Source organism: Siphateles boraxobius, unplaced genomic scaffold (assembly GCF_051911475.1).
Source record: "Siphateles boraxobius isolate OS27281-9 unplaced genomic scaffold, OSU_SipBor_1 12, whole genome shotgun sequence".
NCBI classification, from domain to species: domain Eukaryota; kingdom Metazoa; phylum Chordata; class Actinopteri; order Cypriniformes; family Leuciscidae; genus Siphateles; species Siphateles boraxobius.
The window spans coordinates 24245144-24533501 of record NW_027508722.1 but is presented as its reverse complement, the minus strand read 5'-3'; the positions used below and the strand labels follow the sequence as shown (position 1 = coordinate 24533501).

The window sequence follows — 288358 nt, the reverse complement described above, 5'->3', positions numbered from 1 at the left end:
GGAGTTAATAATGCAAGAGAAACGTAGCTATAAATCCTAATCCGAGGACGTGGTCAACTCCTTTGTTGCCTAAACTACAGCTTTACGTGTTCGTCTCTTATTTACGGTAATTACAACATGGCGTGAACGTTGTCTCACATAATTATGTTTATGATTCATCTGCTACCATCTTAGCTGTTTACACTTTTTAAATATATTTAAGCACTTAAAAAATTAGATACTGAAACAAAAATTGGCCCATGTGGCAATTTGATCTTTGTTTTATTAAGTTATTGAAGTTGTCTTCACCGTGACAGGTTTACATTTTGCTTCCAAGGCTATGCTTTAACAGAATCAGTAGACTGACACCTGGAGCTAAACCAATGATCGTTTTCTTTTCTTTTCTTTTTGTGCGTTAAACAATGGCACGCATAAAACCTGCATCTCCTCTCATTTTCAACTCTCTCTCTCTCTCTCTCTCTCTCTCTCTCTCTCTCTCTCTCTCTCTCTCTCTCTCTCTAGCTCATTCTAATTTAGGACATTTTAACTTTTTTCTCCGTCCCTTCCCACTTTCTTCATCGGGCCAAGGGACAAATGGGATAATGAACCCTGTTGGTGAAAGAGAGTGGGTTGATCGGAGATCCTTCCTGCGCCTTTATTCCTCCTCTCTCTGTCATCCTATCTCTCTCTCTCTTTCTTCTCCTCTTCTGGACGAGCTCACAGCATCCATCATCTCCAGTCTCTGCACTCTACGAGACTATACAATTCTCCATCTAAACGGGGGCTTTTCAAGAGGAATCATTTGGAATGAGGTATGTGGCTTTTAAACTGGCTATAATGATTCTGTAATCAGTTGCAACTTAGAAAACTGGTTTCATGGCTATTGGATTTTGACTTTTGAGGATAATTTTTAGGATTAGTAAGTGAATTCTGCATATGCAGAATATTTTCTGCCCTGCATGTTTTCAAGTTTGAGCACACAGCAGAAGATTCTATGGTGGACATTACTGTGCTGAATATGCATATTGCATCATCCCATGTGAATTAGACATAGTCTGGAGACTATTATGCAGAATAGTTATATTGTTATAGTATAGGCTAACTTTATTTAATAGGTGTTAATTGATAAAGTGTGTCTTAGAATACTTTCTTAAAAACTTGTTCTTCATAAGAACCTTTTTTTTCTTTTTATGAATATTTTTTGGCTGCAAATGGGTCTAGATTTGAAGTTCTTGATGTTTCATTATAGGTTCTTGAGATAAGTTTATTTGCATCTGGATTTTAAAGCAACATAGAATACAGTTGTGTGTGTGTGTGTGTGTGTGTGTGTGTGTGTGTGTGTGTGTGTGTGTGTGTGTGTGTGTGTGTGTGTGTGTGTGTGTGTGTGTGTGTGTGTGTGTGTGTGTGTGTGTGTGTGTGTGTGTGTGTGTGTGTGTGTGTGTGTGTGTGTGTGTGTGTGAGAAACTAAAAAGACTCTTTAACGGCATCAGGCTGTAAATTCCATTTCATTTTGAGCGTATATCTATTCCTGGAGTGCTTGTAGTGAGTAATTTTAGAATGTGTTTGAAAGCTTGTCAGTTTTGGAAGGCGCATAAGTGTTCTTCACAGACTGAGCCTTCAAAGAGACGACCTGCTCTTGACATTTCTAAGTGAATGCTTGTCTTATATGCATAAGCAGAAACTGAGCCTGCAGTCGAGATAAATGAATTTGCAGCAACCGTAGTAAACGATCAACCTGTATAAAAATTTTTAAAAAATCCATTTACCTAAAGATACAATTATAGCACAAAAATTGTCAGTTATTTAACTCTGCAGATAATATTTTTCAGATTACTGAGTGCTGAGAAGAACTGCTAACGTGATCATGAACAAAATTCGTTCTTGTGTATCAGATCACATATTAATGTTATGTTCGGACATAAATATATACATCTAAATCTATATAAACTGTGCTGAATAGTAACAGATTACATGTAATCTGGATTAAGTAATCAGATTCCAAAAATTACATAATGGCAGTAAATCATTCATAATATATAGATCCTCCCTAATTTATAGATAATCCCTAATAGTCAGATTATATTACCTAAAATGTGTAATGTAATGGATTACATTACTACAATTTTTTATGTAATTTGAAAGAGTTCGTACGATTCAGTAAAGAGCTACAATTTGTAAGTAATCTACCCAGCACTATTATATTATTGGATGTGGATATAAGGTTGAATTGAGTCTTGTCAAATGCCATTTTAACATTGTGCTTATTTTAGTGACTCTAACTAATTTAAGTATATCTTAATATTGTGCCTGAGACTAAAGACTTTGTAAACACAAATATTAGAGGTGGTTGTACAAGTGAGGAAGAGATATCTGCAGCACACCTGCTGGATGATTTTGCTTTGTGGAGCAAACTAAGCAGAAATCCAGGTGCCAAATGTAGCATGAGAGACATGATTCATGAATACCTGTTTGGTCTACATTTGCAGTTATTTCAGTGCTTACACGATTTAACTTTATTCTATTGAGACAGTGAGTGGGAATGTCTGCAGTGTGTTTTCAGATGTAAAATTACAGCACTTTATTCAGCCTTTAATCTTCAGTGGCTCAGCTTGTTTCTTAACCCATCGCTCAAATAGGTGTAACAGCGCTCAAGTCAGTCGATGTGTGAGTGTTTTTCAAACGGTTATAGGATGAAGATCCATTATACCATCTGTCAGATTGTTAAACTGTTTTAGTCCTGCTGTAAGGCATCCAGGTGTATTATTATTCACTGCTGCTTTTCTTTAAAGACATTGTGAACAAATATATGCATTTATGCCTTCACTTATATTTAGTATCTCTTTTGGAATAAAAATAAATTATTTTGTCATTTCCTCTCAAATTATTTAGGTGTTCTCTCTTTCAATCACCATAGCCAAAATACTCGCCTGAACCCCTGCAGGACACATCTGACCTAATTTAACTGTACAGCACTCATGTCCCATCCTGATCACCCCAATGTGAAGAGTAAAGGGTCACTTGTGATAAACCAATGAGAAAGTAAAGCAGGATGGGATTGTTGCAGATTCCCTGAAAAAAGATTTGATGTTGCATACTTTCTTCATTTGATTCATTAATTTCACGTTTTCCCCTTAAATGTTTTTTTTTAATATTAATTATGTTACTATGTTCAGATATGAGTAGATTATTAAAATTATTTTAAACATGCATCTTATTGTAAAGCAAATTTTGCTTTTGTAGCTGGGAGAAAAATAAAATTGGCCTGTCTTTCTATAAATAGTAACTCTTTGCAATAAATTTCAGTTTGTCCATTATTAACTTTTATTTATTTAAGTATTAGTATCTATTTAACTATTATATTATATTATAGTTTCTTTAAAAAAAATAGCACTTTTATTAATTTAGGTTAATGGCAATATATACAGTACTGTTCAAAAGCCTTTTTTAAAGAAATGAATACTTCCTTATTCAGCAATCCGTATCCTTACTTATCCTTCTTCTTCAAGGATGCATTAAATTAATCAAACGTGACAGTAAAGACATGTTAGAGTGTTACAAATGATTTCAAATAAAGACTGTTCTTTTCATCAAAGAATCCTGACAAAAAAATGTAACAGTTTCCACAAAAATACGCAGAATATTGATAAGAAGAAATATTTGTTGAGCACCAAATCAGTATATTAGAACTATTTCTGAATGGTTAGCTGCTGAAAATTCAGCTTTGCCATCACATGAATAAAATTATTTTTAATTTTAAAAATAATTCACAATATTACTGTATTTTTGATCTAATAAATGCAGCCTTGGTTGAGCATAAGAGACTTCTTTTAAGAACTTTAAAAAAAAATCACACAAGTGTGATTCTAGTGTATGTTGTTGTTCATTGAAAATGTATGTTTGGAAATAATACATTATTGATAATTACTTATAACAGTTATAAACACTGGTTTGTAGCACAAATTATTTAGCCATTATTTAGCCAGGTGAATACGTTTTGTATTCTTTATTTTTATGTTTTTTTCTGTTTTAGTTGTGAGGCTCAGTCCACTATTCAGATTCGTTCTCTGCAGGTTCTTACAGAGCTCAGAGAATGGCTGTATGCTTGACTAGCCAGATCTACCACTGCCTGCTTGGCTAAAAACACCTCAGACCTCTGCAGCCAATGAGAATTATTCTCTCTGTCTCTCTCTGTGTGAGTTCCGGTCGGTCTGTGTTTCTGGGGACAGTGCTGTTGCCCTGGGTGATGGACGAAGTCTCAGAGAGTCATGCGAGGTTAGAAACGGCTTGAGTTTGAGGGTGGGTGTGGCACTGAGAAGAAAGAGCAAGGGTAGTGCCCAAGCTGAGAGACAACACATGGAAAAGTAAAGGAAAAAATGGGGAAAATGCATAAAATAAAGCAGCATTCCACAGAGAACGATGTGTGAGGGAAAGTATTTCTGCTTTGTTTTACCATCCCTTGTCTGAGAGTTGATCCAAAAGATCCAGCATGGGCATAATATGGTAAACAAGACTAAAACCTAGTATTCAGCAGGGAATTGTGAGCTTCTTATACTTTCTGTACAGTCAATATAAGAGAAATAAATGAGGTCAATCTGTTTTCCAGACAGCAAGCAGGCGTACGTGGAGATGCTTGCCTAAGCACTCTTGAGGTTGCTGGGCCCTGTCCTCCATGTTTACCCTTGCAGCCATCTGGATTTACTTTTGGCCTATGGAAACGATCCTGCGTCTGTTGGTAATGTTCTCAAGAACAACAGGTTACAAGATAAGCAGAGACACAGATCAAATACTTGCAGATACTTGCTTAAACAGCAATGCAGCTTTGTTCAGTCCTTGGCGTTTCCATTCTGAAAACTGGCACAAAAATGATGCACTTCTTGCCTTAATCCTGGAGATTAAAGTCAAAGTGCACTTTTAGAGGAGGTACAGTGAATTTGCAAAACACTCCTCCTCTATGGCGGTAACACATTCGTGTATCCAACTACTGGTCAACGAGTTCATGCCAGTTTCCATCCATCTCTCTCTCTTTTCCTCTCAGGCGTACCGTTTCCATGTACCCATTACTCTACGTCTCTAAAAAATGCACCATAGCGTCAGAACTTCCTGCTCTGGTGCGTCTGAGGCTTTTGTGCCCAGAATTCAGCTTTTTCTGGGCTTTGTAGTTCCTGTCTTGTACTTACAGTAAACCACTTCTGTTGAACATCTGAATCAGAGAGCTTAATGGGCCATATCTTTGGTGAACTTTTAAATTGAAAACAGAAGAAAAAGGTTATATCAAGGAAGTGCACTGTGGAATTGATACTCTTTCAAGAAGATGCAAATCATACTGTTTATTTTTTATGTTAAAATGTGGATTCTGTAAAAAAAATATATATATATATATAATATACATAGCCTACAGTAGACATGTGTATACAGTAAATACAGCGTCGGGGTAACACATTACAAGTAACGTGTTGTGTAATCAGATTACTTTTTTCAAGTAACAAGTAACACATTGCTTTTAAATTTACAACAAATATCTGCAGGCCTTTTTTTATCACAAATATACTTAATGTATTTAATCTCATTTTATTTACCAGTGTCTTTGCTGCTGACCTTTGATGATCCAAGTCAACCATACTTGTAAACAATTTGACTTAAGATAAACATCACATTTGTGTTTATTTTTCTTTGATTTATATTACTTAAGTAAATGTTGAACTTCTCCTGCATCATATTTTTTGTGATCCAGAATGGCAGCACAGCGGAAAGGTTTGTTTTATAATTTTTTTACTGTTTTTTTTTCCAAAGTACATAAGGAACGTTTCCTGAATTTGCTGTCCAAAATCATAGGAGTGAATCAGAGATTAATTGTTCAGAAGACAAAAACTCCTCTTCAATTGCATTGCCATGTCTGTAACTCACATTGCATCAGTAAACTTCCTCTGCATCAGTGTGTGCTCTATTAGGTAACATTACACATCAGAGATGAGGGTCTTTCTTTAGGGATGTAGTCTGTAATTTCACATCTGGTTGGTTGTAAAAGATTTCATGTAAACAGAGAAGAGTAACAATTAAATACTTAAATTCCCCTTTATTTTGCACAGACATCACCGTAAACATCCTGTTGTTAAAATAACCTAAAGTAAATGATATGTTATCATGTAAAACTGATGTAATCAACTCATTACCTTCCACTTCATTTAAACTGGCCCTGGAGTCCTACATGAAAATTGCAATATGTAGTGTTGCTAAAACTTATTTGAATATTTGCATATGGGTTTTTAGCTTTAGTGGCTTTAAGTACTATGTACTTACATTGAAACTAATAATTTGATACAATGGACTTATTGTGTACATGTTTTTACGTTGTACTTATAATTTGAATATACCTGCATGTAATTACAGCTGTAATTAATGTATGTAATTAAATTTGTAATTACACTGTTAACCCTTCCCTTACACCTTAACCCACCCTTATACCTACCCATACCACCACACCTTTCCCTAACCTTACCCGTATCCCATCTTAATAGCAGCTAAAGTGATTTACAATACAACATGATCACAATAAGTACATTGTACATATTTTTCAATGTAAGTACATACTACTTAAAGCCACTTAATATAAAGTGAGACCAAAATTTGTTAGAATAAACTGGACCACTGTTATGTCTATTTGCTTTTCTGGCTCACTCTTTGAGGCATGACTATTCAATTCATTCAGTCTTTACAAAAAGTATTTCAGTGGATCTAGCAGGTGGTCTTTTATTTATTTATTTCAGCCTGTCTCACTTAGAAACCATCTAGCTGCTAAAAACATTCCCTTTCACTGGGCCGTTTAAACTAAACACAGTCTATATTGTGCTCTGTGTGTAGTTTAAGGGCTGCACAGAGACAGGTGCATAAAGATGACATTAGCAGAGATGGATGTACTGGTAAAGAGATGCTCATGTCTAGAAAGGATAGTTAGTCTGTTCGAAGACTCGTCAGAATTCAAAGCACATACAAGAGCTTCCAAAGACTCCATAGATCTGAATCATGCCAGCTGGACATAGCACAGGGTTGCCAAATCCTCTGTCCAGCAAGCTCTCGACTAACCTATGATTCAGAAAGGCTTGTAAAAAATGCAAAGCCACACATAAAGCCAAATAAAACAAATAAAAATGTTATTCAGAACAAAATATAAGTTTGCAACGTCTCCTTGTGTACAGAATAAACACACCCTCTAAAGACTATATGCTGTGGGTCAGCAGTGAAAATTTGAAATGTAGGCAAGCCTTTCTGTTCTGTTCTATTTAGGCTCATGCTTTTAAAACCAGTTTTCAACCAGAGGGAATCAAAGAGGGATCTGTGGAGAAGATTATTAAGAAATATAAAATTTTCTTTGAACATGTTAAGTATTTGTTAATTGGTTTACATATACTATTAGCCTATATTCTTATGGTAAAATTCATATTTTTAAAGTGCAACCCTAATGTGGTTTTGTTTATGTGGATAAAACTGTGCAATATCTATATATGTTTATTCACTACTGTTAATGAAAATGTTTGAACTTTAATCTTGTGGCTATTTGTTATACTACATATTATAATATGGTAGTAATTTTTAAGTTGTTCAGGGAGCATATTAATATTATTCTTAAATATATATATATAAATTTGACATTTTTTTACATTATGGATTATATAATGTAATAATGTTAATGGCTTGATGATAGTTATTTTTTATTATATACTTATATTTTTTGTATCATTATTATTATTATTATTATTATTATCTGCTTTTAAACTAGCTATTAAAATTTTGCAATCAAACTGTCTGATTTCAAAAGACTCAAGAATTCAGAATGTGAATGAAAACATTTAGTATGTTAAATCACACAATCTGGCAACAGCAGAGGCACAAAGAACTTTCTCTCCCTCTTTCTCATTTTCTCACTTTCTCACACAAGACAGTGTGTCATTTTCCCATATGCATATCCATGAACTTACACTGGAACATAATGCAGTTAAATTCAATTACATAAATTAGCTAAATTGCTCCACTGGAAATAAATGTTTGCTTCTTTGATTTCAACACAAAGACTTTATGTTGTGGTATGTCACAGTTCCAGTTTGACTTTTATAAATCTGTTCTTTGACTTTGTTTCTATTTACGCGCTCTCTCTCTCTCTCTCTCTGTTCGGTCTCAGATCAGCGATGTTCCTGCATATACTGCTGTGTACCATCTGCCTCTTTATCTTGTCATCTTCGGCCGTCCTACGTCTTGCAGCAGGTTTGTCTCACCTCTACTGTTCAAGACAGGATATGATCAATGATAAACAACAGTACAGCTCACATACAGCTCTTAGAGTCAAGCATTACCACTATGATACCAGTTATAGAGGGTGTAATTGCACTTGAAATGCTTTCCAGAAATGCAAAGGCTGTAAATGGACAGTACAATTTAATTATAAGCTTTAGTTATACTTTATATTAGGTGTATATAACTAATATGTACTTACATAAAAAATGTTTGGTACTTGGTACCTTGTTACATGTTACATGTATTTTCTGTAGTAATAAAAGTAATTTATGCATAGTTACATGCAGCTAACCCTAAACCAAACCATATTCCTAACCCTACCCTATATAGTAAGTGCATACTGTTTAATTAATAATACTCAGTACTTAAATGTATAAATACACTGTAACAAGGACACTGGAAAATAAAGTGTAACCCAAAACTCCTTTGCTGCTTTTGAGGTGGGATATGGGTAAAATTAAAGGAACAGATTTTGTGATCTGGTTAGGTGTAAGGGGAGGGTAATTCTAGATGTAATTACCTAAATTAATTACAGATGTAATTACATGCAGGTATTTTTATTTTATTTAACAATGTAAAAACTTCTAAACATAATAAGTGCATTGTTGTCGTTGTTGCATTGTCAAATGATACATTTAAATATGAGTAGTAAATATGAGTAAAGACACTTAAAGTAAAGTGTGGCCTATATGGCAAGCCTTGCAGGATATGATTTTTTGATATCAACAATTAAATTTTCACTAGTTAAAATGCTAATTCTTGATATCAGGAATTACATTTCCACTAGAAAAAGTGTTAATTCTTGATATCAACAATGACATCATCGCTCGCTGAAATACGAATTCTTGATATTAAGAATTAAATTTCAACTATTAAAAAATATTATTCTTGATACCTGTTATTATATTTTCACCAGTGGCTGTCACCATAGGCTTGAATTCCAATTTCACATATCAGAAATAGAATTCTTACATCAAAAATCATCACTCTTCATTATCAATAATTAAATTGCTACTAGTGCAAATGTCTATTCTTGATGACAACAATTACATTTCTACTAGTAAAAACATCTACTAGTTCATCAATAATTAGATTGTCACTAGTTGACAACACATGGTTAATTTCTGATATGAATGTGATTGTTACTAGTAAGAAAGACATTTTAGATAAATGAAATTATATTGATATCAGAAATACATGTTCAGATAAAAGAAATAACAAAAGTAACATGTTGAAATACATTTACAGATATCAAGAATTAACATTTCAACTAGTGACAATTGAATTCTTGATATCAGGAATTAACATTTTTACTTGTTACAAAGTAATTATTGATATCAACAATTATGGTTTTTACTAGTAAGAATTGTATTTCTGATATGTGAAATTGGAATTTCAACTATTAAGAAATAATTTCTTGATATCAACAATTGAATTTGAATATGGTGACATTTAACTATAAAAATACTATTACAGATATCAAGAATTATATTTTTTACTAGTAGAAATTGAATTGTTGATATCAAGAATTCATATTTCTGTGAGTGATGACATCATTGTTGATATCAAGAATTAGCATTTAAACTAGTGAAAACTGAATTGTAAATATCAAGAATTCATATCCTGCAAATGAATTAAATTTCAAAACGACTTGCAATAGGACCTAAGCTTTAAATATTTAATATGGAAATCCAATTCAGTTCAGTACTAAACTGTCAATTCTTTAGTACCTCAATCATTCATGTATTTTCCTCAGATGAGAACACATTCTTACAAGTGGCCATTCCTGATAGCCAAGTGTCTGCCATTTTGGGGGGCTCCCTGACTCTGCCCTGCCTGGTGAGTCTCTCCCGGTCCTTGTCTTTGGGTCGGCATGCTGTACTGACCCAGTCACGAGTCAAATGGAGCTTTCTTTCATCAAACAGAGAGACAGAGATCTTAGTGGCCCGTGGTGAGCGGGTAAAGGTGAGTGAGTTGTATAAAGGCAGGGCTTCACTGCTGAATTATGCTGCCTCTTCAGCTGATCTTACCCTCAGACTGGATGGCCTGATGCAAAATGATACAGGCTTCTACCGCTGTGAAGTCCAGCACGGCTTGGAGGATGCTCACGACCAGGCCCAAGTCAAAGTAAAAGGTGATTATTATTTTAAAGTCTCTGTCTGTGACAAAACTCTAGATTTTGCCACATATAGTTATGATGAGAATCAGTAGTGTTTCATAAGATTGTGATAGAGATTCCTGCTTAATTGCATTAAATAAATGTATATAAAATGCATACAAATACATATAAAAGAATATTTCATTATATATATATATATATATATATATATATATATATATATATATATATGTTTAAAATACAAATGTGATCAAAAATACAGTAAAAAAGGTGTCACATGATCCTTCAGAAATCATTCTTATTTTTGATGCTATCTGATTTGATGCTTAAGAAAAAATCTTTATTATTATCAATGTTGAAAACACTTGTGCTGCGCAATATTGCTACAGCTAATAATAAAATACGGTGACTGTTTTCTTCAAATGCAGTGTTTTAATAAGACAGATATTTTCCACACTAGAAAATGGCTACTAATACTTTATAACCGTTCAAAATCTGTGATAAAGGAGAGCACTAATATGCTGTGTGTTCTTAGGTGTTGTTTTCCACTACCGCCACACCTCAAGTCGCTATGCTTTCACTTTTGATGAGGCCAAAGATGCATGTGAGGACATTGGAGCTCAGATTGCTTCTCCAGAGCAGCTGGTGGCTGCGTACCACAGTGGCTATGAGCAGTGTGACGCTGGTTGGGTTTCAGATCGCTCTGTTAGGTGAGTGACAGACACATCAAATAACCAATTATGCCATCCTGTGAGGTGTATGCTTGCACTAGATGTAATGCAGACAAGATTCCAGCGACTAGCCATTTGTCTATTCACACGTAAAGCAAACTTTTTTTTTTATATATTTAATATTTGGAATAGATTTATGGACAAATAGTGTGCAACAAAAGTCAATCTAATTCATTTTCTTCATAAGGAAATTGATTGTAAACAACTACATAAAAAACCTTTCAAGACAGACCTACTGCAAGCAATGCTGTTGTTAATCAGAGTTATATGCTGTTGTTAAAACAATCAACTCACAATATTTTAACTTATTTTTTAAATATTCATATTTATCAGCAGAAGTCCTTTACCTATATATATAAACTATATATTACCCATTATAATTCTGCAAAGAAATTTCAATGATTCATGACAAGCAAATCGCAGCAATGAAATTCTTTAGGTCTGCCCACTCCCATGAAGCACTGTGAATTTTTTTTTCTTCAAATCAAAGTTTGTAATGTTGTTATTCACCTCATAGCTGATTGTTTTGGCTCATAGCTTACATGAAGACTTAAAAAAAATCCTATAGGAAAGATTATTGGGAAAAATATTTCTGGAGCCAAGGCAGAAATAGCCAATCCAGAAAAATTGGGCAGACACTTACCAGTGCAACATTGTCCTGCCACTGTGTTTACGATATAAAAAAGTGAAATTATTTTAGGTAACAACAAGATTAAGCTTAGATGGTTTTGACCAATGACAAAATACATGCATATATGCAAGTCCATTAAAGTGTTTTAATCCAATGTCGCCTTAGATACCCAATCCAAATGCCCCGTGAAGGCTGTTTTGGAGACATGGATGGATTACCAGGCGTTCGAAACTATGGCATGATGGATAATGATGAACTCTTTGACGTGTATTGCTATGTGGAGAACATTCATGGTAAACCAATCCCAAAACATTGCTAATATTCACTTTTACAAACAATGCCATGCTCCAAATTAGCTCTTGATATTGGCAAGAAGTCAATATTCAAAGAATGCACCCTGTTGACAATGAATTTTGAAAGCAAAAATTGTTTTTGTTTGTAACGGTTTTAGGGGAGGTTTTTCATGGCTCGACCCCACAGCGTTTCAGCTTGTCAGAAGCTAAGACATACTGTGAACAGCAGGGAGCTCAGCTAGCCACAACTGGCCAGCTGTATGCCGCATGGAATGATGGTCTGAATCACTGCAGTCCTGGCTGGCTTGCTGATGGAAGCGTTCGCTACCCCATTGTGACCCCTCGTGAACGGTGTGGGGGCTCTGAACCAGGTGTCAAGACAGTCTATCGATTTAGCAATCAAACAGGATTCCCGGAACCACATATTCCCCATGATGTCTACTGCTTCAGAGGTATTGACAGATGGGTTTGAATCTGGGTCAAAATTTGAGGGAAATAAATGCATTTTTAGGGCTACACATAGGGTTGCCACTGTTCTGTATAATACAGAATCATCCCGTATTTAAGGCATCAAATAAGCGTTCCATATGAAAGCAAAAAGGAACGCAGTTTGTACCGTATGTGCAGGCATACTCTAGAGTCTAGACCATACGAATAACAAAAACTAAGCAGTAATCATTCTTTTGGGACAAATCATTGTTTGATTTGTGTTACTGTGACATTTTTTGTATGACATTAAAATAAAAATTCTAAAATAAAACTATTTGAAGACCTTCGATGCAAAAGCCTCTAAAAGCCACCTCTGGCAAAAATGAGATGATAGTATTGAGTGAATGCTCTCCGCACATAGTATACGCTCAAATACTTTCACTTCAAACTCACTAAATCCCAGCCTCAGCCCATTCAGAAATGCCGGTACTTGGGTAGAAACCTATACATAGGAGCCTGATAAAAAATGTTAATATTAAACAAAAAATTTAGACGGACTTAGAGGCTTTTGCATCTGAAGTCTTCATTTGTGAAAAAAAAAAAAAGTAAATGTTTTCTTGGTAATATTTGAACAATTTACTAGTACAATGACCATGTAAAAGCTAGCTATTTAACATTTTAAACAATTATTTAATTTTGTTGTCACATTTATAACAGTTCAAAAGCTGTGATATATGAGAGCACTAATATGCTGTGTGTTCTTAAATATATTTTATATTAACTGCTTTCATATTTTAGGAAGGGAGTCCCTCCCACTGATATCATAATGTTTGGGGGTTCTTGGTATCAAAAAGTTGGAAACCCCTGACCTAAACTATCAATCATAATCAATCACCATACAATCATAATGCTTGGATAAATGTATCTATTCTACTCTTCCTCTGCAGCTAACAGCAACTCTCAGACAGTTCCACCTATAGATTATATGGTAACAGAGCCAGAGGATACAGAGCAGCATATTGTGACTTTAACAGATCCCCAAGAGGAGTACAGCATGGATCAGGTCACTCAACAGTCCGAAAATGAAGCTCAGGGTGCTGTTGAGTCTTTCTCCGTCTACAGCACACAGACTACTTCAGAACCTGAGAAACTCAACCACACTCCAAGCTCTCAGGAAGATGTCACTGCTAGCACCAGAAAATACATCCCCACACCAGCCAGCACAGACAGATATCTTGAGTCCACTGAAGTCACCTGGCAAAAAGTTGAGTCTGTTCCAGAGATTTACAGGGATCCAAAACACAATAATGTCATGCAAGGAGAACCAGATATAAAATCTTCAGCAATTGATGGTGTTAAAAGCAGCAATCATCGACACTACCAACCAATGCCAGATACCAACTTTGAGCCAGGAGAGCCCATTGACTTTGTCCCACTTACAGAGGCTCAGCCTGAGACAACAGAGGTACCGTCCTCTCAACCAAAGGAGATAGATGGGTCCAAACACTTCCAACCCATGCCTGACACCAGCGTAGAGAATGAGGATGAAGATCACATGATTAGCGAGATCTCTACGACTACTGAGGGCATTACGATGGAATATGACTCAGGTAGTGACACCACAACGTACAATGCTCCAGTCCAGTCGGGTCTTTCAACATATCTTCCTGAAGGTGTTACCGTCGAGGAAAATGCAGGAAATATCACAGAAGCTCCAGAGTCGGATGAAGACCGCGGTCTTTTTACACACACAACTCAGTCCACCTCAGGAAGAACATCCAGCACTGAAGATTGGTTGGATGGTTCCGGTGAGGATTTGTCCTTGTTATCCACAGAAAAGTTAGAACATTTGGTAACCCCACATATATCAGAGACATATGAAGCATCGACAACTGAGACTGAGACAGAGAGCTTCTCACATCTGAACAATATTAGCACAAGTAAGTAAAAAGAAACAAAATATTCACACAGTGTATCAGCAAATAATATTTTTGTGTCAAAAATATACCAAAATCAGGATTGTGTGCCATTCAGAACTGAATTGAAAATCCCTTTAAAATTGTTTAATTTTTAATTGTTCAATTAAAATGAATTGAATTACTTTTTTATTTATTCATTCATTCATTCTTTAAATCATGTTTGGAGAGTTTTTGGAAAAAGCCTTAAACTCTGATGGTTAAGAGGCCTTATGGACAAAACTTCCCTTGCGCCCTGTAACAAATCCTTCCCTCGCGGGTCAAAATGACCTGAAGCCCTAAAATTATATTTATTTTTTTGTCCAGAAAGATTATTTTATTTCATTTTGATAATATGTTTTCTATTTTTTTAATGGAATTTTTTTGGGAGATTTGTTTTTAATTTTATTTACCTTTAAATGACTAGATTTGATCAATAAATAATAAATAAATAAATAGTAATCTAAGCACATTCCTCAAATGCTTTCAATTTAAATTCAAAATAACTCACAATTTCCTGCATAAACCTTTTAATTCAGCTCAAAATATATTACATTGGTTGTCTTTGCCGACCTCTTGTGGAAAAAAAATAATATAACATGATCGTTCATGACTCTAGCCACTAGATGCCTAATAGCTCTATGGAGCAAATGAGCTGTTCCACTGGGGGCTAATGGCAGTTTTTCTTCAGTATGCATTTAGATACACATGTTGACGTTATAATATAATGTTTTAGGCAAAATAGCATTTTTAGTTTGAATTTAGAGCATTTTTAGTTCGATTTTTTAGCATTTTTTCTGTGTGTACTGAAGCATTCCTCACATTCAGTTCATTCCTATGGGGGTCAAATTGACCGGTGAGGGAAGCATTTGTTACTTTTTTTACAACCTCAAAACTCTGAAAAAAAAAAAAATCTGTATTCGTGGTTCAAGTATGACAAAAGTCCTGGGGTCTTGGACAAAAGGTCTCAACGACAATGAGCGTTAATGAGCATTATTATTTTTTTTAATTTCTGAGGGAAGAATGTTAAACAGAATGGATGGATGGATGGGTGGGTGGATGGAATGGATGGATGATTGATTGATTGATTGATTGATTGATTGATTGATTGATTGATTGATTGATTGATTGATTGATTTCCATGTCTGGATCATGGTAATTTATAATTTTATGATTTTGTTCACTGTCAGCTTTTAAACCCATTCATGAAAACAATTCTGCAGACCATCATAATACTGAGGAGACATCCGCTGTTCCTGTGTCTCTTGGTGCAGTTGATGATGATGTCAGTCATTATTCGACTGTGAGCACAACACTGAAGGAAACCGAGTCCTCTGAAGGTTCTGGCGATCATGATGATGTCCTGCCAGTCACACTGCTGACCACCCCAATGCCTTATCTGTTTGGCACATCAACCACACATGGACCTGCACAAGTAGAAATCAGTTCTCCAAAGGATATGGAAGGAGTCCTCCCTGAAAGCACCACTCCATCTGGCCTTGGGATTGTGGAAGAAGAACTGGAGAAGGTGGAGCAGGAAGGGCTTGGAGGAGCACATAATCACTTTATCAACACATCCACTGAGCTTAATAATTCTACTATAACTTTCAACGTTGAAGACAGCGATGAGGATGAGTCCTCTGGAGAAAGAGAACCTCCTGGAAACTGGTCTTCCGTTACTAAGCTGCCTCACTCAAAAGTGGCCACCATCACTCCCTCTAACCTGACAGATATGCAGGAGCACAATGAAACCAATAGTGATAATGAACATAAACAGGACAGCACTGTGGGACCCACAACTAGTCTGGAGGTTACATTTCTTCCTCATGGGACCCCAAGTCCTATCTGGCAGTCTGTGGCCTCTTCCACAAACCCAAGAGAGTTCAGAGCAGATGTTGAATTCAGTGGAGAAGCTGCACTTACCACAGACATTAAAGCCTTAAGTGAATCTGACTCCACCAATGCTTCCATCGGTGAGCACATGGAGCAAACGCAGAAACCATCCACTACGACAACTGACAATGAAGATGATGATGATGATGATGATAATGATAATGAACTCATGACTAAAGCAAACACAGACAATACGGAAGATGAGACTCATGTTAAAACCACACCTGAGTCTGCCACTCTACCTGCCAGCCCTACACAGAAGGTGTTGGATAGGACAGGTTACATTTCAGGTAAACACATTGTACTACTGCATGTGGGTCAAAAATATCTTCTATAGTTCTCCATTCATTTACCATGGGGGGGATGTGGGCATTTGAAGAGAGAGAAAAACTTGCCTAAAAGTATTTTAGTGTTATTTAATGATAAATAAAACATAAAACTAGGCCCCTTAAACCAGTGTTATTATATGCTATTATAGTGTTTATTAATATTTTGAATGATCTTTTATTTTTATATTTAGTTTCAGCTTTAGTAATTTTGCCATAAAAAAATGACAGTAACATTATTTAAAAAATAATATTCAGTTTTATTTTATTATTTCATTTTATCATTTTAATACTTCATCGTATTTAATTTGTTAAAGCGAAAAAAAATTCCATCTACATTTTTTATTTTATTTCAATTAACGATTCAAGTAATAATTTAAATATACTTTAAAAAAAATTACTAAATAACAAATAAACCAGCTGGGAGTGATAGCACCCTTTATTGGTTGTTTAAATCACTTGAGCAACCCATAAAATCTCCAAAGGGGGCGCTGTTTATACTCCAAACATTGGCAGATACAGTAGGCTACATCTCTTTAAAATACCTGGAAACTTGATAACTGACATGCACTAATCTGTAACAACTGATTAGCACGTCTATCAAAGACTACAGTGCAGACAGATAGAGAGAATTTATCAAAGTGTGTAACCCCCATCACAACAAATAGTTTCAGTGGTGCATGAAGGAGGAGTTTAGTGGGGCCATGATGACTAGAAACTGATAAGTTACAGAAAAATCAGAAAGAAAAGGCAATGTATTCGGTTCTGCTATGGCATGTGGTAGATAGATAGAGAATAGAGCCAGTCAGGAATCAAGTTTAAGCATGTTCTTTGGTCCACAAGTTGTGTATATACATCTCAATATGGCTTTTACTGCATAGTAACGCCACCTTGTGATTATAATCATACATGATTTTATAATATTTTATTAGTCAGCTATAAAAATGTGAATGGCCTTTTAGATGCATGTTTGGAGAACCCATGTAAAAATGGAGGGACTTGTGTGGACAGTGGAGCAGGTCGTAGATGTCTCTGTCTACCCACCTATGGAGGAGACTTCTGTGAGACAGGTGAGTTACCTGCATGCCTCATTATACTTTTACATTGTAAAAAAATTAGCAATTGTAGGATTTTTTTTAATACCACAACTGCCTTAAATTAGACCACTTAATGCACTTAATGTTGTCTTCTCTCTTCCAAAAAAGATCTAGAGCACTGTGAACCAGGATGGGAAAAGTTCCAAGGGTTTTGTTACAAACATTTCACCAAACGCCAGAAATGGGAGGTAGCAGAGCAACACTGTCGCATGTGCGGAGGTCACCTGATCTCTGTTATGTCACCTGAGGAACAGGAGTTTATCAATGGTATGTCTGAACAGCTGTAGGTAGAGATGGCCCCTTCCTGTTGATCCTATCAGTTTAACTTCTTATCATATGATGTTAAAAATTTAAACTTGATGTAACCTGATTTGAACCCGATGGAATGTGTTTAAGCAGGTGACATTTCCAGGTTGTAGATGGTGTCAGTCTTCACAAGTGGTGTTGATTTTTTAATAACTCTTTCTGCGCAATAGTGATTGATGAATGAATCATCATTCGTTCTACAAATTTGTTCAAAAACACTGATTCAATCAGCAATAAATAAAGCGAAGTCTCTATTATAAGTCATTGAATTTTTTACTCAGCCAATTTGTTCAAAAAACACTGATTTGTTCAGGAACGAAACATCACAGTGTGTTTATTTGGATACATGCAATGGATAAATCTGCTTTGGTGAGTTATTTTCATTGGTGAAGAGCAAAAGTGGACTAAGCTAATGCCAATATTGTCTCTAAAATGTAAGTTAGCCTAATTAATACTAACTTCTTGTTTACTGAACGGTTACATAAAAGCAATATCTTCTGCGACCATATGACTGAATCAGAAAAGCAGCACTCCTGCCTGAGTGATATTGCTTAAATAAAGAGTCAAAAAGAAGTGTGTCAAGCTGCTGAAGCGGTTTAGCTTACAGTTAAGAAAGGAATTCATAAAGGACCGTTTGTTGACATAACATTGAGGGGCCCAGCATTTTCCTCTGCATTTCTATACAATCATCAAAAGTTGAAAGGCTTTGAACGTGTCCTTATTCATGTCAGTGAATGAGGGTTGTGTTAAAAGAGCCCATGCATTTTTGTCATATATGATGCATCCGGGTTAAACTGGAAATTAAGTCTGTTGTGTCTTACTGACAGTGCATGCTGGTTATTTGGCCTTTCTTTGCTTTTCTCTTTCCTTAGATAAATACAGGGAATATCAATGGACTGGTCTCAATGACAAGACCATCGAGGGAGATTTCCGTTGGTCAGATGGGAGCCCTCTGGTGAGCCTACTTTGGCTTTCTGTAAAAAAAAAAAAGTGTATCTTAGTAGTTGAATATTACATAATCTAGAGAGCAAGGTTTTCCAGACTGCAACTGCAAGTTCCAATATTTAATTCAATTTATTTATTTCTGTTCCCCTGTTTTTCCACTCTCTTTCTCTCTGTCAGCTGTTTGAGAACTGGTATCGTGGACAACCAGACAGCTACTTCCTGTCAGGGGAGGATTGTGTTGTAATGGTGTGGTATGATGATGGCCGTTGGAGTGATATCCCTTGCAACTACCAGCTTTCCTACACCTGCAAGAAGGGCATTGGTGAGTACATCATCTTCTGCAGGGACGCGTTGGCCCAGAAAGAGCATAAGATCATCATTGTCTGTTTCTCTTTAGCAGCGTTCTGTGGTCAGCCCCCTTTTGTGCTGCACGCTAAAATGTTCGGACGTCGTCAACTAAAGTACAGGGCAAATTCACAGGTGCGCTACTACTGTGAGCCAGGCTTCATCCAGAGACAGAACCCTGTCATCACATGTCAGAGCAACGGACATTGGGAGGAACCTAAGATCACTTGTACACCAGGTGAAATTTTGTTTTATATTATATTATATCATATTATATTATACATGCCTTAGCATCACTGGTGTTGCAAAACTAAAGGATTGAGCCATTGAATCCCAACAGTTTTTCGTGCCGTGTTTATTTAATGTATTTTGTTCACAGTGGGACCAGCATACTTAAATGGAGAACTGGTAACATGGCCCACAGGTCAGAACAAGGAAATGGTCATAGAAGACACCGCAACAAAAACAACACCTGAATATAAGGATATAAAATGGAACTTTTGAAACAAGCACACTGCATAGCATTTCTTTCATTCTCCTGTTTATGATGTTGTTCCTTCTTTTATCCTCCTTTAAGGCGTTCATCGATCAACTCTACAAAGTTCAATGTTATATAAAGAAACCTGTCCCACTTAACTTTTTTTTTAAATGGTAAAATCGGATAACAATTTAAGTACGGCAAACATCTGTAACCGAGGACTTAAGACTCATTAACGTTTTTCTTCTTCTCCGTTTTTTCTATGTGTAGACCATGACACTGAATTACATTTTGTAATTCTAAGATAAAAGCACACTTGATAAAAAGCAACATCCAAACAAAGCTCGTAACTGTTGGACCAGGCTCCCATTTCTTTCTTTTTTTGTTTTTCAATAAATTATAAGATAAAACTATGAACACATGCTGTCTAACATCAGCTGGTCTGAATTACTTTGTTTTATGTTGTTGACCTTTAGCATTACTTATCCATTCCTAAACATTGACAGTATGCTGTTTTTCCTCGATTTTCCTTGCCAACCAAGATTCAACTTGAGTTCAATAACTCAAACTAACAGTGACCTAACTTAATTATCAGGAATATTCTGATTCGTGTCGTTGGTTTTAGATTATTCTAGAAGTGAAATACATAAAAATGTCAACTCTTTCTACAAAAAAAAAAAAATATTTAAAAAAGTCATTGGGTCAGCATAGCTTTATAAAGCAGGGTAGACTATGCAATCCACAAATGTTTGTGATTTCAAGTCCTACGTTGAGTCTAATTATGGGAAAACATTTGGTCATTCTGCAACTTGGTGCTCAGTTATTCAGGTCTGTATTGTAGGCTACTCCGAAGGACGGCCATTTTTAGTAGACTACTAATTTTGTTTCATAGATGCATCACTAACAAAATCATATTTTAGTTTTTCATAGCTTGATACCAGGGCATATTTCATCACTCTAGAAACTGAATGAATGAATTACATTCCAAGCAAACAGAGCAATCACAATAAAAAAGTTATTACAATATGAAATGTGTTTATGAATTTTCTTGATTATTATTGATTAAGAACTAAAAACTAGCATCACTAGTTGTGAGATTTGTGAAGAATATTTTGAAAATAATATTTTTTCATTTACATTTACACATTTCTAAATGACACATCAGGACTGTTACAAAAAACCCAATCTAGCAGATACAGATTTCCTATTTTTCTTGCAATCTTACGATTTTGCTCATTGACTGTTAAAATAAATGAAAATCCAAACATCAGGTACCATCCGGTGCTACACAATATAACATTTAGGTGCTATATATTTAATACATGTTGTTGCCACTGAAATTTGCTGCATAGCCTTAGTCAGAGCTAAAGAGTTAACATTTCAAACTAGCAGCTATTCAAGCATAAGAAGGCTAAAGACTTTGTGTCATTCCACTCTTAATTTGAAAGTTAAGTTTTCACAGAAGGATCTAATATTTCCTGCTTTAAAACAAGCTTATTAAATGAACTGTTATATAACACAGTGCTAGCTGTAACCCAGTATGCTAAGTGTATAGCTCATACATTTCCTTTCCTGCACCTCTCCACTACAGAGAGCCTCTAGTGGTGCCCATACGTACAAATGAAGTATACGTTCTGCACCTTTTAGGGACTTCACCTTTAGGCTAGTGTGTGCCGTAAGTGCAGACAGCCTGTATCCTGTATCAAAAATGTACCTGGCTGCAAAATCTGGAGCAGTTACCTGTAGCAATAAGCCCCATAAAGACGCAAACTTTTGCTGAGATACCCAAAGCTCCGAACCCCTGGTTCGGCAATCCATCCACAGCGCTCCCTCGGGTTGATGATGGGGAATCGTACACTACCGTCCTGCAGCCAGCCTCCATCACAGCGGTCCAGCTGCTGAAACTTCCAAGATGAGTAGATCTGACCAGTCCTCGCTAGACCAGCACCCTCCCGTCTGCAGGCATGTTCAGCCTCGACAAAATTCAACTGCCCTGGAATGAAGAAAACAGAGCCTGGGAAAGCAAAAAAGTGAGTTTTTTTAATTTATTTTTACATTTTCGCATTTATAAGATTAAAAAAGAAATAATAACCCCATGTGTACAAGTTTAGTGAACAACTGTGATCTACACAACAAACTGAACTGTTTTCTAGGTGCAATTCCTATATCTGTCATTGACATTTAGATTCAAGATGAATGGCGTGCTCAATTCCTTTTTGAGTTTGATTTGGGTGCTCTTCGGTCCAAGGTAGAACATATAAGAGACAGTATACTGTAGAGAAAGAATTCTCTGATAACCGAGGCACTCCTTAATTAAAATGTCTTTATTACAAAAATGACATGTCCTAAACGGAGAATTTTAAAACGCCCACTCGTAGCGGCATAGAGCCTTCTTCAGGGCATAGTGAAGCAGATAGAAAACTGTTCTTATAATGATAGACACACAAGTAGAAGCAAACACACAGGTGCTGGCAATCAGTGTTAAAGGTCTACAGGTAATTGCTAAGACACGCCTCTCACACGGTTTCCAGCACTAAAATATAAATCACAATAATAAACAGAAACACAGGCAACAAATAGCATGCATATATACTCATGCATACATTGCCAGGGCACGTCTCTCACATGGTTTTCAGCAACGAATCTGTTGATCACAAAGTTAAACGAAAAACATACAAGCAACAAAATAGCATGAATACACTCATGCATATATTGATAGAACACGCCTCTCACATGATTCACAGCACTAAAGCTGTTAGTCACATTGTAAGTAAAAGCACAAGCAACAGGTAGCACGCATATATTCATGCAAACACATATACGTATACAATACACATGAGAAATAGGTAATCACAAGAAAAAACTATATTACAGAGTCACAAAAAAGGTCTATAATCTATCTCCTCATTTAATCCTGGATAGTCCATTGCTTTAAAACTCCATATCCAAAAGGTTTCATGTTGCAATAACCGTTTTAAAATGTCACCTCCACGTATTGATTTTATAATAATTTCAATGCCCTGAATTCTCAAGGATGATGGGTCACTATGATGTATTGCTTTATAGTGTTTGGCCATAGGGTAATCTTCGTTGTTGACTCGGATTGCGTATTTGTGTTCATAAAACTGCTCTTTTAGTTTTCTTTTAGTTCTGCCCACATAGAAACATCCACATGGGCATTGTAGGCGGTAGACCACATATTCAGAGTTGCAGTTAATGAAAGCATTCATCTTAAATTCTCTCTGCGTTCTCAAATCACAAAAAATCTTACTCTGAATGACACCCTCACAATGACTGCAAGACCCACACCTATAGGTCCCCCACAATCCTTTTTTTAACCATGTTTTTTGTTTAGGACCTGGAAGGTAGCTTCTTACAAGTTTGTCCCTTATGGATGGTGCCTTCTTGAACACAGTCATAGGCAACTCTGGAAAAACGTTTCTCAGAATAGGATCTCTTTGAATTAACCCCCAATTGGACTTAATTATTTGTTTCATTTCAAAAGCACTACTACTATATTGGGTAACAAAGACAGGTCTGGAGTTGTTTTTAGCCATGTCTTTCCTCCTCTTTTTCTTTTTTAGTAGGTCAGAGCGTGTTACGGAGCGTACTTTTATTATTGCTTTTTCTATTATCATTGGTGAGTAGCCCCTAGCCCTGAACCTTACCTTTGACTGAGCCCAGCTCCCAATTTGTGGACTTTTTTGTAAAACCTTTAGGTGGGATCTCCCTTCTTTCATTGAAGACACTACTGATGTGTTACGTAAACTTATGAATATCACAGATGTAAAAAATTGTTATTTGGTGACCTTAGATGTAGCCTCCCTATATACCAATATTAAACACAAGGAAGGCCTTTTAGCCTCACAACATTATTTGGTACATAGGTCGGAGACGTCACCGCCCAACCATTTTTTACTTTCTCTCACAGAATGGATTTTACACAATAATGTGTTCCTCTTCGAAGACAATTTCTTTAGACAGCTTAAGGGCTCAGTGATTGGGGCATGTTTTGCTCCTAATTATGCCAATTTATTTTTAGGTCACTAGGAAGAGCAATACATATATAATTGATCTAGTAACAAATTCTGTGATGGATAATATTTTGGGGACGCTTTATTGATGATATTTTCTTTGTTTGGTCTGGGAATGAGGAAGAACTTTTGCAGTTTCATGAGTACATCAATACAACTAACCCAAATATAAAACTATCAATTGAACATTCAAAATCATCTATAAATTTCTTGGATTTGACTATCTCCATAGATGATAATAATCTCTTGTACACAACCATATATAGGAAAAACACAGATAGAAATACTTTATTTAGGGCTGACAGCTTCCATCCAAGGAGCCTGGAAGATAACATTCCATTTGGACAATTTCAGCGTCTTAGACGCATCTGTAACAAAGATTCTGATTTCAAAATGCAGGCTCAAGATATGACATTAAGGTTCAGGGCTAGGGGCTACTCACCAATGATAACAGAAAAAGCAATAATAAAAGCATGCTCCGTAAAAAAGAAAAAGAGGAGGAAAAACATGGCTAAAAACAACTCCAGACCTGTCTTTGTTACCCAATATAGTAGTAGTGCTTTTGAAATTAAACAAATAATTAAGTCCAATTGGGGGTTAATTCAAAGAGATCCTATTCTGAGAAACGTTTTTCCAGAGGCGACTATGACTGTGTTCAAGAAGGCACCATCCATTAGGGACAAACTTGTAAGAAGCTACCTTCCAGGTCCTAAACAAAAAACATGGTTAGAAAAAGGATTGTGCGGGACCTATAGGTGTGGGTCTTGCACTCATTGTGAGGGTATCATTCAGAGTAAGATTTTTTGTGATTTGAGAACGCAGAGAGAATTTAAGTTGCATTAACTGCAACTCTGAATATGTTTTCTACCGCCTACAATGCCCATGTGGGTGTTTCTATGTGGGCAGAACTAAAAGAAAACTAAAAGAGCGGTTTTATGAACACAAATACGCAATCCGAGTCAACAACGAAGATTACCCTATGGCCAAACACTATAAAGCAATACATCATAGTGACCCATCATCCTTGAGAATTCAGGGCATTGAAATTATTAAAAAATCAATACGTGGAGGTGACATTTTAAAAGGGTTATTGCAACGTGAAACCTTTTGGATATGGAGTTTTAAAGCAATGGACTATCCAGGATTAAATGAGGAGATAGATTATAGACCTTTTTTGTGACTCTGTAATATTGTTTTTTCATGTGATTACCTATTTCTCATGTGTATTGTATATGTATATGTGTATGCATGAATGTATATGCATGTGTATGCATGAATATATGCGTGCTACCTGTTGCTTGTGCTTTTACTTACAATGTGACTAACAGCTTTAGTGCTGTGAATCATGTGAGAGGCGTGTTCTATCAATTTTTGCATGAGTGTATTCATGCTATTTTGTTGCTTGTATGTTTTTCGTTTAACATTGTGATCAACAGATTCGTTGCTGAGAACCATGTGAGAGACGTGCCCTGGCAATGTATGCATGAGTATATATGCATGCTATTTGTTGCCTGTGTTTCTGTTTATTATTGTGATTTATATTTTAGTGCTGGAAACCGTGTGAGAGGCGTGTCTTAGCAATTACCTGTAGACCTTTAACACTGATAGCCAGCACCTGTGTGTTTGCTTCTACTTGTGTGTCTGTGTCACTATAAGATCAGTTTTCTATCTGCTTCACTATGCCCTGAAGAAGGCTCTATGCCGCTACGCGTGGGCGTTTTAAATTTGTCCGTTTAGGACATGTCATTTTGTAATAAAGACATTTTAATTAAGGAGTGCCTCGGTTATCAGAGAATTCTTTCTCTATACTGTCTCTTATCTGTCATTGGCATTCAAGTCTCCAGTGCCATATTCAACAGTCTCATGTGGGCATAGTGAAAGCTCAAATGTCTTTCTACAGAGTAACAAACTCTTAGTCTTTCCTAAAGACAAAAACAAGAGATCTGATCGGGTGTGTCTCTTTTCTTGTCTATTGGGGAAACAAACGCCAACTGTTTATAATGGCCATTTGTTTTAAACAGAAACAGTTTAGGTTCTCTCCCATAAAAGACGTCTTCAATCTGATTTAATACTGTAACAATTATTGTTTCAGGAAAGGATCACAGATTGATATACAAAAAAATTGATATACACTACTGTTTAAAGGTTTGGGGTTGGTAATAAATATGTTTTCTCATCATCTGAATCCCATTCTAATTCCAATTACAGCAAATTCCCTATTCACTGACCCTTAGTGGTAGAGGTGAAACAGAAAGCATCATAGTGGTCCTGTGTTTTGTGACGAGGCCCATAACTTCGGATGCCTGATAGAAGATCCCCTCCACAAGCCGGCCGTGGGTGCAGGACTGGGTAATTGACAGTTCCATCGCTCAGCCATCCAGCATTGCACCAGTCCAACCCTTCAGTCCAGGCTGAAAAGGAGGATCACACATGGATACAGGTATAAGCACCAAACACATACCAGTCAACTTAAATGGATTTAGGCACACTTTAGTTTCGGTTCCAATTCTTAACTATGACTTTTGCCCATAGCTTTTGCCTCAATCTCCTAATTACTGCTTGTTAATAATTAGTAAGGTAGTTGTTAAGTTAAGGTATTGGGTAGGATTGTATGGTCATGCAGAATAAGGCATTAATATGTGCTTTATAAATACTAATAAACAGCCAATATCCTAGTAATATGCATGCCAATAAGAAAGCTAATAGTGAGAATAGGACCCTAAACTAAAGTGTTACTAAAAAATTCTGTCATCATTTAGTCACCCTCAAGTTGTTCTAAACTTGTATGAGTTTCTTTGTTCTGTTGAACACAAAAGAAGATATTTTGAAGAATGTTGGTAACCAAACAGTTGCTGGTCCCTATTGACTTCCATAGTATGAAAAAAAATTAAATGATGACAGAATTTTTGGCTGAACTATCTTTTTAATGAAACTTTGGACAATATTGCTCATAAGTGTACAATTGCACATAAAAGTACACAATCAATTTGTGTAAATATTATTATTACCCCGGTAAAGCTGCTTGTAGGTGGCAAGTGTTGCATCCTGTTCAGCACAGGCCTTTTGAGCTTCAAAGAATGTAAATCTGTACCGACCATTGTGACTCTGATAAGGAAATACAACCCCTGAAATACATGGTAAATTAATAATTATATCATAATGAATATATTAAAATATATTCATTTATATTATTATGTAAAATATATATATTATGGTTAAGTATTATAAATTATCTAAAATATTTTTTATTATTAATTATTATTATCCTAATAAAAGCCTAATTATAACAAAAGTTAAAAAAGGAATAACGACAGCAAGACTATTACTACTACTACTACTACTACTAATAATAATAATAATAATCAATTAGTATACTAGTAGGAGTAGTCTTGTTTTTATAACTTTTGTTATTATTATTATTTACTGATGTTATAAAAGTCAAGATTATTACCGATTGTTGCACTGTCCTACCTTCAATCCTCAGCGTAATAATAACACTTTCATCCTCAATCCCGTTGATCAGTTCACAGCGGTAGCTGCCATCATTTTCCAGCTCCAGATCGGTCAAACGGAGGGAAACATCCCGGTCATGTGCACGCAGGAGAGACGCTCGAGGCCCTAGTGAGCCATACTGCTTATCTGCATATCCATTTGTTATAAGCACTATGTTTTCCACTCCTTGACTAGGGGGGTCAATTTTAGTCCACTTTACTCTGTAATGCTTGGGTTTGATCCTCATCATGCAGGGCAAAACAACGGTGTGTCCACGACGAGCAGTGACCTCAGCATATACCAGAGGTTCCATGAGGTAGTTTAGCTCTTTGCCCTTGTCTAGAAAAAACATGGTGTAATTTAATATTATGTTAAATAATTTTTTATAAATTTTAGTCTTGAAATAGCTTTCAAATCATGTTTAATGTAATTGTAATCACAAAGTCTAATATCAACTGCAATACCTTGATTATTATGGTGGTATTTTGCAGAGGTACACAAGAAGAAACCGGCTGAAATCACTAGCAGAGCAAAATAGTTCATTGTGGATTCCATAATTTCCCTAAACAACATAATGATGGTTAAATTTGAATTGATATTTGATTCAAACTGAAAGCCGTTGAGGAAAAGACAAGTCTCACCTTAGTCTTCAGCCTTCATCATTAATTTAAAAAGGACATCCAGAAAAGGTCCATGACATTAATCTTTTCTTCTGTCACAGATGCTCTGACTGCAGTGGAGAAACACACAGAACAGGGTCATCTGAAAAGTGTTGGATGTGTACGCAGGCTTTTTCTCTCCTCTGCTCCAGATGTTAATGAGTATCACACTGGCTCTCATTGTTCCTTTCTCTGAAAGACAGACCAGAAATGCCTGAAACCAGTAAACCTCAGATGATGGAGGCAACTTCACATTTTTGTGGTAGTCATACAGTAAAAGGCCTTGAGGTGAAAAAATATAATTTTCCAACCCACACAGTGAGTTTTTGTTGATGAAGCAGAAGAATTAAGATGCTCATTTGGTGATTACACATGATGTCTCCCAGGAACCAGTCAATGGACGTTATATTAAGACTTGAAAAATGTTATTTTTCATTGCACTAGATAGCCTTTTAAACCAAGTGGCGGCTGCAAACATGATGACAGAGCTCTTTTCTCCACCATCGTGTGTACTTTACATTTACATCAATCAACATGATTCACTAATGTTTGATAACCAAAAATTGAAAAATACTTTTTGTCTCAATTTATATGTATTAATATTGATGCCATTTTTATTCATAATTTTAATTAGTTTTTATCTTTATTTTTTATATTTTCTGGGTCAGTTTTAGTAATTTTGTTGAGTCTTTTGTCTTTCTTTTATGTATTAAGTTTGAGTTATTTTAGTAACTTGAGTCAAACTAATTAAAAATTTGAAATATTTATTTGGCAACTGGGTGAAATAAAATAAGTTGTTGTATATTTTAATCTTATTTCAGGTACTTTTTAAATGGTTTTAGCTCATTATAATAACCATGTTACACTACATGGTTATTTTAATCTGACTAGACTATTTAGGTTGTGCAGTCAGTCATAAATGTTTGCATTGGTATGACCAGTCAGTTTTAGCCTTATAAACTAGGCTGACCAGTTTTCATGGCCGGAACAGAAAAAGGAAGTGGAATGAGCCATAGTTTGTGCCTTCTTTCTTTCTCTCTCCCTCTCTAACCTGGGAGCACAATGCCAGCTTTGTCACTAACTCCCCCAGCACCCCAACACTGACCCATGGGCAGCAGTGAGAATGCAAACACGAAAAGGAAACAAGCAGTTGTAGGAGAAGCGCTATAATGGAATTCAAGCATTTGTCATTGTACTTTGCATTGTGCTGCTCCATCAATGGCTCTTTCTGTCATCCACAACTGTGTGTTCACAAAGGCATGTCTAGGTGACCTTTGTCTCACTCTGACTATATTCATCTCATTCACTCACTGCAGTCTTCAATATTAGTTCTAATTTCAAACACTCTTAAAGTCGCCGCATGAAATCAAGACGATTCTTGTTTTTGTTTTTAATGGAATATTGCAATATTTATTATAAATGATTTATATTTTCACATCATTACTTTAAAAAAATATTCATGTGCCCTCGTATTTAAATAAAAAAAACGTCCCCCTCCCTCTCGCAGCGGCATCTCTTCTCTTCTCTGATGACGTGTTTATTGGCAGAAGAGTAGGGCGACCTGTCCCTTACATGCAGATCACATGGCAAACCACAACAACCACATCAGTTCCTTAGGGGCATAATCAAGTACAGCCCTACATTTTGTCTTGTTCGAGAAAGCCGTTTCACTCGAATATACACGTCACAATATTTGGGACTAAACTATCGCAACTTCCATTTCATTTATAGTTATTTATTTAAATCTACCAAATATACACCTGTCTTAATAAAAAAAATCTCACCCCCAAACTGCACGAACTGACACCCAGGCTCACCCTTTAACCTCATGTTAACCCAGCCCCTGGGAAAATATGGTTTGAGTCAAGGTTGTGTAGTTCCAATGATGCATACGCTCTCAGTTACAAGAGACAGTAGTTGACAAATGATAGACTCGCCCCAGAGAATAACCGTCTTGCCTAACTCTGATGTCAAGCCCAGTCTTGATATATTGTGACTCAGCACCCCCACTTCCACCTTCATATATCGTTTTGCTTTGGCTCCCATATCTTTTGAACCATCAAACAAGTTCTAGCAGCATTATATAACTGTGTGGTGGTGGAAATCTGATTATTCGAAAGAGTAGTTTTCGTGTACAGTACTGTTCAAAAGTTTGGGGTTGGTGCGATTTTTTTTTTGTTAAGAAATTATTGCTTTTATTGAGCAAGGATGCATTAAACTGATCAAAATTGACAGTTAAGACTTTTAAATTGTTACAAAAAGTTTTCTATTTCAAGTTAATGCTGTTCTTTTGAACTTTCATTTAAAGAATCCTGAAACGAAAAACGTGTCACGGTTTATACGAATAATTTAAGCAGCACACCTGTTTTCAACGTTAATAAGAAGAAATGTTTCTTATTATCAGCACCAAATCAGATTTCTGAAAGATCATGTGACATTGAAGAGTAATGGCATCTGAAAATTACGCTTTTCCATCACAGGAATAACATTACATTTGTAAATTATGTTAAAATAGAAAACATTTAATATATACTGTATCAATATTCCACACTGACACTATTTTAACCAGATTTTTTTTTAATTTTTAATAAATGCAGCCTTGGTGAGCACTGAGCATACAGTGTATATGAGATTTTTTTTCAGTATACATTTTTGAACAGTAGTGTTATTAGTATGGACTGCTTTTATGGTGTGTTTTTGTGTGTTCCATGAAAATTTTTTACATGAGGCTAAAATGATTTTTTTTAAATTTAGACAAACTAAAAATGATAAGTTTAAACAGCTCTATATAGATGAGTGTAACAAGCAGATTGTAGAGAGGCGTGTCGTCTTGTTCAGATGTTTCATACCACTATCATCAACACTAAGGCAGATCAGTTATGTGTATAACCAAACACGTTACTTCACTCTCTCTGTGTGGACAGTAGCAGGTTAATCGAGCTTTAACCAACATGAAGCGTCAGCGTGACAATGTGTACATGTGACACAGTGCAGACCAGGTTCACTTTATCTGGAGTCAGGCTAAAGTCAAACACTACTGATTCAATAAGGTGATAGAACAGCTTTTCAGGTGTCCAAAGCAATGTGAATATACAGAGAACTCTGCAAGAGAACTGGATTTCCTTCATGTGTTGTTATGCATCTAACTACTATTTTACTCACCTTTTGAATGTGTCAGAAATTTTGATGAGAGAGAAAGAATTCTCTTTTCATTGCATGTTTTGTTCCCTTTTCATGTGTGTTTTGTGTACATTAATCACTTGAATAGAACTTTGTTTGAGTTACAGCCGTTGACAACTCCTGACAGGAACATCTCTGGGCAGTTTTACACCCCTTTTATCAGTAGGAATTCTATTCTTTGCAATAGAGTCTGCAGTCCCTGCTGATGGGCTGATTGATAAGACTGGCTATCTTTACACATTCCTCTAGTCTATGAATAGCCATTTCATTCTCTGTTTGGTCATATGTTCATTGTCTGACGCTAGTTTGAGATTCTCATAGTAGATTGGCTCTGACTTCTGATCAGATAAAGTTCTGGAGAGTGACTGTGTCATTCACTCACATGCAAAGTCTGCAGTTTAAGAACACACCTGCAGGTTTTACAGCACAAAACGTTCTGCATCACTGATTTATATTGCTCTGAACACCCTGGACAAATTGGAGTTTTTTTCTGCATGTAGGCCTATTCATCTACAAGCACATGAAATAATAACCAAAAGAAATAATAAAATAATGAAGTCAAAAAAATATTTAAACTAAAATATTTAAAATTGGAATAAAGGAAAATAAACATTGCAATGAAACCAATTTCATGGAAAAAAAATATTGCAATATAATTAAATCAACTTTAATCTATAAAATCCATGTAAGTGATGATCATTCATTATCTTTTTAAAAATTGGTTGCATGGTTTTGAGTATTTTTATTTTAATATTTTTACTTTTCTTAAATTTAATAAGTTTATTCTTATGACTTTATTTTCAACTTTTTATTATTTTATGTTTTCTTGATATTTCATGGAAGTTTAGACTCTTAAAAGTAAAGGGATCTGGGTCTTCATTGGGATCTGGTTCTGTGAGGAACCTTTAAAATGGTTCTAAAATTTTCTTCTCACTAAGGAAGACCTGCTCACTGAACGTTTTTTTGGGGAACCAAAACTGTTTCTTCTATGGCATTACTCCAAAAACCACCTTTTGGAACTTTTATTTTTAAGAGTGTAGCACTGGGACTATACAGTATATCATATCAAAGTTTGAAGTTTCTCTCCAGCACTAAAACAGCACCTGCTTTGCTTTGGCTCACATCTACTAATGATTCTGCCACACAAACGAAAATAAGTAGCCTAGTAGCGTCATTTCATACATTTTAATTATGATTCCTGTGTTGCAATTATCATCGTTAGAATGGTTTAAATTATTGTAGGAGCCTATCTTCTCTGTCCCTGATGTCAAACCTCTGATTGTAAACTTGCTGATGGCTGACATTTTTGCGGAGAAATTTTTGGGCGTGCTTTTGCATGTGACAGTCACACATATAGATAGACATCTCTTTCTCTCTCGCTCACACACGAATGGAATCTCACTTAAACGCTCACTTATTGCTCCTTGAAGCAATTTTCATTCAGAGTGCCAGCAGAATGCACATGACCAGTGGAGGATTGTGCAACTTTGAAAAAGAGAACAGAGGGGAAAGTCTTAGATTATTTATAATTTAACATAAGTAAACTCTCTTTCTCTCTTTTTGCTTTATATCCCGCTGTTTCAACTAGAAGCTATGTATGTATCTGTAACAGGCAGGTCTTGTCATGTTCTTATCTTGTGGGAGCATGAAGCTGTTTCTGTTACCTATATCTTCCCTTAGATAACAACCCCCCCCCCCCCCCCCCCCCCCCCCCCCCCCCCCAACTAGACTCACTTATCATTTGATTTAGTTATCTCACAAAGATGAAGTGGAAAGATCAGGTGACACACACGCATACTGCATGGCATGCTTGTATCAGTTTCAGAAATTTTGTTTTTTGGGCCAGGGCAGGGGAAGGGGGTCTTATGCAATGTTTGAATATTCCTCATGTTTAGAGTGGAAATCTACCATTTGGAGAAAAGAACTGAAATAATTTACTTAAATAAATTTGTGAGATATGTGAAGAGGTCAGGATTTTAATTACTCGTGATCATCACGTTTTTAAGCTTCACTGTGGTTTTGGAATGACAGGGATGTTCAGTGTCTTACCTGCATGGGACACAACTGATCACAGTGAAGCTTAAAAACGTGATGATCACGAGTAATTAAAATCAAATGATCAAAATCAACTAAATCAAATAAGTGAGTATGGGGGGGGGGGGGGGGATATCTAAGGGAACATAGCAGGCAAGTCTTGTCATGTTCTTATCTTGTGGGATCTTGGCTGCTTCTGAAGCTGCACTGTAAAAAAACTTACATTTTTTAGTTATCTTTTTGCTTTGACTCAGTTAAGTTTTATTTACTTAAGCTTCTAAGTATTTTCAACTTAAAAAGTTGACAGTTAAAATAGTTGACCCAACAAATTATTTCAAGTAAACTGGACTTGCAAAGTTTAGTTGAAAGACGATAACTTACATTTTCAAGTTATCTGTACTAATATGTTCAATTAACTTAATTTGGCATATTTTCTCAACTTGCAATAGCACATTGCAAATAGCACACACCAAATAAATAACTGATTTTTCCATACAAACGATTTTATTGTTCCTTACAAATCAATAAATGTTAAGAACAAACTCAGTTGACATATTCAAAGGAATACAATGGTATTGCAATTGCATAAAGTTTAAAGATATACATTTATTTGAAAAATGCATGGAAAGTGTATTCATTTGAGGAAAAAAAAACATTTTTTTTTTCACATTTTTGCAAGTTCTCTGCATCGATGGCCTGACATCCATTTTCATAGTTTAATTTTACTTGGCTAAAACATATATTATTTCATGTGTTTTCAAGTTATTTCACAGTATGGGTATTATTAATGTGAAAATTTTTAAAGTGTCAGTTCACCCAAAAATGAAAATACCACTGTTAATTGCTCACCCTCATGCCACCCAATACCTGTTAAGACTTTCCTTTGTTAGAAGACAAATGAAAATCTTTTTAATGAAATCTGTGAGCTTTCTGTCCCCCCTTTGGCAGCCTACGCAACTAAGTTTCAAGGTCCAGAAAAGACATCCTTAAAGTAATCCAATTGATTTCCGTAGTTTAACCTCAGTTTTATAAAGCATGGTGAGTGTTTCATTCATACCATTTTATTTATTAAATAGTTTTCTCCATCGCAAAGTTTACAAGAGCATAATAGCACATGCTTCTTGAGTGGACGCGAAAGCAGACACTGTTGCATGTAATCAAATGTATTAACCACAGGAGTCACTTGGATTACGTGGATGTCTTTTCTGGACCTTGAAAGTGCTAGTTGCTGTCAAGGAGGGACAGAAAGCTCACAGATTTTGTTAAAAAGATCTTCATTTGTGTTTCAAAGATAAACAAAGTTCTTTTAGGTTTGGAGCAACATTAGGTTGAGTATCTAACAAAATAATTTTCATTTTGGGTAAAAAAACACTTTAAGATTTTTCACATTATACCCCTTTTATTACATGGCTTGGTTGAATTCTAATGCGGTCTGTTATTTGTTGATAACAGACCCTGCTAAAGTCACTGTAAAGGAAATTCTAAAAAAAAAAATTGTAAGCACGTATACAAGTTAGAAATGTATTGCTAAAACATATTACAAAGACTGTGAACTGTGAAGTTCTGAACTGTGGAGTTAGACCGTTAAACAGTTTTTCACCATTGCTATTTTCCGGATTCCCCCCCCCCCCTACTTGATGACGCACTGGAGCCCCTGACGCTGGCCGCTCCACTAACAATATAAATAGAGCACATTCGCATCAGTTTGCCGCTCAATCGCGAGTTACTGTCAGTGCGATTATTAGTTACTACAGCCTACAGTTGGCTAGTTAGCTATGTCTTCGTCACGGAAATGCGTACTACCTGGATGCGATCATGTACAAAACAAATCGGTGTCCTTATTTAAATTTCCGAAAAACGATCATATCAAGAAGGTGGATTAATTTTGTGAAGAGGATCACAGCTAACACCCACCTCTGTAGTGATCATTTTACGGGATAGTTTTATAAACTTTCGTCGGAGACAACTGGGATTCACTGATAATCCGCCGTTACTGGTGAATGGACTATCTCCCGCCTTATCTCCCGCCCCATCATCGTCACTTTCCCCCTGAGTGGGCGTGGTTTCAGCGCAGCCAGCGGACACGCCCCCAGCGTTTGAGAGTAGAGACTGCTCATTTTTTCAAGATTTTGATAGCTTATTTTATGTACTTGCCGGCTTTTTTATCATTCAAATTTGGCTGGGTGGCTAATAACACATTTTTCTGTGGTGTGACAAACTCAGAACACATACTTAATTTTTACTTTACAGGGACGTATAACACACAGTTGCCATGAAAAACAGAGCGTTGCCATCGATTCTAAGGCCGTGTCCACCAAAGCGTTTTTAGCCGGCTGAAAACGCTGGACGCTCTGCTGAAAACGCCTAGCTGTGGGCGCTTGAGAGCGTTTTGGCAGCGCTGCGTTTTTTCAGTTGAGACGATTCGTTGCTATGATACAGAATATCCGCAGCACACTTTACTTGTAACTGATTTCGCAGATAATTTTGTTTCATACTAAAAATTTATTTTTTCATCCATTTTGTTCGGTTAGCTCTGCTGGTTGACGTCCTTGTACAGAAAGGATGTTGTGACAGTTGGTCGTGTGATATTAGTCCCGCCCCTCCTCCACTGTGATTGGACGGCTGTGTAAAAAGTGACAGTGATGAGCGCAGCGTTTTACCCAAAGTTGAACATTTTTCAACTCTCGGCGACCAGTAAAAAACGCTGGGCGCTCAGCGCTTGAGCGTTAAATACACGCTCAGCGCCTCGTTACGCTCATGGCGTTTAAAAAACGCGGCGCTCCCATTGAAAACAATTGGAATTTTACGCCAGCTGCGTGAAAAAACGCTTTGGTGGACACACGGCCTAAACGTAGAGACGGAGCGTACTATTTTCTTTAGCGGGAACAATACAATAGTTTTTAAATCGATATTTTGTGATAAATTATTGATTTGGTAGGTAGCCATGTCATAGGCGGGACAATGTATAGCGAGGCGGTTGTTATAGCAGATATAAACCCTTGAGGCTGATTCAAGATCTCGCTTTCATAGTTGCCAAGTCCGCTTATAATACGCGACTTTGGGCTTTATTTTTTTGTAAGTCGCGTTAAAAAAGCACGGGTTGCGTTTTTTGGGCTTATTAAAAAAATATGCTTGCTTGTTAGGAAAATCTGACAAGCAACTTTGTTTTCTTTAAATCTATGGTCACGGTTGCCGTTTTCTCAATCTCCAATAAATTGATTGACACTGTCTACTCACAGCCATAGCCAATCAGGGCAATTGTATAAGTTCTGTGGCGTAATTCGTCAAAACAATGCGCCGAATCCGCCCCCTTATTGGAGAAAAATCCCGTTCAACGTGCAGGCAGCCGCGCGCGCGACGCGGTAATCCAATGATAGACGTTGGGGAGATGATGGACAGTGCAGGGGAGAGGAGGGATGACCTTCTTTTGTAAGGTAAATTTGTAATTTTTACAATGTTTTTGTAATATATTAATTATCACAGGCTTTAATAAAAAAATAAAAAAACTAGTCTATACTAACATAAAATACATATGGGTCAAATTTATTTTATTAAGATAAATATATATATATATATTTTATATATAATGTGTGTGTGCGTGTGCGTGTGCGTGTGCGTGTGTGTGTGTGTGTGTGTGTGTGTGTGTGTGTGTGGTGTGTGTGTGTGTGTGTGTGTGTGTGTGTTACATATCCCTGTCTTTTCTTGATTGTCTTTTTGTCCTTTTCCATCTCTCCAAACCTTTTTAAATCCTTTTTTTCTAATCCGTTTATCCTTTTCTAATAAAGGAGTGGTTTCAGTTTAATATGTTGCAGGCTCATTTATTGATAATAAAAAATAAATGATAATGTTGAAACTAATTAATCTAATAATATTGGGCTTGTTTTTGAAGCTACAGTTGCTTATTTGTCTCGCGAGAGTTGGCAACTGTGCTCGATTTGCGTTGGGCTCCTGATCAGCTTGTCGGGGTTGTATTCGCTATAACAACCACCTTGCTCTACATTATCCCTTACTTAACTGTGAAATAACTTTAAAACACATGAAATCTTCATATGTTTTAGCCAAGTAAGATTAAAAAAGTCAAACAATGAAAATGGATGTCAGGTCATTGATGAGAACTTGTAAAAATACACATTAAACAGGCTCTTGGTAGAAATACATAACACCTTAACTCAACAACATATTTAATTCAACAATGTATTTTTGAGGGAGTGCACTCTTGCACTGCTGGTATCAGCTCCAGTGTTCATCAGCAGCCTCTGAATCACATCAAACGTGTATCTGAGGTTTTTTTGGAAACCTTAACGTTTTTTGTTGAGAGCATAAAGGAATGTCATTTGTTTGTCTAAGGCCTCGAAGAACAACTGCTTCCTCGATTACAAGGGACACTAGAGTTGCATGGAATAGGGTCAGTCACATCTTCCACCACTGTGATGATTTTAAGAGTCATGCCTCTGGTCATATCTTCTTTAGATTCTGTGTGGTGTATTAAAAAATGACAAACGTCTAAATGTGCTTTCATACATACAACACTGAAGCTCAAAGACTTAAACACAACATGCATATACCAAGTCTTATTTAGTGTTCTGAAGAAGAATAAAGGTCTTACAGGTTTGGAACGACATGAGGGTGAGAAAATAATGACAGAACTTTCATTTTTGGATGAACTACCCCTTTAAACTGAGAGAATTAAGTCAAATACTATACACTGTGAATAAATGCAGGCTTTTTGCATATTCATAGATCTGTACAAAGATGATGCAAGGATATAAAATGTTACAATCAAGCTACAATATTTTAAGGCCTGAAGAAATTGATTTCATATGGGGGGAAAAAACTTTCAAAATGTAATTTTGATTATCAAAGATAAAACTTATTATAACGTAATACAATTATTGACTGAGGTGACTAAGTAATTTTAATTGATTTTAATACTTCTGCATTAAGAAATGGCATATTACTTTTCTTCAGCACTAACAAAAAATTATGCAGGACAATAGAAATTGCAAGAAAGGAAATGCCCAATAATGTTTACAAAAAACGTACAGTAGAAATATATGTACTTACATTTTTATCTAGGCTGTCCATTATGGTCGTCATTTCAGCAATGTCAGCACAGCGCGTTGAACGGTACAGACGGCAGTTTTGGTTAATACCAGTCAAGACCCTCATAAAAGGACTTGCTCAGGTCCAGCGACATTAGCCTGTTGAATTCTGCACTGATCTCAACTAAACATTAAATGACACAAACATAACAGCAACGTGTTAAACAACACTGCAAAATAGTATATCTACAAATTAATCTAACACCATTTTCAGCAGTGTGTGACTTTACCTGTCTCTCACAAAAAAGAGCTGGCCACCTCTTTTTCATTTCAGATGAGGCTCATTCTCCTGTCTACGGAGAAATATTGAGTAATGCCACAGATCTACGAAAAAGCACAAAGATCACAGTTCAACGTAAAAGCTGCAGCACAGAAAGATTGTTTATGGTCCCTTGCCAAATGTTTTATTAGAGCAAACTCAGTTATAAATGAACATACACAGTCTTCAGATGCAGGGAAGCGGATAGTTACTTGCGTGATGCACTGCTTCAGCTTGTAGTGCCTAATGACAATGAGTTGATTGGTTGTTGTGAAATAACTTGCAGATCCACTTCATTGGTCAAGGGCAAATGCCCCACACTGCTTGCAGCACTGCCTGAAGTAATTCTATGAAGAAAAGAAAAATGAAGTCAACCAACATTTAATAAACAGAGTACACAATCAATATCAGGACTAGAGTAATAGTTTCTCACTAAAATTCTTGATATGATTCATTTTTTGAGTTACTCACTGTGTTAGATTTGTGGCTGACAGACACTTGCAGATCTACATTACAATATAAATACAAGCTGGATTACTGGTGTTGCTAAATGGCATGCAATTCATTTTAAAATATATTGTAGGCTATAGTCGAGAAAATGTTGTATTAGGCTACTATTACTGTAAAGGTTTACTAAACTTTACTATCTTTGGTAATATTACTATCTGTTGTGAATTCTTTACATGTTGTTTTTTAAGTATTATCTACTGCTGTGTTTTGTATTTTAAAAGGGTGTATTATGTAGAATACTTAATATGTGGGAAGTAGATAGTACGCAGATAGTAGGCTACGCAATTTAGTTGGATGCTGTTTGAGCGGAAGTGATGGGTTTAAGTTTCGCATACAGAGCGGTCAGAGTATGACGCATTTTTCCACTCGTGCAGCATCTCTGAGTTCAGGCAAAGTTCTTGACGAAGTGAGTTTATTTCCTGACTTTGTATTTGTAATATCGAATGTTTGTACTGTTGATATTATCTCTAACATTAAGCCTGTAAGCATTGGGTGTTTCGCGATCTTTATGTACATTAGTTTGTCATGTGAAACGCACGTGAAAGTGCCGTTGGCATCGTGGCTGATCTCGATAATGTTGAATATATCTCGTTTAGTTACGTTTATGGGTCTTTATAAGATATGTTATATTCATTATACTTTAATACCATGAGGACGCTTTATAATGTATCTTCAGTTGTATATGCTCGGTTATCTTCTGTTTGCTTATTTCTGTTATGCTAAACTCACTGGTAACTGTTAAAAGTGTTTAACTGTGCCATTTATCACAACCGTATGTGAGTATGTATGATTAACACTTAGTTATTTACATCTGTTCATTTGTTTATTGCAGAAACTACCTCAAAAGCATAGTTCATATGTTTTTCTATGGTGAAATCCTGCACAGAAATAAAAGGTGGAAAATATCTGATGACTCCTACTCCTTGATCAGAGTACTGAAGCGGTTAAGAACAATAAAGAATCGGCATTCAATTGGGCAATCCCCTACAAATGGTCCTTCGAGCCGGATATTGTTTCAGAATGTCATCAGATGACAAATCAGCATCACTTCTCCATGCGGATGTTCAAGCAAGACAGTCACGTCGACGTCAAACCCCCAAGTGTCTTGAGGATTACATCCTTGACTTACATCACCGACCTGCCCTTTCCTCCAGTCCTGTTCAGAGGGAGTCAGAGGAGCAGAGAGGAGCAGCAGCCGCAGTGTGTATTAGTCAAGCAGATGCAGCCTCTAGCCAGGGTGGACATCGAGACAGGTCCAGTCCGAGTCAAGCAGACGTACTGAGCATGGACTCACTGATGAAACTCATGGAATCCATGAGTAATAAGGAGAAAGAGGAGACATTCGAAATGGACAATCTTCTCAGGAAATTAGAGCGGCTTAAGAAACGTAAGAACCGCCGAAACGAGATGAAAGAACATATAAAATCATTCTTGAGGGAAGAAGAGGAAAATGAGGACAATGAATCAGAGCAGGTTATTGCATCAGCACTACAGTCTTCTTCGACATCTTCTGGTTCATTAAGCCCTCTGCCTATACACTCATATGACTCGTGACGCATGTTGTCAAACAGGCTGCTGTATGTACATCAGTGAGACATGAGGGAAATTCACAGAGAACATGTGCTGTTTCTAGAGCAGAGGTAGAGAGTCGCAACCTTGGATGCACTCCTATCCATCCAAACCAATCAAGAATTACAGGTTCACTGTATTCTCCTATCTCCTCTGGCACAGTATCTCCAGTCTCTCATCTGTCACTACCACCATTATCTGAGCCAGTTCCATCTCATTCTGCCAGAGTTCTACCCCTTCACGAACAAACTGTTGTTAATAAGGCTGAATGATTATTCCAGCCCCGTGAGCAGCAGCTGATTTCACCAGTACCGGTTTATCAGCATCCCATGACCCCTTACGGCTATCTTGCAGCACCACATTCGCAGATACAGCCAGTGAATGCATCCTGGATCGGACAATGTCCATCTTCTCACAGCGGATAGGCCAGTCCGTCAAGGACCTAAAGGTGGTCCCGTTGCAGTGCACACAGCTTTGGGGTGGGCCCTACAAGGAGCCGAAGAGGGCACACCAAGCCACAACTCAGTGCAGCAGTATTTTTTCGTGTCAACTGCTTGTCCCAATGACTTGCTCTGTCGCAATGTTGAGAAGTTATGGCAACTTGATGTCCTGCCTTATCGGAATGAGAAACTGGTGGTTAGATCCAAGGAAGATCAAGAGGCAATTAAACTTCTTGAATGCCGAACGCAGAGGATTAAGGTTGAAGAAGTTCAACACTACGCCACCCCGTTGCTCCGCAGACCTGGTGCTCCAAAACTCAAAAGCACGATGCAATCAGTTATGCCTAGTCTGAGGAACATAGAGAGGAAACTTCAGAGAGACCCAGAGAAAGCTGTTGTATACTCTGGTGAGATTAATAAGCTCATTAAGGCAGGGTATGTTACTATGCTCCAACCTGAAGAAGTTACCAAGTCAAAGGAAGCTTGGTACATTCCCCACCACCTGGTGTGCCACAATAATAAACCATGACTGGTCTTCAATTGACCCTTCGCAGGGAGCTTGATTGACAGGTGATCTGACCAATCATACTTCGCCATCCGCCATTTTGTCCGACAAAGCAGTCAGGAGAGTTAGTAGATTAACATGGGAGGATTTTAACTTGAAAAACTGAATATACTGACGCCTTTCCGCTGTTAAAACAACATTCCTTCTTATGTTCATTCATGTTTATTTGATGCTATAAATGAACTAGAAGGAAGAGATTATCGGTTCACGAGCATCTTTAACTGAGGCTCTACAGCGATCTGTCACGACACATTAAAGAGCTACAAAACGGTATTTATTGTTTAAATTTCTTTTTAAAAATGACAAAATTTGAAAGGTGAGACTTTGTTTAATATGTTCCATATCAAAAGTAACCGAAAAGTAACCTGGTCTGTCCTGTCTGTCAGCGTATTGTCAGTCTTCTCTCTGATCCGCGATGTATTTTTCAATGCAGGAGAACATGGTGTGTGCGTGAGAGCGGCGTAGCTTGTCGGACATAGCAACAGTAACTAAGGGGGGCGGGTCTTTGCGAAGGGTCAATTGCTCATTCAGGTATCAAGGTCTGTCTCTGAATGATCAGCTTCTGCCAGTGCCTCCACTCGGTCCATCATTGTTAGGAGTCCTTTTGAGATTTTGACAACACCAGGTGGCTGTAAGTGCATCATTTGCGGAATGTTCCATCAGGTTCGCCTGCTGCCTGAGGACAGACCTCTACTCCGCTTCATCTGGCGAGATTTACTCAGTGAGAACTGTCCAGACGTTTATGAATGGCAGGTCTTGCCGTTTGGTACGACCAGCAGCCCATGTTGTGCCATTTTTGCTGTGCAACAGCATGCTCGGAACAACCAAGAGAGTTACTCAGGTGCTCTACAAACAGTGCAACAGAGTTTCTATGTGGACCACTATCTGGCAAGCTTTCCAACCACATCCGAGGCCAAGCTAGCAGTCAATCAACTGCGCAATCTCCTGTCAGAGGGTGGATTTGACCTCAAACAATGGGCTAGTAACCAGCCCTCAGTGATATCTCACCTACCTGCGGAAGCAAGGTCTTTGGGGTACAGAACATTGGCTTGGGCAGAACAAGACTGATCCAATGGAGCCGACTTTAGGTCTCAGATGGAATTGTGCCGCTGATACATTAGGATACCACTATCGTCCCATAGAGCATGCAGCACTAACCATGAGGACAGCCTATCAGCCTATCAAGTCCTAGCAACTCAGTATGATCCCTTAAAAGTGCTTATCCAGCAGCTATGGTCGAAGAAAAGAGGATGGGATGACCCAAACTTACCTCCGGATCTTCATGCTGCCCGGAACGCATGGGAAAGTGAGTTACAGCATCTTAGTGCCATAACCATTCCCCGCTGTTACGCATCAGTTCCTACTGAGGTACAACGGAGGTATGACCTTCATGTGTTTTGCGATGCGTCTGAAAGAGCGTATGGAGCAGTGGTTTACTTAGCAGAGTACGCAGAAGATGGCATTGATACTTCCTTTGCCATGGCTAGATCAAGAGTGGCTCCTAAAAGGCAACAGTCCATACCTCGCTTGGAACTATGTGCTGCATTAGCAGGAGCACAGCTCGCAAAGCTTTTGAGAGATGAGATCACTCTCACTATCCAGCAGACAACTCTCTGAACAGATTCTACAACTGTGCTGGAGTGGCTGCAGTCGGACTCTTGTAGATTCAAAGTCTTTGTCGGAACAAGAGTCTCAGAAATACAGGAGTTGACAGAGTGCAGTGATTGGCGGTGCAGTGATTATCCCTCGCTCGATTCTGACATTTAACAAATGCAAAAAATATGTTAATATTTATTGATCTAAAACAGAATAAGTTTAGAAAAGGAAAATCGCCGGTGCAACACATAAATCTTCTTGAAGGACTCTGATGAAGATGTAACTTTACATTGAAACGTTGGTCACTGGTTTGTACCTCAAATAAATGGATTACTAAGAAGATTTATGTGTTGCACCGGCGATTTTCCTTTTCTGCCTTGTCTTGTCCTGCCCTGGTTGCACCGGATTGTTTGGGAATCACAGTAGCGCAGCAAGCCTTCCTTCTCATTTTGAAACAGAAAAAGTTTACTCTGATTTAATGTATGACAGTAAAGAAATAAAAGTGTTTGTGTTTTTCTCTGAAGTATATGTAAATATCTGGTTTCAACTGTATATCCATGTAAAACGGCTTCTCTAACAAGAAAAAATTAACTTGATGGACTTGATTTTTTCCATCAGGAATTGATTGGATTGTTGTAATTTGCTAGAGATGCTGCAGTGATGACCTATTTTTGTAGGCCAATCCAAAAGTTCTTCACAAATCAACACAACTTTTATGAAATTTAAAGGTGCAGTAAGCGATTTCTGGTAAACGCTGTTGATATTTGAAATCACCAAAACAAACAAGCCCCTATACCCAAAAGGATCACTCCCCTATATCTTGATGCCTCCGCCCCCACATTCACGTATGCGGCACAACACAGGCAACGACTATGGCGGAATCTGGTGTGCCTGCTGCCCGAGGGTAAGATGTCATTAATAAGTGAAATCAATTTGATAATTCAGGTCGAATGTCTAATTGTTATCTACTGTAGCTCTGCTACCCCTTCAATGACAAAGTCATCCCTTCTAACCCAAAAAATAAACAGTTTTCATTAACAGCTCCTTACACAAAACAAAGTAATAGGCCTATTACAAATGTGACAAGATTAAGAGGTTATAGTGATCACTCAAAGGGCAACCAAATGAAAAAAACATATATAAGGAGTAATATCTCACTTTTTGGACACACTTTGGGAGCCGATGCTTGAAACAGGAAGTTTGGACATTCTAGGCTTACCTAATAATAATGCAAATGAACAAACAAACAAAAATAACACAAGAGCATATTTAGGCAAAAAACTGCATATCTTAGTTCTGTGAAACACAGCAAAGAAAAGTTACTCACGTATCGAGAAGAAATAAAGCAACCTCCGCGTCCGTAATCAGGCATTCCTGCTCCTTTTGGTCTCTCCGGAAAGGTTATCTGATATTAACATGGGATTCCTCTGATCTTAACCTATTCTTTTTAAAGTTATATTCCCATGGCCTTTTACTTTTTTGTATTTTGCCATCTCTCTTTCTATAGTTGTTCTGCTAATGTCTGACTTGTGCACTGAGCTCTCTCTCTCCTCCCCCATCATGAGTGTAGGCTATACGCCCCTTACTGCTGATTGGCTACATGAGGGTTTTGGTGCTCAGTCCAATCCACTTTCAAAAGCGTATTTTTTTTAATCGCTTACTGCACCTTTAAAGAAGTATAAAGCTAAACGTAGGATAAACAAACTAATCAGGGTCGCAAGACTTCAACGTCACCACCACTAAGCTGCCGACAGCACTCTCAGTCTTTATTTAAAAACATTTTCACTAAAAGTTTGCGTTAGAAGAGTTTGCAAGGGTGCTAGTATAAGTGGACTAGTGAGATGAGTTTACCTGTTCATCGTGATGACGTTTAACGTCCCCTACAACCTCTGTCCCATTTAGCCACTTGTTAGCAAAAGATTTTAAAAATTATGTTGTAGAATATGTCAAAATATGCCATCCCTGCTGAACTATAAAGCTGTGATCTCATGTTAGGGACAGGTTGTCCAGCTCCACCCTTGCACTAAAACATTTCAACACCCATCCCAGTGGGAGAGGACAATATGGATTAAAGATTACAAGGGCAGATTCATTAAAAAATAATAATAATGATGTGTACGCAGATAAATCATTTAAATTAAGGTCCCACTTTATATTAAGTGGCTTTAACTACTATGTAACATTGAATTTAATATGTCATGTTTTTACATTGTACTTATATTTTGAAAATACCTGGATGTAGTTACAGCTGTAATTAATGTATGTAATTACATTTGTAATTACACTGTTGACCCTTCCCTTACACCTTAACATACCCTTAAACCTACCACCACACCAGCCCCTAACCTTACCCGTATCCCATCTTAATAGCAGCTAAAGTGTTGTACAATACAACATGAACACGATAAGTACATACTTATTTTTCGATCCAAGTACATAGTACTTAAAGCCACTTAATATAAAGTGGGACCAAAATTAATACTGCAATATAGCATTTAAAAAAAACAAGAATTTTGATTTCATGGTGACTTTAAAGGTGATGATACACAGGGCAACTTTTTGAACAATGTTGTTGGGCAATCTTGCCGAGCGATTGTTGCTTGGGCACTTTCCCATTGAAAATGGGCAATACATTTCTATCTGGATAATTTAGATCGGTCGTGGGCCGACCATCAGAGAATGATAAATACAATTATTATTATTATTTTTTGGTTCTCATGTAAATTTATCTTTATTAAAAATCCTCAGGTTTTGTAAAATTAGATGTAGGCTACTGTCTTTGGCGCCAGTCGCGCGCCCCCTCCCCCACTGACTCTATTGTACTCACCCGAACCTCGCTGGAGAAAGCTAACGACTTCTAACGTGCTACCTCTCCAGTCAGGCAAGTAAAGTGTAGCCTGCAGGCAAGTAAACCAACTGATATATAATAAATACCCTTTTTATAATCGTGTGTAAATTATACGTAAACCTTATATCGTAAATTTCATAGATGGTTTGGCATTCTGGTTTATGAACGCCGAGTTTTAAAGTTGGAAATCTCCCTCACTGTAAGTTAAGTTAACCTATTTATCCAATCTAATTAGTATATTATTGTACCAGGATGGAGTCTAGTCCTTTTTTATATTTATTTTAAGCAGATTTTGTAGTGTACAAATGTGTACAGTTAAATATTGAGGTTTGCTGTGAATTATTCTGTTTTCGTTCATTGCTAATTAACGTTACTGTGACGCTAGCGCTAAACTTTGTGGTGGTTTTTACTTTTTCAGCTGATTTGATTCCGGAATAATTTTTTCCATTCATTTTCTCCATAGGGATGCCAAAAATTCTTCAATAAAGACTACAAAATTATGAACCCCAACAACCCAGTCTGAGATGTAAGTTAACATCACAAACTCTATTTGAATAAACAAATAATAATATATATCTGAAAAGACAAAGGTGAGAAAATTCATGGGATTTTTACTTTCAAAACCCTACTGTTGTGTTTCTGCAGATTTGATCTAGGCCTGCTTTAGGAAATATTTGTATAAAAGGTGCATTCATTAATTTAAATCAAATGCAAAGATAAGTAGCCTACTGCACATGTCTAAAAGAAATGTGCCCTAACAATTTCTATAAAATGATTTATGATAAAAAGTGAGACCATAGATAACTATATTATAACTATTTTACAGTACATACATAATCAGTCAATACCGCTCTGTTTATTACAAGCGTGTGCTGCTGTTATGTCATCTGCCTCTTTAAATGCCCAAGCTCTTTAATAATCACCATACAATTCGATTCACAATTCTTGTTGTTTTGTGAAATATTGCAGTATTCATTATAAATGATTTATCCATGCACATCATTGTTTTATTTATTTATTTATTTGCCTTCATAATCTTTAACAAATGATTCAACAATCCAATCAATTCCCCATGGACAAAATCAAGTCCCGCCCTACATTTTGTCTTGTTCAAGACACTTTTCACTTGGATATATGTCACAATAGGGTGTATTCTGATTGGTTGTAAATGCTTTTATCTTTCATCAGCTGGAAAAAAATTCTGAAAGTGATTCCAACCATATTGTTCCTCTGTGTGTTATTTTTATATTTATGGTGTAGACGTTGCTATTCTCATAAACCTTTGATTGAATTAATTAACTAATTCATGATTGTTAAAACCTTTATAGTTATAGTTATCATTATCATCCTTGGTGTGAACAGTAAATAATAAAGCATTTAAATAATGCCAGTCTGAAACTTTAATGGCCATGAAAATTTGCTGCAAAAATATAAAATGTGAAAATGTTTATGCAGAGTCAGACCCATCCTACCTGACCAATTAGAGACAACTAATACATATGTTTTGTTTTGTTTTCTGTTTAATATTTTCATGGCTAGTCAGAATCACAAAGTTTAAATATTAATTATTTGAATGGTAAATTCCTGTATATTGTTAACATGATGAGGAGCTGAATAGCCATCTGTAAAAAAATGATTTTCATACTGGTATATAGTAATTTACATGATCATTTACTGGAGCATTTAGTATATTGTCTGAATAGAGATACAATACACTATAATGTATTTGTAGGTTGAACTTGATCTCAAATATTATAATGCCTCATTAGCATAAAATGAGTGTGCAAACATTTTATCTATTAAAGACTGAGTTAAAAGAGAAAAGGTGTAATGACTTGTCATGCCCTGGTAACAGTCCTGTCCTCACCCTCAGACTGCTCTCTGACACAAAGAGGGGCACTTAGGCCTTTGTTTGTTTTCTGTCAATATATGATATTTGTTGATGTTTCTAAATACTTCTATGAGGTCACTTACTCCCAGTTATTACACTCTGAATAATGGGTTCAGAATATTTGTATATATTATATGTATGTATATATATAAATATATATATATATATATATATATATATGATATATTTAATATATTAAAAATATAATATAGATCTTTCTGTCAGTAAAATAATTTGACTATTAACAGGATTTTGACTATTGTCCTGCAATGACACAACACAATAATTTATAATGTTTGCTTTCTTTTTTATTCTGAATGGTTAGTGCAGTTCTTCATCATTTGATAAACAGTGTAAAACTGTGTTTTCGTACAGTTCCCTTTGTCAGAAAGAAAAGACTTGGCATTCCTTAATGCCAGTAACATAAAAGTGTACATGGCATGCAGTGCCTGAAAAACAGTTAGTGGTTCACTGCTTATAGTTTAAGTTAACTGTCTCCCCTCCTATTCAATATCAGGTGATGAATGTGTGTGCCAGGACCTGTAGCTGCATGTAAAGGAATTCTGGATCTTTCAACAGACCCCACTGGGCAGTAGCTTTGTTGATGCCGAAGAGAATCTCTTGGAAGTAGCACTATCTAGTACAAATCTACCTAGAGGCTTTTTACCAAGTTTACCTCTTGGAACCCTCAAGAATAATTCAAAGCAGTGACAGACTTTACTGGGAGCACAGGTCTGACTTGATTTTTTCTGCACCATGAATTTCCCTCTGGTGTACATTCTGCTGGTTCACACAGAGAGCAGTTGTTTTGCTAAAACTGCTGTTCGTGAGAGCTATGCTGCTTCTTTCGATTGCCATTGTCATGGTATATTTTTCTCACTTTCTTTCAAAAGAACTTTAGATAGGATAGTGCGCACTTATCCCAGTATTATGTCCTACATATTTATCCATCACCTTTTTCATACTCTCTATCCAACCCACTATTTTTGAGCTTGAATCATCAGTACCTGAGACACCAGCATTTTTCCCAAGTCTAAAAGAAAAAATAGAGATTTGAGAAAGGACTTGTACACACATGCACAGATGTTTGTAAGCCCAGCACTCTTCAGCAACTCATAAAACAAAGGTGAAAAAGATCAAAGGTCAAGCATTGTTGATCAGATTAGTCAATTTGACACTTGATGGGTTTAGCTTTAAGGTTAGTCCTAAAAGTTGTTCCTAAATAGGGTTTTTTTTTTTCATGAAGTTGTCTTAACATTTTGCCAGACTGTTAAAGTATGCATAATATCACAATTTGACATATTTACGCAGTCTTGAGGTCAACAATAAATCTGTGCAGGCTAATTCACAGAAAAAACTAATTGTTCGGTTTTATAATCTTTAGTCAAAATCTGAAAAATTAATTCACCTCTGAAATGGCATTCCTTCCCTGATGACGTCAGTTTGATGGCATGGGCAGAACATCCTAAGCCACTCCCCTACAACCATCAGTCTTCTCCGAGCTAGAGATGCCGAGGATGCGCGCTAAAATCAAGCCCCACCCTCTTTTTTTCCTCATTCAGTTTTCCATTTTAAATATGTCACAAGACTGAAGCAAAGTCCTTCGCAACTTCCAGTTCACGTGGAACTTTAAACTTCTGACTAAATCATTAGAACTAGTAGTATGCAGTATATTTGCCAAGAAAGCTCAAATATTTAATATTTAGTCATGTCCTTTAATGTAAAATTTGATTCAGACCTGCCTCACCTCTAGTTCTTCTCCAAGGTTATGATGTTGGTTCTTGCACTGTACTGTATCTAATTTTCACAAAAAGGTAACACTCAAGTTTCTTGTATGTTTATTTTATTTCCAAAGCATGTAGAATTACCTCTCATCCTCTTATCATACTTTATCCGTTGGAGTGTAATGAAACCCTCATTTTTTTATTTTCCTTTAAGTTGCCCTTGTCAGTCAGAGAGCCGGATTAGTAGCTTTTCTTTGTGGGCCTTTATCAACGGTGTTGTATAAACATCACAGTGTAAATGATTCCTGTGAATATAGAGACCGTTTAAACCAGCCAATGGGATGCTTGTTGGATTCGACAATGTCACTAATTTGTGACATTTTCTAGTGTTTCTCTTGTCTACGCTTACACATATGTATGTGTATATACAGGATCCGAGATTTTTACTAGACCTAATGGTGAGAGTTATGAAAATGAGCATACAGTAATACATATAGAAACAACCTCTCAAAAGTTTGGGGTCAGTAAGATGTTAAACAGAGCAAAAGTTATTTTAAATTGTAATTGTAAATATGCATGTATTGTGGAATGTGTTTGAAAGTGAATGCTGGAAAAAAGAAAAACTTTGTAACAGTTAGGTTTAACTGCTTTAAATGTGGATAAAACATACACCACCATGTTTGAATATGACTAAGACACGCCCTGTCTTACCTTTAGATTTCTATTTACAGCCCGCATCAGCAATATTAACAGAACTGTTATCGGCCTCAAAACACTGGAGCCATTTACACTTCTTGTCTCATGCTGCTCATATCCAGACAAAAACCCAGAAAATTTTTTTTCACCTCTCCTCACAAATCTTGGGACCTTTCTGTATCCCAGTTAAAAATCGTTCAGTTGCAATAGCATTGTTCACATTTGACTTAAATATTCTCATTAGCCCAAAACATACTACTTGCACACCTCATGAGCAAAAAAAGGTGAGGGAGGAACCCAGTACTGCTACAAATCAGCAGCCTTGAGAGAGCAGGTGGGCGTTAACAAGCTCATGAAGTGGCCAAACTAACAATACAAAGACTTGTGTCCCATGATGTTCTCTTCCACTCTGCCTCCAGACTCATCAGAGCCTGTGCCGTTTCTCCAGAAAGAGGGAAAGGGATAGAGAGTGAGCAAAGGATACTGGCAAAAGGGAAGAACCATGGCTGATTCTTCAACGAGCATGAGGCTACGGCTGCCACTGTTGTGCATCATCTTGGAGGTCATCCTCATCATCCTCTTTGGAACACTGGTGGAGTATGACCATGACACTCATGCCAAGCTGTGGAATGAAAACAGAACTTCTACTAGAAAAGATTACGAGAATGAGTTCTACTATCGTTATCCCAGTAAGTGACATATAGAATGGTGTGTAGAAGACTAGTAAGTAGTAGGGCTGGATTTTTATATTCAGCATTCATTGTTGAGAAGATAATTTTGGATCTGATATGATCATGCAATTAGTTAATAATAAAAAATAATGTAGATCAATAAATCTATTAAGTTCGCCAGCAGAAACACAGATACGGTGCCTTTTAACTTGATACTTCAGGAATGTTTTGATTGGGTGAACTGCCGACAGACATTGGCCTAAACTATGTTACTTGTGTTTGAGCAGTCTGACTGGCTTTAAGTGAAGCATGTTTACCTTTAAGAATTTGATCTCTTTAAAAGCTTGATTTTGTTTTGTGCTTGGCTTTGTGCAACTGTTGTCAAGTTTCAACTGTAGTCGGATTTCCCATCCACTTCACTTTAGTTAACCCAAGTCTCGTCCTTAAATCTCTGCGATTTGCACTAAACTTGTCCTCAGCGCCAGACTTGTGTGAACTTAATTACATTTATTGTGTTGCATGCTGTGTCTGCACTTCAAGCCCAGGAGACACCTACATGTGAATTATATACAATGAGTTGCATAAATCATGACATACAGACTTCACTTATCAGTTTTAACTGAATACTTAGGTAGGATACACAAAATTAGGTAGGATAAAGAAAGAAAGGGACAAATCCCCGAGCAAAGAACAGTGATTTTGTTGTGTTGTGGAAGACTTCTTGTCTGAACAGTATTTTGTCACTGTCCTTCATCTTTATATATTGAGTTAGTTTAAAAAGACAGAACCACGGGAGTGGCACATAACTACACAACAGGTGTCACATGAGAAACAACTCCATTCAAGGGTGTAGATCAAATCTTTATATATTGTGTGTTTAAATTAAATAAATGATTATGTTTTATAATAATTTGACAGGTCTATGTGGATCATTGTTTAATTTGTTTGCTTTGTGAGGATGCCAATAAATTGCTTCACACAGTTATTGGATCAAGCCATTTCTTGTTTCCAAACCTGAATGCCTTTTTTCTCTGTGGAATACAAAGAAAGAGATTTTGAAGAACTTCATACAGTGAAAGTTTGGACCCCATTGACTTTTATTGAATGGCCAAATTATTTTCAAAATGTTTCCTTTGTGTTTTACAAAAAAAAATAAGTCATACAGGTTTGGAAAGACACAAGTATAATTTGTGGGTGAACTATCCATTAAAATACTTTTTTGTCCTGCAGCAAACTCAGCTTACACATAGAGCTCAGACTTATTTATGGTCTGCCAAAGAGGAGTGAGTGTGAGAGATATGTGGGACAGTTTGCCTACAGGGGCCGTGCCATCCTCATTGGTGCCCAGGTCAATGGCCAGTTGCTTGGTAACATTGTAATTGTGTCAAAAGAAGTGAAATGGGTGATTGAATGGCTCTACACAGAAAAGAACACGGGTTAATGTTGGGCTCAGCATACCCGTAGTGTAAAATTGGCCCTGAATAGTGCTGCCAAATACCCATGTCATGAAAAACATATCAGTGATCAATTATAGTCTATAAGAATACTATTAAAAATGTAAAACTATGAGAATGTGAGGGAGAAGAATGGAAAAAACAGCTATCTGACTGTGTTGTAGGTTTCCAGGATGTTCATGTGATGATCTTTGTGGGCTTCGGATTCCTGATGACATTTCTGCAGAGATATGGATTCAGTAGTGTGGGATTTAACTTCCTCATCGCAGCCTTTTCCCTACAATGGGCCACACTTATGCAGGGCTTTTTCCACGGCATGCACCATGGCAAGATCCACGTTGGTGTAGAAAGGTAAAACCATAAACATGCAAAACTACATTTTACTGTAACAGGTTCATCATTCTGATGTCAGTGGCAGCAGCTCACAAAGATCTGTTTGTCAGTAAAGATGAGAGATTTGCAACCATAGTCTAATCACTTCATCTCAGTAAAGGAGTGATGCACAGAAAGATGACAGCTAAAATATCTTTGACTTTAAACTTCCAGGTTTCTTATCCTTCATGTTTTGATTGCACATTTGCTGCTGTGGCCTCATGTCTGTATATTGGTTTACAGCTGAACACAGCGCCACTGAGTGGATGTGGTAGTTTAGCAGCTGACTAGACTTTGCAGCCTCTAACACAGGCACATGCACATTTATATTTTCTCACAGTGAATATGTTTCTTCTGCAGCATGATAAATGCAGACTTCTGCACTGGTGCTGTGCTGATCTCTTTTGGTGCCGTTTTGGGGAAGACCAGTCCTGTGCAGCTACTTGTTATGGCTATTTTTGAAGTGACATTGTTTGCCGTCAATGAGTTCATCCTGCTCTCTATCATTGGGGTGAGTATAGAAACACACAAAATGTAATTTTCAAATTTTGTTAATTGTTATTAAATTGTAATTTTCACATGAATAACGTTAATTTTCCAAACACTGGGCACATGTTTTATGGGGATGCACCATTATTAAAATTCTGGCTGATAATGATAAACTGATAATTAATTTCATTTTATGGCTGATAACTGATAAATGCCGATATTCAAATTCTATACGGATTTGTTTAAATAAGATAAAAAGAAAACAAAGGAAATTATTTTAAATGCTTCAAATTAGGGATGCTCCGATCGATCGGCCGGAGATCGGTATTCCGGCCGATAATCACATTTTATAACTCGAACGGTACTCACTAAACTTGGCCGATCTCACAAACCGATCGGAGCATCTGGTGCGGCAGTGTGCACTTCACTTTAACTAGGGAGTTTGATTGACATGCGATCTGACCAATCAAAATCCACCATTTTTGTCCGACAAAACAGTCAGAAGAGTTAGTAGATTAACGTCGGATTTGAATTTGGCTTTAACTGAGGCAATCTGTCATGACACATTAAAGAGCCACAAAACGGTAGGCCTATTTATTGTTTAATTTTCTTTAACTGACCAATTTTGAAAGTTGAGACTTTGTTCCATATTAAATATTACGTGCTCGGTCCTGTCTGTCAGCACGTTGTCAGTGTCCTCTATTTTTCCCTGTTTGAGAACAGGGATTGAATCCGAAATCGCTCCCTAAACCCTCATTCACTAAGTAAAGCTTATTCCCTAAGTTTGTCCACTAATACTGTTCACTTGAAGGAGTGAATGAAAACGAGATAGCGAATTCGGACAGCCGTCGAGCGTACATAAGCTGTACACTCGTTAATGCAATACAATGTGATATTGAATAAGTGCACTCAATAAGGTCCACTATGGTTTTTCACAAATCTCTACGTTCATTTAAGACTTTATTTAAATAATTTAAGACTCTTATGTGGACGCTCGACAAAACAGACATTTTGGCATAATTTGTGTGTGTTATGGTTTGTTCAAAACCGAAAGAGAACTCGATACTGACGCGCGTCTTTTCTGTGAGTCGTGTGTGTGTGTGTGTAATAGGCAGGACTTAGCGGATACTGCGTAATTGCGTTAAATATTTTTAACGCTTTAAACTTTTTTTTTTTTTTTCGCGGTGGGCAAGTGATAAAACCGGTGTTGCGACTGAACACAGAGTAACACCGGTAACTACCGTAGCACGCCTAGTGGGGACTTACATGATTTGGCAGTCAGGTCATCGCCGGTGTGGAATTACTATGATGTGTCGAGAAACAATGAAAAAAAAGAGCTATTTGTCGTGTATGTTTCAAAGAAATCTCACGTGGAGGAGCATTGTCCTCCAGGGAGTTCGCCTTTCTGAAGAGTATGATTCACTCGCTCAGTCCACACAGCGCCGCTCGCTCAGAACGCCCGCAGTGACGTGCTGGTTAGGAAATATGTGAAATAAGTAGGGCTGCCCGTGCACGACTAAAGTTTTTTTATAGTAGTTTATACGCTGAGTTTCGGTTCATTTATAAGATGCGCTCCAGTTCACGCGCGGGCGCCTCCGTATCCTATTATATTGTCTGCTATATATCGCTTCTTATTTATTAAATCCAGCCAATTTGTTGATGAAACATTGATTGAAATTAAGATAAAATTTTTACAAAACGAAATTCACTTTAAAGAATGGCTTTCTACAAAACAAAACTTAATTAATCATGTCTGACCCACTCCAAATGTCTCCTGATATATTGGGTATCTATGATACTATCTTATAGGCTTGGGCGTTATCAAAATTTTGATACCGTCAAACCTCCTCCCTATTTTACCGGGGTATACGGTATTACCGTGACTAATTAAAAATTATGACATTAGGCTCAGACAGCGTCACCAAACTGTTGGCTTGTGCCTACACCGTTCAGAAACTGAATACCAGATCGGGCACAAAAAAAAAAATCAAGGCCAACCCGTGCTGATCCCGGCTGACGGCATTAAATGTAATATGAGCCGTAGCCCTATTTAGACTCGACTATTTTTAATACGTGGGCCGTTATAATATGGTGAGGCCAAATATTTTTTTAACCCAGGTGCTGAGGGGGTGGTAGATATAAATACTATTTATAAATGAGCAAAAATGGGACAATTAATAATATTTAATTATTTTAATTATGACAATTTTATTCATTTTATTAATTAATTTAAATTAAATTAACAAGCAACAAGCAAGAAGTGCATTTGTAAATCCGGTGACACGCATCCATTGATTTTTATTAATACAACTTTTCTGTCAGTGCTGCAAAGATTAAGTTGATGATCGCCATCTCCTAGTGAACGCGCATATATAGAGAGAAATGCACATCATGGATTACATAATCAGAAGGTATAGGCTAGCCTTTTTCTTTTCGTTTTGAATTGTTTCATTTAAAGAAATTGACGATTTATATCTCCGTAGTGAATGCGCCTATAGAGAGAAATGCACATCCTGGATTAATCAGAGAGTATGCTGCCTATATTTCTTTTCCTTTTGAATTGTTTCGTTTAAAGAAATTGACGAATCGCCATCTCCATAGTGAACGATAGAGAGAAATGCACATCATGGATTACATAATCAGAGAGTAGGCTAGCCAATTTCTTTTCGTTTTGAATAGTTTCGTTTAATTTGATGATCGCCATTTCCGTATGAACGCGCATAGAGAGAAATGCACATCATGGATTAAATAATCAGCGAGTGGCCTATTTCTTTTCGTTTTGAATTGTTTCGTTTAATGAAATTTCAAGCTTTATTTAGATATCTGTCATGTCTGTGAGACATACACTGAGTTTCGGTTAATTTATGATGAGATTTCAATGCAAGTGACCGCGGCGCGTCAGCGCACGATCATGTCATGATTATGTTGTATGCTATATTTGATTCTTATTTATTATAGGTTGATAAAAAAATTATTAAAATTAAGATACAATTTATACAAAACGAAATTCACTTTAAAGAAAAGGCCTTTTACAAAATGAAACTTAAGTGGTCAATGTCTGACTCCCGATGCATCCCATCTTACTGGTGCTGTTCAGTTTTCATTATCAACGTAAAAAAAAATAACATTATAATATTTTAACAAATATAAACTAATGCGCTTATTTAATGAACTCAGGGCAAAATGCATCCTCGCAGCATTGAGTGGGTGGTTGTTTCGGAGATGCGACATTAGGTTAGAGGTGTTTCCATCTCTCGCGGTCACCTTTTTTATTGCAACATTTACAAATTGCCTCGTCAGTATTTAACGCCTCTCCCTTCTCTCTCTCTCTTTCTCCTCCACACTGTCACTTGATGACAACTCTATAAGCATTTTTAGGCATTGAATAAATTATATATAAGTGCCGGTGATGACGGTATTGAAACTGATACCGTTGCTATTTTAAGACCCCGCGGTATACGATATTACCGAAATACCGCCCAACCCTACTATCTTACTCATCTCATGCAGTTCATGTAGGTTGTCCGGAAGGTTGGTGGTTCTATCCCCGGTTTCACCTGACCAAGTGTAAATGATTATAAAGATATATTGCTCATGCCTGGGTGAGTATTAGTCGCTGAGTTTTGTTTAACTTTAGAGACGTGCTCAAAAAAAAAAGCTCACTGTGAGCCAGAAAGCAAACCCTGTTTATTTTCTTTATTTTAAAAAAGCACAATGTTTTATTTCGATTGTAATTGGACACATAAAAAGTAGACATTTAACAGTTTATTTTTTCATATTTCTTTAGTCTGTATGACCAAAAATGACGAAGCATTTTCACTATGTGAAAAAAATCGGGCAAAGCGTGCAGGCGTGTTTGCAGACCCCAGAGGGTTAAGCATCGGTATCGGGATCGGTATCGGCCGATCACCATGACAAGAAATCGGCTATCGGTATCGGCTGCAAAAATCCTGATCGGAGCATCCCTACTTCAAATGCATTTAGGCATTACAGCATTACAATACAGTATTTTGAGAACTGATAAAGATTACATTTGAAGTTAATCAAAATGTAAAAAAAGAGAAAATGAACATGCTCAACCCAATAGGGATAACCCATATGGTACCGATATATTGTGCTTCTCTAATGTTTGACACATTCTTAATAAAAACAAATCCATGGTACTACTGTCAAAATTCCAATGTGCACCTGGTAGTAAGTCATTAGATAAATTCCAGTACATTAGTAGCTCTACTTTAGACCTTAAATCAAAACTAGTTTTACAACATCCCATTTAAGTACTTCACATTTACATCTACTTTACATTTAATTTAAATATCCACAGAAAGACCTAATGTTCATAAGCTGAATTTTGATATAAACATATCTATATTCTTACACTTATGATGTGTTATCATTATTTATGTTATCATTTTAAATGTCAATGGTATCTGTAGGCCAATGACGCTGGAGGATCCATGACCATTCATACATTTGGTGCATACTTCGGCTTAGTGGTGACCCGCGTCCTGTACAGACCAAACCTGAACAAGAGCCAACACAGAAACTCGTCTGTCTACCAGTCTGACCTCTTTGCCATGATCGGTGAGTCACTTGAATAGTTTACACGCCTACGAAATTCTGGCCTGTGGTTATCCAGGGCTCTTTGAGCCACTAAAGCTTTGGTTCTACTCAGGTACCATCTATCTGTGGATGTTCTGGCCCAGCTTCAACTCAGCCATTACACATCACGGGGACCCCCAGCACAGAACCGCCATGAACACTTACTACTCTCTGGCCGCCTGCACACTGTCTACATTTGCTTTCTCCGCCCTCGTCAACCCAGAAGGAAAATTGGACATGGTGAGCATCCCCTTTTGGTCATCTTTGATATTACATTACAAACTTCAAGATTACAAACTCTCACACAGGATTCTGTCTTTTTCAGGTGCACATTCAGAATGCCGCACTGGCTGGTGGTGTTGCTGTGGGAACAGCTGGAGAGATGATGCTGACTCCATTTGGCTCTATGATCGTAGGATTCCTTGCTGGAACTATTTCAGTCCTGGGATACAAATACCTCACGGTTAGTAGCACACACTTGTCTGACACACAACTGTAAACACCATCACCAAACCTCAGTATCTCATTGATTGCTCTATTATGCTCTTTTAGCCGGTTTTGGAGTCAAAACTGAAGATTCAGGACACTTGTGGCATTCATAACCTGCATGGAATGCCAGGAATTCTGGGAGCTGTGGTGGGTGCTGTCACTGCTTCCCTGGCATCCCCAGATGTATATGGAAACGGGTAAGTCAGTAGTTGATATGTAATTATTTGCATTAATAATAAGTTTGTGATTGTCTTAATGACAATTAAAGGATTAGTTCACTTCAGAATAAAGAATTCCTGATAATTTACTCACCCCCACATCATCCAAGATATTCATGTCTTTCTTTCTTCAGTCGAAAAGAAATTAAGGTTTTTGAGGAAAACATTTCAGGATTTTTCCTCCATATAGTGGACTTCAACGGGAACCAATGGGTTGACGGTCCAAATTGCAGTTTCAATGCAGCTTCAAAGGCCTCTACACGATGCCAGCAGAGGAATAAGGGTCTTATCTAGCGAAATTATGTCATTTTCTAAAAAAAATAATAAAAAAAATACTTTATATACTTTTTAACCACAAATTATATGCTCGTCTTGCACTTGCTGTGATGCACCACACATCACGTAATCACATTGAAAGGTCACGTGTGACTTAGGCGGAAGTACCGACCTAGTGTTTATAAAGCGAACGTGCAAAGACTAAGTCAAACGCCCTTTACAAAAAAAATTATAAATAAAAGGTAAAACAACGATGACGGACGATTTTGAAGTTGGAGGAGAAAATGAGATGGAGTTTTTCACCCTACCCTACCTTTTCCGCCTACGTCAGGTTACCACCTGACCTTTCCAACGTGATTACGTAATGCGTGAAGTCGTGGACGTGCAAGACGAGCATTCGTGGTTAAAGTATCTATAGAAAGTTTTGGCATGAAACTCTAGATGGCGCAGGTTAATAGGTCCTTTAACACACCTGTTCATAATCACATCATTATCTATAGGGGCGCAGCTGATCGGTTACTGCCGTATAAGTAGCCAATGAACTCGCTGCTCAACATTAAAATACTTGGGTAAAATGGGTAGAATTTGCCTTAGCAGTGCAGCGAGTTTTCCGAAATCCTCTGAAATTCAACATCTAAGATAAGTGCATGGGTTTTCATGCTATATCACTATGCGTTTTTGCGTAATATGCTTCATCAATTCCTTATGAACTAACCATTCACGAGGTTTACATCATGTGTCATGTCAACAGTCCTGATTTAATACTTAGAGTGAATTACTAGCATTAGCAGCTAGAGAATAGCAGGCAATGTAAGGACACGCAGACAAGCTTTGCTGAACTCTTTAAAGTAAAATAGGCTTTTGTTTGTATTTACATATCTAACAGAGCTACAGCAATTCCTAGTATTAGTACAGCAGCAACATGTATGACAAAGCAGATTGCAATGTTAGCAAATATCAACTGCATTAGAAAACTAGCAGACGTTGCGGTTAAGTAGAAACTGTACGTCTTTGCTGCATTTTCGGCAGAATTATATGTGGGCATGTACTATTTCATAACTACAGGACAAACAGCGATGAATGCTGATGTCGGATACCTTTTCGTATTAGACAGCACTGCTCACACGTAGAATGATAATTATCATTTCGTGCCACGGCAGTTTCTATGTATTTCTCAAACGAGGTGACTCATTGCAGTTTGGACTGCTCATTGATGTAGCAGCACTTTCTGAGATCGCTACAGGCTAAGGTGAGCGAGCAGTTTTGCACGTTCTCACTGCAAATGTCATTCATTAAATAAGTGTTCACGCTGTGGTGAGGACAAACAGTCGGTTGCAGGCTGCGAAGTTTAGGAAGTGACAATGTGGGATTAACTCAAATTGCATGATGACATAGCCATTGCATGGGACAGATATGATATGCCGAAGTAGTACACGCATTAGCAATGTAACTCAGACAATAGATATAATAGAATATCAGTTCAAATATTTGAGTTGAGGACCTTCAACCCGTTGGTTCCCTTAGGATTCCACTATATGGAGAAAAATCCTGGAATGTTTTCCTCAAAAACCTTAATTTCTCGACTGAAGAAAGACATCTTGGATGACATGGGGGTGAGTAAATTGTAAGTAAATTGTAATTCTGAAGGGAACTAATCCTTTAACATTATCTTTAGTTTAACTGCTTAGTAACAATGTGCAATTGTGCTTATTATTTTTGCTGTATTCTTTATATATAACACATTGTTATATTATATTTTACTTAATAGGGTAAATATTTTGCAATATGTTGGATAAATATGTCATTGCCGAAAATATTGCAGAACTCATTATTTGTGAGAACAGACACTCTATCTAATCTTACACAGATTGCAAAGAGTTTTCGGTGATGTTGAAACTGGAAAATGGAAGCCTGAATCTAAGGGAGGGTTTCAGGCTATCTCTCTGGCCATCACACTGGGAATGGCCCTGTTTGGGGGTCTAGTTACAGGTGGGTGTACAGTTGTAAAGTGTGGTGAGTGCATGCTTGTCTGCCTGCTGGTTTCTTCCTGAACCGTGCAGGTCGATGCAGGTCATTGTTATACGGACATACATTTTTTGCCTTAACATCACATCTGAAATGTAGGAGAGGTATTATTTAAAATATTATTACCGCTGTGAATCGTCTTGAAGAAGTCGTGCTTGCGAAGGTGATTCAGGCCGATCAGCTTGTTTTTCTTAACTGTCATTATTGCACTCGGGCTCGAACTGAAGTGTCAAAACTGACGCCATAGTACAGCAGTTCTATAGCCTTACAGCCTTAGCAAGCCTCGGGACTCTCTGACTATGGTAAAGGGTCATTAAATATCCGACACACTGTCTAAGAAGAAGATCAATCACAACGGACTGGAGCCAGCTGACCAATCAGAACAGACTGCGCATTTTGGAAGGCGGGTTCAGTCAAAGGTTGAACTGAGGTGCTGCAACAATTTAAACGATACATTTGTATGGCAATGAGATTTTTGAACATTAAAATTAAATCATGCAAACCTATTCTAGTAGACTTCCTAAAAAAGTAAATCTGTAATATCGCCACTGCATATCTGTAATATCGCCACTGCATATCGTCAGTGATAGTTTGCGCAACACACTGAAAAAGAAATATAAACAATGCAAACATGTATAGAGCTGAATATTTAAATATTTGCAAAATCTAACACTTTGCTGTTACATGTTAGTCAATCCACTTTAAAATGATGTGTGAATGTAAAGAATTTAATATGGAAATGTAACCGCAATAATAAATAACAACAACAATAATAATATCATTATACAGTCCCTCCAGGATTGCACGATTTTTTTATGTGATTTTTGCGATCAAAATGACTGATTTTGTGGTGGTAATTTCCAGAAATTTGTGAAAAAAATTGCGATTTTTATATTTTATAATTAGGACATCACATTTACCATAATAGTATTATGTCAGATGCACAATAGTCATACATGACACAAATCACACAAAAATGCATAAAGCTTGTTTATTTGGTCCAATAAAATTCTTTTTTTAAAATTGTGCTGTAGCATTTTGTTGTTGCTTGATTAACATTAACAACAGCAGGTAAATTAGGTTACTGTTACTTTAAGACCTATTACAGTAATGACAAACGTCACAATCAGTTATTACTGATTGTTTTACGTAAATACTTGCCAAGATGAATATTTTGAAGTAATTGTAGCTATGTGTATTTGTTCAAGCACTATAAAGAGAATTCAATATTCTAACAGACATCACGTGTGCGCAACATCTGTACCCACGTAAAAATGCATTGAACTTTAATTAACTAAAGATATTTCAATTGGGTGATTATAATTTAATGTTTTGTGAGGTCTTTTTTTTTAATTTTTGTGATTATTTTGCGGTTAAATTAGGAATTATGCAGGATTGCAAAAAAATGCGACATTTTGTTGATTTTGCGTTGTATTCAGCGATCGCAGAATCGCGAAAAACCGGAGGGACTGATTATATATAACTATAATATATTAATATTGTTTAAGTTAAAAACAGTGTAAATGGAAATAATAATATACTAAAAACATGGAATATAAACTGAAAGCTAACATTTTTATCCCTTAAAACTAATCTTTGATAATCAAAATGACATTTATAGAAAAAAGAAATCCTGTGAAAATAATTGGTTGGAATTAAATATCTATCTATCTATAAATTACAGGAACGTCTGTCTGTATGTAACGCTTCACGTTATTGCTACTGTGTAATAGTAGCCTATGCTATTCACCAACTAAACATATCCTATTCAATGCGTTCAGTCTCTTTCACGGACATCATTTGTAGTAGCCTATTCACAAACTGTTTGCTCAAGCGTAGCATTTTCTCAGAGTTCACTGTGTAGCCTGCTCCCTGAATCGTGTAGTTCAATTTCCCATATTTATTGTATGTCAGTATCAGTTTGCTTTCTACCATGCACAAATAAAAATGCCACTGGACTTTTGCTGTGTAATTGTAACAATGTAGCACTCAAACACACCAAACCAACAATTACTAAAAACACACACAAAAACTGATTTTGCATGGGCACTTTGCAGTAGTTGGTTTAATTCAGCCATATGTGTTTGAACCAGAGAATGACTCAGAAGAAGAGGAAAGGTAAATGATACAGTCTACAAGTCGATGTATCAGAATGGTAATGCATTTATGTATCGCTCTCTACAATGTCGGACACATAACGGTAATTGATATGATTTGCCTTTGGTTTGACTACGCTATCAAACAGCTAATAATGTGTTGCTAATGTTACACAAACCATGTTCCCATTCAATCTCGGAGTCAGACAGCTGCCTTCTAAAAATCAGCATCCGTAGACATGTTTTCAACCCCTCCCTACACATTGACGCGATTGGTTACAAAGTAGTTTTATACGTCAGAAACACCAGCGATTTCAAATCGCGTTTTTGGTTCATTGCCGTTTTAAGGAGAAAATACTCAGCAATGGTGTTGACTGATGAATTTGCACAAGGTTTGTCTTAAAGCATATTAAAAACACCACATAGACATAAAAAATACTAAAAGCTTTATTTTCATCATAGGGGAACTTTAAAATAAATAAATTTCCTTCGATCTCTGCACAGCTTTAAGGAAAATCATACATACAACTGCAATGTATAAATAAATAACTTGAAGTATGTGTATGAAGCTAACATCGTGTCTACACCTGACACCGCAGCTGTCAATGTCCCTATTTGTTCTTGGTGTCAAACGTAGCGTGAGCGCTTTGAATGCGTGGGAAATGGAATGGGGCGGAGGTTTACTGTCGGAGATTGGTTGTGTTGTGTTGTGCCGCATCCTGAGTAGACAGCGCCACTGATTATAATGTGTTCTGTTTGCTTTTATCTCGTCGCACCGATCACATCTGGTGTGCACACTGTTACACTGTAAGTGAAATTAAAATAGACAATTAAATAGTTAGATCCCTGTTAGTTGTATGAAAATTAATCAACCAGAATTGTTTTTCCTTGTGCATACATGTGTGTGCAGTATATTGTGTAATAGTAATATGTGTGTGCACTCCTCAGGGTTCATTTTGAAGCTGCCAATCTACGGTGCTCCTCCGGATACTCACTGCTTTGAGGATGGACTCTACTGGGAGGTGAAGACTTTCTGATATCATTGTTATATGCTATATTATGTGTTTTAAACAAAGATTCCTTGACTGACTGTGCAATTATTAACCATTATTGCCTAATGTGCAGTAATGGATTGTCATTATTGGGACATATAAAAACTATTGAGTGGAACAACTGATGTCCAATATGCAGCGTCAGTATCTTAAACAAGAAATGGTTTGTGCTGTAATGAAATGTTTGTTTCAGGTGCCGGGGGAGGAGGAAGGTCACAGTGAGCTTCACGAAGTGGCCACACCAAACGAAGTGGAAAAACTCAGTAGCTAAACTACCTGCTTTCACCTGTATGCATTTGGTCAGCTGCCACCTGTGGTGTTCTCTGCAGGTGCAATTTGTTTCACTGACTTAAAATAAAACAAACTTTGTTCCATTTTTTTTTTTTTATCATAGTACGTTGTTATATAAAATTATTAGGCCAGTTTACCTGAGAAACAATGAGAATGTACAACTTTAAACGTATATATGTTACTCTGAGGCAATATACCTGTGATTCCTTATAACACCACTAGATGGTGTTGCAGAGCTGCGAAAGCTCCACAGCGCCGAGACAGAGGACAAGCTGATTATTCGCATGATTAGCTCTTAGAAATATTTGTTATATAAGAACGTTGACTGTAAAATTCAATTTATGCTTTCTCTTTATTTTTAATATATTTTCAAAAACAAGGAGAATCTGCAAAGGGATGATTGTGGGATATGTTTTGTATACGTTTGTTGTAATTTTTATTTCCCCCAAAATTAATTTGAAATATATGAATCATAAACAGCTGGAATACTTCAATGTCTAACATAACATTACAAGTTGTTGTTTTTTTAAATAATCTTATTTCAGATAACTGTTTTTTTCTTTTGATTATTTGTTTCACACACTGTGAATATGGGACACTGATGAACATGTTTTAATGAGAAATTTGGAGGGGAAAAATATTTGGATTGACATGATGTTAAATGTATATAGTTACACGTTTATCTGTTTTAAAGAAAGAAAATAATTACAGAACAAATACTTTTTTTTCTAAACATGGATTATTTCTACCCAGCATAACTTGCGATTGAACAACAAATTCTGTATGGAATGACATTTAAATAAATTGTTCGAAGATTTATATTGTTTAAAAGTCATGTTTTAAATGAACTGTTATCCCTTGAAGGTGTGGGAGAGAATTACACTGTAGCCTATGTTTTTCGAGACGGGAATGTTTCTGTTTTTGGCAAAGTCGCGCGGACATTAATTTTACATTCAGCTCAAAGATAAACAATGACGTCAAATCACGCTAATTCCAAGTGAAAGCGCCGTTTAAATTGAGAATACTTAATGGCCTACAATCACTGCGGAAAGGGTTAACGAAGAGTCCAGATGGCCTCCGTCGCGTAATTAGCACAGTTTCACTTTCTGGGATCAAACGGAGAAGAGAAAGTGGGGGTCTTATTTTGATAGCACGTTATTAGGAGCGCCTGGAGCTCGCGGGCTGTGCGAGGAGCAGCTCTACGCCCCTTTTGATTCGCGCAGAGCGTCTTTTACAGAGACGTGAACCAGCGCCAAGGTCTTTTCCCAGGCCTCAGACAGGTGGACAGCTGGGATGTGAATAGGCGCCGAGGCTGAAGTGCTTAATTGCGCTTTATAATCACCAAAAATGAAGAATACGAACTGCACGTAATATGCTATTTACATATTTGATTTGTTTGTGTTTTGTTTGAAAACGAGATTTAAAGGTTTCAAAGTGAAACTGGAGGTTGAAGTCCACGTGATAGTCTTTGATTAATTGTGCTTGCCTGCAGTTGTTAAAAACTAGCGGCATCAAGCTAGGACATATAACAATATTAATCAGGGAAACTTTAGCTATGTTTTCTTTTCTTTTTTTAAATAAAACTTAAAAAAATAACCAACGTTCTGTATATGTGCATTAGGTTTTTATGGCCATGCAACGTTAAGAGAACATTGGATTATGGTTACACAAAATCTAAAGAACCTTGAAAAAAATACCTATAACTACCAAAAAGCAACCAAAATGGGAACCAAATGCAAACGTTAGGGGAATGTTCTGTATTAATTGTTTTTAATCATTATTATTATGGTAGCCTATTTATCTTTCAGCAAAACACCTGAATCAGAAACCAGTTCATTGGAGAGTTTATCCATTTTCTCCTGTCTCTATAGGGACTGTGTGCCGAGGGGAAAGTCATGTGTGTGCTCTGAAAGTCGGTCTGTATGGGGAGAGTGCCTGTCTTTAGCTCACATTAACAGGATTACAGGCAGGCTGTGTTCAGGGGCCATGGTCCCTTTCAACCGCAGGCCTCCCTCTGATCAGTGCTCACACAAACAGCACAACGAGAAAAATAGAGAGAGAGAGCTAGTGGATTACAAATTAAATTTATTTGACATTTCATCAAAGATAAGACAACTTTAGTCTAATTGAGGAATTTTTCGAGTTACGAGGTGCGCTCCTTAGTTTAGGTTTGTTCACTTTTTTTGATTGCATGGTTTACAGAACAATAAGGCTGCTAAAATCACACACTATGGGCTTTAACAAAGCCCGTTGAGGTCAGGACGTTTCCTGTCAGCAGAAATTGGTGCTTATGTTTTTCTTATGTGAGGTTCCCATGTTTTTTGCTTATAGGCTTGTGAAGGTGTTTGGATCTGAATGGGAAAGAGCACAGTGGAGCTCACACCTGCTTCCGCCAAAGGCAGCATAGTTCAAGAGGTTCATTAAGCGGAGAGCAGAACAAGAACAAAATGAACAACAAAGCCGTGAGAAAAGAAATACCAACTTAGGAGGCGGTCAGTGGTGATTTTCATCATTAAGACCAAAAACTGGCCAGATATATATTCACAACTCATATGAAAATAATAAAAAAAATAGCTGGATATCTTCAATCACACAAAACTGACTTTAAACTCATATTTGTTTGATGATTAAGGGATTTTTGCTCTTGCAAGCCCTCCCTCAGGGCCCATTACATTCAAAAGAACACAATAAAAGCCCTGACAGCATCCTTAGGGAGAGAGGGTGGCTGGACACAGAGGGGACAAAAGCCCTTTACCGACCCCCTCACCCACCCACCCCTTGGCCAAGCATATCCACATGCATGCTTGACATTGTGGGAGGCGTGAACCTTGAGGTCACAGGTCAATTTGGGTCAAGTGGGGTGAAGCCATCATAGAGTCTTAATTGAGATGGTGCTGTTGAATGAGGACGTGACAGTGGAGAGGCTCTATCTAGATAAGCTGACGTAGTGGGTCACTTAAAGCTTAAATGAAGACTTGGATAGACTTGGTCATGACAAGGAAAATCAGTAAATCTTGACATATGATTGAGAAATTTTACTTAAATGGTTTTCAGTTGTTTACAGTGGATAATTTACTTGCTCTTAGGTTTAGATTTTTTAAAATACCTTTTACGCACTCAACAATAGGAAACATGCCTTTAGCAATATATATATATATATATATATATATATATTCCATATATAATATGTAAATGTTACATATTTTAAATATTAAATTAAGATATTTCATTTTTTATTAAATTAAATATTTTAAAACATTTTCTAGACAGTGATTTAAATCTTAGGCAGATTTAAGTAAAACATGATTAAATATTCAAATAATGGCTAAGGAATATCAAATATCAGCCAATAAGATAAAAAAACAGTCATCATGGATATGGTGCCAATATAAACTTTTCAGTCACATGTCAACTCTAATCACTGTGATGTCTATTAGCTCATGGAATGGTAGATTATCAGTACAGTGTCAGGCATCAAACACATATTTTCCCACAATAAATAAAGATAAAGAAGTAGCTATTTCAAGTTCAGATGATTTTGGTTTATTCATTTGGGTGTGGGTAGGGTCAGAGAGGAAGAGCCGAGAAATGCTGTGACTGTGGCTTTTGCAACAAGAACTAATTCTCTCCTATTTACTCCTTTCCTCTACATCCCATAAGCAAATTCAGTCAATGCTGTTTTATCAGATGCCAATTTGCATGATGGCAACAAGCCACAACAGACTTGCAGCTGTACCACACACACACACACACACACACACACACACAGAGAGAGAGAGAGAGAGAGAGAGAGAGACACACACAAACATAGGCTACACAAAAACATAGCCTGTATACCACCTTAAAAAACCCAAATAAAAACACAAACATAGACATAAAACACACTTTAGACACAAAATGAATGTCTGACACACCAGCAAATCACGTTAACAAACAAATCAATGCATTCGCTGTGTCTCTCCTCTCGCTTTTCTCTCTCCTTACACACTCCCTCCACACCTTCTCATCGTGATTAAAACAGGAGGTGTCTCCACAATGCTCTTTTGTCTTAGTGCAGCACGGTGAGAGAAAGGAGTCCGGTGGATGAATATTAATGAGGCGGGGTGTCCGTGGATAGGCTGCATGAGCAGTAGAAGTATAAAAAAAAACAATGGTACTATATTTCTCCTCCTACGCTTGTGGAAGGATACATCATGTGCCAAAACACACGAAATGGGCTCTATGCATTGAGAAAATGAGGTATAACTAGGGTGCTGGTGTGTGTTATACTCGGGCTAGACTAGTGAAAATGCAGCGAAGGATTGTGTGGCCTCTTCTTGCCACTAGGTGGAGCTGAGTGAACTTTGACAGAGCGGTGCTTGTCTCTACAGTAGGCTACCTGACTGAGCTTCATTGTTTAGCTGCTATAAACACTATCTACAGATCTATACACGTGCCCCTGGTCTCTGTTTTAAATATAGTATAGGCCAATATGGTGCTGTGCAGTTTCATCCAGCATCTTTGAGAACGCTTTGTTTTCACGTGTGAACATGTGGTAACCCATACTTGGAACTTATCCTCTGCATTTAACCCATCCTAGTTAACCCATCCTAGTTAGTGTAAACACATTAGGAGTAGTACACACACACACACACACACACACACACACACACACACACACACACACACACACACACACACACACACACACACACACACACACCACACACACACACACACACACACACACACACACCTGAAGGTCACCTCAGTCATTTCCTGACTGTATTGAGAATCGAACTTTCGGGTAACCAGTCTGACTCTAATCATTAGGCCATGACTGCCCCATATAACTTACCTTTTTTGTTCTTATAGGCCTACTGTATAAATGCATATGTGTCAATGGCAGTGTTCATGATAAATAAAAGGACAAATCTTTAATATATCTGGTTTAAAAAATGTGACAAGTTCAGCAAAGATATTTGTTTTCATGGGGATTTGAAAAACGCTTACCATTTTCAACAAACATTTCAATTAAATGACTCTAAAATGCCATAACGTCATGTGGTGTAACCTTTTTCTTACATCTTCAATACATGTGAGTGTACGCATCTTTATTTTCATTTTTCTTTCTCTATGGCGTTGCAAGCGCCATGCATACTACTGTTTGAGCTACATTCATTTATAAATATCATTAATTATTAAATAGCTATTCAAAAGTTTAAAATCAATATTTTTGAATATATAGAAAAAAAATCACATGTGCATATCATGTATAACCAATGTTCCTTCAAAGAAACACCTCCATCGATGCTTTCTCTAATAGACATGAACGCAACAAATGTATGTATGCAGGGAGCGAATCACATACCACACCGTCACACAATGCCAAATTGTTTCTTTGTAGCTTCTGCGCGCTCAAGAGAAACACACACACAAACTTGCGAGCATACTTTTAGTGTTGCCATGCACATCTCTCACACACACTTTCTCACACTGCTACTTCCTGAGGAGACATTTTTAAAGCTGAGAGGTTGGATGTCTATCTTTGGCTCTCAGTTCTAAGCGCCCTGTGTGAGTGTGTGAGGGGCCTGTATATGAGCAAACTGCCGCCTACTCCGGCCATGACCCACAATTCCTCACAATGCCCCCATTCTCTGGACTGAAAGGCTCCATCAGCCGCAGGGGCCAGCTCTCTGGAGGGGATACGACGCCTCCCAGGATGGCATACAGAGACGGGCATCGCTGCCAGGAAACCATGGGCCTGGCGGAAAGAGCCAGCAAAGGCGATGATGAGAGAAAGAGAGAGAGAGAGCGCTGAGAAGGCCGGCGAGTAGAGTGATAGAAGGATGTGCTTGCCAAGAGATGCCAAGCGTTTTGTATATGCCAGTGCCACTCAAGCCTCATTAGCCTGACTCTTTGTGCCACACTGCTCTCTGCTGTGAAGGGATGTGCAACTCGCTTGCCCTGACAAAAGCATCAGATACTGGGTTTGTGTCGATCAGTCTGGATCTAGACCTGGAAGTGAGACTGAAATATTAAATTTATTAAATATAAAATTATAAATTTAAAAATAAATTTAATTGATCTGTAAAATAAATGTATCTGACCATTCAAACATTAGTGTTAAAATTTAGTATTTGCGGGTGTAAAAAGCAAACAAATAGAATTCTATTAGGCACAATTTATTTGACCATTCAAGCACCAGTGTTAATATTTAGTGGTGCTTTTTTTAAAATAAAAAACAATATTCTGTCAAGCACATTTAATTTTACATGCATTCAAGCAGTAGTGCAAAATTGTTTGCTTTATTTTTTAAAAGTAAAAATAATTCTCCAAAGACACATTTTATTTGACCAATCAAGCACTGGTGTTATTAGTATTATTTAATTATTTTAAAAATAAAAAGCATTGTGTCAGGCACATTTTATTTGACCATTCAAGCACCAGTGTTAATATTCATTTTTTTAATTAAAAAATAATAATCAAATTCGGAGAGAGCCACATTGCATTTGTACACTCTTTAAGATGATTCTTTTGAACCGACATATAGTGTTTCTTTTGAATATAAATTGAATTTGAATTCTGAAATGATGTATCTCAGAGTTTTTAGCTCTTTATTTTCAAGATGCATTTCTGCAAAAGACTCCAGTAAACAAACAACCGTGGTGGTTAGCCATGAGCGTGCACACACATCCCATCACAGGTCAGCCTTATCAAAGAGCCCAGGGGCCGTTAGAGGCATTGAAGGGGCAGGACAGCCTGGCAGGGGGGTAGATGGGGTCCAGGTGGGGCATTAATCTTGGGGAGGATTAATCTAATAATCTAGTGATCCAATGATGAATCAAACTTCAGTGCTTGGTCTGAATCTTTGCAGCTCCAATTAACTCCAAGGGAGGGAGAGGCTGATGGACAAGTCTATTATTGACACTGTGAAAACTGAAAGAAATCAAAGGAAAAGTGTTCGGGAGAATTACGCCCACGCCGAGTGAATACATAGAACATGCATGACTGGCTCAATTGTGCCCTTTTAACGTTTTCCTCTAAAACCCCAAATCGCAAGGATATATATATCGCAAATGACAGCATGGTGGGGAGCAGTTTGTGTGTCTTCGCCAATCCCAAGACAAGCATTGGCGATTACGTGAAAAACACAAATGGGCAGTTGAAAAAAAGATTTGGAATTAAAGAGTAATTAAATTGAATTAAATTTACACAGTTTATCTCTCTCTCTGAAAGGCATTACATGTGCACAAAGATTAAAATGCTTTCTTTAACATGAATCAAGCTAGTTTGACGACCAAATCTATTTTCTCTGACTTTCGCTTGCTCAGCACAGAGACAATAATTGTGGGAAATCCTGCTGGGTCTTTTATTTGAATCTAACGAAAGAAGCTTTGCTTGTCACTGGCATAATGGAAACTCTGGATCATATTTTTAAGCTTTATCAAAAATAATCATATATTTGAAAAAATAGTCAAACATACAAGCTAATAAATCCAGGAAAATAAAGGAGAAATCCATTCCTTAAGCTTGAAAAGTGCAAAGTCAGTGGATCGATTGACCATGATCAGATTTGTGTTTTTGATGTTAATATTGCTAAAACGAGCTGCTCACATAACATTGCATGGCTGACATTGACCTGTTGCTGAAGAGTAGGCCATCAGCCTTTAGAGCCATATGTTAGAGGAGAGGACCCTGTCCCTGACCTTTGACCTCTGGCTAATTGGAGGCTTGACCCTGTTAGACAGGTCACAAGGATAGTGGGGCGTGCTAAGGGAGGGATATGCCCCAAGGGAACACCCTAGGGACACCTCCTTATGTTTAACATCCACCTTATGACTGATTAAGGATATGTCCATCCCACTGTGAGTTTAAACCAACATTCATCAGTTCATTCATCGCTGCCCTAAAGCCATTCATGTGAATCAGCTATGGTACATTATAAACTCCCCTGCTTAAACTAGCATAACCATAATTTGATAATGATCCCAAACAATAAATCTTCATGCTACAGAGAAGAAAAAAATTTCAACCCAAAATATTAAAAGATTCCGAGGCTTTTCCTAGTGAAAATAAATGTTTTAATGGACTAGTGGTTCAGATTAAGGTTTTTATGCATCCCCTGTTTGCCATGTAATTAAAAATAAACAATCCAAATCTTTACGGTTTTTTCAGAACAGTTCTAGTTTATGAAGCATTTCTATCTTCCTTTGTGTCTCTATATCATAATTAATGTTTTCATTATTATAACAACATCTTTGTTTTGATCTTCATTTGCTTAACTGATTCAGTTCCCAGAATTTCAAATTCTCACCATCTTCATTAATGAATTCTAAAGTTGCAAAATTAAAGTGCCACTAAAATTTTAAATATTTTTTATTTCTCGGTTTTTTTTTTTGTTGTAGGCCTAACAGTCCCCCTGCAACAGTAAAGACTACAAACGTGCAACCATATCTCTCTCACAGCCTCGTTTTGGCAACATTTTTTAATATAGCATCTGCCGTGGACAAGGCAGGCCTGTGTACTTTTCACGAAACGCGGTTGTGATGGAATTATGATGAGTTTTCTCTGTGACCAGTCGGAAACAGTGAATATTTAATCTTGAATGTTCATGATCATGTGATGTGTAATGCTAGTGGCACGCTATATAATTGCTAAGCTTGTTATTTGGGCCTCTCGTGCGCTCTCCGCTCCCAGCTGCCAGTGAGAAGCACCGCTTCTGATTCTTTTCACTAGTATAAGGGATGAGAAAAACAAAATGCCATTGGCAGCTGTTTGTTTATGGTTTCCCACGACTCCATGCCAATTACCTCTCGTCCCTTCTTCAGTCGCTTGTCGTCTCTCATTAGCCACCCTTCGGTTGACACGAACCCCGGGAAAAAGTGTATAGGCGAGCCCACGCTTAAGCGTTGTGTATCATCTATCCATCTTCACTTCTCTGGCAAATGTTCCTCTTGCTTTGTAATACAGCGTTGCTTCACTACCTCACTCTGCGCCAGGCCTGGCTTTGACGCAACATAACGCTACAAACATTAAGTTTAACACTAGATTTTCGCTGCATGTGGATCTTTGGGGATTCAAAGGTTATCTTACATTCAAAGGTCTTTGGATCTGCACATTGGTTCTTTATAGCACCATGTAGCCTGCAGTACAGGTGGTTTTCTAAATGGCGCGAGAATTTAAAAAACAAAGTTGTTTGTTCTACTTAAAGTTATCCTATGGCATCAAGCTGCAAGAACAATTATTTGTTCTGTTAATTTTTAAGAATGTGTAGATTAGTCTATTTGTAGTTTTCAGGTCAACGTTATGTATACAGTAGACTATAAATGTCCTCTTTTGCCTGCATTTTACAGTAGGCTATAGTCTTCCTATATTTCTCACTTTCTAGATGTTTTAGGCTATTATTCGTTTAAAATTAACGAACATGCAATTAAAGCGATCTAATCGTTTGTCCTGAATAAATGGGGCTCTTTTATAAAATTATAAATGCGCAAACATTTGTATGAGTTTAAGTGGCCCCCAAGCATCATAAGTGCGTGTGAGATTTTCCTTTTATGTAGGCCTATACAGCCTATTCAGTTTTTGATGCAACAGAATTGTAAAAAAAAAACTTTGTTTTAGTGGCATTTTAACAAATTTGCCTTCATCCTACATAATTCGATGTCTCATTAAAAAACAAGCAACTTGGTTTATTTCACGAAATTTCAGAAAGTGTAGGCTAATAGATGAAGTAGGCTAGCCTACAAAAAGGTACCGATACTGATAGTTGCTAGCAGGTTACAGTCTGTATTCAAACGAACATAATCAATCAATATAATTAATTTTAATATTTGAAAAATCTTAACAAATACATTGCTGTGTAGCCTGATCATAGCCTATTTGTTATTTTTAATGGTATAAAACGTAGCTCCGCAGCTAAAGTAGGCCTAAATGAACAGACATTCACAAATAATAATTTATCTGGAATACAAAGGCCATCCAACTGCAACGAATATTATAACGAAAATATGCCTTTAAATTGATATTTACGTTTCAGTCTCTCAGAAATGAGTCTGCATCCCCTCCCAATCACAAATGCGTTTAGAAAATCACTGGGTTTATTTGCCTCACTCTGATTGGCTGGAACGAATATCAGCGGGTCCGTGAATGATCTCATTGCCTTCATTTACTATTTTCCGGTTTTTAATTGGGTCCTGCAGTGTATAGAATGCGCAGAAGCGCAGTAAACAAAAGGCGCTTTACTTTGATGCGAGGGAAACTGTGAGAACTGGTACCCTGTGTTTTAATCCCGTTGACCCTGTGTGTTGTTAATTGAGGCTGACGTCACATAATTCCTCGGTAGAGAAAAATTAAGATGCGCGCGCACTAATGAGGGCGCCTCTCTCAAAACAGGCATTATGAATTTCCACACCGTGAACCGTTTGGGCACGCAGTTGTATCTAAAATCAAAAGAACGAAAAAAATGTTCTGAAAAAAAAACGAAAAAAAGGAAGTGGTTTAATTGGGTTGATGTATTCACCTTCTGTATTATATCTTTTAAGAGTTGCTGTGTTTTATTTCTACTTAATATAAAAATCATTAAAAAAAATGTTTACATAAATGCTGTTTCATATTTTATTCACATTTTATATATGTATTTTATTTTTATATTTAAGGTTATTTAGCATTTCTTTTTAGCATTCCATGGGTCTATTGCTTCCAATCCTTCCATGAATAAGAGTGCTATTATTAGCCTATTTATTATCTATTAAGTATTATTAGCCAATCTATTTATTTGCTCTGTATTTTCAACATTAAACAAATGCACACCGATTTAATGATGCACCACAGCATAATTTATTATTATAGCATGTATAATAGGCCTATATAGTAGCCTATTATATCCTATAGAAATAGACAAATACACGGAGAATGGGCTGATGCAGTCTAACAATGCATATAAACGGTTAGTGTTTGCGTTGCTTTCACGCATTTGTTTATTTGTTTTAGTCTAACTGGCTTGATGAATATTTATGATATAGACCCGTGTCCCATAGATGGTGGTCTATAGGGCAGTTTTTACTTTTGAGGTCGGCATTCAGTGATGGAGGCAAAACGATCAGTGTCTGTTCCGATCACTCACTGTTATGTGTCATTGTTATGTGTCACTGTTGTAAATAATTGTCCGCCAAGTTGGTGGTATTAACACGTTCATCCCCGCGCGTTGCTATCACGGTTGCTACAGAGAGAAACCAGTCAGGCTTTGTGATTTCCCAGACACACCCTGCGGCTGCGCGCGGATTCGCTTCATTACAATTTCACGGATTGTCACGTCAATGACAGCGTCTGAACCCTTGATCGTGAAGTTATGTGAACTGTTTCTTTGAATGTATCCCAACTACACGTTTAACAGCTGTAATTAAGCTCGTTATTAAAATTATATATAGTCTATGTGTGTTTTACTTTAGAAAACGACAAAGGGGTAAATGTGAGGGAATTAGGGAAGTGTGAGGTTTGAGTTTCCAAACAGTTTCTTAGCTATTAAAGCTTAATTGGCACACAGTTTAGGCTAATGGATTTCTTTATTTTTTCTAGAAGTTGGCTCCAAATCAGCAAAATTCTACATACTATCATTATTAGGTAATGATGATCAAGTAACTGGCTGTACTTAAAAATAATTACATCCTAGAGAAATGGCCTGTTGAACTTTGTTGGACACTCTCTCTCTCTCTCTCTCTCTCTCTCTCTCTCTCTCTCACACACACACACACACACACACACACACACACACACACACACACACACACACACGCACGCACGCACGCACGCACACACACACACACGCACACACGCACACACACACACACAGAGACAGTGTGACCCTGGAAAAACAAAACCAGTCACATGGGTAAATTTTTTGAAATTGAGATTTATAAATCATCTGAAAGCTGAATAAATAAGCTTTTCATTGATGTATGTTAGCAGAGGCCAATATTTGGCCAATATACAGCTACTTGAAAATCTGAAATCTGAGGGTGCAAAAAAATCGAAACATTGAGAAACTCTCTTTAAAGTTGTCCATTTATGTTCGCGATTGTGCTGCATTCACTCACAAAAATAAATGTTTTATATATTTACGGTAGGAAATTTACAAAATATCTTCATGGAACATGATCTTTACTTAATATCCAAATGATTTTTGGCATAAAAGAAAAATAGATCATTTTGACCTATACAATGTATCGTTGGCTATATAGACACAAATTTACTGTGCTACTGGACTGGTTTTGTGATCCAGGGTCACACACACACACACACACACACACACACACACACACACACACACACACACACACACACACACACACACACACACACACACACACACATATATATACAACCATAGCTGTGTATATATAGCTTATAAATACCCTACTGTAACTGAACCCACACACAAACTCTAAACCTAACTGAAAACCTTATTCTTTCTTTCTTTTTACAAATGTAAACATCCCCAAAAGGAGGTTTTGAGAAGTTTGTCAGGTTTAGATCACACAATCACACAATGTGAGAATGTTTTCTGTAAGGGCTCAGTTAAGCGGTAGGGTTATGGGATAGAATGTAATGTTTGTACAGTATACAAATCATTATGTCTCTGGAGAATCTTCGTAAAACCCCAAAACCCAAAGTGTGTATGTGTGTTAATATGGTAATTATGTTTTATGAAAAGCATGTTCCTTTATCATTATTATATACTCCAGACAGCGCTTTCCTTAGAAATATGTTTTTGTGATTACCCTTTTTTCTGAATGTGTGTTTAACTTCTTTAGTGAGAAATTTGTGATGCATCTTGATGCTTTATTAAAGATGGCATGGACCAAAGTAACCTTCCATCTTCCACCTCAAAAGGTCAGACAGTACATAAAAAGTTCATTCTTTTGACGTTACTTTAACCTAATGTACATGAAAAAAATCTGAAATCTATATGCAGCACAGTTTCCAGCCTTAATGTGATTTGATAGCATGACTCGTTTGAAAGAAACAATCCGGTCTTATTGAACATGGCCTCAAAAATCTTTCATTCGTGTCTAGACGTCCCTCTTTTCACAAAGTCTCTAAAGTCTCGGCCTGTCATCGTTACTCTCTCCAGAAGGCTGAACGATAATTCACTTTTTTTATCCATCCTTGACACACATGCACCGTCAGTCACCACCCACTTCCCAGGATGCTCATGGAGGATGTTACCCAGTGGCATCAGGGAGCCCCAAAACTCTATCAGACAGAGATGGGGGTGCATGGGTATGGCAATTAACATGAGAAAGCCACCCATCTTAGTGCGCTTGTTTGACCTTTCACCCCTACTCTTTGTGCTTCTCAGACAGAAAACTGGTGTTTATGCACTGTGCCATACATCCTCATGTAGTATGGTGACAGATTTGTCTGAAATATCTTAACTTTATTGGATATTAGTAAGTTGAGTTTCAAGTAAAGTGTTTGTGAGCGCATCACACAATTTGATATGATATAAGTCGACCCCCCCCCCCACACACACACACACACACACACACACTCCATAAACACGTGCACACATGCACAAGGGGCAACACGCTCCCACACTATTTCCCAGACAGTCTGGAGGACTCCATCTCATTTGCTTTTCTTCTGCTCTCCTCTCTGTCTGCGGCCCCTTTTCACGTCTGGGCTTTAATTAAGGGTTCCAGCCCCCTAAAAGTGTCATTGTGGAGTGCAGCCAGTGTTCTGGCCCTCCGTTTTATGTGTGTTCCTGTCTGTCTTTCACTTAATCCAGAGACCATATGTGATATATTAAAGACAGCATTAAGGAGCACTCTGAGACTTCTTCAGTGGACCACGTTGGCATCCTGTGTCTGCAGCATCACGTCACAGAGAAAACCTTTCCCATCAAATCTCATGTCAATCCATGCTAATGAATGGATGGCATTTTGTGGGAACCTCTGAAAAAAATCACAACATAAATTTTGAATGATGCCTCCCATTATATTTATGTATAGTCTTAAAGGGATAGTTCACACAAAAATAAAAATTCTTGGTAACACTTTTTTACAGTGTATTTTTACTAACTATATAACTGTATAAGTTACTAACTATAAATAATGCATAATTACATGCAACCCTAAACCAAACCTAATCCTAACCGTATAAGTACATGTAGTTACTTAATATTACTCAGTACTTAAATGTATAATTACAGTGTAATAAAGACACCTTCAAATAAAGTGTAACCAATTCTGTCATCATTTACTCACCCTTATGTCTTTCCAAAACTCTATGACTTTCTGTTTGGTTCCCAACATTCTTCAAAATATTTTCTTTTGTGTTGTGTAGAAAACAAAATAATACAGTACCGACATGCTGAGAATTTTTGGGTGAACGGTTCCTTTAAATACTTACTGTAATATGTGCGTTTATTGGCAAATCTTAAGTGTCACTTAAGACCATGATTTATTCTATTATCTCCTATTACGATTTTTGATTCCTTCTCAAACATCTGTAATTAAAGACCATTTTAGTTTGGTATTAGAAGTGCTATGCTGAACTTAAAAAAATAATTTAGTCCCCTCTGTTTTATTAATCCTGGTTGAGTTTGATCAGTCACTGTTTAACCATCAGATTTAAGTTCTAAAGGATTATGGTTGCTTCTTCTAGTGGTTGCAGTGAATTGCCAATGTAAAATTGCTAGAGGTAGGCAGTCGTGTTGAGGAAACGACCATGACAGGGTCCCAATAGATGCTGTCCAGCCCTCAAATATTGCAGGAGGTCAATGATGAAATAACATTAACTACTGAATGTTGTTAATGAAAACTATTATAAAGTATTGTATATTGAGTAGGGTGTTCCTGGGGCTGTAGAGGTTGCAAACTATTGCTTTGGCTTCAACTTCAGGGTTTGCATGCTTTGCTATTTTGTTCTAAACCAAGTGACCAGCGCCGAGAAAAAGTAATTTATAACATTAACATAGTTAAAATGACTGATTCACACTAGAAATCAAAATTTTGTGAATTTTCTTTTTTTTAAAGAAATTTAACACTTCTATTCAGCACAGATGCATTAAATTGATCAAATTGTAAACAGTAAAGACACTGTTACAAATGATTTTCTTTCAATATACTATACTTATGAAAAAATCCTGGAGTAAATACTATCAAAAACGTTAAAACATCTTCCTGACCCCAAACTTTTTTTTACATTAGATTTGAATTAGAGCCTCAGTCCCTTATCAATCATCACAGTGCCAGGACATATACCTGCGTTCTGCTTCTGAAACACTCTTTTCATTTTGGGCTCGTGGAATTAAATGTAAACATCTGGATTCATTGTTTGAATGTAGCCTAATTGTTAGTCCAGAATCAGTTGTAACATCTATAGTCTATACAGATTATGGCTCTTCATATGTAACAGTATTGCGTCAGTCAGTTAGAGATTGAACTTTACAATACACATTTCTGAACATGAATGTATTCAAGCAGTGTTGTAGGTGTGTGTGTTTGTGTGTGTGTGTGTGTGTGTGAGAGAGAGAGAGAGAGAGAGAGAGAGAGAGAGAGAGAGAGAGAGAGAGAGTGAGAGAGAGAGAGAGAGAGAGAGAGAGAGAGAAAAAGAGAGATAGAGAGAGTAAGTGAGCGGTGCATAGCACAAGTGTGTTTGTTTGTTTGTGCGTTGGCATATATTTGTGTTTTGTGCGTGTGTGTGCTCAAAAGTGTTGTTCTCTGCTGCAGACCTCTTTCCTCTCTGAGTCAGTGCCATCAGTTGCTACGGCAACCAGGAGGCAGCATGAAAGCTAGCGAGAGAAAACCGAGCGAGCGAGAGAGAGAGAGAGGTGGAGCATGGCACAAAGCCAACTCGCAGCAGCTGTGGAACAGCACTGGGACGCTGGGCACGTTCTCTGGGTGTGGGTGAGAGACTGTACGTGTGTGTGTGTGTGTGTGTGTGTGTGTGTGTGTGTGTGTGTGTGTGTGTGTGTGTGTGTGTGTGTGTGTGTGTGTGTGTGTGTGTGTGTGTGTGTGTGTGTGTGTGTGTGTGGTCCTATCCATCAGCACATATTAATACACCAAATCATATACTGTAGGGAAAAAATCCATTTTTAAATCCTTCATCTGTTGTAAGATTCACTGTTATATCCGTAAACAAATACTGATATTTATCAGTTAATCTTTGTGAATCTGTGCAGCTCTATTGTTTCAACAAATTAACAGGCATCCTTCTGACAGTCTATCAGCAAGTGACAGCCGTTTGTACTCATTAATGTAGGATGAGGTTTGTCTTTGTGTGTTGTGCAGAACGTGATGGAAACTCACCATTACCACAGTTCCTCTGACATTAACTAGCCGATTCACAAACAACACAAATAAACATATAAATTAAGGTAGACAAAGTAATTTTAAAGACATATGCTTCAGAAGACAAGAAGAAAAATTGTCACAACAGAGTAAAAACATCAGGTCTTATGAATGAATTTCTAGATGCTAGAGTCTAGATCTCATCTTCAGACATTATTGAACAACATATAAGATCTAGAATGTAAAAAATGTGGCATGAAAGCACTAAAATAATAAATAATAAAACTCCTCCTTTTAACCTTTGTTGCTTGCTAAAACTCTGTTCCCACCTCAGAGTGAAATATTAAAAAGATAATTGTGAAAAAGACACATTGGGAGATATAACTGTTTTAATTAGGAGATAAAGTCACAGTTTATGTTTGTTTGTATCAATTTATTTATTTTACTCTGAGTTAGAAATAGGCTCTCATGTAAACAACCTATTAAGTCTACAAAATAAGAACATTAACATTAACATTATTGCAGAGACTGTATTGAGGGAATGCTGTGTGGGCTGGGAAAGTGTGAATTTGTTGATGGGAATGTGTTTGTGTGTGTGTGCGTTCAACCTCATTTACATGGCCAGACAATGAGAATGTCCTTGAACTTGACCTCAGGTCTGTTCTCTTGTTCCTCTCCTCCTTCTCACCCTTAAACTCTCATTGTTGCGTTGTCTGCATTGACTCCTCTCTCCAGTCCCTCGTCATTCACACCATCACGGCGGGCGGGGGTGACCTCTTCCCTGCCACACATGCCCATTGGGGCTGTCCGCTTTCCCATGAGGCAAATCCAGGGTTCGAATTCCTTTCCCACATCCTCCATCTTGTATTTACTTGCTTTTTTATTTTTAGCCTAGTGACTTCAGCAGCTTGAACAGGATTTGCAAACCAGGCAGACGCAGCTCAGGACTGGAGTGGAGCTGTCGAAGACACAATGTAAAGGTGATTCATGAGGATATAAGTGCTGTTTGATAAATTATATCATAGTGATCACAAACTCTGCTTTCCCAGATTTCATCACAATGACCAAACTGTTTAGTAACCACTACATTGTATCTGATATTTGGTTTAATCTCAATGAATTACATGACAACATAACAGCTTTATTAAAAACTTAATTATAATTATTTGAACAGGCATTTTTTTTGTTAGATTGTGGATAATATATCATTAATGCAATGTCCTATTTTTTTCAGGATTTATCATATATATTTAAATAGATTTATATATATATCAGTATTTGGAATCTTTAGACATTCCCTTTATAATTTCACATAATATTTTTTCTGTCATCAAGGTGATAAAACTTTGGTACTAGAGCCTAACAGTTATACAGTTTTATGTTGACAGCTTTATGTTTTTTTTTTTTTATAAATTATTTTACCCAAAAAATAATTTTTAAATCTAAACCAGATTTAATGATAACACAATCTTTTTGTTTTGGCCCCTTTGTCATTGACCCCAGCAAATCGAATAGCAATATTTTTTTCTTGACAAAAACGTCAGTGTAGATTTAATCAGCAGATAGTGATGACAAGAATTGGTTGCTAAGGTGGGGATTTAAAGACAGTCATCAGCTTGAGCTGGGAATCAAGGCTGCGTCCGAAAGCTAGAAATGCAGGCCACAACAAGCCAATCTAATACCCTTCAGATATGTATCATATGTGTGCAGTCCCAAAGGTTTAGCGACCAATAGCATGTTTGTTTTCAAAGTAAACTTTTATTAATATCCATAACATGACACTGTTAAAAGGCACACGTGGAACTACAGAATTACTATAAATAAAAGTGATATTGTAAAGAAATTGTAAAAAGTATTATTATTATTAAATATTAGATATTTAAATGAAATACTAATAATAAAATATAATATTATTCTTTAAGGTACACAATATTTAACGGATATGACAGATATGCAGATATGACATCACTTTGTAGGCCAAAATGCGGAAGCGAGTTAGCATTTTAGCACTTCCGGTGGGGTTTTAGTTAAATGGCACAGGCTCAAGACACTTTCACGTTTTATTCTACGACATAAAATACATAAACATTACCCCACTTGTGATTTTTTGAAACTGTTTCGTGTCTTGAAAAAGGGATTTGCTAACAAGGCTAAATGGGACTACAGAGGCTGTCGAGGAGATTAAACGTCATCACGCCAAAACGGTAGGCTCAGTCCACTTTACAGCATTGTTATGGTTCTAATGGTGCTCTTGTAAACTAATCTAACTCAAACGTTCTGGTAAAATGTTTGCAGATAAAAAAAATTAAAGAGTTGTCGGTGATGGTGACTTTGAATTTGTGGGACCGTTGTGTAGTTTATAGCCAACCTTTAGCTTTTTACTTCTGGCAACAGCATTTAAGCTTAGAAATTCATAAAAGTTGTGTTCATCTGTGAAAATTATCTTAAAAAACGTGCAAGTATCATAAACTTTTGTTGATCACAGAGCTTTTTTTTAGCAATAATCCAAAAGCCTATGGGAAAATCATGGGTTTTTGTCGATGGAACCAGTGTGATGCCGGTTGGTTTGTTGTGGGAACCAGCAACTGCCGATTAGCCTACAAAGTGATGTCATATCTGCACCACTCTAGATAATGCTTTATAGTAACAATGGACTCTGTTAGAGAGTTACAAATGGCAATTATCTGTTTAATAGAATACCTTACTCACCTGTTAAGTAATAGATACGCCATCTCTGTCGCTTTTACAACATTTCAAATGCCATTCCCACACCATACACGTGTCCTTAATAGTCCTTAGCATCTTTTCTTTATTTACTGAAATGACGAGACACGCACAGGCGAGTGAAATATGCAAACAGGCTTACCATAGTGAATCAGGGTAAGACAAAAACACGTTTTAGAAGAAGGATTGATAATGTTTTGAATCATTTGGTTAATTTATGATAATGTGTACCTTTTAAAAATGTGTATAAAAAATATATGAAGTTATGGTCACTTTTCCTGTCTGAAGCCAGTTAATTAACAAACTGCTGACAGTTTAGTCATAGAATGACTGGGCAGAATAGTTAAGTAATCCGTGGAGGAATCACCCTTAGACTCTCTGTCTTTTAGTTACTTCCCTGGTTTACATTGAAATGACAGCAGTGTTGGGTTAGAAGATGTTTTGGTAAGTGGGTGTATCACACTGTCTGTTCTGTTCTGCTTTGTTCTCTTCGCAGCCCAGAGGGTACAGCGACTACCATTTGTGGCGCACTGTCTCTTTCACTTCTGTAAGTTATGCTATTGAATGTGGTTGTTCCTTTTGCTGAAATGTTGTACTCTTCATAACAAAAATCCTTTTCTAAAAGTCCAAAAATGATTGGAATGAGGCCACTGCTGTAATATATCAATCTGTAAACTTGTTGACACCCCTAGAAAATGAATAATCTTTGGTTGTTTAATTGACTGGTTAAAATGCAGGCAGTCTCAGGGTTCCACCAATCAGCAGCATTATGGCCTACGGTACACTAATGTCTCCTGGCACACAGCAACACCGATTGTAAGATGCTCTGAGCGGCCAAGAAATGTTGTTGGATTGTAATGCTGAATACTGGATGCAAGACTGGATCTGGTCCATCTGCTCAGTTGAATAACCCCTTAACAAATCCAACGTCGTCGAAAGAAAATTCAGCTAGACTTATACCTGCTTCCACCATCTTCGATTCAGTTTATGGTGCCTTCAGGATTCTAGAATTTAATCAGATACATTTTAGATTTGTTCTCACCAGTAGTCCCAAAATCTTAGCGACAAAAGCACAAATTTGTTTTAAAAGTAAACTTTTATTAATATCCATAACAGGACATTGTTAAAAGGCACATGTTGCAATACAGAACGTATGTCATAATGAACAAAAATATGACACACATTTGCGTTTAACTGCAACATTAAACCAAAACATACAGTAGGGAAAAGGATTCAACTAAATCGTTACAAAATTAAAAGAAATATTATTTTAATTGTTATCATGATCATTACAGTCCTCTAGCTGAAAATCATAACTCTAGATAATCACAGGAAAGTATAGAACTTAATAAATTGCATAGTAAAAGGCCCCATTTCATCAATCCATTGTCTTAACAATTAATTGATTTGTCAAATTGTCAAATAAAAGAAAGAAAAATAATTATAAAATAAATTGCACAATTCTCTTCAAATTGTAAATAATTCTTAAAACATTTGCATATTCAATACTGAATTTTCTCTTCAGCTATGATTGATTGTAACACAAAATACAGAGAGACATTTAGAGAGCATTTAATACCCCTTAAAATTGTTTCTATTTTGAGTGCTGAAAGAAACAAAAATGAAAAGCTAGTTGAAGATGCTTTTAGTGGTCAGTGACTTCACAGTTGGAGCTGTAGGAGTTAAATATTCATATATTTATTCAGCTAAATATTCCTCTCACCTTAACCGGCTGTCATAAATAGCTGCCCTGATCTGCCTTCTCTTCCAGGTGATTGCAAAGCCCAACGCAATTGCATAGAAATTAAAGACAACAGCTCTCTGTCCAACAAGTGTGTTACATACAACACACTGAGCTGTCCAATCAGAGTGCAGTATCGTTCACTGCTGCCGTGGGTCTCACACACTCATACATGCAGAGCCTAAATCGTTATTTCTAATAATTCATGTTGGAGAAATACATTAGGGAATATACACAGGCCACTACATTGTCCTTTAATATTGAAAACTATTGAACTAAAAAAAAGCAGTTTGTGTTTTATAAAGTGCATTATGCAAAAGACTGTACCAAGACAGCCTTGTTAAACTGTTAAAATATTGTTTAAGATCTACAGGCAAAACCTAATCTTTCACACATTTTTATCTCTTAAATTCTTTTTATTCAAAAGTACCAAAATGGTTGGCATTTAAAAATGACATTTTCTACAAAATCCAAAAAAACATTTTTACTTGGACAATTCCAAACTAGTGTGTTTGTACAAATACACAATTAGTTAAGTACTTTGACCCTGACCCATACACAGAAAGACTTAACAGTTTCTCACATTTTTTAACACACGCATACACATACTTGGCTTGCAACATATGGCCATTGGAACAATAGGCTCTGAAACTGCGTCACAAATGCCAAGTTTGAAGTTATATAGAACAAATAAAGTGCTGTTATCTTATGTAGGGACACATGCATAGTAAAGTAAACCGTTTGACTCCGCCGTCTATGTGAACGTTCCTCCATTTAATGGATTTCACAGTGTTAGACTTGACTCCAAAAACCTGAAAAGACACAAAAGAAACAGGAAACATGTTAAGTGAAATAATATTTTTGATAATTTAATCATTTCGATTCAAATCAGAATATATACTTTTGATTACTGAAAACTGTCGGTTTATCTCTTTAGGGCTGTTTTTGTACTTTAAGGTGTTCTGTTATTGGATTTGTAATGTTTTTTTTCTGTTTTGTAGGGTTCATTAAAAAATGAGCAGCAAACAAACTCCTCAGACAGCTGAGACTCAACGAGTGCCAGGTTGAGAGATTGAGGCCGAAGTTGACGGTGCCTCAGCTCTTGGTACGATGTGGAACAGAAGAAAAGAGGAGGCATGTGACACAACCTAAGCCCGGAGAACTCCAGAGTTTAGTCGCTCCAAGCGGCTCAGACAAGCAACTCGAGGTGTGCAGGTGATTAAGAATGCAAGGAGGCAAGAGCTGATCAAACACCCGTTTTTTTTTTTTTTATATTTATGGGGTGGCACTGAATCTATCTTTGTTTGGCTGTCAGAAAATTGGATAAGTGTGAGTGGAAGTTTTGGCATGATGGTCAGGCTGGTATCTTTAAGCCAAAAGTTTCACACAAAAAAAAGAAAAAACACCTTGGCTTTCATTCTTTATTTCGTTATTTCCCTCTCTCCCTCCGGTTGTCTTCCCTAAATGAATGCTTATTGGAGTGTTACTGTGTCTCGGTCTCCCTCCTCCTGTCCTGACTGAATAGAAGAGTGAATTGAGCAAACAGTCAGCCTGTCAGCTCAATAGGCAGTCTGACCATGAACTCTGAGTCCTTCCCAGGCACCGAGCATCATCGTCAGGAGGGGGAGGGAGAGACGGGGGGAGGGGGAAGGGAGGCAGACAGACTCAGACTTTGGGGGGCCCCGGTGCCCATTTTTTTGGGGAGCCTCGTCGTGGTGGTTCCCAAGGTTGGTGCCTGCGTGAAGAGGCGAGAGCAGCTGCTCAGAAAAAGGGAGCCTTGTGTATATGTGTGTGTGTGCAGACGGGAGACTGTCTGCCCCTTTGCCCAAACCCCAGCCACCACGCACGCTCCCAGACGCAAGCTGCTGCAGATTCTTCGCTCCTTTTTTTTTTTATCTAATGTGCTTTGGCTTTGTTTTTACTGTGCATAATTTACTGTGCCGTCCCTCTCAGCCGCTCTTCTCCCTGTTTGCCACCTGTTTACTACGGTGCACTTAGATTACTAAAAACAATGACATGATTGTAGACCCAGTGTGACTGCAATCCTTTAATTCTCCGCTACCGGCATAAAGAGTTTTATCACTCGTGAACAATAAATCTTTGTTTTGGAATAAAAAAATTTAAATGATATATTTAATGTGATAAAAGTTGAAAAGATGGTAGTATTTGGACGGTTACATTTTGTAGATTTGTTGTGGGAAAACTCTGAGTGGCTGTTCTGCAAGTTTAATTTGCTCACATTAACTTTCCTTTCTAGTGGTTGCACTAGATAATACACTACTGTTAAAAAAGTTTGGGGTCAGAAAGAATCTTTAAAAAGAAATTGGTACTTTTTCTTTCCATAAGAATGATTTAAATGAATAAAAAGGTGACAGTAAAGATATTTATAATGTTACAAAAGATTTCTGTTTCAAATATATGCTGTTCTTTTGAACTTTCCATTCAGCAAAGAATTCCCCCCAAAAACGTATCACAGTTTCACAAAAATAATACGCAGCACAACTGTTTTAAACATTGATATAATAAGATATGTTTCTTGAGCAGCAAATCAGCATAATAGAATGATTTCTGAGGCATAAGCTCTGAACATTGCTATTAACACGCTAGTCCTCCACTGTATCTCCTAGCTCTGGCTATTGTCTTGACTTTCAGTGATGGGACCGAACAAAGGCAGCCCTCTGAGAGAATGAAGGACAATGGTCTGTATTGTTTACTTAGCTACCTCACTTAATCAGGCACAGCCGGCTCTAATTGGTGTTTTGGTTAAGCGGTTTTTAAACTTATAGCTTCCTGGCCTTAATAACAGTGCTCCACAGCAAGCTCGCCACGGAGAACAATACTGGACTTGTCTGGCCCGCGACTCTTAGAAACCAAGATGTGCAAAAGTAAGCCCGTCCTTATTGAGACCTCTCTATCACGCACCCTCCTTCTACTTCTCCGACTTTGCTCTCTCTTAGTATGTTTTTGCTATTAGTTTGTCTTTAAATATATGCTGAATAATCCAAGGTGTTAGCTAATGGTTTCTATAGTTTTGTAAAACTAACAACGGAGATCCATTTTGCTCATTCAAGCTCCTCTCTCATGGGAAAGCTAATATCATGGCGACTATGGCTGAAAGCTGGAGAGAAGGCTTGCTGTTCTTCTCAATAATGGCAGCACGCCATCTCCGTGGCTGGCATGGTACGGCGACGGGGCAGCAGAATCCCTGATGGCGATCTATTCAACGTTGATGCCCGCAGATGCAGCTCTGCTTCAGCCATTGTGCCGGGGAATGATTTAATGCAAACGACTACAAAACATCTCCCCACCCCCTTCAGCGCCTATCACAACCAGGACGTGTGATATTCACAATTAACAAACACATCTGCTGTAATGAACAGTGGCTTTGAGCAGGGGGAGAGTGAGAGGGACAGCGTGTGTAAAATAGAAGAGGAGAGAGAGTGGAGGGTGTGAGATGCAGGAGAGTGATGGTGGGTCATACCTGCTTATTTTCCACTTCCATTTAATGCCCGCATGTTCTAAGATGGTGGCTTTGTGCAAACTGCATCTCGTGACAGGAGGAAGGGGGCAAGCGAGTAGCAAAGGGGAGGGGAGCAGCAACACCATCAGGACTACAGCCACACAACCGACCTTCTTTACTCTTTCCTTTCCCTGGCATCAAGGATGGCTGGTCTGTACGAGAATGAAAATGGAAAGATGAAGGAAGAAGGGTATAAATGCATCAGCATGTGAGGGCAAGAGCACGATCGAGCATGCGCACACACACGCACACCTTTTCATGTCTGTTCTCATGGTAAAGTCTGCCTTGAGCATGCAAATGACTTTCATTATGCAAATGCATGCAAATCAGACCCAACCATCTGAGAATCAAGGCTGGGAAAAAATCTACACAGAGATATTGAATGAAAGAGAGAGTTAAGGATAAATCCTTTGGGTGGCAGGAGGCGGCTAAAAGAACTAAACGCCGTGTGGAGGAACAAGGGTGTCCCAGAGAACACAAAAATCGCCGTTTAAGATTATAACACACTCTTTCTTCGTGGTGATTTAGCGTGCGCACAAAACACAAACCTTATTTGAGTATTAAAATGCAGTCCTCACAATATCTATAGCTACTGATCTGTATCATAGTGCTAAATTACACGTTAAAAGTTGCTCTATAAGTATGCATGTTGACCACCTGCTGTAGGAGCTCTGAAAGTATAATGGAGAATGAAATGGAAGTCATATACACCACAGGGAATGTTCTAGTCAACAGTGAAACACTCATTGGGCTGGAGGATGGAACACAAGCTCATCGTACATGCCTTGATAAAATAACCTAGTTAGGGGTGGGAAATTCAATTTCTTGCCCACCCGACAAAGACAGAATTTTACCAGCCATTTTTATTCTTTTCTAGTAAAATGTATAAAATATATAATATTTTATTTAAGATTTACAGATTTATATTGAATTTTATACAATTGAAGAAATGGCTATACTATATATTATAATTATTGTATTATTTTATGAATAATTGTGTATGTGTGTGTGTGTATATATATATATATATATATATAAATATATATATGGATATAGATATATATATATATATATATATATATATATATATATATATATATATATATATATATATATATATATATATATATATATATAGATATATATATGGTAAATGGTAAATGGACTGCATTTATATAGCGCTTTCACAGACCCAATGGCCACCAAAGCGCTTTACATATTTGCCTCACATTCACCCATTCACTCACTCATTCATACACCGACGGATATATATATATATATATATAGATATATATATATATATATATATAGATATATATATATAGATATATACACACATACACAATTATTCATAAAATAATACATCTGGCAGCCACTGTGGCAAGAGACCTGTAAGAATTCCCTTTTTCTTACTGGTCACCTGCAACAGTTGCTGCCAGATAAGGCAAAATTACCAGTCACTGACCAGAAAGTACCAGAAAGTGTATATATATATATATATATGCTTGTACTTTCTGGTCAGTGGCTGGTAATTTTGCCTTATCTGGCAGCAACAGGTGACCAGTAAGAAAAAAGGAATTCTTACAGGTCTCTTGCCACAGTTGCTGCCAGATAAGGCAAAATTACCAGCCACTGACCAAAAGTACCAGCATTACTAGTATTACAAGTACCAGCTATAAAACCCAATCTGACAGGTTCATATTGAGGCAGATCTGAAGAGAGATGGACTATGAATCCCTGTTAATCATCTCAGAAGCTCAGGGAGTCTTTATCATCTGATGGATGGTCCCACATGGGGAAAAGTCGCAGTGTGGCGGGCTAGTCTTTTCTTAGGTAGTTTCTTTCATTTCTCTGAGGTAGCTGAGGTAGAGTTGGTCTTTGTTTTCAGGTGCCGTTAGCCAGGCCGGAGTGTGAGAGAGTTGGCTGAGGGGTAAATAAAGAGTGGGATTGGAGGGGTGGGGTCCTGCTGAAAGGCAGCAAACCTTCTGTAATTGGCACTTGACATTTTTTTAGCTGTGGCTGAATAAAGTGGACCCTCTTTCAAGAACACTCCAAACGCTTGCTGGAAAAGTGCCTTATGCAAATACTGCAAATAGGAACCATTGTCAGGTGTATGACATTAACAGCTGAGGTAACAATAGGACTGTGTGCATGTAGGTGTGTTGAAGAGAGCACAGGACAATGTGGCAGAGAGTGGACAACATGTGAAAAGCCATCCAAATGATGCTTCAGTGGGGGGTGGGGGGTCATTTCACCAGAGCGAGTACTAGTTCGTCATGCCAAGCTTTTAAAAGAATGGCCCATGAAACTTGGACAATCAGGCAGATGTATGATTTTACAAAATCTAAATATTTGTTTTCTTTAACTACTCCTCCAATAACATTTCTTAAAACTATGAGTGTAAATAATTCATATGGCAGCATTCAATATTATTGCCATGTTCACATTCAGCTATTTTCAGACACAGTCTAAACACAAACCCATTGTGCAATTACCCATTCATTCCTTTAGACTACATTTAAATGTCTAAACGAGAACGGTGTGGTCTTCTTGTCGCCATACAGCGTGTGTGATGAATCAGCCTTTCATGTAGTCAGGACAACGTTTGGCTACACCTGTTACTGCTGAGTGTTTAATCCCCTTTGTGTGTGTGGGCCCATTGACTTCTCTAACAGCCTAAAGGGAATTCACAGTTCTTTGGGGCGACGTCAGGGCGGGAGGGGGTCAGAGAGAACGGTGTCTATTCCTCAGTTTCCTCTCCAACAGTGCAGCCATTTTGGGGCTCGGTTGGTGAGTTCCGTCCAAAGAAAGAGAAGCATTGCCGGGGGCAGGAATCAGAGCGGCGCTCACCAAAAGCGGCCTGGCTGATGTGACTGAGACGCTGTCAAAAGGTTGGTAAAGGAATCCATTGTCTCTGTGACAAGTGGCCTGACTCTATTGACCATACAGTTGACGGGAGAGGGGAGGAGGGTGGTAATAATAAGGGCACAATGCCTGTTTTTCTAGTTGACACTTGAAGTCCGAAATGCTAAGTGCAAGAAAATTGCCATTCGTGCTTTTCCTTCCTGTTCCTCTGTTCCCTTCTCTCCAGACAGTTTGATTAGACTGCCAATCTTTATTCCTCAGAGGCCGTGACGTATCCAACCTAAATGCTACCTTCTACCTTTATGCTAAATAGTCAAGGTACGATAACCATTCAAGTAAGTTGCCAAGAAGAATCACATCAATATTATTAACATACACTTCAAATAGAAATGCATAATGATGGAGTGATGCATATCAAGACAGTGATTGATCAGATTTGCTGCATACAGGTAAGTGTGTTATATGAATTGCTGTAGGTATTGTTGAATCAAATTAAGAGTTTATCTCATGTTATTGCTGGGAAACTGTCACTGTAAAAAAATATTTACATAATTTGCTATAACAACATTTTTTCTTTTATCAAATCAACTTAGATCATTTATGTGGTTCGGATAACATTATATTTTGAGTTTTAAAGATTAAACCAATCTTCATTGTATCAACTATTTTTTTTGTTTCAATTAACTTAAAAATTAAGGCAACCAGGTTTTTTAAGTTAAATCAACAATAATTTTTTACAGTGGTAAATGTCTGGCCATATGCGTATGTGGAATTCATAGAATTGTGAAATGTGACTATCGTATGTGAATGGCAGCCTTTTTCAGTGGTTTTAATAAACTCAGTTTGCTCAGTATAAACTGGTTTGAAATATTTTGTCATTGGAGGACACGATCTACCCAATGCTATTATAACCGCTTGTAGTACACACTTGATCAATTTGGCTCAAACTCACTTTTCTGTTGTCAGTGCGTTTGGACTCTATTTGCCTTTTGCTCTCAAAGATGAACAGTTTAATCCCTGCACCTGCAATGCAGCACTGTCTGTGGCTACAACACAGACAGGATGACAGCGCCTCACCAGATAGATTCCCTGTCATTTACAGCATCTAAAATGTACCTATTACTAAATGGCATTGCTAAATCAGACTTTTGAAGCCTCAGTGATCTATTAATTCCAAATAAGAAATTAAATCATTATAACATACCCAAAGGTACGATGATCTAGTGGCTGATGTCCACCTATTGATCACAAGCCTATGAAGGGGAATTGTGGTATTGGCTTCCAAATAGGTTTTGCCAACAAAATCTGTTTAGGTTCAGCCGCCGAACCCACAGACCTGTATTCAGGACCATCCCAACAAGCTTTGCTACTTAGAGAATGTCCATGCCGGCGCTGGCTCTATCCCAGACCCATTTATAACACTGTCACATTCAATCAAGAACCTCTCAGCACAAAATTCATGTTCAGACAATCAACGTTTGTTTCCAGCGCTGGCTCAAGGTCCTAATGCATCCAAAGCTTAGACTAGCAGCCAGATTTGCATGGGAAAGCTTTAGCCCGTTAATTATTCAAACCCAGGAGTTGAATTGAGCGAGTCCGGGTTGGTATTGAAAAAGACAATGGGGTCTCAACTCACCAACCTTGTTAAACGAAGGTAATGAGTGAATGAGCTTTGTGCATTTGCTGCAGACTAATGCTTCAGAAAGCACCGGACTGGGTGTTAGTACAGGCACCCGTGGGTGATCATCATGTGGCCTTGTGTTGAGCCTCTGCCTGCTGTGCTCTAGACTAGCAGTTTACAGATTAACTGTGATCATGTTTGACCAAAATACTGCTGCTCCGCATATTCGCATAAACCATGTTCTATCCATACAAATACATAGTTTTTGTATATTGGTAAACGTCCTGTTTCACATTATCATTCTACAAAAAAAAACTACATTTAATCAGTGGAATCCTGCTGGTATTTGTTCAGAATTACATTAATTCTGTGCATTATTTGTAATGAAAGTTGTCGCCTATTGGTGTGAATGTGTATTTTTCCTGTTCTTCGGGAATTTTTCCCTCCTTTCTGTGTAGCTATAAATCGAATATCACATTTATTTGTGTAATACTAATCAGATCTAGTCCTTGAGTAATGCATTTTACATAAAAAAACATTGCAGTTGAGTTTGAAAATTTCACACCTGCTCTTATGAATAGTTTGCTTCCCTATCCCAGAGTGGAAGCACTATTTTTACATCCATTATAAGGAGGGTAATGAGAATAGTCGGGCATTACGAGGAACGATGATGCTGCATAATACTTAATAGGGTACAAACACTGCTTGTTTTTTGAACAAAAAATAACTGTAACAAAAAATGCTGCTTACCTTCTCTATCAGCAGTGATGGAGGCCATTTTGTGGCTTGCTCTTGCAATAAGATGCAGAGATTGAGGAGGAGAGAGGGGGAGAGATAGAAAGGAAAAGAAGAGAGGGACAGAGTACAGATCTCATGGTGGGGTGATGCCTTTCAGGTGTGTAATGGGATTCTTGTTACTTTCGGTTATCTAGCTTTATGAAGAATGAATAACACTCATACAGCTAGATAACCAAAGATAACAGCCAACCCCTCCGGCCACCCGTCCTCTTCCACCATATAAAAAACCCAGCTGGGGTTGAACTGGGACCTGAAAAGAGAAGATCTTTTATTAACTTTCTAATTAGGACGTGATTGAAGTCAACTGTATTTAGTTAAACGCTAGCTTAATTAAACCTGATGTGTTTAACGCAAGTCATTCGTTAATGATCATGACTGTGCTAGGATGACTTGTTGCTTTTAGAACTACTAGTTATTTGTCAAGCATCTCCGTTTAAAGCTGACTGGTTAAAACCTGCTAAAATAAACTTGGCTAGATTTCACCAGTCTGTTGAACCAGTCTGAACTGGTTTTTAGAAATGCAAGGGGTTCATTCACTGCTTGTTGTCTCTGTCTTACATTGCAGGCTGATCATTCTCCCTGGGTGAGAGATGGCCTCAAACGCATCCCGCAAAGGCTGGGATTTATTTTTAAATGGGAAAAAAGACCCTGACTGTGCAGACGGAGAAAAAAAAGTAAAAAGAATAGTAACACTGGTTGTTTTAGTTTTCGCAAATTTACCCTCAAGTTGCTGTTGTTTGTGTTTCAAAACCTGGCTAAGTGGCAAAATCATGGGGTTTTCTCTCTCTCTCTCTCTCTTTATTTCTTTCTCTCTCTCTCTCTCTCTCTCTCTCTCTCTCTCTCTCTCTCTCTCTCTCTCTCTCTCTCTCTCTTCTCAGACTCTCAGTCAATCTGATTTTATGCAAATAAAAGAGGAGCTGGTCCAATTAAAAGCCTTTGTGTGAGAGGAGCCCCTCCCCATACACTCTCAGAGGTGTTGCAATCAAAGAGCAGAGAGAGGGAGAGGGAGAGGGAGAGAGTGTCATTACTTATTACAGCCTTTCAAGCCTAGTGAAAATGGTGACACAGGGGCGAGTTCAAACACTTTTATTTACTCTACACACAGCTCATCATCTAATTATTTTACTAGCAGCACCAGCACATTGTTAACAGGACAAAATGTCCTCAGCCAACAAGCCTTTTGACTGTAAATTAGAATGCTAGAAGCTTCCCTGTAAATGAACAGTTAGCACACACAAACATGCTTATGTGATACACAGGTAGACAGACACATGCATGTTCTGAGCCAGAGGTAAATAAATGATTTCAATATAATAATAATAATAATAATAATGGGCTAATAATTGATTATCTCACCACCAGCATCCCAGTAATTAAAGATAATAATAATAATTGTTGTTATTATTATTGTTTTTATTTTTATTGTTAATGTAATAGGCCTAGTGGTGGTGAGATAATCACAATGCTTGTATTCACATCCCATTTCGCTTCAAGTCTCAGGTTTTCTGGTTCTTGTGCTGAGAAAATATAAATTGGTGCCAATAATTAACTAAAAGATATAATGATGAACTACTGGACATATTAGTAACTAGCTGCATAAAGTGATAAGCCTATTAAAATCTAACCTATCTAACACCGCAGAGATGCATTTCTGATTAGCAGCATTTGTGTGACTCGGTGAAGCGATTATAGGCTATAAAAATTACTTATTTTGTGCTCTGTTTAATCTTAATCATTCGAGTCACATTGATCCAAAATATATGCATAATTTCAATTATTATTAGGCCTTTGTAATATAGGTAATTATAGGTTTATAATTCTCTTTTCCCAAAGTTTTTCGTTAATGTCTGGTTCTCAATATTATCGATGTATCTTGCATTAAATTGTTGATAACGAGAGTAATTACAATGTAAACAACTGCAGAGGTGACATAAATTTTACTCTAAATTGCTTGCTTGTTTCTGATGTGTCCATTTGCGTCTTTATACAGGACGCGTTTTAATTTAATTGTAAGGATTGTCCTTGTGTGAAAGTCGTGCAAATGCAACATGGAGAATGCCATCATTTTTATTAGGCTACCAGATTATGCTACCATTTACTGAAAAACATATGAACGTGAATTATAAGTCATTAAATACGAATAAGAAACGGAAACGTGGGCTATTCGTGTTGTGGAAAATGTTATAGCCTAGTCATAGGCTACATAGTATAAGCTACTAATTGTTTTTTGATGAAACGTCTCAATTATAATGTTTGTAGCCTACGTTACAGAAAATAGTCTTGTCAAATAGCCTACATTTATTGGGGAAATTGCTTTAAATTATATAAAATGATAAGCGTGTTGTCAAGTAAGATGGTCGTTGTTATTTCCATGGCTTTATTGTTCACCTATTCATATCGATGACGCACTAGTTTAACTATGAGTTTAAAATAAAAAAATAAAAATCGAAATATTCTGTTGCTAAAATTAAACATGTAGGCTACAATAGCTAAAGGTTTTGGTGTTGTCCTCTCTCAATCGCAATATTATGCTCTGTCAATAGCCTAAATGAACTAATTTATCTAATTGTGTGTGTGTGTGTGTGTGTGTGTGTGTGTGTGTGTGTGTGTGTGTGTGTGTGTGTGTGTGTGTGTGTGTGTGTTTGTGTGTGTGTGTGTGTGGCCATATGTGTTTATATCCCATACAATAGTAAATATAGGACTATTAAAATGAGAATATTTTTATATTTGTAGCTACCTGTGTATAGTGCCCCTCGCGCAAAATCTCAATTGACGTCCTGGGCGGGGGGAGAAGCAAGAGAGAACAACGTGAGAACTTAAGTCTGACTTTATAAATAGTGAGTGCTACAGGCTGTGAACATTACTTTCTCGATGTGTAAAACTATAGAGTAACAGAGATTTGAGGTAGACCACACCTTAACGTCCACGATTGTGATTTTTAAACGACCCAGATAGGCTAAAACCCAACAATAACTTTTAAAGTAGACTATCACAAAATTCATCATGTCCTCCTAATTTAGGCTACTTAAGACTCCTGCCATCTTTCTGCATTAATGAACAATGCAAGAGAAACGACGAGATTTGTCACACAACGGTCGCACAATCCATACTACATTTTCAATTCAATCATGAGTGACGTTGGTCATCCTTTGGTCAGTTGTCACAATCTGATTGTTAAATAATATTTAGTAATGCTGTGGGGGTGGGGGCATGTAGCCTATACATAGCCTACCTACATACATGTCTCTATTATGTATCTAACATTTTATAAATCTATAAAATTAGAATTTGTAATACATTAAAACGTGCCTGTGTTCATGGGAATGAAGAAAACGCGCATGAAATAGGCACGTGGAGAGTAGATATTGGCCTTGTGATTAATCTGAACGATGGTCATCAGGATTAAACACGTCATGCGCACAGGCCTTCATCTCATAAACACCAAACAAATTACAATCATTCGTGCCAAGCTTTTAGAAACAATTATTGAGTATTATTTTCTATTTATACTTGTTCTGTAAATAAACGCTCTTCCCATCGTGTGGTTTGAATGACCCAGAAATATTTCTGTTATTCTCGTTTTAATCTGTGGCTTAAAGATAAAAGATGATTCAGTAAAAACTCATAAAATAAACAATGAGCTTTTCCGCACTGACTGTTTATCAAAAACTGATAAATATCTCATTGAAAGCTTTTAATTCAGACATAAAGCACACTGCTGTACACTAAATTCTCATTTAAAATAATCACTTTCACGCTATCCCTTACAGATTGGCAAATTGGCATAATGAAAACAAATAAAGCCCTATCTAAATATTGACTGGTTAATTGCCAATCATTTCTAAATAAGAGAATGGGGTTCCAAATACATAGGCTACTTATGAGTTGAGTCTTCTGAAAGAATCCGTAGCCTATAATTTCAAATTTCTTACATTTAAACCAACTATTGGCTTCCTTTTATGAAAAAATGCGATATGATAAGCTACAACTGACTATTTCCCATTAATAGCGTCCAAAGAGGATGCACGCGCCCTGATCACCTCTAACAGCAGCGTGTCACGCGCGACAAACCCTAGGACCGCTACACGCGCAACCTGTTCTGAGACTTATTCCTGGCAATTCTCGCTTCACCTTTAAAAGACGATTACAGAATTCTTGCCGTTTTATGAATGCAATCTACAATACAAACGTAAATATTAGCGTATACTCACTCCTGTCCACGAGCATCGATGGTCTTTAGGACGAATAGCAATGATAGCCTATATGTGCGCGTGCGAGCTGCGTGCGCTCCAGAATGTTGTCTAGCGCTTCGGTCCTCCGCTTCATGGCTGCGGCTCCGCGTGACGTTGCAGTGGCCCCATCCATTCAGCGTGTCCGTATCGGGCTGCACGCAGTCTTTTCACCAATATTTCCCATTGAGATGCTTCTCTTCTCCCCTACGGAGAGTGGAATGAGCTGCTCGTTGTCCCCCCTCTTATCATTCCGCTTATTAAACGCTTATGGGCCTCAACCTGCAAGCCAAAAAACATATAGCATATTTTAAGCCCTCCCCTAATGACACGTTGCGGTTAGAATTTGTCCCCACCCTCTTGAATTAGCAATGCAATGCTGCTTAAATGTCCGTAGAAGCATTATAATTTGCGGTGTTTTTTTGGGGGTAACTAAATAGTAAGTTCTTTCTATAGACCTAGTAAACGTGTCCTTGAAAAATATAGCAGGGAAAAGGCAGTTAATCCATAAAATAATTATACATACAATAGCTCTGTTTTATTTACTCACGTTTAATACATAAGAATATATGATGTATTTCTAAAGGTAGTCTATACAATATGAATAGAGTTTATATCTGAGCATCAGGAAGGCCTTGATTTTTTGTGGTGCAGTAATGAAATTTTGTAGGAGAACTAAGAACACGTTGACTTAGAGACTCCAACTGTAACCCACAGTTTAAATCAAGTGGACTCGCTCCCAGCAACCCTTTGTTTTCGCCTTTTTCTCTATAAGTGTCTAGGAATGTGACCACTGAATCGACAGGGTGAAACCGTGCAAATCAGCTTTAACCGTCAGGACCGAGAGTAGACCCCAGACAAGGGGACAGAAAGGGGTCTCAGTCTGTTGATTATCATAAGAATCAGATCGCTGGGGATAAAAATCTCCTTTGAATAAATTACTGGTTCAATAGGAGGCGCGACTGCCAAATAGACAACTCTGTCAGAGGCCGCATGTCTTGGTTTTCCATCAGTCGTCTGACTTCCCCATTTCTAAAAGCTCAGACTCTTAATGCATTCATTTTCTCTGTCAAAAAATTCCATCGCTTGTTGTCCTTTCTCCAAATCTGGATAGCACGCGAAAGCCGCTGTTACCGGTGCGCGGGGGCATGCAGGCCTCGAACCCGTCGAGTTCCGAACTTCGAGGAAATGTGCCAAGGCATCGTGTCCGCCAGAGATGCTGAGAGAATCAGACTGACACTGCTCGGTGATGACACGTCCCAGGCTCATTATCAATTATCGACCAACAGCATGTTTCTACTAGTCCGTTGCTTTAACACATCTAGGCATTTCCGGAGGGATTCTCCAACACGTTTTATCACTAGAAGGATCTCTTAATGATAAATCTTTTTTTAAAGAAATTATTTAGCCTTTGTGCTGTTCCACTTTTAGACTTAAGGCATTCCGAAAGTGGTGGATAGCCTACGCGCCACGCACTGGTGTTGAACCGGTAAATTCGAGGAAGGAAAGTTCAGAAGCTCCAACTTAAATTGTGTTTCTCCTGACAGTGAATAAATAGCTATAGTTCGTCCATCATATAGCCTAGCCTAAACGAAAATGTGTAGGCTATTTCATATAAAATAAAGGTTTCACGAGGAAGTTTGCCAGCGATGCCATGGTAAAATCGTGTTGGGTTTCCCAAAGAACAGTTAACAGATCAGAAACCATTTTTGCCTTATAAAACAGTGTTCTGACGTTTTGAAGTAGGCCTATTAGCGGCAGGATGTTATGTGCCCACGTGTGCGTGTGTGCTTGACAAGCGGCCAGAGCGAAATTATGATTTTCATAAACCGCCAACATGCTCTCCAGAAGTCAGGCTGTAGAGATTTATTCCTAATAAGAACACGTGTTTCCAAGGAGGCGTTTGACCAACTCAGGACCACGATTGTTGGCCACGAAAGTGTGCTAAGGCGATTATGTTCAGTAGCCTAAAACTCATGACAAGGATTGCAAATGCATGGACTGATCTATTCTGGTCTTTTCACATCTCGCCTCTTACAGTAAAACGTGAGCTAGGACATCACCGTATAGCCTATAGCCTATCGCTATGTCTTTGAATGAATCTATTGAAAAATCTGATGTTTTCTCTTGAAATTGTGTCGATGCACTCGACAAAGATCCGTAAACTACGCATGGTGTTTGTGAAACTCGGGCATTTTTATTTCAAATTGATTTAAGTTTGATTAAGCCAGCAGAGTGAAGATAATAATATTTAATAATTTAATATAATTATATTTTAATTTGAAAATAATAAATACAATTATAAAGAAATAAATAGGCAATACAATATAATACATCTGTAAAATCTCAAACCTAATCAGTATATTACATTTTCATCAGGTGGTCTGTCCTTTTTTTTCTCCAAATGATATTCTATTAACCATCCACCAGTGCATCATATTCTTAGTATGCAATAGACTTTGGCTTGCAAATTCTTAATATCAGGTGCCAGTTTTTGTCACGTGAATTCAATTCTGTTAACAATATTCAAATTTGTAGTTTATTTGCAGACACATTACATATGCATTATTGCAGGATAGAGTGGAAGTTGGCTAGCTTATGTTCACACACGTGAATGAATGATTACGTGTGGGAGGGGGGAAGAGAGAGAATAGTCTAATGTAGAAAGACCTTACATTCAAAATCAGCCTGTCTGTGAGCTGATAGGCTTTACTTAAGGTCTGGTTTTGAATTGGGACGCTGGACGGTTCAGAATCCGATACGTGATTGGCAACTCAAACGTCATCTTTTGTTCCCCTAGTTACTACTAAGTATAAGTGCGCACACATCTTGCATGGGTCTGAATGTTCATTTATCATACAATTGCAAATTGTGGAAATGTTTCCGTATACTGGCATATTATCAGCAATTGTTTCTGAGCGTCTTTCTCTGGTTACTGAAAACCGTAAGAGCTGATTTCTCAAAGACAAATCCCTAAGCATGGTCTAAGTGAAAAATAAAAATGGCGTTCTGACATCTCCCACGCACCGCCTGACAGGGTTTGCAATTAACCCTAATTTACATATGCAAATGACCTGGAAATTCGTTTTGACTACAAAATGGGGTTGAGTGAAGCAGCAGACTACTCGGAGATGCACAACTTTATGCCATATTGTAATCGGCTTCAAATTAGAATATGTATTTGATGCCTGTAATTAACGGAAAGACAGAGTCTATCTGAGATTTCTCTCAGGCCTATTAGCCTTCTCGTTATCATTCATTAATGCCGTTGTTCTTGGCGCCGGTTACAGCTTTATCACAACCACATTTTAGGTGTTCTGTCATGGTATAGTTAACTCTTTATCAGCTATTTTCAGTGGTTGAACCTTATGGGCTACTTCAGTAACCTACTCTTCTGTAAGTGCGAGACATTCATTCAGCACACTGTACTGTATTTGAAACAATGAATGAGCATCTTGCGCCTCAGCAGCGATTCGTTGGGCAGATGTAGACTGATGCTAAATTAATTGCTTAATTAATGCGTTTGTAAGTTGTTCTAGAGAACACGATTTGTCTACATTGACGCAAAATTAACTTTTTTGGTGGCAGGTTTTCCTTAAAAACCAAATGTTATATTGGTTAATAATAAAGTTGTACAAAGATTATAAAGCATAGTCTATTTTTGTATTTATTTTTAACTATTACTTTTCAGTTTAACATGCTGTTTTTCCAAGCTTCATAAGACATTAGTCACTATTGTATACCGAACAGCTCGTGTATTTAGAATTTGATACAGTGTAGGCTAATAATTCATCAAAAGAACAAATAAACACTGCATTTATTTAATCAATCAAACCTATACGCAAACCTGATGTCGTGAAATGATTCCCTTGTTATAATGTGGAAAAGGAGTGTCTTGGTGAGAGAAATTCCAACAGTCTTTACGTGTGACCTCTGCCATTACGGTTATGAATCTGCCATATTCAAAACGGCAGTTTACTTTTAAGAATTTCGTTTATTTAGATTATCAGTTAACGAAATGTGTTTTGTATTTAACGAAATGATTAAAGTAGCCTAAATCCAGATTGGATCATCTGACCGCTGAATCCGTGCCAATTTTTAAAGCCTCTTCGTTGGCTGTGTTATTCTATGTGGGTGTAATTGTGTATGTTTTATTGCTATTATTTCATAAGCAATAGAGAAAAATAAAGATAGACAAGACTTTGCGATTAAATGTCACTTTCTCTTTCAGTAAAATTTATAGCCTTTTTTTTTTACAAGCAACAAATCTTTGGTTTTGTTTTTGCAAAAGTGCTTATTTATTGTAGGCTACTATCAATAAATCAAACACTATTTCTGTCATAATAATTATTGTGACGTGAATCACTTGTAGGCTATAGATCCTTCAGGTTTAAAGCAGGATGAACACTAAATACTTGGGGTCAGATTTGAGGCTAGTCTTATCAGCCACTTCAATTTTCGTGTCCCATTTATTACAGAGTTATTTTATTTACAATAATTTGAGCAATCTTCTTCCCAGAAGACGGACAATGGATGGACGTCGATGGAGAACTTCCAATTTCTGGCTTAAAATAAGAAAGGGAAAAGGGAAATAGAGTTGACTCGGTGAATTGTTTGACTAATCCTTCTCTTTTATGGGATAAAGGGAAAGACTGAAAGAGGAAAAAGAGATGTCATTCGATGCAGGGGGCAACAGGGGTGATTCTCTTTCTCATTGAGTAGAACTACAGGGATCGAAAATATCAGCATGGTTTGCTTAGTTCGTAAAATAAGTGTAAGATTGAATCAGATGGACCTGGGTCAGGCTACATATTTAAATTCTCTTCACCCGCTTCCATTCATAATTTGTTCTCATTTGTTTGTTAGTTTCATTATCCAAATCATCCTGCATAATATTTTATTGATCTTGAAACAAGGAAATCCTGCATTATTCATAACTGTGATTTTCTTATTTATAAAATGTAATTAACCTAACCCAATCCATTCTATTCTATTCTAATAATGTATAACTAGCCATGCTCACGCTTTTTTTCCTTGCGTAGTGAGGCGCTGTCCGTGAAACGGTGCTGAAATCAGCCCTAACAAGAAAGTTCGATTTCATCAAATTCCACAGTGTAAAAATGTTTTGTCAAACAACCATTAAAATATAATTATAACTGGTTTTAGTCAGAAATATGATCTAGTGTGACTCAATCAACTTGAGGTATAATGAAAAACAATTTATGACTTGTAATAAGCTTTTTAATATAACAGCTGCGCGTATTTATTTTTACAGTGCACCGATGGCCTTTGGGAGATATTCATATCACGATGAACTTAGAGATTCTGGATGTATAACGTATAATTTCAATTTATCACGGACTTTGCTTTCGAATTGATGTTTGTTACTCTGCATTTGTTCAGTGAGAGGAAACACGTAATGCTCTTATCTGTGCGGCCTGAGGGTCCACCACCTGAAATATTTCTCCACTGTTTTCATCTCAGATTACGGAAGAATGACTAAATGTAAGTAATGTCACCTTGTATGGTCATTGTAAAAAAAAAAATAGCCTGGAAAAATCTTGTTAAAAGCATATTTATTTAAATAATATTTAAGATATGCAATTTAGACTTTAGGTAATATAGTCTGTGTGTAGCAGGCTTAACAAAAGAGAACTGAATGAACCTCTCGACATCCTCGTCGTTCCCATCCCCTTATTCCAAAAGCAGCTCTGCCCATTCTATGGCTATATGTGTGGCACAGCATGGCAACTAGTATTGCACAGGCTTCTTAGATGCGGGAAATCATCCAGATGAACGCATCTGAAACGAAGTGTACAGTACACCAGTACACGGCGCAGTTTGGAAACATAGTTTTTCTATCTTTATAGTTGATGCTCTCCTCCAGTCTGCAGACTAGCAAAAATAGTTAGCCTACTTTATACGATTAAGACCGTTACCAGGCATTGCATGAAATAAGTGTAGCATACTTGGTTATACCTAAAGGTTTAAGCAGAATAAATTAACTTAATATATATATATATATATATATATATATATATATATATATATATATATATATATATATATATATATATATATATATATATCTATATATATATATATGACGCATTTTGTTACACAATGTGCATTTTTAGTGAGTTCATAATCTCTGACATTGTTCTTGGCAAACGCTGTCTTAAAGCCATAATAATTTATTTGATAATACTCAATACTATTTTATATTTATGACATGAAACTTCCATGTTTTCTTTTAGAATTATTTTATCAAAATGTTGGAGATAAAAACATCCATGAGATTTTGACGAAATATTTAACCTTCATTTAGCACTTGTGGCATCAACAGCTCCCGCTGCATCTAGTTTTCAAAGTAACAATTTTATATAGCAAGTTATATAGCCTATTTCAAATGAATAGGCTATAGGCTATGTGGAAATATGTGCTATGATTTTCTATTTAAATGTATATTAACGAATAATCTCTTAATAATTAGCCTATATTTGTTAATGGCAGTCAATATAAAGATAACATTAACGACAATTTTTAAAAGATGGAATGTTGAATTATAATATTAGTACTAGTAACGAATTCTAAAATGAAAAATATTGTGGCGTATTTAACATGCAAGTATAGGCCTATTATATGTAATTATATGTAATTATTAAAAATCCAAAAATGTTCCTGTTATGGTTAGGCACATATATATATATATATATATATATATGTATGTATGTGTGTGTGTGTGCCTAACCATAACAGGAACATTTTTGGATTTTTAATAATCCCGAGTTATAGTTTGTGTCTGTGTCTGTGTGTGTGTGTGTGTGTCTGTCTGTCTTTGAGACTTTGTGTGTGTGTGTGTGTGTGTGTGTGTGTGTGTGTGTGTGTGTGTGTGTGTGTGTGTGTGTGTGTGTGTGTGTGTGTGTGCGCGCGCGCGCGCGCGTGTTTATGCCAAGTCACTTTCCTTAAAAAAAGAGCCAATCCTCTGACTCTGGTATAAAATAAAGTAACTTAAATTAAAACGAAAGTCTTACAATTTTGGATGAATGAACAAAGAAACTGGAAGGCACAAAGAAATCATTCATTTAAAAAACAAAAACCTAAGGGCCCACAGGAAAAATGAGCGCTGTTTGCGAACCAAATTTCTAAAATGAAGCTCCTGGTCAATTTCAAATGAGATGTTGGGCTTCATGAGAACAGGCCTGGATGCTGGTTTAAATTTCACCCTCCTGAGGGAGATTGTAGCCTACATAAACATAAACTGCTCATTTGCATGCTCTATCCCACGGTGGAAATTACAATGCAGTATAATTAATATGCGCATATATTAAGACCGAGAGAGGGTTCTAGATCCCGCGCGCAGGCGGTCCTCTTAAAGAAGAAAGAAGGGACTCTGTTGGCCCAGGAACAAGCTGACTGTTCACACGCTAAATTTCAGTAGGAGGGGGCAACAAACCCGCCTTCCCATGCTGCTGCTGGCCAAGGCCCACACAATAACCGAGCAAGAGAAGCAGAGATTAGTCAAACAGCTTTGAGATGTTTCTTCTTTAATTCACAGAGACCAGCAGATTACTTCCCCGGTCCTCCACCCCCACCAGTGTGACTTAATAGACTTGTTATAAAGTTTTCACTTGCCTGACAAGTGACGATTACATTTATGGTGACATTACATTTTCTTTAATTAATGGATTGAAAGAAACCCTATTACTGGCTTAGCTCAAAGTAGAAAATACTGAAAATTTGTGAATCTTTCACTATCTTACATGTGTCTGGATGTTATATGAGTGTCATCCCTGTTCAGTAGGCTATTTCTACTGCAGTTACTCAGTTATATAGGCTAGGGCCCTCTATAGGCTGTGGGTCCAAGTCACCTAGCAAGCCTCACCAAAGTTCCGTTTTTGCGCTTTCCCATAGGTTGATCATTTTTAGAAAGAGATTGAGAGTTGCAGTTTATCTGCATCGCTTTCACAGTCCTAGCGAACATATGAAGGTTGATGTAGACTAATCATCACGATTCTATAGCCTACCAATGGCTATTGATAAACAACAAGAAGAAATAATAAAAATAATAAATGATAATTAAAGTAATTATTTCAGTTAACTAAAATTAAGTTAAATCTATAATGGAAATACCGAACTCTCTTTCCGAAGCATAATAATTAAGCCTTGAATGCGATCTGGTGGTCATTTAGGGTTAGTGCACGTCACTTATTTGCAGGTCTAAAAAACAGCTGATTTTCCATGGATGCACAAACGTTTTTTCAGTATCTTGAATGGTTATTTTTATGGTTATGGTAATGATGGACTTTGGGTCCAGTTTAATTTTAGGTGGCATTAGGTATTACTAACTATAGCCTACAAATCACTCAAACTATTAGGCTATATGCTGAAAAGGCACTTATAGCCTATTTGTAATAAAATAAAGACATAATAATGTAATGTTGTCATAAAAATAGTCATTATGGTTAGCTTGAACTTTTATTTATTTAATTTGAAAATTGAGTCTGTTGTTTTCTTCATATTACCATTTTATATTGAAACATTTTTGATGTTATTTTAAAGGCAGAAGTCTAACAAAAAGTGGTGCATATATTTATTGAATATGTAGTCATTTATTTGATTTATTAAAAAAATAATCACAATGTACAGAGTCTGGTTGAAACAAGCCACAAATTGGATTGGTAAGTCAAGATTTATGTGGTTTAAGATACTGCATAATATCCATCCAACTAGGTCCCAAAAGGCTTTGCTAAGATTCAACTTTTTTCTAAGATTGAGGAAGAAACTTTGCATTGTTTATTTTATCAATGCAATCTGATACATTCCCTTTGAGAGACAGTAAACATTTTACTGAAAGACATATTTCTGGCTGCAACCATGCTGTTGAACTTGTTAATTTCTTTGTTTTGCATTGCAAAATTTTTATTCACAGGAACAAATTTCTCAACATTTTGCCTGGATTTGTAGTCTTTCTGGCTGAAAAGTTCCATACTGTAAAATCTCCTTAACTCATAAATAATAATAACACATTTCTTATGGACTAGCCAATGATCTTATATAGCCATTGCCAGATCCAATAGCCAGTTTTCATGCAGCTTTCATTTATATTTTAATCAGCCTGCAAAGCCCATTATATCACACCCTTCATATAACATCTATACTCTGTGTGCATTTAATTCATACAATTTTCACCACTGTATTTATTTGGGGTTGCCCTGCATGTGACTGCATTCTTCTTATGTTGACATTATTCCAGAACACTTGTAGATCTTCGAACATTTTCAAGTTTTAATTAATTTACAGCTCCTTTGGAAAACATCTCATGATAAGATGATTCGACTGTTCAACCTAAGAGTTAGTTCACTCGAAAATGAAAACTATCATCATCTTTGGAACACAAATGAAGATATGTTTATGAAATCAGAGATTTCTGTCCCTCCATTGACAGTCCACACAACTACCACTTTAACGCTTCAAAAAGTTATATAAAGAGATCGTAAAACTAATCCATATGAATTGAGCGGTTTAGTCCAAACTTTCTGTTTCCCTCAATGTTCATATGTGAATAAAATCGTAAATACAATCTATTGTATACAATCTAGTTTCAAGATCTCTTTAGGAACTTGAATCATCAAAGTGATAGATGCATGGACTGTCAATGGAGGGACAGAAATCGCTCAGATTTCATTAAAAATATCTTCATTTGTGTTCCGGAAATAAACGAAAGTCTTACTGGTTTGGAACGACTTGAGAGTAAGTAAATTACATAATTATAATTTTTGGGTGAACTGTCCCTTTAAGCCTGCGATGCTTTTGGAAAACTAGTCCCGGATCTTTCACTGGTTTTGTGAGTATGGGGTCTCTGCAGAATAAAACTGATCGTTTCTCAATTTGTGGGGGTTTGCAAACTGGTGGGTGTTAATAAATCATGCAATGAAAATGATGCATTTCACCTGACCCAGCCCCTAACCCTACCCTCACTGAGACATGGGCAAATCAGGTAACGCGGTCGAAAACGCCCCTCTTTTTATGGCCTCGCCCAATGATCTGGTAACTCCTATTACTGTCCTGCAGAGACCTATATTTGGGTTTTGTCCGTGTGGCCACTAGAGGGCGTAACGTCACCAGCCACTGACCATGCTCACGTGAGCCATTCGAATTTGCAGAGTAAACTTACACACTACACCACATTGTATAATGCCGTGATTCTAAAAGAAAATACATATTATACTGTAAATAAATAAAAAATATTATAGACAATACTCAGTGCTGGCAATATTTACAATCATCTGTGTTGCTCTCTTGACTTTACAATGTCTTAGTCATATTAATAATGCATGAATGAGCACACTCTCAAACTTTCAAAATATATGTAGATAACTAAAACAGGAGCCATATTTGGGGTAAATACTAGCTGATGTAAATGCAAATATTGATATTTACTTAAATTGTGTTGTTGCATTGCATTACATAACAGCCTTGTCATAGGCCTACATGATGCTGTGCTTCTTTAGTGGCGATTTGACAATATGAGACTAGACACTTAAAAATGATTTATTATTATTATTAACCTATTATTATTATTATTAGAGTACCTTTGCTAAGCTTTTCCACTTAATCTGGCCTGTTCCTGATTGCCATACTTATTGCAGCTCTTTGTGGGGGTACATTTGATAGAGGCAGGAGGGTTTGTTGGCTTTGTTGCCATAGATACAGAGAGTTGCTAGGCAGCAGACAGGATGCTACGGAAGCCAAGTGCAGCAGATCAGCGGGTCACTGCAGAGAGGAAAATTTTCACCCACACACCTTTCATCTGGATTAACACATTCAGAAATAAAGAAAAAGAGAGAATGAGGCAGATGGAGAACGATGCAGAAAGAAGAAACGTAAACAAGTGTGCATCTGCACATGCATCTGCGCGTCAAAGAAAGAGTAGGCAAGCCAAAAGAGAATCCATCTGATAAAAAGTGTAATTTCCAGCCTTTCTCTACTGAAAATAGCTGTTTTGAAATGTGTTTGAGCATGCAGGTAGCCTACTATTAAATAATGAAACGCCACCTGTGAATAAAATAATCCAAAGTTTAACAGTTTTTAGATGGTCTAAAATTGCAATGCACTGCAAATGGATGTTTAACTTTTTTGCTATACAGACCATAGTAGATTCAATGACGAATAAGATGTCATCCGACATTTTTTTACTTGTTCATAACTGCCCACTGTGGTCAGTCAATAACTGATCCCAGATCAGGGGGCTTGTCTGAGTCATCGCTGTCATTGCGACCCACTTTCATGATTGTTTTTGCCTGCAGTGAAGGTTTCGTGGCTGAATGGCATTCTGTTCAGTGCGCAGGCTGAGTGTAGGAAGCAAGTGATCTGAGAGAGGGCAACAGGGTGTCCATCTGTTTGTGTAAATGCTCTTCCACAAAACCCCACTGCATAAGCTCCTTACATAAGGAATAAAACAGAGTAATCTCTCTCCTCCACAGGTAGGCCTATATGCGATGGGCTACATTCATTTTGCTTCTTTTATTTTTTAATTTAAGTAAATAGATGTTTATATACATATATTAATGCTGTCAAATTGATTAATTAATTTTTTGTTTATATATTTATATATAGGCTATATGTGTGTATACATATATGGGTTTGTGCTATATATATATATATATATATATATATATATATATATAAAATAGTGCTGTCAGATCGATTAATCCCATCTAACACACACCATATAATATAATGTATTATATGTATAATATATATATATATATATATATATATTTTATATAGCCTATGTGTTTGTGTGTACATAGCATATATATATAGTTAAAAGCAATTGACATTGTTTTTTATTATTAAACGAAAACGTAAACATTCTTCAACTACGAGTTAGGCCCACAAAAACCGAACCAACTAAAAAATAAATAAAGAAAATTAAATAAAAATACACTTTTAAAGACAATTCACACGTTGCTCGTTGATTTATGTGATAATCTCCTCAAACGTATCCTGGTTGCCTGTTTTGTTTTCGAGTCCTGTGACTTTAAGTGTTCCTCCATGCCAGTGACGCACGCAGCTCTGATCCGAGTATATGTCGCAAGTGCATTCTCATTATTTAATCCTTTAAATAAGATTTTGGGTTTGTTTTTTGTTCTCTTGATATTTTAAAGCCCGTAGTGTTGATTTCCAGATGCATCAGTTAGATTGTATCCGTTTCAACTGCCTTCAAACTTACCGCACTCTGACATTTTCATTTTTCTGTATGCATCACCACCATTCCCTCTGTAAACACTATATTCATCCACGAAAAATAGGACTTTCAGTGCTTTTATTGGATTTGCCTGATGTATATTTCATGGAGCCACTAAATCAGCCTGGTCAAAAACTGTATATTTTTTTCCAATAATAGGCCATTCTTAACACACGTAATTCTTCCTTGTGGTTAAGCGGGTTGGAAATAAAATGCACGAATGCAGTTCTACTTATGAATGATACACTTATTATATGCTTTGAAGAAAACACAATTTAGCCGGCTTGCTGACGTAACCTACTGAACCGTGTACATCTTAGATTATAAATAATAAAACTTGTTTAATATAGCGCACCAGCCATTACATGATTGAGGGTTATTTTCAGGATATTTATATATTATAAAATATTTTAAATATAAAATACAATAACATGTAAAAGTAATTATTACATTCCAGTTCTTAAATGTAAACACAGAGAGGAATTTTACAGGATCTTTTCCTTAAGATGGGGAAGCGGATGAATACATAAAGCGCGTCAGCGTGATCTCTTCCTATTGCACATTAGCCCCGCCCACAATTCTTCTTCCACACAGCAGTGCCCATACTTTAATCTGATTGGACGAAAAACACAAAGCTCATGTCTGATTGGGCACATTATCTGTCCATCATAATGCATTACCAGTCATGGTGGATAGGACACTTTGTACATGGAGGTTTTTGACTGTACGGGCTAAATGATAACCCTGAACAGGAGTTAAGGAGTTCACATATTATTATTGACATCTGCTCGCTGTTTTTTATATTCTTGCCTGGTTTGATCTATATTACTCTTCTTTACCTATCGGGCCGTAAAAAACCTGGTGTTTATCGCACAGATGTGGATCTTGTAGCTGCTCCGGGTAAGTCGTTCGTCCAGTCTAGCTGAAGCTCTTACAGTACTGAATTATTGCCGTCACCTCTCAGATTTTTAATATATTTATTATTATTATTTTAGATACCAAAATTCAGGCTCATTCGCGTTCGTGCGCAAACGTACACTGGTTGTTTGTTGTATCATGGTTCTTTTTATTGCATCAAAGTCGCGTCTGAAATCGGAGCTAGTGAGATACGGAGGTTCAGACTAGGCGTTTAAAAAACAACTGGTGACAAGGGAATAATATATAATCCATCATAAGTAAGTTTAATATCATAGATATCTACCTTAGTGCTAGTGGTTTATTAGAAACTGTGACTTACAGGGCCAATATGAACGGTGATCGTTGTTGTGGTGCTTCTGACAAGCTGTCAGATTTAGTCGCTGTCTGAAATGTCAACATGATTTTGATGCAGTCGCACGCATTTCAGTTTACTGTGTAGTGCGCTACATGATAGCATGTGTTATGTGGTGGGACATATAATATGTTATTATTTTTTTGGGTATGTTTGTTGGAATGGAGTGTTTTTTTAGCGCTGAAGCCACTTATCAAGTTTGGTTGATCCTGCTCACAGACTCTAAACAAAAGTTTGGTTTAACCTACGCAGTTCTGCGGCACCACCCTCTCTCTCTCTCTCTCTCTCTCTCTCTCTCTCTCTCTCTCTCTCATAGTCATATGCAATAACAACATGTGTTTTTTTGGTGTATTCGTACTCTTAAAAACTTTCTTCGTTACATTTGCTGGCTCTAAAGTCAAACTTTTGATGCTAAGGACATCCAAATATGATGGTCCCCTTTTGCAAAGAAACTAAAATATAAAATATCTGTTTCTGTAATTGTCTATGTAATTGTATCACTAGAAATCATCAATGAAACATCCATTATTAATCTCATGATATGTCAATTTTGGTACAAAAAAGTAAACTTAATGTGTATTACCTCCTAACACCCCATGCCGGCCTCCGTGAGATCCCCAGAGCCCAGTATTAGAACCCCTGCCTGTCCTAAGACATTCAGAGACGAAATGTCTAAAATGAAAGTGTGACTTCAGTCTCATGAAAATTTGTTAGTTTGAAGTTTGCACAGGCTGAGTTGTAAGTGTGAAGTGCGTTTGTCCTAGACACTTGGCTGTAGTGGAATGTGTGTGTGTGTGTAAAGCTCCAGCTCTCATTATAGGCTGAATCTCATAATGAGCTGAATGTCTAGGTCATGCAGACAGGTACTGTGCTGTTGTGATTCCCAGCAGGGTGTCAGCTCTTCCTCCAGAGACTCAAATGCTGTTATGTCCTCCCACCTGGGGTTCCAACAACAGTCAGAGAGAAAAGGTTCTTCCACGCATTAAAAACCTACCACTGGTGTTTTGAAATGCTTTAAAAAAGTGTTCAGAAAATAACAAGCCTCCTGTGAACAATCATGTTCGTTTTATGAAAAATCGCTGCTTGATAATGGGAGGTAAGATACATGGAAACGATTAGGCGGATGCATTTCGGAAAAGTTTTTTTGGGGGGATTGAACAAGAAACCAAGTTAAGCAAGGCAGGATGATGCAAAACATGGCAGAACAAAAGTAGTGTGATACCTTCATCCTGATCATCTATGGTGATGTTTTCATCAACATGAGGTCAAAATAATGACTATTCATTCTGAGTCTCTTATCTAGTTTCCCACATAAACAAATTTATGACTATACTGTCGCAGTTTTTAGATATCTATCTGTCTGTTTTGTTTTTGATGTGTGTGTTATTACGCACGCTTTCTCATGTGTCAAAGGCCCTCTTGCTGCCTATAAAGCAGGTCTTCACTTTGTTCTCATTGTCTGATTTGTGTAATATTCTTCTGATTATACACCATATCCTGTGGCCACGTTTGAATCAATTTTTCCACTCGAACAGTGTCTCTGGCCTTTCGTCTCCCTCAAAGCATTTGACATAAATGCTTGCTGCATGTAGACCTAACCCAGAATATTCTCTACGTTCACTCAAAAATATCAAACCTGTCTTTTTCTACCCCTCATGTCATTCCAAACTATATTATGTTGTTTATTCTGTGCAACATAAAATAAGGTACTTTGAAGAATGTTTTATGTTGGGGTTTTTTTTTGGGGGGGGGGGGGGGGGGGGGGGGGTCTTATGAATTCCATGCAGGTTTGGAATGACATGTAAATTATGCTAGAAGGTTATTACAATTATTTTGCCCTTGATCAGAGGCATCTGATAATGCCCAACATTTGATGGGAAACAAAACCACTTTAAGGTCACAACGCTGCTGATTGAATTAAGTATTATGGGGAGGGGGGAGCCCTTCCCTGCCCTTTCCACATTCAAAATGGCCTCAGTGTCCTTACTGACCATGTGGCTGTCGGAGTAGGGCACGGTGAAGGGCTGAAGCTCTTCAGAGAGAACACAGCCCTCCTTCCCTGTGTTAATCTCTCCTCCAGCAAGCTCTTAATTGAGCCGCCATCAGCTGATCTAGGGGTTAAACATCAATTAAGGTAATGAGCAGTGTGAAAAGAGACCACTGAAGATGAGGGCAACCTTTTCCCGCTGCAGATGACACGAGATTGGCAGGGGTTTAGACAAGCAATCAGAGTTGCATGTTTTTAAAATGAGCTTTTGAAATGCTAGCTGGCATGTTTAGGCTTTTCAAATTGTGCATTGGTATCTCAATCTATCTCCTATCTATTGGTATATTTGAGAAAGCTATATTGTGATTTAAAATGATAGATTTGAATTATTTCAATGTATCATTTCTTGATTATCGACCATGACATAAATAATAATTGTCTGCCAGTGCATCAATAAATAAAAGTTTAATGACATTTCATGAAAACTTTTTGAATGCACGTTATCTAATGATGATGTTAATGTAATAAGGATTATTAATGAAAGTTATGACAACGTGTTATTGAAGAAAATCTATTCTTTTAGTTGTTTCAAGACCCCATTGTTTCCTTCAGGCTGAATTAATTTGCTAGATTGACTTAAAAGGCAGAACGTTTCTGGACTAGTTTTTGCTGTCCAAAAAAGGTCTAGGGAACAGTGTGGTTACCTCAATGCTGAAGTACTGGTGTCATCTTACTGAGGAGAGAGCAGCTGTATCCCTTATAAAGACCACCACTCATGCACTCACACAAACACATGGGTTAAAAAGACAAACCACCATTCATGCTTTTATTGCCTGAAGAGTCCTAAGGTTTAACCTTTTGAGAATCTCTTCAATGCCTTGGCTATGTGCATATCATAGTGATTTCTACCTCATATTTTTTATGTCCGTTTCACTGCATCAGAGGTAATTGTATGCGTTCACAGTATTCATTACCACACCACAGAGCCATTTTTCATTTTTGTTGTAAGACATAAGCGTGAATAATTGGTTCTCATGTGAACAATCTTTTAATCATTTTATTATGCAAGACACCGAATGCATTATGAGGTAAATAATGAAATTGCTGCCTTTATGATGGTTAACACTTGAATCCTTGATTAATGAATCTAGGCAGCTCAGACATCTGTCATGCTTGGACATTTTCACGCAGTCCCCACGACACTGATTTCCATATCGTGAATCAGACTTATTCGGTTGAGCTCAAAATATGTCATCATCAGTAGTACTGAATTCCTTAAAATTCCCCTTGAGCTAAAATGATGTGTGTTGACCTCATTCTGGCTATGCGGTTAAAAGGATAACAAATGAGAACCTGAAAAATCTAATTTTATTTATTTTTAGTTTGGGATTAATCTATGCGAAGCAAAATTCTAACATAATGCTTCTAAATATGGTGAATGTCTGCTCCTTTCTGAGTGCGTCTGTGTGGATATTTTGGTTCTTGTATGACGGAGGGGTTTAGTCGTCGATTTTATCCACATTACTTTTTTTTCTCTGTGTTTCCTGCTCAATGTAAGTGTTAGCTGATGAATCCAATTGCATAAAACCGCCATGTGTGGAGTTAGTTACCACAGCCATGACCTACATAAGTGAAATGTTGTTTTGATATTCACATGCGTAGCATTTATTTCATGGATGAGGTTCCAGTAACATTTGTTGTTTATTGAATAAATTGCTGTACTTAAAGGGATAGTTCACACGAAAATTAAAATTCTGTCATCATTTACTTACCCTCATGTCATTTCGAACCTGTTCCGACTTTCTCTTTTCTGTAGAGCACAAAAAAAGATTTGTTGTTCTTGTTGTTTTTTGTCCATACAGTGGAAGTCAATGGGGTCCAGTGTTGTTTTGGACCCTATTTACGTTCATTATATGGTCATAATATATGGTCATAAAAGTAATATGTTTTTAAAAATATCTTCTTTACCCATCAGCTATCTGTCAACTTCTGACTCTGTGTGCTTTTTCCTTCCCGAACAAAGCAGAGCACTGTCATCTTGTCAGGTCTCGTCTGGTGTAACCTATGCATACCCGACAGAGATATTTCCCTTGGGAACACACACAAAGTCATTTACTGCAACCTTGTACCTGATTCTGCAGTGTGGTGTAGGAGAAGATAGAATAAGATCCTAATGATTTCAATCCCACGTTCATAAAGAGACAGAGATAACAGGAACTCCTCTTCTGTTCTTCCTGTCAGTAACTGGCTTACTAACGATATACGACCTAACATAGAGATTAGCTCTGCTTCACGGTCAGGGTTATTCAGGATACTTGAATTTAAAAGGGCTTCATCTTTGTAATGAAAATAAAGATCTTTTGAATGAAATCTGAGAGCTTTCTGTCCCTCCATTGAAAGCCTACTCAACTACCACTTTCAAGCCCCAGAAAGGTAGTAAAGACATCATATAAGTAATCCATGTGACTCCAGTGGTTTAACCTCAGTTTTATGAAGCGGCGCGAGTGCTTTGTTAAAAATATTAATCTCTAAAGCGCATGCGTTCACAAGAGCACCACGACGCATGGGTGTTGTTGACGCAAAAGAGCAGACGCGTGAACTTGCGTTGGAGATTAGCCTAATATTTTGTAAATAAAGTGTTAAATTATGTTTATTGTACAAAGAATTCACTTGCATCACTTTAGGTTAAACCACTTGGGTCACATACTTTTATGATGTCCTTACTTCCTTTTTGGGGCTTGAAAGTGGTAGTTGCGTAGGCTATCAATGGAGGGACAGAAAGCTCTCAGATTTCATTGAAAAATTCCTTATTTGTGTTCTGAAGATAAATGGAAATTTTACAGGTTGGGAATGACATGAGGGTGAGTAATTAATGAAAAGACACCTTAATGAAATTCTGTCATCATTTACTCCAATCTCATGTAATTCCAAACCTGTATGACGTTTTGTTCTGGCAAAACAGCAAAGAAGAGATTTTGAAGAATGTTGGTAAACAAACCAAAACACTCAAAATATTTTCATTGATATTTCCTTAAACTCAGACGCGTAACACAGTCAGTAAAAATGTAAATCCACAAAAAATGTGTGCAGCTTTTTACATCCATCATTAATGGCCTGTATTTTTGCAGCACTTAGTAAACACCGATTTTAACCTGTAACAAATGAATGGGATAACAAATTATTTAAAAAAAAATCTCTTAAGTAAAATACGCAGCACAGTGTTGTGTTGCTGTTAGCATGACGAGACAGAACGAACAGGATAACTGGGGCTAACGGGGTTACAGTGGCGTGAGAGCAAGGGTTGGCCATTACTCCAGCACAGCTGAAACAGCAAGCATTGGAGCCAAGTCCTGGAACGTACACCCCTCCATCTCTCATTTCGCTCCTGTTCTCTCTTTCTTACTTCAGCCTTTTGATCTGATTTCTTGCCAATTCTTTCTCTCTTTCTCCCTAACTGTAGATGGGGCCAAGCACTGCAGGTACGTAGGCCCTGTTGGATTCATTAGTATTCTGACTGGGGCTCTATTGTGGCTGTTTGAAGGAAAGTTGAGAAATCTGGCACACTGATTGGGGTGGGACTGAATAGTCATCAGACCAACTTTAGGACCTCACATTCAAACCGTCAGCTACATATTTATATAGAAAAATAGCAAGATTTTGTCAAGATCCCACTGATATTTCATGTTTTTTAAAAATGTTGTAAATGTATGTAGCAAATGAAAAGCAATACAATTATTGACTATATTTTGAGACAAAGGACTTTAAAATGTTTTTCAGTTTTGTTCAAGGTAATTAGAGCAACAGTTACTCAATAACGGAAGAATATGTAAAAGTTTTGTATTTGGTGTATAAGGCGCCCCTGCTGTTGGGTCTAAAGGCACAATAATTAACATGATAATAAATAGCTGGCTGACTTTTGCATTTGTTGACACAACATGGTTAGGTTCAGATTGTAAATTTCATATATTAAGTTTGTTGTCCACCTTAGTGATAATCATCATATTTAAAAATATGCTATTGAGCCTTTAACCCCGTGTGTGGGATAAAAATGCCCACCTTGCCACCTCAAACATTTATAAAAAATTAAACAAAACAAGTCACTTTTATGATTTATTTCCACACCAAATCTGTTTCTCCATCAAAGTTCAATCAAACATTTTTTTTTCTGCAATCATACACTATGGGAGTAGTGTAAAGCTGATTTTCCTTAAGGTGTGCCTTTAGCCCCGTTGTACCCTATATGTTCAGAATTATTTGCTGATAATAAGACGTTAACAAATTCATGAAGTCAATGAACATCATTTAGTAATGCTTTATTTGGCCAATTGAAGCAAAACTAATGCTAAGAGCATTAAAAGTGGGATTTCAGACAGACTAAAGAAATACTTCGTTCATCCAGCATGACTACAACCATAGTCCGTACTTTATTGCCAACAAAGTAGTTTGTTTACAACGATATTTAATGGTCCAAACTTTTCAAATATTTATTTATGCTTCCAACTTTGTAATTTAGCTGACATATGAGTACAGTTCAATATAGATGGTGTGCCTGGGGTGCATGGCCTTAGTAATTGCTGCTTGCAGCTGTATTTCTCGTTATTCTGCTAACATACTTGCTGCTGTCTCTTTCTCTCATGGGGCACTAGAGTTCTATGGCAGTACAGCTGTGGTTCTTGTCTCGGGCCATCTGCACACATTGCCTCCTTCACTCTTGACGCTCAGTATGGCCGATCTCCGCTGTTATAATGGAAGATTGCTGGCTGGCCTCTTCTCATCACAGGAGATGCAGGCAGCAGTATGGAGAGCTGGGAAATATGCCAGAGAGGGAGGAGGGACGGACAGAAAAAAATCCCCTCTTTCTCCTTCCAATGTGACACACTTAGTGTGCGTGTCTTTGAGTGTTTGTGAGTGTTTACTCATGTGAATATGCACACTTCTCTCTGATGGAGCTCTGAAAGCAATTGTTCGCTTGGAACAACAAGGCCCAGTCGGGCCAATCCGATCTGGCCATGAGTTGTTTTGTTTGAAGAGGTGTATAAAATATTACCCTTATGATAATGTTTTATTTTTATGAGTTGGATTTAATTGATTCATTAAATAGCTGTTTTCCTAGCTGTCTCTCAGAGAGAGCTCTTCTTATCTTATCCAATGTTTACGCATCTTTTCCATGATCTGCCTTGAGCGAGGATTTTGTGAATCTTAACCACTACATGTTTTCTTCTGGGGATTACATTCAATGTTTATATTATTCAAATGCTACATACACACTCCTACAGTCCATCTTGAGGGCAGCAGGCAGCACTTTTCTTTCTTCTTTGTCTTCTTCTCATTTTGCTCTTGTACTTTGCAAGTCTTTCTTAAGTGCTTGTTACAGTGCTTTTAAAACGGCTGTTGTTCGTTTATAGTCTACGTTTGAGTTTTAATGTTTTAAGAGACTTTTTAGACTTCTATTGACTTCTTGGTGCATTAAAAGACACATTAAAATGTGGTGCTTGTATTCGAAAACTGGGATGCCTGATACACCACTGGAAAAAAAACAGTAATATTGTGCAATATTATTATAATTTAAAAGAATTTCATTATTAAAATAATTAATATAATTATATAATTATAATAATTAATAAAATAATTATTCCTGTGTTTGCAACATCATTACTTCAGTCTTCAGTGACACATGGTCCTTCAGAAATCAATCTAATTTGCTGTTTGCTATATTAATGTTCAAAAACTCATACTTTTTTCAGGATTCTTTGATAAATAGAACATTCCAAAGGACAGCATATGTTGAAATAGAAATTTGGCACATTGTAAATGTATTTACTGTTCATCAATTTAAGTGATCGACAGTAAACTTTTTTACATTTCAGTCACTTATTAACATTTAGATCACCATCTTTCAAAGGGATATTGAAATATTATTGTAAATATTTAATCCCTTAATCACTATATCTCTATCACTATAACTCTCTTGACGTATACTATTGGTTCCAGCGCTCTTAACGCTGGAATGAGATGCTGTGTGCATGTAACCAGTAATTTTTATTTTGCTTTATGTATATATAATTAGGATTGGGAATCAAAAATCGATTCCAAATCTGGAATTTGATACTTGTTATTAAATAAAAATTTTGATTTTGCTTATTGATTCCTGTGTGCACATTTTAATGCAGTTTTAAACCATTCAGACGCAAGCAGACGCAAAAGAGAACTCAATTCGGCACTTGTGCGCTGTTTTTGTGCTGTGTACATCAGAGCGCACACACAAAAAGCGCATCGCTCATATAGTGCACTAATACTGAATTGAGTTATCTCAAGAACTGAAAGAAAACGCATGTGTAACCATATATGGGATCCGTGCATCAGTTCTTAAAGTGACAGCAGGCTAATAAGTGTCATTAATAATTACATTACAAAAATACGATGTTGTTCATGGTATTCAGCTGCAAAATAATGTTTTTCAGAAAGACAACAAATATGTTTGATATCTAAATGTTTGACTTTTCGTCTCAACCGATAAGTATTATAGATTCATAATGTCGGCTATAACATGAAATATAATCGGTTTGATCCAAAACAAAACCTGTTTGTCTCTGCTCTGACAGATCTTACCTTTATTTTCTTCCTTAAATGGTTGCCTAAATTACATTTATTAAAGAAACAAAAACCATTTTCAGTTACTGAGTGAAACTAAAAAAGTACTTCAGAAGGCTGGGATGGCAGACCCACGTGACTCTGTTGCCATCTGCATCTACATTTTGCTTGCTGCTTACACAGTGAATAGAAACATTTGCTGATGTTATCAAAGACTCAGACAGAACAAGGAGATTCGCTCCGCTGAGGAAACCAAGAGGAAGAGCGAGGGAGACGGGGGAGGCCGCCATCAGAAATAAATAAGCTGCGGTGGAGGAAGGGTTTATCACAGTTCCTGTGCGGTACAAACAGGTGTGCCTGTAAGTGTGTGTGTTTGATTCGAAGGTTAAAAAATTCAGGATGAGAAGAACAAGGGCTGTTGAGGGGATGTATAGAGTTGAAGAGGCTGTCCCCTTCCCACCTGTAGCCTGTCAGCTGTTGCCTGTTGAACCGTCAGCTGTTTCTGAGAAGCGCGTGTGTGTGTGTGTGTGTGTGTGTTTAAGAGAATAAGTTCCTTTGAGTGTTCAGCAGGATGGCAGAAACTGTGTGTGTGGGCCACTTCTCTCATGTTAAATGCATGTTTAAAAAAAACATGAACTTGTTTTTATTTTTTGAACACCTGAGCCCCATCACTCCTCGTCCTCCAAAACATTGTAGAAAGAAGACATCACCTCTTACTTATGACTGATGACTCTTTGTCAGTAATGGCCCAGACGTCTAGTCATGTCCTTGATTGGTTTAGACTATGATCTGTCTAGCACGTGGAAAGCTGCAATGATATCAGCTAGGCATGACATTTACATTACATTTACATTTATTCATTTAGCAGACACTTTTATCCAACAAATGAGAACAATAGCAGTTAAACTAACAGTAGGAAAACAATATGCAAGTGCTGTGACCCTTCTCAGTTTAATCTAACACAGTACATGTAATTTAAAAAAAAAAAAAATTATATTAAAAAAAAAAAAAATATATATATATATATATATATATATATATATATATATATATTTAAATAGAAGAGAAGAGAAAGTGTTAGTGGATCAAGTGCTGCCGAAAAAGATCTTCAGCCGTTTCTTGAAAATGGCTTCGGACTCAGCAGCTCTGGTTGACTTAGGCAGGTCATTCCACCAGCAGGGAACAGTCATGGTAAAGGTCAGAGAAAGAGATTTTGTGCCTCTTTGAGATGGCACCACAAGACGACATTCGCTTGCAGAGCGCAAGTTTCTGGATGGCACATAATTCTGAAGTAATGAGTTTAGGTAAAGGGGAGCAGAGCCAGTGGTTGTTCTGTAGGCAAACGTCAGTGACTTGAATTTGATGCGAGCGGTAACTGGCAACCAGTGCAATATTGTGAGGAGTGGAGTGACGTGTGCTCTCTTCGGCTCGTTAAAGACCACTCCGGCTGCAGCATTTTGGATCAGCTGCAGAGGTTTGACAGTGCAGGCTGGAAGACCAGCCAGGAGAGCATTACAATAGTCCAGTCTGGATAGAACAAGTGCTTGGACAAGGAGTTGTGTAGCATGCTGTGATAGGAAGTGCCTGATCCTCCTAATGTTGTACAAGGCAAATCTGCAGGACCGGGCAGTTCTAGCAATGTGCTTGAATGCATGAGTGATATATTGATATATATTGAGTTATCAACCGGTATTCGAGAATTTTTACATTTATTGATAAGAGTCGATGTTGTCGATTGAATTGCTCATTTCCTCTATTTTTACAGTTATATTACCTTTTTTTGATCATCTAATGCTTACTTAAAGCTAATTTTTTAAAATGCTAATAATATAATAGGCTAACATTTTTAAATATAATAGTTAGCAAATCTCAAAATCCATATTGTAAATAACATCTTGTGATAACGATGCATTTGTAGAGATTGATTTGAGATTTTTCTGTTACTTTTAATAAATTTGGACATAATAGTATAATTTTGGTACCACGTTACAGCAAGGATTCCTTTGTTAACATTAGTTAATATGAACTAACAATGAAAAATATTTCTAAAGAGTTTATTACATTATTAAAATCAAAAGTGGGATCTGTTAATATCATTTAATGGACCTGAGCTAAAACGAACTAACAACGAACAGTTGTATTTTTATTAAATATTATTATTAAATATGAATTAACAAAGATAATAGATTCTGTAACACATGTATTGTAGGCCACTTAAGTAACTAATGTTAATTAATAGGACCTTATTGTAAAGTGTTATCAGAATTGTAATATTGGTTATCAACTGTAACATAGAATAATAATTTTAAACATAATTATCAGCATATCACTTCAGACAGAATTTTAATATCGTTGCTAATATGAATAATTATAGGAATATAGACGGTAAAACGGGTAAATAAAAACGGTTCAACTTTAAGGATTTAATTGGGATTGCACATTTACATTTGCAAGCACATTTACACCTTCATTTAATGTGGTCAGAATCTTTCTCAGGCCACCTCCAAATTTCATTGATCAGATCACAGAAAATGCGTGTTAATATACCAGGTGTAAATGGGACCATAGAGAACTGTGAATGGGCTCTTTTGATTTGAGCTAGTGAGCAAACACCTAGCAACTCTTTTGTAACTTGCTACAAAACCCTTAGCACCTCAATAGCAATGCCTTGACAACATTCTAAAATTCTGTTGGCAAGTTTTACAAAATTTGGCTTGAAAATGCATTTTTAGGGCATAATATTGTCTATATTCCTTCACGTTTCAGATGTTGTTTTACTGTGAAAATCTTATTCCAAATCTTTTACTGATTTGGAATAATGGTTTAGCATGAATTTTGGCTTGTGCCTGTTCAAGATTTGTTTGAAGGGTCAGAGGAAATGATTTCATATTGTGGCAACATCTTCTCGTGTGGCATGCTGAAGGGGCTTAGGCAAAGACAACGCAGGTTGCGTTGTCAGTTAGGAATCATCTAGCTTCTCTTGAACTTTCCCCTTTAGCTGTGACCGTCTGTCTAGGCTGGGAGATAACATGTTTCTTTAAATTACTGAGCATTTAGAGATGACAAAAGGGTGGAAGATTCTTTTCAGCACATTGCTCGTATACCAGGGCATGAGAACATAATGTATTTTATTTCTCAGATGGATCAGTTGGATAATTTGTCACTGAGGGCCACTGAAATGTTAAAGTACGTCTAGATGAAGATCGTAACATTGACATTTGTGTGCAGTAACAGTCCTCAACTCAAGTAATTTGAATCGGACAGGCCTTGTACTGTTATTTGGTCTGGTTGGTTAAAAGGCCACAAGCACGCAGCTGTTCCTGGTATGGGAATCTTTTTATGACAGTGCGTTTTTGTGAAAGGGGATATGGAAAGACGTGATGGAGTAAGTTTTTCATCCCAGACCTCATACATGGAACTAAAAATACCCTGAAAATCACCCTTCTTCCTGATTTTGTGTTAATACAGTTGGATTTGTATGGTGATACGCAAATAGGGGAAATGAAACACTATTTGCTCATATCCTGTGTTAAATCTTCTTTGGTTCATATTGTGGAGCATTTAAAATAAGTTGACACTGAATGAAAATTAGTTGTTCCATAAGAGAATTAATGAACAATTTAAAAATAATTAGGTTTATTAAAAATAAGCAATTCAATAAAAGTCCTACCAACCTTTTTACAATTTAACAGATCAATTTTTATTTTTAAATGTACTAAAAAAAATTTTTTTTCCTTAAAATAATTTTTCCTTACTTTTTTTAGTGTCTTACATTTTTCTTAGAATTTGCATTTTGCAACATGCAGCAAATGATGGAAACAGGATCTTAGTAGACTGATGACCAGTCAATGGTTTTTGTTGTTTTAGCAGTTGTGTTCTCTTGATTTTGGCTTGGGTGTGTTGCGTTTAAGATGTTTGTATATTTTCTCTTACTTATGGCAGATTTCCAGCTTGATATAGCATAGGGAGGGTTTAATTTCCCCCATTCTCTTATCCAAAACATTTATCCATATTAGTTACTCTTTGTGGGAAACCACAGTGTCCAGACCTCCCTCTCAACCCGTAACATTCTCAGTGCCATAGCGTGATTTGTGCCCAAAATGTTTTTGTCCCTCCCATTGGAAACTCATTGACATTGCAGTTTTACAAACCCATGACCTTTGCATTCCCACACCCCCCTGAAAACCCTTCTGAGATTTTGAGGTCAGGAAAGGGCGAATCTTCAGTTTTTTTTTCTTGGGGAAACCGTTATTGTTCTCTCAAAAAGACTGTAGGCTGTAAAAATAAAACCCTAATTATGTGTTAAGTTTTCCGTACTAAATGTAGAGCTACCGTTCAGGATTTTTTTTGGAAAAAGCTCCAGCGTGGGCTGTCGCCTGCAGCAGCTTTGGACCCAAAAAGTTTCATTTCCTACAGCTGTGACAGCATAGATGTCGCAAGGGGGTGTCGGAACAAAAGGTGTGTAGGCAACTGCCACGACATTTAACACACACATGTACAGGCAGGAGAACAGAGGATCTGACATACTGACAAGCGTCCCAATCCTGACACCCATCCACCCTCTCGATTACATCCAAAGACACTGATGGATTGAAGGCAGTTGCTAAAGGCATATTAGGGCAAAGGGTGAGGGTGGGGGGGTCTGAGAGGAGGGCTGGGGGTCTGAGCGCTAAGCATTAGAAGCTCATTGCTGAACTGGTCTCCACTGTCAGCCAGGCACAGGTCACGGGACGAGCAATGCTGTAGTCCACTTGGATTGTATTTGTTGCTTGATCAAGTCAATGCAGAGCAACTTTGGGCTCATGAGACTGTGAGGATCGAATCTTGAGGCTTTTTGCTCATCTCTACTTATAAGGGGTAAGAAGGAGCTGAATGTGATACCAATAACGCTCCTTTAAGCTTGTGTGATGTAAAGATTAATTTACTATAGTTTCATACTTGGACGCTTTAGTTGTGTCGCATTCATTTGTTTTTTTGCGGAAACTGGAGCAGTAATGTCCTGAAATAATTGACTAGGTTGTTTTTCAGATTTGAATATTCCGTAAACGTCACTAAGAGATCAGGTTGGCTTGAACAATGTATTGCCTTCAGGGTATTTCCGAGCGTTGAAGAGTGGTGTGGTGTGACAGGACCATGTGCTGTACTGCATGACAGCTTCACTCTACACGCAGAGCAGTTCACATCTCTGTCTGCCTCTCTCAATCTCTTTCTTTTGCTTTTAGTGCATTCCTTCCTTTCAGGTGTGTTTGAATAGGAATTCAGTTGCATTTTGTTATACTGTTTAATGATTTCAACAGCAGTTTCTGTCTTAGCCCATAAAAACAAATACACTACTGTTCAAAAAGTTTGTGGTTAGTAGTACCCTTAAAAAAAAAAGGTTCAGCTTGGAACCGAGACATTAAATTGTTCGAAAGTGACTCTAAAGACATTTTTTTATAATGACATTGAAATAGCAGACAGGGATAAAAATGAGATTTGGAAGTACAGCTGGACCAATTTTAAAAAATTTTTTTTACCTTTATTCACATTTAACTAGTTATTGTTTCTTTTAATTATCTGTAAATCACATAATTTGGTAGGTCTCCTAAAGAACCCCCAAAAATTATTTACTGGTAAAGTAACTTATTTAATATTTTTGGGGGGGGATAATAATTGAACTTTTCAAATAAAATCAGTTAATTTTAAGATGAGACTTGTATAGACATAGACAAACACAAAGGTGATCTCATATGTAAATATTTACAAGAAAGAATGTATGTATGTTTATTGTTGTGAGTGTTGTGGCGTATCAGATTATTATCTCGTTTTCAGGCATAACTTCTCTTTCACCCTTGAGCTTTTCCACAGAAACAAGAATAACATATTTTCCTTGTTTAGCATGTCTTCTGATTGTGATTTTGATATATTACTGAATCAACAAGCTTATCGTTTGTTTGAAAAAAAAACAAAACATTTGTTTTGTTGTGTAACCAACCGCTTGCATGACATGGTCATGACGAACCGCTGGCAACACACCCTGCTTTCCAATTGTCACATTGATGTCACATTGATGTCACCAACATTAGGCTGCAACGGAAGGTGTGTGCGTCTCCAAGACCTTTAGTGGTGGATGGGGGTCATGGTGGGTGAGAAGGGTAAGGATTTACTTGACCCCAGAAAAGTATGTTAGCCTGCATGTTGGTATTTGGAGACCCATGCAGAGTTTTGTAGCAAGATGCACTCGAGTCTGTTCGCCTGTGTGGCAGTACTGTAAACTGACAAGTTTGACCACATTGTCCACACTGATGATGGAAACGATAAGCTGGTGTAAACAACACACTATAGTACTGAAGACAACACACCAGACAAATGTGTTACTTCTGTCCATGTATTTAGTTTGTCAAATGAGTCTGACTGACTGACACCCAAAAAAAACACATTTTTAGGGCTGAAAGTGGTAATCTAGCATTGTAGTTTGCTTTCAGAGTTGACAGGACGACAGCAGCAGTGTGATTCACAAGACCACGGATCCATTACACCCCTCCCCCTGAAATGCTGTCCTTGCAGTGCTCTACCTACCGCCTCCCCCACCTTAGGGATTGGGTTACGCTTGTGGTTTGGCAGACATTACGCCACCCATCTCCTTGCTCTTGGAGAAGTTCCAGTGACGGCTCTCAGCATAGAACGCCACCGTATCATCAGTATACGTTGTGTACTGGACAAACGGCTGTGTTGAAAAACAGAAATCATGCGCTGCGGTCAGCAGCCGAGTAGCCATATTGGACAGGGTGAGTTCCTGCCGTGCGGGGAGGTTGAGTCAACAGGCTGGAAATATCCTGCAGTTGGTGCTGGCAGTACTACCCCAAGGTTGGAGTAAATCCTCACAGGGCTCCATTTTTGCCCCAGTTTAGCCACAGCTAGTGTTTTGAACAGCACTTGGCTCAAAAAACCTGTGAGGGTGTCTCTTGAAAACATCTTTTCTCCAAGCTTGTTTTTTTTTGTTGTCTTTTTTTGTGAATCATATAGCTAATAAGCTTGCTTTGATTTCCTCCGCTCCAGTACAATTTTGGGAATTGAGCTTAAAGTCAACATGAAATGGTATTTTGCTTTCATGATAAGAGATGCACCGATATTAACGTCCTGGCTGATAGTAATGCGCCGATAATTAGTTTCATTTTATGGCAGATAAATGGTCAGATTTTTTGCTGATAAATGGCCAGTATTAAAGTTCTATGCTATTTTGTCAAAATTACTTACAAATAAAAAACACACACACAAAAATTAAGTGAATTTGAAAAAAGGATATTCATTTTGAGATTTGCTAAAGATTATACTTAACAGTGTTATCACATTATTAGTATTTTTGAAGATTTTTAAAGATTCATTTGACTGATATTGAAGCTAATAACAGCTGATAACTGATATGGTACCAAAATACTGTCCATCCCTATCTGTCATGTGATTAATTTCCAATATTTTGATTGACAAATTTCTACTGACAACTTTGGCAATGGATTGGAAACAATTAAATGTTTTGTCAAATAAATGTACATTTCAATAAGTTTGTGAAATTAAACTTTCACTTCACACATATATTGTAGTCTATTGGTTCTTTCCAGAAAGCGGTTGTTGATATATCGGTTATCATTCACATCCATTATACTTTACATTTTAGTGTCACAGCATATCAGGCGCCCATCGGCACGCTTGGCTTTCTTCCTCAGTACGAAATGTCCATGGGACTGCTTTTTGTTTATTGGCCATGGGACTGTTAAGATATTGCCGCCAGTGACAGAGCTGTGGTCATGGGGCATTTTGTGTAGCGGCAATGTACGGAAACTATAAATGGCCGAATTAAACAACTCCCTGTCCCAGTCGGTGACCTCCCGCTCTGTGCTGGGAAGGTGATGGATTTCTCAGCACAGCTTTGGACCTGGTCCAAGCCCAGTTCTGGCACGGTCTCTTATCTCCAAGCCCCAGGCCACTCTGCCTCTAGTTACAGGCAGGGATAACAAAACTGGACTCTCTCACACACACCCCGTGGAGGAGATATGCTTACACACGCATACGCGCTCACGCAGAATACCATATGCCCACACATGGACGAGGGCAGCGTGCGCTTATCCCAGCGGACCTCTGGTACTTCAGAGTCCTTGCAAGAATCAGTGCTGTCCAAGCGTGTGGGGCTGAGTTGCTCGAAGATGGAGGATTAATCTATATAGTGAAAGGTCATCAACTCGTGACTTTTTTTCTCTCTTGGGTTCTTCTTCACTAGCAGCGTGTGTCTTTGTACGTGTTTACACCAAGGTGTTTTTTCGCTTGTTTGCAGGCCTGTGTAAATGTTGTTTTGCTTGTGTTGCACGCTGAAGCTTGGTTCCGCAGGATTTCCTCAGTGGTATGAGCAAAGCCGCAACTCAAAATTATAACACCTTCCCCTGTATGTGTGTGTGTGACAGCTGCATCTTACAACAGCTCACCTCTGTCCGCTGAAAGCAGTGAGAAATTACATCTGCTGACATGTGTGTGTGTGGTGTGTGTGTGCACTCATGTGCATAAATGTGTGTGTGTGTATTTATTGTACATCAGTTTTTTTTTTCATAAGCGTGATTAATTTTCAAGATAAGACGTTTTTTGTCTCTGTTGCAGGGGGTTCCCCTAGTATTGAAAACAGAAACGAACTGATGTTTTATCTGTTACCTTCTTTGTTTTTCTTTATTGTTTATTTGTGGTGCTTAATGTTCATATTTGGGGTAGAAATCTGAACAAACCCCAAACCCTAAGTATTAAACTTTGCCATGTAACCTGCCCCACACCATATGTGCTACAAACTTCAATGATACTTCAAATCGTGCAGCTTGAGTAGTGCTTTAATTTTTCTCAGCAATCAGACAGAATTTTCACCTGGCATATGATAAACCACATTAAAAAAAGTTCATGGACTTTCTGAAGTAGTAACCCATGCAGTATCTGGACTCTATTGACTTGTAGCACATCCTAGCAACCGCATTGCAAGGTGCTAAAAACCACATAGGTCACCTTAACACTGTGTCATTGTGGTAGTAAGTGTTGCTCGAGCAAACACCGCTAATTTATCCTGAGAAGAGGTAAGGATGTTGTTAATTCAGTCGTACCATCAAATTTTTTTTTTGTCTTCACAAAATTTTATGCAGATTGTATTTTACATATTTACCATAAAAAAACCTAATGTCGTGCATAGAATCACATATTCTAATAATTTATGATTCATGTATTTTATTTAATTAATTAATTTATTTATTTGAATAATTTCTTGATTGTTTTATTTTATATGAGTTAAAAATTATTCCATTAAATTAGATATTTAATTAATGTATTAAATTAACTTTGACAGTAATACATTTTCCCCCTAGTTTTTTTGTGGACACCCTAGCACCCTTTAGTAGGCCCCAGGGCCCCAGTTTGAAAACCCCTTGATTAAAAAATGAATTGATCAATTAACAGCACTATCAAACAGTACTTCATGATTTCTCTGCGGTTAGAGAGTCTGACTGTGAGGAACCGCAGTCTGAGGATACTTTCCAGGTCCCTCATGAAGCAACTGAGATCAGAGCTGGGAATTAGCCCCTCTCAGCGCTCACAGGGTGAAAGGTCAAACTCCAACTCTCATTGCAGATAAAGAAGTCTTTTCATGTGTCGGCCCCACAGACCAAAACACACGAACTCCGAGTTGCTTTGAACTAAAGCCTGCACTGCTGATGGCCTGCCGCGGAAACCTTTCCTGTTGACACTTCCTCTCCATTTGGAGGCAAAAATCTCACGTAAAAATGCGCACACACACACACACACACACCACTCAGTGTTTTACTGTGAAAGAAGTGATGAAGATATGAGCTAGTGCGTTCTGACCTTTTCTGTTGGAACAAATAAAAAGTATAGTGAATATGTAATCCTGGATGTCTTTCTCAGTTGTTTGTCATGAAATAAGAACACTGAAGTTCAAGCAGTCCAGGGCTTTTCTTTCTTTAGTTTACGTCCTTTTTATTATCTCTGATGAGCGACATACCAAAAGTCATTCATTTCCAGTGGAGAGCCAGAGTCAGTTGAGCTTCGGTTGCGTTGAAATTTGAACTTTTGTAGCTAGATTGAATGCGACTGCCAGACTATTATGGTAATAGTTTTATGATTATTGCAAATTTTCTTCAGGTTGATTTGCTCTAATAAACCTATTGTATGTTTTTCTTTCGATTCAACTTATTGGCGGTTATGTATTTTGTGTGGATATGGATATTTCCTTTATTCGTTCATTTTAACATGATTTAACGTGATTTTGTGAAGGGTAATGGCTGCTTCACCATTTTGAAAGTTTAGTGCGACTGCCACTAGGCGTCGAAAAGCATCAATATCGGAGATGTAGATGAATATCACAGTTAAAAGGTGGTTTTAACAATGAAGTGTATGATTCCTGTACACGTCTTCCTTTTAACAAACATTCCTTGTGCTTTTTCCGTGCAGCCATCCACCTTGCCATTGTTCAAATGCCATAACTACGCCTTTATGGGGCAAAAAAATTCAGTAATTTTTGTTGTTGTTTTATTCAGTTTACTTGCGATGTAATGGATAATATTAATTTCTTGTCTGTTGCTCAGACAGAATAAATAGCCCATGAGAGTTGCTACTTTTGCCTTCTCACGGTGCCATCGGCCAATCAGAATTGTTATGATATAATTTTAACATGTTAAATGGCTCGAACAAACGGCAAACCTTTAAAAGTGTTTACTTTACCAGAAGGAATTTGTTTGGCAGGAACAAGGTGGAAGAGCTTTTCCAGTTGCTCTTTTTGCAGTTTTTAAAGTGCTTCTTCTGGACTGTAACTCTGGACTACACTTATTCAAGACGCCTAAAATTGACATTAAGTCTGGGCTGAGGGGTGAAATTTGTGCTTTGTGCTGATATTTATTGCATGAAAGGTGGCAAGGAAATCACAACTCGTAATTCAAGTTGTTCAAACTCAAATTGCACACTTAAGATTGTCTCTGAGCATGTGCACTCTGACCCTGAAAAGGGGAAATGAGGAAGTTTGCAGGCCTTCCTGATCAGGGAGTGTGCTTATGTCAGCAGTCATGTGTTTATGTGTGAGCGTGAGTGTGTACAGTCTCGATGTATATATAGAATTCTGTTTTAAGCCCTGGGTTGTTTTTTAATCGAAGGCAGAGATAATAATAGCATGTTTTAAAATTATCTTGCCCCATATGACAATTCTTAGGCAGCAGTAAATTTATTCATGCAGCCATTCATTCATACACGCACACAAACAAACTTGTGCCGTCACGCTTCAAGGCATCTGTTCTCACTGTTTTTTTCTACATGTTTTTTTTTAAATTATTATTATTATTATAAAGTGAAAAATGACTTAACCTTCAAACGCAGCTAAATACCCATGTTGACTAAACGGCTAAAAGGGTGACTTATTTGCGAGAGAACACTGAGAGACCTGTTGGGTGAAACACTCAAGCACAGAGACACTTCGGCAGGTGTTTTTCTGCAGGTGAAGATGCTTTAGATCTGTAAGCGACATCAGCGTCAGCGGTTTGTGAACGAGAACACATAATCAGGCTCTATCAGGTTGCAGAAAGGGTTTTTGCCCATATATGTGGATGTCAAGCTATGTGTGGATTGGGGGAAACCCAGCTATGGTGGAGTTGAGGTTTGCCTATTCTGTCCAGGCAAATCTTTACAAGGGTTCTCATGTGGAATTAACAAAATCTGGTTAATATCTTTTTCTAGTATTTAATTAGTTCTGAAGTAGTGTTCAGCTAGAAATTACTCGTGGTGAGTCCAATCTCTATAAAATCGAGAAAAAAGAATGGAAATTTACTAACTAGACAGTGTGGGAATCCTAAAGTTTGGAGACTTGACAATTGGAGGCTTGAAATTCACCCTTTGCTAAAATATGGGGGTGAGTGACAGAATAATCACAGACCACAGGAATATTTGACAAGCTTACCAGTTAAGGTTTTGTGTTAGAAATTAAGAATCTTTAATCAAGACTTTTTATCATAAAAGTACAGGAGCAGGTAGCAGAATGTGAGAGAAAAATTTTGCTGCACTTTACTGGGCTGTTAATTTAGTACAATTAATTCAATATTACAAATATTGTTATACATCACCATTAAAAAGTTTGGGGTCAGTAAGATTGAAATTCATACTTTTATTCAGCAAGAATTCATTAAATTTAGCAAAAGTTACAGTAAATAAATCTACAGTGTTGCAAAAGATTTCTATTTTAAATAAATACTGTTTGTTTGAACTTTCTATTCATCAAAGTATCTTGATTTTTTTTTTTTTTATCATGTACTACTTAGAAATATAAGGCAGCAGAACTGTTTTCAACATTGATAATAATAAGAAAGATTACATTTTTGAGCACCAAATCAGAATATTAGAATGTTTTCTGAAGGATCATGTGACAGAAGACTGAAATGATGACAGCTTTGCCATCACAGGAATAAATTGCATATTAAAATAGAAAACAGTTTATTTTATTGTAATGACATTTCACAATATTACTATTTTTTAATTTAAAAATATAGCCTTGGTGAGCATAAGAGACTTCTTTGAAAAACATTTAAAAATCTTACTGACTTCAAGCTGTAGTGCATTTTTAGCAAATATCAAATTGAAAGATCTTTTTTTCTTTTGTACTAAAATTCTTCGATCTTATCATGAAAAAAGTTATGTAATTTCATACCCTAATACTTTGCTGCCATACCAGTTTTGTTTTTAAGTTCTATTTCTCTTTTCTTTCACAGAATTCATCACAAGACCATCATCATCTTCATCATCAGATTTTTCCAGGGGGTTTGGATATCAGAACAGACACCTGTCGGATGACATGCACCCTGAGCAGACCATGATCTGAAGGCCCTACCAGGAGGCCACACAGTTTCTTTCTTCCTTCCCTCCTTCCTTTTTTTTTCATCAGTGGAGGAAGACGCGTGAGCCCAGCTGCCTCAGACAGGTGGCATACGGAGAGAGAGAGAGACTCTCTCACACACACACATCTTCATACATAGAGGCGACTAGTCGCTATTTGTGCTCCTGTAACTGCCTCAAGAAATTTTGACCTCTGACCTCACCACACCCCCAACCTTGCCCCTACCCCTGTTCGGCCAATCACAGCAGCCATGGGGAGGAAAAAGATCCAGATTCAGCGAATTACAGACGAGCGTAACAGACAGGTGAGTGGACAGCCTGAGTGTCTGCAATGACAATGTTTTTAGTTCAACATAGCAGAATTCCTTTCAGTTTTGATTATGTAAGTGAAAAGAATTCATTTCAGGAGCTCTAAATAAAATGCACCAAATATACGCAGGAGAGCCTGGAATTGATTATTGGCATTTGAACTGAAATCATTCTTATTGGTTATGACTCCTGTAAGCTGCCTGAAGTTGAATCTGTAGTTTAGATATCTTGTGCAAGGTAATGAACGTGACGCAAAATCAAATCTTGCTCTCCAATACTTAAAAGTAATTTTCATTGATTTGTAGTAAAGGTGGATTTTTTTTTAATATAAAATACTTTCTCCTGTACCATTTTAATGGGCAGAGGCAAGTACAAGTTAACTTCCCTTAGGGTGCTTTTTAAAACATTGTTGTGGTTTTTCATTTTCAGTGAGATTTAGTCTTAGGTTTAGTATTTAGTATTATTAGCCATTTTTTTAAATTAATCAGAATCGGACTATATTGGATATTAAGCAAATCAAATATCTATTTTTCATAAAGTACATTATAATGTAATTCCTAAATTCACTTGTTGCTAGGACTATCTGTAGATGAGCACATAAGAAGAAAAAGTGTTCATTTTTGCTATTTTGTTGTAGTGTTGGTAATGTGTTCCCGCTGGCTCATCTTCTGCTCTTTTTGTTCCCTGCAGTAAAATAGGAAAATCTGGCATATAAAACCAGTTAAATCACAAACTTCATAACAGTATCATTTTGACAGCAATTTACTGTTTCGATTTTTAAACTCACCAGTGTGTAGTATTTCCCTCCATGTTTTAGATATTAGAAAGATGGCTGTGAATGTATTGGGAATGTTTTTTTTGGTCACAGTTGTGCTGATAGGTGTAGTCACTCTGACAGGACCAGGTGTGCATACTCAACCTTAGCCTTCTTTGCTGTGTCAGCGCTCTCTGTCTCCCTCAGGTGTGCCTGACTAATCATATTTTTAACAAAGTTACAAAAAAGTCTTGCAGTTTGTCTGACCCAGATTAGTCCCCATTTTGTACTAAATATCACTTTTAATTGAGATTTCTTTCAGAAAATGATCTGGCTTTGCACAGCTCGTCCTTTGCACATCTCGGGCGATTAAAGAATTAAAGAGTGTGAGACGATAATGTGAACTACAGTTTTTGCTGCAATAAATTGTGCCTTTTAATTACCAAACTCTTGGATCGAGGCAAGTTAAGGAGAGATGTAGAAGAACGGAGGGTATCCAGAATTGACAGACGGCAGCATGTGAGAGAGCAAGATCGAGTCTGTGTGTGCGGTAAAGGTCAGTAGGTAAGCATTCGGCCCTGAGGTTAATTGGATCGAGAGAGGAACGGAAAGAAGTCAGGTCGCTGCGTCTCAACATTCTTCACAATAATAAAGTTGTGTTCTCCTGTTGCCATTGGTTACCTGCGAATTCTATTTTTGAAGGCAATTATGTTGCTGGTGTTTATTCTGGTGCTGGTGTGGAGAGAGGGAACATCAGCTCCCTGATTGTTGAGGTGGAGGAGATTCTTTCAGCTAATGGAAAAGGGCTTTTATTTACAGAGATGCAATCACAGTCTGCTAACACTGTCAATCTCTTAAGTTCAAGGAGTCTTGGATTTGAACAGAAAAACTTTTGGTAGCAGGGAGCAAAAAATGGTTGAAAGCTTCCCAGTTGGTTCGGAGAGAGAAGAATTGGCTAATCTCAAGTCAACCTCAGTGCACTGCAAAAATGTCATCATTTATTCACCCTCTTCTGGTTTTAAACCTGTATGACTTTCTTCCTTCTGTGGAATACTAAAGGGAGATGTTTTGAAGAATGTAGTTGGTCTTGTAGTTGGTTCATCTTTACCTTGCTATCACAATAAATGGGGACTGGAGAAAAACACCATAGACGTATCATAAAAGTTAGTCACTTCAACTTTGGACTGCGGTCTGAAGTTATATGATAACTTTGTGTGAGAAACAGACCAAATTTGAAGTCATTATTTCTGTCTTCCCCAACAGAACTGTTGTTCTTTGCCAACGGATCATTAAGTCAGTGAAGTGAAGGGAATGTGTAAAGAGTGTGTGGCGTAAATTCATCGTCAGCCTATTACAAACACAGCACGATTTTTCTAAACATGCTCGGCTCAAACATGCTTGTTGAATTTGTTTGGGATTACTTTGTTTGTCCACAAGGTAGCAACACTGGCATGGTCTTGTTGTTCCACAGTCGAAGATCGTAACAACGTGCCTGGGTTGATGAGCACTACTACCCACGACTAGTTTATTATCAGTCATAATTTCTGGAGAGAAATAGCACGGACACTGGACAAGGATGAAACTTGCTGTTGCGCATGTTTGAGGCACATGTGTTCGTGCATACTTTTAAATGGAGTATACTTTGAAAGGATATGCGTTCGACTGAAAGGATATGCGTTCGACTGTATGCACAAGCGTTCATTTTAAAACTGAAATTTTACTTTGGGCCTGATTCGTGGACAAATCATTCAAAACCAACTGATTTATTCAAAAGATCCAAATCAACATCGGACATCGCTACTTCTATTCCTATAGTCTGTTCCTGACAGGTATATTTTTTAAGTATTATATGACTTTAGAAGACCACATTTATGATACTTTATAAAGCTCTGATCCTCATTTATTGTAATTGGATATAAAAGTCAATTGGGTGATGGAATGATATGAAGGTTTGTATGGGTAGGCTATGCCTCTAATATTCGATAGTATCTTCTGTTTTGTTTCCCGATAACAATATCACCCGAGAAGCAAAATTGCATAAGATGTAGTTTTCAGTTCTCATCCTTCATCTCAGTCATATTTTTCTCCTTGTCTAACCTTGCCCCCCCCCCCCCTCTCTCTCTCTCTCTCTCTCTCCACAGGTGACCTTCACCAAACGGAAGTTTGGTCTGATGAAGAAAGCCTATGAGCTCAGTGTGTTGTGTGACTGCGAGATTGCCCTCATTATTTTCAATCACTCAAACAAGCTCTTCCAATATGCCAGCACTGACATGGACAAAGTGCTCCTCAAATACACAGAGTACAATGAGCCGCATGAAAGCAGGACCAACGCAGACATCATCGAGGTAACACAGACATACAAGCCCACCAACAATCCTCCCTCTTTTAGGTGGCAGGAAATTGTTTTGTTTGTTTTTGGTCTCATTCATCCTTTATTTGTTTGCTCCTCTACTCTTCTTTCCTTCCTTCCTGTCTTTGGTGAACCGTGTTCATTTGGTTGCAATAGTTCAGTCAATAGCCCTATTTGGTCAGGACTAGTTTTCCCTGAGGAGGGCAGGTAAATTTGTGTGTTTTTCCTCACAGAAACCTTGTTAAAATCACAGAACAAATTACCTACTGTTTTCCGGCTAGCTCATCTGAGAATGATCCCTTCCAAAAAGGAATGTCTATAATTGCGATGACTTTTTTTTCATGACGCTTCTCCTCATTTATTTTGACCTTTGTCGAATTTTTTTTTTCATTACATAGTGCTCCTTCATTATGGATTTAGACCATGCTAATACCATGCTAATTTGACTCAAAATGATTATCTTTCAAATATCATGTTATTTATTGGGTACTCCAAGGTACTTTAGAATATAATGTTATTGCCATGGTACCATGTCCAGAATACCTTGGTAATACCATGATGACTGTAAATCCACAAGTTCTTCAAGAGATTGTAAGGCTTTTGCTAAGCTAAATACACATCCATTGGGAGACAGAGTTTATGTGTGAGAGAGAAAGAGTGTGTGTGCATGTCTAGAGAGCATGAAGAGAGGTTCAGAGGCTCGCAGATCTCTATAAGCTACTGGCTAACTGCCTGGACGATGGTGGGACAGGAGAGGTAGGGACAGCTGCACCCTCTACCACCTCCTGCCTTTGGCCAGAGAGGAAAATGTGGCTTACACATAAACACAGACACACGGTGCCCATCCGGTGTCCATCCCGTTCAACGCGAGATGGCGTTGCTCAACGTTAGCGTAAAAAGAACAGCAGTGGAAGAACATCTTAAATAGTATTGCTGCAACACTGCTTAAATTAAAAGGAGAGTTCACCCAAAACTAAAAAAAATCTGTCATTTTATTTACTCTCCCTTATGGTGAGAAGAAGTTTCTATAAATTCTCAAATCAATGGGACCAGATTGTTTATATCTATTGCAGAATAGACCATTCCAGGATGACAAGTTTTTAAAACTAGGAGAATATCCACCAACATGTTCTTTCTGTCAAAACTCTATCATTGAAGCATGTTTTATTAGATTGGGCTGGTTTAACCCTCTGAGAAAACCTTTTTACTCGGTTAACTCTTTTTAACAAAGTTAAACCAAATATAGGGTTTTTTGCAAAAAATAAATGGTATAACTCTGATATAGTTTTACCATAAATGTATGGCCATGAAAACAGCCATAAAAACAAACAAACAAATGGTGATTCGAACCTGTATTCTGTTATTTTTTTTCACATCTTCATGCACCTTCATGCAGCTAGTTCCAATAATGATTATTTAAGAGCAATTTGTGAATCCCATCAAAGGTTTATTGAAAAGAACTGGCTCAAAAGAATGATTTGCGTGTAAATTGAACTGGTTTGGTTTTTGAGTTAACAGCTCACTGGAAAGAGAAATTATTAGTAAATAACAACTTAATTTTTTATCTCTTACTCAGACAAAACATATGACCTCAGTGATCCGGTTCTCAAATTCAACTCACTGGATGATAAAATAATTAATTTGTAGTTGCTATGAACTTGTCGACATATCACTATAAGCAAATACTATAAAAAAAATAACAGCATAAGGGTTGAAAGAAAAAGATAGGAGTAAATTTTTGGGTGTACTATTCCTTTAACATTTTAATAAAGAATAAAGCAAAACATTTGTTTTGTTTTTAAAGATTATGTAGTCGTTTCCATGCACTTTAAAATGTAGTCGTGTGAGTGTGAATACTTATTTAGAGTGTGTAATGGTGAGAAACTGATGTGTGTCTCTTTTGCAGAAGCCCCCAGTGGTACAGGCGCATGTTTCCTGTTGGGTGCTGCTGTGTGTGTGTGTGTGTGTGTGTGTGTGTGTGTGTGTGTGTGTGTGTGTGTGTGTGTGTGTGTGTGTGTGTGTGTGTGTGTGTGTGTGTGTGTGTGTGTGTGTGTGTGTGTGTGTGTGTGTGTGTGTGTGTGTGTGTGTGTGTGTGTGTGTGTGTGTGTGTGTGTGTGCGTGCGTGCGTGTGCGTATGCGTGCATGTTCTGTGGTGAGGGCGTTGGGCCGCTGTGGGCCACATCAGCTCAAGCCTGACTGGGCTGCTTTGTGGGTGTGTGTGTGTGTGTGTAAAGGCTGAAGGCTTTCTCATGTAATATTGAGAGGCAGCGTGTCAGTAGAGGCAGACCTGGTGCTGAGTTCCCGGCATTTGGTCTGATAAGAGATGTTTTTAGGGGCATTAACGTTCATAAGGCCCTTCCGGTTGCTCATGCCCAATTTAAAACATGTCTTCTGCACTCTACTTGGTTATTTGTCTTTTAAAGACCAAAAAGAGAGACACAAGCACACAAAAAGTGTAAAATGATACAGAGGCAGTGCTTACATTCACCCAGAGAAAAAAAAACCTTATTCACCCTACAGCTCACTGTACACAGACACACACACACACACACACACACACACACACACACACACACACACACACACACACACATTCAGGCAGGCATGCTTTCACACTGATGCATGACTGAACAAATGCATATGCACACGTACAGCCTCTCTTCTTTTCTCTTGCTGTATCTCTCTTTTTGCTCTCATCTCTTCACTCGCCTCGTGTTGCACGTGCCTAGTGTGTGTGTGTATGTGTGTGTGTGTGTGTGTGTGTTTGTGTGTGTGTGATTGTATGGGGGCTGCCTGCTTCTTCTGCCAGAGCTTGTTAATCTGCTTGACTGCAGATCCCAATCAGGAGAGAGACAGAGAAAGGGAGAAAGAGACACGGAGAGAGGGAGTGGGGAATGAAAAAGACAGAGAGTTAAAGAGTGGTTGTTTAAGGATGAAGATCCTGTAGATATCAGTTGGGATTGAAAGGAGGTGGTGAGACGGGAAACACAAGGCTTTGCCCTTTTTCAAAAACAGCTCTGATGAAGAGGCTGTGGACACTTAAAGACAACATGAAATAAAAATTAGCCTTTTTAATTAATTATTAGTGTGATACATCTATGCTCAGCATTCTGATGAAAAATATAATAACTTTCTTTGCTTCTAAAACAATGTTTGATTTTGCTGACATTACCATGGTTATGCTTGCAGAGAAAATAATAGTATTAATATTTTCAGAGGCCATTTTTCACGATCCAGTCAAATCCCACTAGATAAAATCAAGTCCCATCCGAATGTATATTTTGTTTTACTTTACATTTAAAGGGACAGTTCCCTCAAACATGAAAATTGTTATAATTTACTCGCCCATGTTGTTTTAAACCTATATGCATTTTTTGGGACTTTTTGTAGTATCTTCATGCAGCTCTTTTAGAAAATAATAAAAGTACAATTAAAGTAGTCCATATCCATATCAAGTCCTATGAAAACATTTGAAATGCAGAAATGAGAATGAGATTTTCAATGAAAAGAGAATTAATTTCAGTGTCACATCAATGAAAAATGCTGAGTTTTTCTTTTCTTGTTATTGTAACTTGACTGACAAGGTCTAGACTTATGAAAAAGAGCTGTATGTATTCAAACATTTTCGTATTATGTACCATGAACTTTAGGTGAATCTTTTCCTTTAGTGCCTTTAGTGTTGTTTAAGCAATAATTTCCTAGATTTCTAATGCTGTTTAGCTGAGCATTTATATAGACGCCAGGGCTGTCAATCGATAAAAAATTTAAACAATTACATTATATACAATATAATTAATCAAATTAACCACTTGCATATGTCTTCCTAAGAAAAGCTCCAAATGAAGATTCAAACAGGTCAGGGGGATTATTATATTGTGTTTTTTTAGGGCCTGATCTGTTTTACAGAAGGCCTAGCGTCTCTGATGAGTGTTGATTGACCTGGAAAAAGTAATAATTTTGGCTAGTTTTGTCACCATAATACCAGTGCAAATTTCAGAATTCTCACTGGTAATTTTTGGAACATAGCAAATAGATAATAGGCTATTAAACAGTGCTTTATTTTCAATTAAAATTAAATATTGTTATAATTACTAACAAATTAAATTAAAACAATGAAATGTAGAATTAACATTCATCAATTAAGTGCATTTAAAAGTTGGAATTAATTAGAGTTTTAAAGTTAAGTAATTATACAAGTAAACAGTAATACAGAACAAATAAACAAAGTAAGCACAATGAGTGGTGTTCTACTTTTATTATAAGCATTGCCGTTTAATTATTATAAATGACATCATAGACAATGGTGGGTTTATTAGGCTTTACCCTCAAATATTTTTGTTGTCTCATCTGTTTACATTCAGTTATGAAAAATCTGCTGTCTTTACATTGATGCCATGCCAGGCTGGCATTTTGACCAAGAAGGGCACATTTATGAGCATTCAGAAGTAACCCCCTATGACCAGACAGCTTTTAAGAATTGAATTGAGTAGTCTATGGTACCAATACTACAGAAAGAACTGAAATTGAATTTAAGTATCGACTTGATACTGAAGATCCGGCACTTTTGACATCCCTGACATCCCTGATATTCCTTTCAAGTGCGACCATTGGCGTTAAATGGTCGAGATGACTGTGAACTTTTAACCTCCGTCTGTAAGAGATGAGAAATCTGTGTGTGCTGGACATCGGCTAAGCCCTCTTTGATATTGAGATGATGTACTCCATCCTATTCTCTCAGATCCGCCTCCACAGTGGGATGAGCCGTGGGTTATCAGCCAAGATCAGCTGCTAAAATGATTCCATTAGCCTCATGTATGAGTTACAGTCAGACTCGCCTGATAATGGCAGACACGCTGCCTTTAAAGGAGGAATGGGGATGAAGGGATGAGGAAGAGAAGTGGAGGGTTCAGAGGGGCCACTAATCTGTCAGATGGGTGTATCTGGACGCTATCGTGTGTGTTAGCTGGCAGGCTGCGGCGAAGCCGAGGCTTTAAGCGAGTTCTCAAGGGAGGGAGGGGGTTGCAGCCTTCTCTGCTTTACACACTGCAAATGGAAGGTGACATTAAATTCTGCCTGTGTTGGACATCAGCGTGCACTTCCGGAGAGAGAGAGAGAGACAGAGACAGAGACAGAGGCAGATTGTATACTCTTAAAAATAAAGTTTTTTTTCTTTTCTTTCAGTGTCAGAAGCATTTTTGGTTCCTCAAAGAACCTGTTAATGAAAAGCTCTTAAAATAACCTTTTTTCTTACAGTGAAGAACATTTTAATGATCTTAATTTTAAAATACAAATAATAATTTTAATAATGAATTTAATAATGATGAACCTGTTTTTCACTGTAAACAAACTTTTGTGAAGAAAAGGTTCAATGGATGATAAAGGTGTTTAACAGTGTAGGGCCGTAAATGTTCTGATAAATGTGTTTTTCAAACGCAGATTCTTAAACTTTTACTGTGGCTCCTCTCAAATGTTTGCTAACATCCCACATAGGAAGTGGGAGTTTGAAAAGACAATATGGGATGGAGAGAGGAGGGGAATAGAGGACAGGAATGAGTCAGCTCGATAAGTCGTGGAAGAATGAGAGCATTATTGGATTAGAGAAGAGACACAAAGACATAGTGTGAAACACCATCGAGAACCATCAGAAAGAAGTGGAAATGAGATGAAAGAAGAGAGAAAGTGAAGGTCCAGGGGTAACATAGATTAAATAATGTAAAGACAGGAAGGGTAAGCTCGAGAGAGATGGAGCGTACGGGGGGAGGGATTGAAGGCGTTTCAGGGGGAGGAGCACTACTGAACGAGGTTAGCCAGTCAGAGGCAGTGGATCTCTGCAGGGGAATCTTCCCTTGGCAACACAAACAAGCACCCGCCCCATAAAGGAGAGACAGCAGGCAGAGAAATAAAGGGACAGGTGAACAGATGGAGCCGACTCAGAGACAAGCTGATCAGCTGACCCACTCCTCACTGTGTGTGTGTGTGTGTGTATGTGCGAGAGAGAGAGTGTTATGCTATGAACGATAAAGCTAGTTTAAAGGCTTGGGATTTATTTACCGAAGTCTATATATTTTTAGCAGCACTTGGTACGGCTAATCGCTATTCCTTATACTTGGGGATAGGGATTTAAACCAGCCCCTATTCCTAAACAAACCTACTAAAATCAACTCAGAACACCTTAGCAACTGCATAACAATAGCCTGACAACACCCTAGACTTCACCACTGTCATTTTAGTTTATTCTAATTCATTTTCTAGGTTAAAAAGAATCAAGGTTTCCACAAAAATATTAAGCAGCACATCTGTTTGTAACATTGATAATAATAATAAATGTTTCTTGAGAGCCAAATCAGCATATTTGAATGAGTATAGGTGCTGAAAATTCAGCTTTGCCAATACAGGAATAAATTACATAAAAAAATGTTAATAATATTTTACAATATTACTGTTTTTATTGTATTTTAGCAAAATAGACATCTTTCAAAAACATAAAATCTCACAGACCTCAAACTTTAGAACAGTATATATAAATATACATTATATAATACATAATTGTAGTGCAAGTGTTAATTGTTTAATTAAAAGTGTTGATCTGGATTACACGGGGTCGGTTTGTTTTATGCTATATTTTCTTTTGCACATCTTTTATGTCACTGTGACCTCTGTGAGCAGGAAGAAAGCAGTGCTGAAAACTGTTTTCTGTTCAGCCTCGATACCCCCATCAAAGCTACTTAGAGAAAATCTTGTTTGGAAAATCTTCTCAAAAAAAAGAGGGTATTTTCAGGCTGAAACCGATAAACTGAGTTTCTCTCTTTTCCAGCCTCATCTTACTTATTTCCATCACACAGTTGTCAAATGGGCTATGCAGTTTCATCTTTTTCCAAGTCATGGTGTATTTATCCTCTTCACACTCTCATCAAACATTATGCCGATGTACAGTGTTCTTGGTTTATGTGTCGCATGTTACTCTATTGGTTTAATAAATCACTGCTTCTCTCTGATTGACACATGTGCTCCTCTCCCTTTCTTCTCCGAATGCTTTAAGACGTTGAGAAAGAAAGGCTTTAACGGTTGCAACAGTCCAGAGCCAGACGGGGACGATTCAATCGACCAAAGTCCGTTACAGGAGGACAAATTCCGCAAGAGCGAGGAGCTGGACATCCTCTTCAAACGCTACGGAGTGAGTATTCCTCTTTACCTTGTTGTTCTAACCTCCCTCCTTCTCTTTCTTCCCCTGTGTCTCTCTCCTGTCCTCGGTTGGAAATAAACCAAGGCTCTGAACAAGAAAGAGCACCGGGATTCGGAGAGCCCGGACCCCGAGGAGCCGTTCTCCCTCACGCCTCGCACAGAGGAGAAGTACAAAAAGATAGACGAGGAGTTTGATAAAATGATGCAGAGCTATAGGCTTTCAGTGAGTACCCGTGTGAAGAGGCCTGCTGTAAGCCCCGGCAACCAACTCACACAGCCTGCTGTCGGCCCGGCAACCAACTCACAGAGCACCTAGCAACCATCTCTCACCCCATTCCCCTCCTACCACCCCTCAATCCCCTCTGAATGTGTGTGCTTGGGCAAGGAGAGGGCAGTCGGGGGCGAGAGGGCGAGTGTGGGCAGCATCCCTTTGATCCTCACAATCCACTTTTTCCAATGCGCTTCTGATTTATAGCTCTCTTGATTCTCTGTGCTGTTGTTTCGTGTTTTCTGCGATGACTGATGCTCGTATCGCATTTGCCAGGAATAGACTTCTGACTCATCTGGGTCCTGTTTAAGGCGTCAGTGAAGATAATTTTCATTAAGTCACTGTCAAAAATGCTTTATGCATGAGCCCTGCATGAGGAATCTCTTCTCAGGAGGTACAGAAACAAGAACGTGCTGCTCGCTATCTTAATATATCGTGGGCCCGAGTTTGATATCATATACATGGTGAACGTGATTCAACATGATGTGGGCAGCAAAGACGAATTAGTGTAGTAACTAGTGTTCTGTTTCTTCTTTAATGCTAATGGGACTGGAAATGAGAAATAACTTGAAAAGAGTTTTGTCGCCTGACGAAGGGGCAGTTTTCCTCTCTCTTGCACCCATCCCGCTCTCCTCCAAGTGCACCATTCCCCAGCCGGAGCACAAAGAAAGTCATCCAGCACCTCGCTCTTTCTCTGCCACATAATCCCAGCATGAGTGCCCGAGGAAGCAAAGCTAAAACCTTAATCCCTCTCGCTAGGGACACCCTGCAGCATGTGTACTACGAGCTCTACTTAACAGGCCAGAAAATGATCAGTCTGTAATGAGTTTTTTGATATTCAAAACTAATGGTCTGACACTAACTGGCTGGCAACCTGCAGTGGTAAAGCTGGATTGTGAGGAGGAAATTTACTTTAGGTTGTTGTTGTTTGTCTTTTTGAAGAAACATTAAGTTGAAACGGTAGCTTTTTTTCTGGTAATGTTTTTAATATCAACTTGGAGTAATACCAGTGATATAATCAGTGATTTTTATTATTATTCATTTTGTATTGGTTTATACTGGATATACACTACCATTCAAAAGTTCGGGGTCAGCAGCATATTTTTCAAGAAATTAATAATTTTATTTACAAGGATGCACTCTATTGATCAAAAGGTTTCTATTGCAACTAAATGCTTTTCTTTGGAGTTTTTTATTCATTGAAGAATCCTGAAAAAATGCATCATGGTCCTACTAAAATAATAACAGCTGTTTTCAACATTGATAGAAATAATAAATGTTTCTTGAGCACCAAATCAGCGTGTTAGAATGATTTCTGAAGAATCATGTGATGCTGAAGACTGGAGTAATGATGCTGAAAATTCAGCTTTTTCATCACAGTTGAGGAATAATTAAAATAGAAACGGTTATTTTAAATTGTAATAATATTTTCTAATACTACTGTTTTTACTATATCTTTGATCAAATAAATGCAGCCTTGGTGAGCATAAGAGAGTACTTTTACAAACTTTTACAAATTCTTACCGACTCCAAACTTTTGAACAGTAGTATATATCAGTTGATTTTGAATCTAGAATTCTGAAGTGAAATCAAGTAGCATGTTAAGAATACATTCATTTAAATCAATTTGAATAAATTAACGAGAGAGAGATTGTGAGTGTGACTTACCTGCGTCTGTACGTAATAGTGAAGCTTTAGACTACAAGCTTTAAACCACATTTGGAAGTGGCTCAGAACGGAATGCGAAAAAAGTCGGATCTTGTGCGGATTTTTGTTTTTACACGTGTGCAGCAAATTCCAATCTATGTCTCATGTGATTTAAAAACATCCGATATTTTGGTGCTAGTGTAAATGCAGCCTAAAGTTTTTGATCGGATTTGGTTGTATTATAAGACCCCATTTAAATCTACTGAGTAAATTGCCCCTGAAAGATCTTTCCTCATGTGCTCTGTGATCTGCAGTAAGCTCAAATCCAATAGCACTTCATGTTAATATAACTGCCAACTTGTTTCCCAAACCAGTCAGTCTTTCTCACTTCACTGGTCACGGTATTTCTCGACGTCACACAGATAGTTTTTCAGGACCAAGTGTCATTCCAGTCACAGTTGTCTATGGCTTCTCTGTGTGTCTAGACCGATATTATCTTCAGTCTGTTGTATTTATCTTCAGTTGTTGAAGGCACATTCAGATGTGTAAGATTACACTTTCTGGCTGAGACATTGGAGACTAGCACACTAGATTTTGGTGTTTATATTCAGATGAGGTGTGTTAGGTGCTCCATATTTTAAAACCTCGCCTCACACTGACTCTACTCTACCCTGCCCTCCCTTCACCCTGCCTGGCCTGCGTGCAGTGCTGGAACTTAGTTGCTGTTTCGTCCACAGGCTTAGTGAGTAGCATGCTATGCTACATGGGTTACTCCCTCTAGAACTGTAGCTCATATGTATTTACCCTGGAATATTCCTTTAAAATAGCTTTGGCATCACTAGATTCTTATTAGGAGTCATTTCTTCGAAAACAGTTTTTATAGAAGACATAGGCCTATAGAAGACAAAATGTAGTCTTTAGCAAATATAAAATACACAACTATATATTATATTATCATGCTGTACATTATACATTTGTGTTGCCCAATGTTTAAAAATGGCTGATTTTAGTGTTTAATTTTTTTTTTTTTAGGCAAAATAGTATAGAATTGGTAACACTTTACAATGAAGTTTAATTTGTTAACATTAGTCAACATGAACTAACAATGAAAAATACCTCTAACTCATTTATTAATCCTGATTCATTTCAACGTTTACTAATACATTATTAAAATCAAAAGTTGTATCTGTTAATATTATTTAATGGACCGGAGCTTACATTAACTAACAATGAACAGTACAGTTCAGTATTGATACATTGCTCAATGTTAGTTCATGCATTAACTAATGGAACCTTATTGTAAAGTGTTACCACATAATTGTAATCCCGGTCATTTATTGTTAACATCCATATACGGAGCTCAAAACCCCGTTCTCACTCTTAGGGACTATAATCATCGTACTTCAAACTAAATTTTTCTGTCGACACTCAGACAGAGGCTACAGAAGAAATGGAGAAGGACAGAGAAACAGCCAGACTATCAAACTGGGTCCCACTCAGAACACAGGAGGCCTAGTGTGGCCCACATTCTAATTTTAGAGGCCCTGGTTTTGCAGATGATCATGGGAAAATGGGTCTCCATCTGAGCATCTGGACAGTTTGAGTCCACGCTGAGTGCCGAAGCTGGCTAATTGCGCTTCAGAAAGCACGAGAACGAAGATCGGCTGACTCAGGAGTTGTCACGGACACATGGCCCTTGTTTAAAACACCTGAACCTACCCTGCGCGCTGAGATATTCCCCAGAGCCATATTATCAGTTTAAGGACAACTGTTGCAGACTAAAATTGAGTATAATGCTGGGGTACAAAACAAAACGTGGTTTTCAGATCTCTCTATCAGATGCCAAAAGCAAACAAGAAATAGTCTTAATATCTCCATACTAAAATCTCAGATGGCCAGACTGTTAATTTTTTATGAATCATTAAAATACTAGTGTCCGGGATGCCTGGAGACTATAGTGTGTACACCGTGAGTTTTCAGAATCTTAGCTTGAATGTGTGGTATGAATAAAATGTGCTCATAAACTGCTGTTGAAATTGTATTCTCAACTGAAATGAGTAGAGGCTTGTACCCGGAAACAATATTCCTTACATCACAATGTAATAAGCGAATGTAGCAATGTTTAAGATTCAGGGAAGAAGGAGGGGGGAACCGGCGAGCATTCAACAACTTTTAATGACAAAATAAAACAAATACAAAAACAAAAGTATAAGCCAGCAGCCCCTCACGGACGACTGCTGGCCACACAAAACAGAAACAAAACACAACATAAAATCAGGCCTGTTCCTCTCTTGATCTTCAGGTCGTCGCTCCTCCTTTTATGCTTCCGTTCTCTCACCCTCGGCCTCGTCCTGCTCGCCACAGCGAATAGTGTAAAAATATACAGTAATTATAAATGCTGGATGATTCAGAGAAATTTGGACTGAAGTGGAGCGAAGCTTCTCAGAATTTTTCTGTTCCTTTCGTTTCCAGTCTGGACCATTCGCGCGGTTTTTAAGTCTTACAAAATTAACTCTGCACCTCGTAGCTTCACATGATCTGCTTTGGAGATGTTTGCACAAGTCACTGCATGCTATTAAAACCGATGTGTGTCCGCTTGTGTGTTGTCTTGATGTACATGCAGGTGTTTGAAGTAAAGGCGCTAACCGTTTCCCTCTCTATCTGTGTTTTCTCAGTCCACAGTGCCACCACCCACTTTCTCCATGCCAGTCACAGTACCGGTGTCCAATCAGAGCTCTTTGCCATTCAGCAATCCCAGCAGCCTCGTCACCACTTCCTTCGTCACCTCCACTCTCACAGACCCGCGCCTGCTGTCGCCACAGCAACCGCAGCTCCAGAGGAACACGGTGTCTCCAGGCCTGCCACAGAGACCAGCCAGCGCAGGTAAAAGATCAATGGTCCCGAGTACCCGTAAGCAAAGCAGGAAGGAGGAAATAGTAACTCATGTTGTGTACATGCGCTTATAATGTTTGCCTGTGGGTGTCGGATTACCCGGAGCAGCTGTTACTCAGACACACCACTGATTTATGCTTAAAAGTGTCTCTCAAACCATCATCTACTCTGCTCTAGAGTGGTTACATAGTGTACTGATCAGTTTTTATTAATGCTTGTGCAATATATTGGTATGATGCCATACTTGGCCTCCATATGTCACCTTTCGCTTTCATTTAGTTACATTAATGCCTCGTTTCCTCCGAGCGGTACAGGACAGTACAGTACGATTCGGGATGGTAAACCCTGATCTGGCTTGTGTTTCCACCGCCAACAGTACCCTTACTTGATATGCATGGTGTATGTCGGAAAGTAGCGATCGACATCATAATGTGACAAAATCCAAAATGAGTCGTTTTGGCTGCTTGGTTTAAAAAAAAACTGTTTTTGAACTAACAAGGAAGTTCTGATACTTACAGGATATTTTTATAGTACAATGGCCTCTTATATGTCAAAAATAAACATGCCCCCTTTAACGGACCTGTTGTGTGTATTGCTTTAATGCATCAACCAGCATTAATAAATACAATCTTATTGTAGTGTTTTTTGTATTTTGTAACTGTAACTGAAATTGTAACACCAGCCATTTATCGGTTTTCAGCCATAACATAAAAATAAGTATCAACTTTGTTTTGGCCAGACTTTTATTATTTATGCATCCCTACGGCATGCAATCTCACTTCAGCCCATTCTGTGAAGTTTTCTTTTCAGTATTTCAGTATCAGCTTGTAGCATCAGATAAAAGGCGTTTTAAACCTGGTATCAACATCTCGAGAGATGCAGTTGTTAACAAGGGTGAATGCATCTCATTTTGATCTGATCACTCAAACCACCTTTGTAGGTTGTCAGGGACGCATATCGAATTTGTAGTGTAAACGCGGATGTGTTCTGATGCACCCTTGAAAACTCAAAGGAATACTGATTCACGTAACACGTAATCACTGTTTGGAAGAAAAATGCTCGATCGAATAATTTTAGAATGGAATAGAAGCTTTTATTTCCACAAGACAGGAATGGTGGTTGGCACAGCTTTTGCAACATACATGAGATGGTGTTTAAAAGTGCACATGTACAATATATACACTATATCGTTCACAAGTCCAAAATACAAAGAGAGTCTGTAGTCTGTAGATTTCAGCCTTCCTGTAAGCTATTCTGTCTTTTTTCCAGGTGCCCTTCTGGGAGGTGACCTCAACCATTCAAACGGAGCATGCCCAAGCCCTGTGGGTAAGTCTTTCCTCCTACCAACCAGACGGCCCCAATAAAACCTCTTTATTTTCACCTGAATAATGCATCAGTCTGAGTCAAACTGCTTAAAATTGAAGGGCACGCTTAAGACCTGCAGAGTGGAGCGAGGGTTTTCAGTCTCATCTGATAAGATATGATCTGATCTGACTGTGATTATGAGATGACAGCAGCTCCATGAAGGTTGTCCGAACACAAAAATCTGAAAGCGAGTGATCAGAGAGACTATCAGACGTCCACCATACGCTCACACACCTGTTCGCGCGTGACAGCTGAAGCTCACACTCTGCTCTCCAAGCATGCCTGTAAACACCCTCATGGGACCATGGAGCACGAATGACATAAATGTTATGGGTCAACACCATGCATGTTAATTTTCCTACTCCGTCTTTCCATTTCCCTTTGTTATCGTTTGCTTTTTTCTTTTTTCTGTTTCTGTGCTCCTGAATACTTGTCTTCCCATCCTTTCCCTGTCAGCTGTTCTTCATATCTCACACATGACAGTCTGAATACCCAGCTTAAACCAGCACGCTCCGTCCCTTCCCCTCCCCCTCTGTCACACTCCCTTCTCTCCTCCCAGCCAATCTTGACAGTCCCAGACAGCTGTTGGTTCTCCTGCCTCTGATCTTCAAAGAGCACATGAAGTCTCATGGACATTTTAAGTGTGCATTTAAAATGTGAACATTTAATCAGTAAAGAGGCTGAAGGCCTTTGTGGAGTCACTTAAAAAGAATAACTTCCATGGTTTCTTGGAGTTTGTGTGTGTGTTCTTTGGCACATTCCACAAAATGGCACCTTTGGTATTCCGTGCCCTTTTTTTTTCTTTCTTTTTGAGACTTAACTTTTTTGTGTTAGGCCAACTTTTAAACTTAAACCTAAATTTGACCAAGCATGAAAGGCTGTTAAACAAAAAAGATTATTGACATAATCTTCAATTTTTATTTTTTTTATTTAAGAAACTTTCTCAGCTCTTACCATACTGCTTTTCCTTGTCCATTACCAATCCTTGTCTCTCATTCGCTCGCTCTCTCTCATTCGCTCATTCGCTCACTCGCTCGCTCTCTCTCTCTCTCTCTCTCTCTCTCTCTCTCTCTCTCTCTCTCTCTCTCTCTCTCTCTGTCCATTTCCCCTCCCTTCCCTCCATTCTCAGCTGTTGCTCTGGGAATGTCAGCATTGACGTCATGTAGCATTCCTACCATTCCCATGAGAGAGAGGGACGGAGAGCGAGAGAGACATGGACAGAGACGAAAAGAAAAAGGCAGTCAGACCTTTGAAGTGGAGATTAACAGAGGCCGGGACTTACAACCTACACACTTATTTACTTACACAGCACACTCACATATACACACTCATATCTACTGTATTTACCATTATACTCTCTGTCCCAGCCCCCTCTAAAAACCAGACTGATCATAAGCTGTGTTTCCTGGGGCAGAGAACAGCTGAGCACGTCTCTTCTCTGCTGCCAAGGAATTGCAGCTCCCTTTGCAATCTCTTTCCATTCAGAGCTGCTGACGCGGTTGTTGTTCACACACACGTCTAGCAGAGTAAAACGCAGTTGTTGCCCTGTAACCGGAGCTCAGGTAGGATAAAATATCAAACTGCAAAAGTCTCTCCAGTCTGAAACTCTTAAATCGTTCCGAAACTGAGGACATCTACTTTTGATAGACTTTATTTTAATTGAGTGTATTTATTTAGTTTAGTTTTTTAAAGCGTCAACACACAGCACATTTTAGAAGCAGTAGGGGATACTGGGATTCATTGGCAGAGTTTTCATACTTTATTCAAAATCTCTGGTGTTAAAAATATTAAGATGATCCAGCAATATAAAAAAATAAAGTGTATTTTCTTGAGTAAAAAAAAAGGTTTAATGTAAAAATGTTTTTAAAATGTTTGAACACAGTTGGCACAGATTGTGGGGTTGGTTGACAGTGTTAAAATAATAAACTAAAAATAATATTGTTTTTACAATTAATATAATTATTATCTGATATGATGATTAATTCAGATTGGTTTTACATAAATATATATAAATACATTATATAATCATTATTGGTATTTTTATAAACCAGATTACACTCTTTTCATAAAATAAAGTTTGTCAGATCTCATATTTTATCACAGACTTATATCTGAATATAACCCCTTTTCCTTTGTTCCTTTTTCAATTATTTAACCCATTTCATGTATTTTCATATTTTTTCAAATGTAAATACTTTGTTAATTTTTGTTTTAGTCTTTATGGGATGAGAATCCGTGAGTGTGAATCCAGATGACAAACATTCATGTTACATTGTAACAGCACCCTATTATGACCCAGAAATGTACTCTGTGCCATCAAAATCTTGTTGCCAAACAATCCTGTCTCCCCTACAGCAGCAAGTTAAAATAGCATTGCTAAAAATATTTGTAGTATAAATATTTGGGATATTTCTGTTCAGCTGAGACATCAGTGGGTTGCCATAGCACTGGTGAGTGACGTTCAAGTTGTGTTGGGAGAATAGTGTTATTTGGTTCCAGAATGTGGGAAAACATTAGGAAAATCTCTCTCTCTCTCTCTCTCTCTCTCTCTCTCTCTCTCTCTCTCTCTCTCTCTCTCTCTCTCTCTCTCTCTCTCTCTCTCTCTCTCTCTCTCTCTCTCTCTCTCTCTCTCTCTCTCTCTCTCTCTCTCTCTCTCTCTCTCTCTCTCTCTCTCTCTCTCTCTCTCAGCCATGCTCTAAAACACAGATCACACACATATTTTGCCTTCCTGTGAAAACACTGCCCTTGAGTCAGATTAGATCAAGCATTACAAGTTCTACAACGTCATAAACAAAATAGAGCGAAAATATTTCAATAACAAAGCTGAGAAGAAAGTCGACGAACAGGATTAACTAGTGTCAGTTAGATCCCTCTGATCCCTTCCCTGTGTGTGTCTGCTTGGGCGTGCATTTCCTCCCATAAAGGAATGCAGTTCTCCAACCTAAAAAACAGTCATTATTAATCCTCCAATTACAACATAATAGAGTTGTAATTCCAAATAAACAGAGGATTTAGTTTGCAGTACAAAGTGTTGGAAAACACATCTGCTGTGGTGAGGGAGACCCTAATAGGATTATTTTACCCTGGTGGATAATTATTGTGTTTTTCTCAATACAAATTACAGAAAATATGACCACAGTCGTGTATCTTAATTTTGTTTTCATAAAATGCACAAGTGTTTCTTAGGGTCGATGAGAAAGAAAGCAACCAAGGTCTTTATTTGTAAATCTCCCCGTTGACATTTCTCTGTCTTTTCCTCATTTTCTTTCTTGTTCTATAGCCAATGGTTACGTCAGTGCCAGGGCCTCCCCAGGACTCCTCTCAGTCTCCAACGGCAACAGCATGGGGAAAGTAGTCCCGGCTAAATCTCCCCCTCAACCCAGCACTCAGATGGTGAACAGTCGCAAACCGGACCTTCGGGTCATCACCTCTCAAAGCAGCAAGGGCCTCATGCAGCTGGTGAGCACTTCCACATTGCTCTACAATAGACTTGTTGGGTCGAACATCATCCAATCTCGAAGCTATGTTACAGCATAACGAAAGCATATGAGGGCTAATGCTCTCATTGTTATTCTACACAAGAATTTCTCACAAGGACCATGAGAAGGGAAGGGAATGTAAAGCTTTCAGATAGACTGAGCTGATTCATATACGTCTGTCTGTTTGCTCTCAGTATGTGTGTGCGCGTGTGTATGTGTGTTTGTATATATATATATATATATATATTATTTATGAAAAAAAACTTTATATGTACTGTATATACACACTAGGGGTGTAACGGTACACAAACATGGCGGTTCGGTACGTACCTTGGTTTTTAAGTTGTGGTTCGGTACAGCTTGGGGGAGTTAACTAAACACAAAATTGCTTCTTTTATCTTTTTTTTATTAAACTGTTTTTTTATGTCTCTGTTTAAATAAGACATTTGTCATGACAAATTTATTTAAACAAACATTAAATAATCAAGACATTACTAACAGGTTAAAATTGTTTATATGTCTATGTGGTGTTTTTAATATGCTTTGAGACAAACCATGTATAAATTCACAAGTCAACACTATTGCTGAGTATTTTCTCCTTAAAACTGCACTGAACCAAAGACAGTCTCAAAAACTGCGGTTTGAAATCGACGGTGTTTCTAAACTACCTTGTAACTAATCACGTCAATGTGTGATCGTAAATGTCTCTGGGCTGGTGTGAGTGTGTGGAGGCGAAGCTAATTTGCATATTCATAGAACTGCGTATACTAAATGAAGCAAGGGTGTAGAGTTACATTCAAACTATTTTAAGAAATTAAGAAATTTTTTCAAAGGAAAAAACGCGTAAATATGTAATTTTGGTGATCAAAGATGAGTTTTAAGGGATAAAATAATTGACTACAGGGGGATATATTTAAGTAAATATAATGAATAGGCTAATATAGTGCATATATACGAAATGCTTCTCTCTAGAGTTCATTTTTTTGCGAACTAACCTGCTGGTGACACTAAATGCCTGAGGTAAATGTAATGCTACGTGAGATATTATTCTCAAGCTGTTTTATTGATATCTTTCCGCAGTTGAAACACTTGTTGAGAGATGTAAACATATCGATCATCATCTCTTTTCCTTCTGCGCTTTTTACTGGTAGCAAACAGCGTTGCATTGTCGCGCGTGCCCCCCTCTGGATTGGAGGGTGGATCGCCTGTGACTGCATGCAATGAACCATGACCTCCGTACTGTACGGTTCAGGACGAATACATATACCGGTTCACCCCTAATATACACACAGTAGTGGCCAAAATTGTTGCCCAGCCTCGGAAAAATTACATCTTCGAAATATTATTCAAATTTTGTTAAAGTCCCTGTAAATTCAAAATGAAGTATGTGTTCTGAGTTTGCCATATCACAGAAAAATGTGTTATTAGCCACCCAGCCAAATTTGAATGATAAAAAAAGCCGGCAAGTACATAAAATAAGCTATCAAAATCTTGAAAAAATGAGCAGTAGTCTCTGCTCTCAAACGCTGGGGGCATGTCCGCTTGCTTCGCTGAAACCACGCCCACTCGCGGGACAGCTGCCGTTGCCACACTCAACTGTCACCCGCTACAGCCGGAATGGATGCTCCTAGCAGCTTATTAGGTTAATTATAACATAAGCACACAAGGCAACTTACACTCATTGGTGGGCACGCACTGCCGATGATGGCACCAGTTGTCGGCGCGACGGGAGGATGAAGGCCGAGGCGGGAGATAATCGGTTCGGCCCCTTTCACCAGCAACAGCGGATCAGTGAATCCCAGTTGTCTCCGACGAAAGTTTATAAAACTATCCCGTGTAAAATGATCACTACAGAGGCGGGTTTTGGTGGTGATCCTCAGCTCTCTATCAAGGTGGCTCTTCACAAAATTAATCCACCTCTTCTTGATGTGATCGTTTTTAGGAAATTTAAATAAGGACACCGATCTGTTTTGTACATGATCGCATCCAGGTAGTACGCATTTCCGTGACGAAGACATAGCTAACTAGTGAACTGTACGCTGTAGTAACAAATAATAGTACTGACAGTAACTCGCGATTGAGCGCCAAACTGATGCGAATGTGCTCTATTTATATTGTTAGTGGAGCGGCCAGCGTCATGGGCTCCAGTGCGTCATCAAGTAGGGGCGTGTCCAGGAGCTCAGGGGCTCCAGTGCGTCATCGAGCCCCGTTGTAGACCTGCCCAAAAAATCCGGAAAATAGTCTTTGTAATATGTTTTAGCAATACATCTCTAACATTTATAATGTGTTTAGAAATTTGCTTTTTAATTGCCTTTACAGGGACTTTAAAGACTTTGTAAGCATATTGCGTAGTTGTGCTTCGAGTCAATTGTTTTACTAGTGATAACGCAATAAAACATGCCACATTTTGCAGACTGTCATACAAAGAAATTATGAACACTTGCAAAAACAAGAGAGAGATGAAATATTAATAACTGATTATGATGTAGTCAGTGTATGCTTTTCTCTTTGAGCTTTTTGCTTTTCTATGCATTTTTTTTAGTTTTTTTGTATTGTAACATAAAACCTGTAGCTGTAGTTTGCCTTTTTTTTTTTACCAAATAATTTTGTCAGATAATAAATATCTTAACCAAGTTTAGTGTTTTGTTCTTCCCTAATATTTATTATAGTCATAGTAATAGTCATTAAAAAGAAATCCCCTCTAGACATTGCATTTGGCCACTACTATATTGTGTCTGCATAACATGCAGTGATTATTTAAGTCATCATTGTTTTTTTTATTAGTGAATATTTTCAATTAGTTTAACATTTAAAAAGTATATTTGGAAGTAATAGTATGCCTCAAATAATTGTGCTATAAACATGCAGTGTCGTGCTGATGTAGTGAGTAATATATGCAGTCATGAGGTCTGAGACCCTTCACATGAAATCTGATCAGAAGTGGTCACTGGCAGTTGTGTTCGTATCGAGATGGAAACCAAGTGTAGAACGGGGCTTGTGCGTGTGTTGGAGTTGTAATCTCTGTTTTCTATTTGTTTCTGGCCTCGCAGACAGATGAAGAGCTGGAGTTGGTGAGTGAGGTGAATACAGCTCAATTCTTTTGACTGTTGTGCTGTGAACGGTCTCATTTCACAAACAAATGTTTGACGAATGATTTATGGATGTTGTGTATTTAACATGTAATTTTCTGTCCATTTTTTATACACTGCATTTTTCACTGATCAAATTGTAATGATTGTGGTTAAACAGTCTTTTTATTGGACTGAAGAATACACTGTTTTTCATATATGATCTAATTGGCGGTTAGTGAATTGGAGTTAAATGCGTGCTGTTTATTCAGTTGCAGGCTGACTGCCTGATTATTGTGTGCAGTTTTAAATGAATGCACACACACACTCGAGGCGAAATGCACATATGCATGGGTTGATCTCACATGAGTCAGACACACTAGATCAAACGTGGAGTGCATCGGAGCAGAAGCCCTCACTCCAAAGATCAATTTGTCTGTCTGTCTCTCTCCCACCTTCTTTCACTTCTTGATGTCTTTTTCTCTAATGATTGCTGTCCAATAACACATTAAGTGTAGTGCATGTCCATCCGAGTTTTGGGGTGGGTTTCAGTCATCTCAGCATCTGTATCTGTGAGTGTTTGCATGAATCATGGGAGTCTGTTGACTGTAAAAGTGGCCTCTATCTTTTTCCCCTTGTAAAATTAAAAGGGGTTTAAATGTGAATGTTTGACGCTGGTTTACCCTGAAGACAGACTGCATTTTGTTATCTTGTGTTTTGTAGTGAAGTGTTTTTTTTCCTTGCATGATTCAGATAAGGGCTCAGCAATGAGGATTTTTGTGTGTGTGTGGTAAATATTTCATTTCCAAGCCAACATTTTCAACAGCCCCACCATATAAAATGATTACACACACACACACACACACACACACATATATATATATATATATATATATATGGTGTAAAACATTACCAGTGTTTTTGGATACTTGCAAAATTATCAAAGGTCCACATCAATTTCCTTGGTGCCATATTTAAATGAGTAGAATTCACAACAATGCTCAATACTTCATACAAAACCAAAAGATGTTCTGACAGATCATCCAGCTGACCCGAAACACTGTCAGACTGGCCCTTGACCATCCATATTGTTGAGCTCTTCACAGTTGTAGGACATTTATCTCAGTTGCTACGTTTACATGGACACCTTTTGTTTGATTGTTCTTGTCACATTCATGACACTTTAATTGGTTTTGGCCAATTCATTCTGATCGACGTGGTTACATATGACTTTTTTTATTCTGACTGTGCTGATTACAACCGGATTATTAGGGTCCATGTAAACGCAACTGCTTTACACTCAGCTGAGAGTCTAGAGAGATGTTTAGAGTGACAGTCTGAAACTGTGGAGCTTACGTTGTTGTTTATATGGACTGGTACTTTAACCCCCGAGTTCACAGACCAGGTTTAAGATTAGTCCCAGACTAAAATGCATGTTTGAGCTGTTTTAATTGAAAGCAACTTGCACTGGCGTATCTTAAAATATGTCAGTGCCATTGTTTTGTCTCAAGATGCACACCAGTAATGTTTTTTTCTAAGGCAGATTTATAAAAGATACTTAAATGTCCTAATTTGAACTTTGAACTGCCTAATCCTGGCTCAATCTAAACCCTGTCTGTGAAACCGGGCTTATGATGATCTAAATTATTTAATCTTCAGAAGTGTCTGGAATTTGAAGATTGTGTACATGCGTACACAAGTCTTTCAGAGGTGTTTGTGTCCTTTCTTTCCTTGCCCGGAAAGTTACTCTTGGTACTTTTGACTCTATCTCTCTCTGTTTTTCTCTCTCTCTGGCTTTCCAGAACGCTCAGCGGTTAGGCGCCTCTCAAGTGACCCAGCCTCTTACCACACCAGTGGTTTCCGTGGCAACGCCAAGCCTCCTGACTCCATTCTCCATGTCAACCGCCTACAACACAGGTGAGAGTGACATCATTGGGAGAAGCCAAGACATCCGTCACTTTGCAGGCCAGCACAGATTTGAGAGAAATAAACACGGCCATGCTTTAGTTAACACTCCAGAGAGATACTTGCAGAGCCCACGGTCCATTTATCTCTTACTTGCTCTCGTTCATTCTTTCACACCTATTCCTTACCTCTTTTTCGAGGCTAGATTTATCACTGGAATTTATTAGGACCATAAAAAGAAACGATAACTGAATATAGATGTTATGTTATCACAACTATAGGAATCAGAGGCCATAAATAGAATTCAGTAAATAAATATACATTAAATGTTCTTCTTTGTTTTCATGCAGAGTACCAGCTAACAAGTGCAGATCTAACAGCCCTCCAGGCCTTTACGCCGTCGGGTGCACTGTTGCCAAGCAACATGACCACTTGGCAACAGCAGCCATCCGTATCCCAGCAACAACAGCAGCAGCCATCCGTATCCCAGCAACAGTCTCAGCAGCAGCAACAACAGCACCAACAACAGCCACAGCAGCTAACTCTGGCCTCCCTCAGTAATCTTGTGTACGTCTTATGCCTTTTACAAACTCTGTCTCTTGCTCTCACCAACTCACACTTGCACCTGGTTTTTCTCTAACCACATGTCCATAGTGTGAGGCCACATGCACCACATCTACTTCCTGTCTACAGTGGAAGTTTCAGTGATATACGCCCCTCTAGTCTTGTGCTAAAACTCTTCAGTTGTCTTGATTGTCTTAACCTTTAGCTACATCTAACTAGATAAAGTGTGGTGGCCAACACTTTGCAATCAAATATATATGTTAAAATAGTTAATGCAAAAGATAACATGAAATAAAATCAAAATACTCTATAGTTCAGAAGTTTATTAAAATCTTACTTACCCTACTTTTATTTAGCAAGAATGCATTCAATTGTTCAAAATTCGTAGACGATTTATAATTTTACAGAATATTTAATGTTGATCTTTTAAAACATTTTCAACATTGATTTCAATGATGTTGAGCACCAAATCAGCATATTAGAATGATTTCTGAAGGATCATGTGACACTGAAGACTGGAGTAATGATGCTGAAAATTCAGCTTAGATCACAGGAATAAATTACATTTTAAAATATTTCAAGTAGAAAGCAGTTATTTGAAATTGTAATAATACTTCACAATATTGCTGTTTTTACTGTATTTTTGATCAAATAAAGGCAGCCTTGGTGAGCATAAGAGACTGAAAAATGCATGTTTACAGCATTTTTTCATTTACTGTATTATGTTAATTTCTACATAAATTAATACATTTCAACATTGCAAGATGTATAAATTCATTTAGTTAAATTATTATTAATCTGTAAAAAAAAAAAAAAAAAGTGTTCATTGCCAGTTCACGATACCTAAAGGAATAATGAATTAAACCTTAAGCTAACATTAATTTTTTTTAAACTGCTTTAGCACAAACTAGTGTCCTTCCTAGACAGAATTTTTGGGCATTATTGCCTAGGTAGTGAGCTCATACATTTTGACATGTGTCCACTGTAAACTGTTGAGAATTATTACATATAAATCTGCAATTTTATTCCCACTAGATAGAACCGTAACACTTTAATCAAGTTCTACTTTGTGTCTCTCTGCTCGATCAGCTATAGAGAAAACTTCGCTACTGCTCTATAACTCAAAACTGTGTTACAGGGGCATCAAGACGGCCTGAATATGATGTTTCATGTTCAGGATGTGAATAAAATGTACAGGGCAAAACAGCAGAATGCCTGCGCTACCTATTTCCTCTTAATGCATCACATAATGGCCCATGGCTCAGGTCAAGGGCAACTGTACGCTGCATTATTAGCACGACACATACATCTACCTTGCTGTGAATGTGCTCGTTTTTTTTTTATTTATTTTTTATTGCCTTCAGTGGTATAGGAGAGGTCATGATCTCATATTAGCAATCACTTGAACAAGAACAATCTAACAATCATCGGTAGCACACAACCTATAGCCTGCGTATTGCCCCTTGGAGATTGACCTAAATAACTCTCTTTCGGTCTCACACAGACGTTTTACTTCTTTTCTTCCTCTTTCTCTCCTCCCTATGGGGGGCGAACATCGAGGTGTTCTAGCCTGCCTTTAATGCCTGCTAACAGCAGGGTTAGCGCTGCGCTACGCTCTCATTAGTGTGTATGTTCGCTTCTGTTAATGCTGTGTACAGATTTTCAGATTTCTGGAGCAGGTCTAACCTGCTGTGTGTTTGTGTGCTCTTTCTCATTTGTTTACAGCATGTGGGGCTCAGACAAACAGAACGGAGAGATGGCTCACTGCATCTCTGGTCTAGCTGCTAATCTCAGGTGAATGGGGTCCCATGGGCACTCTGTGTCCGCCAGTCAAACCGTGGGCTCTCTGTGTTAGCCAGTCATATTCTGTGGGTGCTTTGTGTCGGCCTATTATGCACCACTGTCCTGTCTGTCACCTGCCATGGCCTAGTTGTCATGGTTACTGTCTCTGGCCATGCTGAAGAATGTTCACGCTTTCGTCGTCTCACAGATGACCATTTCAACATCTGAGTCTCTCTTCATTAAATCCAACTTTGTGTCTTTTTATCTTTTTCTTGTTCATTGCTTATTGTCCAGTGTCCTGTGCGCGACAAACAGATTTACCCAATGCGTTTTTCTAATGAATCTAGCACATTGGTGCACTTATAACTGAGCAGGTAGAGATTAGAATTTAAAAGTAGGACAGACATCTCCATCATGTCCTCCCAAGTGGGTCAGGACTCTCTGGGGTTCATTCGTCCGTCCGTTTGTAACCTGCTGCATGGCCACACGTTCATCATGCCAGCAGATCCTGCTCTGAACCACCTCAAGCACCACATATTATATAAACCAGGCTGTTTAACACAGCAGGTCAAGGCTTAAAATGTTTTTTTTCCATTACTATACTGATCATTTGATCAACAGCAATTCATAATATTAAACATTATGTGTCTATTCTATATTCTATTTTATTTTATAGTAGCAATAAAGTTATATTCCCATATTGACACTTGAGACAGCTTTTTTTCAAATTCTCGTACTGGTAAATGCCATTTAATATGAAGTGCACATTATTTTTAGTCACTTTGGTAAGTAAGTGACTGCTAAAGACCATAAATGTATATATCAATTGATTTGTTTTTATAAACAATTGACCCTTCGCTAAGCCCTGCGTTAAAAAATAAAATGGCAATTGCTGCTTTTCACAATATTACAAGATAACTCTTTTCTACTATAAGTCTATGAAGAATATGTTTGTATAGATGGCTTCAAAGAGAATTGTAAAGAAATGATCTATGATATGGTGAAACATATTTTTGGTATCCAGGATACAGGTGGTATTTGTTTACAAAAAAAAAAAAGCAAAGCTGCGGATTATTCCCAAATGAATATGAAAGCATCAGTAGTTTATTGTTAAATAATGTACATGTTAATTCAGATCATAGTACAATCAATAGAAATTAAATGTTAACAATAAATGTTATCAGCTGTAGAATATTGTTTTTAACACATAAGGGCTGGTTCACACACAACGCGTTTTTGCTTTGAAAAAAAGCGAGGGAAAAGCGCAAGGTCTCCAGATGCTTTTTTCTAACATTTTAATTTGAGCACCTCGTTTTTAGAACGCTGTGTCATGCACTTCTCCAATGTTTTTCTATGCAAACATGCGCTAGACGGACGTGTATAGCCGTTGCACTCGTGGCTATACACGTCCGTCTAGCGCATGTTTGCATATAAAACATTGGAAAAGTACCACAATGGAATGGAAAAACGCGTTCTGTGTGAACGCCCCCTAACAACATAGCTAGTCATTCAGTTAGAATGAAACCATCAAATAAAAATGATTTGTAATGTTTTTACTTAAAGGTTGTATCAGCGATTGAAGTCACTTCTGTTTGTGTTTGAAGCGAGATCCCAAACAAACAAAGTTAGCTCGCCCCTCCCTCAACAAATTCCAATTCGTCAGAATCAACTCGCTCACTAGCATGCCAATCTCACACACTAACGTTAAATCCCTACAATCTGATATTCGCTAGAGCTATCCAAGTTTAGTCGAGCTTCACTCATATTTTTTAAAGAATTATATTTTTTACACACAGTTCACATACAAAAAAGTCAGCACTAGAAGCTACTCACCTGTCCAGAAGAAACAGTGCATCCTCAGCGTCCGATTTAAAAATTTTCAATTCTTTGAGTTCTCTCCACCGTTCTAAAGCAATTATTTATTCGTTTCTTTGATGAAAAACGAGGGTATTCCCTCGCCCTAATCCTCCTTCTCTTCTTGGGGATTGCCTCTTCCATGTTAAATGTATCTGGTCCGTTGATAGCATAGGGTTGATAGACGCTGCCTTATTCTTCAGCTCCGACCTCGCGTGCAGGCGCCGTGCACGAGCGCAAAAACAAACAACACCCGCCCCTGTCGGTGATTGGTTAGAACACTGTTTATTTTGATTTTGAGTGGTGTTTGTACCCATTTGTTTTTGTGTGCAGATCTCAGAGCCTAGGCTGCCTACAGAGACGCGGTTTTTTGACAGCCTGCTTATGGGGCGGGTAGCTAGCGGATCGTTAGGAAAGATTAGATGAATGTGATCATTTTTGTTTGGGCCTGAAATCGCTGATACAACCTTTAATTCCATCACACTTTAACAGCATTTTTACCACCCTTTAAGCTTATTTACTAAAAGTTGTACTGTATAATCCATTCACGTTCTGTAAAGTTTGTCTAAGTCACCAACAGTAACCAAGAGAGCCTAGCTAATTCCTTACTTTATTATATAATGTTATTGTTCATTTTGGAATGGAAATATTATGTTTTGTCTTGCCTTTTACCTCCAGAACTCAAACTTGCATTTTTCTGTGAATTTAATTGTAACTTCTCTCATAGACCTCAAGGGGGTGGTAGAGTAGTTTTAATTTCATCTAATATTTTATGTCCTGTCCACTCATTTCAAAGAAGAAAATCTTAATACAAATATGCTGTATTTGTTAGGTTTAGCAGGACTGAGACAATATTTTCATGTTTTCAGTGCAGCCGTGAGCTGATCAGTAAAACTTTATCAGGATTTCGTACTCTCCGGGCAGCAGCTGCTGAGTTCTCTGAAAATATTCAGTGAATTTCATATGAATTTCTCTCTTGTTATGCCTGAGAAACTGTCATTACGTCCCACTGTGGCCCTGACTTCCTGTTCATTCTAATATAAATGCAAATGTAGCCGTGAGAGCTCCCCGCTGCTCCGCCACCCTGTTTTATGTTCTCATGTCATCAAATCATTTTTCCTTGTGCCGGCCTTTTCTGACCAGACTGGGGTGAAGACTCACTCTTTCCGCTATGCATGAGGGTGGGATATTTACTTCTGTTTTTGGAAGTAAGCATTGAGTTGGGTTTTCTTTCTCCTGCTGAATAAACAGTCCATGTTAACTGTCCATAGACATCCGTCTGTCTCTGAACTGTTGTAGATGAGTAAATGCTGACATGTACGTGTGTGTTTGACATGACGTTGATTATTGCAGATGCTAGAGTGGGTTTTGCCTGTCTCTCTCTCTGCAGTGTGACCTCTCAGGGCAGCTTACTCTTGGGCAGGGAGGAAGGGATCAGCTGGTACTGTATCTGGCTTCTCCTCTCTCCGTCTGTCTCTGTTTGTTGTCTGTCTTGTGGCCATTTTTCTACGGCCAATGGCGCTAACTCTCCTGCTCTCTCTTGGTTTTCTCTCTCTATCAGTCTCTGGCTGCTTGGGCTGTAGGAAGCTGGGCTTTGTCTTTGTCAGTGATTTGCTGAGTTGGCCTTTCTGTTTTGCATTAGAACATACTGAAACAGCACCTGCAGCATCATCAATCAACCTGTACAGGCCCACAAGACCAAACTCTCTGTTTCACAACCCTCTCACCCTCTCTCTTTATCTCTTTTTACATTTGTTAAATTGCATATGTTTTCTTTAAATAAAAACGTTTAGCTTTTTTTGTCTTACTTTTTACTGTTCCATTTATTTGTACTTCGCTTTCTTTTCTCATGCCTTCCCCCCCCCCCCCCCTATTGATCTCTGCTATTTTTCCGTTTTCTTTTCTCTTCCATGTTCATTTCTTTCATTTCCACTTCCTTTTCACTTTCCTTTCTTTTCTTTTCCATTCCTTTATAAAGTCTTTCCCCTTTCCTTTCTTTTCTTACCTTGGTTACCTTACCTTACCTCCTCTCCTCTCTTTCCCCATTTCCTTTCCTTTTTCCTTTTCTTTCTTTTCCCTTTTAGTTTCCTTTTCCTTCCCTCCTCTCCTCTCATCTTCTTCCATTTCCATCCTCTTTCCTTTTTCAATTCCTTCTTATTTTATTTTTCATTTAATTTCCTTCTCCATTTCCTTCCGTTAGTTTTTTTCATTTCTTCTCATTTTAATTTTCCCTTCCATTCCCATCCCATCACTTCCCTCCTTTTCCATTTTCTTTACTATTTCGATTACTCTTCTTATTTTCTTCATTTAATTTCCTCTTCCATGCGTTTCCTTTCCTATTCCACTATATCCGGTCCTTTTCCATGTTTTCCTTTCCTCTTCCTTTGCACTTCTGTTTCTTTTTCCTTTTAGTTTCCATTTCCTTTTTTCTTTTTTTGCCCTTTTATTTTCTTTCCTTTTGACTTACTTTTCCACTTTTTCTTTAATTTTCTTTTCCTGTTGTATCCTTTTCTGTTCATTCTTCTCTTCTCTCCTCTCCTCTTCTCCAAACCACTGGAATAGCTTTGAATAATCCCAACATAAATAATACACTACTGTAAATACATACGTTTGGCTGCAGCCTAATTAGACGCACATAAACACACTCACTGCAGTTGAGGGTATGTGGCATGTTGTGATGTATGAAAGGAGGCTGACCAAGTTGTGACTGCATGGCTAGCAGGAGTTAAGTGACAGAGGTAACTAGTCTGGCTTCCGTGCATTTTATAGCTGCTCTATTGTACTATTATTTTTTTGTATACTAAAATGTGGCTGTACAAAGGTAGTGCAAAACATGATAAAGTTGTGGGTAACATTGCTGTTTTGTCCACGCGTATGTTTATTGTATTTAAAATGTATATTTTTGTAAGATATCAGGTGTCCCCTCTTTATTAGTGATGTTGATTTCTTTTTCTCCTTCTACCATAGGCCCGTGGGAACGATCCCTCATGGAGCTACTCTGACGGTTAACACTAACCCCCATGTCAGCATCAAATCCGAGCCGGTGTCTCCTAACCGGGATCGCAGCACCCCTAATTCCACCGGCGGGGCAGGAGGCCTAACTGTGACCCAGTATCACAGTGGGACACAGCGTTTGGAGCCCACCGGCCGCTCTCCGGTCGACAGCATCAGCAGTAACGGCAGCTCTTATGAGGGAAGTGATCGAGACGACGGTGGGCAGCCGCGTCCTCCCGATTTCAACTCGGCCGGTCTGGGTCTCCTCCGAGCTTCCGGAGAGCAATCGTCCCAAGCGGAGCAGCAGGAGTCAGCCAATGTGAAACGCATGAGACTGGACACCTGGGTCACATAAACGCTGAAGGAGAGAGCGAGAGAGCTGCTCTCTTACCCGCACATACACACAAACCAACATAAACACACCCCTAGTGACACCTGCTTTCAGCAGCCAATCTCAGTCTGCACTTAGACACATGCATGCGCCTGTCTCTCTGTCTCTCTCTCTTCCTGTCTCTATCACTCTTGTCTCACTCTCAGACACACTCATATTTACTGGTGTGTGTGTATATATTTATATAAAATATGCATATATGATCACACACGCACTAGATCTTCAGACACACACAGTTGCCAATCCAGGTGTAAACGTGTTCACATATACGAGACTGAAGAGATGTACAAGGCGGAAGGGCTTTTGGTCGCATCTCTGATATCCCTCGCCCCTGCTCAGAGAGTCCGTCCGGATCTCAGATCAACTTTTACAGGCCTTACCGTCGACCTGATCAGAGTTCAGCGGCACTGCTCTGTCAAAACGCCATAACAACTGCTTATGTTGCATAGACAAGCCTGTCGATCTCTATTTTTTAAAATCTTTTTCTCCTTTTTTTTTGTTGGTGTTTTTGTATGAATGGTTGTATTTGCCATTTATCTTCTCGACTGACTCTTTCTCTCTTGCTTTTCCTGTTTCTTTTCATGTTTTTTTTGACTATCTGCTTGAGCAGCTGCCTTTAGAATCGCCCCCGTTCCTGTTGCAACAACTTTAGCATAAAATCTTTCTCTTTGTTTTTCTAATTGCGCAAAAACTAGCATAGTGTGCTTGGTGTGTGTGGGTGTGTGTGTGTGTGTGTCAGCTGTGAGACGGAGGTGCTCATTCATTCAATTGCTAAACACAATTCAGCCAAAAAAACATCCATCTTTTGTTGTATCATAACCTCACACCAGCGCACTAGATGTGTGTGTCTATCGGCGGAGCTCAAAGCGCAGATGCCGCTCCGCATCCTCAGTTTTCTGCGTACGCGTGGACCGTAAACGTAGTGTCGTTGATGGAAATGTAGATCTATCTGTACTAATGAGATCCAGGCGTGCAGGAAACGGACATGTTCGTATCGGCCTGCAGTGTATGGCTGCATTTACGAGAGCAGCGGTCTGCCGCATTATGCTATATTTATTGTTTTGTCTGGCTGTGTAATTCAGAGATTAATTAGTTAACTTTATGGGACGGGTATGCTTTATTATTGTTTGTAAGATTCCATGAAAAATAAAAAGCGGTCAAAAAAGTCTGAGTTGTTTAACTCAGGATACCGGGTTTTTAGATGTTTGAGATCATGTATATACAAAACTTCTCAGTGTTTCAGTACAGGTTTATGTATAGCAAAAAGAGTTGGTGGCAAACACGTATCTCAGCTAGATCATTTTAGCTAAGAAAGAGATGGAGGTTGTGTAGCGCTGTGTGTGTGAGAAGCGTTGAGATTGTACATAGCGATGTATGTTCACATATATTCTGCTGGGTCTTTCTGAAACAGCGCTGTAATCTCAGTGGAACCGTCTCTGTCAACCTCTACCTGTAAATAAACTGTACCGTGTTATAAGTTATCAAGGTGGAGAGGCAGATGAAGGAGGATTTGACTGTTTTTATGCGTGACTCTTTTCCGTTGTTTTTATCCTGATGGCGTGCACTTTAAAATCTTTCCCCCTTACCCGCTCGCACACCTTCAGACACACAAGTGAGGAATTTCCTCGCATTATCATTTTCACGATCAGTCCACTTTGATTGATTATGTGTCATTTTTACACATCTATCTCCCAACAGAGCGATTCCCTGACGGCTTGGAAGGGAAAATAAGTCTTCTTTCACCTATAAGACGTTTAAAAGCATTCAGGGAAGGACGTTTCATTTTTGTTTTGTTTTTTGGCTTATATTGCACTTCACGTGTTTAACCGTGAACAATAATAGAAGAAAAATGTCACGTTTTGTAAAAAAAAAAAAAAAAGACATGACGAAAAAAGACAACAAATAAAAAAGAATGTTGTACTGAAATCTAGATTAGGCTTTACACGTGTTGCAGATGTGACAATGATGTACACAAATCGTTTTCTGTGCATTAGTGTATTCTCTAAGTGACAAAGATGAAGGACGTTTCCGTGACGAGTTTTGAAAAATTACGTGAGGACAAACTTAGTGCTGAAGGGAAATGGGGTTCAAAATTATTTCAAATATGTTGTATTCCCCTCTAAAACTATGACTTTAAGTGTTAGTAAGGTTGAGGTGAGACTCACCTGTCCGTCATCGGCTTCTCTACCTCTCCTTCCATCCTCTCGTATCTTCTCTTTCTCTCCTTTCCTTCACTAACAGAGGAAGACAGAAGCCATTTCATTTCACCTCAACAGGTGGCCCACCTTTTGTTAAACCAGATTCCACACACACACACTCACACACATGATGGATGCAGTACCAGGAGGCGGTGAGAGTAAGCGTTCGTTCGGACTCATCACAGACGTGCGTTCATATCCCTTCGACTGAGGTTCTAGAGCTACTGGGCGGATATTTTCTAGAACTGCATCATAGCAGAGCGAGGCTTCTGCAACGCACCCGTTGACTTAAAGACTGTTGTGTCCTGAGCTTTGAACAAATGCAGTGATTTCTATGTACGTTTATAAGGTGACAGCCTGATCCTCGAGGCCTATGCGCCCGGGATGGTCCGGCGCCTCGAAGCGCTGGCTGTGTTGATTTCAAGGCTAAGACGACGTTCGAAAAGCTCTCTTGAAGACCTCGTGATAAAATTAGGAATCTGAGTAATCAAAGAAAAGACAATCGTCCGGTGAATAGTTCACTTTGGTCCCCTTATTCCCTTTGTATGATGTCTAGAGATTCTCACATACTTTTTCTCGTGTTAATTTGTGCTGGTGACAGTTTTATTGTCTGTTTTTAATATAATTGTTACGATGATTATCATTACCATTATGATTATCATCACAGATGGTAATAATAATGATACATTTAGAAAGACGGTTTTTATTATTTTTGTTTGGTTTTTTTGTGTAGGTTAGACATCCTGTTTTATTTTTATTTTATTTTATTTTATTTTATTTTATTATATATGAATATTATATAAATATATTTTCGTTTAAATTTTTTGTTTTCTTTTAATTTTTTGTTCTTCAAAGGGGTGTTACTAATATTGCACGATTTATTAAGTAAAACAAAACCGTTGTAGTAATATTAGTACTTTATTGCTAATTGAGGGAAGCGATAAAACAGGTTCGATAGAATGACCAGTTCAATGCTGCAATTTTTAGTCAATTGTACAATAGTATCTACACATAGTTAAGGTGGGACATCCACACATTTAATTTATTCTGATCAGACACAATGCATGGGCGTCAGACAAGCAAAGAATGAGTCATATTATAAATAAACTGAAATGTAATTTCAATAAGAATATACAACACACAAAACTAGAATAGAAATTGAAGAAAAAAGTTTAAAAAAGAAGAATTATAGCTAATATATTGTGTTCGGCTAGTCTGCTTTGAGTTTTGTTGTAAAAAAAAAAAGACAAAAAAGAAAAAAATTGTTGTTTTCGGAGAATGATATACAGTTTGTGTATATTTTCATAAACAAAGTATGCACTGATATGTTATTACAAATTCTATACTGCTTTTACAAAAGAGTGTTTGTTATTGTACCAAAGTATCCATTGTCCTTTATGACCCTCCCCTTTTGCGTATGTTTTATTGTATTTTATATATTAAATAGACAAGTTGACCTACACACAAGTATGAGTCTGTCTGTATTACAAGTTTCTGTGTGGGTTGGTTTGTTCTGTTGTCAGTGCACTCATTAGACTTATATTTGCATGTTCATTTAGCAGATGCTATTATCTAAGTTAACTTTCAAATGTGGAAAATGATTTGTAATGATAAAGTAACCAGCAATATTTGCAAATATACATATATTCTCACCAAGGCTGTATTTATTTGATCAGAAATACAGTAACAACAGTAATATTGTGAAATATTGCTGATTGAAATAACACATGATCCTTCATAAATCATTCTAATAAGTTGATTTGGTGCCCAAGAAATATTTCTTGTCAGTTTAACAGTTGTGCTGCTTAATACAGGTGCTGGTCATATAATTAGAATATCATCAAAAAGTTGATTTATTTCAGTAATTCCATTCAAAAAGTGAAATTTGGATTTAAATATATTCATTACACACAGACTGATATATTTCTAGTGTTCATTCCTTTTAATTTTGATGATTATAACTTAAAACTAATGAAAACCCCAAAATCAGTATCTCAGAAAATTTGAATATTGTGAAAAGGTTCAATATTGAAGACACCTAGTGCCACACACTAATCAGCTAATTAACTCAAAACACCTGCAAAGGCCTTTAAATGGTCTCTCAGTCTAGTTCTGTAGGCTACACAATCATGGGGAAGACTGCTGACTTGACAGCTGTCCAAAAGACGACCATTGACATCTTGCACAAGGAGGGCAAGACACAAAAGGTCATTGCTAAAGAGGCTGGCTGTTCACAGAGCTCTGTGTCCAAGCACATTAATAGAGAGGCGAAGGGAAGGAAACGATGTGGTAGAAAAAAGTGTGCAAGCAATAGGGATAACCGCACCCTGGAGAGGATTGTGAAACAAAACGCATTCAAAAATGTGGGGGAGATTTACAAAAGTGGACTGCAGCTCGAGTCAGTGCTTCAAGAACCACCACGCACAGACGTATGCAAGACACGGGTTTCAGCTGTCGCATTCCTTGACGCATTCAGCTGTCAAGCCACTCTTGAATAAGACACAGTGTCAGAAGCGTCTCGCCTGGGCTAAAGACAAAAAGGACTGGACTGCTGCTGAGTGGTCCAAAGTTATGTTCTCTGATGAAAGTAAATTTTGCATTTCCTTTGGAAATCAAGGTCCCAGAGTCTGGAGGAAGAGAGGAGAGGCACAGAATCCACGTTGCTTGAAGTCCAGTGTAAAGTTTCCACAGTCAGTAATGGTTTGGGGTGCCATGTCATCTGCTGGTGTTGGTCCACTGTGTTTTCTGAGGTCCAAGGTCAACAAAGCCGTCTACCAGGACGTTTTAGAGCACTTCAAGTTTCCTGCTGCTGACCAACATTATGGAGATGCAGATTTCATTTTCCAACAGGACTTGGCACCTGCACACAGTGCCAAAGCTACTAGTGCCTGGTGTAAGGACTATAATATCCCTGTTCTTAATTGGCCAGCAAACTCGCCTGACCTTAACCCTATAGAAAATCTATGGGGTATTGTGAAGAGGAAGATGCGATACGCCAGACCCAACAATGCAGAAGGGCTGAAGGCCACTATCAGAGCAACCTGGGCTCTCATATCACATGAGCAGCGCCACAGACTGATCGACTCCATGCCACGCCGCATTGCTGCAGTAATTCAGCCAAAAGGAGCCCCAACTAAGTATTGAGTGCTGTACATGCTCATACTTTTCATGTTCATACTTTTCAGTTGGCCAATATTTCTAAGAATCCTTTTTTTGTATTGGTCTTAAGTAATATTCAAATTTTCGGAGATACTGAATTTGGGATTTTCATTAGTTGTCAGTTTTAATCATCACAATTAAATGAAATAAACATTTGTAGTATATCAGTCTGTGTGTAAAGAATGAATATAATATCCAAATTTCACTTTTTGAATGGAATTACTGAAATAAATCAACTTTTTGATGATATTCTAATTATATGAGCAGCAACTGTATTTGTGTAAATGTTTTTTTTTAAATCTTTGGATTCCTTGATTGATAGAAAGTTAAAACAAATAGCATTCATTTGAAATAGCCAATGTTTATCAATGTAAAGGTCTTTAAACCAATTTAATGCATCCTTTCTGAAAATAAATTAATACATCTTACTAACCCCAAATATATATAATATCCTACTTTGTTTGAAACTTTAGAGGACAGTAAGGCTTTTATCATATGATCTTTCAGATTAAATCTCATAAGTGTTGCAGTATTAACTTTCAAGTCATTTTCATATCTGGCCACTAGATGTCAGCCTTTCACTTATCTGATAAGTAGCTATTCTGCTTGTAGCTACTGAAATTGTAAATTTGAAACAACCAATTGTAATGTTTCTTCCTCAAAGTCCAGGTCTTTATTTTAACCCAGTTCACCCAATTGAGGCAGAAAGACAGCTGTGATGTAAATTTGTTAGAGTTACTTGTTGTTGTTTAGCAACAGATCATGGTGAATCAGGCACAATGACATGACTTTGAGTGTGAGTGTCTTGTGCATGTGTCTTTTGGTGGTGGGGCATTGAATGCAGACCATTCCTCAAAGACATTGTGTTCATCTGAGCACTGTGTCAGCTGAGCTTGTCAGTTTTTGCGCGTCTGGCACAAACATTGAGCTTCTGTTTGGAACAGGTCCCCACTTATTTGGATGAAAAAGTTGACCTATTTTTTTCTAATGCACTGAGACACAAGCATCATTTCATCCAACAAACACCCCTGTCATCCTTAAAGGGGTTTGATTATGCTTTTTCAACTTTAGTTAGTCTGTAATGTTGCTGTATGAGCATAAAAAGGTCTGCATGGTTAAAAGTCCACTCCAAAGGGAAATATTCCACAGATGCTCAATCATTATCTTTGTCTTTTGAATCAGATGGAATTCTCTTCCTTCAAGCAGTGGGTTAAGTTAAATGTTCTTTGTCTCTTGATATAAAAATGTAGCTTTCAGTTTTAAATAGTTTTTTTCTTTTTCATAATTGTATACGGGTCATTCTTGTTATGCAATTCATTTGCATTTACATGTCTTAAACTAGTAAATGAACAGAAAATATTAAACTTATAATTTCAAACATGGTAATCAATCATATTATTCAGTTTTGTTTTATCAGTAACACTTTACAATAACGTCTCATTTTTTAACATTAGTTAAGGCATTAACTAAAATTAAGCAAGATATTTTTACAGAATTTATTAACCTTTGTTAATGTTAGTTAATAAAAATTGTCATGTTAGTTCACAGTGCATTAACTAATGATAACATATGCACTTTATTAGTAAATGTTGAGATTAATATTAACTAAGATTAATAAATGCTGTTGAAGAGTTGTTCATTGTTAGTTTGTGTTAACTAAGGTAGTTAACAAATGAAACCTTATTGTAAAGTGTTACCGTTTTATCACATCACAATAAAGAACATGAACATGGGTAAATTCTACATAATTGTATTAGTTCTACTACTTCCAACATGAATTTCTTTCATTTTATTAAGAGCATTTCCAGTTTTTTCTTAATGATTTTCCTTTCCTCCTCAAAAATGTTTAATGATTTTTAGCTGTAATTGGTGTAATTTCCTGTCACTTGTCACTTTACATCCTGTTTTGTACTATTCATTGACATAACAAAAGTTCTTTAATGACATAATTCTCCAGGAAAAGGACATTTTTGAGAAAGCAACAGCATGAACATTACACAATAGCCATGGTTTGATGACGTTAGCTGGTTTGTTACACATTTGCAGTATAATGTAAAAGTTAAAAGAAAGATGATGAATGGTGGGGCCTGTCTAATTTTAAAAATAATCAGTCACTCAGTATCTGGCATTAATAATCAATAGCAATCAATAACAGCGGCAGATGGTAAAGGGAGCAGAGAGAGCTGAATGTCACTGCCAAACCCCCACATTTAGGGTTTATCGAGATTTATTTGAAGCACTGTGGTCTCGGGATTCTGTGGTCATTCACTCAAATAGCTCTCACTGACACTTGTGAATGAGGTCAAGATCAGATAGAAATAACCTGTCATTTCAACAGGATCAGATCTTCAGTTCAATTGGTTGGTAATAGAGTTGCTTGCTGTTGCATCAGGCGTGATTGGGTGGCATCCTCTTACACAGGAAGCAGGTGCTGAAGCATCTGACTGCCCAGCTGTTGCCCTGCCTCACTTTTGTTTAAGCTCTCAAAAGACCCTGTAAATCCTGCTTTGAGTATTTGTATGTGTGGGTCATCAGACTAGCTGTTTGATTTGGACCAAAAATAGAAGCTTGAACCTTTTGGAGAATCAATGTTTTTTATTTATTTATTTATGTAATAATTTTATTTCGTATTTTATTAATTTTTATTTACTTAATTTTTTTCTACAGAATATGTATCCACAGGTTTTTATCTGACTATGTCTTCTGGTAAAAGGGTGTTTGCTGAAGTGCAGACATGTTTATCCAGTCATTGTCCCCCAACACCCCCATCAGTGGCACCAGAGAGCCAGCGTGCATACAGAGGGAAATGAGGCGATGATGTCATCTATTATTCATTGTTCCTTATTCTTTTTTTCTTCTAGTGTGGCCTCTTTCTCTCAGATCAGTATTGTGTGCTTACCAGAGCCGGGCTCCAAATCAGAGTGTGATTCGCTGCCATAATGAGTGAATTTAGGCTGTACAACTAAGAGTTCTGATTCATTGCAAACTGAAATGGTTAGAGAAATAAAACTTTGAACTTTAAGAATCATATTTACATTTATCTAAATAAATAAAAAGCGTTACATGTCTATGCAATGTTGATGAGGTAAAATATGATGATGAAATGATTGATCAAAATTGTACAATTAAAAATAACGATAAAAGAAGAACCAACTCAATGTATTCGCTGTTGTACTTTTTATTAGTCTTTATTCTTTTTTCAGAATTTTGAACAAGTTTTAATCCAGATTGTTTTTCCATCGTAAAATTTGTTAACAAAGATGAAATAAGGCTTCATAGTAAGTCTTTAAGAATCCTCTCTGCCCGCGGCTGTAATGGAGTACAACGCTTTCTTATACTAAGAGGACAGCTGGTACATTATGCCAGGCTGACTCGCATTACAGAAATCACATTGAACCATTACACACACTACACTCTCCAATCTTGTTTAATTTCTGTGAATGCATGAAGGTGTTTTTGTGCACTCCGTGTTTAATGTTGCTCTTCATCTATGTATATGGTCTACTACTTTTTTTGTTTTTGGTTTAGTCTTACATAGTCTAAAACATCATTGGACAAAGCTGTTACTCATCACCAGAAGACCAGGAATCTCCTTCATCAACAGAGTCATCAGACGGGACCATCTCGCCTCGCTTTGGCTGTTCATCTTTACGTTTCTCATCCTGGCCTTTGAGGATGTCCATCTCTTCTGTAGGATTTCCATTTGCTGCTGGCATTCCCTCCATATCTTTCCACTCCTCTCCAAAGACCTTGGCCTGGTTTAAGTCTACAGTCTTGGCAGGGTCATAGGTAGCTGCCATCTCAACTTTCCCTTTGCTCCAGAAATCCTCCTTCAAACTAGAGCTGAAAAAGCTATGAATCTCACTTTTCTTTTCCTTTGACTGAAATTCCTCCTCTTCTCCTGAATTGTTGCTCTCAAAGTCCATCACAGTCATCACTTTTTCGGAAAAGCTCTCCTCTGTCATTTCAAGATGTTCTTCAAATTTTCCAAAGATATTTTCCGCTACACTTGGCATTTTGTTTGGACTTCCCAAATTCTCAATCTCATTCACTGGTAAAACGCCTGAATTTTCATCCATACTTGCTGTTTCTGGAATGCTCATGCTTTTGCCCCAGATGTTAGAATTATCCCAGTCATAAATCTGAGAGGCTTTAGCTTCTTCAGTGTTCTTCTCCGTACTGAGCACTTTTTCTGGCACATCGTTGTTGACAGAGACAGAATCAGCCTTAAAGACTCCATTAGTAAAGGTTAATGGCTGCTCATTGAGAGTAGCCGCTGCTGAAAGGCTTGTATTCTGAAAGCACTGGCTGGCATTTGGAGATTCATCTTCTGAGCTATTGCACTCTTCCTGGTCAGAGTTGGGCACATCTGATGTCATGATATTTGGCTGACTGTTTGTCTCGCTTTCCAAAGAATGACTGTCCATCAGATCTATGTTGGTGTGCATGGAAACATCCAGAAGATGTTCTGGTTCTTTGGTTGTAGCTGCATTTTGAAACAGAGTCAGATTTGGTGAAGTTTCAAATGAGCTTTCAAGCTGTTCGACCTGAGATGTTTCGGAAAATGAGGGTGGATGGTCTATGTCGACATGTTCTTGACTTTCATATGAATGGAGTGTTTCATACTCAAGCTGTTCAGTGTGTATATGCTGGTTTTCACTCAATTGTGGATTCTCATTTTGCTCATAAACCATGACATCATGATCTTCATCTCTCCTGATCTCTCTCATATCATCATCAGTTTCTTCTTTCGGGTTTCCCCTGGGCTCAATTCTTGGCCTTTCTTTCTCCAAATCCAAACTTTCATGGACTCCAGAGCCACTCTGTAGCATCATGCATGCCCTATCATCATCTAGTGCATCTTTAGAAACAACATCTTCCGTCATCATCTCTCCAATGACGTCCATGTCTGGTTCTTCTGTGAGATCCTCCATAGTGTTGAAGCGTTTTGAGGCGCTTTCATTCAAATGGCCTTCGTCCACTCTTTCCCTCTCGTCCTCGCTGTCGCTGGTCTCACCAATGAGGTGTGAGGCTTGCACATTCCCATCTGTTTCCTCATCACTCTTATATTGGATCAAGGGCCGAGGGTCTGCTAGCGTGTTCTCCTGACTATAGCTGTCACACTCACCAGGATCAGTTCTGCATGAGGCTGATATGTTTGGGGAGTCGTCGTCATCACCCAGGTTCTCAGGTAACTCAGATTCCTCAGGTAAAGGGCAGCCTTCATTTACTGTCTGAACTGAATGGGCTTTAGCTGGCGATACAGTCTTCTCCATACTCTCCTGATGATCAATGTTCTTGGGAGAATCTAAACCTCCATCCTGTACAGAACTGTCTCTCTCAATCACTTCTATCTCTTCTTCTCTTTCAGTCACATTTTCCTCTTCTGTTTTATTCTTCAGTTCAGTTTCAATGCTCATTTCACCTTCTTCCTCTACCTCAGACTTAGGGATCCTCACATTCATCTCATTCTCTGGTTCAATTTCTTCCTGTCTATCCCACTCATTGATTGAATCAACCTCTGCCTCAGTTTCACTGTTCATTTGCTCTGTCACTTCCTCGCTAATATTGCTCACAATGTCATGTTCATCTACCCTCATCAGATCTTCATTTGCTTCTTCCTGATTGCTAAAATCCCACAAAGCTCCTTGCTTGAGGAACGATGAAACCAGTATATTGGAGTTTGGACTGATATGGCTGGATGTTAATGTATCATTATCATCTGTATCTCCATGTGCAACTATATAGCTTTCACTAATGTTCTCTGATCTTACATCCATCTCAGAGGCATCTTCTATTTCATCCTCTGCCACTGTTTTATTTTCTTCCCAAGTAACCCTAGGTGCGTGTGAGATCCGGGCCATTTCGACAGACACTTCCTCATCCTTCCCTTCTTCTGAAACTCCTGCAGGATCTGTGAATGGACCGGCCCAGCTTTCTGTCTCTGGCGTTTGGGACAAGCTACTTGGTTGGTCAGCTAACACACTTATCAATGCAGATTCATCAGTTTTAGATTCAACCATCTGACCTTTCTGGAACTCCTTTGGTTCGTCCTCCACCTTGATACCTTCTGGTTTGAGCTGTGGTTCTGGTTCTGCAGCTGTTTTGGGGAGAGTTGATGCGATAGCCATGTCTTCATGTACTTTCTCTCGCTGTAAATAATCCACAGACTCCTCAGCAGCGTTTTTAGACTCCTCTGAGATATGAACCCCTGTCTTTTCTGGCACTGAAATTTTGGTTGGCGTTCTCTGTGGAGTCCCTTGAGTCCATGATGGAGTCGCACTGGTCAGCAGAGTGCGAGAGGAGGAGATTGATCTGTGACTTGTAGACACAGTATTGCTGAAATGGCAGGAAGCCGCAATGGTCTGTAAGGTTTGGTGGGTCCCAATGGGCTTTGAGATTGCATCTGTAACAAGAAATAAGAAGATGGTGAGACAGGCTTTGTCACATAGACATGGAACAAGCTCTGTAAGAGGACTATTTGTTTAAGTCTACCTTTGACAGATCATCATATCTATTGTCTGAATCCCAAATTTAATGTTTTAGAATAACAATAAGGTTCAATTTGTTAACATTAGTTAACTGCATCAGTTAACATGAACTAACAATGAAAAATACTTTTAAAGTACTTAAAAATCTTAATGTTACTTTCAACATTCACTAATTAATATCAACAGTTGAATCTGTTAATATTATTTAATAATATTTTTACATGAAGCACCGTCAAAGTATTTTAGTCATGAATCTGTAGTCGAAGCACATTGAGCATTAATATTCATTCATCAAATATGAGCAGAAATACAACAGAGTGACTCATACCCCTATTATGTCCCATCCCCTGATAACTATGATGCTATTGGAACAAGTGTGGTTGACTGGAACAGATAAAGCTCCAGATAGATGGAGATAGTCTGAAACAGACATAGACCCTTGATCTGCCTCTCAGGGGAGTTATCGGAATACACACTAGTCCTGAACTGTGAGTGAGTCGTAATGGAGAGGTATTGATCTTCATTATGCTTTTCCAGGCCTGCATTACTGGAAAGTGGAGCCATCTGTTACAGTGACCTATGGGACTAGCACAGGAAGCTAGTTGTACAGGCTTCGACAGATACCCCACTATGCAATCAGTATTAATCATTTAACCAGCCCAAAGCACAGCAATATTAAGAGAAAGGGGATCTGTGTTCCAAAATCCCAAATTTATATAGGTTGAAGTTTGTTCACTTTAGTATATAGTATATACTCGTTATACTTTTTTTTTCACTTGACCATTTCTCAAATAGCCCTCATTATCAAAAATAACAAATAATAAATTAAATGGGAATAAAATATTCAATTATTTAAAAAAAAAGAATGTTACCTAAAAAGACAGCAGAGTTGGTCTTGTTTGTTTTTGGTCTGTCGATTCTTAGGCCCTCGCTGTCCAGCAAAGCTCTGGAAAGAAGCAACAGAACAGCACTTTCTTTAACGTGAGGGGTGGGCTAAATGAGATGGAGTCATGTTCTTGAGCTGCAGTCCTGTGCCTTGTTCTGTTGTTATGCAAATAATGTGTCAGATTTGTCATTATCATCCCATCTGCAGGATTCACTCATGCATCAATTCATTTACCTCCTGCAAGCAGCATTAAACAATTGCAAGGGTTGGACTTTACAAATGGAAAGCACACTGTTAGTGTAACAGGTGATCCTGCAACAAAAGCATCAAACAAATGTGGATCTTAAAAGTATTCATATGTAAAAACAAACATGTTTCTTAAAGTCTTTTGGGAGATATGCACAACATATTGTAAAAATATATAAAAAATGTATGTATAAATTTCTCTGTACATATTTGTAATATTTAAAACCCATCCCCATCCTTCCAAAGTATCTGCATGTAATGCAACATACCTTTAAAAGGAGGACCATGAAATGAGCAACAGCTAAAATGCTGTCAAAATGTATTTCTGTCCTTCCTCAACAGACATAAATCGGACCGATCTGAAGGATGTTTTTGAATGAATTACGTTTCCCTGCCCCTCCTTCAAGCAGATGGATCAGGGTCAGTGTCGGGTGGGAAATGGAGAGGGTCTATTTGGATTGACTGATCTAAAGTTACCCCTCTCAGGGTGCTTGAAATGCTTTTTAGAGCCACTGATGCATGATCATATTAGTTGGGCCTCCATAAACTACAAATCCCACAGTGCATAGGAGAGGCTTTCCACTCAGGCATCCCATTAGGGAGGAAGTGGGACGACTTTTCAAAAGCTACATGCATATTTTACTTCAAATAAAGATAGTTCTGAAGATGATAATAATTTGGTAAGGTTGTGTGTTTTTGGTGTTGATGATGATCTGGATGACATTGACATGTACCTGTATGTGGCCACCTCCAGTCCAAGAGACATCTTCACCTGCAGGAGATTTTGTCTGTCCACCATCATGCTGTCTATCTGCTGCCCCAGGCTGTCTTTCTCCATCTCCAGAGCATCTATTTGAGCCTGCACAAAATCATGAGACATGTTTTCTTAAAAATCATTGATTAAAGTTAAGAGATTGTGGAAAACGGCATCGTTAATATCATGCTGTTAAAGAAACCCATATAAAATCAGATGGCTCCGCCATACTGTTCCAAACCTGTATGACCTTCTATCTTCGGTGGAACACAAAAGATGATATTTTGAAAAAATGTCTCATTAATTTTTGTCCTAACTTTAGTGTTGTTTAGACTTCCATCATATGAACAAAAACATTCTTCAAAATATTTTATTTTGTGTTCCACAGAGGTAAGAAAGTCATACATGTTCGAACTATATGAGGGTGAGTAAATGATGACAGAAGTTGAACTGGTTAAGCAACAAAGTCCATAAGTTTCTAATCTTACCTGAAGATGTTGAAGCTCCCGCATCTGTTCTTCTCTCTGCTGCACTACATGTTTCTCCAGCATCTGTCTCTTAGTCTTCGTACTCTCGAGCTCCTTGGCCAGATGCTGAACCTGGTGTTGTTTCTCTCTCTTCTCCTGTTGAATCTTTGCCATGTTAGCTTTGGCCTGGTTCAGACTTTCTTCCAGACGTTTAAACTGTCTCTGATAGTTGTTGGTTGCCTCCTGCCAGGCTTGAGCTGCTCTGTGGCTGTACTCCTGTCCCAGGTCTGGGATGCTGGTAGATTGAGTGTGCTGTGGGGCCATTAGGACTGGCATTGTCTGTTTCAGAGAGGCCTGCAAGGTTTCCATGTTCTCCTGATGGACTTGCATCTGTAGCAAGAGGTCTTTCTCAAGTTGTCCAACCTTCTCTCTAAGCCAAATCTGAGCCCTACGCTCCTCTTCCAGCTCCTTCTTTCTCTCCATGAGTTTTCTCTGTGCTTCAGCCTGTGCGGTCTTCGCCTTCTGCCTTTGAATACTCACCATCTCCATATCCTCCATCAAGTTCTCCACTTCCAGCTCCACGTGGTCTTTCTTCCTCCAGGCCTCCTCCATCATCCTCCTGGCCTGACTGAGAGCCTCCTCTTGAGCTTTGTGCTGGCCTGGTGGGTCCCTGCTGCTCTTGAGAGTGTGGATCTCCTCTCGCAGTAGCTTGTTCTCCTCCTCCAGAAGCTTCACACGGCCCAAGTACGATTCGAGACGCTGGTTCAGCTCCAGCATTTGGTACTTTTCCTCCTGAAACTGTGTGAAGGGCTGTCGGACACCCAAAAGCTCCATCTCAGAGTGGGGTGAAGTGTTAAATCACACTAGAACTGTGCACAGAGGCTGTGAAGGGCTGCAGGTCTTTGTGGCTGCTAAGTGATTCTAATGACAGGCTCGAGGGTGAGGTCTGGACCACAGTCCCAGTGCCCAGCGGCTGAATGGACAGGGGAGGGTAAGACCCTCCTTTCATAGACAATGAGAAGGGGGAGGGCGAAGGAATAGAGGAGGAGGGGTGGATGGACAGAATGTGCAAAACCAGTGATGTAATTTGAGGCGTTAACTCTCCCACTGCTGGATTACATCCAAACCAGTACAACTTTCTTTCTCCTGTGGAGCGCAAAAAGAGATGTTAGAGACTTGATAACCTGAGTCAACATGCAGTGCATTATTTTTTCCATACAATGAAAATGAATGATGACTGAGACTTGTCTATTTGAAACAGCATGAAAGTAAATAATGACAGAATTTTTATTTTGCTGAACAATACCTATGAATCTTGTAGTTTCAGATATTATCACATTCATTTACTGCCCCCTCTTGTGGCAAAATGATCACAATACATCAGACCAAAGTAGTACTTTTTTGCATGTTAAAGGGATAGTTCAACCAAAAATGAAAATTATGTCATCATTTACTCACCCTCAAGTTGTTCCAAAACTGTATCAATTTCAAGGGAAGATATTTTGAACAATGTTTGTGACTAAACAGTTGTGGGGCATCATTTAACAGATATTCTTTTGATTTGAAAAATTCTTGTCAACTAAAGATTGTTTAGCATTTAGCAATGCAAGGGGATACAACCCTCATTCTTTCATCTATACATTTTATTTTCAATGCCTACATGAAATAAGCAATATTTGCTTCTTAAAACTTGTGGCAAACACGTTACCTTGTAATTATATATTAAATCCAACAGTTAGCAAGTAGCACGGGTATATTTGTGGCAATAGCCAACAATATATTGTATGGGTCAAAATTATCGATTTTTCTTTTATGCCAAAAATCATTAGGATATTAAATAAAGATCATGTTCCACAAAGATATTTTGTAATTTTCCTACCGTGAATAAAAAAAACATTTATTTTTGGGAGTGAATGCAGTACAACCGCAAACATAAATGGACAACTTTAAAAGTGATTTTCTCAATGTTTCGATTTTTTTGCACCCTCAGATTCCAGATATTCAAATATTTGTATCTCAGCCAAATATTGTCCTATCCTAACAAGCTAATGTATACAGCTTTCATCGGATGTATACGTCTCAATTTCAAAAAATTGGCCCATGTGACCCATTAGTGTTGTGTAGTACAAGGTCACATATGACAGCTAACTAACACATTCTTTTCATGCTGGATTGCCTGCTGAGTTCTTGCACAACATTGTGCAATGTAAAATTTTTCAGATGACTCAATCTGAAAAGTTGGGACAACATGCATTTTGAACACATATTTGAGCATCTAATTACGGTAATCAAAGCAACTTTTGTTAGAAATATGTTTAGGGTACTCTTGTTCAATAAACTGACAAAAAAAGTTCAAGCTACTTATTTACATTTGTTAGAATAACTTTTGGCAAACTGGATTTTTACAGTGTAAATGTATAGTTTAGACATTTGGCTAATTGTGCTTTGGCACCAAAAACTATTCGTTTGTAAAAGATGAACCTCAAAAAATGCGCAAAAATCCATGAAATTTCTGGCAGAATAAATTCCTTTAAAAAGGCAACCCTGAGATTAATTGAATAATTGTTTAATAGTTTAAAACACAACAGTGTGCTTTATGTAAAATTATTCATTACTGAGTTATAAACAAAAACAATTTTCAAATGTAAATGAAAACCACTAAAATTCACATGACCAGACAAAATTCCAATTTCCATTTAAATGTTTTATCCAAGACAGAAACTGAAATGTTAGAATCTCAACAAGTTACATACAATTGGTTAGAATCTCATCTTGAATAAAATAATTTTGTACTTCCTGAAAATAACTCACATTTTTGCATAGTGATAGTGATGCCATTACATAATTATATACCAAACTTCCTCTGACAACTGAAACCACACACAATCTCTGTTATTTCCTAATTCTGAGCATCACAAACTTCTCTGTGACGTCTGGCTGACAGATTTAATAAAGTTTTCTGCCTAAAAGCACTGTGCCCTGATCCAGCAGTAGATTGTGAAGGTGAGCAGGTACAATGGAAGATGAGTTATGCTATTCATCAGTTATCTTCAAGCCATTTGACAAGGATAAATCTAAAGGTATGTTCAGATGTTTTTTTAATTTATTTTTTACATTTAACCATTTTGTTAACATCTTTTCCCATGTTTACTGGATTACTTTTAAGAGTAGTTGTTCTCTTTTTGGATGATCAGAATATGAATTAATTAATGCTTGTCTGATTACTGCGACAATCAGAGGAGTCTGTACTGTATGCAGAGGTGAAAAGAAAACAATCAACTTCAAATACTGAGACTACAGGTTAGAGATCATTCACAAACACACACAATATATATTTATTCAAAATTGATATCAACTGTTAAATAGAGTATATCACAGTTTTATAATAAGTTTTTTAATGTTTTTAACTAAAATGTTTTTAGTTACACAATTACTATATGCCGTTCAAAAGTTTGGGATTCTTTAAAAGAAGTCTCTTATGCTTGCAAAGGCTGCATTTATTTGATTAAGAATACAAACAAACAAAAAACAGTAATATCGTCAAATATTCTTACAATTTAAAATGACTGTTTTTTATGTTAATAAAAGAAATCAATACTTTTATTTAGCAAGGATGCATTAATGGGGCATTCGGCAACTCTAGCTATTCCTTCGCTGATTTTCACTTTTGTTGTCGCATGTTTTCTCAATGAGCTCCCCCTACAGCTGTGAGGCATATATTTCGAAAACCATTGTCGTAAAAATAATTCACTTGCGGCCCCTTCTCCCCCTTTCTACCGCAGCTCATGTGCATTTGTTATTATCGGAGCCGGCCAACTTTATCGTGTGGAGCTATGTCTACCGAGGTGGGTAATAGAGATGCGCGGATGGGCTATTATTTCATCCGCAACCGCATCACAAGACTCATTATCCGTCCGCCATCCATCCGCACCAACGTTTTTGACCAATTTTCCCGCCCGCCATCCGCTGATACAAGGCGCTGCTGATGACAGCCGCGAGACTAGAAACCGCCCGCCACCCGCCCGAATTTAATTAAAATATTTTTTTTGTCACGTCATCCGCCCGATCCGCGGCTTATCCGCGGAGTCCGCGGCAATACATCATACACATTGAGGGCGGCGTGTGTGTGTTTATGTCGAATTGCCATAAAGCAGTTTGTGTTTCTCGCTCGTTCTCGCTTCTCACAAAACTTCCTATTTCCATCTTACGGGGACGTTAGTCCTCATGTTGCAAGGTTGGTTTTCCGCCTGGAAACGCTGGGGGGAGCGGGGAAAGTCACCATTCTCTCCAGAACAGGTTATTAAACCATCCAAATGATTTCTAAACGGTTTTATTAAGCTGAGATAGTTGCCGAATGCCCCTTTAAATTGATCAAAAGTTACAGTACAGACATTTATAATGTTACAAAAGATTGTATTTCAAATAAATGAAATTGTCTGTTTTCTGTTTTCAACATTAATATTAATAATGAATGCTTTTTGAGCATCAAATCAGCATATTAGAATGATTTCTGAAGGATCATGTGACACTGAAAACTGGAGTAATGATGCTGAAAATTCAGCTTTGCATCACAGGAATACATTATATTTAAAAATATACTCAAATAGAAATGTTTTTCTTTTGGCGAGCAGAAGAGACTTCTTTTAAAAACATTAAAAATCGTACCGGTCCCAAACTTTTGAACAGCAGTGTGTGTATGCATGTATATATATATATATATATATATATATATATACACACAAACACAATATGAATAAATTGTGATATTTATCAGGTTTATATTGGTTTTTTCTTCATTTTTTTAGAAAAGCAATATAAAATATTTTTATATTTATATATACAATATACAGTCATGGTCAGAATTATTGGGTACCCCTGATAAATATGACCAGAGATGGCTGTGAAAATAAATCAGCATTGTTTATCCTTTTGATCTTTTATTCAAAATAAATAAATAAATAAAACCTTTTATTTAAATAAAAACAATTTAAAGTGGGGGGAAAATCTCATCATAAAATAAAAGTTTGTCTCTAAAGCACGTTGGCCACAATTATTGGCACCACTAGAAATTCTTATGAGTAAAATATCTTTGAAGTATATTTCCATTCATATTTTAAAAAATGTACTGTGATATCTTCGCACTCTAGGACTCAAACTTACTTGTCTCATTCTGGTTCAGAAAAAGGAGCTTCAGCCCCAATCTCTCCGGTTTACAGACGAGCTTCAGTGTTTCTGGGGCTGCTCTGTTTCCTCCTGCTCGCTGCGTTAACAGCTGTCAGCATTTTCTGTAAGCATTAGCACTGTTTCATTCATATTCATTCAGTTTCATGTGTATTTGTTCAGAGCTAGAACTAACATTAAAAAAGGGGAACCTTGAAGACATCATTGTCGTAACCTCAAAAATAACCAGGAGAAAAGTACAAATGTGTCGACATCTCGACAAAAAAGGGAGTGTAACAACATCGGAAACTCACGTGTCCAATGTAAATCAGTTGCACAATTTCATTCTTTCTTACAAACTGACGAGGTCAATATGAGCCAATGGTGTAAATTATAATTAAATATGGCAACTGTCTAAACCCATAACGACTAAAATATCATAGAAACATTGCATTGCAGTTGAAAAATTGTCTACAAGTACTGTAGATTTTACTAACAGTTTGCCTTTTTTGTTTATCCGCTTTGCAGACTACATTCACATGTCTAAACATAACAATATTCTGGTAAGATCTAAGCCTGAAACAACATAAAATACAGAAATACTCAGAAATTGCCCACATCTGCTAAACAATATGTAGCACAATCTTAACCAGAGGAAATCTCTTCATACAGGTCCAATACACTGAAGAGAAAGCCGCCAACCTGCAGTTACTGGCAGACAAGGAAGTGCTGGAGCAAGAGACAGCAAGGCTGGTGACACAGGGTCAACAGATGAACAACACACTGGACTTCATAATTCATAAAAGCAGCTTTTCAGGGGATAAATACTGTCAGTTCACTGGGAATGGTAAGCTGTTTTACTGAATCTGGAGTCTGAAGTGTAATGTTTTTTTGTTGTTTGTTTGTTTTATTCAGTTTATCTGAGCTATTCTCCATCACAGGGGTCCGGTGTACATCCTGTCCTCAAAACTGGATTCAAAATGACTCCAGCTGTTACTATTTCCATAAAGGAAACCTCTGGAATACATGGGCAGAGAGTCAAAAATACTGCGAGAAATATGGAGCTCGGCTGGCCATAATAGACAGCGTGGGTGAACAGGTATATAAAACAAAATAAAGTATGGAAATACACAAAAATGTTCACTTTTTTGATCAAACTAAAAAAAGTTTTGCAGTGTTGTACACCATTTCCACAGCTAATAAATCTAACTTTGACTGGAAAGTTCTTTTCTGAAAAGTGCACCGAAGTATATACTGTAAACATGTACATTCGGCATTTAGCTGAAGTTCTTAAATGCAGAAGTTTAGCATCATGAGACCATTGTGAACAACAGTCCTGTTTACACTGAAAAATAATGTAAATGGGAATGATTTCTATATGATTATAGCATTGTATTTATGTTCTCATTGTATTATGCAAATTCAGGAATTCATCAATCAGCACACCGAATCATATTATGATGTATATCACGGGTACTGGATTGGACTCTCTGAAAAAATGGGAAACACTTGGGTCTGGACCAATGGCGCTCAGCTTGAGAAAGGGTGAGTTTAGAAAAAGGCAACAAAGGAGCTTTAGATTTTTCAAACTATTAACTAAACTTAATTTATTTTTTTTATAATTATTTGATTATTTTAACAGTAGTAAGAGCCAGGATTAATGTAAAACCCGTTTTTAAAAGTAATTTATTTCAAAAAATGTTTTTCTTTTGATAAACCATAAAAAAAATTAAAAATACACCAATTCAAAATTTAAAAGCAATTACCTAACGTTTCCCATATTTCCCTTTCAGATTCTGGATCGATTGGCCCTATGAAGGATACACGTACTGTGTTTTGTCAATGCCCAGCAAAAACCCACTGAAAAGCTGGAATTCAATATGGTGTAACATGAAAAGCAGATGGATCTGCGAAGTGGAAGTTTTAACATGGCCAACCTTTCTTCAAGCCCAACGAAACCACAGTGAGCCCTCAACATGAACAGAAGTCAATGCAAAAGACAACTATCTCAGAAATCATTTTATTTTCCAGTTCAGTTTGATTTGTTAGCAATGTTTCAAGGTACTGACAAATTTCAGCTGGATAAAATGGTGAAATGTCATCTTATTGCACCCTTCAAGCTTTAGTGAGTGAAAAAAACTTCATCCACACAGATCATGCATGTCACGCTTTTTTTACACATTTAATATATAAACACATTTTTATCACTGTGTATAATATGCTATGTAAAATGCATTACACAAATGTATTACAAATCAGACCAGTAAAAAGCTTATTTCATGTCAGCTGTTGGTCTCTAGCTAAAAGTTTAATCATGATTTAGAAGAATAAATATGAGTGCTGTGTAACAAACACGTTTTGCATTTTGTCATGTCTCTCAACTAATAGTCTGAAACTTAACAGCTGCTGGAGAACTGATCCTTGTGTTTCAGCAGCACAGATTCTGATCAACTACCACCCTTGTGTTTGTAGTGCGTTCACTTTTTGCTCTTTTTTCTCTTTGGCATGGACTCCTCACACTGAACATTCTCTACCACCTCCTCCTGCTCATTTTTGCTTCGTTTGTTTTTCTTGTTCCTCTTCTTGTTGTTCTCCTGTCCTTCTGTTTGTGCATCTATTATCTGTGCTTCATTGCCAGTGTCCTCTGTCACTGTCATCACACTAGTTGAGTTTTCCACATCTGCGGATGGAGAGGTTTCATAGAGGTCCATGATGGACTTCTTTTTCTTCTTCGAGACATTGTCAGCGGAGGCTTGTTGATGCTCAATACTGCCCTCCTGTGGTTGTTTGCCGTGTGCGTCTGTGGAATCCTCAATGATTTCATCTGTGCCAGCTGTCTCAGCAACTACCTTGGACCGTTTCTTCTTTTTCTTCTTCTTGTGAATGCTGTCATCCATCGGCAGGTGTGTGTCTCGTTCCTCTGATGTGTGTGTGAACGCTTCAATCACGTCTACGCTACATTCTCCATTAAGACCATCCTCAGGTACTTTTTCCATGCGATTTTTTTTTCTCTTCTTCTTTGGCTCAACCTCTGTGATATCATCATCGTTCATAGACACACCATTAGAGTCTTTCCTCTTTTTGGGTTTGCTTTCCTCAGTGTCATTACTTGAAACAAGGACATGTGTTGTGATCTTATCTTCATGGATATTATTCTCTGAGGGTCCATCCTGCCTTTTTGATTTCTTGCGTTTTGTTTTCTCTTTAATATCTGGATGTCCCACAGGGTTTAAACAATCTGTGCTGCTTGTGGATGTTTCAGCAGAGTGGTTCTTCTTACCATACTTGTTCAAGAACTCCTGCTCCTGCTGCTCAAGCCGAGCCAGTTTGGCACTCATAGTAAGTCCATGTCTGGCTCCTCTATTCACACAAACAAATAAACATATTAGAGCTGTACGGTTAAAATGTCGGAATTTCGGTTCAAACACCCATACCATCTCATTCCTAAATGACAACGATTCGCCTGTGTCTATTAAATCTGTGACAATCACCCCGGAACATTCAAATTTGTGTTTGTGCTGCCTCTGCTGACCCACAAAAAGCAGTTATTATGTATAGGCATGAAACAGTTTCAACTCTCTTTACAACCATAGAGTATTGTTATTTCTGTGTTACAAATATTCATATTATCACAGCAGTACTCTGATCAAAGTTTAAAGCTCGGATATAAACTCTGATGTCTACGGACGAGACAAAAATAGAGCGAATCACCTTTTAAAAATGTGGCACTTCAAAAAATGATTGAATCGATTACATCGCTACGCCACCAGGTTGCGAAAAGTGACTGGTAAAAAATGTATTTGTCATTGAATCATTCATTCAAGAGATTCGTTCATGAAACAATTCAAGTGTATATATAAGTAAATCATTGAATCATTCATTCAAACATTTTTTTATATATAAGTCGAACATTTTAAACAGAATGCAGAAATTTTGGTCATAACGTCTAGTAAATTATATGTTTTATTTAGTTGTCTGTTCAGAATTGTGGGAGAAGAATCACAATCTTTGTAACAAAAAAAAAAGGTTGATTCTACATTTATCCAGAATTGTGCAGCCCTAATATATAAGAAACAACATATCTGACAGTGTTATTGTTTACAAACCCTAAAACTATTAAAAACTCTTTAAGATTCAAATAAAACAAATATAAGATGAAAAATGTAAGCTTATTTTTTTTAAATGTATAGTTACCAAGGCAAAATTAGGTTAAGATGAATTACTAAAATAACTCAACCTGAAAAAAAAAACATACTAATAAAAATCAACATTCTATATATATATATATATATATATATATATATATATATATATATATATATATATATATACAGGTCCTTCTCAAAAAAATAGCATATTGTGATAAAGTTCATTATTTTCCATAATGTAATGTTAAAAATTAAACTTTCATATATTTTAGATTCATTGCACACCAACTGAAATATTTCAGGTCTTTTGTTTTAATACTGATGATTTTGGCAAACAGCTCATGAAAACCCAAAATTCCTGTCTCAAAAAATTAGCATATCATGAAAAGGTTCTCTAAACGAGCTATTAACCTAATCATCTGAATCAACTAATTAACTCTAAACACCTACAAAAGATTCTTGAGGCTTTTAAAAACTCCCAGCCTGTTTCATTACTCAAAACCGCAATCATGGGTAAGACTGCCGACCTGACAGCTGTCCAGAAGGCCATCATTGACACCCTCAAGCAAGAGGGTAAGACACAGAAAGAAATTTCTGAACAAATAGGCTGTTCCCAGAGTGCTGTATCAAGGCACCTCAGTGGGAAGTCTGTGGGAAGGAAAAAGTGTGGCAAAAAACGCTGCACAACGAGAAGAGGTGACCGGACCCTGAGGAAGATTGTGGAGAAGGACCGATTCCAGACCTTGGGGGACCTGCGGAAGCAGTGGACTGAGTCTGGAGTAGAAACATCCAGAGCCACCGTGCACAGGCGTGTGCAGGAAATGGGCTACAGGTGCCGCATTCCCCAGGTCAAGCCACTTTTGAACCAGAAACAGCGGCAGAAGAGCCTGACCTGGGCTACAGAGAAGCAGCACTGGACTGTTGCTCAGTTTTGCATGTCATTCGGAAATCAAGGTGCCAGAGTCTGGAGGAAGACTGGGGAGAAGGAAATGTCAAAATGCCTTAAGTCCAGTGTCAAGTACCTACAGTCAGTGATGGTCTGGGGTGCCATGTCAACTGCTGGTGTTGGTCCACTGTGTTTTATCAAGGGCAGGGTCAATGCAGCTAACTATCAGGAGATTTTGGAGCACTTCATGCTTCCATCTGCTGAAAAGCTTTATGGAGATGAAGATTTCATTTTTCAGCACGACTTGGCACCTGCTCACAGTGCCAAAACCACTGTTAAATGGTTTACTGACCATGGTATTACTGTGCTCAATTGGCCTGCCAACTCTCCTGACCTGAACCCCATAGAGAATCTGTGGGATATTGTGAAGAGAAAGTTGAGAGACGCAAGACCCAACACTCTGGATGAGCTTAAGCCCGCTATCGAAGCATCCTGGGCCTTCATAACACCTCAGCAGTGCCACAGGCTGATTGCCTCCATGCCACGCCGCATTGAAGCAGTCATTTCTGCAAAAGGATTCCCGACCAAGTATTGACTATTGAGTGCATAACTGAACATAATTATTTGAAGGTTGACTTTTTTTTTTGTATTAAAAACACTTCTTTTATTGGTCGGATGAAATATGCTAATTTTTTGAGACAGGAATTTTGGGTTTTCATGAGCTGTTTGCCAAAATCATCAGTATTAAAACAAAAGACCTGAAATATTTCAGTTGGTGTGCAATGAATCTAAAATATATGAAAGTTTAATTTTTATCATTACATTATGGAAAATAATGAACTTTATCACAATATGCACATTTTTTGAGAAGGACCTGTATATATACAGGTCCTTCTCAATGTCATCATCGCTGATGATTTTGGCATACAGCTCATGGAAACCCAAAATTCCTGTCTCAAAAAATTAGCATATTTCATCCGACCAATAAAATAAGTGTTTTTAGTACAAAAAAAGTCAACCTTCAAATATTTATGTTCAGTTATGCACTCAATACTTGGTCGGGAATCCTTTTGCAGAAATGACTGCTTCAATGCGGCGTGGCATGGAGGCAATCAGCCTGTGGCACTGCTGAGGTGTTATGAAGGCCCAGGATGCTTCGATAGCGGCCTTAAGCTCATCCAGAGTGTTGGGTCTTGCGTCTCTCAACTTTCTCTTCACAATATCCCACAGATTCTCTATGGGGTTCAGGTCAGGAGAGTTGGCAGGCCAATTGAGCACAGTAATACCATGGTCAGTAAACCACTTACCAGTGGTTTTGGCACTGTGAGCACTGAGCAGGTGCCAGGTCGTGCTGAAAAATTAAATCAGATGGAAGCATGAAGTGCTCCAAAATCTCCTGATAGTTAGCTGCATTGACCCTGCCCTTGATAAAACACAGTGGACCAACACCAGCAGCTCACATGGCACCACAGACCATCACTGACTGTGGGTACTTGACACTGGACTTCAGGCATTTTGGCATTTCCTTCTCCCCAGTCTTCCTCCAGACTCTGGCACCTTGATTTCCGAATGACATGCAAAACTGAGCAACAGTCCAGTGCTGCTTCTCTGTAGCCCAGGTCAGGCGCTTCTGCCGCTGTTTCTGGTTCAAAAGTGGCTTGACCTGGGGAATGCGGCACCTGTAGCCCATTTCCTGCACACGCCTGTGCACGGTGGCTCTGGATGTTTCTACTCCAGACTCAGTCCACTGCTTCCGCAGGTCCCCCAAGGTCTGGAATCGGTCCTTCCCCACAATCTTCCTCAGGGTCCGGTCACCTCTTCTCGTTGTGCAGCGTTTTTTGTACTGATCGACCGATGTATCGGTTTACCGATATTTTTCCCGATATTTAAGCATTTTCCCATAATCGGGAATCGGTTTTGTAATATCGGATTTTCCGATAAACGGCGCCATCTTGTGGCCGTTTTGAGAATTCCGCCATTGTAGCCCGCGTCTGAGGAGATCAGTCAATAACAACTCTCTGCACAGGTAAAGTATATGTTCTACTTGCTTTGCTTTAATTATTCAACTTTATTTAACATAACAGACATGCAGAAATGAGATTTGAGACATAAATGCCTGATATAGTTTATTTATGCAGCTTGGTTCTAAAAAATTGAGACGAACTCATTGAGCCACGTAGCGTAATCCGTCATGTCCTTCCCCAATAAAGACGTAACTTTACATTAATTAAATAAAACAGACATGAATGAGTGCATGTTGAAAATAAAAGCGCTGAATTTAATTCTCTATCTGTTGTATTTGCTCACCATTAGTCTCGAAAAAAAAGTTCGTTCATATTGCTGAGCACTCACTGGGTTGATGATCAGGAATGCTCAAGCACGGCCACTGAATGAAACTTTTGACAAGATTATCTTGTTTAAACACCCTAGATTATATTATCATTTACTACATAGCAATTATTTCGCTAATACACATCTAAATATACTGCTTTGTGGAAATTAATTATTTATTATCTGCACGCGCGATCGCGGTTGAGTAACGTATAGCCTAATGTTATAGTTATGTGTAAATGCATAGATAAACAGCACTTTGTCATAAAGCATTTCATGATCTAGACCAACAAAAATATTAATAATAATTAATAACATACTAGTTGGAAAATGCAATGATGTATATGCTGTTTTGTTTGTTACTTTCCTAATGTTATAGGCTATTCCAGCTAATATTATGCAGTGAATTAATATTACCCAGTGAATTATTCCTCACTCTTAGTTTAAACCTATTAAACGGCACATAAACCTTCTAAAACTGTTTAAAATGAATTACATTTCTGCAAAGGTGATATGACTCCCCTGTCAATTACTTTTTCCATATGAAAACATTAGACTTTTAACATTTATTTTGCCTATTGTTAACATTGTTGCTGCTGATGCTTATAAATGATATGTATAATTTAGATATAAATTATATAATGTAATAATATAAATGTTTTTATTGTAATTTGATTAGTTTACCATTTATGAAAACAAATAAACATATCCAAATATGTTAGAATAGTTTTTGTGCTTTATTTTTACCTCATCAAAGCTTTTATTTTTAAACAAAGACACTTAGTAACAGTGCACTTTATTTTTTGGACTCAGACCCCTCTATTTATTTGTGTATAAATATAAAGGTTTTTTTTTTGTATGCGAGTGATTGTTATAAATAAAATGGTTTGTTCAGTTCATTTGTGTTGTAATAATTGTGCCAAAAACAGAAGTATAACAGTAAATAAATATCGGTTCTGCATATGGGTTATCGGGCACATACACATGCAAATAATCTGTATCGGTATCGGTTATAAAAAATCAATATCGGTCGATCACTAGTTTTTTGCCACACTTTTTCCTTCCCACAGACTTCCCACTGAGGTGCCTTGATACAGCACTCTGGGAACAGCCTATTTGTTCAGAAATTTCTTTCTGTGTCTTACCCTCTTGCTTGAGGGTGTCAATGATGGCCTTCTGGACAGCTGTCAGGTCGGCAGTCTTACCCATGATTGCGGTTTTGAGTAATGAAAAAGGCTGGGAGTTTTTAAAAGCCTCAAGAATCTTTTGCAGGTGTTTAGAGTTAATTAGTTGATTCAGATGATTAGGTTAATAGCTCGTTTAGAGAACCTTTTCATGATATGCTAATCTTTTGAGATAGGAATTTTGGGTTTTCATGAGCTGTATGCCAAAATCATCAGTATTAAAACAATCAAAGACCTGAAATATTTCAGTTGGTGCAATGAATCTCAAATATATGAAAGTTCAATTTTTATCATTACATTATGGAAAATAATTAACTTTATCACAATATGCTAATTTTTTGAGAAGGACCTGTGTATATATATATATATACATATATATATATATATATATATATATATATATATATATGATTATTGATGAATCGTACTATGGATCATATACTATGATTCTTCTTATGAGGTGTATCCTGATCAAATGGGTCAATGCTAAGAGTTCTTGTAGTATTATTTATATTGGTTTGACTAACAAATGATTGTAAGGTTACTGTGGATTTGGATGCATCAGTGTTAATTTTATGAGATCAGAGCTTACTTGTGTGCTGTTCGTCCTCCACAAGCTTTTAGCAGATCTGCGTCAGATAGCCTTAAAACAGACAGACAAAACGAAGACAACTGAGCAGGCTGAAAGCATAACTGATTTTGAAATCTAACCAGTACTATTGTGGGACATTTTAAATTGATCTTTAGTGCCTCTAAATGCCACATACAGAAACATCTGAAAGAGCATACTTCATGCAGCAGAATATTATATATAATATATCACAGGAATTAAAGTATTTAATGCAAAAGTATTTTTAAAGGAATGTGTCACAAATCATGATTTTGTACTACTGGCGGCTCATACTTGGTAGTGGTGGAAAGGTCCAGTTTCTGGTCCTCATCTTCAGAACTGCTGCTATCATCTGAATCGGATGTCTTTTCTGGCTGCTCACCTGACAGCAGTGTATCTGACTGAGAGTGGAGAAAGATGACTTTAAAAAAATTACACAATCCAAATTCTCAATTATCGCTCCATAAATGCTAGTGGTATCGTGAAAATAAATTGATTGTGTGTGCCGTTTATGGTTTTGCACCTTGACAAAACATCCATAGAGCATGGACTTGGCTTGCTGAGCCTTGCGTGGCTTCTTGTTAGAGATCAATCCATCACTGCTGTCATCTGACTTCTTCACCACCACACCAGTCTAAACCACAATGACAACATCAGATAACTAAAACATGCCCTCATTCACTCCTATCATTTTCTTTTGAGTTTTTTTTATGTTATTTACCTGTGCTGTTTCCACAACCAGACTGGATGAGGCTTTGTTAAAAACATGGTCCCACCAGTGAAAACTGAACTGTTCACCTTCCTTATGGCCCATCTGAAGACAAAATGATCAAATATAAATACAAACTTAAGTGCTACAACAGCTGGAGACTTTAAAAAGTTAACCTAAAACCACAAGGGTAGTTTATGTGACCTGCAATGAGATATGCTATACTTCTCTACAACGGTTTTTGACAGAATGTCTAATTTCAGTATAATTATTATACATGTAGATTCTAACTACTGTATAATTGTCATTATACAATATTATTATATAATCTCATATTAAGAAATTTGCATTTAAGAGAATGTAAACTGCAAGAGCTTAAGTATGGGTTAGGATAATAAACAGAGCACCATAATCATAATTATTGTTAACATACACACACACACACACACACATATATATATATATATATATATAGCCAGTTCATGATAAACTTCATTCCCATGTTGTCAACTACCCACAATGCTTCAATCATTGTAATTTTCAACAACAACAAAAAAACTAACAAACAAAAACATAACAATAAATCTCTCACTCACCCCTCCTTTACCATATTTAATTTTGACTTTAATAGCCTCTGAGATGCCATTCTCTGATCTTCCCAGACCTTTACCTACAACACAAGAGTCCAAACATTAGACATCATCAAACAGTCAGGTGTCATTACACGGATAGGCTAAAGAAGCCCTAAAATCTGTTCTGAATTCACCTTTTTCCCATCCGTGTCGCAGAAGCTGCTCCTCCGCGAATTTTAGCCCTGTACTCTTTTCTTTGACCATTTCTGCCATTTCCAGAACAACTTCTCAGAACCTGAAAATGTGAAGCAGTTTGTAAAACAGATTAGGCAATATTAAATATGCTTTAATTCAGTGTATTTTTTCAATCTGTCAAAGAACTATAAGCCCAATAAAACACTATTATTAATTTTAGGGTCGTACCGCAAAAAGAGGTAAAAAAAAAAAGCAATAATCGCTACCACGCGTTCAGCAAGGGAGCCGACATGATACCAGCTAGGTAACTATGGAAAGCGAAAAGGGTCATTGCTCTCGATTAACGGAACGCGTTCTCTGAAAAAGGCAATTATGATTTCTCTGATTTCTCATTGTGGTGGTGATATATTATGATAACTCAGTTTCATTAATTAATTTGATTAAAAGTACTTCCATTTTGTAATATCATTTTCATCTCAATAATTCCAAATCTTCGCGAGGCAGACGACGACATTATGTGTTCAAATACCATCCACTTGTTAAACACTTTTTCGCTTCTACAGCGCCACCCAGTGATTTATAACTGCGAGTTAGTGCTTGGGATTTTATCATGGATTCACGGCATTAACGGCCAGTAAAGCAACGTTGCAAAATTCGAATAGTATTTTATTTTTCGAATAATAATTACAGATCGAATATTCGTGCACATCCATAGAAAGAATGGTTGGAAGGGAGCATGAAGAAGAATCATTTTCAAACATGAATCGCACATCTGAGTCTAGACCTCAAAGGACAATTCCGGCCAAAAATGAACCTAGGGCTAATTACACATGGTAACGAGTCGACCGTTCTCTGGGATGCGTTTTCATGATAATCGAATGTACCCAGTTTGAACGTTAGTTTTAGTTAACCACAGATTAGCTTATAACGCTAGTATATGGGGCATCGAATAAGTAAAAATACAAATTGCTAGTTAATACCACTAACAAGGCTCAAAATAGCCCCACACTAACAGGGTAGCATAAACGAGGTTCCCTACTTGCAAACCGAAGCATTGAGAACTTTGTAAGTGTACAGTTTAATAAGAAGATACTTTATAAAGACACGCCGAGACTGTTTTGCCCCCGAATTGTCCTTTAAATTCATTGAAAGTCCTTGGGGTGTGCTGGCGTACTTTACAGAGAGCTCGACTCTTGCATTGTATACACACACACACACACACACACGAACACACACTAGTAATAATTCTGTCTCATACAAAGCTTGGTATAAATAGTAATTTTATTATTTGTCTCCCAGATTTCAACCACTTTGTGCATCTTTCTCAAAACATCTGACGCAAAATAAAAAGAACAAAACCACCCTTATGTAAAAATACTGTACATGCCCCCCCCCCCCCCCAATTTGTTCATATATTCACAGAATATAGTCCATCTGTCAAAAACAATGTTGGTGAGAATCTGCTGGTTAGTGCTTTACAATGAAAAATTGTTTTCTTTTGACTAATCAAACGTTTCATTTTGTGCCCAGGAAGGCCCACCGATGGTAATACAATAATCAGGCCATATCAGAACCTGAGCTGTTTTTGTGCTACAATTCTTCAATAATAATGTTGAGTTGGCTTTGTCTTTAGCATGTGTCTTGTAACATCTTCATATTTAATGGATTTATACTTCATATGTTACAGAGAGACCTTCAGACCCTTTGTCACCATGCTTAAAATACATTTTTGGCTGGTGTTAGTGCACAACATGGGTTTCCTGTGCATGACTAGGCTCTAACTAGAAGAACTACATCAGTGTTTTATTGCACAAAGACAACAGTTCACATGGATGAAGGAAAGTCTCAGTCCTGTTCCTCATCAGTGGCAGACTGCTGTTCAGCAGCCTCATCCTCTGAGCTGGCCTGACAAGCTGACGTATGGAAGAGACGCATCAGGTCCCGAAATCTCCTTGAAACCTGCAGAGACATTGATGTTGAAAAAGGCACAGAAAGGAATGCTAAAATTGCTTTTCAAGGATCAAAATTCAGAGCAGTGGAAATAGATCTGTAACTTTATAATCCTGGTACCTCACTGGCAGTTTTGTTTCCAAGCTGCTCTGCCACAGACTGAAAGGTATTCTGATTGGCTCCTTGCTGCTGACATGCAGTAAGGATCACTCGATCAGCCTCTCTATGAACCACATGATAAGAGGGCCATGTAAAACACAAGCACCATTAAACGATACTCAAAAACAGACCATGATTTGTGGCTGTGCTCACCTGGTCCAGAGAATGACCCTCTCTCCACTGGGAGTGAGGGAGATGTTTTTGGCACACACAGGTGTGTCTAAGGCCGGGCTCAGTGTGCTCTGCTGAGTGTCATCTCTCTCTCCTAATTCCTCATCTTCATCCCTACTGTGCTTCTGTGGAGAAGTGTGATGCTTACGCTTATCCTCTTCGTTTTTCTCGTTGCCTTCTTCGTTATGTATTGTTTGCTCCTCTGGGATGGGGGAAGGGGGTCTCTCTCCTCCCTCCCACACAGGCCCATCACCTTCTGCAGGAGAAGGTACAGAATGTTTTTGAGCTGTTTGTAGTTTCAGTTGAACTGTCAGTACAAATTAGTAATTCAAATTACATATTTTAGAGTTGTAACAATACCAACACCAACTAATATGTGAATGAACATTCCTGCATTTAAAAAAAATATGTGTTGGCAAAGCGGAATTTTCAGCATCATTACTCCTTCAGAAATCATTCTAATATGATTTGGTGCTCAAGAATAATTTCTTATCAACAGTTGTGCTGCTTATTTTTGTGGAAACCTTGAATCTTTGATGATTGGAAATATTTATTTAAAATAGAAATTATTTTGTAGCACAATTGTCTTTAATGTAACTTGTGATCAATTTAATGTATCCTTGCTTTATAAAATCATACATTTTTTTTACTGACCCCAAAATTTTGAACAGTAGTGTAAATTATAAGTAATAATTCAAGTAAATGTAGTAAAAAGTATCTTTAGAGGCTCTGTAGGAATACATGAAGATGCTGATTTTAGTCATTAAAAACTTGCGTAAAATATTTAAAAAACAAGCATTTGAAAAGATTTTACCATGATGTGGACTGTTTTCTCCACTGCCAGTCTCATCTTTAACCTCTTTCTCTGCCTCTCCATCCTCCCCTTGTCTTTTTTCCTCTTCCTTTTCTTCCCCTCCCCTTTCAGATTGAGCATCAGCAGACGGAAATATAGAATCACGACTTTTCAGCACCTTTGAGCCATTAGTGGCCTGTTGACCAAAAAAACAACCGTAGTTGTATAATACAATGCGAGAAAATAAAATATGCAGAAAACATAGTCTCCTTTATAATAAGGGTGGCAATTACACATATTTTAAGATATGTTATAGCAAACACACAAATAAAGTGAGCACCTTGTTGCTATGACAACGCAAGCATCCCTTTCTCTTATGTCTGCGATGTTTGGCATCATGGCTTGAGTCATGACAGGGACAGGAGCAATCTTTCTCAGGCCAATCACAGTCCTGAACAAAAGCACAAGATTAACAACTAAACAAGAATGGGAAAAACAACTGCATTCATTGGGATGTACAACATGAAGACACCTTGTAGTTGCCATGCGTGTGCATTTCTTTCCTCCTCTTGCTCCTGCTGCTGATCTGTCGAACCTTGTGCGTCTCTTCATCCTCCTCTAGATCAGGGAGAGTTACCTCCTCAAACCCTCCCCATACACCTCCTCTAGAGTCCACACTCATCCCTGCCTCTCCTTCTGTCCCAGTGCCCATGTCCTCTGGCCAAACTGCCTCTTCAAACTGGCCAGGACGTGCTGGAGGTGGACGCATCTCATCAAAAAACATCCAGAATTCTCCCTGTAGGTGTGTGTGGCCCTTAAGAAGGGTGACCATCTGTGCTTTGAGCTGAGTTACAAAAGCAGAAATAAAGGGATTTTAGATGACAAGTCGGACAATAAACAGTCAGTGGTTCCCAAACTTTTTCTGCCAGGCCCCCCTTCTGTAAAGAAACATTTTCAAGCCCACCCTACCTACATGCACCCACATAAAGATACTCTTAGACATGACCTTACTTGAAAAATCCTATAGGATTTATTTGAAATACAATTGTAATTAATACTGTACTACAACCAATCAACTTCATCTGGCTTCTCCTTGTGTTTGTGAGATTATGTCACCGTTACACTTTATTTCGATAGTCACTTTAGACATTCTCCTAACTATAAGTAACTTTTCAACTACATGTCAACTAACTGTCATTAGAGTATTAGTAGGCTGTAGTAGACTGTCAGTAGACTGTTAGGTTAGGGTTTGGGTTAGGAGAACAAGTTGACTTGTAGCTGCTAAGTTACTTATAGTCAGTAGAATATCTGTTGGGGGACCAACAAAATAAACAGTTAGCAGATATTAAGCAGACAGTCTACTAATACTCTAATGACAGTTAGTTGACATGTAGCTGCAAAGTTACTTATAGTTAGTTGAATATCTAAAGTGGACTATCGAAATAAAGTGTTACCCAAGTCTCTTAGTGGAGTCTTGTTCAGCTTCATGCTGTCAGAACCTAATATTTTGAGGCACACAACACACTGATGTCTCTCTTCATTACCCACAATTGTGTACTGATGAATCCGAGGGCGAGATACGCCTCGCCATATTTTCTTGTCTTTAAAACAATGTGTCTACACGCACTGCTACAGGTTGGTGAGGCTGTCTACACTGGACACGTAAAAGCAGTAAGTTAGAACGGGACATTATTCTACTGTCTAAAATTTGTTGCACTGCATCCTTAAAGAGCATCCCTGATTATTATGGACTCTACATGCTTTTATTGCATCACATTGCACTTCTCGTCTGGTGTAGACACTGTATTATGGCAGGTATAATGTTTGAAGTAGATTCATCTGCTTTATGTTTACCTGTCACTGTCAGTCCTTACACAAACTTGTCTATACTTAATGCAGAACAATGCTCTGTTCAATGTTCAATTCTGTTATTTCACGACAGTGTTAATTTTGGCAGCAATTTTTGATTTAGTCTTAGTTTTCATCTTCAGACGAAAATGCTTATTGGTCTTAGTCACATTTTAGTCATTTTGTCTTTCATAGTTTTAGTCTAGTTTTAGTTGACGAAAAGTCATGCATTTTTTGTCAACTTTGTCATTACTTTTAGTCAAATTGCAGTTACCGAATTTTGGCATATGTAGCCTAGTCTTTAGACAAAAAATGTCATAAAAATTTTTCTCTCTAGGCCAGTTCATTAAGCTTATGAGAAATTTGAATCAAGGTAACAGGCTGTATTGACATTGCACTCTAGCAGTAGCACTTGTGCAATTCTCTATCCATTTTCCTTAGTTCAGTGGTTCTTCAATTATTTAGAATGCCGTTACCCCTCTTCCACTTAGACAGCAGTCACACCTTTTCCATTAAGGGACAATATTTGCCCTCTTTAATCGATTTTTCCAGTTTATTTTTTACCTTTATAAATACCTTTATAAAATAAATAATGATTAAAATAAAACAATGTTCAATAAATATGAAATGATGGTAAAAACGAAGTTATACTTTTAAATATTAAATTAAAATGGCCACTAGGTGGCGGTAAGTCTGTCTATAGTTTATGAGTGTGTCATCGAGCCATTCATTCATTCAGTAACGAAGCAAGTTGCTGTACTTTTGAACGGATCATTGAATCTCACGATTCGTTCAAAGCCACAGATTCGTTCACGAATCACTGCTGTGTGCTGCAGTTCTGCTGTGGCGTTTGTTGCAAAATAGAGCAATAGCCTACTGACAATACAGTTTTAAATGTAGTAGGCCCACATCACTTAATGTTACCCTTTTGTTTGTTGAACTGTTGTATAAAATCAATGTCACATTTGAAATCGTGTGGATATTCGGGAAACATTGCATTCTTGCTCGTATAGGGCTAATATGATCAAAATTAAAAACACTGCTGGATATCAGCCTGAATTTTGACCGCAGATTTAGTCTCACAAACAGCGCAAGCGGCTAGTGACAGAAAAAAGACAGACTGAATGACACTTTAATTTAAGTAGAAAATCTCAAATGAAGATCTCTGAACTCTGTTTTTTCAGATCATCCGCGCTTCCTCAGCATGTAGAGAGAGCGCGCGCGCATGGTTGCCAGATACCATTGAAAAGACCGGTTAGAAAACGTGTTATTTAAACATAAATTTTTAACTGGGTATTAAATTATTGAAAAAAGGCAACCGTAAGCATGAACGCTCGCAAACACAGTTTGTAATGTGTTGTCTTCTCCTTTATTCGACAAAACAAGTGGTTTTGGTAAAGTCTTGTTTTTGTTTTAACCGATCAGTCTCGTCTATTTTCGTCAACGATATTGGATGTGTTGATAGTCACAGTTATCTTTAATGACGTGGGTGTCGTCTCTCGTCGTCTTGTCTTAGTCAGGGGAAAAAAGGTCGTCGACGAACATTTTTCGTCATAGTTTTCGTTAACGAAATTATATATAACCACTACAACTGATTACAGACAGCTCAAGGGGTACTGATAGTCATCTTGAGGTAATAAAATGTAATTTAAATGTGAATGATGTTCATTTATTTACTTATGTGGTAAGTAGCCGCATAAGCAGGATCATTTCGCAGTAGGGTCTCGTATAACCCTAAAGAGGTCTCTTTTGCACAACAAACTGCTGACTGTACACTATCACTTAGCCTTTCTTTTCTTTATAATTTCCTCACCGCACTCAGCTACAACTGAGTTGTAGCCAATGCAAACCATAAGCTGGTATTATGCAAATTTGTTACATTGTTAAGTAGGTAGGTATGTATGAAACAGGAAGTGAGACTGAACTGCTGAAACGCGTCATCAGCAATTTCAGTCTCGATATTTTATTTTAGGAGACAATATTTGTCATGCATTGATCTTTAATAATATGCAGCTATTTTACATTCACAAACAGCTGTATTCACCACTGCATAAAGTTTGGGGTTGTTAGGAATTTTTTTGTTTCTGAAAGAAATATCTCAAGGATTTTTTTTCCAGGGTTCTTTGACAAATACAAAGTAAAAAAAAAAAAAAGCATTTACTTGAAATATAAATAACGCTACAAATGTTTTACGGTCACTTTTGATCATTTTAATTTATCCTTGCTGCAAGAGAAAAAAAATTCTTACTGACTGCAGAAAACCTTTCAATTTATTCATCAATCCATCCATCCATACCTCTTCAACGCCAGCAGGACTGAGAGGACTTCCACTCTGCAGAGCTCTCACTATCTTCTGGTAATGAGAAGGATTCTCCCCAAAGCTGATCTCCAACTGACGCAGGAACCGACGACTCCTCTCAAAGGCCTGCTGCTCCTCAAACTGGGGATGGGAGAGAGAGGTTGGGAGATACAAATAAAGTTGTTCTCTTTTTTAGCACGTACATTAATCAAATGAATAGTTATTTGCCTGGAAAAAAATCTTTTTTTGTCTATAAGATGATTGTAAGTACCAGTCCACACTCCAGCGCTTGTTCGGGTAAAAGGAAAGCTGCAAAGTCCTTGAGGAGCTCAGGCCAATCTTTGAGGAGAAGTTTCAGCTGGGAGAACAGCTCGACAACACTGCGGCTCTCTCCTGACTGGTCAAACTCATAAAGCAGTCCTAAAAACTCCTCCACCTTACCTGGGATGTCTTGCAAGACCTCACGCACCTATAACAGCACAAAAAATGGAAAAAAGATGACAGAGAGAGAAATTAGTGTTTCTCTAATCATTGGTGTAAAGGAGATACTAGTGTGTCAAAGATACAAGTGTCTGACCCTGTTGAGATAAGCCTGGGCAAAAGCCATGTCTTTGCTCTCTCTCAATGGATCGTTGTCCAAAATGTGGTCATCATACAGTAGCAGCAGCTTTGAGGCATCTTTACTGCCTCGTTCCTGACGTCGACAACGCTTCAGACTACGAGGGGGTGGGCGACCGCGGCCTGTAAAAATAAAATAAAAACTATATCCACTGAAACATTTCATATTGGAAAACCAACCAGGATGGTAGACTCTTTTTAACTTGACATCACTCAAAACAACATAATCAGGTGTTAACAATTGTACTGACCTCTTCCACGGCCGCCTCCTCTCCCGGTGATCAGTGGGGGGTCGTCGCCAAGTGGAGCATCTCCTTCAGGAAGCTTTTCGCCTTCTCCCTCCCCTGCTTCCATCTCATCACCCTTTATTGCCCCATCTTCCTCATCCTCGGAGTTGTCCTCCTGCGAATTCTGGGAAGCAGGGGAGTTTTGAGAGTTTGGGGAGTTTGGGGAGGTTGGGGATGTTGGGGACGTGGGTGAATTGTCCTCCTCAGAGTCTCCCTCTCTGCACAGTCTCCTCTCTGATGCCAACCAGGTCAACTTTTCCATTGTCTCCTACCGAGGGAACACAGCAGGAACAATTTAATGAAACTAGTTTTGTTAAAATAGATACACATATCGGGTACCAGTTGATATTAGATTTTTTATTTTTTTATTGGTATCAGCTGTATAATAATATAATTGTGCATGCTCATTTAATCTATTTTTCCATTTCAATTATCTTTGCCATCATCTAAAGCTTAATCTCAAAAAACAGAAATTTAATAACACTGTTTGATGTAATCTTGCAAATCTCAAAAATAGAATACATTTTTTTCATAATGCTGTGATGCATAAATTCCCTTGTACCATTTAAAATGATTGACTTTAGTTTTAGTGTTTTTTTGTTAATTTATTTAGACAATAATATCAAATGTCATTATCTGCTATATCTTTTAACATTAAAATCGAAAACCTATGCCATAACATGAAAAAATACTAGAAAAACTGGTCGGCGTGTCCCTAATATTTTAAATATCATAAACAGATTAATTTACAATTTTTTTTGTTGTTGACATTTTCCAAACCTGAAGTTCTGGAACAGATAGCACAGATTCCTCTGATGCCGAAGACATCACTTCCTCCTCATCTTCATCCTGTGTGAGGTCATCAAAATCCTCCTCTTCCTCATCCCGCTCACCATCTCCATCTTTTTCTCCATCTCCATCCTTCTCTTCTCCTCCTTTATCACCACTTCCACCCCCATCTCCTTTTCTGCCATCTTCTCCATCACCGTTCTTCTCTCCTTCTTCATCTTCATCACGCTCTCCATCTCCCCCACTCTCCCTCTCCTCAGCCCGTCCAACATCCTCATTCCCACTGCTCTGTTTCTCTCCCCCACCGGACTGTTGCTCCTTCCCATCTCCAGTGCTGTGTTTGTGCACTCCGAGTGTTTCCTGACTGCCAGAGCCCGACCGGACAGGAGGACACTCTCCAGTATCCGTCTTCACCCTCACGGAGGCTTCAGCATCACTGTCCGTGCTTGCATCCCTGCTGGTCAAACTGGAGTCGGGGCTGCAAGAGGACTCTGAGAGTGCCAGGAGTGGACTACCAAACAGAGCACCAGCCATTTCCTCTTCCCATCTGTCTCCAGTCATTTCCTCACCCTCTTCCTTTCTTTCTTTATCTTCAGTGGATGGTGTTATGATGTCTAAAGGCACCTCAGTCCTCTCTTTGTTTTTTAGTACTATGGAGCCAGCAGGAATGTCAGAACAGGCAGTCTGCTGGGATAAACTCCCTGGTGCACCTTCAACATGAAGTGGAGCAGGTTGGTTCAGAAAGAATGAGTCTTGGGGCAAAAGTAGGAACTGAGGAACTCCAGTAGGTGAAATGGTCTGAACCAGTACAAACTGAGAACTGTCTACTGCTGCTGATGTCGGAGGAGAAAAAACAGTCATTTGACCATTTTGAACACTATAGTGTGAAGGAGTGATGTCCTTCATGGTTTGCAAAAAGTCACATTCTGACCTCTGTGTCGCCTTTCCAAAATAGGGACTTGAGGCATTTTCCACTGCCTGTGTACCAGGGTCTAACTGTATGACAAGATCCTGAGAGGGAGATGTGACCAATCTCTGTGTGGTGGCAGTCAGGTGAGGAGCATTTTCATTGGCGACGTTATCTAATGGAAAATTCTGTGTAACATTTAAGGATATTGGCTGGTCCATTACAACAGCAGGGTTGCTAATGTTTCCCATTCTCCTAGAGGACAGGGGAAATAGTTGGGGAGCTGGTTTCAAAGGAGCTAGTTTTCTAAGCATGGTCCGTTTCTTGTGCTTATCGGACATCTGCTGCATGCCACACGTCCTGACTGTCCCATTACTAAGTAGAGGCATGTTACTTGGGGGTATCTGAACTACAGTGGGGGGCAAGTTGGCAGAAGGGTGTGCCAGATTACCAGTCCCCAATTCTGGAGTAACATACTGGAAATTAATAGGATAAGAAGCGCTAAGGGGAACGGTCCCATGCGCAGGAGTCAAAAAGGGCTGAACCAATGGGAACACCCCATTTATAGGAGTGCTAGGTGTTTGGGCCAATAATATTACACCATGTGCTGGAAGTGGTGTGGAGACATTGGATAATACATTTCCTGCACCTGTGGGACACGGAGGAGCTTTCGCCAACGGTGTGAAAGTAGGGTGGGCGAAACTGTGCGGACGCTGAGATTTGGGCTGTGAAGGACGACTTACACTTGGATGTAGACGAAGAGAAACACCTTTAGGGAGGAATTGTGGGTAGCGTGTTCCTTTTGGGAAGGACAGGGTAAGAGATTTGGTGGTGGAGGTCACCTGTAAACTGCTCTGACAAACTTCCCTATGGATGTATGGCAAGCTTTTCTGTAAAGGCAAATTTGAAACCATTAGGATTGAACTTGATATCAGATTGATTTTTTTTTTGATGTAGAATTTATCTTCAATAGGTTTTAGTGAAAAAGTCTAGGGGTAGTTGTTCTCAACTAAGGTAAACTTCCAGGTGGCTCCTTACAAGTCTTAATTATTTACATTTAATTATATTAACTATTTTAATGCTAAAAAAATACACTAAAAATGTACAATTGTTTAGTTTGTTTTTATCCCAAAAGAAGTCCCAGGTACATATCAGTTTAAAAAGGGGGGCCTTATTTTATTTTCTTTGGCAAAGGGGTTGGGGGAGGCTGCGTAGAAGTTGAGAACCACAGGTTCTAGGGGGTTGTAATACCTTCAGCCAGATGGGCATGATGTCCTGCTCTCTCTCCACAGGAGGGCGCTCCTCTCCAGGTACCACGGGTCTGCACATCACCGGCAAAGGAGGAACCACACTATTCTGGCAGTAAAACTAAGACATACAACATTAGATTGTCATAATAAACTGTAACCCACATTAAACATAACAGAAAATTACGATTTCAATTTTCGGGTTCAGAAAGTGTAGAAATTAATTGAGGAAACTGGGGAGCAAATGTGCACCACCACAAATAACAGTGTATGTGAAGATGGGCAGATGAACCAATAGATGATTGACAAATCACCTTGATTATGTTGTGTGGGGCTTTGGCGGACGCCATTTCCTTCACACGTGCACGCAGCTGCTCTTGAGGCTTGGGCCGGATCAGGTAGCGGCTCATCAGGTGGTATGGGAACTCTGTTTGAGCAAAGTGCTTTAACCCCAATACTATCAGTCTATAGAGAGGTGAGAGCAGGGGAAGAGAGAGAGGAAGTGGGTAAACTGGGTGAAGGTATGGCTCACTGCTTCTTCAAGTGTTTGCTAGGTGGTGTCAGTTGTGCGGACTGAATGAGGTGCTTGTTTTGATACATTAAACTGCAAAAAGCCCATATTGACATCTCTTCCTTCCCGGACCAATTGAATTATGAATTTGACATTTGCAGTCAAAAGGTGAACAGTAACTTCTCAAAGAAGGTACTTATTTCCACCTTAGATACAGACGTTAGGAGGTTTTAGTGTAGATACCCTGTGAAATTCAGAGAACGTATATTTCTTTCCCACATTAATGAGGGTTTCATTTTAATTCTCAAATGTTTAAAAGTTAAAAGTACTTATATGACTATATAGAAGCAATGCAATTTCCTTAAATATGGATTTATAGCACTACAATACAGCAAAATATAGATCTAAATTAACTATTTAAAAGTAGTTCTTTAGTAATTGCTTAATTTTTCCATGGCAATGGTGACATATGCATGTAAATGCCCCACTACATTCACAGACTGTTAATGGCTGAATAAAAAACATTTCTATAAAACATTAAAACATTCAATCCCATGACTGAAACTAGATGAGTAGACAGTCAGAGCCATTTTTACCCGTCTTCTCCTTTGATGTAATATTTGCTGCGTGTGCGATGCAGGACTGGATCCAGACTGCACTGTGGTAGAAGCTCTGGGTACAGAAACACAGAACGCGTGGCGAACAACCATGCAAGACCAGCTGGGAGCAATGGGTATGAACAAACTACAGAAACACAAAAAACATACTGCCATCAGATATATACACACACATCCATGCGTGCGCTCTTCACTTGATTTATTGGATCATATGAATTCATTATGAGATGCCTGACCTGAGTGACGGCGAATGGGTTTGGGAGGAAGATACAGAGGAGATGGACATTGTTTTAACTCCTCCAGCAGCTTGAGGGAGGACTGCAAGTTACACACCCTAAACATGCTTCTAAAACCCGAATTAACTGCTGACCTCCCCTCTTCAGCTCGCTCCGCAAATGACAGCAACTCCCCCTATCAACACAGGACAGGAAACAGTTTGTAGTATCATTGTAATGTCACTATAATTAACTTTTTTATTGTTTGAAAAAGTACTAAAATTTTCTGACTCATTTCTTTTTTGATTTTGAGATATATAAAAATAAAATGTAACATTCTGAACAACATTGTGGCATAAAGCTGTGTGTAATTTTGTTTGTTTGTTGGTGTTTTCCCTAGATCTGTGGCTTCTGAGTGTTAAATCTCCTCTTTGTTATCACACTGTCTGTAAAACTAAAAATCTTGGAAGTAATATATATTTTTTTTTTTTTTTATTTTTTTTTTTTTTTATTTAACAATCAGGCATACATACAAACAAACCAACATAGTGCAGTAGTGAGCAATCTTGTAAATCCATACTTCCAGCAGTGACAAGAGTGATTTAAGTGTTTAAGTGTGTATGTGTGCGGGTGTGAGTGTGGTTATGTGTATGTGTGTGTATGCGTAAACAAAGTAACCGTTTATTATGTATTACCATTGTTATTACCATCACCATCCCACTTCCCACTACCACCATATTGCCAATATTGTGTTGGTAGATTTTTTACTTCCATCCTTCCTCCTATGTAATAATTGCCATTGTCAATCCTGCATAAAATACGACATAATAAGATAATATAATATAAGATAATATAATATAACCTTCCCCCTCATCTCATCAGTCCATATCTTTTCCTATTTTTTTTTTAATTTTTAATTTTTTTTTTTTTTTGTGTTATGTGTGTTATGTGCAATGTCTAAGGTGCATTAAAATAGGGAGTACAGTGCGAGAGTGTCTCAAATTGGGACAGAGATGCTGTCCCGTTGAAACCACTTCTCGCCTGTCTAGCCTGCCTTGGTGTTTGTGAGGTTTTTCCATATATCCTTAATCCTTTTTTATTTTTTTATTTTATTTTTTTTATTTTTTTTTTATTCTATGTTGTGGTGCATTAAAAACCCATGAAGAGATAAGGGGGAAGTTATTGCACTAGTGATGACAATGATATCTAATTCTAAAACAGCATTGACAATGGCAATATTGATGATGATAATAATAATAATAATATTAATAATAATAATAAATGACAATGATGATGGCAGTGGTGATCATAACGGTAAGAGCAAAAGACAGCAACAACAGTAGTTACAACAATGAAAAAAAAAAAAAAAAAAAAAAAAAGTGAAATTAGTAATCATAACAGTAACAGTAAAGATAGCAATAACAATGATGACAGAAACAAGTTTAAACAACTAATATGAATATTCGTGGGTTGAGTAAGAAGGTGAGAGAAGTCAGAGTTGAAAACAGAGAAAGGATTCATAGCTGTAAGAGGTCAGAAAGTGTTGGACGGCAGGGATCAGTTTCAGATGTGTTATTATGAAGGGGAGATGCGAGTTCCATTGCCATGAAGTCTGTTATAAGATTTTTCCAGATGTTAATGTGTAATTTATTTCTGGTTTTCCAGTTCATGAGGATAGTTTTCTTGGCGATGGCTAGAGCTGTGAGGAGTATTTTAGAGTTTATGGTTTTATCAGTTATTATTGTGAGGTCCCCCAGCAAGCAAAGGGAAGGCGACATTGGGATGTGGCAGCCAACTATAGTTGATAGTGCCTGTGTGACCTCTTCCCAAAAGTGTTTGATTGGAGTGCAGTGCCAGGTTGCATGAATGTATGTATCTGTAGAATTTTGATTGCAATGTGTGCAAATTTCTGATGTGAATCCCATTTTAGCTAATCTATTGCCCGTGTAATGCGTTCTGTGAAGTATTTTGTATTGTATTAACTGAAGATTCGAATTTTTGGACATGTGATAGATGTTTTTACAGATTTGGGTCCAGAAGTTGGCATCAGGGGCTATTGATAGATCGTTTTCCCATTTTATTGTTGGTAAGTATATGGTCTGAAGTTGATTTGAGATCATTTTGTATATTTTAGAGAGAAGTTTCTTTGGAGAGGAAATGTTGACCAAGTCTGATATTGCCGGTGGAAGTTCTAAATTTGTGTCTCTGATGTTTATTTTTGTCAGAACAGAAGATTTGAGTTGTAGGTATTTTAAAAATTCGTTGTTCCCGATGCCATACTCCTGGGCCAGTTCCGGAAATGGTCTAAATGTGTTAGATTTGAAAATATGCTTAATGTGGGTGATACCCTTTTCCGCCCATGTGTGAAAGTTCAATGTTTTTTTATTGCTTATAAAGTCACGGTTGTTCCACAGTGGGGTGAGGTTAGATGGAGCTAATGTAGAATTAGTGATTTGGTGAAATTTCCACCAGGCTGTCAGAGTGGTGGCTATAGTTACTGCCTTAAAACATGTGTGTTGTTTAATTGATTTGGTGAGGAATGGTATGTCAGCTATATTTAATTCTTTGCATAATGATTGTTCTATATCTAGCCATACAATATCAGATTGGGTGGGGCGAATCCATTTGTATATGTATTGCAGTTGGTTAGCCATTGAGTAATATTGGAAATTTGGTGCTTCTAGTCCTCCTTGAACCTTACTTTTTTGAAGTGTAGTGAGTTTTATCCTTGGCGTTTTATTTTTCCAGTAGAAGCGAGTTATAATGGAGTCTAGTGATTTAAACCAGGTGAGTGTGGGGTGGGTTGGAATCATTGAGAATAGGTAATTAATTTTCGGTAAAATCGTCATTTTTATTGCTGCTATCCTGCCGATTATGGAGATTGGGAGATTGAGCCATCTGAGCAAGTCGTCTTCTATTTTTTTTAGCAATGGTGTGAAGTTGAGTGTTACCAACTCTGACAGTCTGGAGGAAATCTTAATGCCTAAGTAAGTGCGGAAGTAATATTTTTTAAACAAGATAAGGGTAAAATGTCATTTAGGGATAAAGGAGGGGGAAAACGACATTTTAATACACAAAGGGAAGCAATCGGGAAAGGGGGGAGAAGAAGAAAATGCATTTGTACTTGTAATAATACTGGTTTTCTTGTAATTTTACTAGTTACAAAAAGATATTTGTCAAACAACAAAAGCAGCAGAGAATTATTTCTTGATTTTTAGATTGAAAAATTAATTAATTAAACAATGTAGGTTTATCACACAGGACAAGCAACAGGCTTTTCAACCATGCAGAGCACTTTTCCTTTACATTGGTCACTTTTAAACCATCAGTCTTTTCTTAAAGCCTTAAAGAAACTTATGTGTTTAATCCCCAATTTTCTTACCAGAAAATGTTTGGTGGTTTGAGCTTCACTCTGTAGCGCCTCCACTGGGGTGCACAGCATATTGACCTGTGTAAGTAACTGGACATGCTGCAAGAAAAAACTGAGGTAAATCTTAAATCTAATTTAAATCATATCAGCATAAAACAAGAACTTTGAAAAGATGTTTTGCAGTGTTTTACATGAATCACATTCAACAAACAAGGATCAACAGCTCTGTGGTAAAAGATTAGATCCTTGTGACCAGGTAACCCTTTATGGGTAAATTAAGTGTGTTCAGTGTGAATGGTGGTGTTTAAAACAGTCTCTTACTTGCTGTATTTGCTGCTGCAGCTGTATTCTCTGAGGAGACGTGACCACCAGAGAACAGCTGGGCTGCAAAAGAACCATGCCAGACCCAGGTGCATGCTGGGTGGTCCGAACCTGGCTCTCCCGTCGCTGCTGCAAAGCATCCAGCTGCTCTCTAACGGTCCGCCTGCATGCTGTCAACATGTGAGCCAGTGGCTCCTCAAACCTGATGACAGACAAACTGAAACATACTGAATCTGAAGAGAGCTAGGGATGTTTTAAAATGTGTACTAGAAGCACTAATAATTGCAAAGCAAATATGACATCTTGATGAGACATAATTTGAATTGTTCTGTAATAATATTCTCAACTATGAATGACATATCAGTACCTTATTTATTATTAAAGTTTTTTTTTATTTACCATATCAGGCAATATTGGATATTGAATTGTATATGCTAATTTCCTCAATGTATTCATTTTAAAAACATTTTTGTAGTCATTGAATACTAACTTATCAAATTTCAAAATGAATAGCCATTTTCCATGCATTATCTTGTTGTGATCCCTACATTCACTTTTAGCATGTAATGCAATTTAGAAAAAACAGAATAGAATTTTAATATAAACTATTTATTTATCTATATTTATCTGCCATAAGATGGAAATTAACAGCTTAGTCATCCAGAGTTAAATAATAAATAAATAGCAAACCATTTTAATTCCATATTGTAATGTTTTTCTAAGAGAAACTGAAAATGTGTGTGTGGGAGTTGATTTTATCTACTAGGAATGTACAGAATCTAGAAAAATGGGCATTCCACATCAAATGGAGTTAGACCTAAATGAAAATGATACATTTTGACAGTTGCATACATATTAATGGTATAATAATACCAGAATTATCAATAGGCAATAGAATTATGACTCATTATTTTGTAGTCTCTTATACTCTCTGTACCCTAGTAAATGAGCATTACAGGCACAAGTCCTTGGCATTTACACACACAAACAAGCACACGCACACATTCACGGTGTGGAAGAGACAGCACAGACGTCAATGTACCTCGTTAACATTTAAAAAAGCCCATCAGCCACATCTCTGTCTGTACCCAGAACACAGTGACGCACAGAAGTCACATTCACACAGTGCAAGCTGTAATGACCCCTTCACTATGCAAATAACAAGCTATAACACTGTGTGACATGTCCAGTTTTGTGCTGATTGACACTGTACTATTTCCGTAACAAAGTTAATTACACGTATCCTTAAAGAACAAAGAGGTGACAAGCCTGATGTGACGGGTTTTAAATAAGGGCCTCAGACAGGGACTGCTGATGACTGTTATACATCAGAAAAAGGGCCATATGTTTTAAGAGAAGCCCTTTGAGTAGGTGTCAGAGGTTTGTTTGTGTGTGCGCGAACGTGCATGTAGCGGTTATCTGTTCCAGTAGATGAGCTCTATTTAAAGCCTCTGTGCCTGGATTCTGCACGTAGCACAGGCATACAGTGAAATCTTTTCAGCACGTTCGCAGTGACGTATAGACCTGCACCTGTACAGCACTCAGCAGTGGGGGATGCGATTTGTGTGCATGTGTTCAGTCTATACTGAATGTGTACATGTAGCTCCTCAGTGTCCATACTTTGTCCCGGGTCAACAGCGAAACAATCGGACACATTAGAGTATTACTCTACCTCCCTACCCAAACAGATACAGCACTCCTCTGCTGCTCTGTCCCATAGGGAGGACGCATCTTGAGGGACGTCTCCTTGCTTTGTACTGTTAGAAATATATTTTTATTTTATGTTAGAAAGCGAATTCATTTAGTTTTTTTTATCGCAAAAAGGACATATATATTTATATATATATATATATATAACTTGTAAATATAAAATTGTTTATTTGGGCCAGTTGAATTGTGTAAAGGTCACAGAAATCTATTGATATGACCGGGAAGGCAGAAAAAAAAATCCTTATTGTTGAGCCTTGGACTAGGTGGTGTGTGTGTGAGTGTGTGTGTTACCTAATGGCTTGAGGAACATTAAATTGTGGAGTGTCATTGGCCTCCTCATCACGATCTTCATCATGACCTTCCTCATCTTGTTCAGTGGCTGCCAACTCATCATGGAACTGGAGAAGAGTAGAGAAAATGAGTGAGGAATGACTGGCTTTAGTTTATTCCTGTTAGTGTTAAGTCCTTTTACCGTCTCAAACAGCTCTTCCATGAGCTCATTGACTTCCTTCTCTGCAAGAGAGTGAGAAAAAAAATTACTAAAAGCAAACACTTTAAACTGAGGGGTTTATTCAATCTAAAACTTGTATAAAAACCCACTTGTGATTCGAACAGCACGATCATTTCGATAATCCTCCAAATCTGGCTCATCTAGATCATCTAAAAAGTTATATTCAGGGTCGTCATCTTCATCAGCCTCTTCTAAAATACAGAGAGAGAATCATCAGAAGAACTGTATTTTTCACGTGTGAGAACACACACATAGAGCAGTGATGCCGAAAAGCACTTTGGGAAAAGGTCAGGGGAAGAAAAAAATGAGTGGAAAAAAACAGAAGTAGGTACTTCATCGCTGATGCGCTCACACATTAAACTAGTCTCACACATAGAGAAAGCCATTTAGACATTTAAGAAAAGTGCTTTGACAGCATCTGTCTGAGTGCAACGGGCATGACAGTGATTTGTTTAAAAAACATGATTACATTTGCGGGTTCACTGGTTCAGCCAAGGCCAGAAAACAAATGAAAGAAGTCAAAAACAGCCCCAAATAATATCAACAGCTCTTCAGACCTTTTAAAAGTAGAAAACATGAAGAGAATGAGTGAAAAGAGATGTTCTCTTTCCTGCCCGTGAAAAGGCCACAGAATAGCAGTAGTCAGAGCGGTAAGCGTAGGCCACATCACGCATCTTTGTGTGGAAATATTAAACGAATGTTTTGTAAATATTTAACTTTATTATATTATTTACGTTATCATTATTTACTAATATTCATTTCAATGCTTTACAGGCTTTGTAAGAGGTTCAACCAGGCGCTCAGGTGAAGTATATAAAGTCCGTGATAGGTGCTCTTGGGGTAGGGAAAAGATCCAACGAAACAAGAAACAGGTCCCAGGCACTCAGTCATGTTAACAATGAGGAGAAGGTTAAAGTTAAAAAGCCTTTATTAAATATGGCTTAAATCATAATAAAAGTACAAGTGCCAACATGTTTCGACCAACACATGGTCTTCCTCAGGGCAGAGCCCTCTTGTTTCTTGTTTTGCTTTACAGGCTTTAGTGTGTTGTTTCATTGACGGAAGTGCTCAAATAAACACGCATGTATGTTACGAAAAGGATGTTTGATGTTTGAGCTAGTTTATTTTTGTGTATTTAATTGAGGTGTATATATATATGTATATATATATATATATATATATATATATATATAGGGACGTCCTGCGTGACGTCACGCCATTTGGAGCAGCCACCTTGATGGAATCGAAAATGCCGGTGATAATACAGCTCGTCGCGAAATATTTATAGGAGAATAAATAATAGGAGAAATATCCTTTAATAGGAGAAACAAGTGGTTGGCGGCAAAAAAAAAGGTAAAACGCTGATGGCAGGGTTTGGCTTCCAACTCAACACAGGCGGCTTTGCAGTCTTAATTTTGGATCAGGCAAGTTATCCCCTCGAAGGCTAATAAATGATTTCTCTTAGTTCGGGATCAAATGTTATAAATCCACTGTTGCCATAGAAATCCGCAATGTTTGTGTGCACTACCAAGCATTCAGCATAACATAAGCTTGTCTTAGCCGGACACATCAGGCTGCCAATTTTACGATATATATATATATATATATATATATATATTTTTTTTTTACAGAAAATCATTTGTTAATCAAATGTATGATAGAACTATTGTGCTTTTTTTTTTTGTGTATGGGTTGACTACATTTTTCTACGTTTTTTTTTGTAGCAGTGAAAAAAAAACTACCAACATTAGCTAGAAACGGTATTAAAGTAGTAGTAAAGAGTAGAGAAGAGAGCCGTGGAACTGCTCAGTTAGGTTCAGAGTCATTACTGGTAAATGCATTTACCTAACACACTGTAACCCAATGTCAATAATTTTTATGTAATTATATTATTATTATAATAATATACTAATAATATATATTACCCACGGCAATGGATCTATTATTAGGGGTGGCCCACCACTAATAATAGATCCATTGCCACTGAGTAGCTGACGGATGTATTCCGTCAAAATGTCTGACACGTGGCTAGGGGTCACGTGACTGGGAGATCCCTATACCTATATTTTATAAAAATTTATAAAATATATATTTTTTAAATATAAAAAAAAAAATCCACAACACCTCCCAATCACCACAGGTAGTTGGTCCATTACCACCGCGGTGGCAGGGGTGGGAGATATTGACAAAAATGAATATCTCGATATTTTTTTTCAATATCTCGATATCGATATTCAGACGATGTTTTTGCAATCCTTCAAAGAAATGTGTGCAAACTGGTAAAGAAGGTCCAGTTGGTCTTTTGACTTGCTGCATTTGACCTATTATTGTATAGAATTACTAGTACATAAAGATATGAGACATTATTGATTTAAAGACTCCTAAACTTTTTAAAATAATAAAATATTATTCAATAGTCATTTATTATTCAAAGTCTTTATTGTTCTTTGATATTTTTAATAGGGGTGTAAAGGTTCACAAAATTCATGGTTTGTTTTGATACGATACAGTGGTGTCACGGTTGGTACGTTTTCGATACAGCAAAAATAAAGAAATGCCATAGAAATTTCCTACTTATTAATAGAAAAATTATTTTTAAATAATTGTGAGTTTTCCTACATCTTGAAACTTTTAGTTTTATAAATGGGGGTAATCTTTGAAGGATGAACAAATAATGTTTTGGTGATCACATTAAAAATAAAATTTAAATAACATATAACATTTGAGTTTTGAAGTGCTGGAAAAAGATGTGTGACGTACTTGAAAGCATTTTAATATTTCTGCCAAACTTCCATGGTTACAAGTTAGTGTTACTACATTAAATCCATGGTGAATGATCTGTGGACTTAAAACCTATAACTAGTTCATTCATGTAACAATGTTTCTCCTGGTTTCCACATCAGCGTGCTTGATCAGTTAATAATGGAGAAATTGTAATGCTTCTCACTAGATCTAGTAGCGATGTTATTACTTAAGTGGCGAATTCAAATGCTTTGTTTACTGGATCTCTTATGTAGTAACGGTGTTGCTTCAAGATCGGATCGCGCTGCACTGATATTTGTCGGAAATGATAAATTGTCCATAAAGCACAAAATAATGAGTTTCGTTCCGCTTTCATTACATTTGCCAGTTGATGTTGCGCAACATTGTGGTGTTCGCTCCAGCGCGGATTTTGGTCGGCATGAAAAATGGTCCAACCACCGGAATGGTTCGGTTTGTAATGCGTACGAAACCGATCTCTTTGGAAAATGTATTCCATCTTTTGGACTCATACAACGTAATTTTCTAATGATGCAATTACGAAGCTCGCCACTCGAGGACGCCAGAGACATTTAAGAAAAACTTTTTAACTTAAGATCATTTTTCCACAAACAACGCATATTTTGCCTTCTCTTTACGATTTTGGATTGTTGCTTCAACCTAAACGTCATAACACACAGGTAAGAACTTCGTAGTTGTATATTGCAAATTAGTAACTTTAGCAGCTTACTCTCGTGCAATTGAGGAACGATCGTGATTTTGTACAAAAAATAAAATACAGTCAAACAAACCCCTACAGTATTAAACTCGCTACATATAATTGTTTAGAAGGTTATAGTGTTCGTTATTTGTTTTCTCTTTAACTTCCTTCAGCTCTTTTCATGTTTGGGGGGTCGGATTGTACAAATTATGAAATATTCGATATCCCAATTTTGCATATCGTCCAGACAACAATTTGGATATTATCGTCTAAACGATATATCGCCCACCTCTACGCGGTGGTGACAAAAAACTGCCACACAGCTCTACATTACACACTGACCTTCATTGTCCAAGTGAGAGGTCATGAGTCCCTGCAGCCATTGGGTCCATTCACGGTCCTCTGGTGTGGAGACATTATCGTACATATCTGGTGTGATGTCTGGTGCACGGAGCTCTGCCTCAAGCTGATCCAGAGGGACATCCCTCAGCGGACGTTTTGACCGAGTACGGCAGGCTACCAGACTGCGATTCGGCTCCCCTCCACTGCCATTGCTCAGAGCCTTCAGCAGACAGACAGACACACTGAATTTAAAGAGAACCATATATAGTAGGCAAAGAGATTTTTGTGTGTATGTGATGCAGTACCTGGTAAGGCTCCATGCAGAGAGGACTGAGTTCAAGTTCTTTATCCACAGCATGGAGTTTCTCAATGAAGGGGTCAGGGGCCCTGAGGGATCGTGAGGGGCCACAGGATTGAGGAGGTGGGGCAGGGGGACCCATAGGCACTGCCTCAACTCTCAAGTGTCTGGAGAGCCTGGGCTTCTGTGATAGAGATTGAGGAGGACAAAGAGACTTAAAACCTTAAAAAAATTGCAGAAAGAATGAAATATGTGTATGTGATTATAATACTGTATAAAGTACCAGTCTAGGGCTGTTGCTGGCATCATCAAAATGGGAGGGCGTATGAGAGGAAGAACGTCTGCTGCCACGTGGTGAGGAGGAGGTGCTATCCACATCACTCTCCAAAAACGTCTAAGAGAAAATTAAAATATTGCAAAAGCATTTAAATGCTCAACTGAATCTGATTGACAGTGATAACCATATATATAGCAATAGATGGAACAAAACAATTTGATACTATGTCAATTGATCTGTGCATTAAGTCTTGGAGTGTAAATGCAAAATAATAGACCTGCCCCTTTTTCTGTTACGGGTTACTTTGTTGTTCATTTTATTATTAACTTTACAAAACAGTCACTCAGTAGATACATTTCCATTCAAAGTTGAGAACTTAACCTAAGTGCAAAATTGGAATCGGAACTTTCTAGGACTACTTTCTTTCTCTCCTACACACACACACATATATATATATACACTCAGCTAAAGGATTATTAGGAACATCATACTAATACTGTGTTTGACCCCCTTTCGCCTTCAGAACTGCCTTAATTCTACGTGGCATTGATTCAACAAGGTGCTGAAAACATTCTTTAGAAATGTTGGCCCATATTGATAGGATAGTATCTTGCAGTTGATGGAGATTTGTGGGATGCACATCCAGGGCACGAAGCTCCCGTTCCACCACATCCCAAAGATGCTCTATTGGGTTGAGATCTGGTGACTGTGGGGGCCATTTTAGTACAGTGAACTCAAACAATCAAACTGTTCAAGAAAACAATTTGAAATGATTCGAGCTTTGTGACATGGTGCATTATCCTGCTGGAAGTAGCAATCAGAAGATGGGTACATGGTGGCCATAAAGGGATGGACATGGTCAGAAACAATGCTCAGGTAGGCCGTGGCATTTAAACGATGCCCAATTGGCACTAAGGGGCCTAAAGTGTGCCAAGAAAACATCCCCCACACCATTACACCACCACCACCAGCCTGCACAGTGATAACAAGGCATGATGGATCCATGTTCTCATTCTGTTTACGCCAAATTCTGACTCTACCATCTGAATGTCTCAACAGAAATCGAGACTCATCAGACCAGGCAACATTTTTCCAGTCTTCAACTGTCCAATTTTGGTGAGCTCTTGCAAATTGTAGCCTCTTTTTCCTATTTGTAGTGGAGATGACTGGTACCCGGTGGGGTCTTCTGCTCTTGTAGCCCATCCGCCTCAAGGTTGTGCGTGTTGTGGCTTCACAAATGCTTTGCTGCATACCTCGGTTGTAACGAGTGGTTATTTCAGTCAAAGTTGCTATTGTATCAGCTTGAATCAGTCGGCCCATTCTCCTCTGACCTCTAGCATCAACAAGGCATTTTTCGCCCACAGGACTGCCGCATACTGGATGTTTTTCCCTTTTCACACCATTCTTTGTAAACCCTAGAAATGGTTGTGCGTGACAATCCCAGTAACTGAGCAGATTGTGAAATACTCAGACCGGCCCGTCTGGCACCAACAACCATGTCATGCTCAAAATTGCTTAAATCACCTTTCTTTCCCATTCTGACATTCAGTTTGGAGTTCAGGAGATTGTCTTGACCAGGACCACACCCCTAAATGCATTGGAGCAACTGCCATGTGATTGGTTGATTAGATAATTGCATTAATGAGAAATTGAACAGGTGTTCCTAATAATCCTTTAGGTGAGTGTATATATATATAGGAGAGAGGGACAGAGAGAGAGGGAGCTCTATGAGCAAATTTCTCAACTTGATACTTACTAATATTTGTTTCAGTAGCAATTTTCAAATTTAAATTCAATCTTCCATTATTTTGACTTTTATAGAAATTATGCTCCAAGAAACAGGTAAAGTCCAATAATTTGCATTTGGAGTGGAATTCTGCACTTTTCTTCTAGTGAAGATTCTTCTAAAAAGGCACACTTCCTATTCTTTTATGTGATTGCTGACATCTCACTAGATTATTGGTCCAGATAGCCTTGTTCTTCTGTAAGCTAATATCATTTATCTTGTGTGACACTATATATTGCTACTGAAATAAATATCAAAAAGTATCAAGTTCAGTTGTTTACTCATAAATATCTCTCTCTCTCTCCCTCTCTCATATGGTCGTTTAAAAAAAATGTAACAGTTTATTTGAAATATTTGAATTTATTTGAAATATAAATCTTTTTGGTCAAAACCCCAACATTTTCTACCATAGTATTTGAATATTAATTATTTGAATAATTTAAATTAAAGTATTATGTGAGTGTGGTATATGCACCTCCTCAGCTGTTTCATCTTCCTCATCTTCATCAGGACAATACTCTTCATCAGAGGAGTCCTCCTCCTCTTGCAGGGGAATGTCCACAAACTGGGGTGGCTAAGAAAAGAGTCCAAAAAGCAAGGAACATCAAACAAAAAACAATACGAACTCTCACAGGTAATACATCACAACCATTTTTGATACCTTAATCTCACATGGCCTTTTTATTGGAGAGATGTTCCAGTTGCACATCCCCTAAAATATAAAAAAATATATAAAAATTCAGCAATTATTTTAACTCACATAAAAGAGCTAAAATTCTTTTTAAAAAAACAACAACACTCACCACCCCTTTCTCAACAACTTCTTTGAGCTTAGAACGGGTCATTTTAGGCTCCTACATTAAACAGAAAATAAATATACTCAACTGAAATGATCATGTTCAAATAGACTTCCACTGTAAGGCTGCGTTTACACTTGCCATTAACATGCGATCACCGTGATCCGATCAAGCAGATCGGATCATAAGCCAATCAGGACACGGCGCGTTTACACGTGTCTACATCAAGTGGCTTCTGTAGCTGGATAAGAGATCGGATCTCGCATTCTCACGAAAAAAGGATGGGTCCGGTGCAAAGTCGACCTGAAGTGGTGGGTTTTCTTTTAAAACAGTTTTCAGTCGGGGGACATTTTACAAATCTCGCAAAATGAGGAGGATGAAGAGGCTGCAAGTGCTAATAATGTGGATAGATGCTGTAATGGAAACGGTACAGAAAAATTTATCCGAGAACGTTGCCAGCTGTGGTTGGGAAATGCGTGTTCTTTACAGAAAATGAATGGTTCTGCAACTTTAGGGTGCGAAAGCAAACATTTCCGTATATTTGCGATGTACTTGGCACTCGACTGTATCACAAAATCACACAGCTAAGTGCAGCAATTCCTGGAGAGAGGAGGGGGAATAATGACAGTGGGCGGGTTTTGTGTGACGTCCACCTGTGAATGCAGACACGATGGCTGGATTGCGTATACATAACACTGAGATCCGATCTCAGGATAACATTCCGATCAGAAGCGAGTTTACACATGCCTTTTCAATGTGTATGTGGACAACATCCGGATACAGGTCGCATGTTAATGCCAAGTGTAAACGCAACCTAAGAGTTAAATAAAGGAGGAACTTACAAACATGGGCATATCTTGTGTGTCTCTTATAGCAGCTTTCATCATGGCCACAACATGCTCATTGGTTACCACCTCCTGCAGTCAAACACACAAAAAAATATGTTGTTAAATAGTTTGTTTTTGATTTTCAAATTACAACCGATTTGATGGTAGTGTTTTCCTTACAATGTTAATTTCTTGAAGATTCAGAGGATAAGCTCAGATCTTAGTGATTTAGTAATAGGGCTGGGAGAAAAAAATCGATTCACATAGCTTTCGCGATTTTAAAATCGTTTTTTTTTATTACAGAATCGATATTAATTCAACTTAAATTGCTTTATTTTTGTCCTTGCTTATAGATGAGGTTGGCATTATCCACTATGAGTGTTAAGTGTCGTTATGTCCTTAGTAGACGCGTGAAAGAGATGCGAGACTGAATGCACTAAAAAGCCCTCACGCTACTCATATGCTGAGATAGAGATAAGACAATAGAGCTGCACAATTCATCCTTAAAAGACTGTGATCACCATTCAAACACCCATGCGATCTTCCATTATGTATGTCTATTCATGAAACAGCAGTCTTTTCAAACTCATAGTATCATTCTTTTTGTGATACAATAGTTCACATTATCATAGAAGTACTTGGATAAAAGATTAAAGTTAAAATATAAACACTAATGTCCACAATAGCTATTAAAATAGAGTATCAGCTTTTGATAGAAAATTGGCGCTTAAATGAACACATTTATCGATTACATTGTTTCGCCACTAAGTGGCGACAAGTGACTGTTAAAAAAATATTTGTCATTGAATAATTTATTCAAGAGAATGTAGCACTGTATGATACTTCTGAAATAAAAGTCAGGAAGATGTGATGAATTGTTTTTGTAAATATGACTCATCTTATACATCATGTACAGTCTGTATAAGTGTACGATTTATCTTTTGTTAAAAAAATATATAAATATTTTGCCATATCGAATCGCAATACTTAAAAGAAAAATTTCAATACATATCGTATCGGCACCCAAGTATTGTAATAGTATCGAATTGGGAGATAGGTGTATCGTCCCAGTCCTATTTAGTAATGTGACAGCATTTGTTAAAAATTTCACGTACACGTAAGCACAGAATCTTAAAGGGACTTGCATCTTGTTTAAGTCAGACTCACATGAATGATGTTACGAACATTGACAGAGGAGAGCTTGAGTTTTTTAGATTTGAGCGTTAAATCTCTGTCCAGCTTCCTCAACTCTTCCTCACTCTCATCCTCTTCCTCAAGCTCTTCTGAAGACTTATCCATCTCTCCATTCATCTCAGGGAAATCTCCTTCCACCCAAGTCATTCCACTCTTCTTTACATTCAATCTATTTCGTTTCTTCAGCCACTCCTCTCCTTCACACTTGTCCTCATCTAAGGATTGGCAAGCAATGAGACTTCATTCAGATTTTGGAAAACTCCTAAATACAATAGTGATGTTTGACTTGACAAGTAACATTACAAAGTCGAGTGTAGTTAATAAGGCCAAATGTGCTGACTCACCCACAGTGATGACAAGACCCAGCTCTGCATCCACCTCTGACTGCAGGGGGGATGAAACTGGAGTGGAGTCATGGAGACTGTCAGCATCATCCTCACCATGGTCTGCCCACACACAGAAAAAAATATATATATATCAAGTTCTGCTATTAACTTCCCTCAAGGAATACTGCTCATTTCTGCATTACCTGGGCTGGAGTTCTGCTCCTGGGAATTGGATTGAACTGGAGTCTGTATTGACTTAGTCTTAGAGGGGGTGGAGACCTTCCTTCTCCAGGAACTAGGAGAAAGTTTGAGAGAGAAAGGAGATCTGCTGATAGATTCCCTCTTAGGTGCTTTGGCAGGATTCGGTTGTAGTTCTGGAGATGACGACTTGCGTTTCCACCCCATGTTCAATCGATCTCTGTGTCTAAAATCACAGGATAAGAAAAAGATCCAAAATGATGTCTTCCAACTAATTCTTAACAGTCTTTATTCAAGCAATTATATATATATATATATAAATTATCAGTCCGATAAGGAAAACTATAACAGGACAACATTATTTCTGGTTGTGTATCAAAACCCAGTGAGTCGCCTACCTAGACAGCTCACTAGTATGCAACATAGACCAATGAATTATAAAGACAGTCTTTTGTTTACGTTCAGTAAAATGTTTTCTGGTACAACAGGACAATGTACACAGTAAAATGTGTGTGTGTGCTTTATTTATAATTTATTGTTAATCAATTATAGAGATCACAAACAGCGAATCTGTAGGATTGTGATTGTATCTTCTGTTGCTAGCTTATTTGCTAACTGAAGTTAGCATTGCACCCCTAAGCAAAACACGGCACTCGTAAATAGTTTATATTTGTACCACGCAAGGATGATATTATTTTCTGTTTACATTTCATAAAATAAAAATCTATCTTACCCACGAACAAGTGTTTGCAGCCATCGGTAGATTTATACACACTAGCCCGCCGCTTCACAACAAACGGCGGGTGTTGCGGTCATTTCCTTCCCTCACAAACAGAGGCGATGACAAACCGTTCCCACACCTCATTAGCGCTGACTGCCACTTTACAAAACCACGAATCTTTCAAGAATATATTTTTTATTTTTTTAATAAAAAAAAAAATATATATATATATATATATATATATTGTTTTGCAACAAAAAATATTGTGACGCTTTGAAAAAAAATTAATAAAAAAATTATCAAATAAATAAATAGAGCCCTCCTGCACCCAGACTAGGATTCTATTATATATATATATATATATATATATATATATATATATATATATATATATATATATATATATATATATAACGTATTATTATTATTATTCAAACAATATTATATCAATAAAGCCAGGGAGGTAAAAGAGCCATATAAATAAAATAAATAAATAAATACAAATTCAGATTTTAACAGATCTTTAAAAAGAGAACATGCAGTAGGCTAAATGGTCTTCCCGACTGAAAAAAATCATACTGGGAGGAGTCAATTATAGTTGGGACTGTATTTTATTTACCTTCAGTTGCCACTTGAGTTTTTCGTTTTTGTTCTGCACTGCAGCAGAGCAAGACTTCATCTAGACTTCCATAAGCTGTTAAAAGTTTTAGGAAAGTTGCAGAGAAAATACCACCAACAACCAGAAAGCTCAGATAGGGAAAAATATTGGGCTCAACGGAAAATATTCTTTACAAACAATTATCCTGATAGTTATTCCATATGTGAGCAATGGGCAGAAATCGACCAGCTCGTGATTTTGCACCTCCTAAGCGAGAAAAATCGTGGCAATCAAGTTCTCGGGAGATTCAACCGACCGCAACGAGGGTGCCTCTTGGGAATATGGTGGTGACACCTGCGAGTGTACCGGAGTTTACCATCCCCTTACTGTGCCCGGCTAGGCTACAGGGATGCGGCAAGGAGAAGTCTGGAGTCGGGCACGGACGGCGGCACACTTTTCCCCGGTCCACGCTCCCATCATCACTAGCCCGAGCACTCGCGCGCTGCTGCCCGTTCTCAGAGGAGCGCGACCTGGTCTTCATGGATGATCTCCAGACTTACGTTCTGTCAGACCCGACCACCAGCGCAGCAATGTCCTTACCTCACCTCAGCAAAATCACCACTCCGTATGGCTTTCTGACACTTGCTGAAAGTCCGTGCGTACGCAGAAGGGAATCGTTGTTTTTCGAGGAAAATGGATGTGAGGAATGTCTCAACAATGCAGAACATGCACATGGTCCTGTGAAATCAAAGAATCAATCGTATTATTCTTTCTCACAGGTTAGAAACGTGAAAACTGCTGGTGATGCAGCTCCTCTGAAGCTGCTGCATGATTCATGTGACTGTTCAGAACTGAGACCTGATCATCACCTCAGCTATGGATTTTTACGTAAAGGATGGATCAAATGTTTACCTAAGTTTCCCTGGTCTCGCTGAAGCAATTTCCTAAAGAAACGGGACATAGGCTAAATAACCATCACATCTGTGTATCTCAGACGCAGAACCTCAAAGGTCACACAGATTGGTCAATCTAAAACATCTGGTGTGACTTTAAATCTACTATAGCATTTTCCAATAAAACATCTGTTAAAACTGTAAAAGAAACGTTGTGGTTGTAAACAATTTTTTTTTGTATGGATATAAAGAACCTTTTGCATTTGAAAGGTTCCATGGATGCTAAAGGCTCTTCATGGAACCATGGAAATAATTAAATAACCTAATTATTTTTATGAGTGTTGGTCTAGTCTGGTCTAATTTATAGTATGCAAATAAATGCTTAATTTTAAATGCTGCCCAATATGTTGATGAATGACCAATAGGCTACACAGCAATCATATTCAAATGAGTAGTCTATATTGATGTATAGGCTATGCATTCAATATAACACACAACTCATTATGTACACTGTTATGTATTAAGGAATAAATATTGTTTCATTTCTTGTATCATATGGTTTTAGTGCAAACTGGTGAGAAATGATTCATTAAAATATAAAGCTAAGGTTTTTTTTCTTTTCTATGTCTGCACATGAGTTTCTATATGTGCTCAAATGAATATTAATTGCTAAAAAAAATAATCTCGTATGTGGACTAACCATGGAATGCTGAATATAGCACAACAGTGGGAATCAGAGGAAAAACATTAGGCAGAAACCGAACTTGAGCCTTTCCTTCCATAACAGTGCTTTCTAATATCATACCAAAGTTTAAATATCATTAGTGCTTCTAACAGTATAATGAAATCACTGGGTATTATATGAGGTTTAAAGGGCTGGTATAAAGCCCCTTTTTACAAGATGAAAAGTGAAATCATAAAGTATATAATGTGGACATATTTGTTGTTATAATATGTGTTCAAACACTTAAAAAATACCACGTTCTGACATGAAATTCTAGATGGCGCAGGCTGAAATGTCCTTAAAGGGTTAGTTCACCCAAAAATGAAAATTATGTCATTAATGACTCACCCTCATGTTGTTCCAAGCCCGTAAGACCTCCGTTCATCTTCGGAACACAGTTTAAGATATTTTAGATTCAGTCCGAGAGCTTTTTGTCCCTTCATTGAAAATCTATGTACCTTATACTGTCCTTTTCCAGAAAGGAAATAAAGACATAATCAAAGTAGATTTCTGGACTGTCCCGAATTTTTCGGGACTTCTGGTCACCCTGCCTCCACCTTCCCCAGCTCCACCTGTATAGATCTGCTACAGGGTTATTTCATGTATTTGTGCAGCAGCAGAATGTCTGTAAAGGTATTAGCCTTGTACTTGCTCTACAGCAGCAGCAGATCTATTCCGCCAAGACATAATACATTAGCATTCCCATATCCATTACCATGCCAATCTCTCCGAGAGTCGTCACGACTGAACTGATAATGTTAAAGGAGCAGTTATTAAGAGTCTCTCTGCACTCTCAAAAGTGTCACGTTTAAGTGCTCATGGGAATGACAATCTGAAATCAGTGAGAGAATCCTCTCTAGTTGGTTAGAAGTAATTGAAGTGTCAGGCAGGTACTTATGTAGACTCTCATGAGAATATAAGAAATTAAAAGGTGATTTTAAAAGGATACAGATCTTGATTGCAGCTTCTATATGAATGTGGTGCATTTGATCATGACCTTAAGATAATTGGGAGATAGACTCGATGTTATTAGAATCATTTCACTTTACTGACTATGAAAGAAATAAAAGGGCAGAGAAAGTAAACATTCAAGCATGTAAAATAAAACAAAGGCAAATCTCCCATAGAACATACATGTAGACTCTGTGTGTATAATGAAAAAGCTGGGGAAATGATCTAAAATCAAACTGAGTGATGTTACGGATCTGTCAGCAGGTTGATTTTATTTATGCTTTATTACACTTGCTGTAGCTTTGCTTGGCTCACGAAATTGCATCAATTACACCAAAAACTATCAATAACAATCGTCTCTCAAAACAAGGACCATAAACCAAAGAGCAATGCGTCTAAATGGCTTAAAGAAGAATGTATATGTGTGCAAGAGTCCGACTGGGAGATAAAAATGATTTGGAATATAAGAATTTATAAATATTACTTGAATGAAATAAATGACAAAACAGTAAATTATAAGTGATACGTTTTCAAAACATATTAAAGCCAAGTGATTTTTTTCATGGGGGGATGAGTTAAATTATGAGCAATAACATAATCATCTTTAATATTTACATGTCTTTTCCCACACACACCCTGGCTGGAAGTAATATATATTTTGCCTACTATATTTTTTCATAGATATAAACACTAGATGTCGCCTTGGCTACGGCAGTTCTTGAAACAGGGGAACCCCTCATCAGCGTAAATGTAGGAAAAGGTCTAACGGAAATATATTCACCATAAATCGTCATGAATGCGATTTTCTAGTTGTTTTGGTTCGTTCCAACGGTCCGACATTTATTTATTATAGAGTCCAGAGAAATAAAAAATAAATAAAAAAGAATTCACAATCTTGTGAAATGTAATCCCTTGCTGTCTGGTTTTTAGATTTCGTTCATGTAAACATCTATACGCAGCACAAAAGTCCGGCATCATCCATGAATTCAGCGTTACCTAGCTACTTCCTATGACAAGACTCCTATTTCAAGATGGCGGCGGTTTTAACATGTTTAGACCCCCAAGAGGACATCTAGTGTTTATATCTATGCTATATTTTAAGCCAGCAGTGCTTCTACTTATCCACCAGGGCGCGATATTCCATCACACTCAACCTTCACTTCATTTACAGCTGCAGCTGGTGATCTTACAAAAGAAACATCTTTAAGTACATATATACAAGGTCAGACATCTAGTGCTGTACAGGATTACATGCGTGTGCATTTGGCCAACAGAACTGGCGCCCAACAGTCTTGGCTTGGTTCCCCTGGGTGCATTTGACTAGAGTCAGTGTGTCTCTGCGGATCCCGTTGGGGCTTTACACTCTCACTCCCCACCATCTCAATCACTGTCCTTCATTTCCCCCAGAAGCCAGTAGGTCGTCATCTTCCCTTTTCCCTTCATCTCCACATCTCCCCTCAGCTCCAGCTGGAAGCAGTTGAACTCCTGCAGCACATCTCGAGTGGCTGACGACACATGAATCTTCAGAGCTGCAGGATAACAGTGTGTAAATGATTACAGTGTTACTGTATATGCACTGATTATTTGAGTTCACACAGCTCACATCATCGTGTTGACTAAAGGGTGTTGGCAAACATTATTTACTCATGTAATTTCCAGCAGTAGGTAATTAAAAGAGCCAATTCTTTTTATTGGCACACGCAGTGTTATTTTAATATTATTTATATAATACTACTATATTTATTAATATTTTCATTATTCATATTCATGTTAGGTTTGTCATGTAGCTTTATTTCAAGTAACAATTAAAAAAAAAGAGTTTATAAAATTTGTTAATTAGGGACATACTAAACAGTTAAACAGCATCCTGATACTGGAAATACACATAAATGCCACATTGTGCAGTAAAAACCCCACAGTACAAAGTATCAATAAGGATTGTGATGATCAAGGCAGGTGTGATGTATGGATTGTGATATATGCAAATCTACTCAAAATTAATGTCTTTCATGATTGTAATTTGTTTTGCTTTTGTCAAGTGTTATCTAAAGCTGGCTGATATTTCTCATTTATCTGGCAGCGTTTATGTGGGGAAACAGGTGGTGGGGGAAATAATTAAATCTGAATTACAATTAAATCTTATCATCAACATTTTTTTTTTAGGCTTCTTGAATGATTGATAATTTCATTATGGAATATTGGTGTTGAAAATTAAATATGACTGGTAGCCTAAAGCCAATGCTAAAAATGCTAATTTTTAATGGCTTAGTTTCACAAACAGGCCTTAGTTCAATTAGGGCATTTAAGTAACTTTTATAAACGTTCGTTAGGAAAAAAAACATTACTGGTGTGCATCTTGAGACAAAACAATGGCGCTGACATACTTTAAGATATGTCAGTGCAAGTTGCTTTCAGTTAAAACAGCTCAAACATGCAGTCAAGTCTGGGACTAGGTTAAAGCCTTGTCTCTGAAACCAGGAGAATGTAGTAATCTCAATCTCAGTGTGGTCTGCAGAAATTAATTGAACAGATGAAAACTTTTGATTGGTAATTTTTAAAATGCTATACTTAAAATCTATTATATAAAATTAAACACACTCAGTATTTCTTTAGTTCTTGTCTCATACCCTTAGTATATGGTCATGACTCAACTAACCACTAACCCTAACCTAACTGACCTAAACTCTTGCTATGGTTATATGCACAAGTTGCTATTTGGTGGGAATGGGAAAAGTAAGTCCTTACGTTCTCCATTTGACTCCATGCGAGACGATGTGTTTACTGTGTCTCCAAACAGACAGTACCGAGGCATCTTCAGCCCAACTACTCCTGCACAGACAGGGCCTGAAACACACATGTACATGGAAATGCTGTTCAAAACTAATGTATGCGAATGTAAAAGTTCTCTAGTCTATGGGCGAGTATGAGAAATATGTCTGTAATACATAGCGATTATAGGTTAACAAAACTTATCACAACCAGAAGAATCCCTGTCATCTAATTTAAATTGTCCAACAGTGTGTTAAAGACTAGTTTAACCTAATTGAGCAAGATGCGTTCATTCTAACCACTGTGAAGGCCGATTCGTAATTTGAGCTGCTCATCAGGTCGGTGGCGAATCTTAAAAGTTTTAACGGCCTCCAGCAGAGCAAGTGACATGCGTGCGATCTCATGACCGTGCAGTTTCCCGTTCCGTACTGGCAATCCTGAAACCACCATGTAGGCATCTCCTATTGTCTCCACCTAAGGAACAATTAGAAACAAAACCACCACACAGAGATCGACATTAGCACAAAACACAAGACTAATACATGTAGGCCCGGTTTTACAGACAGGGTTTAGATTAAGCTTTAAGATGAGGCTTTATAAACGTGCCTTAGAAAAACACTTTACTGGTGTGCATCTTGAGACAAAACTATGGCACTGACATAACTTAAGATATGTCAGTGCAAGTTGCTTTCAGTTAAAACATGCATTTTCGTCTGGGACTAGGCTTAAACCTTGTCTGTGAAACCGGGGGTTAGATTTTCTATGTATATAAAAAAGAAAAAACCATAATAAAAATTCACTGTTAAAATTAGGGGTGTTCCTTGTTTAATTCAACAAATGTACAGGTGAATAGACCTTAGTAAGAGTAGCACCATATTTAATTTTTGACAGGAATCAAAATGAGGCTGTGAGGGATAGTATAGTGTGTTCAATAAATTAGTGTTATTTAAATAATTGCAGCATTGGTGAACATAAGAGACTTCTTTCAAAAACCAACAGCAAACATTTGAACGACAGTGTACCCTGACTAAGGTCTACAGGCTATATTTTTCGTTTATTTTAATGACAAACTTTGCAATATGAAAATGCATACATTTTCTATTAGGATGCATTCAATATTTATTTAAAATATGCCAATAAAGAACTATCTCCTTTTTTAATGAAAAAATGTCCTTGCAAAAATAATGAAATAAAACCCTTTTAAAATTACCATATATTTTTTTTAAGAAGCAAAAGGTAAAATTGGGGATCTGTTATAAAAAAGAAACTACAAATTTGCCATATGAACAAAATGTCACAAAATGGCCGTTAAAAGACTATTTATTTATTTGATTATTTATTTACTCATTTAGTTGCCATAAAAGTGCTAAACAGTCAACAAACATTTAATTTGTAGGATTTAATGTTTTTATTTTGTTATTTAGTTTGGAAAGATAAAATTGTTAAATGCAAGAAGAAAATGAAAATGAGGAGTAAATAAAGACAAGACATTATTTGTTGACAAAAGATATGTGGTCAGGTATGAGGTGGTGATACCTTGTAAACATCAAAATTGTCTATAATGGCATCAAAGCAGGTGTAAAGGTCATTGAGGAGGGTGACGATCTATGAGAGAGAAACACAATTCAAATCTTTTAGGGTTAAATACCAAAAAAAAAAAAAAAACAGGATTGTTTTAGTGTAAGATACCTGCAAAGGTGTGCTCTCGGCTGACAGGGCCGTGAAACCCACAATATCACTAAAGTAAATGGTGACGGAGTCAAAAGCTTCAGCTTGCACTGTCTCACCCTTCTTCAGCTGGTCTGCCACAGAACTACCACACACAACAGAAATCAAGTCCTATGAGAGTTAACCTATAAGTGTGTATAGGATTATTTTATAGTTGATTTATTATTTGTGCAGTATGTCAAGTGAACTGACTGAGGGAGGATTTGGTACAGTAAAGCTTCTGCCTTGCGTTTCTCCTCCAGGTAGGCTTGAGTCCTCTCCTCTACCAGCTCCTCCAGATTATTAGCATACTGCTCCATTCGAGACAAAAGATTATCCAAGATATTACTTCTGTGCTCCCTGAGAAAGAGAATGCGAGACAGAGAAAGAGACAGGATCGGATAAATGTTCATAATAATAATAATAATAAGTGAGCAATAAGACGCCTTTTATAGAATTTTTCAGAACGAAATGTTACAGAAATAAGTAAAAAGTGAGGCAGTATAGATGGCAATAACTAGGGTAAAAAGGGACAGACCTATTCTGTTTGCGGAGCAACACACTAATATGGTTGAACTCTGGTCTGTCTGATGGTTCTTCAGCCCAACAGTGCTGCATCAGCTGACCCAGCTCTTCACTGTGGGCCTGAGGGTTCACTGATGGCCGTAGATACGGCCATTCACCCAGAGCTAGACGGTCCACAATCTCTAGACACAACCAAAGAAAGCAGGAGAGCAAGAACAATAGAGAAAAGAGAATGTTTGAGCACAGAAAACCCCCCAAAGATTTATACAGTAATCATTCACTCACCCTCAAAATCATATTTTTACATTTATATTACCTTTGCCGTCATCTCTCACTCAAAGTTAATCTTTAAAAACACCAATAATTTAACCCTGTAAATTTGATCTTTAGCAAATATCAAAATAAATATTCATTTTTCATACTGTACTGTATTTTTTGATGCCTAAATTCACATATATCATGTAAAACAAATGATTTTAGTTTGTGTTTTCATTTTAATTAATTAAGACAAATAAAACAGAATTTTAACATCAGGACATTTTATTGGTTATGAGTCCTGATTTTAAATTCACCCTGTTTATTTTATAAATACATGTTATTGATCGTATTGTGAACGATTAATCCATGCAAGCAATTCATTTTTTTTTCCATCTTGTAATTTTTAATTATAATGTGATAATTCACATTCAGATCTGCCTCCATCCAATCAACAACTGTGAGACTGAACTGTTTTTTGGGGGGAGAACTGTTCCTTTAACTTCAACAGTATCAGTAGTTTTTAGACATTTTGCCTGTCAATGCGCCTTCCTTCCTTTTCTCTCTATTATCTGTTGTATCAGGGCATTTTCCGTCTGTCTTATTCCCACAAACTCCCACAATGTTTTATCTCTGTTTTCCATCCTCTGCCTGATCTCTCTCAGCTCTATTCATCAGGCTCTTACAGCTCTGAAAGCCAGGCAGAAACGGCTGTGGTTTGTAGCACTTAAGTAAAAACACCATTTCTCAGCTCCATCTGAGAGGATTTTCACGGACAATCTGTCCTGATAAGAAACAGCTCTTCAGAGCTCAGGTCATCTTTACTGCTGCACAATTTCTTTGTATTTATGTGTGCTGGTGGTGCCAGGTTGATTGGTTGGCCAAGCATACACTAGGTTGATTGATTCACCAGTCTACAACCATAATAATTGCCAACAGTAATCTCATTACCAAGGTGCCCAAGTGCATGTGTGCCGCCCGGTGAAGAGTGATATGATCTCTTCTTCAATGTCAGTTCTGATTATAGTGCTGAGATCACCCACTCCAGATATGCTGACAGCACATTATCTGTGTTTGTATGCGTACCAGAAGTCTGTTCTTCACATAAAAACACACATATACACACATACCGACCCATCGCTTTTTGGGCTGTATTCTGAATCACATGATTAAATCCATAAATTAGATCAGAGACTGAAAGAGACAAGTGTGGATGGATATGTGCGTATGTGTTTGTGTGACAAAGAACAAACAAACGTTTTAGTGTCTCTGAAAATTATATAAAAAGACAGTGATAGAGCTTTTCTTTCATTCAGTGTGGATTGAAATTATAGATGCAATGGAGACGATTTGGAACGTTACTTTAGCAACATTTTAGTGCGTCGTGATTTTTATATTTTATGCTAAAATCATACAAATGCAAGTCTGACACTATGATTGACTTCAATGTACAAATGAGAGAGCTCTTCACCACCTAAGGGTTATTTCTCTGCAGAAAAAAAGAGAACCATATACATGGGATGCAATTTGTGAGAGTATTTTGGCGAAATGGCAAGATAATGTCAAGTGTCTTCCTCTTCAGACAAACTCACTGAAGACGGACTGAGAGGGGTAGTGGACTGCCAAATTAAGAGCTTGTAAGGGTGTTCTTATGCATACATACTGCATGTGTAAAAGATCATCTTTGATGTGTCTGTAGTAAAGAGAGAATGTGAGAATATGCATGTGTGTGTGTGTGAGCACAATTGTGAATGGCGTCTGGTTGTGTATTTGTTGACCACTCTGAAGAACCTGGTTCATTAGTCTTTCAGTCCTGTCACTGTGAAGGCTCTCGAGAGTAATTTGCGTGAGTGCAGAGCCGTGCATCAATATTTTGAAGCGCTTTAGAAAGACAGAAAACCAAGTTTTTCATCCTACTCAAATTGGAGGATCAAATTCAGAATCAAAATGAAAGATATTAAAGGAATAAAATGAATGACATTAATTTATTAATTAAATGGAGAATACACAAAACCAAACTTTTACCATTGGCAATTGAATGGGAGAATTGGAACTAAGGCTTTCAAGCTTCAAAAAGAACATGAAAGTACTACAAAAGCATCCAGTCCAGTTCATCTTGTGAGCAATATTTCAGATGTTCTGAAGCCATTTGATAGCTTTGTTTGAGAAACAGATGAAACAGAAACTGAATGTGAAGGCTACATAAGTTGAACTCTAAACAAAAATTATAAAGCTAGACATCATACACTTGTAGACTGGAAAAAACTGGGCATCATATAAACGACAGAGGATCACACACTACTTTCAAGCTTTTCCAAACTCAACAAACAGGCATCTTGTTGCTTGGATACGCATGACAATGAAAACAATCTGTTCTAAAATTGGCTCAAAAAAAATCTCAAACATATTTAAAATCCTCTGGCTGGATGGAATTATAGTCTAAATGCTAAAACCAAAGTGGATGCACTATACACTATGCAATTTTCTGTCAAATCAATCAACTCTGACTGGCCATTATCTGCAACTGGCTCTGACTTCCGACAAATAGTGTTGAATCTATAAATCTAAACTATAAATCTAGGCAAAACAATTATAAAAAACTGGGCAAAAGTTGTATAGTGCATTCCAGCGTAAGGTTTTTATCTACTAAAAAAATCTCGACATTTGCTCCAGATGTCCTTGGCATGTTCATGAGAGAAGTACTAATGCATGTTCATGAGAGAAGTACTAATGCCTAATTCATTAACAAATTGTTCTTTTAAATCAGATGATTTCAATTAATCACATCATCCAGTTCACAAAAATTAATTCATGAATCGGTCTGATCTGATGTACCATGTACTGACTTAATTATCTGGTTAACAGTTAACAAGAGGGAAGAATTATCAGTGAAAAACAATTTAAATTTCAGTCCGGTCTTCACACAAAGCTATAAAAGGACTTGGAATATAGTCATATGGATGAGTCAAATGGATTGCTTTTATGAATCTTTTATGATTACATCCTATATGTAGCTTGAAAGAATTGTTCCAGAATGGTATGACTTTCTTCTGTGAGGAGAAAACTCTGACTTTAATGTTATGGCTTAAAAAAAAAAAAAATTTTTTTTCAAAATTGCTCCTTTTTTGCTCCACTGAAAGTAATAAAGGTTTGAAACAAAGTGAGAGTACATAAATGTTTAAGGTTTAGGATTTAATATCAAAAACAGGAGAGAGAAAGGTAGACTTAGGCTATTTGTGCAATTTATGACACGTGTATTGGCAAGATTTGATCTCTGACCTTTGGGGCTTAGTGAGTCTCCTTCCAGGTAAAAGACTCCTCTGCGCAGAGCCACTTCCTGAAGTATGATGCCAAAACTGTAGACGTCGGCCTTTTGCGTGCCTCCTGGAGGAAAGCACTCCAATCTCAACAGCTCTGGAGCCGTCCACAGCTTACCTACACACAGGTATATGCAAATGCACACAGACACAGACAGGGGACTGACAGTGAACAACAGAGACCGTGACTGAGGTTCGCATGCATGCATGCATGTCGTGGAAATTGTAGGCATGTGAGTAAATTCGACACATGAATTGACAAAGAAGAAAGGTCACATAACTGACGTGCATAATAAGAGTAGGCGTCCTCCGTATCTGACTCTGTCCTGATGCTGGACAGCCCATAGTCAGTGATCTTTAGCACAAAACGATTGTCAACCACACAGTTGGATGACTTCAGGTTGCCATGGGATACAATCACACTGTTATGGAGGAAAGCCATGCCCTGAGGGGAGAGGAAGATTGGATAGCATGAAAGAGAAGCAAGAGGGCAGGAACGGAGTAAAATGAGAGAAAATGGAAAGTTTTCATGGAAAATAAATGCATGAAAACTTAAAGGGATAGTTCCCCCAAAAATGAAAAATTCTGTCATTTACTTAACTTCATGTCGTTCCAAACCCATAAGATTTTCGTTCATCTTCGAAACACAAATTCATATATTTTAAATGAAATGTGTCATTTTTCCACGCAACTACCACTTTGAAGCTTCAAAAAGTTCATAAAAAGATCATAAAACTAATCCGTATGAATTTAGTCCGAATTTTCTGAAGAGACTTGATCGCTTTATATGATGAACAGATTGAATTTTGGCTTTTATTCACATATAAACATTTATCAACACAAACATCAGTTATGATGAACGGTAGCTCAAGCATGCTTGCTTGACGTGCGGGAACCAATGTTTGTATGTGAACAAAACTAAAAAATAATCTGTTCATCAAATAAAGTGATCGAGTCTCTTCAAAAAATTTAGACTAAACCACTTATATGGATTAGTTTTATGAACTCTCTTTATGAACTTTTTGAAGCTACTAGGCGGTAGTTGCTTGGACTGTCAATGGAGGGACAGAAAGCTCTCAGATTTCATAAAAATATCTTTATTTGTGTTTCGAAGATGAACAAAAGTCTTATGGCTGTGGAACAACATGAGGATGAGTAATTGATGACAATTTTTTCATTTTTGGGTAAACTAACCTTTTGAGGTAAATTTCTCTTTAAGTACAGAGAAGGGTCTATACCTTTACTATGTCACTGACTAGGGAATATTTGAACATCCAGTCAAGTGTGATGCTTTCGTTCTCCAAAATGTCCTGTGCGTAGATGCAGAAAAAACTGAGGCAAGTACATATACATACATATACGATAAAAGTTATATATTATATAAACATACATATTATACATACATACAAAAGTATTATATAAATTAAATATTACATATTATATAAAAGTATTTGGACTTGAGGCAAACTACTTAATGCAGTGGTTCTCAACTGGGGGCCGGGGACCACTAGGGAACAAAGGTGGCCTCAAGATGAAAAAATTATTTAAAATAAGAAAAATATAATAGTAAAAAAAAATCAAGATTGGGGAGGGGGGGGATTGGGGGGCTGACTTAATACATTTTTCTTACAAAAAGGATCTGACATGTTTCCAAATGTTATTTGGTTCGATATTTAGAACATAATTTTTTTTTTTTTTTAGAGTGCACAAACATATCGCTACACCATTGATATAGACAATGGACCTTTTTTGATTGTGAATTTTCACTAATGTGACCACAGCTGTAGGCTGGCAATTCCACATTTGGTACATTTAAACATGATTTCCTTCAAAACCTGCCAACCTGAGATCTTCTAGAGCCACTAGAAACAGTGGTGTGAACATGCACAATTTCATATTGATGTATCAGTGTGGCTGTGCACATCATCAAAAAGATCTGAAATAATCTAAATTGATAAGCCAATGGCCCACACAAGGAATTTTAATTAAAACAAAAATGCAGAATTGTTTCTGAGTTAGACGATAGAAAACATCATTAGCACAGTAAGTCATTGAGAAGTCCCTACAATGACAGAATCCTGTGTGCCAGTACCTGCAGGCTGCCTCGAGGGCAGTATTCTGTGACGATGCAGATATTGGGCGGGTCGATGCAGGCGCCGATAAAACGAGTCAAATGCTCATTCTGCACATCTCTCATCTGGAGAACAAACATGCACTATTGTTCACAATTCACAATATATCTTTACAAACATTTATAAACAAAACACTCCACTTGTTGGTATTTTGTGAACCTACAGTACCATTTAAAATTTTTAGGGTCGATAAGATTACTCCATTACTCCAGTTTTCAGTGTCACATGATCCTTCAGAAATCATTCCAATATGATGATTCGGGGCTCAAGAGCCATTTCTTATTATTATCAATGTTGAAAACGGTTGTGCTGCTTAATGTTTTTTATGGAAACTGTGATACATTTTTTCAAGACTCTTTGATGAATAAAAAGTTAAAAGAACAACATTTATTAGAAATATAAATCTTTTGAATTATACAATCAATTCGATCAATTTAATGCTTCCTTACTAAATAGAAGTATTTATTAAAAAAAAAAAAAAAAAAGATTCAAACTGACCCCAAAACTTTAAATGGTATTGTTTTTGTAATGATTATAATCAGATTAGCAAAATAATCCTCCTTTAGAGCAAAAAACAGCATGACACACTCACATGCTTCAGTTCAAACAACACTTTCCTCGTTAACTCGATGCGCTTTCTGCTGATGTATTTAATGGCTACGATGTTTCCCTGGGGAAAAAATAAGCGTACACACACGTGTTATGTTTACAGTGGGTAGCATGTGATGTGTGCATTTTGAGGTTCTAACAAACATTTAAATGGTAAAATTTTGAATTATAAATAGTTAATGCATTAGGTATTATGAACTGACAATGAAATATACTGTTAAAGAATTTAATGTAGGTTTATGTAAAATACTACTCATAATTTTTTTACATTTCAACTTGTATAAATTAAAATTATTAAAATAAACATAAACTGGCAATGACTAAATATTTCTAAATTATTCTTAACCTATTAAAAAATAATAAATGCTGTGAATAATGTTGATCATTGTTAGTTCATAATACAAAATTACCAAATTGAACCTTATTGTGAAGGGTTACCATTTAAACGTTTAAACAGAGCTTGTCAGAAAGATACCTTAAAGTAGCCAGTCTTAGCAAACATCTGGAAATTACCGTCAGCTGTCAGCAGTGATCCATAGTTTGATCCTCTCTGTAGAGAATGAGAGAGAACAAGTGATATAATAATGATAGTAATTAATTAATAAATAATCAAATAAAATTTATATTAAAATGGAAAACCGGAGAGATGGAAAAGACATTTGAAAGATATGAGTGTGCAGTAGTATGTAATGTATCTTTGTTTTACTAGAGAGAGTGTGAGTTTGCTGCCGGTGCTTCTCAGGGCCTTTTCCAGATTGCTCATCTGAATGTCCTCCCAAGCGATCCTCCATAACTGAGCGACCAACTCCTTCTCCAGCTTCAGCTTTCTGTGTGTACATACCGTAGGTATTTAAGACATACCCATATTTTTAGAACAGAATCACATTAAGAAATTATTGATTAGGTGTCAGGTATCAAATCATCTTGCTTGCTCTCTCACCTGTATATAAACACAGTCACAGTGAAGATGATGACAAGGATGAGGAAAAGAACAATGGAAATCATCTGGTGCATTCCGATTGTTCCTAAAAGGAAAGAGGGAAAGTGCAAGAGAGTGTGAGGTGGGTAAGCAGTTGGACTGCAGAACTAGTGTAAGATACCTACGTTCATGACAGTCAGGGTTGTCGTTCTTAAAGCCGCAGTAGGGAACATCCAAGGGAATGTCACCACCTGGCCACTGGATGGCCATCCCAGGAAGAATCTTCATCTGCTTCTGAGTGCCGTTATACACTGCCACAATCTGCAGCACAACATGAAGTAATCAATAAGATAACAAATTGTCATTATGGAGATAGATAATTCTATTCACATGATAATATGACTGAAGAGTGGAGTATTGACTCATGGGAATACATTTAAAATATATTAAAGTAGAATTTTTTTAACTCGTAATAACATTTCAATATATTGCTGTATTTTTGATCACATATTATTAAAAGAAAATCTATTTCTAAATCTATTTATGTGTCGGGTCACCGCTATGATAACAGTAACTTTATCAAATGTTTACAGAACAAGCGTGAACCCAGTGTTCTTGTATCTTTCTTTTTTGCTGTGGGGGAAATAATTAATACTGTCAAGTTAGCACTTTTAAACATCCGATCACTTAAAAATGAATCACTTCTAGTAAATGACTTAACCACAAACAACCTAGATTTGCTTCTAAATGAAATTTGAATAGAAGATAGCTGCAGTGCAACAGTCCTCAATGAAACAGCCCCTCCTAACTTAACTTTTATGAGTGTCTGCTGAGCGCGTAGGAGAGGTGGGGGTGTAGCTGCTCTATTTAAAAATGTCTATCAATGTAAGCAAGTATCATTTGGGAATTACCCGTCTTTCGAATATATGGGCATTGTGTTAAAAAGTGCTCCACGCATTTTACTTATTATTATTTACAGGCCTCCAAAATACTCTCCAGCCTTTGCTGAGGACTTTACAGAACTGTTATCAACAATTTCCTCAGAGTTTGACTGTTTTGCTATTGCTGGTGATTTTAATAGTCACATAGATAATGCAGAAACCAATATGGCAAAAGAAATCATAACTGTTTTAAAATACTTTTGATCTGATTCAACATGTACACTGACCCACACACAATCGCGGACACACTCTAGATTTACTTATCAGTAAGGGTCTAAACATTTCATCGATTGTTATTAAGGACGTAGCACTGTCTGATCATTTCTGTATTTTCTCTGATATATTGAACTATTGAAGCTAGATCTGTGTCTGTCAAGAAGAGATGCTTAAATGAGAACACTAGTGTGCTATTTATGAAGGCCATATCTTTAACACCAAGCATATCTGCGGACTCTGTTGATTCTCTCCTTGAGTCTTTTAACTCAAAAGTACAGAGGGTAATTGAGGATATTCATCCTGTGAAAGTCAGGAAGAAGAGTGGCAGACAAAAAGCACCTTGCAGAAACTCAACAGCAGTGCAAAATATGAAAAGACAATGCAGAAAAGCTGAGCGCATGTGGCGGAAGACAAAACTTGTAGTCCATTATAACATCTATAAAGACAGCCTTCATGCTTTCAATGTGGAGCTAGGCAAAGCTAGACAGACTTTCTACTCAAATATTATAAACCGAAAAATAAATAACTCTTTTTGCTACTGTAGAGAGTAGCAAGCCCCCCCCCCAAGCCAGATTCCCAGTGAAATGCTCTCAGACAGCATGCAGAGAGTTTGCTTCTTTCTTCTCTGAGAAAATCAATAATATCAGAAAGGCGATCAGCATATCCTCATGTGGAACCAAGGTAAGACAGATCAGACCACATCCTCAGAAAGTTATTATGTCTGATTTCAAAGAAATGAATGGTAAAATTTTGGTTAAATGGTAAAAAACCTGCACCCTTGACACACTGGGTGAACGCATACCTTGACTCTAGGGGTCAAACTGGTCTCAGAAATTTGATCCATAAGTATCTACATTATTTAATGATTTTCCCACAACAACGCATGTCATAGAACATGATATTGATGTTGACTCACATGTACCTGTTAAGCAAAATGCTTACAGAGTTAATCCAGTCAAAAGGAATCTCATGGAACAGGAAACCCAATATCTGCTAGAACATGGGTTGGCAGTTCCCAGTAGTCCTTGGTGTTTGCCATGTTTGTTGGTCCCTAAGTACGATGGTTCGTCCAGATTCTGCACCGGTTATAGGAAGGTCAATGCATTGACTAAACCCGATTCTTTCCCGTTGCCTCGTGTCGAAGATTGCGTTGACCGTGTTGGAAATTCTTAATTTGTCACTAAACTTGATCTATTAAAAGGATACTGGCAAGTTCCACTTACTGAGAAGGCTTCTGAAATTTCTGCTTTCGCTACTCCTGATGCATTCCTTCAATAAAGGGTTATGGCGTTTGGAATACGGAATGCTGGTGCGACATTTCAGCGTTTAAGGTCTAGAGTATTACTTGATATTCCTAATTGTGATGCTTACCTCGATGATGTGGTTTGTTATTCGGAGTCTTGTGATGAACATGTCCAACTTCTGAACTGTGTTTTTGCACGCTTGAAAGATGCCAATCTTACATTGAATTTGGTGAAATGTGAATTCGCTTGTGCTACCGTAACCTATCTAGGAAAGGAGGTTGGAAATGGCAAAGTTCGACCACTTAGCTCTAAAGTTCAAGTTATTTTGGATTTTCCTGTGCCTACGACAAAGAGAGAGCTTAGACGTTATTTAGGTATGACTGGCTACTATAGAAACTTCTGTAGAAACTTTTCAGATGTGGCTAATCCTCTTACAGCTTTACTCCGAAAAGGTATTTCTTTCGAATGGACTCCTGAATGTCAGTTTGCTTTTGAAGCGTTGAAAACTCTGTTGTGTAGTGCACCTGTACTTTCTGCCCCTTTTTTCGACAAAGCTTTCAAGTTGGAAGTTGATGCCAGTGGCACAGGTGCCGGTGCAGTTTTAATTCAGGCTGATGATACTGGAATAGAACACCCGATTAGTTTTTTTTCCAAGAAATTTCTCAAACACCAACTGAATTATAGCGCTATAGAAAAGGAAGCTCTAGCGTTGTTACTTGCCATTCAACATTTTGAAGTGTACATTGGGTCTAGTGCACAACCAGTCACTGTGTATACTGACCACAATCCTTTAGTCTTCAACGCATGTTGAATGCAAATCACAGGCTCATACGTTGGGCACTAATTTGTCAAGGTTTTAATTTGAATATTCAGCATAAAAAAGGAGCTGACAACGTGATCGCTGACACTCTTTCACATATCCATTCTTAAAAACCTATGGTTTTAATTTTAAGGGTGGGGGTGTTACAGCTTATGTCTTTTAGAAAGTATGTGTGTGTGTTTCTGAGTGTTCTGTTGCAGGAGAAGGTAGGGCCTGCACTCTAGCCAGCAAAGATCCTGATTGGTCTGATCCTGATTGGTCTGGTCCTGGTTGGTGTGATCCTGATTGGTTCCATTGAAAAGGACCACCCCAAACACTCTATGGAGGCCGAATGCGTGCCATTTGTTTTAAGCTTACTTGATTACCTCTGTGTAAATGTACCTTTTGTGAAACTTGCTTTTGTTTATTTGATTTGTAACTCTTAAGTTATTTTGAAGTACTTTGGCCTTCAGTTATATTGTGTAAATATTATTTGTAAACATTTAATTTAGGGGAAGTAGGGAGTGTGACGCCATTTATTTTGCATATATGCTTATTATTTGTTTTGGGCTAAGGAGTTAGGGAAGTTGCGTTGTATTTTTCTTTTAATGTGATTTATCTCTTTTGTTTTTTTTAGGGAATTTAAATTTTGTTTAATATTTTGGCCTTGTCCACTCCTGAATTTAACCCCTTTGTTTTTTTGTTAATAAATGTATATTTGTTTGAAACGCTATCTTTGTGAGTGAGCGCACATTCATTTATGTTGCGGCTTGCCCTAGACGTTCGTAACACAACTAAAAATCAAATCAGGAATTATTATGGTGTGATTCTGGAGTCAGACCTTAGTTTCAGTAGTCATGTCAAAGCAATACCTAAATCAGCATTCTATCATCTAAAAGATTTAGCAAGAATTAGATGCTTTGTTTATAGACAAGACTTAGAAAAACTTGTTCATGCTTTCATCACCAGCAGGGTTGATTATTGTAAGAGACTCTTCACTGGCCTTCCCAAAAAAAAAACATGAGAGAGTTGCAGCTCAAACAGAACGCTGCTGCTAGGATTCTGTGCAAAACCAGAAAATATGAACATATCACACCAGTCCCCAGGTCTTTACACTGGCTCCCAGTTACATTTAGGATTGAATTTAAAGCATTTTAAGGAACTGGGAGTGCGAGGCCAAACCCTAAGCCAAACCATCAAAGCTCTCTCAGGTGCAGCAGAAGCAGCAAGCCGATGGATATGGGTAAAAAGGGGAGACTCCAACTGGGCCCCTAATACCACCTGCGGCACGTAAGGGTTGAAAGCAGAGGGGGGCACACCTGGGACGCCAGGTGCTGCCGATGAGCCCTCTGGAGGTGTCGTGGGCCTATCATTGAAACACCAGAGAAGGGGGGTGCCCACCTGATGACCACAATGAAGCTTAAACACCCATTCTTATCCCACTAAACCATTACCACAGTGAGGAAATCATTCTGATGGATGTGTTGTTACCACTAAAACCTGTCACCACTACAGAGAGGAAACCACTCCGATGGATGCATCGTCACCACTCATATTTCTGAGAGGAAACCATTCCGATGGATGCATCGTCACCACTCATACCTCAGGTCTTAAACAGGGGATTGTTTCACCTAGTCCTAAATCATAATAATAATTATTACTGGTATATAAATCACTCAATGGCCTCGGACCTCAATACATTGGAAATATGCTCACTAAATATAAACCTAACAGATCACTCAGATCATTAGGATAACATCAGCTAGAAATACCAAGGGTTCACTCTAAGGAAGGTCGGTCCGCTTTTAGCTATTATGCCAGCCGCAGCGGGAACCAGCTTCCAGAAGAGATCAGATGTACTCCTACAGTAGTCACATTAAAATCCAGACTCAAAACACATCTGTTTAGCTGTGCATTTACTGAATGAGTAATGTGCCACTGTAATTCCGACTGATTACACCATTTTATTTTGCATCCTCCTTTTTATTCTAAACTGAACTGGCACTGAGAATTGGGCCAGGGATTTGCAACCATGCTGATAGCCTGGGTCTGTGTTGGAGTAGTGAGTTTGACGTGATTAAACTCGAGGTTCTGTGGGGTGCAGACTGGATTGATTCCATTCCTAGAGCTTCCGAACAAATGTGTTTTTGGGGTGTGGAATGATGAGGCAGTGAACCCAAGGTTACCCTGTGAGTCCGTCCTAGAGCTCCTCCTGTCAGATTTTAGGGAGTCGTTCAATAGATTTTTTGGGCGCGTCGAAAGAACACCACAGACAGAGTGTAATCACCAACTGGGAGTCGTGAAAAATATGATACACTGGTGTTTTGCCAGATGAGAAGTTTATCTATGTATCGTCTTTTTACTTTTTTAATTTATTTTATAACTGTATCATATATCTCTTTTCATTTCTTTTATAACTGTTTTCATTTTCCTTGCTTTTATTTTGTGATTATTTTAATTATTTTCTGTAAAGCACTTTGAATTGCCATAGTGTATGAAATGTGCAATATAAATAAACTTGCCTTGCCTATTTCACACTTCTAAGAGCCCGCAATGGGGACTAGTATTGTATAATATAATGTATTAAAAAAAATACTTGCACAAAGTAATTATTCCATCAGAATATCAAAAAGATGGGTTTTTTTGTGTCCAGATAGTTTAGTTATGGCATCTACCAGCCAGGGCTAACTGAACTTTGACCCCTTGACGTCAACACAGGGGAACAAAAACTGCACTAGTCATATGAATTCTGTAACTCTCACAGATAGCAAAAGCAAAATGTTAAAATGAAAAATTACTACATTTATATTCAGAGAGCAGCTGAGAACTTTAATATCTATTCAGCATCTATCCGGTACACGTTCACACAAACAAAAAACATTCCCCTGACTGAATATGTATCCTATAATTAACCTCCCTACAGCCTGGCCTCCCAATTACCAATCAAGTGTCTTTCAGAAAGGAAGGTGTGTGTGTGTGTGTGTTTATCCTCTGATTTTAAATTTATGCCACCAATTGTTTTTTGAGATTCAGGTGTTATATTCTAATTCATTAGCCTGTAACAAAGGCAAAACTTGTTTACACACACACACACACACACACTTGCTGTAAGAAAAATGTGATTGCATTTCATCCACCTATTACTAACAGAAGCATCATTGCTATTCAAACTAATGTGGAGCATGAACCATGCGTGCCCTTTAAAAAAATTAAAAATTCTAAAAGTTGATAATATCAAAAAGAAACAGACAAATGAGAAAGCTGTGAGACAAAGTAAGTATGAGATTATAACTAACCTGAAAGTTGCCACTGTTCGTGTCAGTCATGTCCCACAGGGCGAAATCAGTCTCTCTGTCTCCATTCTCATCAATCTGCACCAGACCAGTGACACCTGGGAAAACCAAGAGACAGAGTGTGTGTTATAGAGCCGACTGCAACAAATTAACATCAGAACACTAAAGAAACATTAGCTTTGACAAAGTGAAGTGTAAACTTCGACCTAATGACCTGCAACCTGTTTTCACGCCTTCCCGCCTAAGTCTCACCAGCACTGAAAAGCTTTTCTAATATTAATGTGGGTCCTAAAGCTCTTGCCTGATCATAACCCATCTTTTCCCAGTGATATTTTGTGACTTCCCAGTGACTTTACTCTTTTGTAATGTCTCTCAGCCATCTCTCTTTCTACAGTCTTTCTTCAAATCTCCCTCTTGCTCAATCTCTCTTCTCCCCCCTCATGAGGGTATATGCCCCCTTCTGCTGTGTTGTGGTGCTTGGTCCGATCCACTTTTAACAGCATTTCTCAGAAATCGCTTACTGCACCTTTAAGTGAACTATAATTATGCAAACACATTAACAATGAGTACCAACAACATTATAAATAATCATAATGATTATAATCACACATAGTAAATCAATCCATACACGGTGTGTGGGCCTGTGAGTGTTCAATCAAGTGTAATTGAGTCTCTGGAAAAGCTTCCGGTTATGCAAAATTGTCCCATCTTCTGATGAGGGTCAGGTGCGGGCTGTAATTTCCTGTGGAGGCCACTCACCTCTTTAAATAAGCTACAGATAGACGTACAGCTCAGGGGAAACACACAGTGACATTTAGACTGATATGAAAAGCTTAAACGTTATCAGACTGGAAATGTCAAAGCCATTGGCGAGAGAGAGAGGAGGGAGAGAGAGATGTCCTCACATCGGTTGATAAGAACAGCTTTAATAGGCCTACATGAGCTATAAAAGGAATGGATGCTCACAGACAGTGAACAGTGACTGCTAGTGCAAATTGTATTCAGATTGTGAGGAATGTTTTGCCACATATTTCTCTTAGGAGGACAAAGGGAAATATCCCTGAACACTGCCCACTCTTGCCAACGTGCTCTCAGAGGAAATACAGACAATGAGTCCAAAGAGTGCAATGAGTGGACGTATAATGATAGTCGGAGTCATCTGTTTTGAAGACAGGTAATTTATGTAGTGTAATGACTTAATCAGCAGGAAGTACAGGAAACTACTTGAGTACGACATGCCAGCATGGCAATGTTAATGGCAGATTGATGCTGAATAAAGTCTTGAATAAAGTCAAAGGGAAAATACATCTTTCATATCTCCTATGATGTTGACATCTGTTTTGCTTTGTAAAATTAGGTATATACCTTTATAATATAGATAAGGTTTGTCTAAATTGTGAGAATGATTTGTGACAGAACTGGAAGAATCAGTAAGTATAGAGTGTATAATAATAAATAAAGTGTATGCCATACATTTTCAGCTTATGATTATAGTCCATTCCATTTGGTCCATTTTATAGTTTTATAGCTGTAGGGTATGGACCAATCAGACACACACTAATTATTCATTATATACAAAGGTTTATGAAACTCCAAAACTAACAGCCCAAATGAACGAACACAAGGGCAGAAACAGTGTCATGTTACAAGGGCTGATAAGGAGATTTTACGACCTCCAAGGAATGTGGCCACATGCACAAGAGAGAGACAATGGAAAACAGAAACCCTCTTTAAAACAGACTTTGCTGCATTAATCATAGACTAACTGGTCTACAAATGAGCATGCATAAAACTGTGAAAGAAACAGTGTAAATGGCTTACTGTCTTGTGTACTATTAGGTATTATGGTATGTACCCTGGTATACAACCAACTAACAATCAATGTAACCTCACCTGTATCATGCCTCCTACCTAATTAATCCTCATTTAATGACTCACACTTTGATGTACATAACCTTCTTCTAGAATGCAGTGTGGATGTGTTATAGCTATCTCAGTATTAATGAAGGTATAACCACGCTAGGGACAAGACTCGTAAATCAACTAAGAGCCACTTTCCCTCTCAGACATGTCACCTTTATTATTGGTCGAGTTCAACCCTTAGGGGAGGATCTTTTCCAGGCTTTATTAGAGACAGTCCACATGTGACCTCCCTCTCTTAGTTCTTTCATCCAGCCGCAACACTGTTCTGGTGATACTGGGGAACCCCCTCCACGGGGGCCCCAGGGCCCAGCAGGCCTCGATCCAACCAGATATGGGCTCAGGCAGGAGAGAGAAGACTCTCTCACAAAGAACCAAGGATAATCTCTTCCGACTTCCTCACTTCTCCTGGGTGCTCGGCGTGGCCTCAACAGGGCCCCAGGCCTTGACCAAACCAGCCATGTGTTCCCGGAAAGAGAACTCTCAACCAACTTCCACTTGACACTGCCGGAACCATCAACGTTTCAATTTTCAACAACTTCAAGATTTGTTCCCACTACAAATGCAAGTATACAATTCAATGAAATGTGAAAATGAAATTCTGATGGTTCTTCTCATAGTCCCTTTTTCCGGTTTCCAATTTAATCCTAGCACTAACCTATTTCTGTATTTCTGTATATGTGTCCGTTTAGTTTATTTATGTTTATGATTTAGTTAATAAAACTTATGCACTTTATGTATTTGGTTCTGATTTGCTTGCAATACGAAGTCCCTTTACGGTTTTTGTTCTTGCTACATGCTCAAAACGCTGTACATGCTAAGGAATAATTATTCTTCTGTGGCCAGGGAAGATACCCTTTTCTTAGAATAAATTAATAATCAAAAGAGTTCGTTGGACGAACTGATTAATTGATTGTAATATTAATTTAGCCATGTCAAGTTAATCCAATTAACTGACCCGAATATTCATAATTAATCATAAGTTATTATTGATTATTAATATTTCATATAGCTAGGTTCCTTACATAGCTGTATAATTTTTGGTTATTACTGCAAATGAAATTTAAAATATATATTTTTTAAACAACATTTAGGCTAATGAAATATATGTGATAATATTTTGAATTACAAAATGGAATGGAAAATTACCACCGTCTTGTGGTAATACATACATTTTTAAAATAACAAATTCTCTCTATTATATCTATATAGTATTATATATCTATTATATCTATATAGTATAGGTCATAAAAAACTGCATGTACAATAATTACAAAACAACTAGCAAAATGTTTTTACAAATAATTTTAAATATAATAGTATAATAATTATGTCACAGTGAAGTATTTCACCTCAACTACCGATTTATCTAATATCACAAAATTAAAATGAGGGTAGCCTACCTCAACAAACAAAAGGATAATTTATGCATTAACCTATACATTAATATCTATACATTAATATCACAGATTAAAAATAATAACAAATAGCAAAACATGAATAGAGAATTAGTTCTAAGAAACTAATAAAGGTGCATGAAATGATGGGCAATGGGCAAAATGTACCCATTGAGTCTGTCCCTTTCTGAGCCAGCTATAACAGGCACAATGTAACAGAACTGCACTCAATCAATAGATATGAAAAGATTTCACTATCTTTACAATAAAGATGAATGATTTTATAAATCAAGAAAATCAACTTCCCCTTTCAAAAGTCATATAAAAGGCAGAACAAGCATGTAGAACATTTTCTGCTTCCTGTCTATTCAGCTACTTTATACTGACTACAGGATATAACTGTACTAGCTGGATCCAACTTAGTAATTTCCAGGGGTGGTAAAAGTACTCAAAAATTAAACTCGAGTAAAAATATATATACCTAAATAAAAAATGACTCCAGTAAAAGTGGAAAGTCCTCCATTCAAACATCACTTGAGTAAAAGTACAAAAGTATCCGATTTAAAACGTACTTAAGTACCGAAAGTAAAAAGTAAATATTCAAACTGTAAATATCAATAATTAAACATTGCATATCACTCCCAAAACAATTTATCTGTTTTAATTGAACAACTTATTAGATACTGCAATTAAGAATTTGTTAGATTTGCAATCATAAGAGACAATGAAGCACCGTGCATCAATTCTAAACAATTTCATTAAGTTTAGTGACAGCATATTATGGTGCAATGACTGGTAGGCCATTCTTTGATACAAATTTTACAATTTCAATTCAATTATTGTGGTTTGATTCCGATCTTGATTCAATAGATTCATTTTGATAAATAGTTGGTACAGTAGATACATGTTAATTTTTAAATTAAGAAAATCTCACCTAATTCTGTAAACATAGGCTACAGAGAGCCCTGTCAGCTGGTATTATTATTATTATAAATACATGTGATTTTTATTATAATAACAACTTTATAATATTTTAATGATATAAGTAAAAATATAATAAATATATAGTGCACATTTAACAAAATACTAATTTATACTAATATTACATATATTATAAAATACAAATTTTTCTAGCCAACTAACATACTATGGTCATTAAATGTTTTTTTTTTCCTGAGGTAAATGTAACTTAACGTAATGTGACATTGTTCTCCAGCTGTTTTATTGACCTCTATTCTCAGTTGAAAAACAGTGATTTATTGATATTATGTATAAGGTATATACATTTCGGTAAGTTGTACTGTATCTTTCAACATAGGCTACCTATTATTGTTCATTTGTGTTTATTTATAATTAACTAGTAGTAAAGAGATTAACGGCACCCCATAGCAGGCGCTGGCTATCTGTCACATCACATTTAAAAGCTCCAAAACGGTATTTATTGTTTGAATTTCATAATAAAATTGACAGAATCTGAGAGCTGAGAATTTGTTCCATATCAAAAGAAACCTACTCTGTCTTGTCTGTCGGTGACAGTGTCCTCTTTGCTACGCGATTTTTCTGTGCGTGAGAAAATGGATGTGTGTCGTGAGAGCGTGTGGAAAGTGTCAATTGCGTGAGTCTCACACTGAAAGAGTGAGAGTTGGCAGCTCTGCAATAGACATGTTCCATAACATTAGCTGCATCAAACAGAAGATGTGCAAGATACAAGGTAAGCGGGAATCTCGGGATCATTGCAGGGCAGAGATGCACCTTCACCTGTTTCTGCGGTCATCTTCCACAATGGCGAACTGACTGCTATGCGAGCGTATGCTGGCAAAGAGCTTGCGCGTTCTTTTTTTCAAAATAAAACCAAGTTTTTCATTGGTTTGGAAAGCAAGTGTAATAAATACTTGGAGCAGGCATGGGGAAATGTAACTGAGTAAAAAGTAAACTTTGTCTTCAATATTGTAGTGGAGTAAGAGTAAAAGTAGATGCAAATAAAACATACTCAAGTAAAGTACAGATCCCCGAAAAAAATACTTAAGTAAAGTAACGAAGTATTTCTACTTCGTTACTTACCACCACTGGTAATTTCAATTTTGGGGGGCGGCTGCTGTTAAAGATGTCTAAATGAGCGTCTTTATTTTTTACAGAGATCTCCAGCAGCTAAATTAGTCATTGTAATACATATGAATGTCACACATTCTGTACATCCTAAATAGCTCATCTGTGAGTGATGTTTTGCTATTACAGCATGAATGAAAATATTATCTTCAATTTTGAAACAATGTCTTAAGTTTAAGACATATTTTAAAGGGGACCTATTACCTTAAAGGGGACCTTGTTTTCAATAGGTTTTCAATAGGTATATAAGCAATAGGTTTTCATGCTTCAATGTTCAAACAACACCCTATTTTTCACATATTTTACATTGTTGCAGCACCTCTCTTCCTAGTCTGTCAGTAATGCTCTGTTTAGTTTCTGTCTCTATGAAGCCCCTCCTTCCGAAATGCACAATGTGCTCTGCTTGGTCAGCGGGACCAGTGTGTTGTGATTGGTAAACCACTTTGAGCGGGTTTCGGAAATGCCACGCCCCTTACCATAACCATGAGTTTCAACACACTACTTACGGAACTTAACCAGTCCTCGTCCCCTTTTTCATATGCCTTGAGCAGGAATAATTTAAATAAGGAATATTGTAATGTATACGTTCATGGAATAAAACTCAAGCCTACAATCGAGGGATTTCAAAGAGTGTAAACAGTGCTTACTGAAATAGAGAATAACTCCCTTTGGAGAGGACTTTGCAGACTTTTTAATGCTCACAGTAACATTATACATTAAATAAAGTTGAAAATGTAAAAGAAACAAACATAAAAGGTCCTCTTTAAATGTGAAAAGAAACATTTTTATTTAATTGATAACTGCTGTTTTGCATTTTATTCTCCAAACTGTTTTAAACCAAATGTATTCTAGAAAGGACATCTACAGGAAAAGCTAACATGTATGAATGAGTCTGGGTTAGGCCCATGTGGTAGTCTATCAAATTTAGACCACTAGTTTAGGTCAAACGTCGCCAGAAACACACCTGGCTGTGTGTGGGCAAAACAACCAAATGTAACCTTTTACTTGAAGCAGATTTTAGAATAATGTGTGGGAGGTTGAATACTGTAGATTCATTGGGATCAAATAAAATGGAAAGGTGGAATAAGGCATGAGTGAATGGATGGGTGATAATAGGATAATCTCATAAAGGGTCATGGACCCCCACAATCTTTTTGAAAAATGCAACTTAAATGGGCGTGGATGGCTGTGAGAAGAAGGGAGGGGAGTTGGTGTGGTATGGCACGGTATGTGGTATTACCTACAGTAATCGTAATTCTATTTAAAACATATTAATGTACATGTATAATTATAATGTCATTATAAAATATATAGTTGTTTATATACACACTATAAATGCATATATTTTTAAAATAAATAATTTTCCGCTTAAAAAAACGTTCTGTGCATAGCCTAGATCTACGCGCCCCCTGAACCCCAATAATAAAGATGGACAGTGACATAGAAATTTGCAGTGGCAGCAGTACGCAGGGCTCTGTGGAAGTGGAGGACTTCTCTCCTCCTGAATCCCCAGGGCTAAATAGTGACATAATAGATGGCGGTGCAGGTTACATTTTAGACACACACATATCTCTGAAGGGATAGAAAATTCATCGGGACTTGGTACCGCATTACTCGGAAGACGTAACTTGCATTGGTCGTCAACAAGTCCGAAGTCCACCATTCTCCAGTTCTCAAAGCTCAAATGTTTGCTGCACACATATAATATAGACGTGTCCGTGGTTGAAGGCCAACCAACCGCCCGGAGCCAGAGTCTAGCCCAGGCAGCATCGCCTTATGCAGAGTTAGCTTCTAAAAGAGAGGACAACTTCGGAGGTAGTTTGTCCCTGGAAACCGAAATGTTTCATTTAATATTTTCGACTAAAGACATAGACAGACCCTCAGCGCATGACAAATGAAAACATCAACAAATGACAAGAAACTAATATTGAGGACAAAAACAACATAAAATATAGCTGCAAGCAGCCATTACCGGGGCCAAGACATGTCAACATGGCTGGGAGTTTCAGACCAACTGCGGCAAGGAGCAATTAAAGACATTCAAAGATGAATTTAGGCAAAATGGCTGAAAAATCATATACATTAACTAAAAATATGATTTAAAAGATTGATAAAAGATTAGATTTTTTTTTTTAGAAAATAAATGGAATCAGAGCTGTCACGGTTCTTGAATTCCCTGTGTCCTTCTTGTCTCGTGTCATTGTTATTGTGCGTGTGTGTGAGCGTGGTCACTGATCACTACCACTGATCAGCGGCGCCAGCTGCATCTCATCTACGGCGCCAGCTGCATCTGATCAGCCGTGCCTATAAATGCTCACAGTTTTGTCTTGTCTTTATCAGATCGTTGTGGTGTTCCAGGTTTTTGTTCCTCTTCTGTCTGGCTTTCACTCGTGGTCTCAGTTCCCGTCCTGGATTGTTCATCGTGTCTTCATCTTTGTTCATCGTCTGCACTCTCTGGATCCGGACTCACCATTTCATCCATCAACCACCTTCAGCCGGGTTTCCATCGAGGTCCCTGCGTCACTTGTCTGCCCCTGTGTATCGTATTTGGTGTGGACCAGACCCTCTCGGTTTATCTATATAATAAACGTGGATTAACCTGCTTTTGCCTTCTCTCCCTTATTCGTTCATGACAGAACGATCTGACCAAGGCATGGAGGCAGCAGGTGGTTCAGAAATCACTTTTAATGATTCAATCGAATGGATTCGCAGGAGGAGAGTATCGCGAACACGGGGCGGGCTGTACAAGCTTTAGTGGCGCAGGTGTCCGAGCTCACCCAACAGTTCCAACACATGAGGAATCCCGTTGCACCGCCCACACCGTCAGTTCAGCCAGCACCACCTGAGTCGTCCTTGCAGTTGGAGCCTCGTCTTCCTGTCCAGGAGGCATACTCAGGGGAACCCAGTTTCTGCAGGGCGTTCCTGACCAGGTGCTCAATGCACTTCTCACTTCAGCCCCGCACCTTCAACAATGAGAGATTGAAGGTGGCATTCGTATTAACGCTGCTGACTGGGAAGGCCTCTCGATAGACGTGGTTTCCGACAGGGGTCCCCAATTTGTGTCCAAATTTTTGCGAGAGTTTGGTAAATTACTGGGAGTGACTGTCAGTCTGTCCTCTGGATTTCAATCCCAAAGCAAAGGCCAAACCGAGAGAGCCAACCAGGATCTGAAAAGAGTATTGCGATGTTTGGTATCCAAGAATCCTTCCTCCTGGAGTCAACAGCTCTCAATGGTTGAGTACGCTCATAACTCGTTACCAGTGTCATCCACGGGCCTATCTCCATTTGAGTGTAGCTTAGGTTACCAGCCACCTATTTTTCCTAGTCTGGAATCCGAAGTCGCAGTCCCCTCCGCTCACGCCTTCATCCAGAGGTGCCACCGCACATGGACCAGAGCCTGTGAGACTCTGCTCCAGGTGGGGGCGCGCACCAAGGCTAAAGCCGATCGCCACCGGTCGTAGCCTCCCGTATACATCGTTGGTCAAAAAGTGTGGCTTTCAACTAAGAACATTCCACTCCGCTCCGTTTCTAATAAACTAGCTCCAAAATTTATCAGCCCGTTCACTGTCACCAAGATTATTAGCCCGGTGACAGTCCGACTCAAACTTCCTACTGCGGACAGGAGAATTCATCCCGCCTTTCATGTATCTAAATTAAAGCCCGAGTTTCATTCTACATTAATCCGCCTGCCCCGGTTCCTCCCCCGCCGCGACTCGTAGATGGGGAACCTACATATTCGGTTAATCGCATTCTGGACTCCAGGCAGAGGGGATGTGGATTCCAGTATCTGGTGGACTGGGAGGGTTGCGGTCCGGAGGAGAGAAGTTGGGTACCTGCTAGGGACATCCTGGATCACTCCCTTATCAATGATTACAATCGACAGGTAAAGGCGTTTGGGAACGCCAGGAGGCGTTTCTAGGAGGGAGGGTACAGTCACGGTTCTTGAATTCCCTGTGTCCTTCTTGTCTCGTGTCATTGTTATTGTGCGTGTGTGGGCGTGGTCACTGATCAGCGGTGCCAGCTGCATCTCATCTATGGCACCAGCTGCACCTGATCAGCGGTGCCTATAAATGCTCTCAGTTTTGTCTTGTCTTTGTCAGATCGTTGTGGTGTTCCCGGTGTTTGTTCCTGTTCCTGTCTGGCTTTCGCTCATGGTCTCAGTTCCCAGTCTGGATTGTTCATCGTGTCTTCGTCTTTGTTCATCGTCTTCACTCTCTGGATCCGGACTCACCATTTCATCCATCAACCACCTTCAGACTGGTTTCCATCGAGGTCCTTGCGTCACTTGCCTGCCCCTGTGTGTGATATTTCGTTTGGACCTGACCCTCTCTGTTTCTTTATATAATAAACGTGGATTAACCTGCTTTTGCCTTCTCTCCCTTATTCGTTCATGACGAGCAAGTTTTTGATCCATGGTTGCTGACCCAGTGCTAACAGATTTAACCGAAATCTATTATTTTTGTCAGTTTGAACTGGTGTCACTCTCTGATATTAGGGATGTCATTCTCCACTTAAAGCGATCATCCTGTCCCTCTGATGCTGTTGCTTTGTCCATTCTTAAGGCGAGACACGGTAGGCAAAAACATAGTTTTTTTTTCACTGGTCAATTTTGAGATTTTAGGATATTTGTCTTCAATAACATGTCTTCTTTCAGACTTGTGGTGAAAAAAAGTCAGAAATACACATTTAGGTCTTTATTTTACTACACTTTGCCTGTTTGCGTCTGTAGATTTCTCATAAACTCATCAAAAGTTGTCGTTATAAATCATCCTTCTGCTCCGCGATCGCGATCTGCACTCTGTCATCACACACACCGTTAGAAAGCTTGCTCTCTGCTGTACAATACTGCCGGATCCAAATATGGTCATTTCCTTTTTATCACCAACCAATCGCGAAAGTAAAAGGGGGGATTTTACTCTAAATGCGCGATCTCATTGGCTGATGCTAATTCTTTAAAGCCCGTTTTCTCAAAATGACTTTTCTCTCTCACTCCAAGTCCGAAATCTCCACGTCAGTAGCACCTATATACACCAAACTTTCCAGTCTTGTACCTAGTTATATTATGAAGACATTTACAGAGGGATTTGTAAATATATTATTCTTAGCCTGATTTACATAACATTTTATTCCAAAAAACATGTCGAAAATCATTTTTTTAAGGCTATTGGCAGTATATTCTGATTTACAGGATAACAAAAGTAGATATCCATAAATCCCTCTGTAATTTTTTTCCCATCTAATATGTGAACACAATGAAAAAATAATTTTGAACCTGGCTTTATCCAATACTCAGATTTCGTTTTTTAAAATATATGCAGATTTGCGCATATTTAATTAGATAATGTCTAATTTGCATATTTAAACATTAAATTACAGAAAACTTGTAATACATTTTTTTCTCATCTTAATGTAGGTAATCAACTGGCAAAGTTTCATGGTGATATCTGCTAGTTAAAAAAAATACCCTATTCACCTGTAGTGTCTCGCCTTAAGGAAGGTGCTGATATAGTCAGCCCAAGTATCTTATCTATTATTAATAGTAGTCTACAGAATGGCATCATACCACTTTGCCTTAAGCAAGCTATTGTTGAGCCCTATCTAAAAAAATCTGTCTGAGCCCACATGATTTAAAAAATGATCGGCCAATTTCAAAATCGCCTGGCTTGCCTAAGGTACTTGAAAAAGTTGTGCTTAAACAAATATCCACTTTCTTAACAAAGAATAATATTTTGGATAAATTTCAGTCTGGTTTTAGGGGTGGAATCAAGACCTTTTAATGGTTGTTAATGATCTTTTTTTAATTACGGATGCAGGTAATCATGCATCATTCATATTATTGGATTTGTCAGCAGCCTTTGACACCATTGATCACGGATCCTTCAGACTCGCTTAAAGCAGTTTGTTGGTATATTCAGGAGACAGTCCTAAAATGGTTTGCCTCTTATTTGAAATGTAAGGACATCTAGGGCTTGCCATTAACACAATTCTAGAAAGTTTATTTTTAAATCTAGATTTTAGTCACTGCAAGAATCTATTGAAAACATAGTCTGTACTCCCAAAGAAGCTCACCTGGAAGTCCAGAATTGTACCAAGGTATTTAACATATTTCCATAATTTCAACATCAATGGAAACTGCCTCAATTATCATATGTTGTTTTGTGCAAATTCCTGTATCTTGGCTAAATTAATTTCTAACTGGCTAGAGTGACACCATGTTACAAGGGCCTTCGTGTGAGCCAGATAGGCAGAACCACCTGAGGGGTTTGTTTTCGCAACTAGGCTCAATATGATGTCATCAGCATATTTAAAGTCTAAAGTGTTTCTCATTTATCATAAACTCTAGTAAAAAGAGAGAAAAGAACATGGGAGAGAACACAGCCTTGTGGACAGTCAGTGCTCACAATGAGCAGACATGACACAGACCCTCTGTGGATGGCAGGAAACAAAGTTTTTGATATTGAGATCAGCAATTTCAGGAGAATATGTATCTTCATTGAATTAAAAACTGAGCTAAAATCTACAAATAAAACCCTATATCCTTTATGAAGCATAAGCTGATTTGTAACTGTATAAAGCAGAGTCAGCACAGCATCATCTGTGCCCTTAACTCAATTATATGCAAACTGGAGTGGATCTAGCAGTCCATAGTGGAGGTAAATGACTGGCCTAAATCAGCTCCATCATTTTACACAATATAGAAGTTATTGCGAAAGGCTGAAAATCATTTGTCATGATACTTGCACCGGGCTTTTTTTGGCAAAGGGCTAATTATTGAGAATTTTCATAGTTTTGGCACTGTGCATTTGTCTAAAAAAAATAATAATAACCTTGCAAAAACTACTTTTAATTGGAGACCATAATATTTAAGACAGCCCTTTAGACCGCTTTGGCCAGTGGCCTTGTTCGGAAAAATCTTATATCCACTGAGAGAGAATTTAGTGCATGAGGAATGAACAGAGTGGATGCAAATCGCCGACGCCAAGGCCAGGAGCAGATCTGTCTTGAAAGACAGAGGCTGAATGGAAATATTTCCCAGGTGCTCAAAAGGCTGTTGAGACAAAGCCTCCAGCACCATGGAGAGGTCCCACTCTGGAACAGCTCTTCTAGTGACTGGAAGAGAATGGCGAACGCCCTTCATAAATCTATGAAAAAGGTCATAGGTCATTTGCCGTCAAACTCACATGACATTCAGCAATAGTCGCTAAATAGACCTCTGACCTTGCCAAAAGACCGCCTCCGTATTTTGAACTGGGGAATACAAAGGGCAGAATTGGTGTCCGGAGGGCATTTAGGGTCAAAGGGAATGGTTTTTGGGGGTTTCTTGGCAGCAGCCGCGGCAACAGACATTTGCCCCCAGGCAGGAGGAGGTTACTCTGCTGGGCCGGTGGCTTTATGCGGGATTTATTAGCCTTGCCTGCATTATGTAAATGGTGTCCAGTAGCATTGGGGTTAGAAAGGCAAAGTCTGAAAGCCTTGTCCTCCTCGTCATCACATCACTGTTGCATTAAAGCGATGGCATGTCCATAGAGAGCCTGTCCAAGATCAACCGGCGCTCCAGTGATGCGGCGCTTTTCACTATCGGGGAGACCAGATAGATTAAGCCACAGTGCACATTCTCCGACAACCGAGAGAGCCATAGAACGCCCGCCAGCTTGGACAGCTTGATGGGCATTACAGAGAACCAGATTATTAACAGTTACAAACTCCTTCCAGAGAGGGGGTTTGGGCAACCCTTTCTCCAGTTGTTCCCCCATGTCGACCATGAGCTCGGCCTGGTAAGCTGAAAGCAGGGAGGAGATGTTGAGGGCTCTTAATGTTCTTAATGTTGAGGCCTGATGGAACGACGCGGAAAAGCTATCCCTTTTACCAGAGAGAACAGGTTTGAGAGGGGCGAGCAGCCCACCTTGAGAGGGATTAAGGTGCCTGGCGATAGAGGGCTCAAATGGCGGACAGAGGTCACCAATGACATGCGAGACCGTGTTTGAGGTTGACCGGGTCTACCCAGCAATTCTTCAAGTGTTTTGCACATGCAGGGAGGAAAGAGAAAAGCTGCTTTCTAGGGCCGGGATGGGGTCCCAAGAGTTCCCCATCATTGACGTCCCCCTCTTGGTCTGAGGCACTTTGTAGGACCAGCAATTCAAATGTTCAGGTGAGTGGCCGCATGCTCACAAACCTCAAAGAGGACCGATTGGGGTAAAGCATCTTGAGCGTTCGTCTGAGGCATTACAGATGATGGGATGGCATCCTCATCTTCTGAGCCGTAGAGAAGGCCAGCATTGTTCTCGTCCCCAGAGCTGAGCGGCTCATCCATAAAAGAGGGCTCGACAGATAAGACATTCACAAAAAGAGCTGGGTTGCTTTGGGCTGTCTAGCTCATGGCAGTCGTAGAACTGAGGAAACTAGCGAGGAGAGAGTGTCTCACGCCTCCTCTTGAGCCACGCCTTTTCCTCTCTTTCTTTCGCCTCTCCGGCCATCTGTCATGCTGCCAGATTGCATAACAACCCCCAGGGTTTACAGATGAAGACCTGCCAGTAGGGCGTAGTGACAACAGGTGTTCACACATGTAGGTGACAGTGTCTTGTCGGTCTGTCCAGCAGTTATTCCCAGGCGTATCCATAGTGGTGTGAAATTCATGACAAAATAAAAGGTAAAAGAAAATTTGCAGCCAGTGTAAAAAACTATTCAAAACAAACTTAAGATCTCAAACAAGCAGACAAACGAGCAAACAAAACACACGCGGTGAGCGAACGTTTCAGTACACTGGAAGGATTTTGTGATTGAGACAGCCCTTAAATTGGCAGACTCCCTGATCAGTGCCCTGACTACTGAACTAGACAGCTGATTGAGACACGCATAAAATCTGTCTGTATTAAGCTGATTAGAGTTAGGAGGAGAAAAGCTGCCAAAAGCCATACTAACTATTAAGGGATGAATAAGTAAATGTAAAAAACAATTGAGTCTAGGTAAGTTTAGTGAGAGAGAAGACATTATGTAAAACAGTGTGGCATAAAAGCAGTAGGAGCATGTACTCTGATGCAGATTGAAATTAATTAGGGATGCACCGATACCGATACCAGTATCGGTATCGGGCCCGATACCAAGCTCATGTACTTGTACTCGTACTCGTAAAAATACCCCGATACCAAAGACCGATACCTCACGGATATCCTTAGCTTATATTTCTTAATTCTTATGAACACTCTTCCTGCAGTTATAGTGTGGCTAGATTTAATAGTACACTCTAATATTTCACTTTACACTTTCGGCTGTGATTACATTGTTACTCAGTGTTATGTTAAACATTTGTTCTGTGATTTCTTTGGCACTTTATGACAAATTTGATTGTCTTGTTGTCTGTGATTTCTTTAGCACTTTGACAACTTTGTGACAGGCAGGTAAAAATTACATTCATTATGTCCTTGGTTTTGCCTTTTGGAGGTTATTGGACACTGTGAAATTTGGGCTTTGAAAATTTGTGATAAGCACAATAAGAATGATTTATTTTTTTAAGTTTATTTAGTTGTTGAAAATAAAGATGCTGATATGTTCATTAGTCTCATTGTGTTGTTCTTAGAAAATTGCCACATAAAACGAGAACCCCCCCCCCCCGTACAACAGGCATCGGTATCGGTATCGGCGAGTACCAGGAAAAAAATATCGGTACTCGTACTCGACCCTTAAAAAGTGGTATCGGTGCATCCCTAAAATTAATTGTATAATATGCCTGATTAATCAATCAAATTAATCAATTTCATACACACAAAATTATATTAGAGTAGTTTAGCAAATAAACACAGAATATACATTATAAAAAGTGTCAACATATTGTTATATTTCCATATCATTAAACATCAGTATATTAATAGTCCACAGGATGCCTTCAAAATAATTTGTCAATCTGTTGGAAGCAGACGTTGGGGTTGATTAATTACAGAATTAAACCAGGTTGATTAATTACAGAATTTTTACCCTGTTATTTTAACTTCATAATTATCACACTGAATTAACATATTTAATTGACAGCCCTACTATGTACACATGCAGACGGACCTAAGGGCCTACACTCACATAAGGACTGTATATACACAATAATCTTAAAAGGTAACACATTCTGTATACACAAATATATGCAAAGGCTAACACCACAACACTGCTGATATAAATTCAGTATATCAGCTCTAGAAAGAAACCATACCGTAGGATATCACATGAAGGTTTTGCATAAACCATCATATTAAGGTTGTGATTAATTAATATGTATTTTTAAATAGGCCGCTTAGTGTCATCTGCTACAGTAAATGTTTGTCTGTGTGGGTGTCTGCATACGTGCGACCGCTTTTCTTTTTCTGAACCTTAAAATTTATAGAAGTCACACCATAATTCTGGAAAGTACATCATAATTTTGAAAAGTGCATCATCAGATCCATTTCTGCAGGGAGCTTCTGTTTGTAGAGGGTCTGTAACGCCAGACTTTTTGCTGCAGGGCAGATTCATACATATTATGTTTAATTGATAGAAATCAAACGGGACCTGGCAAAGACCAAAGCCTGTTTCTCTTTCTTAATGATTAATTAAGCTGGGCAAGGCTTTTTAGCCTCCCTGAAATAAAGTCGTTATTGTTTCTATTGTATTCTTTTTTTTCTTTGGCATACTTACACCATACTGGAAAAGCAACACATAAAAAGTTGCATTCAATGCCAATACATAACCTAACCACCATGAGAAGATAAAAATAATCGGTTTTCTTTTTCAAAACGCCTGACCTTCAGCCAGAGACTTTAACATAACTCTTTTCTCAGTAATCCCAATTGACCAAAGTGTTAGACAAGAAAGACATTTCTGCATGATGTGACCTCTACAGAAGAGAGGAGAAAAGGCCAGATATACAGGTCCTTCTCAAAAAATTAGCATATTGTGATAAAGTTCATTATTTTCCATAATGTATTGATAAAAATGTAACTTTCATATATTTTAGATTCATTGCACACCAACTGTAATATTTCAGGTCTTTTATTGTTTTAATACTGATGATTTTGGCATACAGCTCATGAAAACCCAAAATTCCTATCTCAAAAAATTAGCATATCATGAAAAGGGACTCTAAACGAGCTATTAACCTAATCATCTGAATCAACGAATTAACTCTAAACACCTGCAAAAGATTCCTGAGGCTTTTAAAATCTCCCAGCCTGTTTCATTACTCAAAACCGCAATCATGGGTAAGACCGCCGACCTGACTGCTGTCCAGAAGGCCATCATTGACACCCTCAAGCAAGAGGGTAAGACACAGAAAGAAATTTCTGAACAAATAGGCTGTTCCCAGAGTGCTGTATCAAGGCACCTCAGTGGGAAGTCTGTGGGAAGGAAAAAGTGTGTCAAAAAACGCTGCACAACAAGAAGAGGTGACCGGACCCTGAGGAAGATTGTGGAGAAGGACCGATTCCAGACCTTGGGGGACCTGCGGAAGCAGTGGACTGAGTCTGGAGTAGACACATCCAGAGCCACCGTGCACAGGCGTGTGCAGGAAATGGGCTACAGGTGCCGCATTCCCCAGGTCAAGCCACTTTTGAACCAGAAACAGCGGCAGAAGCGCCTGACCTGGGCTACAGAGAAGCAGCACTGCACTGTTGCTCAGTGGTCCAAAGTACTTTTTTCGGATGAAAGCAAATTTTGCATGTCATTCGGAAATCAAGGTGCCAGAGTCTGGAGGAAGACTGGGGAGAAGGAAATGCCAAAATGCCTGAAGTCCAGTGTCAAGTACCCACAGTCAGTGATGATCTGGGGTGCCATGTCAGCTGCTGGTGTTGGGCCACTGTGTTTTATCAAGGGCAGGGTCAATGCAGCTAGCTATCAGGAGATTTTGGAGCACTTCATGCTTCCATCTGCTGAAAAGCTTTATGGAGATGAAGATTCCATTTTTCAGCACGACCTGGCACCTGCTCACAGTGCCAAAACCACTGGTAAATGGTTTACTGACCATGGTATTACTGTGCTCAATTGGCCTGCCAACTCTCCTGACCTGAACCCCATAGAGAATCTGTGGGATATTGTGAAGAGAACGTTGAGAGACGCAAGACCCAACACTCTGGATGAGCTTACGGCCGCTATCGAAGCATCCTGGGCCTTCATAACACCTCAACAGTGCCACAGGCTGATTGCCTCCATGCCACGCCGCATTGAAGCAGTCATTTCTGCGAAAGGATTCCCGACCAAGTATTGAGTGCATAACTGAACATAATTATTTGAAGGTTGACTTTTTTTGTAGTAAAAAAACACTTATTTTATTGGTTGGATGAAATATGCTAATTTTTTTAGATAGGAATTTTGGGTTTTCATGAGCTGTATGCCAAAATCATCAGTATTAAAACAATAAAAGACCTGAAATATTTCAGTTGGTGTGCAATGAATCTAAAATATATGTAAGTTTAATTTTTATCATTGCATTATGGAAAATAATGAACTTTATCACAATATGCAAATTTTTTGAGAAGGACCTGTATACTTCAGTCTTTGGTGGACATTATTCACTTTTGAAAGCTTCTCAAACGTTATTAAAATGAATCAGCATCACATGACACTTTGTGGAAAAATAGATGCCAAAAAAAATTGATGCAGAAAGATGGTCTGCCAGTGATAAAAGATCAGCATCATGATGTTTTACTTCTAATTCAAAGCACTGCAGCCAGGTAAAAAAGGACACGTCACAATTTCATATTTAGGGTTAGGGTTAGGGTTAATATATTAATATATATAGGGTTAATATATAAAATTATATTTATTCATTATAAAGATATACTATTATTTTTATTAAGATAAATAATATATATTTTTAATTATTTATTAAATTTATTTAAAATTATATCAAAGTTTAATGATTTGTCTTTTATAGCTTGGTTGCTATGAAAGAAAAAATCCTTAGCTCATAACTGGATTATGTGCTCACCATAATATGTCCGGTTCCACATTCTCTTTGTGACAGACTCTCCTGAAGGTCGATCATGTCCCTCTGAAAGACTCTCATTTAGAGCATTGCAGTATAACATCAGACCATCATAGAAACCACCTGAGATGATATTCATCTGAAAGAATCAAATATCCAAATAAGTAAATGCATAAATAATTGAAAAATTCATAATCATCAATATGAGGCTCCTCAAAGATTTATAAAACTATTTATTTACATTTTCAATTTACAAGTCAAGTTCCCTTTACACAATATGCCTTTGCAATTTATACAATACAGATTTTCAAAGCAGTTTTAGGGATAAACAGGAAAATAAAGATTCAATGATGCAAACAGAGCTCAGTTCTGCTGCAAAGCATTTGGAGAAAAAAGTGATGTCATCGTCCAGCTCAGTTCATTGCTCATCCAATAGTGTCAGTACAGTCAAAATCAATAATATTGCTATATACACTCACCTAAAGGATTATTAGGAACACCCAGTTCAATTTCTCATTAATGCAATTATCTAATCAACCAATCACATGGCAGTTGCTTCAATGCATTTAGGGGTGTGGTCCTGGTCAAGACAATCTCCTGAACTCCAAACTGAATGTCAGAATGGGAAAGAAAGGTGATTTAAGCAATTTTGAGCATGACATGGTTGTTGGTGCCAGACGGGCCGGTCTGAGTATTTCACAATCTGCTCAGTTACTGGGATTTTCACGCACAACCATTTCTAGGGTTTACAAAGAATGGTGTGAAAAGGGAAAAACATCCAGTATGCGGCAGTCCTGTGGGCGAAAAATGCCTTGTTGATGCTAGAGGTCAGAGGAGAATGGGCCGACTGATTCAAGCTGATAGAAGAGCAACTTTGACTGAAATAAGCACTCGTTACAACCGAGGTATGCAGCAAAGGATTTGTGAAGCCCCAACACGCACAACAATGAGGCGGATGGGCTACAACAGCAGAAGACCCCACCGGGTACCAGTCATCTCCACTACAAATAGGAAAAAGAGGCTACAATTTGCAAGAGCTCACCAAAATTGGACAGTTGAAGACTGGAAAAATTTTGCCTGGTCTGATGAGTCTCGATTTCTGTTGAGACATTCAGATGGTAGAGTCAGAATTTGGCGTAAACAGAATGAGAACATGGATCCATCATGCCTTGTTACCACTGTGCAGGCTGGTGGTGGTGGTGTAATGGTGTGGGGGATGTTTTCTTGGCACACTTTAGGCCCCTTAGTGCCAATTGGGCATCGTTTAAATGCCACGGCCTACCTGAGCATTGTTTCTGACCATGTCCATCCCTTTATGGCCACCATGTACCCATCCTCTGATGGCTACTTCCAGCAGGATAATGCACCATGTCAAAAAGCTTGAATCATTTCAAATTGGTTTCTTGAACATGACAATGAGTTCACTGTACTAAAATGGCCCCCACAGTCACCAGATCTCAACCCAATAGAGCATCTTTGGGATGTGGTGGAACGGGAGCTTCGTGCCCTGGATGTGCATCCCACAAATCTCCATCAACTGCAAGATACTATCCTATCAATATTGGGGAACATTTCTAAAAAATGCTTTCAGCACCTTGTTGAATCAATGCCATGTAGAATTAAGGCAGTTCTGAAGGCGAAAGGGGGTCAAACACAGTATTAGTATGGTGTTCCTAATAATCCATTAGGTGTGTGTATATGTATATATATATATATATATATATATATATATATATATATATATATTAGGGCTGGGAAAAGATTAATCACGATTAATCGCATCCAAAATAAAAGTTGTTTACATAATATATGTGTGTGCACTGTGTATAATTATTTTGTACATAATATAAATACACACACATGCATGTATATATTTAAGAAATATTTGCATGTATATACTGTATATATTTATTTATAATTTATATTATATATAAATATTTTATATATAAATAAAAACAATTTCTTATATGTATACATGCATGTGTGTGTATTTATACACACACATATATTATTTAAACACAAACTTTAATTTTGGATGCGATTAATCGCGATTAATCCTTTCCCAGCCCTAATATATATATATATATATATATATATATATATTAGGGGTGCAACGGATCAAAAAACTCACGGTTCGGATCGTTTCTCGGATCAGAGTAACGGATCGGATCATTTTTCGGATCAGCAAAAAAAAAAAAAAAAAAATGGCCTCATGTCTGCACCTATAAACACACTGATAGCTAGGCCTTTCACGATTACAAATTTTGCTGGACGGTAAATTGTCCAAGAAATTATTGCGATAAACGATAATATTGATAATAAACGATAATATTGTCGTTCTGAGACCATTTTCATCTAAAATAATGATAATGGCATAATAATGCAGGTATAGCTTTTCAAAGATCAATCAACTTTTATTTCTAAAGACTATTTAACACTGAAAACATTTTAAATATCCGCAATAAATGAACAAAACAACCAAAAACAATAAAAGCAAGGGACTCTCATTCTCTGTTAACAAAAAATGCATGTCTTGTCTTACCAATGTGTGACTTACGTTCACACTGAGAATCATATGCATCATGTACTGTGTGAGCATGCGTCTCATATGAGTATGTGCACTAGTTTGTGTGTGTGCTCGCGTCTCATATGAGTATGTGCGCGGAGAGTTTGTGAGTGTGTGCGCTCGCGTCTCATTGAGTTTGTGCGCGAGTTTCTGTGTGTGTGTGTGTGCTCGCGTCTCATATGAGTATGTGCGTGGAGAGTTTGTGTGTGCGCGCGCGCGTCTCATATGAGTATGTGCGCGAGTTTGTGTGTGTGCGTGCGTCTCTCATATGATTATGTGCGTGGAGAGTTTGTGTGCGCGCATCTCGCGTGTGTAGAGTTTGCGTGCATGTGCGTGAGCGACTTTAGGTGTGTCTTTGTGCATTTCATATGTTGTTTGAGCATTCAGCAGTATACATGTATGTTTGACTACTTAGTATGTGTATGCAAGCGTTTCATATATGTGTGCGTGAATGAAGTTTGATTTAAGCCCTAGATGGCACCTTATATGAGGGAGAGAGAGAGCGCTCGCGAGAGAGAGAGAGAGAGAGAGAGGGACGAGCGAGGGGTAGTGCTGCGCGAATGCCGTTTGTGATGGCTTTAGCCCAGTCTGATTGTGCAACAAGGGGCTGCTTAAATGCTGCAGTGATAAGCGGTTGTTGAGCAGCCTTAGTTTTCACTCCTGTCAGTGAAACATCGGGGTGATGTCGCTTCAAATGCGTGGCCATGCTGCCACAGTGCCTACACATTGTCACGGTTTTATCCACTAACCTCTTTCCTTCATCATTATATTTGACAGGGAAGCCAAAATACAGGGGATTTAAATGACGCGGGGCGTTCAAGCTCCTCCGTTCCTCCGCTCGCCATGACCACGCTGTGTGTGGACTGAACATGCGCACAACTTTTTTTTTTTTCATAAATCAATCCGCGGATCACGTGTGTGCCGAACCGAAGATATTGATCCGAACGGATCACGGATCAATGATGATCCGTTGCCCCACTAATATATATATATATATATATATATATATATATATATATATATATATATATATATTTACATAACTAATTTCCTATGTGCATTACAAATCAGTCCAGCATCCAGTGTGAATCGTGCTGGTACTGATGGACATGTTAAATTTATTTTCTTGACACACATCCTACCTGGAGCATGTTATTATGCTGTTGATTTTCTGGATGGACCTGATCTGAATCCTTTACCAAATATTTGTCAGAAATGAAAAAGACTGTGTGAGGCACAGGGTAAAGATCTCTTAATCTTTTGTCCCGGTCCATTCAGACCATTTTACCCCTGCATAGATTCATTTCCATGTAAATGAACAGAACTGATGAAAGAGTTTTTTAAGGCACAGTCTCTGGGTAAAGAGTTTTTTGTTTTCAAATTTCATCTCACTCAAGCCCTGTCACTTTCTGTATGTGAACTGGGACACAGAAAAACACTTGAATATGGTCTCCGAAGCAAACCTCTCAATTAGAATCCACACTGAGGGGAATATCCACAAAACCTCATACAAATTAAGACAGATGTGCTCATACAGCTTGTTCGACTAGGAGAGAACAGAGATAAACATAGAGTTCCTCTCAGGAGCACACCCTGGTGTTAAATACCCCATTAAAAAAACCTGTTTTCTCTCCTGTGTCTGTGTGAATGTGTCTGTATGCATGTTGTTTTGAGATGCACTGTGAAAAAAAGATCAGACAGCTGAATTTGCTGAATTTAACTAAATAACCCTAACCCTACCTGTCTACACGCCTATTATATGCACCATACTCTCTAATAACCAGCACACCCATTAACAGGCAAATGCATCATACACATGAGCTAACTAGACACATTTTTTTTCTTGCATTAAAACACATGAACTTTAGTCTCCTGATGGATGCAGAACAGCTTAAACCGTTTGACCTGAAATTTGCAGGTGTATGTCACATTAATTTCATATTCTGGGCCTCAAACACACGCACACAAATAGATATCGAATTATGTTCAACCGTTACCGTTTGGGGGGAGAGAAAGCAAAAGTGCATTGCATCCTGTTCCTTTGTGCATTATATAGTGAATAGGTGACTATTATAGAAAGAAAAAAAACGGTAAACACACATAATGCACTTTGGCTGAAAAGCATGAATTTATTCATTTTGAGGAATAAGGTCCCTTCAAATTCTTTATGAGAGAAGCCTGGCTGTAATGGGGGCACACAGAACAAGATTCTAATGAATAGAGAAATAAATAGTAATTGCAAAGGAAGACAGAAAAGATGGAGAGCACAGTAGAGTCTTGGCAGAATAGGTATAATAATAAAATAATGAAAAATGAATAGGTAAAGATAAATCACTTCATAATGATCTCTCTTACCAAAGAATCCTCCACTGTGAAGTTGAACATCCGTTTGGCATCCGATTTTAGATGAGTGACAAACTCTTTGTACTCCTGATTCTGTGGCTCTAGGTAGGTCAGAATCTTCACACTCTGAAAAATATATACAAATTTACTCTAAGAGGCAAATATCTATTCTAAAAAATTTATGAAATATATAAGCAACTACTGTGTGAATCGGTGTGTGTGTGTGTGTGTGTGTGTGTGTGTGTGTGTGTGTGTGTGTGTGTGTGTGTGTGTGTGTGTGTGTGTATGTATGTATGTTTGTGTGTATATATGTATGTATGTATTTACTCACCCTCATGTTGTTCCAACCCCGTAAGACCTTCGTTCATCTTCGGAACACGAATTAAGATATTTTTGATGAAATCTGAGAGCTGGATCAGTCCTCCATACTAGTCCATAGGCTTCTTGAGGGATTGAACTTGCCGGCCTCGAAAAGTTATTAAAGACATCGTTAAAATAGTCCAAGTGACTACAGTGGCTCAATCTTAAGTTTATCAAGCGACGAGAACACTTCTTGTGCGCAAAAAAAAAAAAAACGACAATCCGTTGTTGTACGTCACATGCATCACCCACATGACCAGCGTCGGCCAATAGTGAGCCTACGTGTGATGTAGCTCTACGCAATTACACTAGTTTAACTGACTAGAGGCCCAAAGAGAAGGAAATGAATAGTTGAAATAAAGTTGTTATTTTTGTTTGTTTTTGCGCACAAAAAGTATTCTCGTCGCTTGATAAACTTAAGATTGAGACACTGTAGTCACTTGGACTATTTTAACGATGTCTTTAATAACTTTTCAAGGCCGGCAAGTTTCAATCCCTCAAGAAGCCTGTGGACTAGTATGGAGGAGTGATCCAGCTCTCAGATTTCATCAAAAATATCTTAATTCGTGTTCCGAAGATGAACGAAGGTCTTATCGGGTTGGAAAAACATGAGGGTGAGTAAATACTGACAGAATTTTCATTTTTGGGTGAACTATCCCTTTAAGCAACATGAATATTTAGGTTATTAGTATACAAAGTTAATTGTATTCTAATAAATACAAAGGTTATTAAATGCTGTAAAAAATAGATTGATAATTGTTAGTTAATGCGCATTAACTAATGCTAACAAATGAGACCTTATTGTATAGAGTTACCCAAATTTATAGACTGATTGAAGTATTTCTCTTATAAAGTTACATACATTTATGAATAGTTGTAATCAGAATCAGAAATCTTTATTGCCAAGTAAGTTTACAACGAACAAGGAATTTGTTCTGGTCCATTAGTGCAACGATTTGTAAATAAGTCATAACAATACCTACGATAAATTACTAAAGAGATATGAAAATAATATAAGATCAAAAATATAGATCAAAAAAATATGTAAGGTGCAGTTGTCTAGTGAGGGTTCTGTGCGAGTGCGGGGAGCAGGCTATAGTGTAATCTAATTTGGTCAGGTTGGTCTGTTTATATTGTGTGCAATCATAATCTACCAAAGCTAAGCTCCATTGAGCATCAGCATGTTCTGAATCTGCTGTGCGTGGGTTCATCAGTGGGTACTTAGTGGTAGGGTTTCTGTGCAGAGCGTGAGAAATGTCTGAACTCCAACACTATCAAAACAGAAGGCTGTCTGCGGTTCTGTGACACCGACCAAAGCTAGAGTGACCTGAATAGCTTTTGATAAGAATATGAGTTAGATTTGGAGCCCCCTGAAGCATAGCAGGGATTGTTTTGTGTTATAGGAGGTTTAAATAAAATGCATTGTTATAATGTCACCTTAAAGACTAAAAGCCAGGCTCTTTTTAAGGTTCATGAGATGAGAACAATTCTGATTACAACAACCTGTGACACCTACTTACACAGCAATACACACAAACTGAATAACTTCAGAGAAAATACCTTGAATTAAGTTTATATGGTAAGACATTATTCGATGGTCCCCTAACAGACATTCAACTGACTATAAAGTAACTTTACAACAACATTTCAAGTTGTCAACTTATTCAACTAACCCCAACCCTAACCTTTACCTAACAGTCTACTAGTCTACTAACCAGTGTAAACATTTATTTTATTAGAGAATATATATTGAATTAAATGTTTCTTCTGTTAAGCATAAACCACATTACATTTTGTTTTATTTCTGCTTTAAACAAGAAAAAAAACTCAGTGAAGTAAGAAAAAACAAAGATAATTATTAAAAAAATAATATTTTATGCAAATATTATAAAGTTTTAATATTATTATATTTATATTAATAATTTAATATTAAACATTATTATTGATGTTTAAAAATACAAAATGAATGAAACTGAAAATGATTATTGGCAGTGTATCTCCTCATCACTATTTGTCCATCCCTCTCTCTCATGTTTTATGAAAGGCTTTAATCACCTGGAAGGCCTTCTTCGCAAAGACATCATCTGGGTCTCCTCTGGCCCATGGCTGCGAAGGCCTAGACTCCAAACTGCGTCCAAAGATGTCAATGTAGAAGAAGACATACTCCTCCTTAGGGAGACCTGCCCTGTGGAAGTGCACCATTAACTGCCGGAAAATATCCGGAGAACAGCATACAAACACCACTGCAATGAGAAAGAGAGAGAGAACAAAGGATATCGACATGAGAAAAAACTTTAGCCTCCTCATAATTCCCTCCCCTACACACACAAACACATATCCTGGTTCTATGGAGCATTGAGGATATCTGTCTTCCTTAAGTGATAGGAGCTCAAATATAGCTTTTTTGTACTCACATTAGCATGTTTACCAGAAATGACTTCGTAATCAATATCATAATGTCATTATTACCTCAGCATGACGCGCCAATATAACGTATCCAGTAGCATGTGCACGTTCATTTTAGTTCATGTGTATGTGAGTGAGTCTGTATGGTGCATTGATGCATTTATGGCTCTAAGTGAATCTGGACTGTCTGTTCTATGCTTCTAGCATCACACATCACATTAAAACATGACTTTGATGGTTCATTCACAATGCATAATATAATTTTCCTATTATATTAATTCCTAGTATTTTTGTCTTTTCCAGTAATATAAATCTCTTAACAAAAATATACATTTATTTGTGAGATAAGTTCACTTTTGTCCAAGTGCAGAATTGCACGAGATATTAAGATATTTTCATAGAATCCATCCATCCATTCTCCAATCCACTCTAATCTTCTTGCTGTGATGAAATTGTGCTAACCACTGAGCCACGAGCCGCCCACAGAGAATATACATCTTAAAGTTCATTTTTATGCTTATTTTATTTTAAGATAAACAATAAAAAAACATAAAACATTCTTTGAAAATAGGACTTAATATCTTACGCAGTTTTGCTTCTCAAATAAATATATCCTGTTTAAAAGATATTTAGATTTAAAAAAATGACAAAGAAAATTATTCTCATAGTGTAAATATAACCAGCAGAAAGATGTTCTATATCCATTATTCATTTGATATTGTGCTGAAAAGGATGTTTCATAAAAATGATAAGGGATAGATTTTATATAAAAAGGATGTTAAGCTTCTCCTCAACATTTCTGATAACAAAAAAACATACAGGCGAGAGAAGGAACCACAAATAGGGAAAGAAAGCAAAATGCTTAATTAACTCCGATCACTCAATGAGTGAAGTGATTACAAAGACGGGGAGAGAGAGAGCGTTAGAACTTGACTCCAGACAGTCATTTGCAGAAGGAGGGTAATTACAGGAGACATAAGCTAACAGCCAGTTAGCTGTGTGTGTGTGTGTGTGTGTGTGTGTGTGTGTGTGTGTGTGTGTGTGTGTGTGTGTGTGTGTGTGTGTGTGTGTGTGTGTGTGTGTGTGTGTGTGTGTGTGTGTGTGTGTGTGTGTGACTGAGTGTGTCAGTAATTTGTGATTTCAGTTTGAGGATAATAACGAACACAAGGTGAGAGATGGATTTAGAATTTTAGAAGAATTCTAAATGAACAGCTATCTATAAGCCTCTATATGCCAATAAAATGAAGGAATAAGGGGAATATCAATCAATCAGTCAATCCATCCATCCATCTATTTATCCATTTATCTATCTGAGACTTCAGTGGCAAGATAACAGAAATAGACAGAGGATATAATTCATGTACACAGAAAATTTCTGCTTAATGGACAAATCAAACTAAATTAGTAAGTACTTTAAACAAAATACTTTTTAGGAAACTGAAACAAAAGTATTAACCTGTAAACGTAGCCTGAGAACAAACAGATCAGTGTCAACCTGTAAAGGTCAGAATAGAGGGACAGGATCTAGATGGATCGAGACAGACAAGCCAGTCAGTCTGTCTCAGTCTATCTTTGAATTGGCAGATCTGGGTAATGAGAGAGTCCAAAGACAACGACAGGCAAAGCTTGTTGAGTTGGGCAAATGTGTGTATATTTCAAAATCTAACATAGCATCAGTATGCTCAACAACCATATTTGAAAGCTTTGTAATTTTCTCAACAGGACTTAAAGAAACATCTATATACCTCAGTACACAAAGGAAACACACTGGTTTCTAACTGTTCTAATCTGGTCATTAGCTGGTAGAATTTTATTTTTGGATCAGCAACAAATCAGCGACTGGCTGATCGTACCATTTTAAATGGATAGTTCACCCAAAAATTTAAATTCTATCATTATTTACTTCTCCCTCATGTCGTTCCAAACCTGTATGAATTGCAGCGCACAAAAGAAAATATTTTGAGAAATGTCAATTTTGAGAAAAAGTCAATCAGAACCGATGTTGTTTGGATCCCAACGTTCTTCAGCATTCTCTGTTAAGTCATACAAGTTTGGAACGACATGTAGGTGAATAAACAAATTACATTTTTGCATTAACTCTCCCTTTTACGGTGTAACTTCGGCAATTTCCAACCAGCTTTGTATAGTTACGATGTTAGTAGCATATGTAAATGAACAATGTGATGTAAAACGTGTAATCTGGCAGACTTTTGACAGCTCCAGGGCTTTCGTGAAAACTACACATTATACTTTTAAATATTTTAGGTGGTCAGTCGGATTAACAGAGGGTTATTAAAATAACATTTATTGTAAGGGTAGGTTTAATCACTGAAAATTGTATCATACTACAATATGTCTACTCTTAAATCTTATGGTAAAAATGGAACATTGTGGCAAAGGCTTTTTTATCTGTATGTGACGGTATTTTGCTTTGGGAGGTTGGGCGGTACTAATAGAATGGCACTTTCTTTCCCCTCCGTTTGGCATAAAACAGTGTTTGTGGTCATCCAGTTTGAAATGTTACAAAAAAAATGTTTTTTTTAGATTTTATGTTTCTTGCACCCAGGAAGAATATTTTTCTACCTATTTGACAATTTTCCTACCTATTTTGCAAAAGGGAAGACAACAGCATTTTTTTCTCTAGTCAGGTATTAATTTTTGCTTTTCTACTGTAGCCAAGTTTTATTGAAAGCCCATTTTTACAGCAGTGAAGTGCCCCTTTAAGGTGGTTTAGATATTTTTGGGAACATGGTTTCTGGTTAACCAGCTAAGTAAAGAGGGTAAAATACAGCACACATCTTAAAATGTGATTGACATGTTGCCCTCTCACCCCCATCAGAGTAAAACACTTATGGACAGAGATTTAATATGAAACACACACACACACATATCAGTCTGCACTCTGCAGGCTACTAAAGTAACACATAAATGTGAAAACGGGGAATATAAGAGTCCTACTGTGAGCGAGTCAGAGGTTCAGTTCTCAAGTCAATACTGAACCACCACAGAACAAGACCTTTACATTTGCCCAACATGACTTTTGCCATAACCAAACCTACAGTAGCTGTCTGGAGAAAGAAAGAAAGAAAGAAAGAAATGATTTACCCCATTCATGACAGATCAGGACCAACAAGAGCGACTGCACTGACTACATTTCCGCTTTGATTACGAAGGCACGTCCATAGTATAAATTGCAATTCTGTTTGGGAAAGGAGTATGTCAGGTGTGAGAAGCAACCCGTCAGAGAGATAAAGCAGTCCATTACACACTCAAATGCACATCATTATCAGATGAAGCCCTTGAGAGGGACTGCTGGCAGATATCCAACCTAACGGAGAGAATTGCTAATTTCAACACTGTTAAACATTAACTAGCACTGAGCAAATGAGTTCAGGCACCTCGCTTTCCTCAGACGCACACGTAAAAACATTCCTAAACATGTTTTCCATAGACCATAGACCATGAGTGATAGACCATGAGTGGGTATTTTTGTGGGCCAAATAGGAAGTTAAATTATAAACTTCTGCATATACTCAGAGTTCAGTCTACAAATAGCACTAGTTGGTTACTTAGGTAGGCTACTGTGATAAGGCATCTAATAAGAACATACCGTGAATAGGTGGTCAACATGGCATCTGAAGCAGTGACATATTATACTTTATCTAAAATGACGAGCAACAAAACAACTGACCTCACATTGAGAATGTATTTTAAATATTTATGTCACACCACAACTATTTAAAGCTACACTCAGTATTTTCAGCTGGTCATGTCATGTGATTTCAGTATGTCCACCCCAATGAGACGACCCACTTCATGTAACATAAAACAGCTTTTTTAGGCAACTGATTCAATTTGTCTCGTGTGGGCAAACTTGATTTTAAGCACCTTTTCTTTCACCTTAAAGTATTATTTTTTCCTTTAATAAACAAAGCTGACACAAAAATGTCTACCAAAAGTAATTGTTGAATTATATCATTAAATTGTACAATTGTCAATTCATTTATATTGTACACATTTCAATGAAAAATAAAAACAAAACAAAATGTTAAAACAAAAAGATAAATTGTCTTGTGATATGATATGGCTGGCCAAATCAAAGGTCTTCATGGGCCAACCTTGGCCTGTAGGGCCTGGTTTGGGCATCTCAGTCACTGTGTCAGTAAATAATATGAATAGACAGGACAGGACATAAAAACATGCTTTGTTATTTGTCAAAGATTACATTTTCTAAATAAACCTTATAAACATAGCAGGCTCATATTATTCTGAATAGAATGAGCTGAGAAAAAAACAAAAAATGTTTATATAGACAAGAAAATTGTCTATTATTTCTAAACTGTACTCTCCATTATATCATCACACCAACTAGACCATGTCCATGAGTAAGAGAGAGTCTGCCCTCCCAACAAGGAGCTTGCATGCAATCAGATGAGGAGCTACGTTGTAATTGCAATCGAGAAAAATGGCCGCACACTGCGCAGGAACCATAATGATGGGCTCAGCTAAGAAAATGCAATGCCATTCTCTAAAAGAAACCTGCTACAATTACACTGACAGCCCGAATCAGTGTACAAGTGTAAATTTTTTTGTGTATTGAGTTTAAATTATACAAGACCGCTTGTGTTCTCTGAAAATAACATCATTAGGAAACAACTTTATGTTCACAACATCAACGTGTGCTCTGCTCTTACTGTTCGTTTTATTCTTATTTTCTCTATTTGCCATTTTGAACTGCTGTCTGTCCGCCTTTTTTTTAATAAGAAAAGACCCATTATAAATATTATTTGAGTGAAAAGTTAAAAAGACTGTAGCTCTATGATCTGAGAATTGATGAAAATGTTTGATCAATCAGAGCAGACTGTTACAGCTTCATTCCTGCACTGACTCTAATCTATCCCATCTAAATGCAGGACTTGATCTGTTATGTTTAAGCTGTGTCACCCTTTCTTTTAACCAGTGATTAGGGTTCTTCAGTCCATTTTTCTAAAGAATATCGACACTAAAATGCAGGCACAACACTCACAAAACACTCCATGGCTAAAAAACGATCAGAGCAATTACAACAGGAAATAGCAGCAGTTCTATTGATCTGGAATGGATGGAATCCTTGAAGCCCATTTTCTCACGTGCATGTTGACCATGATAGGGGAGCAGACAGGGACACGGACGGGCTTTATGCATGCTCATTTATTCAGCTATCTGTTGACAAGATAATCCATCTGTGCCTTGGGTGATCTGACAGAAGATGAGAGATTTGGAGCGATGTGTTCAGACTCTACAATATTGAGTGGGGGAAATCATCTGGACCAAATCTCACTGTGAGAGTAAAGAAAACGTCGATTATCACAATGTCAATTCTGCAGCATCAAACAGGGAAGGAGAGGAAGAAGGAAAGGAAAGATTAAACCACAACTCTCTCAAGAGCTTTTTGCTTGGCTTCGCATAAGAATACAAATGAGACAGAAGGGCCTGATGGGGTTTAAAGGGACTGCATCAGCATTTATTTTACATTTATGGATATATATGAATGTTTATGTATTATTTATTCATATGATTTGGCTCACCAGTAGTACATCTTCCCCCGGTTTCACAGAAAAGGCTTCAGATTAGTTCCAGACTAAAATGCATGTTTGAGCTGTTTTAATTGAAAACTTGCTCTTAAAATATGTCAGTGCCATTGCTTTGTCTCAAAATATATTTTTTTTAGGCACGTTCCCCCTGTAGTCAATAATTTTATCCCATAAAACTCATCTTTAATCAGCAAAATTACATATTTAACCGTTTTTTTCTTTGAATTTTTTTTCCTACATGCCTTAAAATAGCTTGAATGTAACTCTACACCTGGCTCATTTAGTATACGCAGTTCTATGAATATGCAAAAGAGCCCCGCCTCCACTCACTCATACCAGAGAGCCGCTCATTGACGATCACACATTGACGTGATTAGTTTCAAGGTAGTTTGTGACGTCAGAAACACCGTCGATTTCAAATCGCGTTTTTGAAACCGTCTTTGGTTCAGTGCAGTATTAAGGAGAAAATACTTGAATTTGCACATGGATTGTATTAAAGCATATATAAAAAAACACCACATCAAACAACATTGAAAACTTGATTTTCTTTACTTAAATATCCTAATTGAACAAAGGCCTAATCCTGGCTTAATCTAAGCCCTGTCAGTGAAACCAGGCCATTATGACCCAGACTCTTTTATATCTTAAACACAACATTATTTTAACATTGTAAAAGAGTTTTGTGGATTTCAGTTGATGTTCGAGGTGTAGTGTAATTAAATAAATTTGAATTTCACTTTTAGAATTTAAACACAAATTTAGTCTCTCAATAACGAAGACTCATCTTGCAATACACTGATTTTTGTCCAATCAAGTGCTCTCTAGAACAATAGAGTCCAACCCCCAAATACCACCTGCAACGACAAATAGCAAATCATGATTCATAAATGTGACTTAACAAAAGATGATCCCCTAATATTTCCCACCTAAACTTCCTGTTTAAAAAGGAAATGCATCAACATAGAAAGAAAATTGCTCTCAGTCTTTAAAATGATGATTTTGCATAAAAATGGAGATTTCCAATCATGCTCATCAAAAATAGACACAAGGAAGTTAATAAATCTTAGAACAAAAACTTCTTTGTGGGGAAAAACTAAGCACATTTAGAGAGGACTGCTTAATGGAAATCTAATTTTTGACTGCAATGCAACTAATAATGCAGGTTCTGGCACCATTTTTTGTCTGTTTTATCAAGCCTGTCATGTTTCTCTTCTAATGCTGTAGTTTAACATAAGCCAGTATAGGGTTACAAATTATATTAGCGCATGAATCTGTGTGAGGGAGGTTTGCCTAACATTACCTTAGAGGATGTGAGGTCATGGTTGTATTAAACTGCATTACATCCAAAAGTAAGAAACAATGGGAAACATTGACCTGAAATATCAAAATACAGCATTATTCAAGCAGAGAAGCAGTTATAGGCTTATAAAAGTATGCGATATGAATGTACAATTTTTTTTAGTTTTCTTTTCCATCTCTACTTCTCTCAGTTCAGATAAATTTTTAAGCTGATCCAGATGGATGGAAATGCAGAGAGAAACAGAGCACGGCCTTGTGGGTAGTTTAGTTCAGCATGGCCGCTCTTGCGCTCGGCAACCATGACGACAAGAGGCCATGAAGCTGTAAACACAAAGATTGGCGTTTTAGTTGAAAAGATGACGACAGGGTAGAGTGATGCTACCGCTCCATCAGAAGAGGAATCGGGGAGAAATTATTTGAAACAATTCCATAAAACGAGCTCTACTACTTTTGAAGAGCTCGTATAGTTCTGTTTGCCCTTGTTCAGAAATCAGAATTTAAGATCTCCAAAAGCTGGTTGATGAGTTTGAAAACCAGACCTTCCTGTTGGCACTCTTGAGTCGAGGTCCTCTTCTTCTTTGATGCTGGTTTCCACCATGTGCAGGTGTAATTGAAGTGATTGGGTACATGGAGAAATTAAACCAGAAGAGCACAGTCCTCATCAACAGAGCAGCTTTGAAGTGTGTTTGTATGTGTGTGACAGAGAGAGAGCGAGAGATTGATGTTGAAGCACCTGCTGACTTCTGGCCATTAACGGCCTTGCTGTGCTGGAGATTTTATCCAAGAGCAAAGCACCAGCTAAGTGCACATCACTTAAGTGTTAAGAATATGTGTGCATTTGTCAATGTGTTTGTGTAATGATGTGACTAAATAATAATATAAAAAATTTGTTTAGAGTACTGAATGGACGTTCAGATGGTTGTAATTATGAACTAGCTGCGAGTCAGACTTTGCAATCTCCGTCTAAAGCTCTTTAAATGCCTCAATGTCCAGGGAGAAAGTTCAAGTCCACTTTCATCTGCATTTATGAGCTGGGTGTTTTCCAATCTGTCCCGTGCAGATAATATAGTTTGGTTCAAATAAAATGCACTTGATGATCTCAGTTTTACAAATCTAGTACTGCACTTTAAAGAGACAAGAATTCAGAATCTCCAAACGAAAGAGCACTCACATGGAAAACTCCAGGAGAAGAGTAGGAATACATCAGAGATTCCAATCTCACAGGAGGTGGTGTTGTCTCCATGTGTTGTCTTCCTGATGCTGATAATGTGAGGGTGTTTTTAGAGAGTTGAGAGGAAAGAGGCAGGAGGTGAGGAAGAGCATTTCTGCTCTTCCGAGAACTACGTAAAAGGTTACGGCTCCACAGGTAATCGCTACATGTTAATCAGCTAGAGAGACCCCAAAACATTTCTGCATCCACTAAAACATTCCCTATGTCATCTGTCGCCAAATCCTCATTTAGGAAGGCACTGATATTACAATTCTGTCCGAAACAAAGTCAAAAACTATTTTTATGTTATGGCTGATAACCAATAAATGGCTAATACTATAATATTTAAAAAATAAAAATATAAAAAATAATATATATATATTAATAATTTTAAATGCTACAAGTGAATTTAGGCAACAACATTAACTGTACAGTATGAGAAATAGATAAAAAATATATATATTTGCTTGAACTATTAAGTGTTTTAAAGATGAATTTAAGTGAGAATTAGATAAATGTATATATAAAGGAAAAATGAAAAATAAATAAATAAAACAAATAATGTAAAAAAAAGGCAAACATATATGATAACTCATAACTTATACCAGTGGATGATGCTATTAAGTGTTTGTACTTAATACCTCACTGAAATACAAAACTTATTCTGACACTGACTCTGAAATGACCCCTTTTGCGATCGCCCAGGCTTTTGTCTGTCCTCCAGGAAGAGCAAAGAAATTTAGTTGCACTTTATTGCTGGTGTTTTATGAGCAGAATATTTTATATCATGATGAGGCTGATTGTATTTTTTACTTTATGGATGATATTGCTAATACCATCTTCTGAAAACACATACGGATGTGCTTACAGGATTGTGCGACTTCAAAGGTTTTTAAACAATACACGCAGCCACAGCCCCCACATTTCTCACTAGCTGTCCATTGAGTGACTCAACAGAGCATCCGGTGACTAATGACGAACCATTAAAATCTTCCAGTTAGAAAGACTGAATGAACACACTGAATGAATACAAACTCTGTTTTCGCAGGAAATGCCAACAGATCAGATAGTGTGTGCTAAAATTTATTGCATGCTCACAGGGGTCATGACCTGTGTCAAAACATTGTTATACCCCTTTGGGACCTGAAAAAAGGTTTAAAGTACATTTTACCCATTAAAAACTTATAGATACAGGTTTCCTGAGTTCCCCTTTCCGGAAGAACTAATCTGATGGCAAAGTCAGAACATTGACTATTACGGGCTTCATTTTGTGATGCAATAAATCACTGTTACTATAAAACGGAATCTCCTGTTGTTGACATATTGAGCTGTGGCGCTCATTGGAGACTTAGGTTTGAGTCTGGCCCGAATCAAGCATATTGTTTGGGAGAATGGAAAAAACAATTCAAAAGATTACTGTTACATACATCATTTGTAGTTCAATCATGGTAGAGAAAAGCATGGAGAATTAGCAAATTAACAATGACATCATACTTTAAACTTTTCCTGCTGTCCCTCATCTCTCTATCTTCGCCTTCATTCATTCTTAGTCATGCGTTCTGTGTAATATGCTGAATGTGTTAGTCTGTACACATTTCAATCTGGATCACAGAGTGCAGAACAAATCAAGCTCAGGGGACAAAATATGACATCAAAAATACGACACTCAATAACACCGTCACACTCACTCTCACTGTTCATTGGTGGTAGAAGAAGATTCTAGCATCTACTTGACATACTGAGACCATCACAACATTTCTGTAAGCACTTAAAGGTACATTACCTCACCCTCATGTCATTAAAAACCTGTATGACCTATAATGCAAATTCCCCTGCCACACTTTTTACCAGAAAACTTGTTTTTCCCCTGCTGTTTTGCAATTATATCCTGTTATGGCTTCTGTGTGACTCTTGTTGTACTCTTGAAATTCAGTATTGTGGCACTGCTATTATTATGGGCTCATTTGTAAGTCACAAATTTGACTTCTAACCTTAATGTCACATCTAGGAATCAGTTGGTATGGAAACAGCATGGCAATCGAGGTTAAGTGGATTTTTAAAATGACCTCATCTAGAACATCTCAGAAGCACTGGGCATGTATTAACACGAGGACAGATGTCCAATTAGATGCAGACTGTTCTAGCAAAACAAAAAACAAGCCACTCACCTCTTCCATCATCCTTGATCTTGTGTAGGAGTTCGGAATAGTTGACAGGCCCTTTGATCTCCTCGAATACCAGGTCCATGGTTGTGATGTTTTCTTCATGCATCTCCGTGTAAAGCCCCTCCATTGCGAAGTAGCATGCCCTTTCGCCCATTTTGGTGTCACTGAACATCAGCAGGGCGTGTTGGTGCCACCCGAAATGCCTGTAGAGGTGGAGGGCGTACTCACCCAGTTTCTTGTGTGTGGGGCCCGTGTTTGTGATGGAGGTGTACATTTCCATGAGAAGGAAAGCTACAGCAGGGGCCCCTGCCGTGATCATGGGGAGGCCCCAATGAGCAGTGAACAGCCCAACTGGGGAGGAGGTATAGTCACAGCCAGGTCCTATGAAGGCCCACGGGTTGTACTCGAATTTCAGGTCCACGGCCATGAGGGGGGCAATGGACTCGGAGCAGATACCGTTCCTATCCTCGCTGTTTGCGAAGATGTGGCGGAGGTGGTGCCGGGGCAGCAAAGTGGGGTCGGCATTGATACGTGCAATGGCGCGGTCCAGAGCGGGTCCCACGCGGGGCCATGCCCAGGGGTAGGATGTATTGTGTTGAGGGAGTATGACAGCCAGTATGATATCATCAGTGTTGATGTGTGCGGATGTGTGGGACCCTTGGTGCCTGCTGGTCTTGGCACAGGTCAGCAGTGTCCCAGAGCACAGCAGCAGCAAAAGCAGCAGAAATGTTCTGCCTTCACTGAACCAGAGCAACAGACTCATATCACTGCAGCTCACGCTTCCAACTGATCAGGAACACTACAAACACACACACACACACACACACATTTATCATATGTTTTTTAATTTTTAGGATGTTTATATATAAATAGTTGAGTATTGATAGGTGTTTTGGGAGATTTTACAGTTTCACTGACCCATACTATCTATATTTGGGTCAGAAAAGCTGCTGTAACCTAAATTTACTAATCTTATTTTTCACATCCGAGAATAAAACTTTCGCCTTAGTTTCCAATGATGATTTTTGTACTTTGACACACTTCAAATACTTTTGATATATAAAAAAAGAGTGAGTAAAAGAAGAGTGAGTAAAAGAATGGTACTTAAGTGTATTGGAAAGGAATATTTGGAGATTTTGCTGTTTCACTCTACAATTGGGTCTGAAAGGCACCTGGGTCTATAACCTATTTCCAAATGTACTTATCTTATTTGAAAGAAAACTTTATCATTTTACCCTAGTCTTTCACCTCAGTTTTCAAGAATGAGATGAGAGCATATCGCGCAACCTGTCTGTGTTGCTGTTTGGTTAATCTGGCTAGCTTCTACCTAGTAAGAGATTCATTTTAGCCAACATATGCCATTTTCTTACATTCTGTACATCTTAGGTGATTGGCTCATAAAAACCTGGTTTCAGAACTGAGCCGCTCTTCTGATGATTTGTGATAACTGCTCAGATTGCGCTACCTCCAGTTAAAACAGTAGGTAGCACAATTTGACAGCAAAAAATGTTACCTAAAAGATTGTGCTACCATCATCATGTTCATGTGGTTTGAGCAGGCCCGGTGTCAAGGGGGGGCTTGGGGGGGCTTAGCCCCCCCTATGATGATCTCAAGCCCCCCTAGCGGTGATCTGAATGATGATTGTGTGACTGAGCATTCGTGCAGGGTTTTTCTAAACACTTATGAATAAGATAACTATAAACGAGAACCGTCTGAACTGTTCTCGACTTTACCCCTTTTGTACACTGCACACGTCTGCATTGCATTACGGCTCCGACAAGATTTTATCCCGTCCTCCACGCGGTGCCAACTCACACCAGGAGCATTTCAGAAGCAACGCGACTGGATGCGCGAGACCATGTGATTTGCCTGTCCGATGTGATTTTTCTTGATTTTTGGGTTTTTACCTTAGAGTCTATGGTTTCTACCAAGGATATATTGGTGTGCAATACAATTGGGAGTCCTTACAGGGTGTTTATTTTAAAATTTAAAGTGTTTACTTACTTTTGCGGCTTGGACGCGCCGTCCGTTGAAAATAGACTTAGCACCTATCTTTAGTGAAGCGGTGCGGAGAGCCGCCCCCTCCCCCCCCCGGCAAGCCCCCCTTAAGAATTGTAAAAGCCCCCCCAAGTCGTTTGTCCTGGCGCCGGGACTGGGTTTGAGGCTTTATTAACATCCATATCTACCCCTACCATAAACCTACCCTTAAAACAATGAAAATATAGTGTTGGTAGCACAATCTGACAGGTAGCATTATTTGCCAGAACACCACCAAGGTGACAGATTTCAAATAATGTACTTCAGGGGGGTCTTGTGCCAACCAAGCAACTGTCATTGAAAAGATTGGGAATGCTAAAAGATAGCTAGAAGCACTTTTCAATAAGGTTCCATTAAATTAAATTTTCAACAACAATTTTATCAATTTATTAATATAGCTAAATTTAAAAAAAATCAAAAAAAAATATATATATGTTAATTTATAAAATAATTGTTAAAAATGAAATCGCATATATAGAAATTAACAACAGATACTGTAAAAAAAAAATTCACAAAGAAGTACAAAGAGCTAAAAAAAACATCATAAACTCTAAATATGACAAACACCTGAATGCATCCTGAATAACAGCTAAAAACACATGCCTTCATTTGTACAGAACAGATTAAATCAGTCCCCATAGAAAATCTGAAGCAGTTGTTCTCAAATGGTGGGTTGCAAAAAAATCAGAGAAAAACACCACTGAAGGGCAATAATACAATATAAGTAGCCATGTAATCGTGCGTTCTGGAATGGATAGCTTCAAATTTCTATTGTTCACAGCACAGGTTGTGCATCTAACTTCATGATATTTTGGCACAAATTCATCTGTCACTTGGTAGAAACTAACAAAATGAATCAGATTGAATTGAAATGAAATCAAATGAATCCAACACGGACAGGTTGAGTGACTTGCCCTCATCCTTGAAAACTAACTAAGACGAATGACTGAATGAGAAAATTCAACCCAACTACATTAAATTCTGGTTCCAGGTTTTGCACTGTGGTGGGTCGCCACATGTCCAGAGTTGAAGGAAAATCACACAGGTAAAATCTGAGCCCTGAACCAAAACCAGTGGAGAACCACTGATCTAAATTTTAATACAAATCATATTTTGTGGAAAAAAAATTGTCAACAAAAATTTCTTACGCAATAGAACTCCAAAGAACCTGACCAGAAAACTCACCTTACCTTTTATACATGGTGTCTTCTGGTCTCCTCAACATGAGTCGGTACAAACCCGTGACAGTCCACTCAGCACAGCACAAAACACATCCTTGCCTCTGTGAAACTCATCCCCGCAGGCTGACTGTGTGTCATTCAGAGTGCCAAGAGCAGCTGTGATTTTCTCAAATCACATTACCTCACAGAGAGCTCCACCTCATCTCTGTGTCGAGCTGCATTCTCTGCCATGCTCCAGGGTTCTGAGGGTATTAATGCCTCTCAGCTGCAGTTACTGCCGGAAGAAAGAGAGAGAGTGAGTGAAAGAGTATGTGTGTGTGGGGTGGGGTGGGGGTGGGGATCAGCCCTGATGTGTTTTAATGCATCTCCACTTCTATGCTTCAGCAGGGTAAAGGTTCACCCTTTGGTCAGAAATCACTTCCAAATGCTCATAGCTATTAAAAAATAACTATGTAAACACTCCTCTAATGTCGAGTCAGAGGAAATCATTGGCATCAAAATCCATTAGCTTCTACCGTGCATTAAGTAACCATAGCTGAATATTACCTATAAGAAACAAGAGGTCAAGGTTTGGCTAGTTAGCATGACCTCCTGCTGGTATCGAAATGTAGGCAAAAAACTCTTTCTCCATTTGCGACTGTTAATTAGTGACTGACAATGTTTAAAAAGTAGATTTAACATTAAACAGAGTAAACATTTTAAGAGAAGTTTGGAATGAGATTTTTTTTAAATGTTTTTGAAAGAAGTCTCTTCTGCTCACCAGCACTGCATTTGTTTGATCAAAAATACAGCTAAAACAGTAATATTGCAAAACATTATTAAAATTTAAAATAACTGTTTTCTGTTAATATATTTAAAAATTCCTGTGATGGCAAAGCTATATTTTCAGCATCAGTATTCCAGTCTTCAGTGTCACATGATCCTTCAGAAATCATTCAAATATGATGATTGTACTATTGAAAATTAATCTCTCCTATCACAGGAATAAGTTTTAGAATAGAAAATAGTTATTTTAAATTCTAATATTATCTCACAATTTTCGACCAAATAAATGCAGCCTTGATGAGATAAAAGACCTTTCAAATTTTTTAAAAAATCTTATTAGTGTATATATTTAATAAGTAATTAAAGTTTAGTAGTTATTTTACCAGTGCCCAATTTTGTTTTGGTGTGAAATCTGCATGAATGAAATGTCTACGTCCTTGTGGTGCCATCAGCATCTCATGATGACAATTACATAAAATTAGATACAATGGCCGACAACAATTTTTAACATCATTTAATATAGGTTAATATTCATTTTTAAATATACTATTGTTTGTCCGAACAGTTTGTACAAATGTTAATTTACACATTCTGAACCTTACTGTTAACAGATTTATTTAGAAGTACAGTGTGGAAATATCTTTACTTGTTTTCAGAAAGATAGACCTTACTAGGCTGAATACTGGGCTGAAAGTGATGGTGGATAAGGCCACAGAAGTGATGTTGCAAAGGTTTAAACACTGTTGTGAACTGATATCCTCTCACTGTCATTTGTTGAAGAGGAACCAGTAACCCTCGCGAGAAGCAGGTCAGAGCAGTTTCCAGCCGCCCAGCAAGATCTAACCCTATGGGTCAGGACAAGCTCTATCTGCTCACCACACATTTTGAGTTCAACCTCTACTATCCGCCTTCAGTGGTTTATGTGTCTGTGGAGCTTCTAGTGTCTCCTTGGTTTCTGTAAGCTGCAGTGCGTGTGCGTGTGCGTGTGTGTGTGTGTGTGTGTGTGTGTAACATATGAGAAGTTCATTTTAGAGCATTCAGTCACCACGGTGTTCCAGCACGTTTATATTTATATTTAAATCCAACCTTTAAGCTTTTTTTTCTGAGGAATGTCATAAGCACTGAGCTATGATATGCCTGTTATAAGCTGTTATAAATCACATCTCTTTCAACTTTCTTTTCTTGTTGTAATACTTTTACATTGTGGCGAATTAAATAAATTAAAGGGGGGTATAATTCTTTTTGCCATTGATTCCCAACCAGAATAAACATACTTCTAACTAATTGGAAGGACTAATTGGACTAAAAAGACTAATTGGAAGGACTGCAGTTTTGCTATGTTAAACCTATTGAAAAAATATATATATATATTTATCAAGATTAATATGATTCAGTTTCTATTTATATATATATATTTATCAAGATTAATGTGATTCAGTTTCTATTTAAGTTGGAAAGATCTGAAATTGTTCAAATTCAAATCAATAAATGGCAGATAAAAATCTAAATAAAAGACTAAAACCAGAATTAATCATCTAAAATGCTACAAGTGAATTTAGCCACCACAATTTAAAAAATACATGAAAAAAGTAGATATTAATTTTGAGATTGGATAAAAATCACATTTCGCTGTGTTAT

General features: G+C 37.8%; 9 protein-coding genes and 2 long non-coding RNA genes across 64 annotated transcripts; 5 read left to right on the top strand and 6 right to left on the bottom strand.

Annotated features, from left to right (window-relative positions):
• Positions 1-489: 489 nt before the first annotated feature.
• Positions 490-20249, top strand: bcan (brevican). 7 transcript variants are annotated; one of them, XM_077214522.1, is made up of 14 exons: positions 490-791; positions 8153-8235; positions 10022-10399; positions 10920-11094; positions 11912-12039; positions 12198-12491; positions 13416-14408; positions 15614-16606; positions 17605-17712; positions 17848-18006; positions 18918-19000; positions 19168-19312; positions 19388-19573; positions 19715-20249. In XM_077214522.1, the coding sequence occupies exons 1-14, from the start codon at positions 787-789 to the stop codon at positions 19837-19839; spliced, it is 3855 nt and encodes a 1284-aa protein (XP_077070637.1). In that variant the 5' UTR covers positions 490-786; the 3' UTR covers positions 19840-20249. The 7 variants fall into 7 exon arrangements, with proteins under 7 accessions (XP_077070637.1, XP_077070648.1, XP_077070696.1 ...); XM_077214533.1 differs by having other exon boundaries at positions 597-791; positions 19391-19573; XM_077214581.1 differs by having other exon boundaries at positions 607-791; positions 13416-14276.
• On the bottom strand, positions 18300-29958 carry hapln2 (hyaluronan and proteoglycan link protein 2). 5 transcript variants are annotated; one of them, XM_077215055.1, is made up of 8 exons: positions 29783-29958; positions 27981-28069; positions 27804-27901; positions 27319-27678; positions 26856-26972; positions 26076-26258; positions 21554-21827; positions 18300-19019 (listed from the first exon to the last, which is right to left on the bottom strand). In XM_077215055.1, the coding sequence occupies exons 3-8, from the start codon at positions 27892-27894 to the stop codon at positions 19007-19009; spliced, it is 1038 nt and encodes a 345-aa protein (XP_077071170.1). In that variant the 5' UTR covers positions 27895-27901; positions 27981-28069; positions 29783-29958; the 3' UTR covers positions 18300-19006. The 5 variants fall into 5 exon arrangements, with proteins under 5 accessions (XP_077071170.1, XP_077071162.1, XP_077071179.1 ...); XM_077215047.1 differs by having other exon boundaries at positions 27981-28190; positions 29783-29907; XM_077215064.1 differs by lacking the exons at positions 26856-26972; positions 29783-29958 and having other exon boundaries at positions 27981-28158.
• Positions 29959-50749: 20791 nt separating this feature from the next.
• On the top strand, positions 50750-65266 carry rhbg (Rh family B glycoprotein). Its single transcript, XM_077214280.1, has 10 exons — positions 50750-51101; positions 52702-52888; positions 53270-53420; positions 57835-57982; positions 58074-58240; positions 58326-58463; positions 58553-58686; positions 60851-60972; positions 64053-64126; positions 64350-65266. The coding sequence occupies exons 1-10, from the start codon at positions 50915-50917 to the stop codon at positions 64425-64427; spliced, it is 1386 nt and encodes a 461-aa protein (XP_077070395.1). The 5' UTR covers positions 50750-50914; the 3' UTR covers positions 64428-65266.
• A 17555-nt stretch (positions 65267-82821) lies between these two features.
• Positions 82822-91705, top strand: LOC143722740 (uncharacterized). The gene is made up of 4 exons (XR_013196989.1): positions 82822-82925; positions 83942-83992; positions 86188-86401; positions 91473-91705. It is a non-coding gene; the product is annotated as an uncharacterized LOC143722740 (long non-coding RNA).
• Positions 84523-98447, bottom strand: LOC143722736 (uncharacterized). Its single transcript, XR_013196988.1, has 4 exons — positions 98202-98447; positions 93943-94240; positions 88668-88858; positions 84523-85998 (listed from the first exon to the last, which is right to left on the bottom strand). It is a non-coding gene; the product is annotated as an uncharacterized LOC143722736 (long non-coding RNA).
• Positions 98448-111142: 12695 nt separating this feature from the next.
• Positions 111143-167816, top strand: mef2d (myocyte enhancer factor 2d). Of its 42 annotated transcripts, none has more exons than XM_077214704.1 (13): positions 111143-111372; positions 133088-133516; positions 136416-136619; positions 143892-144029; positions 148397-148604; positions 149883-149939; positions 153259-153437; positions 156508-156528; positions 158328-158442; positions 158781-158997; positions 160720-160788; positions 164021-164071; positions 165598-167816. In XM_077214704.1, the coding sequence occupies exons 2-13, from the start codon at positions 133463-133465 to the stop codon at positions 165977-165979; spliced, it is 1695 nt and encodes a 564-aa protein (XP_077070819.1). In that variant the 5' UTR covers positions 111143-111372; positions 133088-133462; the 3' UTR covers positions 165980-167816. The 42 variants fall into 42 exon arrangements, with proteins under 42 accessions (XP_077070819.1, XP_077070796.1, XP_077070753.1 ...); XM_077214681.1 differs by having other exon boundaries at positions 156508-156537; XM_077214638.1 differs by having other exon boundaries at positions 156508-156538; positions 158320-158442.
• Positions 167817-174534: 6718 nt separating this feature from the next.
• On the bottom strand, positions 174535-185473 carry nes (nestin). The gene is made up of 5 exons (XM_077214507.1): positions 185377-185473; positions 180238-181362; positions 179730-179854; positions 178736-178809; positions 174535-177778 (listed from the first exon to the last, which is right to left on the bottom strand). The coding sequence occupies exons 2-5, from the start codon at positions 181048-181050 to the stop codon at positions 174936-174938; spliced, it is 3855 nt and encodes a 1284-aa protein (XP_077070622.1). The 5' UTR covers positions 181051-181362; positions 185377-185473; the 3' UTR covers positions 174535-174935.
• On the top strand, positions 183138-187728 carry LOC143723118 (asialoglycoprotein receptor 2-like). Its single transcript, XM_077215099.1, has 8 exons — positions 183138-183296; positions 183454-183516; positions 185396-185503; positions 185905-185939; positions 186049-186223; positions 186318-186475; positions 186803-186921; positions 187170-187728. The coding sequence occupies exons 1-8, from the start codon at positions 183233-183235 to the stop codon at positions 187354-187356; spliced, it is 909 nt and encodes a 302-aa protein (XP_077071214.1). The 5' UTR covers positions 183138-183232; the 3' UTR covers positions 187357-187728.
• gpatch4 (G patch domain containing 4) lies at positions 187383-196332 on the bottom strand. Its single transcript, XM_077215042.1, has 8 exons — positions 196240-196332; positions 196011-196111; positions 195841-195914; positions 195257-195349; positions 195059-195169; positions 194830-194936; positions 194518-194568; positions 187383-188736 (listed from the first exon to the last, which is right to left on the bottom strand). Exons 2-8 carry the CDS (start codon positions 196087-196089, stop codon positions 187854-187856), a joined length of 1398 nt encoding a protein of 465 aa, XP_077071157.1. The 5' UTR covers positions 196090-196111; positions 196240-196332; the 3' UTR covers positions 187383-187853.
• Positions 196333-197274: 942 nt separating this feature from the next.
• gon4lb (gon-4 like b) lies at positions 197275-224678 on the bottom strand. Of its 2 annotated transcripts, none has more exons than XM_077214484.1 (31): positions 224573-224678; positions 223845-224065; positions 223660-223761; positions 223289-223530; positions 222137-222211; positions 221301-221351; positions 221159-221209; positions 220973-221071; positions 218718-218828; positions 218442-218618; positions 218137-218356; positions 214424-214525; positions 214296-214336; positions 214115-214221; positions 212114-212315; positions 211805-211891; positions 208444-208618; positions 208187-208334; positions 207394-207544; positions 207084-207200; positions 204917-206722; positions 204101-204404; positions 203809-203972; positions 203503-203700; positions 203229-203372; positions 199617-199928; positions 199425-199535; positions 199106-199280; positions 198274-198598; positions 198082-198184; positions 197275-197970 (listed from the first exon to the last, which is right to left on the bottom strand). In XM_077214484.1, the coding sequence occupies exons 2-31, from the start codon at positions 224044-224046 to the stop codon at positions 197857-197859; spliced, it is 6216 nt and encodes a 2071-aa protein (XP_077070599.1). In that variant the 5' UTR covers positions 224047-224065; positions 224573-224678; the 3' UTR covers positions 197275-197856. The 2 variants fall into 2 exon arrangements, with proteins under 2 accessions (XP_077070599.1, XP_077070608.1); XM_077214493.1 differs by having other exon boundaries at positions 198274-198547.
• A 3297-nt stretch (positions 224679-227975) lies between these two features.
• Positions 227976-286181, bottom strand: npr1b (natriuretic peptide receptor 1b). Of its 2 annotated transcripts, none has more exons than XM_077214240.1 (22): positions 285965-286181; positions 282741-283536; positions 272140-272327; positions 269737-269850; positions 264819-264954; positions 246456-246550; positions 240145-240280; positions 239981-240065; positions 239747-239867; positions 239516-239590; positions 239024-239101; positions 238392-238496; positions 237538-237609; positions 236585-236744; positions 236262-236417; positions 232741-232909; positions 232416-232562; positions 232185-232308; positions 232032-232100; positions 230795-230969; positions 230472-230570; positions 227976-229255 (listed from the first exon to the last, which is right to left on the bottom strand). In XM_077214240.1, the coding sequence occupies exons 2-22, from the start codon at positions 283498-283500 to the stop codon at positions 229107-229109; spliced, it is 3213 nt and encodes a 1070-aa protein (XP_077070355.1). In that variant the 5' UTR covers positions 283501-283536; positions 285965-286181; the 3' UTR covers positions 227976-229106. The 2 variants fall into 2 exon arrangements, with proteins under 2 accessions (XP_077070355.1, XP_077070365.1); XM_077214250.1 differs by having other exon boundaries at positions 285960-286091.
• Positions 286182-288358: the final 2177 nt, after the last annotated feature.

Coding starts and splice junctions, on each gene's coding strand:
- npr1b (XM_077214240.1), bottom strand. CDS start 283,500: ATGAGTCTGTTGCTCTGGTTCAGTGAAGGCAGAACATTTCTGCTGCTT. Junction 246,551..264,818: donor GTGGAACCGGACATATTATG/GTGAGCACATAA, acceptor TGGTTTTCCCAG/GTGTCACTGGTCTGGTGCAG. Junction 236,418..236,584: donor CGCCTACTCTTATTATGCAC/GTCAGTTATGTG, acceptor ACCTGTGTGTAG/GTAAGCTGTGGACGGCTCCA.
- bcan (XM_077214522.1), top strand. Junction 8,236..10,021: donor CGTCCTACGTCTTGCAGCAG/GTTTGTCTCACC, acceptor TATTTTCCTCAG/ATGAGAACACATTCTTACAA. Junction 19,313..19,387: donor CACCTGCAAGAAGGGCATTG/GTGAGTACATCA, acceptor GTTTCTCTTTAG/CAGCGTTCTGTGGTCAGCCC.
- LOC143723118 (XM_077215099.1), top strand. CDS start 183,233: ATGGAAGATGAGTTATGCTATTCATCAGTTATCTTCAAGCCATTTGAC. Junction 186,224..186,317: donor CTGTCAGTTCACTGGGAATG/GTAAGCTGTTTT, acceptor TCTCCATCACAG/GGGTCCGGTGTACATCCTGT. Junction 186,476..186,802: donor TAGACAGCGTGGGTGAACAG/GTATATAAAACA, acceptor ATGCAAATTCAG/GAATTCATCAATCAGCACAC.
- gon4lb (XM_077214484.1), bottom strand. CDS start 224,046: ATGGGGTGGAAACGCAAGTCGTCATCTCCAGAACTACAACCGAATCCT. Junction 223,762..223,844: donor GGAGCAGAACTCCAGCCCAG/GTAATGCAGAAA, acceptor GTGTGTGGGCAG/ACCATGGTGAGGATGATGCT. Junction 204,405..204,916: donor TATCTGTTCCAGAACTTCAG/GTTTGGAAAATG, acceptor TTCCCTCGGTAG/GAGACAATGGAAAAGTTGAC.
- nes (XM_077214507.1), bottom strand. CDS start 181,050: ATGGAGCTTTTGGGTGTCCGACAGCCCTTCACACAGTTTCAGGAGGAA. Junction 179,855..180,237: donor GGGAGCTTCAACATCTTCAG/GTAAGATTAGAA, acceptor GATTTTGTGCAG/GCTCAAATAGATGCTCTGGA. Junction 178,810..179,729: donor CTGGAGGTGGCCACATACAG/GTACATGTCAAT, acceptor GCTTCTTTCCAG/AGCTTTGCTGGACAGCGAGG.
- mef2d (XM_077214638.1), top strand. CDS start 133,463: ATGGGGAGGAAAAAGATCCAGATTCAGCGAATTACAGACGAGCGTAAC. Junction 136,620..143,891: donor CCAACGCAGACATCATCGAG/GTAACACAGACA, acceptor AAATAAACCAAG/GCTCTGAACAAGAAAGAGCA. Junction 156,539..158,319: donor GCTGGAGTTGGTGAGTGAGG/TGAATACAGCTC, acceptor CTCTCTCTCTGG/CTTTCCAGAACGCTCAGCGG.
- rhbg (XM_077214280.1), top strand. CDS start 50,915: ATGGCTGATTCTTCAACGAGCATGAGGCTACGGCTGCCACTGTTGTGC. Junction 60,973..64,052: donor GTTTGGGGGTCTAGTTACAG/GTGGGTGTACAG, acceptor TGCACTCCTCAG/GGTTCATTTTGAAGCTGCCA. Junction 64,127..64,349: donor AGGATGGACTCTACTGGGAG/GTGAAGACTTTC, acceptor TGTTTGTTTCAG/GTGCCGGGGGAGGAGGAAGG.
- gpatch4 (XM_077215042.1), bottom strand. CDS start 196,089: ATGGCAGAAATGGTCAAAGAAAAGAGTACAGGGCTAAAATTCGCGGAG. Junction 195,915..196,010: donor GCGACACGGATGGGAAAAAG/GTGAATTCAGAA, acceptor CTTGTGTTGTAG/GTAAAGGTCTGGGAAGATCA. Junction 194,937..195,058: donor TCTATGGATGTTTTGTCAAG/GTGCAAAACCAT, acceptor CTCCACTCTCAG/TCAGATACACTGCTGTCAGG.
- hapln2 (XM_077215043.1), bottom strand. CDS start 27,912: ATGTTGTTTAGGGAAATTATGGAATCCACAATGAACTATTTTGCTCTG. Junction 26,973..27,318: donor TATTACGCTGAGGATTGAAG/GTAGGACAGTGC, acceptor CATGTATTTCAG/GGGTTGTATTTCCTTATCAG. Junction 21,828..26,075: donor TTTCACCTCTACCACTAAGG/GTCAGTGAATAG, acceptor TTGCTTTCCCAG/GCTCTGTTTTCTTCATTCCA.